Genomic DNA, 270400 nt, shown 5'->3' on the forward strand with positions numbered 1-270400 from the left:
TTTTGATAGACTCTCAGACTGTCAAAGCAGGATTTCTTCTAGCATCAATACACTTTGCTTTTGACACCTACATCACATACAGTTGCCTAGCTCTCGGCATGCAGAACCTGATGTGCTTGTTTAGTACTTAAGCAGCTTCATAATCTGCAATGAGTTTAGCTATGATTTGGTGACAAGTAATTACTAAACCCAGCAGTCAGAATAGATGGAGAGTAGAAGGAAAGAAAAGAGGCTGCACAGGCAAAATGGAGAAAAATCTGCATATGCTGCTGTAAGCCTTTGAAATCCAGAAGCCTATTTTGTAATCAAAATAAAACTCAGTATAGCACCCAATATTCAAGAGTCATCCTTCATGGCCAACAGACCTTTCCTATATAGACTGCCACATCTCATAATCTCCATTCTTCAAGGTTTTCATGGCTCAGCCAGACAAAACTAGAGCTGAGCTGATCTCTAGTGGTAGTGGTGACAGTTGTTCTCTGAATGAGAGTTTGGACAAATTATGTCCAATGTACTTCCCAACAAATATTTGTAATTTTCTTGATTTAGCAAGAAATTGAGATGAGTAGTTCTGAATTTAAAAAAAAAAAAAAAAAAAAAAAAAAAAAAAAAGGAGTCATAGGATTCTAGAAACTCAGGTTTATACTTTGAGTCTCTTTGGTGAAACAGTATGATAATGCTCAAAAAGATATGTCCCTAAAATAACAGTATATTCATTGCATTGGCAGTCCACAAACCCATCCTGAATCTCAGATTCTACAGCTATAAGTGCTTTGTTTCTCTAAAATATCACCTTAATAGGAAGGATCCTAGGAAGAGAAGAACGGAAGGACTTTTTTGCCTCCAGGTAATTTCAGCTGCTCTGTTTACTTCCAGAGGTCTAGAGGATAGAGAAGATATCCTGAGCTCCTCAAGACACATCTATCTGCCCAAGTCTGCATAACCTCACATAGATCAAATGACAGCTAATATAGTAACCTTTTCCAAACATGACCTATCCCAAATCTAGCAAACAACTAAAGACTAAAGCTATTATATCCTGCCAATAATCCCTTCACGTGTATAAGCCCCTGTTGAAATTCCCTTTCATTTTGAAAAGTTCATCCCTACTTACCACCAAGTCCTCAGTTAGTCCTACAGTACATCTTCTACCTTCATACCTTTCATACTTTATTGCATGACTCATTGGTTGAAATGCCTCACTGCTCTGTCCCAGCACACAATGACCAGCTCAGAGGTCTTAGCACGGTTTCACTCAGTGTTAGCCATCCACAGCTGCTGCTAGCCCAGACTCCACCTACAGCAGATCCCAAGGTTCCTATCGTTCTGCCAGCTGCCAAGAAGTGCAGCCAGTTCCCATAAAGAAGTTTTTGTTAACTCCATCACTAGGATTGAGCCTACAAACATCAAGCACATAGACTTGGCAGCCATGGTCACAGGCAAATCATTTCTCTATGCCACAGTTTCCCCATTTGTAAAACAGAAGCAATAGTATCCCCTGAAACAATTTGACAACTGTTGATTAACAATATAACAAAAGAAATAATTTTAATAATATACAAAATCAGTTACATCAAAACATATTTATCATTATAACAAATTTGAAAGGAACAATATAATTGTAAGACCTGAAACCAGATTGGAACAAGCCCTTGTAAACAGTAGGAATGTAGATGAAAGGAAGCCTTGTGACAACAAGATATTCAATAAACATTGTTTGAGCAAGAAAGGATTTAGATCTCTAACTTCTTTATCATTGTAATAATCTTAAATATCAAGGATAAATCACATCTGTTAAAAAGTCAACAGTGGAGGATATGACATAAGTCTCTTACTGCAATCAGGAACACAAATCCAAACCACAGCAAGTGTGGCCTATCAGGAGACAGTGAACAACAGCTCTGTTCTAGTGAAGGACCTCAGTTTTGCATGACTGATTAACACTATCCCTGACTGAGTTATAGCTCACTTTTAGCTATTCAGCAAACAGCACATCTAAAATATCTGAGACTACACAAATTGACTAATTGCATATACTTTTGATTGTTACCTTGAAAGTTTGTAGACATAGTGTTTTTAATCAACTTCAAATTATATTCTAATTGGAAATGAGTTACAAGGGCAAATACCAGTTTTTGTGAAGTGCTTCATGGAATCTTCACTTCTAGCATAATAGCGACTAATAGAAGAACTTCTAGCTAGAAAGAAAACTAGCTCTTATCTGATAACATAGCCCCTTATCAGCTCATCAGTAATGCTAAAAAATGAGAAAAAAATGAGAGCACTCATGTGGCCCAAGACATAGAGGTTAAGCAGATTTTTTGATCAAACTTAAAAGCTTATATCCTAGCCTATCAAAATACAACTCATCTTTCCAAGCTAAGTAAGAAGCATGCACATTTTCAGTGAACCAGTAAGCAAATAGAAATGAGAGCCTACATTGTGGTAATCCTCAAACAAAGTACTGAAAACAACTTCAAAGTTAATTGTAAATTAATTGATTTAAACTGGATCATCAGAATTGGAATGGTAAATTAAATTGGTCTCCATTCCCTGCCTTGCCTAAAAGGTCTCAAGCAATTACCTTGCTTTCATAGCTTTCAGGAGCAAGCCAGCCCTTACTCGGTTGCACTGATGCGTGTGCATATATTTACATGAGATGGTAAAATTTCTTTATACTCCTAAGCTCATTTGAACAGTATCAGCAATGTAAGTTATTTCTGCTTTGAAACTATAATCTTTCCAACTGTAGGAATTTCTCGAAAGTATTTTATTTTATTACATTATTATAAACCTATTCATCACTCAAAGCATATTTGTTGTTTCTTGTGTAATATTTCTATTTTATAAAACAAAACTTTCCTTTATACAATGCCTATCACGATTTAGAGGAGGGGCCTAGTTAGAAGGAAAAAAAGCCTTCCTAACTAGGGGTGTTTTATTGATTCTTCTAATGGCTTAATTAATATAAATAGGCAGCAGAATTTTAACTGTATTATTTCTAATCAGATTTTTTTGTCAGCTCATTTTAATCCTAATATTTCTGGCAGAAAATGAGTAGTTCCTCATTGGTTCTTTCATAGCGCCAAATGTCTCCCTTGTCCCACTAATGTAATAACAAACATCTGCACAAGTTCAGCAGAAAGATAGTGAGGCCTTAGGGGGGATATATTAAGTCATTTACATAAATTAAAAGTAATCCTGCTTTACCTTTGAGAAAGTGCTAGAGCTTATTTGTGCTAAAAAAAAAAAAAATTATGGATGGCAACTAAAATTAATTCAAGTAAACAACAAATACAGTTAATTCTCATTTTCTACTGTATCTCTTTGGCTTAGCTATTATATCTACCTTCCCTTTCACGTGTAAATCAATAGTTATTTTCCAGTTCATTTAATATTTAACATTTCTTAGTGTAAATCGTTTATCACCCAATTATGATTAAAATTTAAAACAAAAGATTTGTATCTTCCTTATGCATTGGATTCACTGGTTCACAGTTTTACTGAGGCTATCATTAGGGCTGGACACTATCATCAATACAAATTGCTAGGTTTTCAAGACAAACTATTTCAAATCACAGGAGATGCTTTAGAGGAGCATTCTAGAATAGAGAAGCCTCAATTGTAGGTTTTAACACAGTTCCCTTAAAAGAGTTTTGTCCGTAAAAGTCATTACTCAGAATTGCTGGGCCGGGAAGAAAATAGTCATTCATAATTGTTAATCTAGTCCTTTGGGAGTATAAACATGGTATTTTCCCAGCTGATCCTGTGCTGAGCATAGAAGTGGAAGCGTTTATCCAGCTGACTCCATCAGAACCACATACGCTGTTAAAATTTGTTTTGTTAAAGACTTGTGCAAAGACTGGGGTAACAGAGGACTTGGCTTCCTTCTACATATAGCCTCTGACTGTGCCACTTGTGGAACATTGATGGTTTGCTCGTCACTCCTTTATCAACACGGGGTGTTTCTACCAGCATTGATAGCCACTATGGAAATTAAGAGAGAAATCACAAGGCAACTACAGTTACTTAAGTGTCCCAGGAAGCTATTTAGGCATAAAAGATATAACTGTTTGCAAAAGAAGGAATAATTCAGTCAAGAAAATAAGACCACAAACCAGCAAGTATCTCTGATAACCTTAGCAGGTCCAGTTGCATGTGTAAAAGTAGGCATGCATATAAGTAGAGACTTCTATGTAATCTTTTACAAGAAGCTTTGAGAGAAATTCTACAATTTTAGGGCAAAAATAAAAGCAGTTAAAGGGTAAAATAAGACAATATTATTTACTTTCATGCTTACCAGTCATTTCCCTGGGGGGTCACAACTCTCTAAGCAGTTCAGCTGAGTTCTCCTCAGCTGCAGCTTGTTTAATTTATTAGGCCAATGTTTCTCTCAAAATCCCCACCCTTCTGCAGTCATTCTGAGTTGTGGTAATGTGGTCTCTTAGGAATAAGTGACTGTGTCCCTGCTGTCTGAGAAGTCCCCTGCGTACAGCACAGCACCTGTAGGAAGAATTCATTTCCTTCTTCAAAAGAGGAACCCCACTAGATGGCTGAGCAACAGGGTCAAAAAAGCAACCAGGTAGGGATTTATAGTGCTGATAGTACTTGCTCTTCTTATCTTTCTTTGTCAGAACAAGAAAGTAGAAGGATCAAAAGACCCAAATCAACCTTATACTTAGATGTACTGTCTTGCTACTGGCTCACAGAGCTGAAACAACTGTAAAATGCTACTTGTGATAAAAAAAAATAAATACTATCTATCTTGATTGGAAGTTGAATGCTAATTCTCTGTCTTTCTGTAGGTGTTGCAGCAACCAACAGCTGTGGGGAACCTTGTTAATTCATGCATTTCCTCCTTGTCTCGTAGGGCAGCAATATGGAACCAAGGGACAGCATAAAGAACCTGCTAACAAGCACACAGTGCCTGAATCACCGCAAATCACTACCCAGAAGATCTGTTGAGAAGGTGAACAAATGCATTCAGGTTGACATGGACTTGGAAGTGGAGAATCCTAGTATAGATTTGACTCTTTTTCCAAAAATCAGCCTTTCCAAGAAGCCTCAACAATGTCCAGGGAACGCGTCACCACCCCAGCAAGGTGTCTCATCACCCTCCCAAGGGCAGCCTGCTACACCAGCTCTGTTACCATTGCTTCCACCACCTCCATTCCTTCCCCCTAAGTGTAAGATTCCTCCCCCACCCCTTCTCATGCCTGGCATAAATGCACCATCACTCCCACCTCCCCAGCTGTGCAGTAATCCTGAATGCAGCCATTTCACTTGTGGATACAGCGAGCAGCCGTGCCCTAAGAAGACACCGAAGCTAAGGATGAAGGTGTTTCACTGGCAGAAGCTCCCCTCTGACGTGGTGAGACGTACGTGCCTATTTGTAACCACCAGGCTGATGCTAATGTTGGGAGCTAGGCCTTGGCTCAGCAAGTCAGGTCATACAAGTGGTCCTATTGCTCAACCTCAGTCCTACAAAAAAAAAAAAAAAAAAAAAGCCAGTAATTGCAGATAGGAAAAGCCAAATCCTTTACTGGATTTGGACAAAGTGGGTGAAATAATAGTTTGGGCAAAGCACTGAATTGAGGCTCTGTGGCCACTAAAATGTCTTTTTCTTAATTTCCACAACATCATTAAGTGATGCTGTGAAGTTTAATTAAGGTTTTCAAACTCACTGAATTGCACTAAGTGGAAAGATGCGTGGAAAAGCAATGCTCTAAGATTCTTCGAGCTTTTTTTTCTAACGAACTCCTGGCACACCATCCATGAGCGTTGTTTCACCTGAAGCTTTTACTACTTTTTTGTATTACTTTGTTTTTCCCTTGCACACCCAGAAGATGTATCCTCTAGGAAAACCCTTGTCGATAGGGCTGAGGAGCACCTATTCTCAGGGCAGGATACAGCCTCCAACTTCATTTTGTTCTGACCATAGCTATGCATTTTTTTTATTTTTTATTTTTTTTCCATGAAAAATAACACTAAGGTTTCTGGCTAATGTGATCTGATAAAGGGGTTTGCATGGCCTGTTCCACTTTCAGCATGGAGACTGCAAACTCAGTTTCCAGTAAGGCTGCAGCTTTTAGAACTCATAATATGTCTTATAAGAGTCCTCCATTGTGCCTGTCACAAAGAAAGGGGAAAATCAGAGAGGTAAGAACTTGCTTTTATGATAAAGCATATAAATGCATATGCTGAAAACAGTTTGGGTTCGAGTCTTCTTCCCTAGGTCATGATCCAAATTCAGACTCAACTCTAACATCTTCAGTTACGCTATTGCAATCTCTCCTGAAGAAAAAGGAGGTGAGATCCTTTGTTAAAGATTCCAGTGTTGTAGATAAGTTCATACTTTGAAGTGCTGTGTGTTATTCAGGTGGCTTCTAATGATCCTAGCAATAACACAGGGTTTCAGAGTTTTTATTTTCTGTCCAGAGATACTTAAGTTTATTTAACTGGATGAAACATCCCCCGTGTGGCTCTCACAATTCTGCGTTGTGTAGTCCATCAGTAGTAGTAAAAAGAACTTGAAGCAGCCCATTGATCTGCTGCCTTCATTTTGCTGAATCAGATATGGAGATAGTCTTCCAGATTTAATTATCCTTCAAACATTTGGGAGGCTGTCTTTGGTGTATGCAACTCTTCAATAATTAAAAGTAGACCAGGACTAAGGAGCGTCATAGAATCATCTAGGTTAGAAAAGACCCTCAAGATCACCAAATCCATCCATCAAAATGACCTCCAAAGTCCCATCACATAACTACGTTCCTTAGTGCCACGTCCACTCATCACTTAAATAATTCCATGGTCACATTTAGTTCACTTTCTCTTTTATTTCTACTTATCGCAGTGCCTTGAAAGCACTCCTTTCTTTCTTAATCCATCTTGAAGTGTTGATCTCTTCTAGAAAGCCGCTCCATGTGGGCTGTGGTACCAAATGGCAGCAAGGAGTTTATAGAACCTGATTACACAAGCTTGGAGCTACTTTTCTGCGCCTCACCAACAAAACCAAAGGAGACAAGACCAGCAAAGAAGTCAAAACAGGTACTTGGACTGTTCACTTTTTGTACAGCTTGGCAAATGTGAAAAGCTTATTCACTCTTTATTGTTGGCAATCTTCTATAACAAGGTAGAAAGGCTGAGATATTCTGGTATACTTTGCCTACAGCTGCCTTGAAACAGAAACAGGAGAGATCCAGAATTATATTTGTTACAGTAATTGAGTACACTGCTTACCTTTAGAATGGAAGAACTTGGGAATTAGGAGTGCTAATTCTTAAGAAATGCATTATTCTAGACAGATTTGTTCCCTTCTCTATGCCTCTGCCTCTCTCAAGTGTTATTACATGTACTTTTGTAAATTGTTAGTTTTGTAAATTGTTAGATTAATTAAGAGTGATGATAACATTGCTAGAGAAGAGTGAATCTGGCCCAACAAACAAGAGAAGCTCTAAAATTTCTGTTAAAATTAAGGCAGGTGACTGCATTTTTCTTTTTATGTTTTGGCAGGTCACATTCATTAGTCCAAAGAAAAGTCTCCTCCTGAGTATATTTCTGAAGCAGTTTAAGTGGTAAGGTTGGAGATAAGTGTATTTGTTTGATGAGCGTATGTATGTTTTAGACATTAAATGAAATAAATTTAGCAGGAACATTTTATAACCACTATCTTTTCTTAGCAAGGAGTCAAGATTCCTGACTGAACATTAAAAATTAAGTAACTTGGAAAGAGACATCTTGAGAAGTTCAGGTCCAAAAATCATTCACAATTTTTAGTTGGTTTTTCTATTAATAGAAAAGAGTTTCTATAATTAAGCAAATGGAAATCTTGTAAGTCACAGTCTTCACACTGGAATGAAAAGAAGCAGAAGAAAGGAATCTGTGTTAGTTTCTAGCAAAACAGAATTACTTTCAGATGCCCTGAAATACTGCAGGATGAAGTCCGTGGATGCCTGCCTTTTTGTGCAACAGCCCATGTTAGAAGGCTTTGAAAAGAAATTCATTTGAGAATAAACCACAGTTTGTCTGAAGGATTTTTTCAAATTCTTTTTCCATTACAAATTCTTCTTCCCAGTGGGAAAGAACTGTGAATAACCTAACCCAGTTGCTATTTCTTCTTTTTGCATGATTCCCTGGGTAGTTGTGAAGCTCTCCTGAGGGCACTTAGTGGCCGTGCGTTCAGCAAGCTGAGCCCCATTGTGACGGATGGGGCTGCCCTACAGCCAGAGCTGAGGTCTCCTGAGCCCAAAGCAGAGCAGTCTGGACACATTTCAAAGACATGTGGACTGCCAAAGTTACAGGCAAAGATTTGGAGTAAGGCTCTCTGAGATACTCATAAATATCTCTCAGCAGGAGGAGAGCTATCAGCTTTTAGCCTGGGCTTTGCTGGAAGCAGTGAAGGATTCAAGAGTAAATCTCTCCTCAGTGATGTTGGATGCAGTAAGAGGAGAGCCCTCTGGGTTTGCTGTGTGAAGAGGAACAAAGTTCAGAAAGCACATCTAAATGGTTAGAAAATTTCCTTCAGGCTTCAATGTCTCTTCCGTTCACAGCATCTCTCTTTCTCACAGCTCCAATGAAGAGATTGCTAACATGATTCAGAAAGGGGACAGATCCAGGTTTGATGCTGGGATACTGAAACAGCTACTTAAACTGCTGCCTGAAAGCCATGAGGTATTACAAAGTCTGCTACTGTGACAGAGCTGGGTGTGCTTGGTGCTTGGCTTGAAATATTTTTCACTGATATAGCAAGAAACTATGACTGGATCCTGCAATGGGCATCAGAAATAACTCTATGGGTATTTTGCTGTTTCATTTGTTGCTAGATAAACAAACTGAAATCTTGCAAAGAAGAAAGGTCAGAACTAGCAAATGCAGACCAGTTTTATCTCCATCTCTTGGAAGTTCCTAGGTAAGCAAAATTGCCTTTGTTTTCAATCCTTGAGTTTGACTTGTAAGAATCAACACCTTCATTTCCTGTACTAGAGGGATATTTCTAACAGTCAGTCCTCAAGATAAAGAACCTGACTGCAAATTGAACAGCTAGCTGTAGAAACCTTTCCTTCCCAAAGGCCAAACACATATATTTGGCAAGCCAGTGTTAATAAGCTACTGAGAAAACTTCTGACTGTTGTGCTGTATTGTCTGCAGCTTTGTGTCATGCAGACAGAACCCAGCCACCAGGATCTTACTCACTCCCATCTCAGAGACTCTGATACACAAAAGGGATCCCACAAACTAAGGGGTGAATCACAGCACTGCTGTGCTTTGACCACCTTCCAGGAATTTCCTTTTACGAAGTCAGATGAGATGCATACAGAGAGATCTTTGTGCTCCTCTTAAAAACAGTGTAATTTGTTGTAAATCATAGGAATAGCCTCCATAAATATGAGAAGCTGCCTGTCCCATAGCCTGAGATGCCTTTTTTGAAAATGTAGTGGTTAAAATGTGGCATTTATTTTTCTCAAAGCTACAGCTAGCTTTAAAATTACTTTAGAGAATGTTTTTATGGCTCTTCCACAACATTAATCCATGGCTAGGCATAAATATCATTAAAGGGCATCACTGAAATAGAATCAGAATTTCTATTTTGGAATTAAAAAGGAAGAACAAAAATCCTAGCTAGCACTGCCCAGGAATCATCAAAACTTATTGCCTTGTTATGCAGGGAAACGACTGCCAGATTTCAGCACAACACTGCTTTCTGCAAGAGGCATCTTTGGAAATGCCTCAGTGTTTGGTTTATTTATAATGCAGTTCTGTGAGAAGCATGTTGTGTCAGAACATTAAAGTGAACATAACAATGATGGTACTGCTCTTTGCCTAAAATGGGTTATTCTCTGCTGAATTCAATTAATTAGGTGCATAGTTTTTACTTTTTCTTTTTTTTCCCCTGCTGATCTCTTTTAGCTACCAGTTGCGAATTGAATGTATGCTGATTTGTGAGGAAACACAAATTCTTCTGCAGTGTTTGTGGCCAAAAGCACAAGCCATCAGGACAGCTTGTGAAAGTAAGTGTATCAGAGATGTGCCGATGGCCAGTGCTCAGTCACAGGAAGCTTCTATTTCTAATATTGATGCTATTAGAAATGGCATCAATGATTTTATAGGCTATGATCTAATCAAAATTAACCTTTTAATTGCAGAAAACGTAGTTAACAATCAAAACAATTCAACAGATTCTTCCCCTTAGAGTTCACTCAATAGATGGCAATTTGTGCTGCTCTGCTTTAAGTGGAGCTTCTGTCAACATGAATAAAACACATTGCCTCTTCTCCATCAGTGATCCCTGTACAGAAGAAGGAAATTTCCTATGTGTCAGCGCTAGATTTTGTTTGAATAGAGGTTGAATTTTTGTGCACAGCAATGATTTTTGTTCCTAACAATTAATCTGTCCCTGTTCTCCTTCCATCCATGCTGATTGCATGCTGGTTGACGCATCACAGTCTGTACTGGCTTCCAAAACAAATGTCCCTGATGTTCACCAGTGTTTCAGAAACTCCCTTCACACAAAATTAGCCTTGGTTTTCATTTTAACACAGTATGCCTTAAAGGATGGCACTGAGGCAAAGAAAAAAAATGCTATGATTTTCTTAGTCTAGAATAAATGTACTGAAAATGCAGGCTATCAACTTTTGTCACTTTAAGCAAAGTCGCGTTTAGTGTGTCTCCCTTATAAGCAGCTGCAGTGATGACACATCCATACTTGATGGAAAAACTGGTTTTCCATATACTTGTAGAAAAGAGACTAAAACAGAAACTTTATTCATTCTACTTCCATTAAGTTGAATTACTTCTGTACTGGTTGATTTCCAAATCCATAAAAGAGGATTTGCACAATCTTGGATGAGAATTTTGTTAACTTGCTGTCAAATGTAAGGAAAACCCTGCTTCAGACAGCTCCATTTAATTTACTGAGAATGCTTTCTTATTCCTCAGCACTTCTTACCAGTCACCGACTGCCGATTTTCTGTCAATTGATTCTTAAAATTGGAAACTTTCTAAACTATGTAAGTAGGCTGATTTTTTTTTTTCTTTAATTAATTTCTCTGTTTCCAAATATAGCCTCAAATACAAACACAAGGAACTTTTTTTCTGTATCTTCTAGGGGCACCACACTGGAGATGCTGGAGGTTTTAAAATCAGTGCCTTGCTCAAACTAACAGAAACAAAAGCAAACCAAAGCCACATTACTCTGCTTCACCACATTTTGGAGGTACAACAAAACTGTGAAATAATTTCTGTGTTTGTTACTCTCTACTATTAATTCCCCAGAAGCTAAGGGGCTGTAATTTCAGCAGTACCCACCATAGACATCTGAAGAATGAGCCTCTGTATCTGAAATACAATGAAAGCTTTGCCACCACTCCCTGGGCAAAAATAAAGATAAAACCCATTAGCAGCAGTGTGTAGAAAACGTAGCGTTAGCTTTCTTCCTCAGGTTTGCTTAACATGTCTGCTTTGTGTTTTCTTTCTCTTCTGCAACTGCTCTCTCATGGGGACATGCCTTCCAAATGCATCTGTCAGATGAGGTTAATTTTAGTGTTATGAAGACAAAATCTCAGGTCAGCTTGCGTGCTGTGGCAGCACATGGGATGTAAGCCTGAGCAGTTAAGAGCCTTTTTTTCCTTCTTCTTTCCTCCCTACGGCTGCCAACTGTGACAGAAAGAAATGAACAAGGCTAAAGTTACCCCAGCACTTATAAGGAGAAAAACTGAAGCATTCATTTTTCAATCCAGATATTGTCCAGCTTGAAAGACTTTCCTGCTCTTTGACAAACAGTGAAAGGTAATGATTTTTTACTTCAATTTTAGGAGGTTGAAAAAAACCACAAAGACCTGCTGCAGCTTCCCAGAGATCTTGACTTTGTTTCCAAGGCAGCAGGGTAGGACATTATTTGTTTTTGTCATGTATGAATTGCCTCTTTTAAGCTAACAACAAGCTGAGTCATTTTATGGTGGTGTAATAAGGTCACAGGACTTCTCTGGTGTGTAAGAGCATTTCTCTTCTAAAATCAAATAGTTCTGAGATTTGTAAATCAATGTGGTTACAACTTTTTATGTGGTGCTTGGTGGGATTCTTCTTTTAAATGCTCCACTACTACCTTAGAAATAAAACTAAGTAAATAGTGAACTTGATTTCAAGGATCATATTCTTCTATATATAGTAAAATAAATATTTCCTGAAATTGTTCCATCATACTCTTATGCCAGGCCATAAAGACTATACGTGCAAAGCTGGAATGAAAACAGAATGGGGCAGTTTACTAGCAAGCAGGGACCTCAGGAGCCCCTGAGTTAAATATCAGCACTTCCCTCTAGTACAAGTGGGTGAAAAGAAAAAAAAGACTAGTTTTGGTGAGCCTAATGCCAGCTCAATTTGTTTAGCTCAGAAGAACCACGTGAGGGACATACTGAATTGCACTAATCAAAATACAGACGTATAGCAGCAGGATTTAACAGTTCTAATCTTGTTATGAATTCATAGGAACCTCAAAGTGTTTTAATCTTCCTTGTAACTAGAAGCAAGTGTAACTTGTAAATCTGGGGTGAATTGACATTGTTAAGTAGCTGCTAAATAATAAGTTAAAAGTATTTTGATTTGATGATGCAGTAAGCACTAATACAGGGAATGTCAGGGCTTTTGCTTGTTATCTGCAGAATTTATGTTGGATGTTGTTTTGAAGCACAATTTTTTTTTTCTATGTGCAATAATAGAGGTACTTTTGTTATCTGAATCTAAATCTTGCTGATGCAATAAATGTGCTCTTTTTTGTAAAGTAATTGCTCTTAAATTTAGCCAAACCCACAAGCTTATAAAATTGTTTTATTAGTCAGCCCTGGGAGAGGTGTTTACAGTGCAAATCCTGCATAGGGCTCTTCTATTGCTGTTCATATCTGGATGCACCTTGTTACACAACATCAGGTTTTGGTGAATCAGTGATTTTCTTTTGGCAAATGTGGATATTTGAAGTATAAAACATGTTTGCACTGTAATATGTTTGGTCCTCCACGTGAGGTAAATGAACTTTGAGATAACACTTCAGGCTATAAATAGACGATGGAGAAAAACAGCAAGGAAGGAAAAGAACCATTTAATTATTGACAGTACTAGCACAAGAGTTGAGTGTGTGTTGCCTATGAATAAAAATAGACTGAAAATTTTGGAGGCTTTTGAACAGAGAGATTCTTCCCTGTGCTGTCCCAGGAAATGGTGGGGGTACAAGCACAGCTGCTTTCTCAGATGAGGGTTTGAGCAGCAGAGAAAAGGGCTTATGTGGAGGAAAATTACCTGCATAAGTAGGGTTTGGCTAGACGACTAATCCTACATTCTTTTGCAGAGATGTTTTTATAATCATTTTTAAATGAAAGCAAAAGACTCGCCCCTTTATTTTCATTGTCCCTTTTGTGAGCCTTTCAGGTTTCACTTTGACGCTATGCGGGCTGAAGCAGGTGACAATCTGAAGAAACTGCTGGAAATAGAGAAGCGTTTATTTTTGTCAACAGAGGATTTAAAAATACAGCACACAAAATTTGTTCAAGTAGGTAAAGGGGCACAATGTTCTTTGCATCCTGCTTCCCAATCACTTTCAATCTCTTCTCAAAGGCTCCAAAATTCAGTTTGTGATGGACACAGGGGTCTGTGGGCAGGGGTCCTAACAACCTCCCTCTGCACTGGGGTGGAGGAAGAGTCCTGTTTATTCTCCAATTCTGCAATGTGATACTGTGATAAGGAAACAGCTGAGGAGCAGTTAGCTATGTGTGTGGGCAAAAGAAAGGAAGATGCTAAAAATGAAATGTGTGATCTAACTATAAATATATATAGGACAGTAACATGTTTTGTCTCACTGCTCTTAGGGGAAAAAAAAGAAGTGAGTGAACAGATTTACAGTATGTTTTTATGTGTTTATTTCCAGACGTCCTAGCTTTAAAACTTCTCAAAACAGGCCTAAGTAACTAAAACTAAAAGGGGTAAATTCTGGTTCTGTGTATCCCCAGATAAGTCATCCCAGTTTGTGCCAAATTTTTGCCTGGTTACATAATAAAAGGGGCAGCATACAGTGAGCTTCCTTGGTCCAAATGAAACTGGGGGAAATGCATATGGTTCAGTTAAGAAAATGTGGCATGCTGTGACTGAGTCTTAATTGTCAGGTTTATCAAACCTGCTCTTAACTGGATTGGACTAGATGGTCTTTTCCAATGATTCTGCAATTCTAGGCAGCTCGGAATGTATTACTTTTTAATGTGCATAAACTGTTGCAAACTGTGTCTCAGAGCAGTGTCAGTGCTTCAAAGGACCTGCAGGAGGAGTTGGCCAACATCGAAAAGAAGAAAGAAGAACTAGCTGAGTATCTTTGTGAAGACCGAAAAAAAATGTCCTTGGAAGATGTATTTAACACAATGAAAACCTTCAGGGAACTCTTCCTCAAGGCGTTGCAGGTGGTTTGCATTTGTGACTGTTTAGAAATAGATGGATAACTTTTCTTTGGCAAAGTCTAACTGGATAATATGTTTACATGTTGGTATTTTACTGCATTAGTTCAAACCTACAAGCTTTATGTCCACTACAAAGCTGCAGATTCCCTAAGAGATTGGCACTTCATTGACTTATAAAATCTTGCTCCTTGCATTAAGGGGTAAGAAAACAGCAACTTCACCATAAAGGTTTGCATAACATACTGATTATGCAGTATCTGAATGAATGCACTTTATCTAAGGATTTCTTAATGCCAGATGACAGTGGCTTCATATACATGTTTTACTGACTCCCGCAGAGCCCAAGGATGGAATTGCCTTCAACAAGTATTGCCAAAATAGAGAAACATCTGTTCTGGGCAAAGGCAGGACAAGAGAGAGTGAGATGTGCTTCAGGGCAAATCAAAGCTTCTGGTGAAAGAGAGAGAGAGCTTCTAAGTAGTGTCTGAAGGCAAAGGATGGAGAAGATATCCTTCATGTTTCTACAACCTGCTCCTCCTATGAGTCGTTAGGCTTCAGTTTTGTAAGCAATGCCATCAGCAGGCTCAGAAGCAATGTGATAGTGCCCCAGACAGTCTGGAAATTTATTATTATTATTATTATTTCAAAATAGTGCTTCTTCGTTCCCTGAGGGCTCTTTGTTATCTGTCAGATAACATAAACAGAGCAACACAAAGGAAATTGATAATATGAAACTACTTAATCTCCATTTAGTTAAAGAGGGGGAAAAAAGGTGTTTCAAACATAACTGACACACTGGGAAGGAGCAGGTCTTCACACAGGGCTGAATGTTCCCTACTACTCAGAAGATAAAAGGAGCAGAAGGCAGGAAGAAGGAGACAGGGAGACTGTTTTCATTCTGCTCAAAGATAAAACCCAGAATTGAAGCTACACTGAGAACTGAGTTGTAAAATTGTGGGGAGAACGAAGCAGTTTGATCATGGAGGGCTGGGAGAAACATTTGATTTCTCTTAGCACTTGCAGCTGTTCAAAGAGGGGAGCTCCCTACAAAGAAGCCATTTAATTTCAGGAAAAGGAGAAGAAAAGTTAAACAAAATCTGCTCTAGGAAATACCCAGATCATTACAAAGATTATACCAACAGCTCTGCGTGGGGATAGATTCGGAGTGCTCCCAGATAACCAAGCTGAAACAGCTGCTGCTCAGTAGGGTGTTGGAACAGGATGTGCTTTAGATAGTGTGAGGATATAGAGTTGTCAATGGAGCATCTTCAAATTCAGAGATCAAATATGTATCTGGCATCTCATAAAGTGTAAATCCAAAGGGAAACCCTTTTTATTTAATCTCATCCATACAGCTGTCTTCAGGACAGGATGGAGGAAGGATTGTGAATGTTCATTCCTCTGCCTAAGTGGACTTTCTTGTGTTGAAGTAACACTGTTAACAGCATATTTGTGTCAGATTTCTATGGCTTTGTTTTTAATTTCTCTGCACAACTCAGTTTCGGCTTGCTCAATCCATATTTTTTTCCTAAAGTGTTTTGGTTTGTATTTGGTACAGTGTGTACTGGTCAAATAGCTAGACAATGTATCTACCCCAAACTGATCTCCTTTATTTCTTGTGGTATGTTACACGCAGGCATTCTCCCAGGGCCTGTAGATCTCCAAGTCTCTCAGTCACCATAATATCTCTAAGACATTATGCTAAGGCACAGCAGGAATTTATCAGGCAGGCATGTAGGAGGCATACAAAGATGAAAGGCTTTTACCCTCACCCTAAAACCTCACCAACTGCATCTTTCTTTTGGAAGCACTTTCTCCTCAGGACAAATGTATCTTTTTATTTCTTTGCTGAGAAAGCACTGGTTTTTTTTCTCCTTTTCTAGTCATCCAGAGAAGGTCCCCATAACCTTGAACCTGCGATGTTCCCAACTGGAACACTTCTAGACTAACTGGTCTAAAAGTTTTTTGTGGAAGAAATGATCCCAGCTTCTACCTTCTGTAAAAGATCTAAGGAAATTAAGCGCATTTTCTGGGACTTCTGTCTGGCTCATAGAAATAGTGGCAGGTGATCTGCAGCAATTAACTAAATCTATCAGTACTATGAGAAAAAGTCTTTTCTGCTGCTAAGCTCCCTGCAAAAGAGACCAGATGTGTCTCACTGAGAATCTTATTTGCACCCATCATCATCTTCCAGGACATTAGTAAATTTTGTAATATGATACAGCAGCACAAGTCTCTATGACAACAACCCAACAACTACTGAGATACCTACAACACGTAGGTTAGTTATGGAGCTGGTTGCAACTAAAGCAGGTGAGCAGCCAGGTGGTGAAGGCAGTGTTCTGATGATGATTGTAGTTCTGGCACAAGGATTCCACAAGCATTTAAGTAAATGGCTTTTTGTCATCTTGATGTCCCACTGTAGTTAGTGTAGCTGATCAGAACTATCCTCCCCTGTGATTGTGCTATCTGTCAAAACCCAGAAATACTTCTCCATTGAGTGAAGGTCTTTCTGTACTAGAGGTAAACATTTAACCTTTTTCTTTTCCTACGTTAATTTTATCATCCTGGATCCAAAAGTTCTAAGGAAACCAGAGTACAACCTGTTTGCAACAGGCCCAAAGATTTATACCATCCTGACAGTGGGATGCCTCTCAGTACCAGCCATATGGTTTGGACTCTGCTGCTGTTGCTGAACACCACTGCATAAATACAGTGGGCAAATTTAAAGGGTGCCTGAAGTAAAACTGAATTACTGTTTAGCACGGTTGGAATTTCTGGTAGAAGTCTCTGAGTACAAACAATATAAAACCAAGGTTGCTATGGGATAAATATCTAGAATGCTAATTAAATTAAACAAATGTTGAGTCTTGTGGGCAAAAAGATTCATTGGAAAGAATGTATTTCAGTCTGTATTTGAATTGTTGCAGTTAAAGCTATGAACTCATTTGCTGGCAACAAAAGATGGAGAAGGCATTGACCAAGAAGCTCAGTTGTGTTAATTACCCTCAACCCCAGCAACTGAGCAATGTTACTGTAAGTGTGTATAGGGCATATTTAGAATAGCTTTTAATTGCAAACAGAGTATACTTATTGGCTTTTCCTCTTGTAACCCTTCATATTTAATTTTCTTCTTGTCATTTTATCTCAATGCAGGAAAACCAAGAAAGGAAGGAGCAAGCTGCAAAGTCTGAGAAAAGGAAGAAAGAACTCAAAGTAGAAGACACGAAAAGGCTAAAGGCAGAGCATGGAAAGAACAGTATATTTAGAAAAAAATGATTCTGTTTTTATTAGCCAGATTTTTATTAATTAGAAGCAGATTAGAAGCTTAGCTGTGGGTGATCCAACAGAGTAAGAGTGATGTAGCCATTGTTGATGCTATTGTTAAACAGAAAGTTTAGTAAAACATCAATTTTCAAGGGCTCATGAACGATCAGAAGAAATCATGACAGAAATGCTAGAAAAAATATCATTCCTAATGAGTAAGTTACTCCGTTTTTCTTAAAGTTGAGTAATATACTGGTATTGCTCTGAACAGCTGTTTGAAAGCTTTTAGGGAACACAATGAGGTAGCACAAACTTGAACTTCAAACTGCCACACTGTCACTGAACTAGGCAAGCTGTGCTATGTATTATTGTTACCTCAACCTTCCCTTTTTTCTGACTAAAGTTCTGATTCCTTTAAGTGGTTATGTGTGCACTTTAATTATATGACTTGCTGCAAAACAGCAGTCTGATGTAAATTCAGAAAAGCTTTTGTTGAACTGGGTGTGAGGTATTTCTAGTGTTAATATTAATAGGCATGTATTTTAACATTATATTTTGGTCAATAGTTGACCTGCAGTTTTCTTAAAGATTTCTGCTTGGTATCATTTAGTTGTGATTCTTCATTCTTCAGTGAACTACTGCAAAACTGGCATTAGTAAACTTGAGAGGAGTTCACATAAATATTGCATTGGATGCTCACCCCTTGGAAGACTGTGTTCCTTTCTTCCTGTTGTCTAACTACATGGCCTTCTTTTAGTTCCTCCATCAAAACTACTCATCTTTAGAAATGCATTTGAAAAATACATATAAATACATTGAAAATTGTCGAAAACAATGTTTTCCATATTGTCTTGACAAGCTATACTGCAAATGTTTTATCTACTTTGCATACCTACTGTAAAGCTGCAGATTCAAACAATAAACCTTTTCTGATGTAAATACAGACAAGCAACTTAATATGTGGTAAAACAGAATTACAAAGCAACATTCAGATGTAAGAGTTAAAGGTATGTGCCAACCCTATGAAAAGCAAGAGAACCAGACCAGAATACATTTTCACTACACGGTTTGGATGGAAGTGTCAGTTTTCAGTCTCTTGTGAAAGGTAGATTTATTGAGATATAAATTTATTCAGTATTTGCTTTAAAAAATTGTGCTGAGTACAGGTGACAGCGAGAATCAGGCATTTTTGCAATCTTGTTTTATCTATCAGGATCAGATTGTTTAGCCTATGTATAATTTTATTTTTTTTAAATCACATACTTAGCAAATGAAATAACTGTTTTCTGAAGGAGAGTCTGAAAAGAGAGTAAATTTAGTGAAATAAAAGGCTTGGTACCACGTGAAATAACATGAACCTTTAACTTTGTAGTTATGTCCCTTGTAACCCTGTGCATAAATCTTTGAGGCCCCAATCCCACGCTCTCCTAATCTCTGACCTTAACTCCAGTCACATGCTCTGTTAGTGTCAATGTCTGGTTTATCCAGTTGTCTGAGGATCGTTTCCCTGCAGTTGACAGACATGCCAGGAGAAACACACAGCAGCAAGGTCTCAGTGCAGGCCGTAATCTCGCTCTCTCTATTTCAAAAAGAAGATATGAAAGCAGAAGCAAATGTCATTGATGTATTATTAATAGATTACAAGCAAAGGCTTGCAGCTGCTCAAAAGAGCCAGAAAGCAGTCTGAATAGTTACCAAAATTCCAATGTATGGCACGACTTAGGGAACAAATCTCAGAACTACTTGACTGCATGTATTAAAAATAGCTTTACTTTCTACAGCTTCTGTTGCAGAAGCCTCTGTTGTTGGACACTTACATCCTTCAGAATTGTAACAGATACATGCAAAGACCATTACTCTATATTATTTGCCCATAAAGCACTGGAATTTTTAATTAACCAAGGGGAAAAAAACAGCTGCTTCTCATGCAGGTTTGGGGACACAGCTATTGACCAGAACAAGAAACAGAGCAAAAGCCCTTGGGACCAAAACATGAAAACATGCAGAGAAGGTGAGAATTTATGTATGTAACTGTGACACTGTAACTGCAGCAGAGAGGAAAGTGTTATTAAAAGACAAAAAACAAGTAAGTTTTCATGAATGGTACTGGAGTTTTACAACATAATTATCACCTTTACATATAGAAAGCAATTGCAAATGCAGACCCCGAGCCCAGTGTCTTATGTTCTTATATGCAGGGTTAAATACAAGAGCTTTTCTCTGGCAAACTTCTTATTGTCTTTACTTACACAGGACTTAATTATTTGGCTCTAACAATCTGATATATGATCAAAAGCCATCATCATTAATTGTTCTTGCAATAGTAAAAACATCCACTCTCAGAAGTATTTTTTGAGTGTCTGGGCAAAAGGCTTCAGAAGAGACCTACAGCACTGAGATTCAGCATGTTACTAAAGTTAGTTTAGGGGGTCAGACTGAATCATTTTTGCCAAATCTGTTCTTAAAAGTGCCCAAGGACAAAGGAACTCCACAGTCAAGACAAAGCGCTGCTGTATAAGAGTGTGAATCAGCTCTAGTGTTAGCAGTATTGGAGCAAAGCTGGCCTTTTTCACAGCTTCAAGCTTAATATAGCCTTATATGCCTTAAAATCTGTACATGTTTCTCAGATCAAACAGAACAACAAAAGATACCAGCCCTTTCCATTTCATCCTGTCCATGCAACAACCCTTTACATATTTTGTAGCTGTTATCGCAGCACCTCTGGTCTTTTTTTTCCTAGACTAAACAACCCCAGCCCTTACGATTTTCATCCTACGGCTTGTTTTCCAAAGCTGTGTAATGTACTTGTGAATCTCTTCTTCATTTTCTTCAGCTGAGTCTCCAGCTGGTTGGTTCAGCAGGGCAAAGGACATCTTCCTCTATTTTACAGCTTGTTCTTTCATCTCAGCATGGTGTTTGCCTTCTTTTACAAACACACAATATTTTGACTCCTATGCAGAGAAGCATCCTGGTCTCCAGTGTGATCTTACTGAATCACAGAATTTTAGGGGTTGGAAGGGATCTCTAGAGATCATCGAGTTCAACCCCTGCTAAAGCAGGTTCCCTACAATAGTCGCACAGGTAGGTGTCCAGATGGGTCTTGGGCATCTCCAGAAAAGGAGATCCCACAATCTCTCTGGGCAGCCTGTTCCAGTGCTTCATCAAGCAGACAGCAAAGACGTTCTTTCTTGGGTTATTATGGAACTTCCTGTGTTCTGGTTTCTGCCTGTTGCCCCTTACGCTCTTGCTGCAATCTCACTGCCTCCAGCTTTGTACCATCTGCAGATTCAATAAGTGCACTCTCTATTGCACACTCCAAGTCTTTCATGAAAAGACAGAAGAAAATCTGAACCACATGTAGAGCCTTTGCAATTCGATCTGCACTTGGTCCAGATAAATTATTCACTGCTCTCAAAGTACGGTTCTTCACATGCTTTTGCACCATCATACTGTTTTTATCAGGGCGAGAAACAAGTGTTTGGTAAAAACAGGATGATTTTGATCAATTTACTCTGCAGTAAATATTAAGTGCACTGTTTTAATCATGTGGGCATAGTCAGCTAGCATTAGTTACTGTGAAGTTAAAAGCATTACGTTTTTTATCTGAGTAAGCAGAACTTTGAAAGTTTTTCTTATGAAATCCCTAAGTGAAGTGTTGTCAGGTGGGCTGGTCCTAATGGATGAGCTCCCAGGAAGAGACAGCTCTTCTGAAATCCTGATACCGATTTCTGAGCTGATGGTTCATGACCTTCTTCGTTAAGAGCCAGCACCAGTCACCGACTGCTTCGTACTGCTTCTATGCTGAGTAACACGTCTTAAACTATTACTAAAAGATTTGCTTCCCTGCAAATTAGTTTGTTCATAACATGTTCGGTACTATTTTCATATGAAACAGATCCTAGACATGGTATGTTTAATACTGCTGACACTAGGAAGAACATTCAACTTCTGAGTTTCTGAACATCTCAGAAATATAGTCGATATGATTACTGACATGCCAAAGAGAGCATAAAAATTTTTTCATCACTGCTTAAAACAACAAAGACCCAGTCATAACCAACCAACTAAACAAAAGAACAGCAATAAAATTACTCAGGAAAAAGATATGAGTTCCTACAGTATTGGTTAGATGGTAGGATAAAGAGAGAAAAAAAAGCCATGCAACAATGGCAAAGTTAAATGCCATACAAATAATAATAAGTATAGCTTTGGAATCCTCTCTGACTTCGTAGTATAGCTCTGCACAGGTTCTCAAGCAGAGGAACAGCACCAGCAATATGTATTTCTTGTAGCAGAGGGTATTTTTCTATTCTAGATGTGTGGAGCTGACTAACAAGCCATCAGTTTCAAAGAGAATTAGAGTATGTGACAAACGAGTGACAGCACTGCTGTGGTTTTGCTGTCCTCAGTGCTCATGTTTACAAATCATACAAACAAGAATAAGTGTAATGTCTGATAAATAATTATTCCTCGGTGAGATGACACAGAAAAAAAAAGAAGGAAAAAAAAAAAAAGAGTGGAAGGGAATGAAACTGGGATAAAGCACAGAAAGGATAAGCAAAAGTAGAAACAGGCCATGCTGGCAATTCTTCTTTTGCCATCTATTGAGACAGAACAAATGCAGGTAGTCATATAATTCACTAAGCTACTCAGTGTGGTACAATTATGAAGAGGGCTTTGGCATTAAGAAAAGAGAAATTTAAGTCAGTAAGAACTCCTTTTGCACCGCAGGAACAGCCCATATGTGAAATGTCAAGTAGCTGCATCTTGCATGTGAAATTCAAATGGCAGAAAGAGGTAGCAGTATTTCAGTGTGTGGAGAAGTGTGGGAGAGGAGCCAACTTTCATCACGTCTGTGAAACCTGACATGTCCAGGAATGACTTAGGTGAGATATTTCCAGCTGAAAGGAGAAAATATTAGTTCCTGTGTAGACTAGGGAACTTCATGTGGACCACAGTGTACAATTCAAGCCACGCATGCTTAACAAATACGAACTGAGTTCAAATAGGTGCTTGGCAGGCAGATGAAAACGACCAGGGAATCGAGAGCCAGATAAAATCTACCTTTTACAGCCTAGCAAAACAAAGCCAGAAACTGAGTGTGATTCCTTCTATAAATAAAAACATGAAAAATGAAGTATTTAAACTAAATGACAACGTTAGCACAGAACATTTGGACATAAATTGACCAGAAGGCTAGAAATCAGCTGACGTTTCTAACTAGAACAGCTCTTTAATAGGTATTCAGAAGAAACAGCAAAGTGGTGTATGATTCAGTTGATGGCAATCACGAGGGAAAGTAGACCCAAACATCAGGAGATCACTCCCAATCTCCTCTTCTGTGTTTATCACCTTCACTGATCAATGCCAGATGATCAGCTGGAGATACAGTGTCACATCTTCCCTCCTTCCTTTTCCTTGAGAAAAAATTGCAAAAGCCAGAAGTGAAGTAGAGCAAATGTCTGCTCTGTCATCACTAATGCTTACAAAGTGCTGGAGGCCACAATATATTCTTTCCATTTCTATACACGCGCATACATAAATTCACACATGCACATCTACACACAGAGCACGCACATGAATGTCTGAAATGGGTTACACATACTGTTACAATTTTATTTTTCAGCCCTTGAGTGTCCCGGTCTTTTCATCTTTAGACATATGGTCTATGCTGGTCTCCCAGTGACAGCCCGGTGTTCTTTCAGGTCAGTGTGCGAGCGTGTGCGGTTGCATGTCACCACAAGTCTCAGGTGTCACAGGCTGCCAGCGCAGGGCATGTGCCCGTCAGTGCCAACAGGCGTGGATATTTTAGGCGTGTGTGTCCGTCGAAGTGCAGCAGGCTGCGTTTCTCAGGTCAGCGTGCGTACCTGCGCACTGCAGCAGTCTGCGTGCCTGTCCTGCTGACAGCTCTGTGGTACAGGACACGGCTCCACGCGTGCTGATCCCCCACCGCACCAGGCTGCCCTCCTTCCTCCAGGAACGGGGCACCCACACGCCTCGCCACATGGCTCAGGCCTGCGCGTGCCTCACAGTAACGCAGCCCTGCGCGCCTCCGACCTCACGCAGCTCAGAGCGCCGCGTGTGCCTCACGGCCACAGCCACACGCTCTCGGGACCGCGGCGTCCGCGCACCCCGGTGAGATGTACCTCAGATGAGCGCGTGGCACCCCGGCGCCGCAGCCGCACGTCTGCCGACACGCAGCGATCACCGCACGCTTCCTGCGTGCGCCTCGCAGCCCCACGTGATCCCGGCCAAAGTCCGTCTGTCGGTGCCGCGGCCCCAGCTACGCGTGTGCGAGGGGCGCGCGGGCCCGCGTTCAGCAGAGCGGCGCGCCTCAGCGCTCGGTGCGTGCGCGGGGAGGGACTCGGGAGACCGAGGAAGCGCGGGAGCGGCGGGCTGGCGGGGCCGGGGCCGGCGGGGCGGCCGGACTCGCACGTCAGCGCGCCGCGCGGGGAGGGCGGGCGGCGGCGGCGCCGTTAAAGGCCGGAGGCGGCGGCGCGGCGCGGGTAGCGCGCAGGGGCCGGGCTCGGCGGGGGGCGTGCGAGGCAGAGCGAGGCGACGGCTGCGGCCACACTGCCGGCACCATGTCGGGCACCCGCGCGTCCAACGACCGCACCGGCCACACCGGCGCCGGAGGCGGGCTGAAGCGGGCGCGCAGCGAGCCGGGCGGTAACAAAGTGACGGTGGTGCTGGGGGCGCAGTGGGGGGACGAAGGCAAGGGGAAGGTGGTGGACCTGCTGGCCACCGAGTCGGACATCGTGTGCCGCTGCCAGGTGGGTGGCTCTGCCCGCCGCTCCTCCGTGCGCTCCTCGCCCTCCGCTCCCCGCTGCTTTCCCCGTTCTCTCCTCTGCACGTTCCCCCGCGCCGCCCCGCTTCCCGCTGTTTTGCTTCCTCGCCCGCTCCCGTTCCCCTGCCCGCTCTTTACCCCCTCCCGTCCCCTCTCCCTCAGCCTGCGCGCTGGGCAGCGCCGTGCCCCTCTCTTTCCCCCCCTCCCCGCCCCCACCTCCCTCCCGGGCGGCGCATGAAAATGCCACTCGGAAAGAAAAAGCCCGGCTCTATAAATAAAAACAGCTGACCCTTCGCGATAAGCGACACAAGATCCCCCGGCGCCGGGAGCTGCCCGCGGGAGTGTCGGGTGGCGGTCGCGCTGCCCCCTCACGGCGCTGCCCCCGGCCCGGCGCTGGGGACCCGGGTTCGCGGCGCCTGTCGGTCCGTTCCTCTCAGCGCTGGGAAGCGCCGTGTCATGGGGCCGGTATTCCCGCCCCGCTGTTATCCTGAAAATAGCGTTGTTTAACCGGTTCGGAGAGCGGCTGCGTAGCGCAAGTCCGTGAGGGCTTTAGTGAGTCTTGTTATGTGTATGCGTAATCATAGAATCGTTAAGGTTGGAAAGACCACTGAGGTCGTCTAGTCCAGCCATCAGCCCTCGTCTGTTACCGCTCTGCGCTGTGTCAGTCAGTGCCACATCTGCCCTTTTCTTGAAATCTCCAGGGACAGTGACTCCACCCCCTCCCCCCGGGCAGCCTGTGCCAATGCGTTACCAGTCTTCCTGAGAAGTTTTCCCTAATATCCAACCTGAACCTCCCCTGGCGGAATTTAAGCCCATTACCTCGTGTCCTGTTGCTGTTACCTTGCAGCTGAGGCTGCCTTGCTACAAACTCCTTTCAGGTTATTGTGGAGAATGATAGTATTTCCCCCTGAGCTTCCTCCAGACTGAATAACCCCAGGTCCCACAGTTGCTCCCCGTAAGACTTGAGTTCCAGACCTTTTACAGCTTCATTGCCCTTCTTTGCACGTGCTCCATAATGCAAGGAATCTTAAAAGCTAAATCTAGTCACTTAATACAAACTCAGTTAGACACTAAGGCAGTCGCTAATAATTGCAATAACTTTTTAAAGGAATGCTTTCAAGTATTAATCACGAACTGTGGGTGCTGCCCCATACTTGGAGGTTCTCAAGGCCAGGTTGGATGGGGCCCTGGGCAGCCTGATCTGGTATGGGGCAACCAGCCCGCAACAGGGATTTGGAAGTGCGTGGGCTCTGAGGTCCCTTCTAAGCCGTCTTGTGGTTCTGGCATATTGGATCAATAGAGCTGCTAATGCTCATAACTGTCACGCTAAAGATTTTAGTAAATTGTGTGACTACATTTATAAATCAGCATCTTAGTTCAGTTCAGTTGCTATGTAGCATGAAACTTATTGTTTCAGAATTACTGCTAGTGAGAAATTACAGATGTCCTTGAGATCATCATCTCAGATTTGAGGATGTTTCTCCAATTAAGCATATTGTATAAATAAATACTGCCATGGGAGTTAAGCGTTTTAAAGATGGAGGAAGTATTTTCAGTGGGAACGTCCTGAATCACCTTGAGATGTTTCCTTGTGAAATTTAGCTGATGAATATGTATTAGAAGGACTGTAGTAGTAGGATGTAGTCTTCTACATCTTTTTTTTTCTTTTTTTTTTCTGTTCTGTTTTCTTTTTAACTTGTTGCTGAGAATCTAAGCACAGGTCCCATAACTGCTTTGGGAAGGAAACAGTTTAGAAGCTAGAGTTGAGGAGAAGCATTTTCCGTAGGCCGGTCACGTATTTAGCGTTATTACTGCAAGAAGTCATACAGGTTCCCTCTGGACAGTCTTCACTGTGATGCCCTGAGGTTGCTTTCAAGACAGATTCTCTGTCCATCCGGAGAGCTGATGGATGCACAAGCATGGCCTCAGGTGCAGCTGCAGAACAGCTGGGAGGATGCAGGACTCAGTATGTGTGTGCCGGAAGGGTTAGTGTGCTAGCAGCAGGCTGAGTGGCTTAGTATGCTGCAGGGCACGTCTAGATCTGCTTTCTGTTGCATGCTGATGAGACCTGGGTGGGTGGATGGATGGAAGGCAAGTGGATCCAGGAGGCTTCTGGACTCTTCTTGGAACAGTGTTTGCTGACACAAGTGTACACACATGTATGAGATATAACAGAACTGGCTTCAGGATTAGAGCTTGAGGGCAAATATGAAACACTTGAAGAGAAAATATGAGTAATTATTTACTTTAGAGTAGCAAAAATTATACAACTCCTATGATATTTATTTGTGGTTTTTTATACATCTGACAACATAGAAGTTTTTTTTTAAATGTGCTGTTTTAGTAATATTTGATGCCTTCAAAGTTGGTCATGCAAGTAGATAACCGTCTACTCTGACCCTTAAGATGTATTAAGGATATGCGTGTATCTGAGCATTTGAACAGCACCAATTAGTATTCTCCCAGTGGGGTAATGGTAAGTGATTAACTTGTAGGAGTAACCAATTTGAGAGAGATTTATTAGTGGCTTATACTGACATGACAACACCTCAGCATTTGGACCAGAATCTTGCTATTTCCCATCCCTCCTGGAAACTGGAGGCTTTCAATAGATTGCTTAAATTAGACATGGTGAAGACTTCAGAAGTTTCTTCAGGAAATGTTTGTGTTTTAGAATTGGATGATTCACTGGGTTATTTCCTGATGTTCCCGTCTGCTCCATGTTTTGAGACACTGATTTAAACAGTGTGTTTTAGTCCTCAGTGAAATGAAAGTGGCAAGATTGAAAAGCTAATAACTGAAGGAGGGATCTTTGTCTTTTAAAACAAATGTCTCGACTGTGTAATTCTTCATTACATACTATCTGATCTAACACTTTAAAAAAGCTTTTTTTCCTTCCTGAATAGAATTTAGGTTCAGGGCCAAATGGGAGTTGAAAGATCTTACTCAGAATAGTATTTCCCTAACAGTTCTACTAAAGGAAGTATAATTTTCATTAAACTTTTCTCGAATATTTTTAGCTTGTTGCTTTAATGAAGAAAATATTTTGTAGCTGGATTGTCGTGCAGGAAATGACGTGTTTCCTGGGACACTGGAGAAAAGGCAGGTTAGGTGTATGGGAATAGGGAGTCAGTCCTTCACAGACACAAGTGAAACTTGAAATTGTGTTAAATAAAGAAAATTCCACATTAAAACCTCAGTGTCTTTAGTTGTTCTGAGTTTTCAGAACTGGATTTTACTTGAATGGAAGATTCTCAATTTGATCATGTTGATTCAGCTCAGTGCTTAGACTGCCTACAATCCAAATGAACAGATTTTGGTGCACAGCCTACTTCATTTTTAACGTGCCTTTATATAGTGATTTCCCAGAGTGATGGAAGTTGGAAAGGAACCCCTTGGGTTTGTACAGTCCAACCTCCCTTGCTCCAGCAGAGCCAGCTGGAGCACCTTGCCCAGGGTCACATCAAGGCAGGCTTTCTCTACCTCCAGAGAAGACGACTCCATCGCCTCTCTGGGCAGCCTGTTCTGGTGCTCTGTTACCCTCACAGTGAGGAAGTTTTTTTCTCACGCTGATGAAACTTCCTGTGCTCAGGTTTAGGCACGCTGCCAGATCACTACAGAAAACAGTGTGACCCCATCCTGTTGATACCTTCTGTTAAGGTTTTTGTACATACTGATAAGATCCCCTCTCAGTCTTCTCCAGGCTGGGCAGGCCCAGATTTCTTCAGTGACAGCTCTCAGCCCAGCCACGCTATGACGGAAGCTTTTCATGTGTGGCTGCCTCCAAGGCTAGAGCTTGTGGACAGATTTTCTATGTTTTTTTTTTTTTTTTGGTTGGGTAATTTCACAGAGCTGGTTTAGAACGTGACCAGCATACAGTTGACTGTCACAGCTGCAGAGCTACAGATCCAGAGGCATCACTCAAATTAGTTCCCCAAAAAATCCTGCATTGAACTACTCTGATAAGGTCACAGTTAACTGAAGGCAGCTGGTCAGCCATGCAGTTGTAGCTGTTTCCTTAAGGATGCTGAAATTGTGCAAGGAATATTTGTAATAATAACTTTTCACTGAACGTATTTACTGCATGGGACTGTGTGGGTATGAATGGAAAAGGAAATAGCATGCATTGTCATAAAAAGGCATGCAATGTATTATGTCTTTGCCAATAACAATAAAAGCTCATGAGACACTTTCATTTTTATAACAAAGGTGTGTGCCAAGAATGTCTGAGTTCCCTCTGTAGTGGAGAGTAAACAGTTTTGCCTTTTGTGGTGAAGTCTTTATGTGCAATAAATAGTCTTACAGCAGAACATCTAAAAGCATTGGGGCAAAGCACTCTGTAAACAATTCTGTAAAAAAAACTTGAAGGGGAAGAAAGAGAATGCAGTTTTCCAGAAGCTCAGTGTGGAAGATACAAAAAATACCACTCGTAAATAGAGACCCCATGATAATAATCATAATCTGTAGTGGGTTTGATCTCAGTTAATGAAGAGATAAGCAAAACAGTGGCAGCACAAATGCACTTTTCCTTCACTTCAACTGAAAGCAGTAACAGTGAATCAGCAGCACAGAGTAATCCAAGTGTTTTTAAGGTTTTTCAAACAGTCATTTGGCACCTGGTGTGTTCCAGTGCTGCCTATGCCCAGGCTGGCTGTGTCAGACCTGTGACTTCTGCAGCTTCTGGAAGCAATTTCCTTGGCGCTCTCTTTGGAACAGGCATTAAAGAAGATACACCTAATTGTAAAAATGTCATTGCCATAAGAAGAGCTGTTAGTATTGTGCTGAACTTCTCATATTATTATGTGCTTCTAAGCCACTTCTAAGCTTCTAAGTCACTTCTTAAAACATTTCATGTGTCCAACTGAGTATGCTTTTACAATAAATATCTTCAATATTAGAAGAGGATCATCGATCTTTTGAGACAGAGGTAACGAAAAGTATAATTGATACTTCTACTAAAGAAGAGCAGAGGCAATTGAAATGTGGATAGAAACCTCTTCTGTTAAGGTCACTTGTGGCCGAGCAGTTTGCAGCTAACCACATCTTTGTGTAGCAAGGAGAGCAAGTGACTGGTTTTCTCAGTGCGATACATGTGAAATAATGTTGAGAAGGGCTAAACCAGTAAGGAAAGCCTTAGAAACTTTTGAGGTTGAGATCATTACAAAATCAAAGAAGAATGTAAGAAGGGGTGAAAGGATGTATCCAAACAACATCTGTTGCCTATTTGTAAGTTTCCTTATTTCTTTGTTCTAGTGTTCTGGTGATGAATGTAAATACCAGGCGTGCTAGAAATGGCACTTTGAGGAACACAAAGGAATATACTGTGGGCAAATGGTCAAATAATGAAAACCAAACATTACAGAAATGCCAGGCAATGACTTTTTTTTCAGTGGTTTATGTTTGTGACAGGAATGCTTCCTCTCTTTCTCTGTTGAGCTGCTGACAGAGGGCAAAACAGCCACGTGCCCTGACTGTCCCCATTGATCCTGGGCTGCTGGAATGGTTTGCATCAGGGTTTAAATTAGGTCAGCTTTATGTGATGAATACGTGCTGTTGCAGTGCTTGTTGTCTGCTGTTTTTCTGTGTTTGTGTGCTTGTGTTGTGTTACTCTCTTTTTGGTGAGATGTAACCGTGATATTTAGCATAACTTCTTCATAGAGGATAAAGCAGCATACAGAGACTTTAATCTCTTGATCATTCAGTGCTTAATGATCATCAGCAAAGAAATTGACCTTGGAGTCTTGAGTGTGACTGCAGAACTATTGTTTTTTATTTTGCTAATGTTTGTGAAGGTTGACAGTCCCATTTACAAGCACGCATCCATTTATAGTAAAGAAGTTCACCCTTTAAAGCTTGAAATTCTTTTGTAGCAAACTGTCATCTGTAAGTCACTTAATCCAAATTCTGCATTTCATTTTACTTACAGTTGATTACCTGCTTCACCATATCATTTTAGGATTTAGAACAACGTGATGACACAGCTATTTTAAACTAGCCGCTCCTCTGGGTAGCAGCGAGATCATCTTAGGACCACCAGGATTATAAATACTGATGAGAAGGTCAGGTTTAATGTTTCCCAATCTCCATAAGAAAGCTAGCTTAATTTCCAATCCCTTCATAAAACCTGATAAATTTATTATCCTCTACAAGCATTGAAGAAAGCAGCTGAAAATTAAGATGAAATGACATCTGTTCTGTTTCATTCCTTTTGTAAGTCACTAGCTGTCGCTAACTTGTTTACAGATATAAGCAAAGTTATGTTCATATTCTTGGATCGTGTTGCTTCCCATGGGGACATGACTACATGTCTTCACAAGAGAGACTGAAGATTAGCAGACATGTCTAGATTGTTTGTGTTCCTTCATTTTAGGATTCTGCTAACAGGAGCTGGAATACTTTTTCCACTAATGTTTTCAATCAATGTACCTTGAGTTAATCGTTTTCCTTACAGGTTCTGCTGGAGTCCAGTTTGTTTTGCTGTAGTGGTGGTCTGTCATAGTAGTTTTGGTTTGTTTATATGGCTTTTGTGGTTTGACAACAATTTCATTTCAGTTAGAAAATACATTAAGGTTAAGCATATCTAGTTTCTCTACACTGACTGTTCTTCCAAGCAGAGTTGAGTTAGACTCTGGGTCTGGAAAACTGGGTTTTCCAGTTGAATTTTTCAGATACTTAGGAAGACCAAGTTCTCTTCAGAAGTTGGGGGGAATTTTCATTAGTAATAAAGGAAAAATACAACATGACTGCTGCAAAATAGGATATGAGCTTCAGCTTCAGATATTTATGTTAGAAATATTTCATATATTTCTTCAAAAGGTCAAAAGTTTTGTTCAGAGCTGCCAAGGGTGTTTCTGTCTGTTATCATACTAATGCTCTCATTCAGGCTTTAGAAGGTCTGCTTCCAAGGGAATTCAGGAGTTTCTCAAGATCACTGCTGTAATTGGGAGGGTGCAATTTTGTGCATTTCTTCAATTTTAGGAGTCATCAAGAAGGGTCACAGGGCTGCTCTGCACAGCCTAGTTGTTACTTGACACTTTTTTTTTGACGTCTTAGGGAAGAGGAGCAATGCAGCTGTGGTTTGGCTGATGATTCTCAGTGTTCTTGCAAGGGAATACTTGCAACTCCAGGTCCTTGACACCACCGTAGTTTTAAAAACAGAATCCTTGCTCTGTAGATCTAGTGTGAGCATACTTCCGATCATTCTCTAACCCAGCTCTTATTAATAATTGCATTTTGGTTTTTGTTTTTGGTTGTTTTTTTGTTTTTTTTTTCCCCAAGGAAAAAGTTAAAATCCGCTTCTTGGAACCGAGTTTCCAAGAGATTATCAAGGTTGTACAGGCAGGTCTTAGTTTAAAAACAAACAAACAAAAAAAAAAAAAAAAAAGAAAGCCTTTTATTGTCAGCTTCATTGTATGAAGAGAAGTGTTTGGCCTCCAGCTGCAGCTGTATGGCAGCAAATGTATCTCAATGGCAGATGGAATTAGTAGAGCTGGGACACTTACAGAGAGTGGTAGCCAGGAATCTCATCTACTTCCAGATGCAGACATCACAGACTCTTGGTTTAGAGTAGGCATTCCAATTCATGGATTAAAAATTCATAGATTAGAATGCCACAAGAGATCATTTTGTAATGCTGCCCAACTACCAAGAACACGGTATCCCAAAAGCAATTGCACCACTGCCAAAAGGAAAGGTAATGCAGTTTCTCTGCTTCTACCTGCTATTCCCATTTATATGCACAAGGATCACATTAGCCATAGTAGCCAGTGGACTGAAACTGTTTCCAGGCACTTCCACCTGGTTTCTAGCATAGATGTCTCCCATCCAAGACTTCTCTTGCACACTGGCCACCTGGCAAGAGCAGGCAGAAATGCATTTGAGCATCAGGACATGTTCCATCCCTATTCAACCGTATTGTGAATCTGGGTGCAAGCAAAGAGTTCCTGCTGCAGGTACTAAGCAGCCTCATAACTGCATGACTGTTCCGAATGGAAATTGTTTCCATCTTGGGATATTTCAGCATTCCAGAAGTGAGGAGCCTTGAAATGGCTGAGCACTTTGGAAGGTGAATTTAGTTCTTAATTTTTTTTGTAAGTTCTTCTAAAAATGACAAAGACTGTGTGTTCTCTTCTGCCAGTTTGTTCATAATAATTATTATTGTACCTTAAAGATATTATTTGACCTGGTGCAGGGAACCTGCCATGGCAGGGGGGTTGGACTCGATGATCTCTGGAGGTCCCTTCCAACCCCTACAGTTCTGTGATTCTGTGATTTGTATCAGCATGTGATTGTTAGCACTGGTAGGACATAACAGCTTCTTGATCTGTTGTATTGATGAAGTGATTTTGTTCACTATAGGGTAGTAATCAAAGTATGTCACTTCTATAGAAGCATACAATCACAAGTAGGTTGGCAATAAAAAGCTTGGAAAGGTATTGTTTGAATAAAACAATGTAGTGGGAAAAAATATATATATATTTATTTGTTAACTTAAGTTCCTTTGGCTCCTTCTACTATTGGGACATTATGTACCTTCCTACTTTGATTATTAGAAGTCTGCCTAGTATGGTTCCTGGTGCTCTTGAAAGAAGTGTTACGGTTCTTTCCTTATCTTACATCAAAGTTTGTTTCCAGCTGGGAATGACAGTTTAAACCTTCTGAATTTTAGAAGAAAAGAGGTAGAACTTGAAATAGCACGAGGTAACAAAGCATTCCTTAGTAAAATGCAGTAAAATGATGCATATTTTATGCTGTTTATTAACAGCATAAGCCTCAACTTAGAGAGTTTTCAAAGGTAATAAAAATGGATTTGTTAAGCATGAAAGCAGGTGCTTTCATAAGACTAAATACTAATTTTCCACTGCAGGCTACAAATGACTTCAGTGAAAGTTATTTTCTTTCGGTACTTGCCTTGTATGTGGAGGCCTTTAACACCTACCAAGTTCTGTTAAAAATGAGTGTTTACCAACTCTGAAATACAGTAGGCATGAGAACTTCAGCTATGGCCATGCAGACAGTGTTGTTGGTCCTAGGCAGTGCTTGCAAAGGAAGGGTTTTTGAGCAGTGTCTCGAAAAGAGCTTCTTAAATGGTATTTAAGCCTTTTTATGACTGCTGTCATTGTTTGGCATGCTGAACACTTTGTAGTTCTCAAATCCCACTTCATTGCTGGTGTTGTTTGCTGTAATTGAAGGAAGTTTGAAGTGGATGCTAATGTTGCAGATGTTGCTGCCATCCCAGCTGCAGTCATAACTTTTTGAAGCTTCAGCAGCTCTCTATGTGGCTCCCTCTTGGGAACAGAACTTTCCACACTAGGGTAGTTGAATGGGAACGCTCATGCTTCCCACATTTTGGAAATTAATGCAAAGTTATTTCTGGCCATACCATTACTCACAGTGCAGATGATGTTAAAGTAGCACTGGTGATTAACCTCTAAAAAGTTGTCGCCTTAATATTCCCATCTCTAGAGAAAGTTTTTCAGAATCATGGCAGAAAGCAGGTATGACCTGAAAAGGTGCTAACTGTGAAAGGCGTATAAAATTCCTATGGGATTTTTGGGCAGTACAGTGATTCAGAGCAGGGATTCTGTGAGCTGAATCTGGATATTAAATGGAAGCTCAGTGCACAGAGCTGTTTGTACCGTGCTCGGTAGTTCTCTGGACTTTCAAACATGTTCATGTTCCAATGAAGCCTGAGTAAGCATTCAAGCTCCCATTCATTAATAAAAAAGGGGGGAAAAAAGCTCATATAGGCCCTAGATAGACTCTCGGAACTTTAGTAACATTAGAAAGGGAGTAGGTGTTTTTAGTATCTGAGCTATTAGACTACCAGCTTGTCAGAATACCTGTGAAACTCAAGGTGAGAAATGTGTCTAATTTACTAAGACAAAATATAACAATTAGAAAGTGTTTCATCAGACTAGTTATGTTTTGCATGTTTAATCCTAGATATTGGGCAATTCAATGTTCTGCCTCCACTTCACTTGACTTTGTAGAAATGTATTAAGTTCAGCTGTAAAAAATATACTCAAGATACTCCTTTTAGGAAATGCAGACCAGCGTGAGCAGCATGCAAAAACAGTTCAAGAGCAGTCAATTCTAGCTTTAGATCAGGAACGTGCTGTTTTTGAAGGTATGCTGTAGAATTCTTCTTCTATATTATCTACTCAGGGTGTTAAAAGTGGCTTCAAAGATTTTGGCAATGATAGGATGCATCACATCTGCTGATATTTCTGTGCATCAGCAGGTTTTGTATATACATGCTCTCACAGCTGATTGGTAAAGGAGTTAAAATTAATGTCCCTTCTTAAGCATTTGCTAAAGAAAGACAGCATTTGTTTGGGCATCATTTGTTTAGGAAATTCTTGATAATTGTAGCAATACTAGACCTTTAATTAAGTCTTTGTTGTTTAATTCAGATTGATGGATGCTCTTGACTTACCTCTTCCCAAGTCTGAGTTGTCTCATTGCCCTCCTTTGCAGCCTTTTGGGAAAAATCTGTTTCTTGAGAAAATACAAACTCTGCTCTCAGGTCTGGCAGATGATCGTCTAACTCAGGAATTGCAGCAGACTCTGTTGAGAGGTGGTGGTGTGAAGTGGGATGATCATCCTTTGACCAGGACACTGTGTGAAGCTGCAAAGATGACGTGTTCCTAACTTAACAGCAGCATCTGCTTTGTGGGTGGGAAAGGAGTTCTTCCATTCAAGGCCAGGTTGGATGAGGCCCTGGGCAGCCTGGTCCAGTATTAAATGGGGAGGTTGATGGCCCTGCATGTGGCAGAGGGGTTGGAGATTGATGATCCTTGAGATCCCTTCCAACATTCTGTGATTCTGTGAAAAGGAAATATTGGAGTTGTAGCCTTAACCCCATAGAACTGGCTGAGCACAGGTTGTGCCCCAAAATTGTAGATTTGCATTGATTTGTCTGAGTCAGGACCCTGTGGGTATGTGTTAAATTCAGTTTTCTTCCCAGAAAGTTCCAGGGTTTTTATCCTGCTTTCAGTTACATTCACTCTTGCTGTGACCCACTTCTGCCTTGACTCCATCCATGGTGTAATTTTACTTTCCAAACCTACACAGTGCTGCTAAAATCTCATAGTAGTCCTGTTTGAGCCATTTTGCACAATACCACAGTAGTTCAAGTCACCGTAAGGTGGAGAAAATTATGACCATTCATGCAAATAAAAAAAAAAAAGATTATAATATCACATTATTTGCTGAGATTTTAGAGTGAAGATATAGGGCAGTTAACCCTTTGTTTCTTTCTGTTTCAGGGTGGGAACAACGCAGGTCATACTGTGGTTGTCGATGGGAAAGAATATGATTTCCACCTGTTCCCTAGTGGCATTATTAATCCAAAGGCAATTTCTTTTATCGGTAAGACCAAGTTGGATCTTGTTTTAACAAGCAGTGCTACTCGGCAGGTAGCTGCAACCATAGCTCATAGTAACAAGCAAAGAAAAACACGGGTGACTGTTCATAGAACTTGGTTTAGCTTCAGCGGTTTGACTTCTTGTTTACATTATAAACTCAAACTGCTTAAGCTGATGCTGTATTTCACCGTAATGATATGCGATGCAAATAACATCATAAAAAGCTTACTTACTGGGCATTAAACTCATATTTAAGTGATAGGCAAGTTGAAACCTTACACTTGTCCAAAATTATAGTTCTTTCTGAAAGAAAAACTGCATGCAATATGTGAAGAAATGAGTGCATTCTAGGGAGTCACAGATCTGTAGTTTCAGTTTTGCTGTATTTGATAATTTCTGAATGCATGTTTGAAATATATGAAACTTATTGGTTTTCACTAAATATGGTGTATTATCTTGCTTTCCAACTTATTCTCTTATCAAACAGTAAAGAGTATAACTGAGTTATCCTAAATTTAGGCAGAGAGAGACTGTTGCAGATATTTCCGATGTTCCCAAGAAGGAAGCAGCAGCTGTTTCCAGCCCACTAAATCATTAATCCACATCTCATCAGTAATGTTCTGTACTGCTTGTGGATTTTGAACTGTAGCTCAATAGCAGGGAGAAGGCATTGCTAATGCATTACAGTGCTAGTTTCAGCTGAGTTTAAGATAAATTTGTGAATGCTGAAGAAAATGTAAATGTCACACAGACTTGTCATATTGTAAGGCAATAGACTCCTTTGAGCTTTCATCCGAGAACAATTGAGACTAAATTCCTGGTGCAAAGTCCACCACAAACAAAGGAAAGAATCTGCTTAACTCAGCTGACTTTGCAGCAGGCCATATGCTCACATCTGCAATAAGCAAGTAGTTTTGTCTGATTGTAGCAGACTTACAGCTGCTTATCCAAAATGGAAATTTATCCCAAAAAATCTCAAGATCACATAGTGAGAAATGTGAGAAACCTTGTCTTCCTTTTTAAATAAAATTTCAGACAGCAAGTGTTTATGTGCTTCACATCCTGAGAATGAGTATTTTATTACTTGCTTTAAAACAAACTGTTTATCTTCCCGAAGGTAATGGAGTGGTTATACATTTACCAGGCCTGTTTGAAGAAGCTGAAAAGAATGAAAAGAAAGGTTTGTATCATTTCTTTATGCTAGCAGCCAGTATGAAGGGATTTGTAAGCCTTGTAAGCCTCAGTGCAGTAACCTTCTGAATTTTGAGTAATGGAAGGGACAGTATTAAAAATGCTGAATTGTGATGTAGTCTTAAGACAGATTTTTCAAAAGCAATTTTTCATGGGATCTCATGGATTTTTATGCCTTCTGAAACTGTATAGGCTAGAAAATGAAATCCATACGAAAGTGAGAAAGGTGGTGGTGAGAAGCATGTTGAGAAAACATATAAGAAAGAAGAGAAACTCAAATCTCAGTGTGACCAATCAGAGCAGCTGGAATCCTCCTTTTTTAAACTACATTTTTATTTTTTTGAACAGGTTTAAAAGACTGGGAGAAAAGACTGATCATATCAGATAGAGCACATATAGGTAAGTGATATTTGAAGGGTGGAGAAGACTCAAATCAATGCTTACCTTATGGTGCTGAACTACATTATCACTCCACAATGCAATCATGTATTTGATCTAATATTTCTTTTCTGTGTTGTGTACCTGCAACAGGATTTGTATCTGCTAAAGAATGATGCTTTACATGTTTTCATGGTGTTAAAGCAGTACTAGCTCTGTTTTCACACATGAGATTCTTATGCTAATAACAAACACGCTTAGTTTTAAAACTACACGTGTCCATGACATGAAGAATGCTTTTCTCCTTTGGTCTGTCATTATGTCTTTGGTTTTCCATTGCAGTGTTTGACTTTCACCAGGCAGTAGATGGGCTCCAAGAAGTGCAACGTCAAGCCCAAGAGGGAAAAAAGTAAGTCTTTAGCACTTTCATTTCAATAATAATTATGCAAATTTGAAAAACTAGCATAATGTTGGAAAACAGAAGTGCAGTGTATCTGTAAAGAGCCTTGCTGATTTGACTGTTCTATGACTTTGTTCTGCTTCTATTTATTTTAGTGTGTACAAATTATGCTAAATTGGGAGATTACTGAGGATGTGAATTCTTTGTAATTCTGTTTTCCAGTTCTCTGCAACACATAAGGGCACTCTGAAATTCCTCACAAATCCTTAAATCTTCTTTATGTTGAAGTGATGCTTCCATTCTTCCTACATATCAGACTAGTAATGATTTTTTGACTTGAGTTGGAAGTGTTGACAGGATTAGGTTACATGCTGATCATTGTTTATTGTATATTCAGTTAAACTTCGTGGGAATAATAGTCTCTATTTTAATTTTAATAGTACACAGTAACATGGTATATAGTTATTCATACTTCATGATTCTGTTCATGATTCTCCATTTTTATCCTTTTACCCAAGGTAAATGCTCCAGTAGGAGTTCTTTAGCTGTCGTTTTATTCAGACAGACTCAGCTACTGGTTTCAAAGCCATAGGAGACCAGTTTGATACCTCACCAAACTGGTTGTTTACAACCATGGGCAGTGCTTCAGCTATGAAAATGGGAAAAATACATTTGTTTTCTTTTGTTTTCAATAAGTATGACAAGATAGTAGAGTAACCATAATTTCCATATAAAGTATGTACATACACATGTACTCCTACTCAGCTTGTTTCAGTCAGATCCAAGGCTTAATATTTTACTGCATACTATGAATATTACCAATATTATGCAAGTCCACTGAAGCATGAAATTAGCTGTACACTTACTATATGGAACATTAAAGCTTATTTATATAAAGCTTATTGTCTCAGAGCAACTTCTCAGCATGCAGCATAGCAGAGAGCTGTAACAAACTACTTAGCATGAGAGATGTTTTTGCATGTGTTAATAGACATCTGGGGGGTTCTTTTCAATTAGTATTGGCACGACGAAGAAAGGGATTGGACCAACGTACTCTTCCAAAGCTGCACGAACAGGTCTTCGAATTTGTGACCTCCTTTCTGACTTTGATGAATTTTCTTCAAGGTACAACTAGTTTCATTTCTAAATATTATTTTAAAGAGTGATGTATTTTGGCTGGCAGGTTTATTTTTAAGGAGATGTTTTTCAAAACGTGTCTGGTCTGAATTTTGTATATAAATTATCCAGGAGAAGAAAACTGGAAAGAATGCATGTGTATTTCCTTTATTTTTGTGTCATTTGAAATCTAGATATATACAATAGGAGTGTGCCAGTTGAGATATTAAAGTTCTGTGTATTTTCTTTACATAGCTGTCAGTTTATGTAGTATCTAATATAATCTCACCTCTTGCCAAAGGTTCTGTTAGCAGTAACTCAGAGTGTTCTTTATAGATATGATTTAAATATTTTACAGATTTAAAAATCTGGCACAACAATACAAGTCAATGTTTCCAACATTGGAAATAGATATCGAGGGACAACTGAAAAAGCTAAAGGTAAGGAAGTACTCTGATTTGCAATTGAATATTCTTCTTATGAGCATTAAATGCATTCTGTAATTGATACAATTGTTTTTCTCATAAAAAAAAATTACTTTGCTGTGTTAAAGCAGTCAAGAGACTTCAGAGTGAGTCAGTTAATAGTCTCATTCCAGCCAGACCTAGGCTGCTTCAATTCTTAGTGAGGAAATGCTTGTGGAAGCTGTGTTTCAAGATCCAGGTTTCATTCATAAAAGACATTTTTCTAATAAATTCCAAAGATCCCCTGGTAAAATATTTTTGAATAGGGAAGAAAAGATGACCCAGAAAAAACTCAAACGTTTCCCAAGTTTTGCCTGGTACTTGTTCACCCTACTTTTAAAGATATCTTCTTAGTGTTCATGAGAAGTGTTTTAGTTTGTTTTCTTTCATTTGTTTTCCCTCTGGAGCTTGCATTGTTTCTAAGTCTTAGTCTCATCTATACGTTCCTCAGCGTGTCTACATGTAGGCCATCAACAAAATGAGGTAGGTGTGCACCATCTCTGTGAATAGAAATGCTGCAGAAATTACAGCATTCCAATGTCCTAACAAGTTGTGCACACTTATTTGCAGTTCAATATATTAATTTGTTTGTACTGGAATATGAGCTAATTGTGTCTTTTTCAGATAAAATGCAGCTAGGGAAGCTGGTGCACTAGGGTTTATCTGTATGTTTTGTTCTTCAAAAGTGATCAACATTCTTCTTCATGTATTCAGCTATTGTTTGGGAAGACTGATGTTTACACTCACGTTTGCAGGGTTATGCTGAAAAAATAAGACCCATGGTTCGAGATGGTGTGTATTTTATGTATGAAGCTCTTCATGGATCCCCAAAGAAGATTCTTGTTGAAGGAGCCAATGCAGCATTACTTGATATTGACTTCGGTATGTTGGACTGTAAACTTGAGTGAAGTCTCTAGAAACTCATTTTATTTTGATTTGTATTTATAATTGCTGTGCAAAGAATGGGGAAATAATAACTAATAATAAGCTAAAATTTATTCCTATGGGGCTGAAATTTCAGTCCTAGATATTCTTTTATTACTCTTGAATGTTTCTGCACCTTGCCACACAGACCAGGCAGCCATTGTGGTGCTGCTGAGAGTATTTCCTCTGCAGTGGAGAGAGGATTAAACCAATGCAGATAACTTATAAGCTTAACTTCTTCAGTTGATCTCTGCTCTGCTCTATTACCAAAAGTCTAATTAAACCACTTAACTCTCCATGAAGATGAAACAAAGAACGAAAGAGATGCTGCAATTCAGAGTCACAGTGTAGCCCTCATGAGTAATCTATGAAGGTTTCGAAAATGTTCAGCAGATACTCAGAGCTGCTTGTGTGAGGCACTGGAAATGTCACACTGTGACCTTTATGTGAGACTGTGGATGCTGCGGAAATACTTTATGTGATACATAGGACAATGAAAAAAGCTTTACACAACGACAGTATCCTTTAATAGATCAAGTGCCTGATGGAAGTAATACTGAGATGCTTTTAAATTTCTCCCCTGTGAGCAATCCTCAGTGAAAGTTACAAAGGATGAATGCAGGAAAACTTGCACATTGGAACAGGTCATGCATACTTGATAAAGCAGGGCATTTTCTTATTTGGCTATGTGAAATTGTTGATCAGTAACAGTATGCTTATACAAAATGCTGAAATAAATTGGGTGCTTGAGCAGAAAGAGCCGTTCATTTGATGGGAGTGGGAGTTATCTCTGGAGCTTTAGAAATCTGAATGTGTATCGTTAACTATAGGAGGAAGCAATTTGGGAAAGAACAACTGAATTTGTTCTTCTAAAGGCAAAAAGGGGGCAAGCAGTAAAGAGAACTTACCCTCTTCAGCTGCTGCTTCAGTTCAGCTTTAAAGCCAAACATACAGAGGAAAACTTCCTTTCAACTAATAAAGAAAGTCATTCTTTGTTTTTTGTCATTGCTGAAACAGAGCTGTGCTGTTTTGTTTTTCTGACAGGCACGTACCCTTTTGTGACTTCATCAAACTGCACTGTAGGTGGTGTATGCACTGGACTTGGTGTTCCTCCCCAGCACGTTGGTGATGTGTATGGTGTTGTGAAGGCATATACTACTCGGGTGGGAATCGGAGCCTTCCCCACTGAGCAGATTAACGTAGGTTTAATATTACAAAATGCAGTTTACATGGCTGCCAGGAAATAAGTTCAAGGGATAAGGGCATACTACAAATAAATAAGCACTGTAACAGAACTAGGGTGTTGCACTCATGAAGACAGAGGAGTTACGTGATAAATTTCAGTCATTTTTCTTCAGAGGAAAGAAACACAGGTGTGGTGCAGTTAGGTTACCATGACGGTTCTGCTGTAATGAATGATGTCAAAAACGGATTTCATCATTTTTTGTGATGTAGGGGAAAGAATGTGCTGTATAGAAGCTGTTGGCATATCTCAAGAAGTTTAAATTACAAGAAACAACTCACATGCTAATTGTAATAGCAGCTAATAGGCTGCTATTGGCAGCTTATGTTCCATATGATTCATTAAAAAATGTTGGTGCGTGCATCAGCTAGTCTGCACAAATTGATCAGAAAAAGAGGGGGGAGAGCTTTCAGTTCTTTTGAAACTGTTTTCTGGTTTCTTGATAATGAAAATATTGTACAATAAGTTTGGTGTATCGATTACAAGCTGTGCACACAGCATTCTCCAGGTCAGTGATTTGAATTTGATTTAAAGCTGTATTCCCTAATGGCTGCAAATGGATTGGTGATATCCTCTAGTTTTATGGATCACAAGTGTAAAGCTTTAGCTTCACTTTTTTCAACCAGAAAAACCCATAAACGTTGCCAGTATCAAAGTGAACAGTTGGAAACCTCATACTGTAGTAGGACCTAGGAGCCCTGAGAATGGACATTTGTTATCCTATGCATCACACAAGCATTGGTCTGCTCCAAATGTACAGTAGATGCCAAAAAACCAAATGAAGAAGTTAAAAGCAAACTCTTAGAAGAAAAAATAGACAAATTTAATTTAAAATTTAAGCATTTTGCCAGTGCTGGTGATTGAGAGAAGAGAATCTTATGCATGAGCGGCTTTACTCTCCAACTAAGTCACATTTGAAGTATTCTTTCTGTCTTATTTTAGGAAATTGGAGATCTTTTACAGTCCCGTGGCCACGAATGGGGAGTAACTACAGGCAGAAAGAGGCGCTGTGGCTGGTTAGATCTTGTCATTTTGAAATATGCTCATATGATCAACGGATTCACTGCGTAAGCATCACAGATTTTGCGCTACATTTGGAAGTGATTATTTTGTGCTTCGCAGAATAAATATGTAGGTAACATTAATATAAGTCAGTAAAGTGTTACAGTTAAAGCAATTAATTCACAATGGGCAACTGAAAATTGTATACAGTAATTGACAGTGGGCAACTAAAAGTGGTCTTCATGCTGATAATAAACTTACCTTCTTAGACTTCCAGTGATTTTACACCATCATAAAAGTGATTTTTTTCTTCATAAATGTTTTCCCTTTGGTTTACATCAGACGACCAGTGTAGTTTGGATCAATGTATCAGTTTTCACACCGATCAGTTGTTTTGATGTTCTTGATCCAGTGCTTTCCAGCTGTCTTAGCTAGAAGCCAGTGGTTTGGGGCTTTAACTGGCTTTAGTGGATCAGACCTGGATGAGCATTTCTGCACATACGACTTCTATAAGTGGAATAAGTAGGGTCACACAAAGTGTACAGCAACTTGCACAGCTCAGACAGGTTCATTTATCTAGAAAAATAGATCCCTATATTGTACTATAAATACTGCTTTTAACTGTTTGAGCTTTTATTTTAATTGGGAGTGAATGACATGTTTGATTAATAAGTTGTTTCATAATTGAGAACGTACTTCAAATCAACATTTTAAAGGAACTAGTCAAGACTGTAAAGCCATTAGGCTAGTTTTTCTAATGCTGTAACACTGGTAACTGTAAATAAGCCAGTAATTTAAAATTACAGTCCATATTTTCAGAAAACTGCAAAAGTTTCATAACAATTGTGTTCATGTGAGGCATAGATTTTGCATTCAGGTGTACTCTTTCAATTCAGGCACATTATACATGTGTATAGACACATCACTGTGGGCATTTTGATATCTTAGAAACCAAGACTTAACTGGTATTGTTTATGCCAGTAGTGCTAGAATGGAACAATAACCAGAATGATCTCTGTTCATTAATTTATCAGAAGGGTTTTTAAAATACTTTATTGGCTTGGTTTTATATTTTGCTTTCTCTTAAAACAGCTCTTGTTAATGTGGAAATATTTGTTAGGAAGGCATTACATTTCCTTCCATTTCAGTTGTGTACAGTTGCTACATTTCTGTCAACAAAACTATGTAATCTCTGGTAACTTTGACAGTTAAAACATGGGGGAGATATAAACTAAAAAAAAGCTGAAGAACTGGCTTCTTTCCCAAAAGGTGGTCTCATGAAATCGTTGCATTCATCATACACTTACTGAGCACATACAGCATGGACTATATGTGCACATACCTGACCAAATCATGAACTTACAAGTCAAGGTCTGGCATATTGCATCTAAAGAATTTGACTAGTTTTAAAATACAGTTTAATTCTGATTAGTGATTGCTTTTTTTTTCTTGAGGTTCCATTTTTGTTTTTCATTGTGTTAATTCAAAAGATGGAAAAGATTCAATAAACTGATGACACTGATAGCTCAGCAAGTGTGCTGAATGTCAGACTGAGATCTTCCCTGCTGTATTGTATAAATGAGATTATTTGTGTGAAAGCTGTTTTAAATGGTAAATAAAGTTGTCTTGTGGTTGTTGTAAATAAGGAGGAATAAGAGAATTGTTAGTGGTGATGTGAAGTGGCATGCCAACATACACACTCAAACTAAATGCAGTAAGTTTTGCTTTGTGTTGTCAGTTTGCATTTTAATGCACTGAACTGAACGCTGTGCACCTGTATGAGCAGCCAAGCATTTGGAAATGTGTCCTAGTAACTCAGTCACATATTCATCCCAGAGGCATGAATTCAATTAACAGTGTTCATAGTTGAATACATTTGTGTATTTCTGCTACTGAATTGCTTGAGTTGGATTTTTGAATAGAGAACTAGTGGAAAAAAACCTAGCATAAAAGGTGAAAGAGACTGAAGAGGAAAATGATAAAGATCAATCATGTATGACTCTGACCAGTGTTCTTCTGTGCAGCTTGGCGTTAACAAAGCTGGATATTCTTGATGTCCTTGATGAGATTAAAATTGGTGTTGCTTACAAATTGGGTGGAAAAAGAATTCCGTATTTTCCAGGTATGTTATTCAGTGTATATTTTCATTTTTTGCATGTGTTGGGGAAGACTCTCTTTTTGTTTTTTTTTTAAATTAGGCTTAATTTCTTTTTTACTGGACCTTGTGTAGGAGTTATATGCACACCTGAACCCAAAAATGGAACTACTGTAAATTTCAAATCATTTCATTTCTAAAAAATATTGATGTAGTTCTCTGGCAACATAAAGTACATTCAAAGGTTTTGACAAGGAAACTGAATTACTGGATCCTTGAAACAAAGTTATCTTCCTAAATAACGTAAATTAATCTAAATTAAGAATGAACTAATTATCCCATCAGTAGACATACTGTGGCTTTTGACTTTTTTTTTTCTTCTTTCATCAGATTTTTAACAAAAATTCTTGGTCAGGAACCATAGGTGTGCTCTTTTAAGGTGGACCAGCTAAATTCAACTGTGATTTAAAAATTGTTCTCCCACAGCTAATCAGGAGATACTACAGAAGGTGGAAGTAGAGTATGAAACGATGCCTGGGTGGAAGACTGACACAACTGGTGCGCGAAAATGGGAGGACCTTCCACCCAAGGCCCAGAATTACATTCGATGTGTGGAAAACCATGTTGGAGTGCCAGGTAAATATTAGGCAGATGCAGCTGTGACAATGCGACAGTACACAGAAGAAGTTATGTAGAAGTGCTCACTTCTTTGGGCAGGGTTTGGCCCTATTTGGGCAGGAGATGATGGAACATCTGTGGTTGGGTTGGTGACAGTAAGCAACATTTTGCCAAGAAGCTGCAAAAAGTGGTATGCTGCACCATGCCTCCCCTACCTAATCTCTTCTTTTCACTTCCTTCAGTGCATCTCTGGATACATGGCTATTGAAACCAATTCTTTCACTTAGGAAACTGAGAATCTTAGCATGATCAATCTCTGAAGGTTAATCAGTCTGCTTTTCTTCGAATGAATTGCTGGAGATCTCGAGATGCCAGGGGTTAGGCATGAGTTCTAGAAGGAAATTTCTGCCACAGCAAACTTGAGAAGCTATTGTTTTCCATAAAGCTCATCAAAGGTCACATCTAAGGGTGTAAGCTGTGTGCAGTTGTGGCAATACCAGTGTTTTTCATAGATTAGGAAGTATCTTATAGGAAAGCCTGAAGCTCAGTGCATGATCATGGACACAGATGTGAGTGATGGGGTATGTAAGCAAAGCTCCCCTTGTTTTATTTCTCTGGCTATCAGTGTGAAGGCATGCAGCCTTGATGGAACCAATGGCTCAAGGAGGCACACCTCATGATTTCTATAGTATCCATGCAGTAAAAAGTGAAACAGTTGTGATGTAATATTTAGGGTGGCTGCTCCTACTGGATAGTGTTCTTAATTGCAGCCTTGTATTTAACGGCATTATAGTGTGTGCGCATCGTTGTTGCCTGATCTGCTTCACAATCTGACAGAGCTCTTGCTTTTTGTAGGGGTTTATCTATTCATCCTATTACTGAAGTTAATGAGAATTAAACCTACAATAAAAGTGCTTGACCTTCTGTTAGGTATTCTATTGGCAGTGCTTTTTGTTTATGATATAGTTTTGTGCTTTCGAACTTCAGTATATTGTGCTATGGTGTGGTAATACAGCAGGAGTAAAGTGATTTTGGATAGCAAAACTTCCTAGCAGTGCATTTCAGCACATAGTTGGCTAATTTATACTGAAGCATAATTTAACTGCAATTTACTAATTTTTCTAATAATTTTTTTCTTCCCTAGTCAAATGGGTCGGAGTTGGAAAATCAAGAGAGTCAATGATCCAGCTGTTCTAAGAAAGGAAGAAGTTCAGTGATCTGAAGCACAATTCAGTGTTTGCTTGTTCCTTACTGTTTCCTCTTTAAATGGAGATACTATTTAAAACCAACATGTTCTTCTAGGAATTGAATAGAAACAAAATACTATCCTGTATTGTAACATTTTATTTATCTTATGTGTCTCGGTAATTACAGTGTAAAACCTGTTCGGTGGCCATCATCAGAAAGAAAAAATCAAAATCCATATATTTTTTTAAATTTGAAACATTACTATTTGAAAGTATTTTACGTCAGAATATAGTTATTTCTTGATGAAACTGGTATTAAGTTTTTTCCAGTAATTACTGGGTGACTTTAGAGTTAAGAAGATTGAATTTTTTTCTTCCACTTCAAGTGTTAAAGTGTCTATGTCTTTGGGTTGGCAGCAATAAGACAATATACAGTGTTCTTGGAGTGGTAGGATTATGCAGATTTTCAGTTTGTAAAACACGGTAAAGTTAGGTATTTTTGACTGTGCAAAGCAAACACAATTATCTATAATTTTGATATAACTATTTTTTATAGCCCACTGAAATGAATGGAGAGAAGCTAAAATATTTTTTTTAACACAGAGCTTATTCTAGTAACTGAAATAACATCTGCAGAGGGGCCAAACTGGAGAAAGTTGTCTAATAACTCTTTTAAATATCCCATGTACAAACAGGCAATCCTTGAAGAGACTGTCAGGTATGCAGTCTTTATTTTAGGCAGTAGGGAAGGAGTGAATGACGGTGGAAGGAAGAGAGTCCTTGGGGTACAGAACACATAAGGAGGGTGCAGCCAAAACAACATACAGTGGTTTAGTGAAACTGAGACGTTTCTTCCTGCTCATGCAGTGATTGTGATTTCCAGAGTTTTACTGTAACTGTCTTTTGAGGAACTTGGGACTTGCAGCTCTGTGTGGCACACTTGCTTCTACAGCTCCCATGTTTCCAAGAATAAATCAATGCATGACTTAACGATGACTGCTGTGGTATTTACACCCCTCGCACATTTTGACCTTCCTCAGCAAAATGTAATACCTAATTATAGAAAGGGATGACATGTGGCAGCCAGGGTTGTGACATGTAGAAGCTGTGGAGAGGTTCCCAGAACCTTCAAGAAAACACTTGGATTTCTTTGTGGGTCTTCTAATTTTTAGTAGTTAAGCAGCAGGATCTCTCAAAACAGGCCTAGAGGAAGAATATACCAGAAGCCAACTTATTCCATAACTGAAATCTTCAGAATAGATGTTTCTTTTCTACATATGTCTCAGAGAAATATAACAATATTTTTATATCATTCCCAGAGGCTGTGGAAAAATGGCATCACAACTTCAGTAGTGCCATTGTGCAAAGTGTGAAAATACCCCATTTCTGAGATAATAACTCAAAGGATACGAAAGGATAACATTCTTTGCATTGGAGAATTCATGGCCCAAAGCTGTGAATCCTGAATTCAGGCAGAACTCCTCTGTTGGTCTTTGGCAAGTCATTTAATTTCCCTGTTATTGTTTTGCAGTTCATAAAATGTCACATGGTAAAACTTCCTCACCTGTTTTACAGTGTTGTGGGGAGCTCTGTGGCTCAAATCTGCAGTCCTCGTTCTAACATAGATGAGGAGTTGAAATGAAAAAGATTTCTGACCTTATTTAATGTTCACAAAGCACTTCTGGAAGGTGCTTGGTAAGTGCTAATTAGTACAAGCACTGTGAAATGTACCTCGTTTATATGAGGTAATTTAAGTGTAAAGGTTTCTGGAGATATAGCAATAGTTCCATTTTCACGTAGCTTCACCATGTGACATTTGCCTACTAGATTAACCTGACGTATTCCTTTTCTTGGTCCCATCTTCATGGGTGTATTTGTGTTAGGGATGGCCACTGTATTTAAGCTTTAGTTAATTTATAGACCAAGTCCACAATGACTGCAAGCCACACTGTATACTGAATAACTGGATTAAATGATCAACTCTGAATGATGTATGTGGTGTATTAAAAATGAGGATTTATAGCTTAATTTTCACAGGATTACCGTCTCTTGTTCACCTAATCTTTTTCCACTAATTTTCCACTAAGTATTTTTTTTCCATTAAGTGTCTATTAGATCCACATTGCTTGTATTTGCTTTCAAGGATTCATTGAAAACCCAGTAATGTTGTCAATAGACTTGATACTGTAGACAATAAAGTAATACTGTGCATTTCATTTCACAGTATGGATTTTCTAAAATGAAATCTACTCCTATTAAATTTCACTTGTGTTGTCGTTGAGTTAAATGTGAATGGATTCAGGTTTTTATCAAAAAGCTATTTAATCTATTGAGTGATGTAATGGTTGGTAAGAACATTTAAATGTAAATTTGCATTCAGTTTGGCTGTTTCCATTATTTTATGGATTGTTTTGTTTGAAAATTGATTTTATTAACAGTCACTGTGATAAATTTGGTCTCTTCTTCCTTCCCAGCCAAGTTCAATAATAATAAGTGAAATTGGTTGATGCGTCATCCCCTATGATGTCCTGATGGAAGGATAAGGGTAAATGTCTGCCAAAGCAACATAATTTATTGTAAAAACTATAGTATAATTTTTAAAAGGTAGCAATTACTGATTCACTCATGCACATTAATGTGTTTGACATAGGTACTCACACTTCTCCTTCATAACATGGCCTTCATAGTCAGATGTGTGCGACTTAATACATGCAGTATAGGATTTTGAAGCTTTTGTAATTTTTAATTTGACTGTATATGGTCTTACAGTTCTGGCATGATGCACTTTATGAAAGGAAAGAAAACCAAGCATTTCCATAGTAATGTGCAATCTATGCTCACATCTTTCCCTCTATGCAGATATTTCAAGTGAATTTTGGATCCACACCTGTTATTTTGTCCTGAAAAACACATTAAAATGAATTTAAAGTAACAGTGCTTGCTTCTTGTTTCTTTCTCTTTTTCTTAGCAAAATGCACGTCATAGAAATACCTTTCTTAATGTTACATGGATTTGAAAAACTGACTGTCAGTATTACTGAAAGAATTGATATTTTCTTTCAGTCTCTGAGAAAAAGGTTCTTAGTGTTTGGACGTTTTAATGTACTCTGTAAACTTTATCAGACTCCTGTTTTTGCATAACAGATGATTTGGAATAACTAAAGTAATTTCCACATTGCTCTTCAACAGCACTGTACTAGAAAAGAATGATAAACCCTGACTCAGATAGCATTATTATCGCCTTCACAACATGGAAGAGCTTCAGACAAGTCCTCTTTCTCTCATCCATTTTAGAAAAGAACAGCAGGCAAGCGGCCTGACCAGTAAGCAAGAGCATGTTATTACACAGTTTACAGCAGTATCAAGGAGTTGTATGAGAACTGTACTGCCTATTGACTAAGTTTCTTCATTTCTTTTGCATCAGTTATATATAAACTCATGTAGAATGATCTTTCATTGGTAGCTGAAGTGTCTGAAGCAGTTTGATTGAGCACCGTGTGACACTAATGTTGCTCAAGGCAAAGGGGAAAAAAACAGCACCAACCAAGTAAGTATCTCTGCTGAAATTACCCACTGGGAAAACACTCTATTTTGTTGCTGGTCCATCTGTTCTATGTCAGCTTTAGGCCAAGAGGGAGGAAATAAGGTAGGCAGGATGGTAAAAATGGGAACAAAGGCAAGATTGACATCTTGCCTTTCTAGTGCTGCAATTAATAGACTACTTCCTTATTCCTACTCACTTCTAGTTGTTTATATGGGGTCAAGCCCTCTCCTTTATAGCTCATGGAAGTAGCTCACCTTCCTGTACAGTAACAAGTTTCATTTCCATCAGAGGGCCGATTCCAAGTTCTAGATGTTGGCAAAAATGATGAGCTGACATAACCCTCAGGCCTCAGGCAAGAAGGAAAATACAGCTTCAAACATGTTATCTATAGAAGAGATCCCTATTTGTGATACAGGCACTGAATTAAGTGAGTACCTTGTGGATTGTTGGCTGCTAAATTTGGATGAGTTTGTTAGTGAATGTCACCAGTCCAGAAGAGGATTCCTGAGACGTGGAGCCTGCATGGCCATCACTGTTCTACACCAGATGCATGGAGGTGAGAACTTTGTTCTCTCTTTTCCAAACAACAGGTGTGTGAAAAAGAAGCGTTGGTAAGGAACAACTGGCTGAAATTCCTTTCTGCTACTTTTACTCTTGTGTGGGTGTGAACTGTTTCTTATTTGTCCAAAGTGAAATATCGTCCATGTGGATATCAGTCATAGGTACTGAAGTAAAACCTGCAGAGCAGTTTCAAGACTTTGCCATTTAATCTATATACTCGGAAGAAATTAGTTGTTGAAGCACCTTTGTGCATTGTTAATATCTCTTCATTTTTGCAGTAGTGTTTGCATTAAATTTTGGCTCATCAGCACTGTGAGACTGTCCAGAAGATGGGGAAAGAAAAAAAAGCAGACATTCTGTAAACACGTACTGTTTATAACCTCCTTTAATGCATCAGGTTTTGGCCAGCAGCTGCACTTTGCAGTGGTTGGAAGTAGTATGCACTTTAACACTGTCTGCACAAATGTCTTTGGCAAAGAGATGTCTTTTTCAGGAAAAAGCACTCGTGTGTTTGAATGTTTTTGAAGTGTTGAGATACTGTACTCTTAATTTGGCAGGCACTGCCTTTTAGAAGTTGAATAAGTACGCTGAGTTTGCATTGCAGGCCTCCAAATAGTGCTTCTAACACAACAGTGTTAGGTTTTGGAGATACCTTTCCAGTGCTTGATAAGTGACAGAGTAGTCAGGTAGTTTTTGGTGGCTGCTGAAACCCTTAGAATACCCAGGGCAGAAGTACTAGTGATTGAAATTGTTTCTTTTGAAGTGCAGAACAGCCACCTGTATGTGCCTTCACAGCAAAGGTGCCACTATGCATCTTCATCTTCTCCTTTGTTGGATGAAACTTTCAAGCTAACTGAACCTAATTCTTCAAGTATGTGGAAATGACATTTGCCAGTGAGGTTTATGGAAGCCCAGATGGCCTCTAAATAAAGATTCTCACATGCAGGGGTGCTGAAGTGAGCCTTTGGGGTGCCTAACAAAGTCATAAACTTGATAAATACAGAGTATTACCATTTATGTCGTATAAAAATATATTTAATGCTGTTCTTTGCTTCCGAAGAGGAAAGTCCCAGTCACAGACCTGCTGTATTTAGAGTGATGTTTCCGCTGAGATTCATGAAGTGGTACAGTGCTCTGTCATGCATGGAAACCTGTCCTTTGACAAGTGAAAACATTTTGAATTGGGAGAAATGAGAGAACAGTCTAGGAAGCAGCTGGTTGAGAAGCAGCTTCACCAAATAGTACTTGCGGTTTACACAGATACCAGGCTGAATATGAACCAACAATACATTCACATTTTGAGTAAAGCAAACAGCATACTGGCATATACCAGAAGGACATTATTTCCAATTGCTCGTGCTGATGAATTGCTCATTCATGCTGAATATCCACTCTTTTCCACTGGTGTCTATTGGAATGGCATGTTTTGTGTCCTAGGTAAATGGGTGAAGAAGAAAAGAAGAATCAAGCAGGATGATGTGCCATGCTTATTTTAAGAATCAGCCTTGTTACAGATGAGAGTAGCAATGGTCCCAGTGCACAGTGACACGTACATCAGTACTATGGTTATAACTTTACTGCTTAATTAGTGTACTGCAGCATTAAAATTTGGCAGTGCTGGTCAAATTCTGAAATTTGCATTTTGTACTCCAGCTTTCTTCTGCTTGACTTATTCCAGCCAGGAAAGCCATATGCAGAATACAGAATCCAGACTATCAACCCTCAGATTGCCAGCACAATTTTTTCACTGCCTCCTTTAGTAGTATTTTATCTTGTGTTCTCACATAAGCTTGAAAGATTTATTAGAAACATTTATTCCTGCCTTGCAATTGCATGCACCCATTCTTTCAGAATTCTGGAATGCTGTTTATACATACACTGACAGAGCTGTAGTCAAGTCTGTGTCGGATGAAATATAGTTTGAAGACATGGATTGGAGAAGTTTACAAAAGGTATGCCTTGAAATTCTCAAACAGTGGTAAGATTCTCTTTATCACTTCTAAAGAAGGTTACTAGAAAAGCTAAAAAGGAGATCAAAACCGTGATTTAGGTTAGAATTTGGTCTACTGATTGTAAGCTTATGCAAACGAGAATTTACCTTCAGTGATCTCTACTGAGTAGCTGGATAAAAAAGCATCTCCAATTCGGCAGAAGAATTTAAGTGGGAGTAAAACAAAGCAAAGTCCTGCATAACAGTGCTGGGTGCTGAACTTGGCTGAAAGAGCTACCAGGATCTGGGACAAGCAGCTGGGGGGCAGTGAATTTTGCAGGCTACTCTTCCATTGTCTGTCAGTTTTTCAATGTCAACCTTTCAGTTTTGCCTTTGCATAAGTTTTGGTGGTCATGTATTTAATATGGTAGCTTGTTGAGTGTAGGCAGTGATAAAGAAACAGGATTTGAAACAGAGACAGTACTGAATATCTTTGCTGTCACTCTGGAGATTTTCCACATCTCGAAGATGGGAAAGATGCAGCAGAAGAATGCACTGTTGTCTGTCACGTCAACATCTCTGAAAATTCCATGCATATAAATGGCAGGAACATACTGAACAACAATATATAGAATATAATACTTTTTAATATAAATTTTACACAGTCACAGGGAAGAAATAGAAGATGCTAGCTAAGGTATTACAAATAGGAGAAGACTTTCTGTCTGTTAGAGATTGATTTACATTAGACTACCTGATTAAAAGACAGCGCTGGTACTGATGGTAGTCTGAGCCCTACATAAAACTTGCTGATGATTTCCATCCTGAGGAAACATGCCAACAGCTTGCAAAGGCTATTAATTGGCACCCTGGGTGGTAGGCCTAGTACTGAACATTACTTTTATAGCTTATATCGCACCACTCGTGCAGGCTGCTCAGCAGAGAGCGCAGAGATAGAATGAGTGCCCTGAAGGCTTCCCAAATGTAAACAGATTTCAACCTAAAAGGCTGCACTAAGAAAGTTTCCACGTTAGCCCTAGTGATGGCTGCTGTGGCTGTGGCATGTTTTCTGGCACTGCTTGAACATTCACTTTGCTCTGTACAGTTTCTGTTTTCCAGACAGAGATCTTCTCAATCCAGGACTGACAAGACACACATATTTAAAATAAATACATTCTGTGAGCTGCTGCTGTGGAAGCATCTGTAATACCCAGTGAGTGCAGAGAAGCAGCTTCTTTGCCAATGCGTGCTGGCACTGTCCTTTGGAGCTGAATAGATGAACCTTGAGTTATTCCAGATGACTGTTTTAGGGAGCTGTCCTGTAGCAAGAATTCATTCCACAGCAAAATAACAAGACTGGGTGCAGACTGGATGTAGTCGCAGTGTGGAGGCAGAAGGGTTTTCCTGGAGCTCCCCATGCTGTGTGAGGAAGATGATGCTTTGCACTGTGTGAAATTAGCAAAAGGGCAGAGATACCTATAGCCTCTCCCACACAAATCCACACTGAGTAGTGGAATAGCACTTTCTGGACACAGAATTCTTTGACAATCACTTGGAATTAAATGAACTATGTTGTCACCTATAGTGGAAGAAACCAGAACACCCTGTTTCTGGTAGGTGTGAACATGGGGCTTTTTTCACATCCAGACCTTCATTCAACCTAGCACAAGGAATGGTTGTATGCCACAATGTTAAATCTGCACAAAACACATAGACATACATTGCTAGTAGATACCTCATTTAGTATGTGAGTAGGTTCTGTTTCATATCCAGCTGTATTGTTCTTTGGGTTGTCTTTTTCCTTGACAGATTGAAATAAACTGGGCAAAAGAGAAATAAAAGTAAACAGCATACAGCAGGAAGGAAGACGCAACTGAAAAGGCCAGGAGCAGGGACACTGGAAAGCAACCCCCTCGTACATTGCTGTCAGTGGGAAATTCACATCTTTCCAACAGCATTAGCTGTTTACAGTCTTGAGAGTGCCCTCTAGTGTAAGTGGGACCTTTGAGAATTTTGATCTACAGAGCAGAACTGTTGTGCCTCTTACGAGCATGCCATAGAAGAGCCACACCATGCTAACTTAAGTGAAGGCACTGGCTGCTGTGCCAGGGTGGCAAAACCTTGGCTTAGCAGCAGCATGCTTCAGCCTTAATCCTGGCTTATCAAACAGGAGTGAAACAACTCATCAAGATTCGGCCACAAGCTGTGTCACTAACTAGTTATAGTAAAATGGCATGCAGCTGTGTGCTGGCACTCGCTAGCAGGTAATATGTAGCTCTTTGATAGGAGTTGTAAACACGTTGTCTGCTAAGGCTGGCGTGCTGCAATATAATAAGAGAATCAAAGGGCACAGAAGAAAGGAAGCAACCCTGAGCCATTCTGATAAAAGCAGGTTTGTCCAAGAAGGCTTTTTATCTTTGAACCCATACTGCAGATCATGGAAGGAAGAGCACCGTGGGACTGAGGGCATGGGGTGCAGTGCTGTACTTCAGCCCCGAGCAGAGGATGTGTGTACAGCCGGATACTTCACCCACTGAAACAGGCTGCCTGCTGCCATAAAGTCACCTACCGCTGCTGTAGTGTTTTACCTACCTAAAAGACTCTCCAAAATATTCCTGTCACTATTTTATCATGAAACATCAGAGCAGAATGAGAGAATTGGCCATAATCTACTCCATAGATCAGTACAAATTAAGAGAAAACTCCTGATATAGAATAGTGTGGAAGGCAGATTCCCACCTCTAGGTATAAAGTTCTAATTTCTCTTTAAATGTAATCTTTTAATTACAGTTACATGGGGAAGAGCCCTTTGGTATGAATGGAGTGGACAAGAAGCATAAGATATTCTCAAGGCCTTCTGGTGTAATGCATATAGGTACCTACTAGCAGGCATGTAGAACGACTCAAAAGCTAGTGTCATTTTCTGGATTGCTATTTTTCTGCCACCTATTCCTAAAATGGAATGTTTAACTTGTTACTGTAAGGTTGCTTGCAAAACCAAGCATAGACAGGAAGACTGAAGGTTGATGAATATTTAAGTTCAGAAATTCAGATCAGCTATTATAAATATTTTGACCTAAAACAAAAGGTGAATTTTTCCTCAATTTATTATTCTCCAAGCACCGAAGTTCTTTTCTGTTTAAGAAAACATATAATCCTTATTTACAATGTCTGTAATTCACACTGATTTGTATTCCAGTCAACCTGATTGTTCCTAACTACCAAAAATTGTATTTTGGAATAGTTGAAAGCACTGGCAGACAGTCAAACATTTACCTTCATTGTATTACTGATGGATCAGAAACAAAAATCTCTCAAAGCTTACTGGAGTATTGAAAATCTCAATCATTTTGTAGGCAAAGTCTGTTGTAGTTCAGGTGCAGATGTGAGGTACTGACTTAAATGGATCTGAAAGGAAAGGAACGCAGTGCTACCTCTTTACAAAGAGGTGATGGTGGCTTTGAGGCCTGACCTCAGGCAAGATGTCTGTGCACTTTCATGTATTTGTAGATAACCTGAGAAAGGGGGATGAGCAGTGAGGCATCGGTGTTTGCTGCATTATTGTTTAAAGTCAAATCTAAAAGCCAAACTTGGAAGAGCTCCAGCTGCGTATTTTTGAGGCATTCTCTGTACCTAGCAAACAATAAATTGGCAGTGTCAGTAAGGATGCAGTAACACACATGGGGGAAAAATAACTGGGCCCACTGATAACCATTAAGATCCAAATGGGAATTTTGGTTCAGAAAATTTCTAGATTCTAAACTGCAAGAAGCCGTGAAGGTGAGCTATGGCCAGAAGCCTTCTGTGCATGTCCTGACTTTCTCAAAGTACTGGTAGAAATGGAATATTAGAAGAGACAGACTTGGTGAGCATAGCCTAGTCTATTTTGTTCTTTAAATTTGCTTACTGGAAATGGAAAGCATTGAAGAAATTGAGATGCAATTTTCTTTGTTGTGTAAGAGAGAAAGCGATCAGCCAGGCAATTTGTCTGTAATATTCGCACAAATACAACAGAAGCAAAGTAAGAGAAATACTGTCATTTATATCCTCTGCTTTCTCTTGCAAACATGTTTTCAAGGTGAAACCAAAATTATCATATTTCTCATTTACCATTAATGGTTTAGGATTCTTTTGGGCTGATTTTTCATATTCCAAAGCTGTGTAGCAACATGCGAAGTGTTTAACTAACCTGGGAGATTGTCAGCATTAATTTTCATTAACGCTCAGTGCCAACAATCTTTGCCAGATCAGATCTCAGCTTTTTTTTCTGCTTCCAAATCACCAGTGGGTCTTCCTCAAGGCTAACTGCTATGAAATTAATGAAGTACTGGGAACCATACTGTTGGGTAGCGTGTCAGTGGATCAGCAGGTGAAACACTTTTCTCCCTATAAGATGCTATGAGACGTTGATACTGAAAATAACAAATTGTTTTGCCTTGATAGCTTACAAATAGGAAATATCTGATCAGTAACAGATGTTATTACGGTTGAGGCTCACAGAGCAATTAAAGATCTGTCAACACCCACAGCCGACTCAGCAGCAACAGCTTTCTGTGTTTGCCCTGAGATGGGGTGGTGATGGCAGGTTGCAAATGTAACAGCCCTCAGAGAAAGTGTAAATGTACCATTAGGTGACAGCTGCAGCAGCACCATCACTGCACATGCTGCTCACTTTCAGATCTCTTTCCCATTAGTGTTTCCCATTAGAGTTTCAGAGCATTCCAAGCAGAGCAGTGTTTTTTTCCTTTCTTTCTCATCCAGCTCTCAGACGGTTGAGCTCCATCTGTTGACATGAACACATGTGATCCAGTGCTCTCTGTGCTGATGGGGCACCGCACGACCCTTTTTACATTTCCACTGACTCATGTTCCTCAGCTTACAGATGAGATGTTCCTCAGACAGCTTCAGGGACATCGCATGTATACTTAAGGAATATTCACAAAGAAAATTCCTGAGGAATAAAGAAAAGACCACAGGTTTGCTATGTGCAGTTGGACATCTTGACGCTTACAAGCACATGCAGAAAAAAAAAAAAACAACAAAGTAGCAATCTTTGCATCTGCGTGTGGCAGCAGCCAGACCTTGCAGCACAGAGGGCATTTCGTTGAATTGCTGTGTGTTACAACTACAGCTTGCAGCTTTCCACAAGATTGGGCTGATCAGCTCTGTGGAAAACAACCCATGTTAGTCTGTATGAAATCGGTGTGAGCAGACGTGCAGTCTAGCAGCAGTTCAGTTGCAATGGAGCATGGCTTTGGTGTTCATTGAGGGAGGAATCCCTCCGGTTGTGCTTTGGTCCAGAAACCTTGTGTGTGTACAGGTGGAGGGTTGAATACGTGGAACTGAATGCGACGTATAGCGCGATAAGTAGACGGCTATAGCGGGCTTATGCATAAATAGGAAATTAACTGTGGTACTTCAACATCGCACACCGAAAGCAGAAAGCCTGAGGAAACCTGGTGATTTCAGTGAAACTAAGCTCCGCTTCAACGCTCAGCGCGGAGCGACGCCGCCCCTCAGCGCTTCCCGCCCCGCTCCTCCATTGGCGCGCGCGGCGGTGACGCGGCCGCTGCGCCGTCGCAGCCGGGGCCCGGCGCCGCTGGCGGAGGCGATGCCGAAGCGCTCGTGTCCCTTCGGGGAAGCGGCCCCGCTGCAGCTGAAGACCCGCGTGGGGCTGAGGGAGCTGAGCCGCGGGGTGCGGGGCGAGGAGTACCGCCGGGAGATCTTCGGTGAGACGGGGAGGGGAGGAAAGGACAGGGAAGGGCGGGCGAGGGGTCGCGGCCGCCCGTAACCCGCCTCTCCTGTCCGCCGGCAGAGCGCACCCGGCGGCTGCTGTTCAGGGGCGCCCAGGCGTGCATGGAGGGCGCCTGGCCCGCCGCGCCCCGCGCCGCCAGCCGCTCCCCGGAGCCGGGCGGGGAGAGCGCGGGGCGCCGCCGGAGCGCGCAGCTGCAGATCGGGCCCGACGGGAAACTGCTGAGGTGTGCGGCCGCCGCGGAGACGGGTGAGTGGAGCGAGGGTGGGAGCTGGGAGCGGGGCGGGAGCCGGGCCTGGAGCCGGGAGGGGAGGAGCGGTACCCAGAGCGAGTGAGATGGAGGGAGACCGGCTGCTTCCGCCGTCTGGTAGCGATAGCGCGAGGGGGACGGGCTCTGAAGTGCGAGAGGGAAGATTTAGGTTTGGTGTTTGGTAGAAATCCTTTACTCAGAGGGCTTTACTCTGCTGCCCTGAGAGCTGCGGGTGCCCCATCCGTGGAGGTTGGGCCGAATGGGGCTCTGGGCAGCCCGCGCTGGTGGGGGCAGCCGGCCTGCAACACGGGGTGGAGCTCAGCGATCTGTAAGGTCCGCTGCAGCCTAAGCCGTTCTGTGAGTCTATGACTGCTGCGAGCAGTGAGCCCTGTGCTGCTGCCCTCAGCTGTAGTACCAAGCAGAGATGACGAGTTCCTGCCGTTCTTAGAGCTCTCTGGTTCTCTCTGTTTTCCTAGTTTCTTAGTTGCATCTTTTCTAAGCAGTTCCACCGGTGGGAGTTTCCAAAGCCTGCTCCTCCTGTGTAAGAGCTGCCGATGTGAAGGAAGCGTGTGCGCAATGCGACCGGTTCGTGTGCCAGAGCTGCAGCAGGGTCTGCAGCTGCTGTAATGCTGTTACCTGCTCCTTGTGCTCCATCACTGAGTAAGTGCCTTCGGAGTTTTTGGGCTTCTTGTAACCCTGTGCACCCCGACGATCTGTTGTAGTTTATGAAGCCTCAGCAGTCATCTTAGCTCATACATCCAATTGACTTAAATTCTTTGGATATTGAATTAGGAGCAGCAAAACTGTGTGAAACGTGGAAAATGAAATGGCTGTGTGAAGTAGTTTAATCAATTTTCATGAAAGCCTACTTGAGCTTTTCATTTAAATGCTCTGGGGCAAATATTCCTCCTGCCGTTTCAACAGCAGTGTAGTGTTCTGGCCAGTGATGAGCAAATACAGTCCCAAGGAGTGATGTTAAAATTTCCATATCGTCATTAAGGGTTCTGTGATGTAAATAAAGTGTTGTGCTAGGAGTCATGTGGTTACTGTTTCCAATGGAGTAGAATGCCATTCTTTTTTGTGTTCCAGGTACAGTGGATGCACTCTGACTTTCTGTTTTTCTTTCTTTTTTTCTTCTTCTTTCCCCTCCTAGTTACAGTGATGTTGGTGAGCAAGTTCTCTGCAATGGCTGCTCGATATTTCAAGTCTGAAACCTGATGAAATAGCCTTTATAGCTAAGCTGTCTGTAAATTTCATGAAGTCTCCTTCCTACAGCTGATCAGTTAATCCTTTTAGCCTGTGAATTAATGATGGGATTTCTATGTTTTATATCTTTATATTGTACTTTTTAATATTGTAGTTAAATAAACTTTTATATTTTGAGGATTTCTACATTGTTTTGAGTCAACTCTTGCTTTGTTCACGATTATGACGTGTTTGTCTGGAATGGGCTGCTTTGTGCTCTTACCTGGTATTCCTTGTGTCACACAGAATTCAGTGTCTCTCCTGTTGTTGCTCATATCAGGACACTCTTTTTGTGGATCAGAATAGAAATCATGTGTTCCTCTTGTGCTTTCAGGTGAGTGAGTATAAGTCTATTCTGAACACAAAACACTTAGTGAACTAGTTAGGGTAGTCAGCCATGCCTGAAGGGTCTTCCAGATAGAGAACTTGCTAATTTTTAGTTAGATTTTCATAAACTGTTGCACGTCTTCTCATTACTGCCAGCTTGAGTGGTTTTAATTGTTATTTCAATAATCTCTTTGATAGTGAAGTGGTACTACGGACTTCTTGAGGGGGGAAAAACAGACTAAAGAAAACACAATACTTGAATGTCAAAGACTGCTTTTGCTGCACCTTCCTTATAAGGTTATTTCTTAGAAAGCAGCTTATTTGCATGAGCTGATCATCTATCCTGTGAATTTAATATTGTCCTGAATAACTGCCAGAAATAGCTCAAAGTGGTCTGAAAGATGCTCAGCGCTCAAGGTCACATCTCCACTAACTGCCATTCCTCATCTTCCTTTGCTGTCATAGCAGAGACCAGTTTGCTTAGCTCTGTTTGTGCTATAGGGGTGTGTCTGTCATTAAGCACTACTGGAAGTCCCCTCAAAATAGTTTTTGTTTACTATTTTTGCAACAGCTGTAGAAGAGAAAAGAGTTATAACTAGAGCTCCATATCCCATATTTGCCCTGAATTCCCAAAGCAGAGTCGCAGAGTCTACCACTTATGCTTCCCAGTCTTCTCAACTATAATCAGTACGTTCTGCATAGAATAACTTTTTCTTACCTGTTTCCCTCCACTCTTGCTACTTCTGTCTGGGGAAATGAAAAGCCTGTGCAATACTAGCTCAGCTGAAAAACTTACTGGTCTTATGGGGAGCATCTTTATTTCAAATGCTATTGAAAACAGTCATAAAATCACAACCAGGCTTGGGAAGGGACCTTAAAGCCCACCCAGCCCCAACCCCTGCCATGGGCTGGTTGCCCCCCACCAGCTCAGGCTGCCCAGAGCCCCATCCAGCCTGGCCTTGGGCACCTCCGGGGATGGGGCACCCACAGCTCTCTGGGCAGCAGTGCCAGGGCCTCACTGCCCTCTGAGTAAAGAATTTCTTCCCTTTATTTAATCTAAACCCACGCTTCTTCAGTTTAAAGCCACTACCCCTTGTCTTATGCCCTTATAAAAAGTTAATATCTGCTTTCAGAAGTCCCCTTTAAGTATTGAAAGGCTTCAGTAGGGTCTCCCTGGAGTATTCTACTGCTGATATTCACAGTTTCCAAGCACTGCAACTAACCAAGTGCTCTAAAGCAGGGTAGGCAGTTAGCTGTTGCTGAATAGCAATGCTTCCTAGCTGCACATGGCCTGGCTTTGGACGTGACATCCGTAGTGAGACCTGGAATGACGATCTAGGCACCTTGCAAATACCTCATGTAACTCAGTGGTGATGCTTAGAAATCATTTGTGTCCTCTGGAGGGGGATCCCTTTGATCTTCCTGATGGTGTAACTTGTTGCCTTGTTTGGATAATTTGTAGCTATTTGAATGAGAGAGTTTACTAGTTCGTACTGCAGTTTTGATTCTGAGGAGTGTTTGCCCCTCAAAACGAAATGTAACCAAGTTTGAGTCTGTTGAGTGAGCTGGTATTGACAGTGTGTGAGGATGTGCAGTAACTCCACAGTACTATCTTCTCCCTCAAAACAGCAATAGATGAAGGATGATGGCAGAACTGGTGCAGTGCCCAGTTGTCGGGGCTCATAGAGCAAGTAAAAATGTGTTTTTTCCTACGGTAGTCATCTTAAAATACAGAGTTCAGCTTTGTGAGTGCTAAGAATCTGTAGTTACTGTGTTGAAATGTTAGTTTGGGGGAAGAATTTTATGTCTTGACTTTGCTTCACTTGAAACTCTAAGTGGTGACAAAAATGTTTTTCAGTCAGGCATATTTCTCAGGCTGAAACCTTTCTGTGTGTCTGCTTTTTTCCATACTTTCCCGAGGCTGAGACTGAAGGCAGGGTTTTGCTTCCAGGCTCCTGGGGAGATGAGACTTATTTGGAAATTATTTGTGTTTCAGCATAGTTGATAGCTGTGATTTTTGGACTCATTCAGTCACGAGTGTGTTTCATAAAAAGCTGTCTTCTCTAAACCATTGGCATGAATTTCCTGGTAGAAACTTGTTACCTTGTAGCCCTCTGGAAGATGTCTGTTCATTAGCACAGGCACCTGATGCCCAGTGAGGAGCTGGAAGAAGACAAAAGCAGGAGGGGTAGAATCAGAAAGAGAATGGAAGGAGTAGGGATGCTTTTGCATTGGAGTGGTGCATCGTGCAGGCAAGAAATATATATTTTTTAGTCATTACCAATTCACTTACCTGGATTTAGAATGTGTGGGAAAAACTGCTTTTCCTGTGCTTATGTGTCTCAAAAGACTCAAATTCTCATTGCTGAGGAAAGCTCCAGCTCTTCTGAGGTGACCAGGTGGAGGTAGGACTGGTGACTTTTCTTTTTCTTAATCTTTGTGTTGCCTTCAATAACAAATTATGAAGGAGAAGAATCTTTAATTGGAAGGTCTGAGCTCCTTTGTCTTTCTAGCCCTATTTGGAAACCTTTCATGTTGTCAGTGGCCATTGAGCTGGATGTTGTGCAATGAGTGCTAGAGAAAGAGAAATAATCTGTTATATTTGGACAGGAAAACATTTTTTTTTATACTGTGCTTTACTGTTATTAATGTATGTTCTTCACCTCTTATTCAGTGCAAAGTATTAACAAGCAGTTTGTGTGGCATTCAGAGCAGAGGTGGTTCTTTGAGGAGCTACTGTATTGATGGGTGAATACAGGCTGCAGTAATGATCTGGATGGATACAGAACTTCTTTTGAAGCCTGTATGTTATTACTGGTGAAATAAGTGTCACAGAGCCCAGTTTTGTGTCTTAAAATGAACTAATCTGCTCAGGACTGACCTATGCATACAGCTTCTGTGCTATGTTTGCTAGTCAGGAGATGCCAAGAAACAGCAGCGGTTTAGGAATGTTTTAAGCCTGCTGAATTTGTGATGTACAAGTGATGTAACTCACCTTGGCACCTGGTTTGAGAGGTGAGAATCCTGAAAACGCACGAGAAGCCCCTGGGTGAAATGGCTGGACGGCGCTTTGCTCTTAGCTTTTCAGAAGAAGTTTTGTGTTACGTCCACACGGTGGCATTACTTTGTTAGTTTTGCATAGATTCTCACCGAATCTTGCACCGGGGGCAGAGCAACTCCTGAACTGCAGGCTGGGGGCAGCACGGCAGCAAAGAGCTTTGCAGAAAAGAACCTGGCTGTCCTGATGGGCCATCATATACGGCACAAAACTGTGTTGGGCAGCGTTAGCAAGAGCAGAGCCAGCACGATTCCCATAGTACATGAGATGCAGAGATGCTGCTACACGCAGAGGCTTGGTTGTCCTGAGGATCACACAGTGCAGGGAGGTGCTGCTAACAGGAAGCCTGGCCCTCCCCATTTTACAGATAGGGCACGTCTGTGGCCTTCTGTCACAAGCACAAATATTTTAGGATTGTACATCTGAGTCTTCACATACACTGCTTTTGAAGGCTGAAGAATTTATAGTAGCACTGAAACTCTTTGACCTGTTCAATTCTTCTGCTGTTCTTCTACGCACTGACTACTGATAACCCTTAGAAATGAGGAACTGGTAAAAGGATGTGTGGTCTGAATATGTCCACTCTTGCATCCTGTTTACTTTGCTACAACTACTCGTATGATGAAACTTACTCATATCCTTAGTGTTTTGATGGGCTGTGCTACAGAGCACAGAGTATATGCTTATGAACCTATAGAAATAGTTAAATTTTCAAACAATTATCTTACATACATAAAAGAAGTGCATTCATTTTTTTATCTCAGTCCCAATGAGTTTCATTTCAGAAGCTTGATTCTCCCACGCTTTCTTGCACTGAGTAATATCTTGCTAAATGAGTAATCTAATTGTTCTGATATCTCTTTCCATAATACCAACATTATTTACTGTCACAAACTAGACTGGAAAATAGCTTTAAACCTAGTAAAAAATAAAGTTAGAAACCTGAGCTGGTCTTTTGGAGGAGCACTGTTGGAGGCACATTATTGCGGTACAGTAAAAAAAAAAAAATAATACAGCTGAAAGTGTCAGTGTGCAAATGTTCATGGACTCCTCACAGGTGTTAAAAGAGTGAGCTCCAGCACTTTCTTCATAACATTTCATATTCAGCTGAGTTAATTAAATTCAGGGTTGCCCTGCAAGTCTTCACTTCTCTGACAATGAGAGAACTTTGGTTGATTGTAGTTTCATGCATTACTACTTACAGAGGAAGTTTTAGATAGCTGTGTGTTTAGGTAAGATTTTGACAAGAAAGCAAGGCCTTTGCAATTCAGTAATTGTCTGGAGTAGTGAAGTTCCATAGGAAAATACTTCGTTAATGTGAGTTCACATCAGTACTACTCAACACAAGCGTCTGTAAGCCCAGAAAATGTCTTTGAAATCTTCCTGCATTATTTTGGTCCTCACTCATCCAATGAGTGCACTGTGTTAATGAGACCAAGAACAGGAATCTATTGTAAAGTGAATGAGAGGGAGTCTAATTATTTACAGTCACAAGTCTCCCACAGTGTTTATTCCATGCATGTTCACAGTGTTGAGTCTGCAGTTTTTCAGATCTCTTCTACTGACTTTGTCTCTTCTGTGCTGGTACTACTGATATGGATACAGCAATGACTTGTGCACTTCTGTCCACCTTCATGCTAACAGATTTTCCATTTGCTGCTGCAGTTCTGTCTGTCTCTCCTGAAGAGGTCAGCTGAGCTCATGATGCTATTTTGTCTTCGCTGATGTGTTTGTAATCTACTGTAAAATGATGTAATTTTTGTTTCTTTCATCTTTTTCTTAGTTCCAGATATTGTCTCCGGTTGTGCTTTACAGTGCAAACGCAGCTTATATGCAGAAGGTGTGACTTTGGACTTTATCTGAAGCTTCCATAGTGTTAATTTCACAGGTAGTATCTTCTGTCCAAGTTAAATGATAACTTTCATCATGAGTGCTTCAGAAATGAGACTGCCTCTTAATGTTTTTAGTGGCATACATTGCTTGCACATGAAAACTAGTTCAAACTTCAACATTTGTTCTCTGTATTTTCTTGAGAATTTCAGTTCTTGCAAGGCTTTTAACTTTATTCCTCCACTCCGAATATTTTCATAGTTTGCTTAACTCATTCTACCATCTGTTGTTCAGTAACTGCTCGGAGCCAAGAGGGCTGATGGAGATCTGAGTTCTCTTAGATCAGCACTTGGCACTGTGGGTTTTTTCACAACCCAACAAGCAGTTCCAACAGCTGCATGTATGAATCACTGAAGTTACAGTGCCCTGCAGCACTCTGCAAGAATGGGTTTTGGCAATCTGGTCAGATGCCACACAAGTGAAAGTGCTATGAACTGAGCTTCTTGTAAGGTGTGACATAAATTTTAGGTACTTATTTCAATCCTTCTTTTAATATAATGTGGTTTGTTGTTGTTCAGAATGGTTTTGAAATACCTTGATTACATATAATTTACCATTAATTACAAAAAATATTCAGTGGGTTGGGAGGGCTGTTGTTTGTTACAGAAAACCCTTCTGACACACTGCCTGTGCTATTTCGTATTACTGAGAGATAGTTTGCCCCAGCAAAACTGCTCTTCACATGCTCTCGTGTCAGTCTATATTTAAACCTGTCTCCAACAGTATTTTATTTCAGTTGTTTCAGTCAGGTTTGCTTAGCTGTGGATACACTGTTGATTAGATGTTTATTGAGAAACTCGCTATCCTTTACCGCTTTTCTGCAAATGCTACAAAACCTCACTTCACTGGGAGTTGAACAAGTGTTCCAACACTTCTTAAAGTTCTCGCTCAAGCGGAGAGCGTGGGCTCCTTTCTGGTTTCAGAGCAGCTCGCTGAGTGCGTGAGCACAAAGCCCAAAGCACTGTGTTTTCTGCTGGTGTAAATCAGCCCGGTGTCACTGAGCAAACAGAGCTACGCTGCTGAGGATCTGGTCCTGCATAGAAGTTGTTATGCGTTGGTGTTGTCAGTGTTTAATGATAACCATTGCTTTGGCTCAGTGTTTCACATAAAGCCATTTACAGAAGAATTTATGGAGTCCATATGTTTGTATTTCACTTAGCTGCCTAAATAAGGTGTGTGTGATGGGACAAAATATACAATATTTTGTCTCGATTTTATTTTGAAGCTTTGCAGACTGGCTGGAGCCAAGCAGGGTAACTGTAGGATAGGACTGTTATCATCCAGGAATAGGGTGCTGAGTCCTCCCTTCCCTCTGTGGGCAATTTCCACAGAAATGCCTGGCAGGACTTCCCCACAGTTCCTCTTAGAAACTGAGTGGGTATCCAGGGAATGATGAGGGAGGGGTGCCAAAGACAGCCTCACTCACACAGCAGAAGTAGGATGGGAAAGGACTCGTGCTCTGGGAGTTTAATTTTTTATAAATTTATTGACTGAGTCTGACTGCAGGCCTTTCATAGTGCTGGAAGAGCAGATTAAAGCAGGATGTGCAGGCTGCAGCCTGACACAGTGAACTTGAGCATGCTGTAGAAGATTGGTGTTAGTTTCCCAGATTGACAAGTGTTCTTAGGAGTTTATGAGACTTTTAAAAAATTAAAGGAATGAATTTCAGTCAATGTCTTAGCAGGGATTCAACTGCAGGTAGGACAGGTGAAATTCTGTAGTTCGTACCACAGATAACTTAGATAAAGGATGCAGAAGTGTTCTTCTTGGCTTTTCCTGAATGTTTTTTGTTTAACATCGCTCAATTTAAGGAACTCTTACTCTGGAATACAATTGGATGCCAAGCAGTGAGGAATGACCAGATTTCTTGTAAAGCAACAAACACTTCTAAGTCTGTTAAGGGAAAGAAATGAATGACAAAAGGTGCAGTTACCTCCTCTTCTTGCCCTAGTGATTTCTAGTTGTGCTTACGCAGCAGAATTGATATTGAAAATATCAAAAGAAATAGCAAATGACTTTAAAACTCAAGGGGAGATGTAATCTTTGCTTTGGTTGAGCCAGCAGGGCACACCAAAATGCATTATAGACAGGATTCTACAGTAAACTTCTATCCTCAAGGTTTCTGGAGTAGTCCTATAGGTTTGGACAGGTGACAGAATTCAGCTCATTCTTCTTCCACATTAAGGAACTGCACTATCCAAATAAGATTCAATCCATGCCTGAAGCTAAATACTCTATAGTTTTCGATATTGTACATCTTGTAGCAAAGTCACCAGACAAGCAGCAGGAACTGCAGCCTATGGTCAGAGCTTTCTTCCAGTCCATGCACCGTGCCAGAGAGCGTTAGTGGAAGAAGGAAGGAATACCTGACAGGCTTTACCATAACTCCTTTCACTCATTAAATCTACACTTGTCTGAGATGAAGGCGAGAGGTCTAGCAGCTTCTTTTTACCATTTACAATGGAGCTTAGCTGTATATGGGGTTCCTGAAGTCTCTGCTGTGACCTGAAGGTCAGAGCACTGCCCAAGAGAAATTAATTACTTAAATCGATATAGTATCTCTTACTTTACACACCTTCTAGAAGGGACTGCAGAAGGTCTGAAACAGGCTAAGAAGGCACGAGAAAGACTGAGTGAAGACAGGGAAAAAGAGAAGGAAGGAAATTATTGCTTCTTGTATGCTGCAAAGAGAGAGAAAAGAGGAAGGTATCATAAGGAAAGCATCAAAAGACAAAATAAAGAGTACTGGTACTCAGATAAAACTAACTTAAAAGTAAGTAAATGGGGAGAAGGGACAGGATAGAGAAAACTGGTCTCGGTGTGGTGGAGAAGTGAGAGCCCACCTCCATGTGCCAGCTTTTTTCTGTTCCCAAGAGAGATGTGCTCTGCAGAAGACAGACAGATGGCACTGCCATTGCCTGTGCTCCTGTGGGGGATTTTTCCAGATGGGGAGTTGGAAGCTTCTTTGTGCTGTTACAGCCTTCCTCTCTAGCAGCTCTCGACCGCTCAGGGCCTCCACCAGTCTGTGTACTCAGATCATATGCTCCTTGTACACGCACGCACATCTTGCTACTGCATGAATTTTAGCTGAACCTGTTAAAAAATGGGTCCGTTTGTATCCAGGGTGTTCTTCACACTTAAGAAGAAAAGGCAACAAGGATACTTCTCGTAACGTGCACCTGTGTTTTGTCACAATGAAGAGATTGCTAACAAAAACTGGATTACCAGCATTGATCTTAAGGAAAAGCTGAAAGGACCGTTTTACACAGAGGAACCACAGATACCATCACCCAGAAACTTCGTGAGTCAGTGCTGGTGCTTCTCTACCTCTGACAAATAGAACAGAAATGACAAGTTTCTCAAAATTACCTGAAAAAAAATAACAACCGTAGGGTGACCGAGGGAGCAGGAGAAATCCAAGGAAGGCCATTCTAAATAACAAGCTGTCACCTTTGATCTGCTCTTCCTCAACAGCTGAGCAAATGAGCACAGAAAATAAAACTTTCGAAAGGCAATGTGACTTCAAGTTTTACAATCAACTACAGGGAGAGACTAAGTTTGAGCCCTTCATCTACAATAAATTTATGAAAACCTCACCTGCGTTCATAGGTACATTTTTTTGGTTTGTTTTTATACTTTCCTTCCTCTGCAACTTTCCATTTGCAGCAAGGGACCCTGTTTTTTTCACTCCATTTTCATTCAGTTTCATTTCGTACTTGTTACTGGATTGTCACCAGATATTACGGTCTTCCTGGTTAGTTTCCTTTCCCCAGGAACAGCAGAAGAAGGAAAAATTGTAGCAGATTATAATGTATGGAAAGTCAACTACATGCAGCAACCATCTTTCTTAAAAATAGCATCACTCTGATTTCATTATTAAAATTCATAAAGGGGTTTGTGTTCTGATCTCTCTGCACATCCATAACATCCATACATTCTTTAAAATCATCAACTTAGCAAATACCTAAGAAAAGTTTGCTGTTGTTTAAAGGAAAAAAAAAAACATTCAAACGCATTCAGGCCTGGAGTTAGGAAAACATGCAGGGCACAGTCAGCAAAAGCAGGTTGCTCTGAGCGCTGGTGTCCAGGTGGGTCACAGCTCAAAGGATGGTGACTCTACAGCCACTCTGGGCAACCCGTCACCACCTTCACAGAGATAAAGATTTTTATGACATCCAAACAGATTTTCTCCTGTTTCAAGGACACAGTAATGCAATGAGATGTGATAGTGGGGAGTCCATAGAAAAGATCACAACGTCGGTGGTAGGATTGCATCTCATCTGGTTCTGTGATTAATTTTCACTCTTGTACTCAAAATGATTTTTGTCTCTTCTGTGGGATGAATAGTTAACTTAAAAAACGTGTAGAATCATAACGACCATCAGAATCCAGGAAACACAAGAGCAGTCTGGGCAGCAGTCTTCCTGAAACAAACTTAAGAGACCTGAGGAAGATGCAAAATACAACAAGTGTGGCAATGGGATAGGGGACATGAATGAAAAACTGTGAAAAATCATATAAATGGAATGATTGGGCTTACATTTAATACAGGAAGGTGTTGATAAAGTCCATTTCTAGGGGGGCCAATACTGAGCCATAGTACAGACAGCCACATGAAACAACCCTTCTGTGAGGGAAAAACCAAGAACTGAGCGGAGAGTGCGCTGGAAAGCTGCAGAGGTATCACATACAAAGTCCTTCATCTGGTCCCCAAGGGAGGACCCACCATGTGCACAACACCATGATGGGGACCAGCAGTAAATAACTACCCAAATAAAGAAAAAGGAGAGGGAAAAGGCATGCAGGGACTACTGTAATGAAATGGCTTTGTTTAAAATGATTTCAAACACAGAGCAACCAGTCATCACCTGATTAGAATGCGACATATGTTCCATTAGACAGAACTACGAAACGTCTGTACACTCAGCTGCATTTGGGATAATAAGCTCTCATTTGCTATAGGCACTGTATGTTCTTTTCGTTTTACTTCTAGTGGCAATTAACCTCCCTGTTATTAAGAAAATTGAGCTCAAAGTGGAAGACAAACACACTCATTTGCAACACTGAAGAAACAAGATCCTTTCACATATGCTCATTTCTTCAAATGTGTTTTTACCTCCAAAGCTCTTTAAGATACAGCGAAGCAAATCAAACCTTCCTCCTAACTTACCAATTCCCAAACTTCTCAGGCAGAAACCCCCACAACTCTCGCAGACACTTCATGTTAGCAAGCTCTGCATCTCCAGCTGCTTGGGGCTTACATTCCCACTGCAGACCTCCATCCTAAGCAAGTCCTGCTGCTGGAGGTAGAATCTGGAAACTTCAAACAATCATGGAAAGTTTTCACCTCCCATCTAAAAAGAAAAAAAAAAAAGTTGGAAAACTGGGAGCAAATCCAAACAGTATAACTTTGGGCCTGCATGAGAGCAGTGCAGCAGCTGGAGTGCACGTGGAGCTCCTGGAAAGATGATGATGTAGAAAGAAAACTGCAGAAGCAGCAGTTTGCTTTGTTGTGAGATGCGAGAGGTCAGTTTAGCATTCAAAGCTCTGCACAGAAAGCACAGCGGTCTTCTCCCAGTGTAAAGAAAAAACAGTTTGCCAAGCCTGATGGGACTGTAACAGTTACTTCTCAGAACATGTAATGGGATTTGCACCTGGCTTTGGCCAAAGTCTCTTAGCCCCAACTAGCAGCAGCGCATGTTCTGAGCAGCATTCAGCTGACCATGTCTCTGGACTGCAGTTAGCAGCACAGAGAAATGCTGCTTGCTTATATGCTATTGCAAATATAAGTATTTCTCCTGTTTTCTCCCAGCCTGAGTTTACAGCCAGGTTCTTGGGTTGCAGCACACACCTGTGAGCAATGTTCTGCATTCAGGAGGTCTATCAATCAACATGCACCATTTTCACCTTGAAAGGGACCCCATCATACCGAGCTCTGCCAGCATTTTGGGGGAAAGGACCTGGAATCAGACAAAAAATAAGCAGCAGGGAGAAAGAAGATGGCACAGCTCAGCCAGGATACCTGACTGGACATCACAGCAAGGACAGCTTTAAGCATGAGATCAGGAAAGCAGTAATTTAGAAGATGTCCGGAGGCATTCCTCCCATGTACAAAAATGAAGGCAAAAAAAGCTGCACAAAAAATAGGAACTAGAAGACACTGCTATCAGTATTTCAAGCAGTAGCAGAGAAAAGGCATCAGGGAACACAGGAACAACCTGTGACATGGAGGACCAGTGGCCTGGCCAACAGCAGACTATACACACTGTAAGAACACACAATGAAAAAGAAATTACAGTGTCAGATCAATGGGATCACAAGATCTTTGCTGCAATGCGTAACAGAAGAACATGACGACATTTGTCGTGCCAAAGAGAAGAACGAGGAGTTCTGACAGTTTTACAAGTTCTGTTTGTATGTTTTAAACACACCAGCTAAATGAATGCACGAGATTTAAGCAGTTTCTGCATATATGATATGAAAGCAGTGACATGAACAAGGCAGCTCACAGACTCGTGCCAGGGAAAGACAACAGTACAGTATCAGCTTCTTCTCATTTTCTCTGTTAAACCAAAATTTAAAGAACATATTTTATATCTGCAGTAGGCTGCGGGTGAGTATTCAGTCAAGGCAACAGGCTTTGAAAAACAACAGGTGAAATGAGGACTCACATCCAGAAGACCCTGTGCTGAGGTGTAGCCCTCAGTTCACTATTGCCAGCAGTGCTAAGATTACCACACTTCCTGACAGACATTTTGCCCTCTTAATTCCATCTTAGATATGGAAGTTAAAACAAAAATCCAATAGGAACAACCAGCAGAAAAATACTGTTCTCAGACAGCGCCTCAACAGACCAACCTGATCTTCATCTGTTCCTGCATTTGGAAAAACAATTTTCCTTGGGGCAGATTGTGGTAACCTTTGCTCATTAGCGTTGTCTATATTTGGATGCACGAAGTTTGTTAGTTCTGATCTTGTCAGGGCTTGTAGACCTGCAGAAGAGTTCTCTGGACTTCGTCCCTGAGCTGGCTGCAAATTCGGATGAAGGTTTAGAAGCAAAGGAAGAAGAAGTTAAGAGATGGGCAGTTCACCATCAATTTAAGGTATACTCTACAAACAGATCCTCCTTTCACTTTCCATCTTTGCATAAAACATGCAATAAATTCTACTGAGAATTACAGCCTATTCCTCGAACCAAAAGAATGTTTTGGACATTTAAAGGCTCACAACGGTTGCAACTTCTGTGCTTAGTTTGAAGCAAATTATAGTTGTTCTTGGATGTTCTTGCACTTTTCTCTGTATTGTCATTTGAAAAAGGACATTCCAGCCCTGTGTAACTGGCTCCCAGAAGTGATTAATACCAGTCCCTAGAAAGGAAACACAGTGTTTCATGTTGTGCACTGGCCAGAGTGACTGAAACAGAAATACCTTTAGGTTTGGGGCCTCAGTAACTCACGGTCGCTAGCACTGGGAGGACAGCAGAGTGAGGCCTGTCCTCCTTTACCTCAAGAGTAATTCCACAGTAGGGCGTATTTCACTTCAGGAAACTTTACCAAAACTGTCATTACATCACAATCAGCACAGAGATGTAACAACTAAGGAGGGACAGAAAAGCTAAAATCCCTTCACCGACTCTCAAAACAGGAGCAACTGTTGTATCTGTACAGATTCAGAAGGCTCCTACTAAAATAAATAAGAACCTAACGTGTTAAAGCAATTTTTATTTAAGTATTTGGAGGGAAACTTCCATATCATAAGTAAAAATACTAGAGTTGAACGGTGTTAAAAAAAAATAAAGGGTCAAGATGATGGTTCTCTGTGCAAACGCAGCAGGCTCTGATGGAAAGGGGAAGCAAAGGGGTTCATAATATACTCCTTTTCAAATAAAAATCAAATGCTAGTTAACGGTGGTACATGGCATCGTTTTTTATACAGTCAAGAGAACAAAAAAAAAAACAACAAAAAAGCAATTTAAGAGAACACAACCTACAATGGAATAAATTCATTCGCAGGAGAGACAGAATAAGACTGCTTTTATGAAAATTACAAAGAAACTGATACAACAAAAATAGGGTGAGGGGAATTTTTCCACTAAGGTTAAAAAAAAATGAAGAAACAAAAAAAAATTCACTTTTTGAACACCATTATTATTCAAACACATATGAAGTTCCAACCTAGTTTTTTTCTTATACATGGGAAACACTGGTAAAGTGAATCTTCAAGAGTGAGAAGGCACCATGAACTGTCAGCTGATACCTTTAATGCACACTCAAGAAAGAGGAAATGATCTGGCATGATGCAAAAAATCATTAAGTGTTTATATATATTCATATATCTTTTCATAAAAAAAAAAAGCGGCAACAAGTCATTACTTCAGTGCCAAAATGGACATCTGTCTGGATAACTCGCTCCTTCAGGTGGTTTCTCATGTAGACCTTGTATGGTATTTTTATACAGTGGTGAAAGTGGATGATTCTGTGTTGTTGCAGTTCATATTAATTGGTAAATTAAGCATTTTCTATGTTCTGAGAAGCCAATCCTATGAAGTATTCCTAAACTACACAAATGGAATAATTAAATGCACTGTCCTGAACGGAATACTCAGCTGTACTATGTAGCAATGGACCAGATTCCACTGGATTCAGTTTGATATGTAATGTCTTGTAGCAGATGTTATAACAAAAATAACTTTTGCTTTTTGATTTACCTCACTGAGGCCATTAATGCTGTTCCTATAGTTGGTTTTCTGGAGCTGGATGACACTTCAACTGCTGTCCAAAATGAGTTTGAACCTTAATCCTCCAGAGTTTGTTCACTTTGTTGCTTCTATTATTGCACTAACTACTAAAGTCTTATATCTTCCTATATAAATCTAATTGTTCAGAGTGCAGATTCTATATTTAGACAATGAACTGTATGAAATAAATAAAACAAGGGCATTTTCTGGTCAGAGTTGCTGATATGTTGAATACCTTAATTAATTCTAAAGTAAACAGTTTTGGTGCATATTCTTAAAAACCTATGGTCGTTCAGCATAAGAGCCTTGACGTAATACTTTAAGAATGGATTTGTTTTCCTTCTCAAAAATGCATCAAAGAATTGTTTTAAATACAGAATCTGTGAGGCTTCCTACAAATTCATCTAAATCGTAATACAAACACAGTTTGTAATTCAGATAATATAGAAAGTTCTCTAGTGTCCATTGAAGTAAGGTCCCCAAAATGCAGTCTGTTTTGTTTCTGAATGGAAAACACTGCAAAACATTAAGCGGTTCCACTGGCTGAATAGGAGAACTGAGGAAAATGAGGTCTTCTCTCATTGTCTACACAATCCATGCTGTCATCTGGAGGAAGAAAAACAAACAAAACAAACCCATTAGACAACATTTGGCTCTTTTTTTATTTTACATAAACAAACAACGAGATAACACATAGTAAATTTCTCTCAGAAAATTCAGCATTGATTTCTTCTTCCACAGCTAGAAAAGACAAAGAGACATCAAGTCTGAAATCTCACCCCATTCACTGGGCATTGTAGAAGATCCTGAGTTTATGTTCACTGTGAAAATGGTTGTTTGGATGTCTATTTAAAACTGCTAGGGGGTTTCATCACTTTACTTCATATTCAGAGTTCGGAATCTTTGGCAGTTGCTATTTCAAAGTACTGAACATGCTCCATCAGAATGAAAGACTGACTGAGAACGGACATGAACCCAAACTCAACTGACTGTCTGCATATACCCAGTGTGTGAACAGATGTATCCAGTAAAACTCATGGACAGAACTTTTTTTTTTTTTTTTTTACCAACAGAGGACTATGTAGATTTTGAAAAGACAACAGTGTAAATAACTTCAGCATCTTCTAAAATGGGTTTCCCATTTCTGAAAGATGCATGGAAACTTTCACATTGATTCTGAAATTCACACAAATTCTTGGTCAAATACATGAAGATGCTCACACATTTTTTCACATGTTCTAACAAATAACCTTACAGCAAATTGTTTTTTCTGATCTGGAAAAGACAGTGGAAAATGTTTGGGAGAACTTTACCTTGGTCAGGAGGAGTGATTGTAATCATCTGTGCTGTAAATTCTTCATCAAAGTATCTTGTATCTGTTTCAGATGTAACTTGTGGCTTAAACGGAGGTACAAGCTATGAAAAACAGAAAAACACTTTTTGTTTACAGGTTCACGAAGTACTGTTTCAAGCAGGCAGGCTCTGAAGTATGGTTATAAGCTACAGTGGCTTCAAAAAACCAACAACCCATAAAAAAGGAACAGTGTGCATTAAGGCTAGGTGTGCACTTATGAGGCCTTTAAGACATTGTGTTTCTAGAATTTAATTGTACAAAGAAAATCCTACAGTCCTAATGTCACTTCAAGTAATAAATAACATACATGTAAGAGCTTAAAATGAACAGTACTGCTTCTCTTCCTAATTATATGCAAATCTAGTCTGATTTACACTTGAGGAGGTTGAAAAGGAATAAGAACTGCAAACGACTTTTTGCTTACAGAAAAAGTCACAGAACCATCTGAGTTGGAAGGGACCTTTAAAAACCATCTAATCCAACTCCCCTGCATTGAACAGGGACACCCACAGCTCCATCAGGCTCAGAGCCCCGTCCAGCCTGACCTTGGCTGTCTCTAGGGATGAAACATCCACCACCTCTCTGGGCAACCTGTGCATCACCACCCTCACTGTAAAAAACTCCCCTCTGTTAGTTTGAAATCTTTTCCTCTTGTCCTGTCACAAGACCCTGCTAAAGAATCCATCCCCTTTTCCTTTACAACCCCCGTTCAGATACTGAAAGGTCTCCCCCAAGCCTGCTCTTCTCCAGGCTTCAGAGCCCCAGCTCTCTCAGCCTGTCCCTCCTTGGGTCATTTTTGTGGCCTTCCTTTGAACACGCTCCAATAGGTTCACCTCCCTCCCATACTGAGGAATAAAGGTGATAACATTCACAAAGAAATTCCAACTGTAGTTACTGTGCCCCAGCAGCTCGAAACACGACTGCGCAGCAGCCTGGAGCAGCCTGGGAGAACATGGGTCACAGCAGCAGCTACATTAAGCATTATGCTCCAAATCCCCAAAAAGTATTTTGATGTAAACTCTGACCTTAGATAAATACATAAATAAATAAATTGAAGTGTTAAAAAAAAAAAAAAAGAGCAGTAACCATCATCCTCTTGTTACAGCACTGTTTGGGTCCTATTCTTGAAACGCAGAAGGGCCAGAAATCATTCATTTGTACATAGGCAAGCACTGGCACCAGGAACTCCAGATGGAGCTGAGCTGCTTGAATGAGGCTGGAGGAGAAGAAAGCCTGGGAAGCGGGGTGTCAGAGCCAGCGGCATGCAGATGCACGGAGCTGGAACACATACAATTTTGGAGGGCAAAGTATCTGGGATTCAGACCTTGCTCACCTCCCTGCCGCATGATACACGAGGAACACGATGTAACACTGCCCTCAGCCTGCCCACAGAGGGCACGCACAGCTCTCAGAGCTGGGCTTCGGGTCGCCCACCGCTGGGGTTAAACGTGGCCATCTTTTAATAGCACTGAGCCACACTAGGCAACAATTTTGGAGCGTGATTGAGGAAGTATATGGCTTCCAAGCTGAAACCGCAGGGAAAGGTTCATCTGGGCAAGTGGTAAATGGCTCAGACTGGAATTAAGCAGTGACCCTGAGATGCACTTTTGCTCTTGCACAAATAAAGCGACAGAAATCACTACCTGGAAAATATCATCATATCTTGAATGCACCAAGGATCTCTTTTCCACCTTCAGATCTAAGCTGGAGGAAAGCTGAAGAATCATCTGCTTGGCAAGTCAGCTAATAGGAAAATCACTGCCTTCAAGCTCCTCATTAGCCTTCTTTTTGAGAGCACCTAACAGCGCTGCTGTGATTTTCCCACACGACAATACAGCCCCTTCTTTTTCAATGTAAAGCCTCTAAGCAATGTAATCAACACATATGGCTTTATTTCCAAATACAAAGAAGCATTCTGCAGTTTAAAACCAATCTTTAAATACTAAGGGACATACAAATTCTATCTTTATTATAGAAGAGAGCAAAATTACAGTAGGTATTCATCATCCTTTTTTAATTGCTAATTATTCTCTGTTCCCCAGTATGGCTTCAAGGAGCCTGGCAAATGTTCCTGTAAAAAAATTAGGTCGGGCTTTATGTCCCGAATTTAAAACGGAAAAGGAAACCGGATATCCCAAAGCCAGTAGTCCCTCTGCGCCCTGCAGTCCTCCCAGAGCTATTGAAGAGGGAATGGCGCACATTGTAATGCTAATAACAGTATTCTCGATCAAGTCAAACCAGCACATCACGCATAAAGCCCCGCTGAGGATGAGTATTATTTATCATATCATCTCTATTCTTTCTCCTCATAGCAGTTTTCTGCCTGTTACCTTAAAGTGAACCTGGGTATGCTGTTTCACAAGCTGTGTGTGCATGTGCACATGAAGCTCGATCTGTCCTTTTTAAGCTGAGGCAGAGCTCCCAGCCGCTCTGGCTTGCTTTGCTCAGAGCACAGTGATTTAGGACTTGGGCACTGCAGCAGACACCTGAACTGTGCACATCAGAGTGACTTGGAGCAGCAGCCCTAAGTCAGAACGCATGTGTAATGGGCGACTGCTGCCTGGATCATTTCTTCCTTTTATTTTAGGATCTGTTAAAAGCAATTTGAGACAGATTACGCTGCACCCACAAGACAAAATTCTTTTCCTAGCTGTCAAATTCAGAACATTAAGCTGGAAACAGAGGGGAAGCCACAGAAAGCTACACTGCTGCTTTAGCAAGCAAATATGTTGCTTTGCTGAAAAGCTGTCACTGCAATAGCTCTGCAGCTCAACCGGCAGAGGTGCCACCTGTAGCCTCCCACTGCTGCAGACCAGCTTGATACCCGCAGGCCTGTGTTGGCTTAAGAGGCAAAAGAGCCCAGTAAAACCTGCATGTGATTAACATCTCATTGCGTACGTCTCACTTGTGGATGGGCAAAGCACTGCCAATTGAACTGAACCTTTTGTTACACCAGAGACAAAAAGCAGCACTTCTTCAGGATACTCTAATGAATATTTTACATTCTTGGGACAACCTCAGTTATTCAAAACCACCTATAACTCAAAGCACAGCTCTGTTTCCAAAAAGCTTAATTACAAAGCAAGTGTTCTTGAGTACCCTAAATCTGTACTCATAAACATATTTGCCATTTTCTGGAGATGGGGGGTAACCAAGCTGAGTGCACAACCACCCCCAGGCAGCTGACAGAATTCAGATTTATCCATTATGCTGCATGTCAGGTATATGCTGCAAGAACCTCATTGGACCACCCTCAGAACTCAAACTCCAATTGCTCATGGGCTGTATGAAATCTCTTCATTTACACAGCATGGCTATTTCTACAACAGATAACAGCTTACATCCAATTTCAGGTGCAATATTGATGGGATAGGAACAAAACCAGAATCCAGCCTCTTTGCATAAGCCACACTGTCTTCTCCTGCCCAAACCTACCTCACAGATTGCATGGGACTCTGCAAGAGACATTCTGAAATGATCTAAAAGTTCTAAAAGATCTAAAAGCTACTTATGCTTTCAAGGCACAAAGAGCTACTTTCTAATTTTTCAGTTCCTTTTAGTCATACAAATCTAGGAGGAAGTGAACAAGGAGGAAACAGAGCTCTCCTTGTATAGAAGCACTGGACAATTCTCTTACTGCAGTATGGAAAGCAGTGGTGTTATTCTCTGCTTTCTAAGAAAACAAAAATTGCACTGCATTAGTTTTACCAAAAGAATCCAAGGAATTAGAACTCCTTTCTTGCCTGCTTCCCTCAACTGGAGGGAGAACTGAACTCTACTGATAGATTCAACTAGACCTTATCTCATGGGGCTGCAGGGGGAAGGAGGGAAATGAGGGAAGGCTGAGGTTGGGTGAGATCACATGGCATCAGTAGATGGGAGCCTTGAATCACCAGACCCAAGCTTTAGTTAGCTGCACTTCACGTGACTGTTAGGAAATGATAGCTGATGAGAATTAAATGGGAGAGAACAAGAGCAGATCAAAAGCATCAATAGGGACATCCCAGAAGAGTGCACTGAGTGACTTGGGAGCAAAGGGGCAATGAGACTGACACAGCTGATGAAACTCACTGTTTGTAGGAATGCCTACAAACTCAGTGGTCTCAAGGAAAGCTGAGGAGAAAAGCCATGAAGTGGACATTCCACAACATTCCTATATCACCAAAGATACAAACGTGTTAGGCTTGAACTGATGCAAAAGACTGTACTTCACTGTGCCTGCTGAATTCAGCCTGATTTCATCATTCAAGACAAGAAAAACAAAGGGAATGGCACAGCCAGTCTTCCACTCTGCTTCTACAAAGTTTTGCTTCCAGACGCTCAGGAATCAGAAGTTCCCAACTTTCAGGCTCCATAAATCACAAGGAGTACATCAGTTGATAGCAAGAAACGGCAACAGGAATTCACAGGAAATGCCATTTCAAAAGCTTATACAGCATCTGCATTTGGAAGCAATTTTGGCTATAGCCTATTTATTCAGTCACAGGAAATCATCTCTTATTGAGAGAGACTTCTCTCTCAACGCAGGAAAAAAACAAACCAAACCTTTCTGAAACCTGAAGCAATTCAGCCACAGGACTTTAAGAAGCAAGGAGCAGTTCAGCCTTGATAAAAACAATTGCAAACCTCTTCCGTGGAGAACTTGTGTGTACTGTACCAAAAGCAACAAAATCTGAGGTGCACTACCATTCACCTTGGGAGAAGAGTTGTTTAAGTACCTTTTTCTCGTACACATCTTGCCAAACAATGCCAGCAAAGAATTTGTGTTGCATAATCTCCTTGGCATCATCAGGACCGCCTCCTAACCTGTTTGGGACAAAATAAAGAAGTGTTTGAATACAGTTATTTTTTCTTCAAACAATTTTTATTAAATGGTACTGAAGAAATTCGGAGTTTACATAACACATTCCAGAGCAATTCTGGCATTTGTTTCACATTTGTTTTTTCTGCAAGGCCTGCAGGACAGTCTATTTTACATGTCAACACAGTTCGTCTAAAAGGTTTGAAAACACATTAAGAAATCTTAGTATGTAATTAAGGCTTCTGTTAAACAAACAAACCTCAGAAAGGATGCTGTCCTACAGCCTAGAGCAGATACTGCAAGTAACGGTCTGAGCAACCTGGCCTTCCCTCCTCCTAAATTCACAAGTGACTACTCCTTAAGAGATTTCAAGAGCAGAGCAATGGCAGCAATAAAGCTGAATTTGATTTTGATGCTTAAGAGAGGCAAGGATTTTTAAGACAAACAGATCTATGCAATCTGATTTAAATTCCCATTAAAGAAAACACTTGACAACTGCAGTGATAATATCATCTTGTATGCAAATCCTTCCTCCTCTTCAGTTTCAAGAAAGCACAAAGGGTGTTTTATTGACTTAAAGGTATATCAAGATAAAGCATTTTTATTCCAGAATAAAACTGTCCACACAGCTTACAGACGTAATCAGTTTAGTTGCAGTCTGGAGCTAACAGATGCTTAAATTTTGCTGTGGACGTTACAGTGTTCTCTGAAATACTGAACCACATCTGCACACAAAGACGATGCATTGTGAAAACTAAACACATACTGAGCAATCACAGGAGACTTACACCAGATAACAAGGTGAAGAGACACACTGGCTTTTGAGCACAAGAAGTGCTAACCCTGTTCACCCAGTCTGACCTTTGGTATCTGCAACTCCTCTGTTCCTGCTGCCATCCCAATGCCACTGGCAAACTGAAAAGTTAACTTGATTCTATGGGCTTGGAACATTGGCTCCAGGCAATCAAGGCTTACTAGTTCAGCATCCATACTTGCTCCCTGGCCCTGTTTCATTTAGTGGCACAGTATTCTAAAGGGTTTGCTTGTCTGTTTCTTCAGGAAACCTGCAGTGCAACATACATCAGACTGCCAGGCTTCAAGTCACAAAGAATGAGGGACACTCTGTCTCCCCTGGTAAACTCTAACTGCAAGTCTAAGTCCACCCCAGAGCCCCACAGGCCACAACAGGCTGGACAATGGCTCTCCCCTCTGTGTGCCAGCATGGCATACAGCTGCAAAGCCACCTGGAACAGAGACAAACGCCAGGGTAGCCTGGGAACAGAGACAAAATCTGTGAGTAATCATCTCTCAGTTGGTTCCCTGCAGGTCTAGAGGGTTTGCCAAGTCTATATCAGGCTCCTCCACTGCTTCCCTGGTGCAGATGAAGATGGCCAGTGAAGAAGAGGGTGGAATCGATCAGTTCTTTCCTCTTTACTCCCAGATGGCACCAGGCTGCACTCCAGCAACTAAGTTTGGGAGTTATGAAGTGACTAAAAGCTACAAAGAACCAAAGTACTGTTTTGCACAAGTATGCAGAAAGGCTGGCTGATTGCAGCCATACACAAGTGCTTTGGAGAATACATTATCTATTATGAGCCTTTGTTCCATGAAGGGCAAATACACACTCAGGGAAATGCCAAGAGAAACCCCAGATGTTTTACTTACCTTTTAAAAACTGTAACTATTAAACAAACCCATTCAAATCTAATGGAAAAACGATAAAAAACGCATGTTTTGGATATGAACTTATTCCAAAATATGCTTATGTTTTTCAGAATTATTATGAAAAGACCCTCTCAAGGTGAACAAAATTGTGTCAGCACCCAATGCAAAAAGCATGCTCAGAACTGAAAGCCCAACAAGTTTGTCTCTCGTAAGAATATGCAACAACTGAAGAAAAATACAGCATGAACAGCAGACTTTTTCAAGACTCCTGTACAGTGATGTTAAATTCTATACATCTAAGTCTTCAAACAGAACCAAGATCTGTATAAAGAGAACTCAAAAATAAAAGGCTGCTGAGGCTTACCGTATACAAGGAAATATCTCAGAACACATGGAGACTGAGAAACTTTTTTTTTTTTTTTTTAATCCAAATTGGTCTCCTTAAAATGTACCTGCTGAACATTTCTGGTTATTAATTTAACTTCCTTCAAAACTTGAGACCCTCTGGTTTGGTGCTTCAGTTAAATTTCAAGAAGAAAATTATTTACAAATACAACATTATTGTTAAATTCAAATCGTTTCCACACTTTCAATTGTTATGATATTGTGTGTTACTTGCAAGTTACTTTAATAATTTAATCAAAAGTGCCTGTGTTCCACAAGCCAAGGGCAAAGAACTATCATACCATAGGGAAGCTATTTACAGAACGTTTTAATATGTATATGGCCATTATAGATATGTATATTATAAACATTGTATATGCAAAGACACTCAACAATGAACGCATTGTTATCACAGACCAGCTGATTATAATTATTAAGTAACAGGACTTTTTTTTTTTTTACCTACTCATTCATGTAAAGGTAAGCAGCCAGATCTATTCTCAATTCTTTAAAATGTCCCATGAACTTCTTGTTCCACAGAATTTTTTTTTTACCATAAGGGCAGCAGGGCTCCAATGCAGGGAAGCAAGCAGCAACCACGTTCACTCTGGCCTGCCCAACCATCCCATTCCTCATCTCCTGCTTCACCATGCTGGGAGCCACAAAAAAAGATTGTGACTGTGGGCAAAAGCTGCCACACTTCCAGGTTACAGACTTCTGCTGTTTACACATTTGCACATGCACCATTCTCAGATGAAAAGACAGTCACAGCTTTAGTGATTCCAAAGTTTAGCTGCTGGGTTTTTTTTCTTTCACGTGAGTTCTTTGACTCCCCTCCACCTCTTAAAATGGTTTTTGAATAGTGTAAATACACCCACTTGGCTCAGGAACATCAGCTCAGCAAAAGCTCCTTGTGTTCACCAGGTTGGAGCACACAGATGCTTATTTCAGCTTCTCTGATACAGTCAGGAAGGAGAGCAGTACTGTACTTTGGTAAGGTCCCTACCCTCACAGGCCTCTAGCAGCCACAGGCACATATTTATGAATTGCATCTACCCACCCTTCCTGGGGCCAGTGCTAGCAGCACAGAGAAGCTCTGGCCTGAGTTTGCTCAAACTCACATCCAGACTGATCCTGAACAACTTTGGGTAAAGTAGCAATGTTATTAATGTGACTAATGTTACCGTGTACAACAGCTAAAGCTCAGCCTCCCTTCACAGCACTTGGTGAAATGTGCACAGACCCGATGAGCAGTTCAGGGGATAACCAGGATGCTGAGACTCTCTGGAGATGACAGCTTTTTTGTACTTACAGCACACAGGTTTCAGACACCAGATGCCTGTCACGTGTGATGCCAAAGCTCTGCAAGCCAACAAGACATGAAGCGTGCTGCAGAACAGGAGCAGCTATTCAAGAGCTTATTGCAGAGGAAGCAGGGGGGGTCTGCAGTCCCTACAGTTGTCACCCCCACCTCTTCCAAAGCCAACAGCAGCTGCAAGGGCTGCAGACTTTGCTGTATCTGAGAGCACGTTTACTCACGCTGCTTCCCCTTCGCACAGCAAAGAACCACAGAGAGAACAGACACATCTGCAGCACTGTGCAGTTGTCCGACCTTTTAACAAGTCTTCCTCTTACTTCCCACATGGCAAGGCCCCACAGCACCACCAAAGGCAACACTGATGAAACGAAGCAGCTTGTGATAAACACATGGAAAGAGGCTGAACGCTGGAGGCCACCCCCCTCTATGGTGGGGAGCACAGAGGGATGCAGTGAAAACAGCATCAAAATTCAGAGGAAACAGCCCTGGAGGTCCATCAGGTTTAAAACCTGCCAAGGTTCAGTGCCTCTGAGACTCTGCTGGTTACAATGCACCCACACACCTAAGCTCAGCCCATCTACATGGAGCCCTCTGCTGTGTGCCCACCTTCAAAAGCTGCAGACCCTACAGTCAGATAAAGAACAATGAGAATGCCACCAACTTTGCTGTTTTATGTGTACAAATATGCTATGATTACCTCCTTCCATTTGATCTGTCACAAAGCAGCAAAGGAGAATTTCAGGTCACACTAAAAGGAAGTATTTGTAGAATAGATTTTTTCCTTCTTAGGAAAATTAAGGCTCACATTACAAGATTAATAAACTTATATCAATCCCAAAAGAAACTTCAAAATTCCTTTTCTCTTACAAAATGGATTTTATATGACCAAATTTAGAAAACAGCCATTATTAAAAGCAGAATACAATTTATTGTTCTTCATATTTTCCCCATATGCCTGGGAGTTGCTATTACTGAAAGCAGTACGCTAAGACTGCTCCTCTATTTCCAGCTCATGTACAAAAGGTAATTTGTAAGATTTAATTCACCAACTCTGGTCATAATTCATTTATGATTTACACTGAGTTTTGTTATTTCAACTTTTTTTGGGGGGAGGGGAGGAGGGATTTTTACCGGAAAGAAAAATACGTCCCTGTTTCATTTTCCTTTTGCTCATCTCCTCTGTCCCACTCTCGAGCCCACTAGCAGTAACTAAATGCCAGTGGTGATGTTTTCTACCACAGACACTACAATGAAGCCAATTTCTGCCAACCACTGGGCTTTGCTGAGGAGGGGATTTCTGTTGAATTACACAAATTCCCCAAAACATCATCAATAGGCTAATGTGAAATGGACTGCTGCACATTATTTAATTTCAACTGACTTATTTTGTGGCTATCTGGGTGTTTTCCTTTAGCATGGCTGAATGACCTCATTATGAGTCAATCACCACATCTCCCACCCCAACACAGACCACACCGTGTGAACAGCTGATAGTAAAACCCGTAACACTACAAGGGCAGGGCAGGACTCAGGACTGCCATCCCCCAGTACCCCCAGCTCAGCTCTCCCTGCTGCCCGAAATACCACCGAGTGCACTGCATTGCAGAATCCCAACTGCAGTTAAAAAGCTGGGTGAACAGTGATCAGTGAGAAACCAGTATTTAAGAATGGTCCACGATCCAAAAAGCTTGGGAGGCATGAGTGTAATTAGCAAGGTGCAGGCATGTGTGCAGGCTTCTCTAGTCTATAGTTATTTCTATCAGCAGCATGAAAATCATCTGTCCAACAGATCAGAGCATCATTGGTTCCAAGCCTGCTGAAGATACATGTGAAGAAGTGGCTATTTGTATAAAATGAGCATACTGTGGAGTAATTACTGGCATTGGAAAAACCTTGCAATTAGAAACAAGTGGGCGTTCTTTGTTTGTAAACAAACTGCATTTTGGTTCATCAGAAATGCTTCTTTAAGAACAAATTACAACAGATGATGCTTGTGTTTCCAGAGATTGAAAGGCCCCACCTGAATAAGCTACAAGAGGGTCACAATTGTATTTAACCCAGGACTTTCCTAGACAGGAATCCTGCTGGCAGGGGCTGCAGCCACATTTGCTGGGTGGAGTACCCAGAGGGTTGCTAATCCATCACACAGTCAAAAGTAGTGATGGAAGGAGTCCACTCTTGTGACAAAAATCCCTGCTTTAAGAAATCCCAAACTGGCAAAAAGCATTTTCACATTAAGTGCGTGTCTATGCACAAACTAAACAAACATCAGAAAGCAAACTGGAACACTTTACCTACACCTCATGTGAAAGGTTTCCTAGCTTGGGTTCTTTTATGGTGGGAAGGTTCAGAGTCACTATTTTCATTTGTTTAAAATGTGTCTGGACTGACAAGATAGCAGGTTTTCAGACTGATGTTTACACTTGGTGCAAAGGTCAACATTCTTTTTGGATCCTGTTCTATTTTTTGCTATGTTTTGTTTGTTAGCCACTAAGGGTTTGAGTTTTCTTTTTTGTTGATGTTGTTTTTGTTTGGTATTAAGACATAGGCTACTTTTTTTTTTTTTTTTTTTTTTTAAACAAAAGGAGGAAATAGGAAAAGTAGATTAAAGCACAGTATGAACTCCACCACAAACATGGTATAAACACCACCACCTGCTGTCCAAAGCAGGATGATAGATCACTGGCACAGATTGAACAGAAAATTCAGAAAGCTTACTGTAAGCAGCCTGAACTTGGATAGATGGTAAAACAATTACTGTAGAGCAGCTGATAACTCACAGCAACGATCAGATTAATTATGACCAAAAGCAAGATTAACTTGCTTTGTCCAAAGCTATAGCTGGCAGCCATCAAGTTCTGAAATTCGGCCTTGTGATCAACAAAACTGCTTCATGTTGCAATCTGCAATCCAGCTTGAGTCAAAAGTTAAGATGAAACTGAGTAGATCTGTGTGCTACATCTCTCAGCTCTACTTGGTGGATGATAATTTTGAACCAGTTAAAAACAAATCCAGAATTTCATCCGAAATACCTTCCTCATCTTTAAATACAGAAAGACTGGCATGTGTGCATTCAGTATCCTTTGTGCAGAATCCTCTTCAATTGCTTCTCAATGGTGGAGATATGGATCATTTAAATGGCAGCACAGGAACAGCCACTTTTAAGTCATTTGTCTAAAAAGACAGCTCCCTTTCACGGGCACACCTCTACATAGCACAGTTACTAACTTTTTTGTGAAGGCTTTAAAAGATACATTTCCTTGATTTATTTAGCTATTTCTGAGGGAATGAGTGTTTAAAAACACAAACATTAAGAAACAGCCTCACCTTTGCTTAGGATCTTTCTTCAGCAAACCCGACAAGAGAGATTTTGCTTCAGGTGACAAAGTGCGTGGAAATCTAATCTCTTCCATAAGGATGAGTTCAAAGAGCTTTTCATGGTCCTGATTGTAGAAAGGGAGCCGGCCACACATCATTTCATACATCACAACTCCTAATCCCCACCAGTCCACTGCACGACCATAGTCATTATCTTCCAGCACCTGCAGAAAGGTAAAGAAAAGGCTTTAGAAGACACTTCTACATTGGGAATGAACACAGAACTCAAGAGGCAAAATTTACACCAAATTCATGTTCTCATGTTACACAGCAGAATCTATTAGCACAGTGTTTTCAGAAGATCCTCCTTGAAAACAAAGGTCAAAAGAGACAAGAGAGAGCACTGTAGATGAGCAAGATGGGGAAGAGAAGAAAGTGTGCATGTTATGGCAATATTCTTCTCCTCTTCCTTCTTCTACCCTCCCCCCTCTCATTACATCGATGGTAAGCAGAACCTTTGAAAGCCCAAAGGCTGAGGACTGTTCTCACATTACAGAGCCAGCTGCTGAATTTTCACTTATTCATCACAAACTGTTCCAAATGGGATCTCATTAAAATATATATATATATATATATATATATATATATATATATATATATATAATTTTTTTTTTTAAGTGAGATCCTATTTGGAACAGTACATATATATGTATGTAAAATCGAGGAGCCGTTTTGGGAAGAGGTAAAAAGCCTACTGGTCTGTTACTTCAGAAGCAACAAACTGAAAATCAAACTGATCATCACAATCATCTCTGCATTAACCTGCTCCTACTCAAAGGGCTACTCTGCACATCACAAAAGACCACCCACAGACACCAAATGACTAATCCACATCCAGTCCTAAGAGCCAGAACTCCCCTCCTAACACTTGACCGACTGCAAGGCTGTAAAATGGCAGCCTAAGTGATATATTTCCCTTCCTCCCTCCAATGGGACTTGCAGACTGGCTCCAACACTGAAGGCCCTCATTTCAGCTTCTTCCAGTTCTCACAGCAGAAGGGGTTCAGCACATTCATTTTTCCCCTCCCCTGGGTATTTCTACCCAACAAATCCCTGATTAATGCAGGGCCTCGGGGCTCAGCAGTGCTCTTGCTCCACAGAAGTACTTTCACACTGCATTCCTCATCCTTTGCACCAACAGTTGCTGAGGAGATCAGGAACGTTTTGTGGCTCATGGAGTGGATGTTAGGAGCACTTCCCCAGACTTCATGTCTCCAATATAGTTGTCTGTAGTTGACACCAACAGTCTCATATTCCAGACCCTGTCCTCAGGTTTTACTTGTCATCTTCAGTCTTTTCACAGGTCTGCACTGAACTGTGTACTGTCACCAAGAGTCAAAACCACCACCAGGTCACCTCCATTCCCTCTCAGTGCACAGCGGCTGAAAGAGCTTTACATTGCTGAAGTACAGAATTCTCTGCATTCAAAACTAAAAGGGTGAAAGAGTCAATTGAAGTTGGCAGCTTTCCCTTTAACAGAAGCAGGATCCGAACCTCCTGAAAACCTTCAGAAATTTTTTTGTGTGTGCAAAACTTAAATATTGAGACTCTCTGGAACAACTGCTTGCGCTTTGCCTCTATTTATTCACTAATTATTCCCCTTAATTATCTGAACGAGGGAAAGGGCCTGCAGTAAAAATCAAAAGGCTGCCAGGTATTAGATTACCCCACGCTGGTCTATTTACAGCATCCCCTGCCGTATGATTCACACCAAACGACAGCTGGCTCTGCAGCTGCCCCATATCTGTATATGGCCGACACAGCTGCCGGCCGGACAGGATTCCAGGAGCCAGCCTTCCCGAGGCACTGTGGCCCCTGTGTGACTGTGCAGCTTCTGCACAGAGTGCCCCACTTCCAATCAATTCTTCTTGCTCCTGCTGCCCTGCTTGAGTTTACCTAGAATAAATTTGTCCGGGGTCTCTGTATATTTATACGTTGCTGCAGGAGCTATGAGAGGAGAGGATTGAAAGCAAAACACCATGAAAGCTGTGGTTGTAGTATGGGCAGTGCTACAGGTGCTTTCAAAAGGCACAGAGTAATTCAAACATTATTTTAGTGAGGATACTACAAATGCATTATAGCACAGGTTGCTAACTACGACCCTTTCCTCTTCTCCATTAATTCTAAACAGAATATAAAATGCTAATTTCTTCAAAGTGCTTTATCATGAATGTGAACACATAAATGCTCATACTTGTAATTGCATAAAACAGAGTAATGGTACAAGTATTAAAAATATACCTTAATGAAAAAGGTATTACACATACCCACGATTTACTGCAACGTGCAGGACAGCAGTGAAATAACAAGGTCATTTCACTTAAAGGATGATCAATCCCTAACAAGCAGCTCTAGACTGCTGTGAGATGGAATGTGAAAGAGAAGGCACAACAGCTGTAAACATCACAGTCGTTGATATATCTGACACATCAAAGTTGACATGGTTCAGTCACTGTCATCCATGCACAAGATTCCAATATGAACCTAAAAACAACTATGCAGCAACTGTACAAACAGGCTGCTCACCAGATTCAAGTTACAGACACAGATAACGAGAATGAGACCTCTGCTTTTAAGGATGTTTGACCTTAAATGCACAGAACATCACTCAAGCACAATTTCCAGATTTTTTGCATGCTATCAACCAGATGACAAAAGCCTCTAGAGTTTAACACTCCAGCACACAGGTGGATTTGAAAGTAAAGGAGAGAGCTGGGTTAATCAGAAGGATTTGTCCTTCAGGGTCTTGGATGAGCCAACTCATCATAAATATGAAAAATAACAGCAAACAGTATTACTGAAAAAATAACATAATCTACACAGGGAATTAACACGTGCCAAGTTAAGAAAAAACAAATACTTTTTAATCACCTCACAAAATCCTTGATGAGAAACTGAAGTTCAGCCATTGATTTTAGGAGGAGAGCCACCAAATAAAAGCCATGTTTATGAATAAAATATACTCTTTGTTGTGCTGCTAATTACTCCCTGCATCAGTGCATCTCAAATTGAGCTGCACAGACCCCAATTTAGAAATATTGAAGACTTCTAGTGATCCATGGAGAGCTGGCTCCACCTCTTTGCTGCAAGCTACTTCGACAGGTGCCCATGTTCCTCATTATTACCAAGACTGCAGGCCCTTGAGAGCAGCTGGTAGTTAAAACAAAAATAAGAGAGCATACAACTGCCTCCACTGCCACCACCACGCAAGCTGCAAAAGCACTGATCAGCAGTGACATCAGCTCTCCACAGCAATATTCCTCCTCCCCTTTGGTCTTCTGTGCTTTGTACCTCTGCGTACTTTGACTCAAGGAAGGTTTGCAATGCACACCTCGGAGAGAAAGAATACATCCTGGGCATGCCTGCAATACCTAATCTGCTGGCAGCCCAAGACTCGCTCCCACCTGTGCTCCGAGCTGGACGGCAGCCGTAATGCCATGGGTAGCAAAGTGCAGGCAATGAGCCCTTCTGTGAGGCATGGGGCATGAGCTCAGGCACTGTGCCCAGCTAATACAGCAACTGCTTCCAGACAGGTTAGAGCGTAGGCAGAGAAAACCAGCATCTGTCTGCAGAATACCACGTTTACATCTTCTCTATCACACAATTTCGCTTTTGATCTGCCCTTAACTAACTCACTGCTCTAACAGCACCTATGTTGCACAACTTCCCAAAGAAGTATTTCCAGGATGAATGTTACAACCCTGGATTTGGATTTTATGCTTTGCAAAAACACTTTTTGTAGAAAAAATGGCCCCAAAATATATGCTTGGGGATTCAAGTTTCCTGCTTGGGCTTCCCTGCTTGGGAACAGCTGTTTACAAGGGTGGATAGTGATAGGACAAGGGGGAATGGTCTTAAACTGAGACAGGGGAGGTTTAGGCTAGATATTAGGAGGAAGTTTCTCACACGTAGGATGGTGACACACTGCAACAGGCTGCCCAAGGAGGTTGTGGATGCCCCATCCCTGGAGGCATTCAAGGCCAGGCTGGATGTGGCTCTGGGCAGCCTGGTCTGGTGGCTGGTCATCCTGCACATAGCAGGGGGGTTGAAACTAGATGATCACTGTGGTCCTTTTCAACCCAGGCCATTCTATGATTCTATGATTATTTCCTTAATAAATTAACCCTGAGGAAGACCTTGCGCATTTTCAGCCATGAAGCAGTTGGCACTTTTAACATACACAGTGCTGAACACTGAAAAAAGAGCATGCTCCTCTGTACAAGTTTTTTTTGTTTAAATTAGACTTCTGACACAAGAAGCAAGCAGTCCTCTGTCAAAATGTAAATATTCCCTAGAGCAACAGGAAAATGCTACCACATCTGGAAATTATCACACATCTTCATAGTGAAGGTACGTCCCAGAATGATGAATAAAAGATTTTGAGTATGTGTTATGTAACAGTAGTGCTGTATGAACACTATATGGCACAGGAGTTATTACGGATTGCTAAAGCCGTTATGGATGGCATTTAAGAATACAATTTTGACTAAAAGCCAATGTAAACAGACCTCTGGTGCAAGATACTCTGGAGTGCCACAGAAAGTCTTCATTGTTGCTCCATCTTTTATGCCTTCTTTACATAGTCCAAAGTCTGTAATTTTTATGTGTCCATCTTTATCCAGCATAAGATTTTCCAGCTGAGAATAAAACCCAAAGGAAACACATTAGATATAACATACACTGCTCCTGAGCAAGTCGATAAAAACCATGAATTTCTACAGATTGATCACAGTTTTGAAACATGTTTTCACTGGAGTCTAAACTACAGTAGCTGCCAAAGCACGTGTGATGTAAATATGCATTTATATCACATTCCCTAGTTCTTTAAGGGAGCATTAGGTGACTCATTTGCAGTCTTTGGGTAAGTGGTCATACATACAAAAAGATACAGAACGTAAACATTATATTTATGCATCCAAAATATTATCAACAACAGAACACCAGATTCTTTTAAAAATAACATTGTTACTCCTCACATGACTTCATCCCTGCTTTCATTCTTATGTGAATGTATAAAAACTTCTGTACTACTAAAGAATAGTAAATGAATGAAAGTAAATAAATAAGTGTAAGTTTAAGGAACCGTTTGTCAGAGGTCCTTTAGATGGCAATCATTTTGTACATCCATTCAACACCTGATATTCATTCTAGTCTGCACTACCAATTTCTAACAAGACCATCCAGATTTCAAGAGAGCTTCAACTATGTATGAAACAAAGTGCAATTTCAAAGGAATCAGAGTGATATGGGATACAAAATCCCAGTAGGAATCCCTAAAAGCACTTTGAAGTAGCCTGCAAATATTACCTTGCTTGCTCCCACTAGCATCACCTCATTCTCTCCTGAAAACACTTCTCAGAAAACCAGTTTTGCTGTTGCAATACCCCTGAGAACTTCCCTCCTTTGTTTTCCCTGAGATTTCTTACTTGGTGCTTTTCCCTCTCTGCTTAACAAACATAAGCCATTTGAACTTTATGCAATTTTCTCTCTGCAAGAAGGTACTATGAAGATAGTGATGCACAGCAGACTGAAAGGAAGAACAACATCCACACAGTGTGAATTTGCACGTATCTGATAAGACCTGGCATGAACAGTCCAGAATTGTATTTCACCACACATGAAGCAGAAAGGTTTCTTTTGGAACAAGCAGTCAGGTAAGAACACAACCCACGATGCTCAGACCCTCTTTGTATTCTCCAAAACACTGCCACAGCCCTGATAAACGCATTAGACAAGCTCTTAGGCTACAAAGGTGTTTAGACACCCTGTAAAGTCAATCCCGACAGCTGCAACAACTGTTATGTTAAACTTCAGTGAGAAAAGGCTTTCTTACAGTGAAGGCTCATTCATTTCTGTGACTAAGAAACCAAAAGCCCAAATTCAAAAAGCCTCTGAAATTGTTTTTCTCCATACCTTCAAATCTCTGTAGACCACATTCTTCTCTGAATGCAGGTAATCCAGCGCTGAAACAATCTCAGCTCCGTAGAAACGCGCCCGGTCTTCAGAAAATACACGCTCTCTCGACAGATGGAAAAACAACTACAAGACCAACAGTGTATCACATTTAGATTGTGAATGTTTTTGTGTTACGTCTAACACTTTGCAGGCCATCCTGCACCTGATGTTACCTAAAAGAAAACCCCTTCCCATCCACACCCAGTTGTGTTCCCAAGTGTTTTGAAAACCATCATAAACAATGCATTATAACTCATACTCACAGATGTATGCTAATAACTAGTTCGTGTGCTACACTTTCTTGTGCGTATAGAAAATAAAACCTTTTAATCAAATTACAATTACATATTAAAACTATCGTATGGCACAGTTTAGAGAAAATGTTGATATTTCATCTTTTCCTTCTTAACTAACGGCATTTTGCTGCACTTCAAATTCTCTCCATAGTAACATGCTCATAATATTCATCTAGAAGTGTTAAAACCTACCTGAAAAGCAAACAGAAAGCAAGTCGCTTTTCTGAATAACTAAATGTCAGATTAAAGTATGTTGCTGTCATGTGTAAAATACATACCTACACCCAAACCTGCACTTACTAAAAGTGGAGTGAAGAAATACTTGAGTCTTAATTCTTAACATTAGTTAAAACTGTAGACAGCTCTGTTTAGGTGGGACAACTTGGATTAACTAGAAATGCAAACACAGACATTAGCTAAACAATGCCAAGCACGATTCATACTACTACAGGAATATCCTACATTATTAAACATTGTTACATTTCCCTTACCTCCCCTCCATTAGCATACTCCATAACAAAACACAAGCGATCGTGTGTCTGAAAGGAATACTTTAAAGCCTGAAACAGATTTAAATCAAAACTCAGATGATCACATGGACAGTTATAAAAAGCATTTTGAATAAGTTTTCAGAATCACAGACAGACAAAAAAAAAAAAAATTAGTGGACTTTTTGTCCTTGACTCTTGCAGTTTCTCATTTGAGCTGAGTGCTGATCCACTGCCAACTTATCTTATTAAATATATTTAATGCAACGTTACAAAAAAAATCCCTTGCAGAAGCTATTGGTAATGCCTATAATGGTGTGAGAAGCCCTAACCCATTACAATGGCACAAAATGCACCGGCAGTGGCACTGAAATATCCTCCACAGGCCACAAGCTCCCAGTTTGATCTCTCAGACAGTGGGCCACAGCCAAATTCAAGAGAACAAGGTTTTGCCACGCTGGCAGCAAGCCCATTAGTGTGAAACAAGTGCATTTACGGACACCAGCCCCCTGGTCTCTGCCCTGCTCACTGCAACTGCTCTCTGTTGACAGCCTGCCAGGGGATTGAGCAATGCTATCAATATCCACTTGTGAGCAATTTGCAAAAACAGATCAGACAGAGGGTGTGATGGAGTGCCACAAGGTGCCTTTGTACCGTTGTGTCATGGGTACTCCTGCAGCAAGAGTAACACCAACTTGTTTGCCACGGTCTTATGTTTCTTGGTCACAACCTGCTCTCCTAGCTGACTTCAAGACAGCCCTTGTTTTGGATTTTAGGGTTTATGAAAGCAATGAGAAAATACCATGTGTGGTATCATAATCATCTTCATTATTAAGGAAATCATTTTTATACCAGCCATGGTTTTGCAAAGAAAGGGAGAATCAGGTTTTAGACGTGTCAACAAACATGAACTGATTATACTCAATTCAGCTAATATTTACTTCCAGAGGTCGTGCTTAAAAAGTTTAAATTCCAGTTAAACTCATGTGTACCTGGATGAAGGAAACCACCAGGATACTACACAGGTCTCTTAGAGGCCTGAAGTGGTTGGAAATGATTCAAAGCAAACTTGTAATGAATACTACAAGGTCTTGTACTAGAACTCAATCCAGAGAGACTGCTAGAGTTGTAAAGTGAGGCTACAGCTTCATTTAACAGTTAGCCAATGTAAGTGGAAAGCAACAGATAAAGCACGGTTCTGCCCTCCCCGGTCTCACCCCCACACTTCTGCTGGCACTACAACAACTCTGATTACACGGTGAGCTGCTTGTGGGAATTTGAAAAGGAAAAAAAAATTAAAGGACTTTTCCCACTATGTAACCCTGAACTCATCTGTCACAAGGTCAGAGTCATCCTGGTCTCTGCCACAGAGGACAGCAAGCATTTGGAGAACAGGGAAAGCAAATACTTCTCTCAAGAGACAGGAGCCATTATGCAGGTGAGCCATAACATCAAATCACATCCTGAAACTACAAAGCCTCAGATTTCAAGAGGCACTGAAGGTCTGATCCACAAGACTCTAGAAAGGACTATAATTTATGCTTCCCAAAAATGGAAACATACAAGAATATATACCTGCTCTAAAAACACAGATCATTATATAAACAACCAAAAATAAAGAAAGTCTCAGTTGTCACGATGTTAAGTTACAATCAATAGAAGGACAAATACTTACTGTTAAGAACGGATGCCGTGAGTTCTGTAAAACACGGTTTTCCGTCAGCGTGTGTGCTACTTCATCCTGAAACACAGGCAGAAGGAAATCACTACAGTGATTCTGCAGATCAGGGGGTTTATTTCAAACACTACTGGAGCAATTATTTACAAGTGCTCACAGTACCCTTGTTATGACTTTCCAGAAGGCTACAGCAAGAATGAACCATGTTCCCGACTTTCCCACCTACTCACCTTTGCTACAATAACTTCCTTCTTCAGAATTTTCATAGCATAATATCGTCCAGTTGCTTTTTCTTTAACTAAAATGACCTTTCCAAAAGTGCCTTTTCCCAGTAGCTTAAGGTATTCAAATTCATTCATGGTCTGTTAATGACACAGATAAGTAAGAACTGAGTTATATGAACTACCAATAAGTACATCATTCTCAGACTAAGATTTCTCATTCCTGTAAGAATACTATGCACATGCATTAACACTTTTGCTTAGCTAAAAACAGAAGTAGAAATAATTCTTCCATAGAAATCATAATCATAGAATCATAATCACAGAATGGTTTGGGTTGGAAGGGACCTTTAAGATCATCTAGTTCTACCTCCCTGCTTTAGGCAGGAACACCTCCCTCTAGAGCGGGTTGGTCAAAGCCACTCATCCAGCCTGGCCTTGAATGCTTCCAGGGAGGGGTCATCCACAACCTCTCTGAGCAACCTGTTCCAGTGCCTCGCCACCTCACAGTAAAGAATTTCTTCCTAATATCTAGTCTAAATCTGCCCTCTTCCAGTTTAAAGCCATTTCCCTTCCTCCTGTTGCTACATGCCCTTATAAAAAGTCCCTCCCCAGCTTTCCTGTAGGCCTGGTACATGAGTACCAGTACACTTAGGAAACATAATCAAACCAAGAAAAACCATAAACTGCCTGCTAACAGAAAACTCATTCACTACTTAGCATATTATCACTCTATAGACACTTTGATTGCTTTGTCAGCGCTCAGAAAGATTTGTATCTGCTCAGTCAAGGATGCAGAAGGCTAATGGCAGCTACAATTCAGAGTGACACATAAATAGTCACCCACATCAGTCCAAAACCAACAACATGACACAAGGCTGGCCGACATACACAGCAGCCTCTGGTGGATAGTTTATATTTTATCTTTAAAAATTTCATCAGTTTTGCCAAAACTGAAGCAAAATTATGAATGTAATGGGGGATGACAATAGTGAGACAAGGACACAAAAAATGCTTTGCTATAATCCAGACATGGCATTTGCACAGGAGAAGGTTAAATCAATTTTCAATTACAAGTGCCAATGGGAATCCTTTGGAAAATGGAAACCCAAGTAAGAGGCACAGATAGGGCACAAAAAAGGCTGAAGGAAGATGTCCAAAAGGACTCCAAAGGGCAGAGATCTACACTGGCACATACTGTTTCCATGCAAGCCAATTCAGTCATTACTCTACTCAATGCAAAAACCCAAGCTCTATGAACACTATGGATGGACATATCAGTGGTTGTCAGTAAACCCAGGCCCTTAATCCGGAGAAAACAAATCCACTGGATCCACCCTAAATCTGCATACTGCAGATACTGGTGTATACTGCAGTAGCCTGCAACAACACAGCACACAGAGTTTACACAGAGTCAAGGTACAGTGAAAGCTACAATTTCAGTTTCTGTTACTACAGGAAAATGGGCAAACTTCTTCTAGTTTTAAGCTGGCCTTAGAAGTCAAGCATTATATCCAAGTTTAGAATGCTGGCAAACCCAGTCAGGCTTTGATTGGTATCTGCTCATCTCTGACAATTGTTTCATCCAGAAGCCACGTCTACAAAAACTGCATAATTTTACAGGAACAGATGTGCCTTGATGATTGCTTCTTGTCTACATTCAAGAAGACCTAAAATTTATTGTTATTCCTGTTATGCTTGCTTACCACTTTGTGTTTTGGCTTTGTCATAGAAACTTCCATTTCTTCAGCACCTGAATTATCACTAGGAGAACCAGATCTAAAATCCATCATCTCTTCCTCCTGTTTCTTGAGGCTGTCTGCTACAGTTTGGATGGCTTTTGTCCATTCTTCCCTAGAAAAATACAAGCAATTATATCTGTTACTTGCAACTCCAGATTACTGTCAGCCATAGCAAGGGTCTCCAAGGAACACAGAAGAATTAATGCTCTCAAACACACCAATGCAATGTACACTGAATTATGCATTTTCAAGCACTATAAAAACACATTTTCAAGAGCATTTTCAGGCTATGTCTTTACCACTAGAAAATAAAAGGCAGCAGAAGTCCCAACACTCCATATCAACTTAAGACTCTTTAGCACATAAGACTTCTAATGCACTGTCAGTCATCAGGTCAAGATATGACCTAGTGATACAGAGATTTACATAACAAAAGCAGACTTGCCAAAACCAAGAAGTAGAAGGATCCCACGCCACACAGCACAAGCAATTAAACACAGCTCCTCCATTCCTACACTGCACTGAAACACGTATATCCAACTGCTGGGGGCACTATGCCACCTCTTCACACACATATCCCAAGTTTCAATGGCAAGGAATGTTCTAGGAGAAGTTTTAAGTTATTCTTCTCTTGGATAGATGGATGACAGCAGCTCTTTTGTAAAAAGTTTAGCAGAATGTCAGCAAAAACAGTGACAGAGGCACAGTTACAAGAAAGTTCCCACAGCCATTTCAGCAACTGCTGCTCTGCTATTGACCCCTTTAACTCCTATGCAGACCATCTTCCCTGCACTGAACTTTAGGAAATTTCATACCTTTGAAAACTATTCAAGTAAAAGTTTTTGGCATTCACCTCATTTCACTGCAAATGCACTGAGCACAAAATATATAACCCAGTGTCTCACAGGGTTTTGGGAAAACCCATAACGAGTGCAGCGGCTGAAGAGATGTTTTGTGGACTACGTGAATTTACCATTTTTTATTGTGTCTTTTGCAACTTTAAGGAACAGGATGTTGTGGTCTAGTTGAAATTTTGGGGGCACTGGCTAAACTCTTCGTCCTAGGACATCACAGGTAAACTACTCTCATGACAACAGGAATATAAATAAGTAGCCAATGCTGAGCAACGCCACACATGATCAGCAACGTACAGGAGAAGCCACACCATCCTAAGCAATGTCACAATGTTTTGTCACTGGCTGTATGAAATAATATAATGAAATATCAGATTAAAAAAAAAAATCATGCCTGACCATCTGAATTGGAATTTCTATTGGATGAAAACAGCGAAGTATTCGACACAGGGACCAAAGTCCATGGAAAAATTATCTGACATAAGATTCTAATACAACCTGTACTGATTACGTGTAAGATCTTTTATGGCCCATGCAGGTTTTTTGGGGGATTTTGCCTGACTAATACAGCATCCATTTCTATTTTGCAGATATAGGAGAAATCCAGGAAATCTTCCCTCATCTCCAAGAGGTAAGACAGGTGTACAGAATCACCAATTTGGGGTTAAAGAAAAAAAAAAAAAAAAAATCACCTCTTCTATGTGACGTGTCTCCAAAAGGCTGTTCAACATATGCTATCCAGCCCTCTCTGGGGCAGTAAGGTAATGCTAAACATAGGAATTTCTGGATGTTCTCCTATGCTCTCAGCAGAGACTCCTTAACTAAAAATCACAAACATAGTCCTTTATTTAAAAGTCATGTTTGTTATTCAGAACTGGCACAGAGAAGCTAAAGGCTACCTCTGCATCTCTTTCAGGATTTATTACTGACTTAGTTGAGATCATGACCTTCCTGAAGTCAATCTCTGATTTCTGGGATACCAGAATTTCACCTTCAGCTTTTACATCTCAAGTGTACACAACAGAGGTGACTAATGCCCAAGATCTGAAGCGTCACCGAGCTGACTCCATTGGTTAGGAGGGAACAAAACAAGACAGAAATTTCCCCAAGTGGAAACTGTTATTCACTCACTTTAGGGTCAGTGACTGCAAAGCTACTAAACGAAACAAGGACCAGTTTATTTTTCTTTGCTTTAATTTGATTTCTCTTTCTTCTGAATACTGTAATAGAATCAAAAGCGATAAATAAGTGTCTTTAAATCACTACACATAAAGGCTACGGTACAAAAAAGCAAAGAAAGTTAAAATCAAACACGTACCAGTATTATACCTACAGAGGACCATGGTTTTAAAATACTCCTTCCCCTAGGGCAATGATACTGGAATAATTTAAGTTCAGTTCCTGAAGAGCAAGTAAATATTTAAATACTCTGTAGTTGTAGAGTAGCTATGCTGGAAAACTCTTCTGTTAGGAGCTAAGAGATCAATTCTCTAATGATGAGAGCACAGGATGCATGCTCTTAGCTTTGTTTCCTAACAACTGAAATAGAAATCTGCACCTGCAGCAGATAACTATCACCTTTATTATCTAATTTGCATAAAACATTAGCAATCAGCAGTGATACTACTAACATTTTTTCCTTTAAAAACAAGGAGTCTGAAAAGAAATTAAAAGGTCAGCATTGTGACACAACTCAACTTTGCTTGCATCTCTTTCATTCGTGTTCATCCTTCCAGAAACTCCCAGGTCAGAAACACTTCACATACCACATAGTTCCCAGTAAGAAATGAAGCCTAACCTTCCAGAAATAACTACCTGTGTGCTGGTACAGACATACACCTGGCTTTTTTGGATATCCAAACCAACATCATTTCAGTGATAGACAATATCCTTCCTAAAAGCCAACCCCTCTTCAAGGAACCTTCTATGCTACAATTTTTGAGTGTCTCAGGTTTAGTTTGTTACTTTTCAGTCTAGATGTACATCACCTGGTAAATAAGAGCTTCAGGAAAGGTCTTACTATTAATGCTGAACGCTCGCATCTGCTTGTGCAAGTAGTTTTATGTATTAAATATGAATGAAACATACCGCTCCTCTGGAGTCTCCACATGAAATGTTCTTTCAATTACTGTGGTCCACTGGAGGCATCTAATGATAAATGTGTTTGGTTTAGGTCGTTCTGTCTTCATCAGCTGGCACTCTACCACAATCAAGGAAGAAAGAGTCATGGTACATAAGCAGGTTTAAATAATCATTTGTCTTTATTCTTATCTAGCAAACTGTTGCAATTAATCAGCCATTGAAATCTCTGTAAGTACTTCTTTAGGCAACTTGAAACAATTTACTGTGTTGATGAAACCAATAAATAGCTTGTGAGATAGTAATCTAAGCAGCACTGAGAACAAATTCTGCTTAGAAAGGCTCCATGTTTGGTCTGCCCGGAGAGGTAAGTAGAAATGTGTTGTGATGACACAGAAACCATTCAGACACAGATCCTACACTCCAAAGGTCATCCACCAACACATGGATAAAGTCAGCTGATAGCACAGCAATTACCTCCACTGAAATTAAAGCCAAGCCTCTACGTTCCCACCCTCTGATGTTCCAGACACAAAATCCAGTCTTTGGCTTTCAAGGAGTTGCTGGAAAGCGTATTTGGTCATTTTTCATTGCTCTGATGGAGATTAGACTCTGGCAGAAAGCATTTCGGCCCTCAAACATTAGAGGGAGCAACAAACTGCAGGCACCCCTCAGAAGAGACCCCATTCCAAACAGCACCCAGAGAGCTGCCACCGCTGTGCTCAGCTGGAAGGACTGTCATCCCTGTCAGCATTCAAGCAGCACCTCGAACCTTTGAGGAAATGTAGCCACATTCAAAAATACCACATTCTTCATAAATACGCCCCTTGAAGAGCTGAACGTGATTTATTTATTTTTAAGCAAAATAAACACATCTTCTGTTTCAATCTTCTGTAGGATATGATGAGTGCTTACCCTTCAAATTTGGGCACCTGATCAAGGGTACACAAACTATAAAGCAACCAAAACCAAACCAAATCAGAAGAAGGTTGATTAAATGACAGCAGAAGCCAAGGCACTACAGTTTCCAGATTTATATTAAAATAAAATCCAACGCTAATTAAAAAGTTCCTCTTCAAGCAAACTCAAAATAAAGTGAGTAGAGGGATAATGGGAGAAGTGTTCTTCCAATAACGATTCTTCCTAGCAGTTAATGAAACGACAAACTCACTGTGATTTGGTCTTCAGGGTCTGAATCAACTTCCAAGTGAAAGGAAGGCACTGAAAAGACAAGGAAAAATTTCTGCTTCCTGCCAGAGCTACAAACACATTCAGCTATACACAAGCTGAGGACAGGATATGGCCAGATTATTAATGTGGATTAACAGTCCACGTTAGTAGGGATCCACCGCTATCGTTAGGCTAACTTCATTATTGTGAAAATTTAGAGTGCTCAGTTTTAAATTCAAGCTCTTAATTAGCACCCAGATAAAATATTTACCACCAGTGTTTTTGGGTGCTGTATTTTGGCAATATATTTTGTGCCTCATTTGCTACTGGAATTATAAGGTTTTCAATGAGTATCTTTGCATTTTTCATGACAAGAAAATCTAATTTTTCTTTAGTAGCATGCTGAGGTTATACTGCATCCTACTAAAGTACAGCAATTAGATAAGAGAAAGTTTATTAATGAGTCATGAAAAGGTTTTAGTGTGATAAACAGCACTCCTTTATTCACTGAGATTAAAGGATTTCCACAAAACAATGTGGCTGTGCTTCCAGAACACTGTATTCTGCCTTCCAGCACCTCCAGCACCCTCTGCAGAACGGCCACTAATGCTGAACACAACTGCAGAACCTGGCACAGTCCAGTAAGCCCTGTTCTGATCAATTTAACTCAAGAAATCTCATTCCTGCTCCAAGATCTGCCACCTTAGCTAAGCTGCTCTTCATTTTTTTTGTTTGCTGTATCTCCCGTTTTTGCCTGACTGCTTAACACAACTAGATTAAGGCTGGGACTGTCCTCTATGAAACTGCACACTGCAGACACGACAGATACTGAATTTGGCTGAAGACTTATAGAAGAAAACAAGGCTATTTCCAATCTTCTGCAAATCCAGAACTCTTACTGCACTTATCCACAAGTACAATGTGATAAGGAAACAAACTGAAGGTGTTGCTTATATTTTTTTAACAGCCTTTAGATGCATATTCAGTGCCTCAGAATAAATACACTGAATAAGTGACATAGATACTTCAGTTAACCATGAGCTCTAAACTTTAACCATTTAATTTCAGCATAATAACCCACAGAAGATGTTGTCTGTCTCAGAAGGGGACCAAATAAATACCACTGCTCTTCCCCCAGGTCAGCACTGTTATCGATATCTGTTAAGCCTGCTGATCCAGCAATCTTTAATGCATGCAGCAAGACGAATAATAGAGATTTGTCAGTTAATAACCACTATAATTCAAGTATGTCACATAGAAATGTTTTGTTTAGTGAACAATATGCTGTCTAATTACCCTGCTCAATCATAACAGCACATAAGAAAAAATACAGAAAGCTTTATTTTTAACTTGCCTTACCAGTGCAAGGGCTGTACATGACAGGTTTCAAAAAGTTTGTAGCTCCCACTTTGCTGCATATGGGAAGAACCAGCACACGGATTTTATCACTCAAGTTAGGAAGCAGTGGGTTTTTTCCTACTTTTAGAACCAACTCTGTACTCTTTATTGTAGTTGGTAAGCAGAAGAAGCACCAAAGTTGTCTCCTATTATCATGTACAGCAACAGGCACTGCTATAGCAGAGCACAAATACAGACTCTGCATAATATCAGGTCTGATTCATGGCACATCTGGGGGTTCTGCTGTAAAAACATTCACATTTCATCTACGGGCTGATGGTCATTTACTCAATCTGACAGCAGTTTTTCCTGTCAAACAGGACAGCATATGTATCCTTCATTTGCAACGAATAAACAGCAGCCTGTTAAAAATGATTTAAATTGCTCTGAAGAACCTCTTGATTCTTTCCTGGTGTTTGGTCTTTTAAAGTAAGTAGGACAGAGAAATTGTTTCTAACAGGAATAGACACCAAGGCATTCAAATGTAAATTACCATTTTGTGTTTGAAAGACACTTAGTATTATCCCAGTGACTTTCTAAAATGTCACAATATTTGCTTCACCAGCACTTAAGCTAAAAGGCAGATTACTTGCAATGAAAGTGTCAGACTCTGCTCCCTATATAATGACATCACACTTTAAACCAATAATGTCAGGCATCCTTCCCATTCCTGCTTTGGTTTCTTTAAGGAAGGAGATAGGAAAAAAATTTAAAAAAAGGCAAGTTGGAAAAAAACAAAGGTGAATAAATAAGACTTCGGAAAGTCAAAAAGGAATACTGCATTGAGGTATTTTCTATTCTAGCATCACTGAGCAGATCCCCCCTGCCAAATAGCCCAGCATGGCTAAAGTGAGGAGGTGGGAGCCCTGAGACCTACATTTAAGTGGCCAGAATAGCAGCAGACTCAGAAAATGTGCCTACAGATCTGGCCATACTATGCCCTGTGATAAATGCCTGACTGCAGATATCCAGTCCTGCCCCAAAAGGACCACTCACTGTTGAGCAATTATGTTTTCAGCTGTGCAACAAAACCACTGCAGTCCACCCTCCTTTTGGACAGCCAGAGAAATAATCCCTTCTTCCTAAAAGGAATAGCCCTTTTCTCTCCATGCTGTTTATCACAATATACAACTCTTCTCAGCTACACAGTTTTAAGAGCTTATAACCTAATGGGCAAACATACACAGTAATCTAAGATTACAGTCGGTATGAAGGCTACTTACCTAACAGATTTACAACACAGGCTCTATTGGTTATTTATCTGCAGGGTCTCTGGAGCATAACTAACTATTTAGGTACCAGCACTTCTATTCCAACTATCTCAACACAGACACAGGTAAGACTTAGAAATCACAGTTAGTGCTCAAGTACCATCTTTCACAAGTTTGAAAAAAAATCACCAGTAGGTAACATCTAGGTAAAATAAACTACATAAGCATATCATTCAACTTCAAACATAGATACTCAGCTGTTTTAAAGGAGAAGCAGAGATTTTTTATTTTTTTTTTTAATAAAGCGATTCTTTCTTTATCACGTGGGCTTTTTAAACAAGTTTTCAAAGATATTGTCAAAACCCTTGTAGGTTGAAGGGAGAGGGCTTGAGATAAAGAAGACACTGATTGTAAAGCACATAAAAAATCCTATAAAATGAATGCACATTTTGCATTTATTGTTATTACTTTTCCATAACTGTTACTGGAAAAGATAGAGCATTATTAGACAATGTTAACTTTCACTGTTTTCTCCCAATTTCAATATCTCTACTTCTCATGGATTGGCAAAGTATGAATTAATATGAATTTTACGTTTTAAGTGAGAAGAGTCCCTTAGTTGTGGACAGAAAAACAGAAAAAATAACTTTTAGTTGCAAAGCTAAAGAAAGCCAACATTATTTTAGAGCAGAAGAGGGTAAAATTTTTAATCAGAAACATGGGACCCCTTCCAAAGAATAGACTGACAGGGACAGCCTGCCATCTCATTAAAAAAAATAAAAAAAAAAACCAACCTCTCTCTCACTAATTAACAAAAAAGTCAAGGCTATCATGATCAGGAGAAAAAAAAAAGGGACAATAAAAGGATCAATTCTAACAAAACGTTTAAGCTAAAGCCACCCCAGCTCCACTGACACGAGCCCTCTGCAGGCATCCTCTGCAGTGCAGAAGTGCAGAGCCACTCTCTGGCCTGAGAATTCCTGCAGAGCTTGCTCCAATTGACTCACGTGAACTCAACAAGTTAACTCAAGTGAAAGCACAAGGCAAGCAGTTCAAAGGGAAGAGTTGTGGTGCAAAACAAACCCGAGTAATGTAAGCGTGGAGGGTACCTAAAGGGAACCACACATCAGATGCTAACAACACTGCATGCCAGTGCCTATATGAAAAATTAAATCCCGGTGAGGCAACAACTGCTTCAGTGAGATCCACAGCACCGTAGTGACTCGTAGTGAGGAGCCCATCCCCACGAGCATCGAGGTCTTCCCGACCTGCCACTGGCTCTCCAGATAGGAGCCACTGCTAAGAACATCCTTCCACCCACCACCTCCCTGCAGTCCCTCTTCTGAGGGTACACCTCACTGTACAGGCATGTGTCTCGTCTTTTTGACAATGCTCTGATACCATGGCAACAAACTTGTTTATATATAAATGCCAAGACTGACAAGCTCAATTTGCCAAAAAAAGCAACATATTTCTGCTGTGAAAATCAATTTAAGTTAACTCTTTCTGAAAGCAACTTGGACAAAGGGAAGGCAACAGACATCCTTTTTTATTCCTTAGCCAGTGATCTGCGGTAAATAATTACTGTAAGTAACACAGTTAGCAGCAACAGAAGGGAAGCATCCTGCAGAAAGTGCATTTGGTAAAAGCCTCTGGCTACAGATCAAGTGCTGAATTAATTTATGAATTCACAGCTTTCCGCCACTGTTTTTTACCTTCTTGACCCATAAGGAGATACCCATCCAAAGGGGAAAGCACCATGTCATTAGTGAAGTAAAAATTCTAAGACAATTCTCTCTAAAATGAAGCAAAATTCCCCTAAACTCGCCTGGCATCCTGCACTGGAGCACACCAGGCAACAGCAGCACGCCCATTGCTTTTGCTTTCCCTATCATCATTCCCAACAGGTATATATCATTATCAGAGAAAACGAACATTTGCATTGGTGCTGCACAGCCAAAGGCACTCCAAAACAAACCTGCTCAAACCTCTCAGCCTGGAAATTGTCAAGAAAAGGGTAAATGTGGCACTGAGGGACACGTTTTAGTGAGCATGGTGGGGATGTGTTGACGTTGGACTGGATGATCTTGGAGGTCATTTCCAACCTTAACAACTCTACGGTTCTATGAAAAGATGAATCCCGTGCATCCCTGCAACAAGAAGTAAAGTGCCCTACTCTTCCCTCTGCAGAGCTTCCAGTAGTCATCAGAAACAGATTACTGCTAATAACAGGTGCCACAATGATCTATTTTTAAGTAGTGAAATGAGACACAGGCAGATCATGAGAGAGGAAAGATCAAGAACTGGAAAAAATAAAAGCTGGAAGTATGAAGAGAAAGGTTAAAAACACGAGCAAGAGAAGGAAATATTCCTCAGGTTCTTTTATCACATCCTGTGCTGTGGCACCTGAGCAAAGACGGAAATGTTTGCAAAGGACAGAGTGCAGAGGTTAGGAGATATTATTATTTGCAAACCTTTCTGTTGGCTCTAAAAAAAGAAATGTGGTTTTGTTTTCAAAAGGAAGAAAAAACAAGCATGTTTTATTAAAACCAGAGCTTGTTCCATGCTATGCTACCAGTCAAATAATTTCAATTGATACTAGTGCCCCTTGCATCCAGATCTGGTGGCTGAAAGGCTTTGGCTGTGCCTACTTGCCAAGTACCACAAACTTGGGTTAATACTTGCTCAATAACAGACAAACAAAATTGTAACAAGTAAACCTGTTTTATTCTACAACCAGAGACCGTAAATTAGTAGCAAACTTCAAAACCCCTACAGCATCAAACCTACACAGTCATTACTGAGAAACATGGTGTTGTTTTGTTGTGTTTGTTTTTTTTTAAATCTAAATTAGATATATTAGCCTGGGCAGACTTGAACGTTACTGATGCAGATTCCCAGGGCTATGACTGGGATGTCAGCCCCCAACTGGATGAAAGAGCACATAAAACCACTTACGAGCTACAGAGAAGTTATTTAAAGGCGATTCTCGTTGGTCAACATCTTGCGGTCGTTCCTTGTAGCCAATGAACGTGCCATCATTCTTTAAAAGAAAATACCGAGGCCTCCATGTTTTGATATATTCTCCTGCAAAAAACAAATGGGAAAAGAAAGATATCATCAGAAAACACCCCACAATACTGATTCATCAATCTATATTTTTTTTAAGTATTGAAACTCCAACTCCTGACATATCAGCAGCATTAAGAACATTCAGTTCATTCTGATACAAGCAGTGGAAAAATACAGGCACTGAGTCAGATATTTTTAGTGATGCTACCCATAAGAATGGGATTTCACAAAAGGTAAACAGCTCTGTTTTGTTCTTCTATCTATTCCTATTTCCATTCAAATTCTACAACATCTGCCTTAAACGCATTTTAAATTTTTAAAAAATCAGAGCAGATGTCCTATGTATTATTTTTGCTATTGTCATTTTTCATACTGACAAGTGGAGAAATTTTTTTCATTTACATTTTGCAGTGCAAGTATTTTAAACAACAATGGGTAATTTACTAATTAGTCAACTGCTTTATCAAACCAACAGTCATTTTTAGAACATAAAAAGATAATTCTCTGCTTACGTTACATAACATCACTCACTCCTCTCACAACATCTGAAGCATGAAACATGAGATGATATATCACAGTACAAAAGGAGAAAACACTGGATGATGTATAGCCACCACAAACAAGAAAATAAGTATCTCTTCTGAAATACACCCCGTTTTTGTTTTAGAGAGGACATCCCTTGACCACATCGTGCTACTAATCATTTGAGTAACACTGAGCAGATACCAGTCAATGACTATCACAGCTATGTTCTAAACCTTCAGCAGTTGAAGAAAAGCGGTGATTAAAACCTCAAGTGAGTTATCAGAGTGATTCAACTGGGCTTCAAGGATGGCAGACTGGAGTTCCATCTACATCTATTCTAGGAGTCAGTGTGCATCAGTTCCCCCTTGTGCTCTCTACTCATGCTATTCCCAGATCTCTAGGTAACATTTCTATACAGCTGAATCACAAAAGCCTCACTCCAGGTGCTACTCAACCCACAGTACAAGCCACGTTTCACCTTTGCCCATCCCTACCAACAACTGATGTAGAAGAGAGAAAACAAACCAAAGCTGTCACTGCGAACCACCCACAGCTGGGCAGCAGCTGCAGCCTCCTCCCTGCAGTAGGGTTTTGTGTTCGTCTGTTTGATCAACAGCAGGGAGAGGATGAGGGAGCAGACCAGACACCAAGCATCGCTCAGGTGAGCAGCAGCAGGTCTGAGCATCTCCCTAGCACCCACTGCCTGCTGTTTCACCTGCCGGTGAGCAATTTGAGCAGCAGCCAAGAGCAGGGAGAAGAAAGGGCTCCCTAAATTTACTGGCTATAGCAACCTGCTTTTCTCCCAGGTGCCACTCGCATCCTGACTGTTGCTTTCAAGTGTTTAGCCTTAGTGGTTAGGCCTTTAACTTCCTATTCTAAAGTAAGAAACAAAAATTTACTGAGTTACCCTTCAAAAAATATCTATTTGCACTGATTCAACAACACAGTCAAAACAGATGAGAGTAAAAGAAACGGAAACAAACCTATGCAGTATTTCTTTTAAAGACATCAGTTGCAGCTGCAAGTATCATACTGACCTAGAAGAGTTTTACAAAAATGTCTGTGTCACTATAGGAATTTCAGCAGGACTCACCTAGAGCACTGTCATGGCGTTTATAGGCAAGGTTGTAAATGTAGAAGGTTTTGTTGTCACCTTCTTAATTTTGACCTTAATTAAAAGCTGAGAACTTTCTGGGGTCAGTAGGAGATTATGAAGCCTTTCACATTTAAATTATCAATCCAACTCAGCCCAGATCAGTGAGATTACTCCAATCTCATTACTATTACACCACAGATGGGACTACAGGAATAAGAAAACAGAATGCACTTGGCCCAGTGCCTATTGGAGAGCTCTGCCAGGTAAGCAGCTGTCGGGACTCTGCGACATACCTGCCACACTGGTGTTTTCTTCTCTTGATCTAAGCAAACCCAGAAGAGCTAGGACTTCCATCACATGCCTACACTGATGACTAAATCCCCACTGGACGGTATATTAAAAAAAAACAAAGAAAAAAAACTAATAACCAACTAGATGAGGGGCAAGTTAGAGAGTGTTAGAGTCTTGCCTAATGTATGTTACGCATCTTCTCAGTCAATATTAACAGGAGACATGAACTATTTATTTTTTTTTAAAGATATTCTGAAAATAATACCTGGTTATTTTCAGTGAAACATGCATAATTTTACACCAAATCACACTCAACTGTCACAAGAGTCTCCTCCTCTCCCTTATCCTATTTTATGTTTTATTAGAGGCTTATGTTTGGCTCTAATACTTTCTTACAGCTTTATTCCACTGATCTGTTTCTGTTAGAAATACATCATCTAACAGGATTAATCACACAGTCCTTAAAATGGTGTATTCCATATGTTCCACACACACCATCATCTTCCACACTCGCTCTTTCTGCCCCATCCCTGGAGGTGCCCAAGGCCAGGCTGGATGGGGCCCTGGGCAGCGTCATCTGGTGGGAGGCAACCAGCCCACTGCAGGGGGATAGAATGGGGTGGGCTTTTAAGGTCCCCCCCCAGCCCAAACCATTCTGTAATTCTACTGTTCTACAAGTCTATCATTTACCTTTCACTGGAAATGAAAGAACAAGCAGTTCATTAGCATTTCACAAGGACCACTCCACTCGGACCTAAGTTCACTTATTGCTTTAGCTGGTTCAGGTTCCTCATCTAACTTTTTAATTTGTAAATAAGTAAATAAACTTCTTTTTCCACGTCTGGAGCTTAATGAATGCTGCAACATGGCAAGCTTACACATTATTGATTATTGCTCTTGCCAAGGACAGTATGAGGCACACTGCAGCATCTGCAGTGTACATTTTATTATGTAACAAGCTCTGAGGCTATACTTCTGCACCTTGCAGCAGCATGACAGTGCCTTGTTCGTGACACCCCCATCAAGTTAGCTGTTAATCTGATCTTATAAAGAAGTTGGAACTAGCTCTCATTCTTCTCTTCTGAAATTCAGATCACCAAGACAGTCATCAACAAAACATACAAAGTGAATATTCTTAGGAAGCAACTTTACATCCTTTTTAGTAACTAAATCAGCAGAAACACTACAAACTTTCTACAACCTGACCAAAAAACACCTTTTCCTTCCTCATTAAGCCGCCGTGCCTGAAGAGCGAACTGAACTGTTTCAATTTTTGTCCTGTGATTTTTGTTCCTGTTGCGGTTTTGTTTTTAAGAATAATAAAAGCAAGAAGTTGCTTGAAGTCACTCATGGTATTAGCTATGTCGTTTCTCTAGAAGAAACAGACAGAGTAAGCACAAGCATGTGTGGCAGATTCTATTAGACAACATTTAATAACAATAATAATGATCCACCATGGAAAAGTGAACAATTTACAAAGCAAAACATTTTTTCCTCTGTGATTCATTGCTTGTGTAATGCCCTGGCAGAGCCTTCTTTGTTTTCAGTAACAGAATGCTAACACTGCAGAGAGAGAAAAGCAAAAGCATGAGTTGTAAATCCTACATATAAAATCCTGGAATCAAACAGACTCCTCTATAACTCGCTGGCTTTATTATTTAAAACCTTTATGTGTCGTTCTGTTTACTCAAAGCAATTTTCAAGTTGCAAAGATTCCCAAACTGTACATATCTGCAAATACACACCAAGACTGTTATAGACTGATTTCACTTTATTGCTTTGTGTCTGCCCCCACACACTGCATATTAAAATACTTAATACACGCTCAGAATGTAAATCCACCTCATGCCAAAGAAGCTTTTCCCAGTAACACGTACTGCAGAGCACACTTACGCCTGAATATTTTGGAAAGTCAAACACAAAACTCTTCTGGTTCATGAAAAGTTAATTCTGCTGAGGATTTACAATAATGCAGGGTTAGGTTATTTTCCTCTGCTCTCCCCAACAGTATCTCACCGAATCTGGAGCTGTCTACCACTGATAGAGTGTCTAACATCAGAAACAGCTGCCACTCCCTGGGAAGCTTACGGGGTAAGTGGAGAATAATGAGCAGCAAGCACCAGCAGAACAAAAGAAAATCCATCTTTATTTACCAACTGCTGCATGCTTGTTGCTGCATCAAGCTCATTCAAAGCCAACGCCACACCCTTTAATTCGGAACAGACTATACTTAAGAAATCGTTGCTTATTTTTCTAATCAACTCATACATACCAATGGTTTAAAAAAATCATTAGGTTAACCAAGTCAGCATCCAACGATACCCTTGATATTTAGAGAAGTCCTGGACCTGCTATTAACTTTCCTATGCCCCAAAGTAACCAGAACAAGCCCAGCAACACCGAGCAAGAATGAGGTCTCAGTTACATTAAGCACGCTCTATCGGCTACTACGAATCTATGGATAAATAATGCATTTTACATTCTGCTTTGAGTATCAAAAGCGGCATCATTAATTACAATTAAAGGTAACACTCAAAATACAAGGGCTTTAAGTTATGCAAGCCTCTGGTCCGTTCCCACACACTCTGAAGACACGCTGCATTCCTTGATCGTGCAGCACACAGCCAGCCGAGCGAGACACGAAGGCTGTGCCAAGTGCGGCGCTCATGTGCCACTGGTCAGAGACAGACTGAGTCAGTTCTAAAACTTCAATGGCAGCAGAGAGTGCTCTGCACCCTGTCTGCCTAATAAGGCTTCTCTGAGGCAGATGCCAGCTTCCCTCAAGACGTGAAGCTTTCAGGAGCTGCCATCTCATGCACGCTGGCATGTCTGGAAAGAGGAAGGTGGATTTACAGTTAGTTTCTGCTGGTTGAGTAAATCAGTATCCACTCACTGGCAAACCAGCTCAAATCAAAACAGATTTCCAAAAAGAAAGCAGGGCTCGAATTTCTCCTTTGCATTTCTATAGCGCTCAGAAGCACACCATTCCTAAGCACAGGGAGCCAATTCTGGATCGTAAATACTTGATACTAGACAATTAAGCAAGGCAAGAGCAACCCAAATGAAAAATCTGAATTCACTTTTTATTTTTCAAATAGCTGCTCAGACATCCATTGGGCTGCTGCAGCACTCTTCCTTCCCCCCGCCTCCACAAACTGTCAAAACAAGAGGTTTCAAAACAGCGCCAGGTTTGAGGTAGCTTTTTTAGGAAAGAAGAAAAAAAAACAACAGGGCACACTAATGTCTTTCCCAACACGCTCACGGAGAGAGGAGGACCTCTGCTCTGTCTGCCTATTCAGAGGAGTACAGAAGGGGGCCAGTTCTTTGATTATTTTTTTTTTCTTGGTCACTCTGGATGAGTTCTCAGTCCTCGCCTCCAGCGTACAGCTGCGGCCGTGTCGCCCGTGCCCTGCATCTCAATGAGGCGGCTCAGACTGCAGCCCCGGGTGCTCCCCAATGGGGAGGTCAAGCCTGAGTCAGCAGCCCGTCTGCAGCCGCCCCGGCGGGGACCCCGCCGGCACAAGGAGCTAATTCAGGGCACCGCAAATCCGCTCCCCGCTTTATGCCGAGCCGCTCCGCGTGCAGCTGGATGGCAGCGCAGTGCGGGCGACGGGACAATGATTGACGTTGTTGCCAACAGGTTAAGAAGAAATGCCTCCTCCTCCTGCACGGCTCCGGCTATTCTGAAGCGGCGGCTGTTTCTCACGCTCGCACAAAGCTACGATATATGGCACCTGCTTCATTATCATCTCTTCGGGGAATTTGGGGAGGGAGGGGAGGAAGAGGGAGGCTGGAGGTGGGGCAAAGGGGAGCGATTCAATGTTCAGCCCGACAAAGGGAGATCTTCGCACCGCACTCAGAGCCAGTGCCTTTAAAGCCAGCACGCTGCAGCTCCTCTTCACCTGGCATCCCACATCTGTAAATTAACTTTGGAAAACAACAAATAACGCCGACTTCTCGCTTCCCGCAACGCTATACGTGAGCTGGGTAGGAAAATACATGTACCCGATGGTGCCTCAGTCTTTAGTTACGCAACAGCTCAGAAGTAAAACCCTTAACGAAAGCAAGGAACGGATGCTCTGATTGACAAAGCCAGGCCATGGGAGAGATCAAAACTCAGATTATGGAGAAACAAAATCAGGTTGTCACCCAATGCTTTACTCATGGACAACTGCCACATTCCGATTTCATCTCTTTCAAAGGATCTGAGATCACCACCACACACAGAAGACAACTTTTTTTTTTTTTTTTTTTTTTAACAAAACCACTGTATTCCAACTGCAGGGTTATGTAAAACTCAAACACTGAGGTTTATCTTTTTTTTTTTTTTTTTTGTGCTGAATTTCAGTTTAGAAGGTCAAAAATGTTGGCATATTGCTTACAGCAATCAATTTAAGCAATACCAGATATTCCCAAAGGAATGAAAGAGAATTAATCAGCATGTAAAAAAACTCCTTACTCCTACCTTTGGCACAGCTTAGTCAGGCTAGTCCTAACCTACAGCTGTCTCCAGTGGGAGAAGATGTAAATGAAGTTTCATTAAAAACAGCAGTTTTAAGAATTTGCTACATAAATTACAGGAAGTTAGGAAGTGATTTCTTCAGCCATGCTGAAAACCTAAGAGTGAATTTCATCTCTGTTACCTTGTGGTGGGAGCAAAAGGAGTTAAAGCTACCACGAGGTGTCCAAGGCAATTAGAGAGGTCTGTCCTGTAATAGGCTCGCACTGAACTGAACACAACAAAGCACTCCTGTAACAAAGAGAAAATGCCATCATGTGTGCCTCTGCTTTTGACAGGTGCCCAACTCTCATTTTTATAAATAAATAAACATGACAGAGGATGTGTCAGATTCACTGAACTGAATTAAATCTGCTCGGAACAATTATTTCTCCCCAAGTAATTTTTACCTTGACACTATGATGGAAAATAGCACAAGCAGCTAATGAAGCACTTAGGCTAATAAACCTCTGTAACTTTTTAAATATCTTCCTTTAGATAAAGGAGGTTCCTCCAACTTTCCTCGAGCTCAACATGAAGTTAATACAATCAGCACTTCTGTAAATCAGGCTCTTAAACACAGTGAATGTATTTATAAAAGGGCGTGACATAATCCTCCCAAGATGTTATGATCTCTACTAAGAACACAAAGCACAAAAAGCCAACACCAAAACACACCACGCCCTGGTGTATTTGAACAAGGAAGAGCTTTTCTATACATCATCTAAAAGCTGATTTAATTACTTCATCTCTTAGCAGAAGCATCCATAACAGTGATTCCTGTACTTATCTGAAGGCATGCCTTAAGTGAATGGGACATACTCAGTTATGTTCTTCAGCAACGTCCTCTCCAGAAACCTTTTGGACAGTGCAACCAGGGACAAAGCAATGGAACACACACAAGCCAAAGCTCTTCCACATTTTAAACAAAATAGGTCCAAAAGTATCACCTCTAGCTTGTATTCCCAAGCTGCCTACACACAGCACACAGAGGGTCCTTGAGGAAGGCACCTCTAATTGAGTAAAAAACAATTTGAGGTCTCCTCCCCCTCTCTGCCCCACTAAAATCCTCAGGTTTGTGCAGGGCAAGCCATTAAGTTGGAGGGAGCTGGTGGGATGCAGCCATACACAAAGGGCTGCACCAAGAACTTGAGAGTTCCAGGCTGCCTCTTCCAGGCTCACATTCCTGCATCATTGTGCCATTCGTAAAGCAGATCAAAACCTTGGGGAACTGTAAAGAAATGGCAGGAAAAAAAAAAGCTAAAGGCCATCAGAAGAGATTTATGGCAGCAGCTTTGCTAAAACAGATGATATGGACAAACTTCAGAGGCAGTTTGAAACCAAATCAAACCAAACCAAGCTCTATTTGTAAAAACTGAGCTGCTGACCTTGGACTTTCACAAATAAGCATTTTATGTAGGGTAAGATATGAACACATCACATTGTTATCCTTTAGCTTCTGGATTTGAGTCCTAATTTTCAACATAAATAAATACACAGAGTCATTTTAGGCCGCTTACAATACAAACTCAACCAGTAATGGCATGACCATGTTGTGCTTTAGGAAATTTCTTAAAAGCGCCAAGAAAAGAAAAAAAATCAATGCAGAATTTAAAACATTTACACAAACAGCTACTGGATAAATACTTCATAGAAAGATGCTGCAGAGCTAAGCCAGGCAAATATTTCAGTGACAAAAATAAGAAACAGCATAAAAAAGTGGAGCTGCTTACATGATTGGGACTAATTTGGATTTCCTTTCTCATTTCTTCATTAGCAAGTCTCCAAAATCCAGGAAGAACACACTGAGAGCAGGCTAGTTCTAATAAAAAGCTTAATTTATCTTGAGTCGTTTAACGGCCATCAATGAAAGAATTACAAGCACTTTCCAGAAAGTAAGTCCTAATATTTGTTATCATGGCAACCTCCTGGTTTCACCTCCAAATTTAGTATTCTGAGATAACTTCCACTGAGTCACTACCCTAAACTCAGCAATGGAAGTATCCTTCAGATAAGCAACAAGACTGCCTGGCTCAATTTAGAGGAATTCTGCAAAGTAACTTAACTGCATATTGTGAATTTGTGAAAGCAACTTCAACACTGGGAAATGTGAGAAGGAATGCTCCTCCAAGCTTTGGTGCTGAGCTCAGCCAAGCAACACAGGCACAGGAAACCTCGCCAAGGATTCCCCTCTCTTAGCAAGGGCTGGCAGGGGGACAGCCTGCCCAGTACCAGGGAACAGGAGGGTACCTACAAGGCACCCCAAAACACAGCACAGCTGCAAGAAGTGCCAGCAGCTAGAACGTACAGCCACAGAAATGTGTCATCTCACCCAGCCTTCAAGTTCCACTTGAATTTTTATGTTCTTGTCACTGCTAAACAGTTTTGTCACCACATGGGTGAGAGAAACCAAGGAATGTAAGGCAGAAAGATCTGCTAGGGCCAGCTTGGGGCCTGGATTCAGATGTGCTGTCACTGTGAAGCAGCGTGCATTCCACCCTGCTGCTGCACCAGGGTCACAAGCTCAGTAAGACACATTTCTGTCACCTACAGAATTATCAGAATTATTTTAATTTACAATATGTAGCAAAAACATTGAGCTTAAGTATAAAGAAAAAGCAAAATTCCTGGCGAAGCTCAGTGGTACCACAATTTACTACTCTAATACTGAAGTGTATGAATATAAACATGACAATTCATTTTTGAACCCCAAAATCATCCATTCTAATAAGCTCATCACAGAATTCCCTAACAGCTCTAAGCAAGATGTGTTACATTCAGTCATGTGAAAATCTGCTTCTTATAGAAGGAGGAATGAAAAATAACTGATGCAGCTGAATAAAGACCCACCTACCTTGATAGCACTACCATGAATTAATTTTCATATTGCAACAGCATCTTGAAACAGCTTCTTGGTATGTTAAAGCCACTGTTCATTAAATAAAGCAGCAAAAATAGAAGGCATACACCACACAAAAGCAAAAAAAGTAGATGGGCACAGGAAGATGAGAGCATGAGTGGTGCTTCCCAGCCTGTAGTGCCCTACCCTGTTATATTGGGAACACGTGGCTAAAATTCCAGATGTCTGTTTTCTTACTAAAGAACAGAAGCAAAGCAAAAACCAAGACAGTCCCTTGCCTGGCTGAGTTCAGCTACCCTTGAAGTTTGTTGATGAACTTGCAAAAACTACAGCAGCTGTCCAGGAGAGTTAGAAAACCATATATTAAGGATGAGAAGGAGAACACTAGAGAGCAATACGTAAAACTTCAAACTCACATAAAAACGAAAAACCTAAAGGTCACCTGGGGTAGCATTCCTAAAGAAGGTCATGTGGGGCAATGTTCATGCCTCAGGGACTTCTGCAGTGGACGGAGCAGGTACATGTGCAGCAAAGCCCACGTGCAAACCCCACTTTGTAGCTTGCTGCTTAGCACATGCTTAGGATGCAGCATTTCCTTCGTCTTGGTCCTGATCTGATGCCACACCTTGTGCAGCAGCTGCTAGGGGCTCCTCCATTCTGCAGGGGTCAAGCCAAGCAAAGCCACCCTAGAAAAGCTGCTGCCAGCAAGGTGGGAGGGAAGCTGGAGAAAGAGAGAGGACAGAGGCCAGCTGCAGTGAGGGGAATGGATGAGCTGAGCCTCAGCTGCTCTGACTGAAGCCTACTGCATCTGAGAGGAGGGTTCTGAAAAAGGGATGTACTGCATGCTTCCAGCACTAGGTCTCTGCAGGCAGGATGATGGCACTGGGCTGCAGACAGGTTCAGCCCAGCCCATGGGCATAGCATTGCTACTCGTTCAGAACCTCATTCTTGGAGCATGACCAAATCCAATGCAAAACATTTTAAGCAGCTGCACTACATCCTTTAAACACACTCACACACACACAGGTATGTTAAACAGAGCTGGCACAGAGCCTATTAGGGAGCACATAACGTCACTGCAATGACCCTGCTCTTTTACAGGCAAGCAGAGCCAATTCCTGCAGCAGAAACTCCAAGGTCAGGCTGACCATGAAGCCTCAGCTCACTCTCTGTTTTGGGGATGCTGTAAAGTTTAGATTATTCCTAAATTTGCTTTACTGCATTTTTTCCCCACCACCATCACTTCTGCAATGAAAATAAAAAATTAAGACTGGGATTATAATTTCAGTATCAATACAATACAAAAAAAAAAAGTTTCCAAAAAGCAGCCACAGAACACTTGCAGCAGTTAATCTGCCATTTTCATTCATCCACAGCAAACTAAATTGTTTTTTATAGTGGGCAGAGCTTCTTGTAAATTCTGGTTTTCTAAATAAAGCCACCTTTGGGCACAGAAACTGGAAACTACTGGTAACATCATCAAATAAAACAAAACAAAAGGATCCATGTGAAAAGTGATGTGTTAATATCATACTTGGTAATAAAAATGCTGTTCATCTATAAAATTACCAAAGCATACAGTTCACCACTTGGTCAGTATTCTTAGTTTGCTTACTTTTCCTCCTTCACCAGAGAATCCCAATCTCCTACTGCCTTTTCCAAAAGAATAACATCTATTTCAAACAACAAAGGCATTTAATTATTTAATCACAGGAGCAATAAAAGATTGGAATGGATTAGAAAAATTAATCCAAACTAAATGCCTCTGTTATGACAGAGTTTCCCAATGAATCTTTAATCAAAAGGTTCCCAATTTAAGGTATAAAATCTGATTAAAACTGCTGCTGCTTTGCAAAACTGCTGCTCTCTTCTGCCCTGTTCATTAAAAATGCAGTCCAAATTGCTGTTTTCATAAAGAAATATGCCTGATATTGATGGGATTGTACAAAAAATTCTTGGTGGCCTTCAGGGATTCTCCTATTTAACTAAAAGGTAAAATCTACAGTAATTTATCACACAAAAAATCAGCTGCTCTGCAGATCAGGGCTCACGTTCTGTGATTCAAGTGGAATTTCTACAGAAAGGCAGGAGGAGAGGGTAATTAAGCAGCTCCATTTCCAGTCCTCAATTCTTTGCACCTAATCCACAACAAAACACAGAATGGAGAGAAACGTAATGACTGCACACTGCATATTTTGTATTTCATCTGCTATGCTTCCTTGTTTTAATCTTTAAAAAGGAAATTATAAACAGCAAGCTGCAAAAAGGTTTGAAAGGATAAAAGGGCAGCTGAAGGCAGACAGGGTTGGGAGGGTGGGGGAGTGGGGGGAAGGAATTAAAAAATTCTCAGCATTACAAACGTTGATTTCTTTTATTAAGAAAAGATCCAGCTATAACTCCCCCTTCCCCTTCCTTTGTACTGAAGTTTAATAAACATTTTCTCCAAGTTACCGATTTCGAGAAAATCGCTGGATAAACACTTGTGTTAAACCCAGCTCGATGGCTCTGTGCCAAATGTAATGCCAAACTTCCCAGTTGCAAAACGAGCTGTTTTTACACACCAAAGTAACCACACAGCAGGCCTGTGGAGTCTGAAGACAGCTGACAGAGATGACTGTTGCTGTCCCCCCATTGCACCGACATCCATCCAAATACCAACATCTGCTGTGCTACAATTTACTTTTTACACAACATTTAGCAAAACAGTGCCTCTGACTGCAACATCATTAAGGAAGTAACAACAAATAAATCGCAAAGTCCCATCAGACAATTGTAAAATTAAAGCGTAGTTTGTCTTGCATACGCTGAGCTTTAGTTCAGATGTATTTGACTTCAGAAAAAATAAGCACAAGAATCTGTTCTCTTTTTATTAAGCACACACGACAAAACTCTATACGCTCTGACAAGTGTAATCCATCATTACAGTGAAAATTACAGTTTTGAGGATATTGACTTGACTCAATAGACAGAAAAACAGATGTCTGCGAGGCATCCCGGCCTGCCCACTACAATCTCAGTAATCCAAACTACTAAAAGGATTATGCTATGCCTTGAAGCAGAAGTGCACTTTCAATTCAGGGCCCACTCCCTTTTAAACGCTCCAAATGCATATTTGTGCTTCTGAAGCAAGGAATTAACATTCCTAGAAATTAAAGTGAACTTCACTTGAAAAGCAGAACAGGGCATGGGGGCCAATGTGATCCCATTGCACAGAAGCAGGCAACGGCAGCACACCCTTTTAACAAACGTGTGGTCTGGAGGATCAAATCTGGATTTAGGTTCCAAAGTGCAAACTGGATTTGGTCAGTGGTTTCACTTTACTGCCCAACACACTTCCCACCACAGAAATCATGCCGAGAAGTGACAACTGGTGCCGCCACGACTGCCATCTTCTGTGTCCACATCATACAATGGATTGAGTTGGAAGGGACCTCAAAGATCATCCAGTTCCAACCCCCCACCCTGCTGTGGGCTGGCTGCCACTCACTAAATCACACACTAGAACGCCACGCAACCTGGCCTTGAACACCTCCAGCAATGCCTGCTAGGTCGGAGCTTCACCACTGCTGGGCTTGTAGAGCACAGGAGGCAGAAGAAAGGAGAATGTGAATCTTTGAAGTTATGACTGGTTTCCAAACACAACCCTTCTGACATCCTGTCCTGCAGCAATTCTACGAACACAAAAATAAGCAAAAGTTTTTCATGATCTTGACTGAAGGCTTTTCCCCAAATCTTTCCGTTCCTCATAATCACCTCTAACACAAACTAAGAATTGCTTAAATTAGAAGTGTGTGTGGTGTGTGTGTGTGTGTGTGTGTGTGTGTGTGTGTGTGTGTGTGTGTGTGTGTGAGAGAGAGAGAGAGAGAGAGAGAGAGAGAGAGAGAGAGAGAGAGAGAGAGAGAGAGAGAGAGAGAGAAGAAATGCAGCCCCACCATCTCCAGATAATGTGTCTGTTCGTAATAGCAACACACTGAACGCTCAGCTCCAGATACACAAAAACTTGGCAGGCTGCATCCCAAAGCAGTTTCACCAAAACAATACAGTCTCCCTCAAATCACAATCAGCTCCACTGTGGAAGACAAGAATATTTCAGATAAAACAGGCAGCAAACATTCTGGTCAGTTCAGTGGATACTCTTTCTCCAATTTGTAGACAAATATAGTCAACACCCCAAGTTAGGTGAATAAACTTGCTTCTGTCATTTGGTGTTTAAAGCATACTGAAGTCAAGGGGCTGGGCACCTGCCTGTTCCTGGTGGTTGGGCCAGCACTGCTTTGTGACAGGCACTACTTAAAACAGAGCATTTCAGTGGTAGGATGCAGCAGAGGCCTGAGCAGGGACACCCACGGCCATCTCTGCACTAAATACTATGCAGCACTTGCACAACAGGAGTCAAGGTCCATCGGAAACTTATCTGCAGATTTGCTCCCGTGCAAACTTTAGGTTCAGCCTCAGAGTTCAGCACTGAAACACAATTTGTTTGTCCATTTCTCCCCTGGCACGGTTGGCTTTTTGTCAGACAGATGTATGCCACATCCAAGTCATTTCCCAATCTCTCTGCTCCACCTCCCTCCATGCACTCTGCACAGACTCTGACCCCTAAGCAAGCACTGTGACAGAGGAAGAAGTGTTTCTGATAGCCTGCATACTCTTCACAGTTTTATTGCAGAGTATAAATGTTTTCTCCTGCTCGCAAGCCCTTCTTGTAAGGAAAGAAAACAAAACCAAACAAAAAAAATCTGCCACCAGCCAAACAACTGAATGTCTTAAATCCAGCAGCAGGAAAGGAGAGGGGAGGGAAGGGGTGGAGAGGAAAGGACTGAGAGGATGGATTACACTAAAGTTATTTTTGTCCAGTTCAAGTGGATGGGCAGAGACAACTAAATATAGAATTCATCAAAGCAGGTGAACAAGGAAGATGGCATGAGCCACACGTTTCAAGGAGCAAGCAGTATGTGAAGCACACTTCTAATTCCCAGCCCAAAAAACACACTTCAACTTGCATGTGCAAGATTCAACTGAACATATATTCAGCTCTTTGCAGCCTTCCCTTTGGACATATGATAATGTAAACGTTGAGCAGATACGGTTCTTGTGTCTTACCTGCTTCTACTCTATACATATCTATATGTAAGTACTATGAAGACAACGTAAAAATAGAAAAAGCATAGCACTTTCCTGTAGTGTCTTTGGACAGAAATTCTTCAGAAATACATTTACACGTACATCTGGGTAATAAAGCACCACTTGAAATCAAACGTTAGGGAATGTTATGTTGTCAGTGGCAACAAAAAGGATGTGGTTTCTGTGAAATTTAACCAGTTATGTCAAGTACAATTGCATTATTCTTGCCAGACTGCAGTCCACGTCTTGCTCCCAGTAACCACTAGATTAGTTGGAATTTCACAAGTGAAGATCCATTGATTTTTAACTCCTTCCAGCACCTGAGTCAGCCTGCAAGATACACAGGCTAGCTGCTGCCAGAAGCACGTACTCCATTCACTCACTGTGAGCAGCCCACACAGGCAAACACAAATAGTAAGTCTCGCTCAGAGCCCGCAGCCAATGATGCAAACAATAGCTTCCCATAAGGACACTAAGTGCTTTGCTGGTATGCACACACTATTTCAGCAAGGAAACATTCAGGGAAAAGACATGGCACCAGTCATGACATGAGTGGAAACCACACTCGCATCAGGGCTGTAACCTACTGCTGGGCTTAAAGAACAGAAAGCTTTTATGCGGAACATTTCCCTTCTTCCATCTGTGCCCCAAGTTACCACAGCATCCAAGAGCCCCACAGTCTGAGCTGCGGTTCTCCTCACAACATCCCTGTAAAGTAGGGAAGTGCTGCTATCGCCATTTTACAGATAGGGAACTGGGGTGCAGAGAAATAAAAATAACCTTATCCGAGATGATCATACAGAAGGAAGTTTATGGTGGAACAGGGGAGGACTGGCTTCAATTCTCAGTTCCAGGACAGCACTCTAATACAAAATCACAGAATGGCCAGGGTTGGAAGGGACCTCAAGAATCATGAAGCTCCAACCCCCCTGCCACATGCTGCGCCACCAACCTGCACATTTAATGCTAGACCAGGCTGCCCAGGCCAAGTCCAACCTGGCCTTGAACACCACATGCTCCCACCACATGTGGATGGGGCATCCACAACCTTTCTGGGCAGCCTGTTCCAGCACCTCACCACTTTCTGTGAAGAACTTCCCCCTGACATCCAACCTAAATCTTCCCTCCCTCAACTTAAAACCATTTCCCCTCGTCCTGCAGTTATCAACCCTTTCAAAGAGTTGATTCCCCTTTATTGTAGGCTCCCTTTAGGTACTGAAAGGCTGCAATGAGGTCACCCCGCAGCCTTCTTTTCTCCAGGCTGAACAAGCCCAGCTCCCTCAGCCTGTCTTCATAGGGGAGGTGCTCCAGCCCCCTGATCATCTTTGTGGCCCTCCTCTGGACCCTCTCCAACAGCTCTCTGTCTTTCTTGTACTGGGGGCTCCAGACCTGGACACAGTACTCCAGATGGGGCCTCACAAGCAGAGTAGAAGGGGATAATCACCTCCCTGTCCCTGCACAGTACAGAAGCCACCACCTCAGCTTCTGGATGCTCAGCCTTCAGTCTGACCCACCTATCATCCCTCTTCAACGGGGAACGCTTACCCCTTCTATTAGCAGTGTTTTTGGCTCATCAGAAATGGAACAGGGTAGCAGACATGCGTGTTGTTTGCGTTCAGAAATCCAAATCTGAACAAAGAAAATTTCCAAAATAGTCAGCACTATCCTGTTATTGTGGGAAAAGGAAGGAAGACATACAAAGTTTCCAAAGTAGAAAAATAAAATAATCCCTGGCAAGTCATAGGTACAATTTTAAAATAATTAGTGAAAGTTTTAATAGGAAACTGGTATTAGACACGCATCCTTCATGAACCTCCCTACTCTGGAGATCTGGGGTTATAAAACAATAAGAAATTAAAAAATCCCTTTGAAACTGCAGCTATCTCTTTTCAGACAGGGATCTAGATGGAGATCTGATGTAGATGCATAGACAGACTCTGGCTCCAGGCTTCACACAACAGCCTTGTTTCAGACAAAAAAAAGTCAGAGGCTGCAAAGAGCTCAAGTTTTCTTGTTCAGGATGCAGCCAGACTTTAAGCCTGCCCTCAAAGGCTCTTTCTTCTGAGTGAAATGTCACCTCAGATCCCAAAATTTGGGACTCCAACTGCAGCCATCTAGAGCACCAGCTGTGAAACAAGCTTCTGTAGCTTTACGGAGCTTGCAACCTCCTGACAATGTCAGCTGCTTGTGGTCACTATTTTACTGACGCAAACAGAAAAGATTCATCACCGGATGGGTTACCTGGTATACTAAGTCTGACTCCAAAACGTGGCTGCTCATCACACTGGACATGGGCTAACAGACTGCTACACCATCACTAGCAAGCCTCAAGAAAGGATGTTACCATTACCCTGACCAGTGCAAAGGAAGAAACGTGTGGGTTGGTACTAGCTGAGGGCACCTGATAGCCGTGCAAAGCTTCTAGCCACCTCTGCTACCACAGACTATTCTGTTCATCTCTGCTGATAAGCTGTCCCAAGCCTAATCTTCCCAACAGGCTTTTTCTATAAACTTCAGCCACCACGAACACAACATGAACTCAGAACTCATCTCATCTACTACACTTAGCCACAGAGTCCCAAGCAGCTGCAGCATCAGCTATAAATGAAGATGACCATCCAGGCACTTAATCTCCACGGGCAACATAAAATATCTCCAGCCTTAATTAGAGAGGACTGGAAAGAACAGAGCTGGCCCCACAATACATCCTGCAACCCGTATTTCAACTTGGGAACGTTCCTCTCCCAGAACAGTGAAAAGAGTGAAGTTAGAAACATTCCTACTTACTCATAGAAACAATAAACATAACAACAACAAATCCCAGCAGCTTTAAAGCTACACAGCATTCTTAGTAAGCCTGACATCCCAGTAATTAAAGGAAAAAGCAACTTTTGGTTCCAAAGCACAGATTCAGATTACTAACAAGAAGTAGTGAACTAGCGAGGTTTGTTTATTACTACACAATTTGAACCTTTGCCCTGAGAAATCCTGACTTCTGTATTTGAACACATCAGACAGTGCTGAAAAATGACAAAGCCTGCTGACAACAGAGAAACTACTGTTTATTTTCTGTTTGTTGGTCATCACAAGGAATCTCAAAACAAAAACCAAACCGCTCTCATCTAGAAAGAAGTCTGCTATTCTCCTTCAAATCTGACTTAGCTTTACACGTGATTACCTATATCAAACTGGTGAAAAAATAAAATAAAAATAAAAATCACATAATACTTTATGTTGAAAGGAACTAGTAGAGGTGCAATTTTATCAAAGTTCCACTTTCAAATCAAATTCAAGAAACAAAACCTCAAGTCTGCTTGGCCATTTGCCCTCATTTTAATCTCCTTGCCTCCAGTAACTGGTTTGAGGATTGTAAGAGTCAGCGGAAAGATGAGTATCAATAAATATTCTCTGTGTGTAGTGAGCATAAAGAAGAGAAATGAATTCTGTGTTCCTCCATGTTTTATTCTACCACATGAATCGTGAGAGAAATAGCACAGGATAGTGCATGGTCAAAAAGGTATGCACTGCCTCTGAAGTTTGAATACGTGTCTACAACCACACATCCTGTTGAGTGTCATTCCACTTCTAAAATGGTACCCAAAAAGGGAAGAGTCTCCATAAACAGGAGGTTTTGCTATAATCACACCCAGTCTCGTCAAGGGAGTAAACAAATCTCTTCAAGAAACTAAGAAGTGTTGAAGAAGCCCTCTCCAAGTAGCCTGGAGCTGCTGCTGAGAAGAAAGCTTTCCTCTGGCCTTAGGGAGAAGCGTTGCCTTAAAGTGGGAAGAAAACTTCATATATATTAATTTTTGTGCATTCCAACTAGTCACCTGTTAATGTTAAAAGAAAAAAAAAAAAGCTACCATAAAAGCCTCACAAAAATAACCACAAAAATGTGACCTTTTTCTCTCTGTATTTTAGATACAGCTTTCTAAAGCCTAATTTGTATTGCTGCAGTACATTGCAATTTCAGATAAACATCTGGACCTGAACCACCTGCTGTACAAATAGAACAATGAGACAGTTCCTGTTCTGCACAGTTCTGTGTTATAAGGCAGGAACAATGAAAAAAAAAGAAAAAAAAGAGGGGAAAAGAAGACAAACAGTGGGCATGACAGTGAAGAGCAGTCTCAGTGTCTCAGAACACATGCAATGCAAGTTCATCAAGGCCTTTCATAAGCAACACAAGAAGGGTGAGCTTTTGAAGAGGATAATAAAGCAGCACTGCAGATGTTTACAGGGAACATTTCCAAGTGTGAAAGGGTGGCACAAGAGAAAGCACAGAAGTTGCCCCCATGTTGTAGTCACTGCATTGAGACGTGCTATGCTAACTGGAAGCAGAAGTTAACATCTTAATAGCAAATTAGGGACGGTAAAAATAGGTATGAAAAGGAAAAGCAGCTGCTTTTGCAATTCAATGCAACAGAGGAACTAGCAGATAGCAACAGCGCAGCAGTCCAAAGGAACTAGCTCTGCAGCAGCACTCTGAATGGGACAGGGTTACATGCCAAGCATATAAAGTTGCAAGATGATGCAAATCTAAGAAAAGTATATTCCACACCACCACCACCTCAGTGTTTCACTTTTGTTTCCCGTTTTCTTGAAGAACGTTATGGTCCAACAACTTCAGTTTCTTTGAAGATCAAAAAAAATACAGTCTCTGCAAACAATCTGGTTGTAGTTGCTGTAGAGCTGGGAAAAGTTTCAGAAAGAAACTTGCCCACCTGCTGCTCTGAGCAGAGAAGGCAATATAGGTAGTACTTCAGTAAAACCATTCCTTCCTTCAAAATCACAACTGGCATTTCCACCGAAGACAGACTATGCTGGAAAAAAAATGCATGATCTTTAAATGGTGCAGTTATGATGAACTGGCTAGCTAACAATCTTCACCTCATTTTCACAGATTTCTCCCATCTTAAAATCATTTTACGTTATTCCCAATAAACCATCTACTACAGCCACTGCAAATGCCTACAGTCACTTCAGATCACCGCCTTCCTCTCAAGTCGGAGGGCAGGTATCAGTAAGGCTGAGAGGTCACAAGATCTCAGACATTAAAAAGTAATAGCAATTACTGTGAAAGTATGAAACACCTACAGTACAAAAGACTCTTACTGCACCATGTTCTAACCCAACAGAAGCACTTACCTGATCCTACAGGTTACTCAGGATCAGAGCAACCGCTGCCAGTGGCAAGGCTGAAATTTTGCACATCCACTCACAATGCAGCAGGGCCACCACGGATACAGAGAATAAGCAGCTCTGCTGAATCTGTCTTGAATAGGACTGTCCACTTTGTTCAAAACATGAGGCCAGATTTGGCTGCTACAACTTCGTAAGGCCATTGCGTAAAGGGGGAGAATTAACCCAGCTTGGAAAGCTGAGAGTTCAGAGGGGAAAAGCATTGTTTTACCTGAACACACTGAATGTGGTAAGAGCTGACGGTCATTGAACACACAGAACCCTTTAAAGCACACACACAGAGTCATTTAATAGACTGGGACAGTACTTTGTGTTGCACAATCCAAGCTTTTGTTTCAGGCAAGAAAATGTTTTCTAAATATTTTGTCACCATGACAGTCCAGCCTTGGACTCAAATTCTGTCCTTGGTAACTCCAGAAAACCCTGTGAGTACAGCAAGGTGCTGTTGGCTTGCTCATCACTGAGTCCTCAGGCCACAGGTACTGATCCCAAGTGATCTTGCTTACCCAAAACCTAAAATATTCAACACAAGATCAAGATGAAGAAAGGACATCATACATAAAAAGGAAATATATTTTGTGATGAAGAAAAACTAAACATCTTCCTGATAGGTTCAGCTTTGTCCAAGCAATATGGGCAAAACAAAACAATCCCCAAGATAACAGAAATGAAGTATGTGAAACAGACAGAGAAAAAGAGACATAGAAAAACAGCCAGGCTTTGAGGGCTTCGCTCCAATTAAAAGCATTTCTTTCAGGGACATGAATCTGGCACACTCAATCTGAGCAGCTACAGGCTGGGTCTGCACCACGGCCCTGAAAAGAGTGGCCAACCGTTTCTGTGCAACCCAGGAAGCCCACAGCAGACTTCTGCAGAACAAGCTCAACAGGGTGTTTGTATACAGCCAGCAGCGTCATGTGGATGGTGGTTTAGTTTGTGAAATGAATGTTTGCATTGTCAGTTAAAAAAAATACCAACAACAACAAAAAGCAACTCTCTATTCCACTCTTATAAGTTTCCAACGTTAAAAACATAGCAGGGGAAGGAAGCACTCCAGCAGCCAAAATTTACAAATTCTTACCATAACTTTGGCACAGTAAACTTCTCCAGTGTCACAAAGGCCTATTCTTCAGGGGTGTTTGTTGTCTCTTTTTCAGGAGGACTACTCCACGTGTGAAATATATTAAAGAACGCACACACAAAATGCCAACAGAAGCTTAAACATGTACACTGTTGGGGTTTTTTTTGGTACGTGTATGTTTTCAAAGCAAAAGTGTCTTTTCTTACACCAAAAGATACCCAGTAACAGCTTGGAGGCCGATATTTCTGCTTTCTCTTTCTTTTTACTAGTAAAGCTCTGTAAGCTTTTTCCTTTCCCCAAAAGACTGCAATCCTATTTTATTTTAATTAAAAAAAATCAAAGTAGTGACAGAGACTCGTCTTCACGAGCTGCAATCTGGGGCCTGGTTTCAAGAATTTAACAAAGGAAGATTTCAACATGTTGGTTTGTTTTTGTTTTAAACTGGAGCAGAAATTCCTAAGTATAACCCTTGACTTGTTTGAGAGACTCCTCACTATGTGAACCTGGAAGAGAATGCTAATACTCCATGTGAACCTGGAAGAGAATGCGAATACTCTGTGTAACACTGAATTCACTGTAAAAACAAATCTGAGCCTTGAAAGTCAGCAATTTTTCCTTATTACCTGAAGCTATTAAAAAGCCCTAATGCAGATGTGAAAGAAATACACAGAAAAGCCTGCCCGATCCAAATCCACATAGCTAAATTTATCTTTTGGTTTTCAACATGTGGCTTAGAGATTGGGCATTTAGGATTTCTATTCACTGGCTAGAAAAAAAGCCAAATGGTATATTTCTTTAAAAAAATTGACGTTGAAATATTGTTATGAGAACAGGGACAAGCTATGTAAACCCTAAAATTCTTTGGGCCTTTGTATTCATGATTATTGTCACAAACCAAAAGGCTCATATTCCCTACTAAGTAAACATTTACAATTAAATCCATTCTGCACAACGCATTTGCATTTTGAGATAGAACAGTCAGTTGTTCAGCTGCTGTGATTTAGATGGATTGGTTCATTATTGCTGCAGTTCGTTTTCAGCTACACTGTATAACAAAGGGGTGCCAATGTAGTCTTGAATGGCTTTAAAGCTAACTATTCTGGTATTCTTCCATGATGATGTAATCTCCGCATCTCTCCTCTTCTCTTGGAGCAAGATAGCTTGACTTTACTGGATAAACCCTTGCAGAAACAATAGAAATGAGCTGTCACAATAGTGTTTGGTAGGCAGTGCCTCCACAAGTCAACTGAAGGCTGTTGCTGGCAAGTTTCCAAGGGATTTTCCGAGTATAAAAAAGTAATTTTTCCTAATTCTCATTTAGGATAAATACTTCTCCTATCATGCAAGTAACGAGACAACTTCAGCTTCCACACCTGGAGATAAATCAGTTGCGTATCTTCAAACATTCATGCAGTGTTAAAGCTTTATCTGTACCAGGAAAGACAGTCTAAAACTACAGAGATCTCTGATGCAAGGAAAACTTCAGGTTGAAAAAGTTCACTATTATCCTACTCATTCAACTGCCTGAAAGGCATCAGAGGCAGCATTAAACCAGTGACACCATTGTTCTAATGAAGACCACTTTAAAGGCTAGATTTAATAATACACATACACAGAGAGAAAAAGAAAATGGCACAGTGATTAGTGGCATTTCACCTACCAATTTCAAGCAGCGTTTTCAAGATATTGCCAAAGCAACACAAAAAAATATTGATCACGGAATGGCTTGATTACTGAATTTACAGCAGCACGGAATTTACACCCTATGCTCAGAAACCAATTTCCACCTATAAAATTAGTTCCGAGCCCCACAACTTCTGTTGCCATCATAAATTATCACAGATTTAAGTCCGGTCCATGCATAAACATACAGTACAACTAAAATGCTACAGCCACACTTTGAGTGATGCCTTGAATTAAGAAGTGAAAGCCTTCAGCTGAAAAGCTGTTATTTCTTGTGGTGCACCCAAAGTTTAATTTCTACTTAATGACGATAAGAGAGGAAGGAGACTGCACAATCAGAACTTTTTAAAAAGAATGTAAATAGTCTATACAATGAAAATATTTCCATTTCAGTAACTACTTACAGAAGGTCTACAGCCCACAGATAGGAGTGGGTATTTCTATGACACACATGCAAAAAACAATCCAGACAGAACAATCTGTGCCTGCAAGTCCATGAAAAGCAACAAGCAAGTACAAGGCAGTATTCCCTCTGTGCAGCTGTGAAGAGACCTAACAGTGGATTTTGAACTGCTCAACAGTTTTATTCAAGGGTGTAACATTTTACTGATGCTCCACTTGGTAAAGTCCAACAAAGGAACGATGACAAAAATAGATAAAGCAGTGAGCATCCTTGTATTTCAGGGCATAAACCCTATCTAGTGTAAGCATCTTCCTGACCAGTGTAACTAAATTATTCCAAACATGGTAGAAGTATGTTTGCAGATGTAGTACAGCACACACACAGAGACTTACTTAAAATTCTGGCAATGTGTTTTCTATACAAGTATTTTTTCTTATTAAGTCTTGAGACCTTACTGGAGTTTAATGCATTAAAAAAATAAGTTCAATTATGGTTTTATTTATATGTGTCTGTTATCCATTAGAGGCATCAAGCCTCTTCCAGCAAACACAAAAGTTGTTTTTTTCTTAACAGAGACTTTCTGAAGTGTAATCAGGATATTTTTCTTGATCCCCACATCCTCTGGCAGAGTTACAGATATAGCAGGAAAGAACTCAGAAAAATACAAGCATACCTTCAAAATTATTTTGAATCACATAACGGTCTAAGACTTATCATTAACAACAATTAAACAGCACTTTTTCTTCTCCTTGGTCTAAACTGTTACTAAGCCCCTCAGGTTACATTTTCCAGTTTTCCTTTAGATAGTGAGGATTAGCACACCTCTCCACCTAAGAAAAAGGGGCAAAAATGTCAAAAATCTCACAACATCTATTGGTGGGAACTGATTTTTGCAAACACATAAAGCCTGCACCTAAAATCTGAGAAGTAACTGCGACTGCTGCAAGCAGCCACGAACCCCATTCAGCACCTGAAATCCACAGTGTCAACTCAGTGAGTCAGACTTTCCTATCAGCACACCGCCACACATTTTGGTAGCAAGCTCCAGTCCTCAACACAACCATCTCCTGTGAAGGTCATGGTTCACAGCCAACACAGAGACCAACTCCCTGGCATGCATGTTCTGTGGTCCCCATTAAGAGTACGTTATTAAAGCTGAACATCGCGGTGATTTGATAGCCCTGTGACTGACCAGGTGCTCTGCTCAGCCCCAGTAGCCACACAACAACTCTACAGCCATACGCAGAACCACAGGCTCAGAGCATACCTCTACTTCAGAATCACTCTCCTGATTTACCCAAGAGACTGAGAAAGCATCAACTGACAGCTCTCTTCTTCTGCCTGCAGGCTGCGATGACTGTTTACCTCAGCTGTCTGCAAACACGACCGTGCACTTTTGCATAAATTGACAAATTTCACAACACTGTTTGACCAGCTATCTTTTCACATTTTTGGCTCAACTTGAAGAGTTGGGAGAATAATCCGAGAGTTCATAACATGTTCTCACTTAAATTTGGTCTTCATTATTTCCCACTTTCAGTTGCAATAAACACTTCTCACAGCAGCACACTACTTCACACCTAATATGGTGTCATTCTTCCTCCATTCTTTTTCTTCCTCTTTCCTCATATAGTTTCCTGCTTTTTGTTCCCCCTTCAAGATGCATTATGTTTCAGGTACAATGTGCATCTGAAAATAATAATCCCTCCTCTTATCTTCTCCCCTTGAGAAATTATTTTTCAGTAAAGTTCAACTCATTTCTTCTCTTAGTAAATCAGTTACTTCAATACATAAAAGGGAAAAGAAAAAAAAAAAACAACACAAGGCTGGCAGTTATTTTCTTACAGCAGTACTCCATCTTTTAAAATGAATTCAAATGAAAAGTTCAGATGTTAAGTTCACTCTTTTCAACGCATATAAGGTTTGTTTCTTTATTCCTTGGACGATCCTGAGGCCAACAACCACCATAACAGCTTTTAGGAGAACTTGACAGTAACGCAAACTGTGGGTAAATGGAGACCCAACTACAGGTCACCACTTAGTCTAACAGTGTAAGTCTGGCCAGTTCTTTCAGATGGTGAAGTCTAAGGTTACTGGTGCTAACCCGGAGCCTTCTGGCACAGGCAAGGAGCACAGCTGGAGATGTGGACACAGTGGGAGCACGAGCATGAAACAGAGGAAGGGAAGGGAAGCATCTGGCACTCACACGGGTTTGCAGGGAAGAAATTCCAAAGGAAGGACTGGGCGCCAAATTCAAAAGACACCGCACAGTTCCCTGCTCAAAATCACCCCTGCAAGAACAATGTGCAGAGCTTTATTCTCTGCTCTCTCCTCACCTCAAAATAGCATACTCCCTTAGTACTTACTTCTTCCTCAGTGCAGACCTGATGACTTCTCAATATGTCTACGAAGAGAAAGGGAAAAAAAAGAAAACCACATGTGGACAAATATTTATTTTTTCCCCACAGGCCTAGCTTTTACTTTGTTTCTCCTCTAAAATAAAGGAACCAGGAAGGAGAGGAGAGGATCAAAGACAATGCAGATGGTTTCTGTGTAAACCACCATATAAAGCACTGCTGGGCTCATTTAAATAAGGCTTGCAATGTCCTAGATCCCTCATTCTCAGATCTCTTTCAAGAAGAAGTAGCAGCAATTTATGATGCTGCCTCACTTTTAGAGATAAAACTAAGACCTAGTTTGTTTGGCTGCTGACGTACAATAATGCAGAATATGAAAGTAAACTTCCAGAACTGCCACAAACAATCTTGAGCATCTACATCTGAGCTGTTCCTCTTTGTCATTCAAACCGAGAGTGGGCTTGGTATCACTTACAAGTTCCAAACAGTTTACAAACACAGAAAAAAAACACCTAACCTAATATGACTTCTCCAAAAAACTGATTAAGAACCTTATTCTTACTGAAGAACTGTATACTGGCAGGGAAAATACTGGAATACAAATTTTGGTGGAGTAAGTTTTTTTCTGGGGAAACAAACAAATATTCAGACTTTGCCCTTCAGAAATGTGTAGCTGTGACACCAAGAAGTCCTGGCCAGAAGGACATTTCAAAAAAGACACTGGAAAGTAACCGAGATGGTCAGAAGCTGAAGCAGTCTGCTGTTCAGTGATAGGAAGACGAGCAATCCCTAGGCAGCACTAGCTCTTTCTCCCCTCAAAGGCACAGTACAGTACAGTTATGCAGTGCTCAGTAATCCTCAGCATCTGGCCTCCCTGCTGTCCAAAGCAGACTTTTTACAGTACACTGTACCCAGTTTGTTTCCTATGATCTCTCCACAAATAATTCCGTCATATGAGGTTTACCCTCCAAGAGTCAAGCTGACTAGCCATTATCAGCTCATATTTCTCCAGATGTTTTGTGATCTCATCCTTTCTTAATGTCTCTAGCATCTTGCCTACCATCGAGGTCAGATTTATTGGTCGATAATTTCCTGGTTCCTCCCCAGTTCCCTTTTCCCAGAACAGTGCTAGCAAAAATGAAAGCAACCCAGAGCTAGCATTGCAAAACTATTGCCCCTTGTGTTGAAAAAGAGACACACAACAAAAACCACTAACTGACACAGCTTATCTTTTGTTTTCAAGAGGAACAGCAAGAGATTTCCCTTTACACCCAAGCCTTCAGCTCTGGAAGTGACATCAGATTGTATCCCTCTGTTACAAACTTCCCCCTTCTACTCTTTGTTCAGCTCCTATCTTGTTTCTTACCTTTCCTTTTACCCTCAGTTTTCCCTCTGAAGCAGCTGCACGTCTCTATAGCTGGCATCTTCAGAGTTCAGATGTGCCTTAGGATCCTTTGTATCAAATGCCCCAGCCACTCCTTTGAAATACCATGAAAGCCAGACGTTCCTTGAACTAATGTGAACCTTGATGGCTCTGGTTACACAGGTCATCAAGAAAGCACCCGGCTACAACCCAGAGACAGACAGAAGCCAAGGTAAAGAGAAAAAAAAAGAAAAAAAAAAAAGACCCCAAAATAAAGCAAACACACAACATACAAAAAGAAGTAGAGAACATGATGAAAACGGGAAAGAGAAAAGAAAGAAGAGGTGAAGGACAATGGCAACACAAGACTTGAAACTCACTGGCTTGAAAGAGAGTTAACTTCTGGTCAAACATCTTATGATCCCATTTTGATTGATACTAACAGAACACTAGAAGTGTGAAGTTGTGCTCAAAATAACAGAAGTAAAATTTACAGTCTGCATTACTCTGCTAAATAAGGTGAAAAGAGCAACAATCAGTGTTTAACTCTTAGCTTTTATTTTGTATCAGGATCCTGCATTTATTTTACGCAATATAGCTGTAAGAAGGCAAACCACCAAGGACTTGTAGTTATTTATTAGAACATCTGTGTCACTCCATTTCATTACAGAAACAATTCTTTAACAAATTCAGTAGTATTTCCAGCAGCGGAATAAGTATCTTTTGTGTAATCTCTCATCTAAGCATTTTTAGCAATTTTCATCAGAATGGCAGCTAGACTTCAACTACTCAAATAGTCTGTTCGGCCAGAAGCCCACACAAATTGACATTTGGAGGACATGTTCTGGTTTTCATGGTTAAAATCACTGCACTGTGTTCTTATGCTATTTAAAAACAAACAAGAAAGTAGCTCCCCATTTGCTGCCAAATATTAATGGATGAATACACATCCATGATGTTTCTCCTATTGCTCAAAATTGCTTCAAAGTTCTCAGAGTGAGAAATCTAGATTTCTATTTCCTTTCATAAATGTCAGCATACATTTTTCCCTCCCCCTCCTTCCGTCCTACCCTCTCTCTCTCCAAAGACTCCTCTCTCCATTGAGTTTATGCCCTAATAGGAAAACCGGATGTAGTAGGGAAGACAGAGATGACAGAGCATCAGCATGCACAATCCCACTCTTTGTTAGCCTTGCAGAAAGACTTAAAAAAAACAGGATGAAGACTGAAGACAATAGAAGGACTTTCATAAGCAGGGACCAGAGCAGGAATATATGAGAAATCCAGTGAGATTTTTAAAAATGAAGCAGCAAATTTCATGAAATACACTCAGGTATTTCTCTTTTACCTAAAAGTTCCACAGTGCACAACCAGAAGTAAAGATACAACTTATAAACATCTAGAAAACCAGTAATCTCAATATTTCAGCAAGCAGCAGTTTAGACAGATAATTTTTCTCCTTGTTCTTTCATATACAACCACGAGCATAGCATCTCTGTAGCTACACGTTTCCCCCCATGTGTCCCAATGAACAATCCCCCTGCTTAACTCTCAGAGACTACATGTGCTGAATACACACACAATGCACCGCCCCAAATCAGAGTTTCTTCACTCCGTGCTTTTCACGTGTATGTGTAAAGGCTTCAGCTATGCAGTTCTGCACAAACTGGTTAGTAATTTAACTACCGTTTTTGTCTTGCAAGAGTCTGTCGCCTCACTGTGACTGGAGTAATAGCAACAAGTGCTGCCAAGTGGGAAAAAAGTTCATTCATGAATTCTTACATTTCTGCCTGGTTGAGGTTAGGCATGTCATGGAGATGACTCTGGCCTCTGCACAAACAAACATCTGTGCTACTGGAAGTAGAACTTCCTTTAAGCGACTGACTTACAGAACTGCCAAGAGCTCACAACCAGGCAGAGATGTTTAATTTCATTTCTCCATTTGTATTTTTAATCTTGGAAACAAAAACCAAAATGTAAAGCAAGCTGACAGAAGAAAACAACCCTAGAATTCTAGAAAGCCCTGCTATTTCTCTGCCAGGCCAAAACACCTGCTCCTGATAATGATGGCTTTATGCTTACATACACCTGCCATCCAGAAGGACTCCAGAGCACTTTACCAACTGATTTATACATACACAAATCATTAAAACTACCAAAATTAAGCCTCTGCTTAATTGAGATGTAGCAACTGCACACAGTCACGCTGTTCAACTGCTCAGGACATGAACTAAGAGATACCATATCCAACCAAAGCTACGGGGGAAATTTTAGGTAGAGAGAATGTTAATTGCCCAACCTGGATTTTGGCCAGTTGCTACAAAATATTTGCATGTGAAAAGCCCTAGGACCTTCAAAGACCACAAGCAGTCCAACCTTCAGTTTTATAAGACAAACAATATACATTTCCTAAATCTAAAATCCTTTAGCAGTCCCTCCCTGCAGTAATTACTGTTTATGCCTTGACTTCAGAAGTTCACAGTATCAGACATCAGTTTTGGAAACATCCTGTGGTTGTTGCACTTCATCTTGCAGAGCAAGCAAACTGATAGGGTCTGACAATAAGTGATTAAAAAGAAAAGTCATTTACAAAACATATACACAAATGGATCAGATTCCCCTCCCCCAAGCCAAAAGAATTGAGTTTCTCAACAGATCTCACAGCAGCTACAACAATTAAGAGAGTAACGGAACTGGCACACAGAATACACCAGGGTAAGCTGTGAAGATACAGCACTGCTTTCTAAAACCAGTTGGACAATGCCAAGTTAACAGTGGCAAAATGTATTAAGCAGGGTGAGGTAGGATTCACTGTACCTACCATGAAGGCAAAAAAGCAATGGGGAACTGGTTAAAAAAGGCTGGGACAACTGGCATCCAAGAACCACCAAGACACATTTGACAGTTTAGGCACAAATTTGCAATCTCAATTATGCAGAACTTGCAGAGTAACATTTTGGAAATGGAAATACATTCTACAGACAATTTCAAAGTACTATCAGCAAGCCATCTGAGACAACAATCTGATTCTGTAAGGTGATTTGAAAAAGAAAAGTATCAGATCAAGAGATCAGAGCATCCTGCAAAGGTCTCCTTACATGAAAGCAGATTCATTGTAATTCCAGAAACAATGTGAATTCAGTACTCAAGGCTAAATAAAAACAAGACTGAAATATGACTGCTTTAAAGTTTTAGAAACACCTGGATCATCCTGATAATCTGTGTGGTTTGCAAATTCCATTTTCAGATTTTTAAAACTAAATACGTCTCCCTCAGATTTTTTGTGCAGTGCTCCTCAAAAAAAAAATTAAAAAAAGTACAGAAAAAACCTGTAACAAGAAGATTAAAAAAAACACTGCAGTCTAAGTATGCCATTTAAAACTAAAAATGTATCACTTATTTAGTGAGTTTCTAGATACATAAATGGGAACAGGAAACATGATTTTGTGTTTCTTCCTCCTCCTGTTCTAACCAAACAGTGTAATTCACAACTTCATCACCAGAATAAGGCAGCCTGAGTACACCAGAATTATCTGGTGCATTACTGAAGGTAATGAGTGAATAGGAGCATTCATATCCTTGCTTTTAAGTAAAACAGACCAGAACAAAAACATGAAAAAAAAACTTATCAAAGTACTTTTACATCAAGCATCAGATAATTTGCTAAACTGTATCCAGCTTCCACCCTATTAAACCATGGATTATAAGCTTCATTGTTGCAGATGAATGATCAGCCTTTATCAAGGTTATGATAATGAATTTCCATTTTCTTCCAAAAATAATTACACTATACCTTTGCACCTTCAGGCATGTTGTTGCAAACCCTCTGGAAAAATCCTGAGTTTGCAAAACCATACAAGTTTCCCTACTGCTGGAGCACACAGGTTCTGGTTTTGGTCCAAAAAATGACGATATTAAGGAAAGTACCTAGCACTGCTCTCTCTCTTACAAAAAACAATAGCAGAATACAAAGAAGCAGGTAAGCCAAGAGCGGTGCTGAAAACACCCGTCTATCCTCTCAAAAATTAAGTACAAATCCGGCGTTTTGGAAATACAACATTTAAGAATGCAAAAAGCACAATGGTACATGTGACTACGTTACTGCAGTTTTGCCATCCAGTCAAGAAAATTTTGGATAAAAATCATTCTTTGTTAGCGGTAAAGCAGAAACACAGAGTGCACAAACTCAAGGTTGCTCTTTGTGTCCGGGGCACCAATACCAAGAGAGGTTCAGGCAAACAGAAAAACGTGTTCTCTGGCAAGTCTCTGCAAGAGAACGGCACTGCTCGCAAAGACTGATCACCATTCAAATCAAGCTTCACTTCAAGACAATTCTACCTTCTAATAGCATACAAATGGAAAAAGAAAAGCTACAGATCTACATATAAAACAAATGATTTGCCTCAGCTGAACCTTTAACACTCTAAGTATCATCTCTGGTTGCTATCTTCATAATCATTTTCAAACCAAAGAGCTGTTGCAGTTTTATGTGAACACACGCATATGCACGAACCCGAAGAAATCCCCTTGTAATGCATTTGCTCAGCTTGACAGAAAGTCACACACACTCCTTACAGGCAGTTTCCCGCTGAGGCGAGCAGGAAAATAAGAACTGACTATGTAAATATACCTTGCTAAAGGGCAGATCCCATGTTGCAGGACCCAACACCAGTCGTCCTGAAGAGGAGAGCCACTTACCTCGTTTGTGGAGCCATCCTTCCTTCACTATCGCTACTTCATTCATAATGGCGGGAATGTCTCTTGGTAGATCAGTTTATGTCAAAAGATCACTGTTGAAATTTCTGAACTCCAGCAGAAGGGTCCACAAAAGGGTGTTTTTTTCTTGTCTTTCTTCTTCTCAGCTACTTCTAAAAGGATCAAACAAACAAAAAAAAGCCCACCATTATTTGAAGTACATCACATACGTTAAATCGGGTATAACAGGGAGATAACAGGGAGTAGTTTTCACTGCTGGCATTTTTTTTTTTTTTTAAACTATTATTACAAATGTTAAATGAGGGCTTTGTTCTTCACAGGGACTGCTGTATCTCAGCAGGTGAAGTTGCTGGAAGAAGTGCCTACTGAAGCCTTGCTTCCTCACTAAGCTGGTTGACCGCTGGTAGACTCACAGTATCACCACTCTGTCTAGATTAGAGGTGGCTGCAAGTCCCTGCCCTTCCAGCTCTCCAACAGCATCAAACTGCCCTCAACAAGAAAAAATCCAAGACTCAGCAAAGTCGAGTTCTAAATATTTCCTGGTAAGACTTCCAGAATCCCCTCAGGAAGGTTTATTTACAGCCTGCTGTGTATCAGTCTATCAACACATACACGGTGCATCTTAGGGATATGCGCCCAAGAGTAAAAATTCCCAAGACCATGCTGCACATTATCCTGTTATCTCACTCAAATCTCCTTGTCTTCCCCCAAAATCACCTTTTCTATCTTTGATATAATTCCTGCCTCTCTACAAAGATTCTCAGATAAGCCCATGTTATCCTAAATCAGCCCTTAGAAGCACCCTGATCAATTTTATCATGTTTCTGTAACTCACTGCAGATTGCTGCTCTTTCTTGCAATGAAATAACCTAAGGACACCTTAGGATTTCTACCGTCTTGCTTTATGATATGAAGTCTATATCTAAGTAGCTCAAAATAGATACATTTTCAATAAGATTTGGCTGTCTCATGGCTGACTATCACACGAATGTTTTTCATCTTTCTCTCCTTCACTGAAAGTAGCTCTTCCTAGACACATCAGCTTTTATTCTTTTTCTAAATTGAATATTATTATCTTTTCTGCTTGTGGTACAGTTCTATACCATATATCTATGTAGCTTTTCTTTAATGACTTCTGAGCTCTCAGAAGCATGCATTTGTTCATCCAGTTTGATACTGCTTAAGCAATCAAAAAAATCTAACTAGTGACACGTTCTAAGCAATAATTAAGTAACAACTAACAGCAGCACTTGTAACATGCCAGCAAAGACCTGGCTTTTACTGGTCTCTCTCCAAACATCGAGGCATCACATTCCCACCAACAAATATATATCATCTCTGCATGCATTTGGCGTGTACGCATCAATTATTTGTGAGCACGCAGGTGATACTCATCAGAAACCAGATTAAAAAGCAACTAATTTCACATAGCTCACTAAGACACAACCCTTGATGGAAGAAGCAGGTGGTCAAAATGAATCCAACCCAGAACTGAGACACTGGCAAGGACAGAGGGGCCTGTACCATTTGTTGCCAGTGCTCTAGAACTATTTTCAAAGCAAAGAAGTCAAATTTGAATGGTCACTAGAAGCAGAAATTGACAGGGAGGAGATGCGAGAGAAAAAAAGCCAATCCTAGTATTTTTACCTATGAACTTTAACTATTTATCACTATTTCCAATAACATTTTATTTTTTGGTTCTTTTTTTCTCCCCTGGAAACAGCAGATATTTTTCCAAATTATGAATCTGCCATTTCTGACTGCTTATAATTATCGTCTCAAAGAAACAGATACGACGTTTGCCTGAGGGAGGGAAAACACACAAAAAAATGACATTAGAACGAGAGACTTGTAAGAATTCTTAATTTCATAAATAAATATGTGAGAACCATATGCTGCAGAATAGAGACCAGCAACCCACAGCCACCAGTTGTCTTCGAACAAACTCCTTCAGATCCAGAGCAATTAAGACATAACTTGATGAACACAGCAGGCTTTCACTCTCCTTTCAAAAAATGCATGCACAACAGTCACTCCAGCTAGATCTACTTGTTGACATCAACAAGAGACCAAACCTTGCTAAAGGCTTCACTTCAGCATCGAGAGATCTGCAAAGCGTTGAGCAAAACCCCTAAGATTATCACAGCCTAGGTAAGGAAACACAACACCAAGGTGTGAAAATAAATGCATCTACCATGGTGCTGTAACAGAAAGTGGGGTCTGCGTAGCCTATCTCTGTGTCTTCAATTCTACAATTTCAACATGTTAAGCAATCAACATCCTTTTCAAGATTCATACTTTAAAAAAAAAAAAAGCTATGAACCAAACTAGTCTGTAGAAAGGACCATCCTTTTACTAATACCAGAAAAAAGTGCGATGGCACAAAATCATAGAACCTCCAACTAACATACTGCAGGTTTTTCTGTGTTGACACTTGCTAGAATTACCACCTGGCAGCCTCCTGCTCCTCACAGCCTAAATTGTCATCTCAATCTGAATCAGTGACTATGCAGACCAGAAAACAGCAAGTCAGCAACAAAACCCAATGATCAGAGGAACTACTTTTTCCAGTTTCCAGTGTTGTCCGAAAAGCCTGGACTGCCCTCCACCTCCAATTCCTATACAAGAAGCATCCTCCACTTGTTAGCGCAGCACTGCCTTCAGGGATGTGTCTACCTGCCCAGCTCTTTCCACCACACTGCAGCATTGGCTCCACCTTGTTCCTTCAGCAATGCCAAAGCATTTATTTTGTAAGGGGGAACTTTACTTAGAGTTGGGAATGCCTTCTCGCTGTGCAATAGAATGTCCAAAGCTCCAACAGCAGCAAACTCACTCTAGCTGGTACTTCAAAATACACATCCAAGTTGTACTTAATAAATGTATTTAAACAAAAGGTAATCAAATAGAGCGCTAGCAAATAAAGGTAATTTCCTGGAATAGAGGAGAAAGTTAACTACTGGCCAATGTATTTCTGAAGATGTGTAAACCAGAGAAAGTTCCATTTGCATAAAATCTTTAGAGAGAAGAAAAAAAAAAAAAAGAATTATTACAGCCCTCCTTTATGGCCATCTAGGAATGGTTCCCAGTGAGCAGAGGGCATCTGAGGTAAGTATGACCTGGCTGCTTCAGTCTGTGTCTGCACATGACTGAGTACTGTCAAAAGCTAAACAACTCTGTCTTTCTCTCAGCATTCAGTTTGCTGGACTTTCAATACGCTTTCTGTAATACTTTTTTCAATACCAAAATATTCCTCACACAGCGGAAGCGCAGCAAATCACAAATAGCACAACATCAGCATTGTGCCCCAGTGAATACTGATCTTATGCATACATTAATTCCCTAAAGGTTATTAGCTTTCATCAGTAATGAGATAACTCATTTTCCTGTGCACTGAAACAACGAAGCCTGCTTTAAGGAATCAGCTTAAACAGAAGGTGGAGCAGAATCATCTTTCCTGTATTTGGGAAAGCTCCTTTTTTTGTATGTTCTTGTACTTACATTCACGTTCTCTTGTTCCAAAATACCCCTGAAATCAAGAGATCAATTTGTCCTTCTCAATTCACCTTCTTTCCAAGGTCAAATTTTATATTCCTTTCTATTCACACCTGAAAGCAGAGCAGGAAGAAAATTAATTCTTCCATTAACAGTGAATCTGAAACAAGCGTATGGGATGCAGGAGCATCACGGTAATGACTTCATCTTTGTGAAGGAGTAAGCCTCTCTCCGAGGAAGATCAAACCCACCAGCCTCAGTCCCACCCCTGTCTCACTCAGCACGCTGGCTGTGCCAGTCAGCACAGATCAGAAAGCAGGTTACAGCAAAGCACGCTCCTGGACTAGCACTTTGCCCATCCCAACACCTATTACGGGATGCAGGCTGGCAGCCCTGATGCCCTCACGTGACACACATCCGTGCATGTTCCCTTAACACACAACAGCAGAACCATTCAAAAAAGGACCCAGCTGCCCACCTTGGTTGCAAGGCACTGTCACACGGTAGCAAGCTGCACAAGAACTGCAGGGGAGCAGAAGTGTGTGTTTTGGGGCCCATGCATCGCACAAGCAACCCGTGCTCTCTTTCTGCAGCATATCCCTGGTCTCATTTTAAGCTCACAGCCAACTGCATCCAAATGGCACAAGCACAACAAAGTTGGGCTCCAGCCAACATTTTAAGTAGAGCGTACGGAGAAGTATCTCCACCAGGCTCTGACCGGTGAAGTACATCTCCTGCATTATGCAAATCCTACCCAGGAGAAGCAGTGCTTCCAAAGCACTCAAGGCCCCACGAACTCACAGAGGCTTCACACCATGACCCAGTTACTCAATCTGGGCAGACAGCTTTCAAGAGAGCACAGAAGGACCAGGTTGTTCCAGCATCTTAGCTTGCTTTACAAAAATTCATTGTGGACCATGAGTTAGGCATGGTCACAAATATTTGCTACTAGCTCATGTGATGTTCCATTTAGAACACCATGTCTAAATGAGTATTTCATGATTGTATGTGCAGCTTATCACAAGGTTTAGAAATGCTTCTCTGACACTAAGAACTGCGGGAAAAACAGTAAGCGGAGAAGAAAAAAAGATCTCTAAAGCCACATCCACTCTTCTTCCAATCCATCAGCACAATCTAGGTTTACAAAGCTGCAATTTGGAATGCCTGTGCTCTCAGGTCTTCACTAATCAATAGACAGGAGGTTGATTTTGTTCAGGTGAGGGGCCAGAATTACGACATGCAGCTGTCCAAGCTGCAACCACAACTGCAGTTTGATAGGACAAACTGAACTGCGTATTTCAAAACTAAGCAATGGCAGAAAAAGAGATCTCTTCATACTCTCTGTCAAAGACATAGGCTAGACAAAATCTTCTTTATGTTCCTAAACAAGAAGAAGGCCTTTTACAGTTTACCCTCATATAATTTAATGACTGTGCTGCTCAGAACTTCTGTACCAACTTAAGATGCATTTAATCAAATTCCATTTCAAAGTATTTATAACAGAAGTTTTGTTCTGTCTCCCAAACAAACCAAGTCACTCATGAACCTATTTCATCCTATTCGTAATTACTTACAGGTTGTTTCTATAAGCCAGCAATGCCCCAGCTACAGGTTACTTGCGGACACTGGATCAATTCTTAGATTTGATTTACTGCTGTAGCTCAGAACCAAAAGCAGTTCTATACACAATGTACACAAGGAAAACCCTCCTATTTAAAAAAATCAAAGGTAGTTCCACAGTGCCTTTAAATCTATTAACTCAGACAAATGCTGTGGCTGTCATCAGGAAATTAGCTGCTACAAAAAGGTAATTACTAGTCATAGACCGTGTTACATTTATTTACCTGTAAACAAATATTCTTCTGAATTAAGTGTTAGTAACGCCCCTTTGTAACTGTATTTCGAAATGTACATCCCTCCTGGTGGCATAAATACAACAAACAAGAGTAAAGCAGGGATTAGCTTCTTGTATGGGTGGGATGGAAGAACAATAAACCAGAGAAAAAAATGGTTAAATCCTTTCCCAGGGGCAGGGGGAATCCCAATAAGGCGCAACCTGCATCAGTACCTTTCTGTCAGTAAAACACACAGCAAATACAGCGTGCTCACATGCTCTGATAGAATTCTGCCTTCCACAAAGGATCCAAGGGAAAAGTCCTAGAAGTCTGCAGGAACGTTTCAGTGATTGCAGAACTCCACCTGGGGGGTTTGTGACGGGATGGAGGGGGTATCGGCTGCAGGCAGCTTCCCGCAGCTCTGCACAACACCACCGCAAGAAGAAGTCAAAGCGATGGGGCCCAGCAGCACTGCCCGGCACCGGCACACACACACTCAGACTCACACCCCCGGTCCGCAACGCAGCGCGGGGCCGCACAAAAGATAAAGGGAGAAAATGGGGGCGGGGGGAGGAGATGGAAGAGCGCTCGGCCACTTTCCGTGCCACACTTTGGGAAATGCCCCGTGCCTCCCTCTGCCCCGAGCCCCTTTTCCTTCGGAGATGCTCGGGGACGACGCGGCCGCAGCAGGCCCCGAGGGCGGCCGGGGGAGCCCCCCCACCCCGCAGCGCTTCCATCCCCCGCATCCCAGGGAAGCCAACGGCTTCCTGTTCGCCCCGAGCCCTCCGGCCCGGCTCCGGCGGGGCCGCAGCCCTCTCCCCCCCCCCACAGCACACCACGCGCGGCCCCGCGGTGCCCCAGCCCGGGCCGGCAGCAGCCCCCGCCGCGGCCTACGCGGGTCAGCGGGCGCCCGGCGGCCGCCGCCCGGGGAAGGCGGAGAGCGGCCGCCTCGCCTCGCCTGGCCGCCCCTCCCGGCCCCGCACAACGCGCGGCGGAGCAGGCCCCGGCGCTTCCTTCCCCCGGCCCTTCCCACCCCCGGGAGCGGGTCACTTACATGGCTGCGGGAGCCCGGGGAGGAGGTGATGGGAGGGCGGCGGCGGCGGCAGGGGAAGGAGGCAGGGGAAGGGGAGGGAAGGGGGGAGCGAGCGAGCGGAGGAAGGGAGAGCCCGGCGGGCGGGCGCCGAGCGAAGGCCTAACTGGGCTCACGGCAGCCGCCGCCTCCTCACCATCCCCGGGCGGCGGGCGGCGGGCCGGCTCCTCCTCCCCTTCTCGCAGTCGCTCGGCCCATGGGGCTCGCGCGGGCTGCCGGCCTGCCTTCCCCGCCGCTCCGCCTCGCTCCTGCCTCCGGCCGAGAGGAGGAGGCTGCGCCTCTCGCCTCGCGCAGCAGCACCCCCGGAGCCGCAGGGCCGAGCTCCCCGCAGTCGGAGCCGGGCTCGTCCCACACGCGCTCGCTCACATCCTCCGGGGAGCGGCCGCCGGGTCCTACCGCCGCCGCGCCGCTTCCCGCCCGCCCCGCCGCGCTGTGGGGCCGCCCTGCTCCGCCTCGCTGCTCCCCTCAGCCCGCCGCCTGCCCGGCCCCGGGCCCCGCTTCGGGCTGCCCTCCTTGAGCGGCACCGCCGTCCCGCTGCCAGAGCCCCGGGTGCGGGTCGCTTTGTGGCTTCTCCCGGCTTAGGGCTGCGGGAAGCTGTCGGCGTTCACAGCCCGCTGTCTGGTCTCGTGAAAGCGTTCTCAAAGTGTCGGCAGTGAACTCCAAAAAGCAGGCATAAAGCACGGGTCCCGGTGGTTTCGTGGCACCTCTGCTGCTCAGAAAGTGTGTGGCTCCTATACAGCGCCAGAGCAACTTTGTGAAGCTTTTCTGAAGCCATACAAATCTACTTAGCGCGCTGCAGGTTTTCCCTGCGCTTCCTAAATCCTGATTGATTCAATAATGCGGTATCACTTAGAGGATATTTCAATATCCCTTCCCACAGCAAGTGGGGCTGCCTGGGGACTGGGTAGCAACCCAGGCCACGAGGCTAGGCGCTGCCTCCCAGCCTCCCTGCTGCTTGCTAGGCTGTTCTGCTCTCAGTACACACATCTCATACAATCACGGAATGGCTCTGGTTGAATGGGACCTCAAAGCCCACCCAGCTTCAACCCCCTGCTGTGGGTTGATTGCCCCCTACCAGCTCAGGCTGCCCAGGGCCCCATCCAGCCTGGCCTTGGGCACCCCCAGCGATGGGACACCCACTGCTCTCTGAGTGGTGCTGCCAGGGCCTCGTTGCCCTCTGAGTGAAGAATTTCTTCCTACCATCTAACTTAAACATCCCCTCCTTTAGTTTAAAGCCATTCCCAAAACGTTACAGATTGCTGCAGCAACAAGAACTATCGCTTGCTGCTAGCAGGGCAGTATTTTGTCAGATTTTAAGAGCTGCTCCGCTCTGAAAAATGATGTTGTGGAAATGGCTTTGACAGATTTATGATTTCTCTGTGCTTCCAGTATCAAAATTTTCCCTGTTTACTCATTAAGGGATTTTGTTTATTTTCTAATTGACAGTACCATAAAATCTAACTGGGCCGTAAGAGTGATTTGATTTGTTCAGAAGCATACGATCACTGATGATCGTGTTTCTGTAATTGGAAGCTCGTTAGAATTTAGAAAATGGCACATCTTCCCACAGCTTTGCACTGTTAACAAAATAAAGGTGCATAAAATGCATTTACAGCAGTAAAGCTGGAGAACACAGCTCTGCATTTACACAGGCAGCAAATCTATTTGATATACTAAGAGATTTTCCCACTGTGTCATTGGGAATGATTGTACGTTCTTACTGAAATTTGCCTTTTATATCCTTCTTCCATTGTAATCAACTAGGAAGTCTGTCCAAATAATCTTATCTGTCACTAATTTTCTGAGTGTCCAGTGGATCATCAGATTGTGTGTACATCAGTGCACTAAAGGAACTTGAAAGAAGAGAAAAGAGTAAGCCCTTCTTCAGGATGGAGGGAAAAAAGCTTCCTTTCCCACCAGCAAACAGGTGAGTTCCTCTTGGCAGAATGCTACACCATAGCTCTCCTTTAAGTTCACTGGGACTTGTTTCAGCATAATTTTAAAAATATAACATTCAGGCAACTTGGCAGAATGCACAGATCCCCCCGATGCAGGCCCAATTGCCTGGCATCGGGTCAGATCTGCATCTGCTGTCAGTGGAAAGATTTATACTGATATCAGAACAGAATGAAATGGCGGAGAACTGTTCACGCCCTAACGTAATGGAAAAGAAAAATCACATTTCTACATACTATGCATTATGTTCAGAATATTAAGCATAGAATAAAATGTAGGTAGGTATCAGAGAGAAATTTAAAAGGAAATTAATTGTCAGCATGCAAAGCTCAGAGCTAACGGGGCACATATAGAACTTACAAGTAGAAGAAGAATATCCACTTACAAACTAATTTTGAGTCTTCAGCCTGCAATTATGCTTAGCAATAAAGAGCATGTGTAAGTACTGGACTTTACTATCTGTGAGATGCTTCTGTATAGGTGGGGGGATTTCTGGTAATAGATCTGATTGCAGGAGAGCTTCTTGCCTTCCTGCCAAACCCAGTCCTGATTAATAAGCTCCCAGGCTGCATGGTGATCAAGGTCATTAGGACTTCCCCCTGCAAATGAAGCAGCAGTTTTAAAAATAAGGTCATATGGTAAACACTGTTTTGAGTCCTGAAGAGAAGAAAATAAACCTCCGTTGTTTGCTAAAAAGGAAGTGCAATTAAAAAAAAAATCAACATGAAGACATTGTTTAGATTCACGGACTGTTGATTCACCATGATGAAAGACAGATCCATACTAAGCAGTTTGGATCCTGATGTGGAGCTGATATTCCCCAAATTTGAGAGGGAAGTTACATTCAGAGACAGGAATAAGGCTTGTCTCAGACACAGCGAAGTACTGCCGATAAAAATACCCAGGTAAAGTAGGAAGTGCCTAGTCTGCAACAAGAGTGACTTTGTATCAACAACGAACAAAAGCAGGCCTTTTTTTCAGTGGGAACAATGAAATCACTCGATAATTGTTATAAATGCAAACAACGTGTGTTTTATCACTCAGTTATCATCAAGGGGATTATAGTCTATAAACCCTAATTTTGAGGGAAGTCCCTAGATTTCCCTGGGTGCGTCCTCAGATTTCATCTGTTTGCTCTCATTTCTTACGTGCTTCAGGATAAGGTGCGTCAGGTCTTCCTTGGTATCATATCACCCTAAAATTATGAACGCAGGAGCTAATGGCAGAGATCCATTTTTAATAATCTGTGGCCTTCCAATACTTGAAGGGAGCATATAAGCGGGGGGGGGAGGAAGGGGGAGAAACGGCTGTTTATGAGGGTGGATAATGATAGGACAAGTGGGAATGGTTTTAAGCTAAGGGGGGAGGTTTAGGTTAGATGTTAGGAGGAAGTTTTTCACGCAGGGGGCAGTGACACACTGGAACAGGTTGCCCAAGGAGGTTGTGGATGCCCATCCCTGGAGGCATTCAAGGCCAGGGTGGATGTGGCTCTGGGCAGCCTGGTCTGCTGGTTGGTGACCTGCACATAGCAGGGGGGTTGAAACTAGATGATCATTGTGGTCCTTTTCAACCCAGGCCATTCTATGATTCTATGATAGAATTTGAAGTAACTGTTAAAGTCATTTTAAAATGTTGAAATTATTCAGCTTTGGATTAAAAAAAAAAAAAAAAATTATACCCAGTATAAGGAGAAGGAATAGCATATTAAGATGAAATGGAATTTCATGAAATTCATGAAATGGAATTACTGAGCTAACCACCAGTAGAACAAGTTCTGTTCTATGATGCAAGTAGCGGCAGCACATTTATGGGCCATCAGGAAATGTGTTCCTCCCTTTTTAAAAAGTGGGGTGTACTCAAATGGAAAGACTATGTGACAGCCCACTGAGGTTTTTGAACTAGGTATTAAAGGTTTTTAAATGACCAACTCAGGTTTGGTCTAGGACAAAAATATAGCTTACTGAATATGAAAATTAAGAGTGGGTTTAGTAGTGCCAGCTATAAGAAACAGAGTTGTACTTCTAAAATTGAACAAATCCAATTCTTGAAGGTGTATTTCTCTGCAGCAAAACAATAGCAGGCTATCTAGAAAAAAATAATAATTATAGTCATATTGAAACATCGTGACTTTGCTTTTTAGAAATTTGTCTTGTCCATATAAGGCTGAGTGTCAGCTAAACCGGCACCTTGCACAGCAGCGGTCTGAATTATGCTGTTTGCTAGAGTGTTCTGGGGAGCTCTTCCTAATAGCTTGTTAAAACCCCTTCAAGAGGAAGGGCAGGAGACCTCTGTTCAGTTGCCAGCTTCTGTTTCCTGGTCGCCAGCATGCTGAAGCTGGGGAGCCTTGGGGAGGCAGTGCGCTTCCTCCAGCTGGAGCAGGAGGAAGAAGGTGCACTTCCCAGTCCTGCAATGAGCTTGTCTGGCTGAGTCAGGAATGGTGTTGACAAACTCCAAAGTGAGAGCTGTGCTGTCCTCTTCATTTGGAATAATGATAGCCATAACATAGGACAGCAAACACACTGTGGGAAACATAAACAGGAATCGGTTTGTATAGAAAATGCACTAATTAGATATAGAGCATATAAAAATAGTGTATGTATCACTTCTGTCCCAAACACCACCACAACTGTTTTTGTTGTTACAGTGATAACCACAAGTCCCACTCTAGATCAGACACCAATCAGGTCTGCAGAGGCACATCAAAGACAGAGTTTCTAATGCTGATGAACTGAATTCTACCTCAAATTGTTGATTTACCCCCTTGTTCGTGAAGTAACATTTCATTAGTACTTAGTTCTGGGAAAGTGCTTGAGAATGCTGAAATTCCAGTAACCTGTGTGAGGAAACATCACAATTCTATCTGTACTCAGAAGGGAAAATCCTATGACACTGAAATAGTGAACATATATACATATATTGAAAACAAACAAACAAACAAGCAAAACAAAAACAGAGTAAAAGCAGTCATGTTCCTGTTGCATTCCTGTCCCTAACATATCCATCACTGATTATGCTCTTCACTGAAAATTATGCAGTTAAGCACAATATGGGCAAATTAACTTGAGTGCAGTATTAGTGATTGATTGCCCCTGCAGATCTCCACGTGGAAATGCAGAAGGAGCAGAAGCACAGCTGGGCACGGGCACAGCACTGTTGGAACACTGGTGTTGGCTGTGCTGTGCTCCAGGTGGAACCAATGCAGAGCCAGTCAATCTTTCTCATGATCTTTACAGTTTCCTTGAGTTCAAGAGCTTTAACAGAGCCATTAAGGTTTTAGGCATTAGGGTGACAGAGGCTTCATAGATCCTTTAACATGTTGAAACTTGGTTGAAAGGCCGCAGACAGAGGGTGGTGGTCAATGGCTCTATGTCCAGGTGGAGGCCGGTAACGAGCGGTGTCCCTCAAGGGTCTGTCTTGGGACCGGTGCTCTTTAACATCTTTATTAATGACATCGATGAGGGAATGGAGTGCACCCTCAGCAAGTTTGCTGATGACACCAAGCTGAGTGGTGCAGTCGATACGGTGGAGGGAATGGAGGCCATTCAGAGGGACCTTGACAGGCTGGAAAGCTGGGCTCGGGTGAACCTAATGAGGTTCAATAAGGCAAAGTGCAAGGTTTTGCACTTGGGCCGGAAGAACCCCAGGCACCTGTACAGGCTGGGGGGAGTTGTCCTTGAGAGCAGCTCGGCAGAGAAAGACCTAGGGGTCCTGATAGATGAGAAACTTAACATGAGCCAGCAGTGCGCTCTGGCAGCCCGGAAAGCAAATGGGATCCTGGGCTCCATCAGGAGAGGGGTGGTCAGCAGGGATAGGGAGGTGATTGTCCCTCTCTACTCTGCTCTTGTGAGGCCCCATCTGGAGTACTGTGTTCAGGTGTGGAGCCCTCAGTACAAAAAAGACATGGAGATTTTGGAAAGGGTCCAGAGGAGGGCCACGAAGATGATCAGGGGGCTGGAGCACCTCCCCTATGAGGACAGGCTGAGGGAGTTGGGTTTGTTCAGCCTGGAGAGGAGAGGGTTGCGGGGCGACCTCATTGCAGCCTTTCAATATCTGAAGGGAACTTACTCCCAGGAGGGGAGTAAACTCTTCATAAGGGCTGATAATAGCAGGACACGGGGAAATGGTTTTAAGTTAAAAGAGGGAAGATTTAGGTTGGATGTTAGGGGGAAGTTTTTTACTAGGAGGGTGGTTAGGTCCTGGAACAGGCTGCCCAGGGATGTTGTGGATGCCCCGTCCTTGGAGGTGTTCAAGACCAGGTTGGACGAGGCTCTGGGCAACCTGATCTAGTAAAGGTGTATGTTTGGTGGCCCTGCTAGGCAGGGGGGTTGGAACTACATGATCCTTGAGGTCCCCTCCAACCCAGGTCATTCTGTGATTCTGTGATTCTGTGATGTATCTGAGACATTTATCCAGTGAACAGGCAGGGTTTTCTATTGTTATTATTTGTATATTAATGCTAGAAGAGAAGGGATTTTAATTTCCTCAGTACAATTTAATGGCATCTGCATGCACATGAGAATCAATCTGAATCACTTCATCAAAATTTTATAGTTTGAAAACTTTGAAGGGCAGCATCATTCTGGGCTGACCACCCAGCTCCTGCAGCCATAAAACTGCACTTAGTGATGTCTTCATCTGTATTCACACTTCATGGATAGAAAAGATTGCACTACCATGAACCAAGGATAAGCCAGGAAAGAGGAGAAGGATAAGTTCATATCAGTCAGACACCAGCCAAAAAACAATGGGTTTGTGAACCAACAAGAGAGGTGTTTTGGCTGTGTTTAGAATACAAGAAGCTGTTCTGTGAAAGGGAAGATCTCTTAATACAATACTATATGGTGCAGTAAGTGCAAACTCCATTCAGAGCATTTTTTTTCTTTTTTCTTTTTTTTCCAGTTTAAGCATTTCTCTCCTGTATTTCCTCAGTATCTGACTGAGTTTGACCTTATGAGTCATAGAATCACAGAATCATAGAATGGTCTGGGTCGAAAAGGACCACAATGATCATCTAGTTTCAACCGCCTGCTATGTGCAGGGTTGCCAACCACCAGACCAGGCTGCCCAGAGTCACATCCAGCCTGGATGATAGCCCTTGTCTTCAGTGAGATCCCTCAGATCTTCTCTTCTGACTGATTTCTTGCAGTCAGAAAATTCTTGAAAGCTTTGACTAGCCCTTGGCTACATCTTTGCTGTTTTTGTTAGCTGTGCCTACATTTAGGTTTGTGGCTGTAGCACTTTGTGGCCAGAGCAAGTTACTCCATCCTGCTTATATGGACAGGGCTCCGCTCCAGGCCTGAACCTCTTCCTCTCCCCCCGGCCTGAAGTTTCCTGTGGGTAAGAAAGCAAGATGAGATGGATCTGCTTGAGCAGTCATGGTCTTTGAGGAGCTGTCTTCTAGAGCAATGCAATGATGTGGAGGTCCTGACTCCACACTGTGTGTTGGTGAAGGGTCATGCTTCAGATTAGGTGTAAATGGGTCTCATGGGCTCAATGCCTGGTGGTCAGAGCTTACAGAAACCATTCTGGAGGACATCTCTGCTCTGGATTTACTGGAAGGGAGCCCAGCACACATGTTCCAAGGCTGCTCTGTGATATGAACCAAAGTGCAGTGAATTGGCTTTTAACTAAAAGAGGGGAGATTTAACTTAGATGTTAGGAAGAAATTCTTTACTTAGAGGGAGATGAGGCCCTGGCATTTCTTCCCAGAGATCTGTGGGTGCCCCATCCCTGAAGGTGCTCAAGGCCAGGTTGGATGGTACCTCCCCACTGCAGGGGACTTGATCTGGGTGTGCTTTAAGGTCCCTTCCAACACAAACCATTCTATGATTTTATAATTCTGTGAATTGGCATGATCAGGGGAGTTGCTTCCAAAGCACACTCCCTAATCCAAGATGTTAATGCAGACACAGCCCCTGAAAAGGATGCTGCCACATGAACTGAAACTCTTCACAAATTTAAGAAGATATTAGGAATGAGAATCAGGCATGTGCAGAAACTCTGCAAAATTCAGGCTGAAAACAGCTTACATTTCTGCTGCTCCAAAAATTACCTGTTTGGATGTTAACCCCCTTCTTAGCTCTTGCTATACTCAGCACATAATGCTGGTATTACTCTCACTTTGTCCCTATTTAGGAAAACAGGTCTATCCCAGGACATCCTTCTGGATGTGTAGAGTTCCCCTGAAATCATTGGGGATTTCTTGTGGACATGCCTGCAGAGAACCTCTGCTGTTCTATATTTACATGATAGCCTGCATAATAGGACATGAAACCCGATTAAAACCTCCAAAAGCTCCTGTCGTGGAAATCAGTCTTGTTATTGACTGATGACTCAACACATCTGAATTTAGATGGAAGAGGGCTACTTTCAATTCCCAGCTGTTTTAAAGGCTCTCTGCATAACCTCGCCAAGTCATTTAATCTCTGTACCTCAGACACTCCTGTATTTAATACAGAGAAAGTCAATAATTGATTGATTCCCTTCCCCTAGCTCACTCTCTAGTTTTTGTGATGATAGGCTCTTTGGGGGCAGATGCTGCCTCCTGTGAGGTGCCAGGGCACTGCATAGCACAAGGCAGCTCTGGCAATACCATAAATGATAAAATAATAATCATGTTCTGTAGCACAGAAGCAGCTGTGATTGCCCTAATATTTGTCTTCACAGAATCAGTTTTAAATTGAAAGCACACCTGGGATGATTCAGTTCCAGAAGAGGCTCAACATGATCCTGGGATTATGACAGTCACTGAGTAACTGAGCAACAGCATTTCCTTCAGCAAAGTAAGAAAAGGTAAAATGAAAAGAGGCATTGATTTTTTTAAAAAACAGAATCCATATGGATCCAAATCTTAAATAAAATACCATCAGCCACACAGCTTTCCCTCTTCATGAGAACAGCTGTGGAAAGCTATTATTGTAATTTGCAAATAATGTTACCCCTTTATGTGTGCCATTGGAGATTTTTTTTTTTATGGCATGTCTTCAGCTAGACAGTTTCTTACATAACAGCGTTATTTTTTATTTATTTATTTATTTTAATTTCAGGCATTTGTTAGGTGATGGTTTTCCATGTATAGGTTCTATTAATGAATAACCATTAGTTACACAGCTAGTTATCTCCAAAAAAATAGCCAGTATTTTGAAATTGGGAAGATGTTATCCAGGTTAGAATATGTGCCAAGAGGAAAACATGAGAACAAGCACATATCCCTGCAGGTATGCCATACAAGTTGGGCAGACTGCTATTATTAATACAAATCGCTTCAATTAAAATTGACACGTGAGATAATTAATAGCATGTTGATTGATAAACAAGCCCTCGCTCATTCTATCCAGGCATTTGTTAATTACCTGCCCGGTGCTGCAGCTGACTGCTGAGGACACACTCCCACAGGAGAATGCTGTGGGGCTTTTTTTTGCTGTGCTTTCCAGCTTGCTGGTACCTTGAAAATAAGAGAATTTTTTTTAGCTATGGGATATAAAGTTTTGTTCCTACGTGCATCACGGCCAGCATGCAGTATGCTTTGTCTCACACCCAATAGGGTAAATATTATTTGCTATGCGATGCTACAGAAAATTCTCGCTTCATTTCCTTGCCATCTTTTTTTCTTCCCTCCCCAATTTCCCCCCACACGTAAGACAGCACTGGTAGCCTCCACTGCACTCTGTAGCAGCGAGCATACTGCGACACTGTTGCAGGGGTTCCCTACAGCAGTGCTTCCCAGTGCCATTGATCAAGCCACGAATGCTTGTTAAGTGGTGCAAGGTTGTTCTAATTCCCTGACTCATCTCCTGTTCCCCCTGGAAATCATAAACGTGGTTCTGGGAACCAAACTGCAGTCCTCTGACTGCAGCAGGATGGAGGTGCTTGGATTGCTGAGTCACCACGTTGACCCACACGGCTCAGATTTCTGTTTATAGTTAGCAGGAGTCGAAAATGCTCATTGTAATCTTATCACGGTGGAGGTACTAACTGCACATTCTCTGCAAATGTATTCAGCTTGGCTTTCTGCTCAGGGCTCAGATTCCCCAAGTCACAATATGCGTCATGTTTACAAAACCACATTTCACTTTAAGTAGCCTTGAATTATGATATTCTTGGGGTCCTTTATTTTATGCATATGTCATCTTAGAGCTCATCAACATTCTGGTCTTGTATTTGCAACTGCTGAGAAAGTCAGATCTTAAAAAGCCGTAACTCCCCAACAATTTCTGCTGTCAATAGCTCATATAAGCTGTTCAGACATAGTGAGTAGTGTGGAGAAAAACTGAAGATTAAATTATTTTCAGGTATGAACTAAATCTATTTCTTTGAAGCAGCCAACACGTCTCCTTGCTCTGCAGGATGAGATTCTCCTTGTTGTGTATGGCATGCTTTACAAACACTGCTATTTTATGAGCACGATACCAGTTTCTCAGTCTGTACTGCACTAAGGTTGCATCTCTATGCAGTACTTCTGATAATGTTAGCTAACGAGCCCTACTGTTTAAGATAGATACTTTTTGTTCCAGTCTGGAACGTGACAAGGAATGTGTTTGTCATGTGCTTGACTGCAGAGACAAATGGAAATGCAGCACTTGAGTGCTGGTTTGTTTATAAAATTGATCTTGAACCAGTCAGCATAAAATGCATCGTGTCAATGCAATTGCTGTAATGCTCCTTCATTAGCAGAAATGATTCCTCTTGTATGCAGTGCCAGCAGCGGGGATGCTTCAGCCACCCTCTCATACTGCTAACAGATAAAAGTCTGCTTACAATGCACAGCAAAATATCAAAATAGATCAATGTAAATAAAGATGAAGGAAGAGGAGAGTCATGTCAGAGAGGACACAGATGAAAAGGCATGTGACCAGTTTAAAATACGAATGAGCTTCTGTTAAAACAGTTCCCTTCAATGACCTTCTTTCCTGCCATGTGACCAAATTCTTCAATCAGGCATTGTAAAATAAAGGAATGCCAAAGTTGCCTCTATTTTCATTTCAGATCTGGCCATGTTAGCATACACTTGCCGTATTCATCTACTGCCCAAATCATTTCACTTTCTGCTGAAGTCAAAGTTCTTCCAGCCACCCTCCTGGCTCTGCTCCGCACCGCAGTGCTGTGGCTGCCCTTTAAAACCCCAGGGCCTGGGGCCAGCCAGCTCCATGGCGTTATCGGACCCATCTGGGAAGGCAGCAAGTATTCTGCAAGCCAGCAAGTGGCTGCGGAAGAAAGCAGGGCTCTGAAAGGTCCTGCTCTGAAGGGCAAACCTTTCTGAAAACAGCCAGCCCAAGCTGTGCAGAGGGACCGTATCCTGTTTTTTTAACCAAATGCCTTGCATCGGGCACAGAGGGGTACCCAGGGAGCTGCCCACATCTATGCAGCCCCTCTTGTTTCTCAAAACCCTCACTGAATCGCAGCACCAGTGCCAAAGGCAGCAATCTGGCAACTCCTTCCTCACTGCCCCCCCTGCACTCACACTTCCAAGGATTGCAGAAGAATTTCTGACGTGCTCCAACATTGAACAAAGAAATCTCTGATCTTAAGAAAGAAAGGAAAAAAAAATGGGTTCAGTTTAATACAGGCAACTGGCAAGGATTCAAACTGCATCTTGCTGTAGCCAAAGCAGTTCACCAATCCTGAGGAGAGAAGCAAATCTTCAGCTCAAGTCAGATGCCTCGTTATTCATTTCTCCTTATCTCACTTTTCAAATCTTGCCAAGACTGCACCCATCCCTCTATCTCTAGGCTCTTGAACACCACCCCAGCAGCACTGAGCCCTTCGGCAGCAGCGCTGCTCTCAGGTCACCGGGTAACCCGGTGAGAATGGCTGCATGCTGGCAGCTCACTCAGGAGCAGCACCTGAAAGCACCCCTTGGATTGATCTTACCAGGCAAGCTTGTCCCGTTGCAGGGAATCTGTAAGAAGAGCTATGGCGTGTGACAAATAATGTCATCCTTTTTGCTTTAGGCAAAGCTTGAGATTGAATACTCGATCTGTTGCTGACTGCACAGCAGGGGCTTCTTCAAATTGCTGAGGCCAAAATGAGAGTACACTGGAGGAAGAGTAAAGCATGTAGAGTGTGCAGCATGAAGGTAGGCATTTCAAACACCATTTTGCTTCCAGCTTTGCTTTCTCTCATATTTTTTCCCCACACATCTTCTTCATCCTCCCTTGACTCCCACCCATGTTTCCTTCAAAGATGCCTTTTGGGGTGCACCTTGTATTTGTTTCCTTCAGAGATGGCTTCAGTCCTGCTGAAGTCCATTGCAGGCCTGAAGGACTCAGACCGTGTTAGAGAAGCTCACATTTGAGCCCTGGAGAACACCTTTGTTTCTAGCAGGGCACCAATTCTAAAACCAAACGGGTTTTGTTGTTTTTTTTTTTTTTGTATCACTTAGCTTGTATCACTGCCTGGGAGGTGTGACCTAAATGATGGTTATTATTTTATATGTTTTCCACAGGGACAGCTTCACCCCAGCTGAGAGTTAGTCCCACTTGCAGAAGACACTGACAGCTAGTATGGCCTCAGAGAAGGGCTGTACAAGGGGCAGGGTTAGCTTCTTGGTATATCATTCTGGATCCCGCATCATCTCCTACTTTTAGATTTACTTATAGAACCATAGAATCATTTGAATTGAAAGAACCATTAAAGGCCATCTAGTCCAACTCCCCTGCAGTGAACAGGGACACCTACAGCTCCATCAGGTGCTCAGAGCCCCATCCAGCCTGGCCTTGGGTTTTTAGAGGGATGGGGCATCCACAACCTCTGGGCAACCTGTACCAGTGCTTCACTACCCTTATTGTAAAAAGCTTCTTCCTTAAATCCAATGTAAACTTCCCCTCTTTTAGTTTGTAACCATTCCTCCTTGTGCTATCACAAGTCCTGCTAAAGAGTCTGTCCCCTTCTTTTTTACAGCCCCTCTTTAGATACTGAAAGGATGCTCTCAGGTTTTTCCAATTTGGAGAGAAGGATGTTGTAGGGACTATGTCAAAGGCTTTACTCAAGTCCAGATAGATGACAGTGGCTCTGCCCTTGGTGAAGCCATGCTGGTTATCCCTTATCACCTCCCACTCATCCATGTGCCTTAACACATCTTCCAGAAGGATCTGCTCCATGATGTTCCCCAGCACAGAGGTGAGGCTGACAGGAGTCATCCTTTCTACCCTTCTTAAAAATGGGTGTGACAGTGTCTTTTTTGCCAATCATCAGAGACTTTGCCTGACCACCATGACTTTTCAAATACCATCAAGAGCGGCTTGGTGACTACATCAGCCAGTTCCCTCAAGACTCTGGGATGCATCTCATAGGGACTTCTGGATGTTCAGGTTCCTCAGGTGGTCATGAACCTGATCTTCTCTTACACCGGGATGGGCATTACCCTCCCAGTTCCTGCCTTCCAACCCACATACTTGAGAGGTGTATCACTTATCAAAGTGTTTATTTGTTCATTACCATTGGCTTCAAATTTGGCTGCCTGCAGCTTTGGGGTACAGGACAGGTTGAGGATGAATTTTGTTTCAGTGCTCTGTTTTAGCAGTGGCTTTGTGCATAGGCTTCAGGTTTGGGTGAGGAGTGCTTAAATGAAAACTCAGTCTGCTAATGCAGAACCAAGTGAATTTTTTTTTAAACCTTGCAGACCTTTCTAAACTGCAGCATTTTGTGTGACCCCTGGAGAATGTGTAGCACCAAAGCCTCTCACTGAACAGCCTGGCTTCTCTCACACTATAGAGAGAACAGGCATCACTGACATTGATACATAATTTAGTCACCACCTTCAGGGTATGTTAATTTAGCAAATTTGCTAGGAATTCACATAGATGAATTGATGATTAAATAGGCGATTGAACCAAAGAGCCCAAACGAAGCAGTTTGTTGCTAATTTAAATGCTCTCTGTGTCTAGACCACTCTCCTTGTTACATTTTAATTGACCTAATTATTTCCAAAAACACTCTTTTTGTCGCTGCTTTAACATTTAGATCATTCTGTATGGGGGCTGGATGTGGGAGGAGAGCTGTTCTGGTGTATTCCAACAGCAGAGAGTATTTTAAGCAACAACTTTGGATGGCAGCAGCAGTCACTGGTTATGAAGCTGCAGAGCTTCCTGTAGGGGAGAAGGCTGTGGGCTACCTGCTAGAGCTTCTTCACTGTACAACCACATCCACTGTTAGCACGTCTTAAGAATGAACGTGTCCTCAAGGAGGTCTTTTCAGTGAGGTTTCACTATTAGTGCTCAGACATTTTATTGAGCGATTTGACAAGCTAGCATTTGTCAGCTGAATCAAGCTGTTACAACCATGTGCACGCTGTAAGAGCAGGGGAATGGCACTTCTCGTGGTGGGGAGAGCAGAGCTGAAATTGTGCACACTTGATGTAAGGAGCTATTGTTACTGCTTGTAGGAGCAAGTACCCATCTCAGCTGATGTGAGGTAGCTTGTTCACTACCTGGATCTTGCACCTGAGCTCTATAGAGACCTGGTTTCCCCCCACATCATACTATTAGCTTTAGTTTGTGGGAGCAAGGTGGTCAGGTGTTGGATGAAGGAAAACCAAATGTTAAAGCATGGTTCTAGTCTTCTAGAACCTGTATTTTTTAATGCTGGACTTCCTGTAGATATTCTGCATGGAGAATCCACTATGGCGAATGATAAGTTCAAGCAAGTGGCCCATCATCTGCCCTGAACACATGCCCATGCATTTAGGTTGAACTGTGATAAGTTTCTCCTTCCAGCTCCTAGTCCTGTTTTCCCTTTGGCTGTGGAACTGTCACCAAAGCTACACACAGTCATAAATGGAGGTAGAATGACTTCATAACAGTGATTAACTTGTCTATACGCATTGACAGATATCAATGTGACCAGAACTGTAGCTTTCCTCATTTTATGAGAGAAACTGGGGGAAAGAAAAACGAATTGAACCAGAGCCATGCACCATGTAGTGATGGTACAAACAGGAGAACCTGGATGGTCCAGCTGAGTGCTTTGAGCATAAGGCAGTGATGCTCTTACCAATGCTCATGCTGTCTTTTAGCCTGTCTCTTCCTGACTTTGCCTAAATTACCCTTGGCTTATCTCTGGTGGCTGTGAGAAGAAAACAAGGCTTAAGATGCCTAAAATGGCATTTTGTTATCCCTGGTGGCTGCTTTGATATTTCTCAGTTTTCTGTAGCTGTCAGTCAGATGCCGTGCCAGATGTTTCCCACAAACTGTCACAAAATGCAATAGCTGTAGTAACGTAGGGACGAGCTTAGCTGCCAGCCTGGCCAACACACCCATGGAGCCACAACTTCTGAGACAAAACAGCTCAAGCTTTGGGCCGTACTACCTCTTCCCTCACTGTCCAAAGATTGGGATGCATTGACAGGAGTGACTGCACAGCTTTCAGCAAGAAATAGCCCAAAGCCTGTTGGTGTGAATGGTTCTGCACCAAAAAAACCTTTCCCACATCTTTCTTAATTGAGTTTCCCTTCCGCATCAGGAGTGCAGGACATTTGTTTCCTCCAGACAGGGCTATACCTGAATCTGGGCATTTATGGGACTCCTTAAACACACAGAGCCCTGGACACTTTCAGTTGCATCAGGCCATCAGAAATTTCTGTCGTGCGCTCACTTCTCAAATTAAGTACATAAAAACATCACACAGGCAGCCAAGTCTCACACAGATCCAGCTACGTACTGCCAAACTGTTGCAGACTGCCACTGACCAACGCAACAGGAGCCAACAGCAGCGTGCTAAATTCAGCAGCCTCCTCCAGAGCTGGAGCACGATCCACAGATGCAGAGTCTTCTCACCTCTCCCAAGCACCACGCGGCCAGAGGGCTCTGCAGCCTGACACCCACGTTTCCTTAATTCACTGTGTTATGCCAAAGGCTGAGCAATGGGCTTCTTCCTTTCCTTGCTGTCTTCTCTCCCTTCCTGCCCTTGGATGCCCCAATCCTTGTGGATTTCATCCAAGACCTAAACCGTGGCTTAGAGAATTTAAAGAGGAAATTTGGTGTCAAAGCAGCTGTCCTCCCAGTGCTCTGCACATTATTATTCTATACCTTCAAACACACTGTAGAAAGTTTGTGATTTAGCAAATCAGCTGTCACTTGAAATGATATCCCGCATAAACCTTCTGGCTGCATCTGTGACCTCTGCACTGCTGATCACAAAACCCTCTCCATCTTTCAGCCCTTTGCTTTCCCCCAGATTTTCTGCATTCACCCTGTGCTCATCTGCTATGATCAAATTGCCAAAACAATTGGTGGAGCCATTTGCAGATAACAATCGTTGGTTTCTTACTTACAAGATGATTTTTCATTTTTGGTTTTCCTTAACCCTAAAGAACTAACATCCTTTTTTGTGCACACAGTGCTTTTCTTGGAGCAATCCCATTGACAAATGGTGCTCCTTAGGGGTTGGTATTGGGACTGGTGCTGTTTTAACATCTTTGTCGTGGCAGTGGGATCGAGCGTACCCTCTGCAAGTTTGCCAATGGCACCAATCTAATTTTGTTCGGACAGTAAAGATCTGCTACCAGCTATTTCATCAGTAGTGTGTGCAAAGATAAATCAGGAAGATTTCTTACTCGAAAGTTAGATTTTTAACAAGGAAAAGCATTCCTGGGAAATGTCAGTTTTATTCATTCTGTCACTGTTTTAATTAGAGAACGGCACACTTAAAATCTCTCACAAAAAGACCTATTCAAGCAACACTTAGGGTTTGGGCACGTTGAAAAAACATATTTTTTGGTTTCAGTCAAAACCTGCCAACAGCAGAAGACATCTTTTAATTAAAAATCAAACATTTCTCTTGCTATTCTTTTGTTTTCCAGCAAAAACTGCTGAAGGATATTTTCTTGGCAGTTCCTGTGAAAATAACCTCTCTCCAGGTTCTGACAACTTCCTTGGGATTATGCTGCTCCATTTCAAGTTCTTGTTTTCTTTCCTTTACCTTAATGCCAGCATTGGCACTGAAGCTTCTCTTAATGATGACATATGTTCCTCACTCATTCAGAATATGATCTAACTCTTTATATAGAGCATCTGTTTATTTATCTGTGGGACATGTGGCTAGAACATAAACTTGAATGAGCTGTGGGAAAGGACAATTTTAAATATGAAAATAGACTATCATTGGTATAGTTAAAGACACTTTCAACTCCCTAATTTGGTTACTCATCACAGAAGCCGCTCGGACATTCTCATGACAGTGAGTATAAACATTATCCTTTCCATCACAAAAAAATATTGTCATAGCTGGAGAAGTAAACTGACCCACAACGTGAAAATGAATGTCATTTCAAAATTGCCTGTGAAAGCATAATTCAGGAGTGGTACTTAATATTCTCAGCTGTCATTGACCGTGCGCTAATTAGTTTCAGTTCTAATGAATACGTATTAATATGCACAAAGTATAAGCATTGCAAATATCCTATGTATTTGACCACAGTTTATGATGATGATATTGTATGAATGCATATATGTATTCATTACTATTGCATGAATATTTTATGGATCAGTGTAAAATGTAATTATACCCTAGTTTGTTTGCTTAATGTCAGTGTCAACAGTTGGATCAAGATCAGCATAAGACATTTTGTGAAAGCAAGCTTACATTTCTCATCTCTGGTATCAGGACCAAGATTTGGGGACCATAAATCACATTCATGTTTTTGAGGCAGTTGACATTTTCTCCAGCTTAAGTCACTCCAATGAAAACTTTTCAGGTCAAACACCAGAGAGGGGGCCAAAAGGACATTTAGTTTTCTTGAATGCTTAATCCTAGAAGAATCAGTTTCAAAGAGACAGAGCTATTGAGTGTGATGCAAAGACCTGCAGTTCTTTTAAATAGAGAATTCTTGCTGGTTTAGAGTAGAGTTCTACATACAAGAAATCTTTGTATCCTGCTGTCAGTAAAAAGAAGATACGATTTCATTGTACGATAACATCTGAACTCTCTATTATTTCACTTCCTTAAAAATCTCCCTTTTGTCTGAAATGTTGGAAGTTCTCCTTAATCACAAATATCACCAAAATGAAAGATCAGAGAGAAAATAAACCTTGCTTTCTATTTTTATCAGTGTTTACTTTGTTCAGTCGCTCGCATGTAAACCCATTTCTGTTTCCTCTGTCAAGACAGTTTCTCTTACAGTTTCGCTGTCTTTCTCATAAAGCAAGAAGCAGAGAAAACATATTTTAAAAATAGGAAAATGTGATTGTGAAACCACAAACTTGTGTTTTGTGCAGAGGGGAGGTGAAGATGCTCAGAGAAGGGTCCTTCACAGAAATCCCTGTCATCTGAGTTTTGAATTGACACAGTCTTACTGAATGTGAAACTCTTCACTTTTATGCTCACACCAACTTTGGTATCAGAACCTGTGTACATTTTCGTGTGGGAGATGGCTTCACAATATTATTCAGCTGCATAATTTCCCTTTTTTCTCTTGTGATTCCCCATTTTCAGCACTTTTCATTTGATGCTTTCGCTGCCCCAAATTGTCAACAATCATTTCTGAAATATTATCTTGAGATTCTAAATTGTGAAGATTTCACTTTGTTAATCCTTCTGCGCCACTTTTGTGTGTTTCTTTGTTCTTTAAATGATGGTGGGACAGAAGGGAAAGCAAGACAGGATGATGTCACAGACGACGAGCCTTTCTGAGCCCCTTAATTGCCAAGCATGTGCTGACATCTTCTGCTAGTTGCTCTCATAGAAATTTGACAGTCTCTGATTTATGTATATGGTTTTGCTTAGGGTTTTACACTTGGTAGCCTTCCATGTGTATAATGCAGAATGCTGTGTTCTGCAAGGGGCATAATCCCAACAGCAAAACCTGCCTGTGTTACTCCACGTAACATTGGTCCTTCTGAGCCATGAGCTGATGATGATTCCTAGGCATTTGGACTGAAGTTACCAGCCAAGGCAACAACACAGAGCCTGGCACACTGCAACACACCATAGAGTCATGGAAATTTGGAATCATTAAGGTTGCCAAGACCTCTAAAATCATCTGGTTCAACCCATCCCCATTCTTGAACACCTCCAGGAGCAGTGACTCCACCACCTCCCTGGACAGCTGTCCAATACCACACTGTGCTTTCTGAGAAGAAATCTTTCCTAATGTGCAACCTGAACCTTCCCTGGTGCAACTTAAAGCTGTTACCTCTTGTCCTATCACTAGTTACCTGGGAAAAGATCCAATCCCCACCACTGATCTGTGCTAGGAGTGCACCCAAACCCAGTGTCCCCGACACGTCCCTCCACCAGGCCAGCAGCTAGCAGAGACTTGAAAAGTGTTTGGCAGAGGGGTGGTGAGAGCCACCACTGGCCTTGGAGCTGTGCTACCATGCCATGCTTCATGTCATGTGGGCTGCTTGTCTTGGTGCAACAGGTTGATCTCAGCACTTTGTTACCTTGCTGCTTTCAGCTGCAAAACCACTGCGCAGCTAACACCACTGTAAACTCAGGTGCTCAGCACTTGGCTCCTCTTGATTTTAATTTGCACATTCTTTTCCTCATTTCAATCACTAAGTTTTGTCCTTGGAAAGAATGGCGTTTTTCTTATTGTGAGGCTGTTCAGCAGCTGAATCTTTCCATGATGTTTCCCTGCTGCTTTACTTCTCAGGCACAATAGAAAGAAATGAAATGCAATGTGCTCACTCCTTATTATTATAGATTGATGTTGAAAGGAGTGCTGCATGTAAGATTTTAATCAAGAAACTGCAGCAAGTTTATGAGCAATATATATCTCTTTTAATTTGGCCAGCAACGAAAATATGGTTGGCAAGGGGAAAAAAGAAAACTCCCTCTCTCTCACCAGTGTACTTTCCAACACGAAAAAAAAGGATTTTGAATAAAGTGGCAATATGGATGCATTTGAAACTGCGAAATGTGATTCTTAATTGTTCTTGATTGTCTCTCAAACAACTGGTAGGTTAACCATGGCAGGCTGACAGCCTGTAAGAACCGACAATCAATATTGTTGAAATGCAGAACCTTTGCCTGCAAGACACAAAAACATTTCATTTTCAAACGCTACAGGACATCTGCTTCTGGAGAGAAAAAGTTGCTTCTTCTCAGCAATATGCACTAACTTGTAACTTATTTTTTCTCCTTGCTTGAAGGAAACAAAAGTCTTCTTTATACCATATCCTTTCCACTAATCTGGCAGCTATCCAGTGTGGGTTTAAACAGATGTTCTGGAAAAAAAATATGGCATATACAAATGAGATGGAATCCAGCAACTCAGTCATGGATTATTACAGATATAAAATACTAAGGGCTAAATTCTTCCCAGATACACGATCTCTATAATATTTGGCACTAGATGTAAGAGCAGCGCACAAACAAATCATTAATACACTCACTATAATAATTATTGTATATTTAGCACAAAGACCCCAGGCTGGATCAAACCTTTTGCATTAAATACTATACAGATGCATGTTCAGGCTGAGGACTTTACATTCAAATGGCTGCATTCAGCAAAGACTTAGATATGTAAGTAACTTTACTTCATGTGTTTACAGGATTAAGTCTCACATGATTATATTACTGGCAACAACGGGCATTTCTTACTTTCCATGCTACAGTCTTTGAATAAAGCACGCAGTAATGAGTGAATGGTTTGATGTTAGAAGGAAAGAATTTGAGTCTTGCTGCATGCAAGTCTACTAAGCCTATGGGCTGCCACAAGGTTATAGACTCATTGGTAGGAAATATATGGACATGTATAATCTCTAAATACATGTAATGCAGTGAAATTGATAAAATTTAGACCTAAGAAGAAACATTTCCTACCAGCTGAAAAACACCTCCTTGCCTTCTGCTCCTCAGCTGTGCCATATGTGTGCTGCAGCACAGCTTAACCCAAAAGTCAAAGCTGAGATGCATCCCACGGACTCCTGAATCAACTTCTGGAACCAAGAGCTCTGCTAATGCTGCTGGGACAACCTGTAAAAGCAGCTGGGGAGGAGAGCTTGGGCTACACAGTGGGTCAAGCAGAAGATGGGAACGAAGCATATGGCCTGCCTTGGGAAACACACAAAAATTGCTTTCAGCTTCTACTGATATCGTAGAACACGATCTCTTGGGTAGAATAACACCTACAAGCAAGCAGATCCACATGGCCAGTGGAATCTTCCCACAAACTGGGTGAGCTCTTTGTCTTTCACACCAGCTCCTGGGGGCTGCAACTGCCCTTGCCAGGACGTCTGTCTGAACACGCTTGTCTCCAGAGCTTTTATTTTTAACTTTTTCAATTTTTCTCCCATTACTGTTACCCTTCCTTCACCTTATTTCTTCTGAATTTGAAATTTAATTTGCTTCAAGCACTCTGGTGTCTTTTCTGCTGCCAGAAAACAAAACCTATTTTTAATAGTCCTGAGACTAGACAGCAATGAAGGCCAACACACGAATAATCTAAACATTCACTTTTCAGAGCATTGCAAAGGACATCTGGTTACTTGATAAAAACTTCTGTTTCCTATTGTTGCTACTGCTAAACAAAATAAAGTGAAAGATACTGGGGAAATGCCAGGTGAGGATTGGAAGGGATCCATTTGTCCCCATTCTCCCCACTGCTTTTGATTTCAGTCTCCAACTTGCCATCATTTCATCAGCTTGGGAAGAGTTACAGGGAAATGAAAGAATGACAAACTCCAGCTTTTCTACTCCCGTACTTTGCAATAAGGTTCACATGATGGCTTACAATTGAAAAATAATGAGAAAGTGTAAATGAAGAATGCAAAGAATTGGGCAGGTTTCTTCTTTCCCTTGGAGTCAATGTGCACTCAGAAGTTTGGTAAATCCAAAGATAATGGAAAAATAGAAAATGACAGAAAATTCTGTCTAAAAACCATCACAAAAACTCATAGAAAAACTGCTGCAGCTGGAACACTGTGAAGGAAAACCAGCCTACACTTCTCCCTCCAGGAACATGAAAAGTGTGCTCTTCCCTTTGCTGCTGTCACCACAATGTGAATTTTTGCATGACTGCTGCAAGGGACCAGCTCCTCTCCAAATGAGTGCTTGGGTTATTTGATGACACATGACTCTCCTTATATATGAAGAACATCTGCAAATACGCAGAGAGGCTTTGGAATTGTTTCTGGTTTAAAATAATTTGTTATTTAGAGCATTTCAACCAGTCACTCCCCTCCTTGCTGTTATGGCTCGTCACGATGTCACGTCCGAGCCTTTCCACTCCTTGCCTCAAAACATATTATTCTTATAACAATCAGGTGCTTGCATCCATGTGGCAGCTCTCAGCATCCCGAAGCCATCCCAAAGGAATGATGATGCTTGGTCTTCTATGCATAGCTGCTGACCTTTTTCAGACCAGTTAAGTCACAGGAAGGAGTTATAAGGATGATACAAGAAATATCAGTGACTGCCTCACTCAACTCCTTGGACCTGATGATCTTTGTGGCTCTCTTCCAATTTGGATTATTCCATGAGTACCTCCACCATACATCTAGAGGGCTTCTCTCACTCCCACCTGGAGCTGAGCGACATCAAGCTTTCTTCCTTATCTTTATCCAGAGATAATAATACAAAAAAGGCCACCTTGGGTCAGACCAAAGGCAAACATTACCTAGTATTTTCTTTCTATCAAAGAACAGCAGTGATATGGAGAGCTGAGTACAAAAATAGGGTGATCAAACCATGATACTTCCCCAGAACACTCTTTGTGCTGCCAGCACTTTGTGGCTCTCCCAGTCAAAACCAATGCCTTGTGGCATTGCCTTTCAATGAGTTTATTGACCATATCCTTTCTAGCACCTTTATGCCCTTATGCCAGTTTTGGCACCCAGAAGGTATTGTGCCAAGGGAATCTGCAGTCCCATAAGGGATGCTTTCCTTAAGCCATCCTTCTAAGTTTATCTGATTTGTTTTGTTCTTGTATTGGAGAAAAGAGGGAGGTGTGCGACCACTCTCTCTGTGCTTAGACAGCAAGCAATGCTTTGTAATAACAATTCTCCCCCAATTTGCCCAGCTGTACTGCCCTATTCCCTCACAGGCTGTAAGGAGAGCAGCCCCAAAGGTGTGCAAGGACCAGAGGAGATGTTCCAGAGCAGACATCTGCGTAGCACGAGGCAGGAGGGAGGCACACGGCTGTGGGCGCCGTCACCAGGCTGCCTGAGCAGAGAACTAATATCATTTGTGTGGGATTTTCCTCCCCCTCCCGCAGATCAAAAGGACAGCAGCAATGCAATCTGCTGTTTGTGTAGGAAATGTGTCAGAAGAGGGAAGGAGGGGATACACATGGGAACATCTGCTCTAAGAAGCCACTTGGAAATTAACCCTTTAGGTCCTGGGCTAGCCAGCACCTGCCTGGCACTAAGCACAGGAGGGGCTCCCAGCACATCAGGGCCACATGCACCCACAGCTTCTTCTGCAAAGTGCTGGAAGAACATCAGGTGCCGGCTGCTGCTGAGGAGCAATTCCTCCCCTGGCTTCCTTGGAGAAGGACTGGGCTACCCCAGTGCTGATGCTCCAGGGCCGTCAGCAGCAGGGTGACTCCGCCAGCTGCAGGGTTAAGAATTGCTGTGTACAGCGAGACCCACATCCACACAACCCCCAGATGAGTGCAGGATTTGCAATTTGGCTCCCTCAGTCACTAGCACTAAAAGTGAGTAGGACTTTTTATCACATTTATCAATCAAGTACCTGAAAGCTTCATTCTGCTGCTCCGCTGGTTGCTCTCTCAGAAAGGCTGCTGTAGCCTTTCAACAGCCTGTTGCAGAAAAATGAAAGTTTGGGACACGCTCCGGGGGTTTGTTCTGTGTCCATGGCTGTTACAGGTGCCCTGCTCAACCACAGCTGCCTCTTGTGCCCTTTGCGAGTACACTTGTCGCCGGGACAAAATATGTGCTGACCTGGCTTTGTACCAGACCACGCACAGAAATGAGTACAGCAGAGAAAAAAATAACTTAAAAAAAAAAAAAAAAAAAAGTTGTATTCCTTCTTCCTTCTGTGTACAAAACTAAAAACTCTCACATTGTTCCAGCTCAAGAGAGTCAGGCACAAAAGGGAAAAAACAGCCCCGTGTTGTTCTAGGCCAGCCGCCAACCCGACTTGTGTAAGTTTGTGCTGGCAGCAGTGTCCCTGGGCAGAGGGGCTGTGCTGGCGATGCTGGCCCTGCTCCCAGTGTCACCAACCTGCCACCCTACGTCCCCACACCTTGAGCTGAGGGGCTTTTGATTTATTTGGCAAAATGCACCCTGCGACTGCCGAGGTGGCAGACGGAAGTCCCTGCGAACACATCGGCCTCAGCCTGCTCCTGGAGGTGGTCCAGCAAATCCTTACCCACAGAAATACTTCCACACAAGTATTTCAGTCAACAGGATTCCTTGCATGAGTAAGGGATTGTGGGGTTTAGCCTTTACTCATCTTATTTTTCCAGTATGTAAAATATACTTTTTATCAGCTTCTCTTGAGAACTTCACCATTTTTGTCCTTCTGCTATTCTGCCAGGTTTTCCCTGTTTATCCAGATTTTCCCACCACTTCAAATACCATTTAACTTGTGATTTCTTTGCCACCTCTCCTCTGTATAAATCTCTCCACATTTGTCTGCCTTACCTGTAGAGATGAGTGAAATCAGCAATCTGACCTCCTGGTCAGGAGGCAGACAGAGATTGTTTGGATTTCAGTTTTACTTTTAGTACAGTCTGTTTTTCATTTTCTGCAATTGACCACAGCATCATAAAATCATAGAATATCTTGAGTTGGAAGAGACCCATGAGGATCATTGAGTCCAACTCCTAATCATAGAATCACAGAATGGGTTGGGTTGGAAGGGACCTTAAAGCCCACCCAGCTCCAACCCCCAGCTGTGGGCTGGCTGCCTCCACCAGCTCAGGCTGCCCAGGGCCCCAGATTGGACCTCCAGGGATGGGGCACCCACAGCTTCTCTAATTCTCTGCTAACATCTCCACCATCCAAATTTTGCTCATGTCCCACAGACCCAGACCTGCAACCAGCTTTGAGTGGCCAACATCCACTGAACTCAGCAACCACCTTCTTAATGCTATTCACATATCTCAGCAATTCATTAGAACAGGACCTACACTGAGAGTCTAATTAAGACCAAAGTTCCACATTCATTTCCAGAGCAGTAAAAAGCAAGTTATGTAAACTCCCAGCAAGTATTTCTTCTTTTACCAGAACAGAAAGATAAAAGCATAAAACATCCATAGGCAAAACAGTAAAGGAAGGGAGTGAAGGATTTGGCAGACGGCACATAAGAGAAGGAAGTCTAGAAAGATATTTTTATTTGCATTTCTTACATTACATTCTCTGGACTTTCCCTCCACCTGGAATACATTAGAAGGAACTAGAGCGACCAGTGGGATGGCTACTATAAGACAACAGCAGCTCTTTTTGACTAGGAAAATGGTCAGCCTTGCTCTCCCCATTTGCAGCCCCCAGTTCTCCATTCTCAGCCCAGTCTGGACCCAGGCTCACAAAGGAGTTGAGTGGAGGCTGGGAGCACAATGAGCCCAGCTTCCTTCTGCACACAGCTTCCACTCCCCCGCAAAATCCTTCTTGTCTGGTGCTGTTTCTTCCCAAATCCTCATTCTATCTCCTCTGACCAGATCAGGGAGAATGAGAGCAAAGAGAGGCTGACATGCTGGGAGGAGATGCCCATGCAGAAGAAGCCTATTATATTTTAAAACTTGTAGTTTATGTATTTAGAGACAAAATAGTGAAGAAGCATGGATCCTTGAGTAAGGGACACCACTGGATAGCATAAAAATGATACAAAGGTATGAGAGAATGTCCGGGGTAAGTGGGAAAGGGGCTAGGAGATGATGCCACTGTAAGCACTCCATGTGCAGAAGGTCTTGAAGGTGGGAGCAAGGAGCTTGGTTGTGATTCAGAACTTGAATAAAGAAAGGATGAAGAAATAGTAGAGGTGATTTCTGCAGCCATCTGCGTGGCTTAGAGAAGGCAGAAATGGGCATCACTAAGGCCAGCTAAGAGGTTGTAGTAATCATGGTGTGAGCTGTGTAGGGCATGAGTGAAGGATTTCGGATGTGAAATGGAGACAAGTGAGATGTATGTATATATGTTTGTTTGCTTTAACTTGTGTCTGGGATTATTATACTTGTTTATATTTGCTCAGCCTGGTTTGATACAAAACCGCCACGGAACAGCAAAAATCAAGAGAAGACTAAAATTAGATGCCACATATTTGGGAGAAGATGGAGTCCTGTCACACCTGAGATGGCAGATGTATCAAACCAGGATGACAGTGCTCATTCTAGTATAGTTGGCCAACCCAACAACCTACAACTCATCCCACTTAAGGGACCTTTTGCAGGCAGTGAGGTGGGTACATCAATCCTCTGCCTCGCAAAGTTCAGGGTAACAGTTGGAGGTGAGGTTGATTTACCCTGGGACAAAGCACTTTCCAAAGAACCTCTGCTCAACTGGCACCCAAACACCACTTGTACTGGGCCTTTTATTTTAGGTTATATTTTTGCTTAGCAAGTGTTTCCATTGTGAGATTTCCCAGTTCCAACATAGCAAAACACGTCTGCAATATTTAGCTCTGCTTTCTTCTGGGAGTTACTAAAATAAAGTGCATTGTTAACAAAGAGTACTATTTGCCTACAAACAGAGCAGCACCAGTTAAGAACTTCTCCTTTATCACGATATTTGTAACTCCACATTGGACCCTACAGTGCTGCTTAGCTTATCTGAGAACGTATCAGCTGCTGATTTAAAGAGTTTTGCCTGGGCCTGGTGAATTTTATGCCTGGTCCCAAAGCAGACACCAATTTTGTCTCTTACAATCTGCCGTTATTTACAGCCTCTCATTGTCACCCTCTATATATCCTCCATCCACCTGTTAATTTATAACATGGGCTCCTGGTTCTGCTTCCTGGGGATTGATGGATGGATAAATAAATAAAGCAAATATCAAAAAGGAAGCAAGTTGCTTAATTGTATTAGATAATTCCAAAGTAAATGTATATTAGATTCTGAATGTAAGCAAGCAAATTAGAGCAACATTGAAATACGGCTGCTAGGGTGATTAGCAAGGACAAAAGGGAAAAAACCTCCCAAAGAGGAGATCGTGCCTTATCAATACCACACATATTTCCTCAACCTGTACAAGCCCTGTACATGAAAAAAACACCAACAGATTTTTACAGGCTGAAAATGTACCTTCGTTTACACTTTCTAGAAATCCAAAACACAGCAGATTGTAACAAGACCAAGCAGAAGTTGAGGGTTCGGCAGGCAGAGTGAAACTGTGAAGGATGAATAATGAGGAGGAAGAAGCTTTCTCCCAGCTGCTGCTGCTGGAGATGCAGTGCAGGTGCGATGGGAAGTGTCTGGTGGCTCAGAGCCTGCAGAGCCCATTGCACCTCTAATGCTTGTTCCTAGATCAGCCTGTCCTTATTGATGCAACAGAAAATATGAGTTAGTATGCAATTTATATACGCAGATTAAGGCTAACAGGAGTCTATGTATTCTGTAGGATGGCTTGACAGTGGAAACGTAAGGCACTGCAATACATGCTCACCAACAGTCCAGTGCACAAAGGTTTTGTTATCAGGGATGAATCAGCAGGACAGCCATAGAGCTAATAGGATGTACATAAGCACATGGCTCAGGAGCATGTCTGCAATATATACTCAGATTAATGTCTGGAATGGCAGTAGTGCATGTTAATGCTTCCTTGAGTCCCACAGGATGTGCTAGGACAGGATCAGTGGAAAGTTCACCCTGCTTGTCTATGGCTTGGATGTAAACTGGGCAACCCCTGAAAGCTGACCTTGCTTCTGACTGCAGGTAAGTGCTGGAACAGATTGCAAAGTGGGGAAGATCCACGGATGCCAGTGGCAGCTCCTTCTCTTAATAGCACGGGGCTATTTCAGAGGACAAGATGAAGCACTTGGTCCTTCTAATGCATGCAGATGTCTGCATGGGATAAGTCAACATCTGGAAAAGTTGGGAAGAACTTCTGCAAACCAACCTTGCTATGACCAATAGATCTGAAACATCTCCATTGCCTGCAGTGTTACACACTTCCTGCCCCTCCCTCTGAAATGTGACTAGACTCCCAGAAAGGAGATGCCATGCTAAAGGAAAAAAACAAAACAAAACAAAACATAAAAGCACGGAAATCATGTAGAAACAAACAAAAGAGGCTGCTACCCAATGAGGTGAGAAAGAAAACGATTAAACTGCGTGAAAAACCTGTTGCTACCACTTCTGCATTTGGCCAACGAAGAGGGACGGAGAGGCCCCACTGGGTAAACACGCTCTCTCCTGGGATCAAAGGGGAAGGAATGGAAGCGAGTCCTCAGGCTCCATGGACCCAATCCAGTTGGTTTTCTACTAATTTCTGTGGGCTTTGGCAGCATACAGAACAGGGACTGGGGCTGGCAAAGGTAAGCCCTGCCATTACGGCCAAGTTTCCACTCTGCCCTAAAACTGCAGAAGGGTTTTATAGCGGAGCCCAGGAATGCACGTGGCACAACGGGTGCCCAATATGTCAGCTCTCAGCCTTCTCCATCACGTCCCTGTTCCATGCAGCCATCCCCACATCTGGCAATGGGATGATGGTGATGTCCCCCTGCTTGGGCCCTGGTCCCAGTGTTTCTTACAGGATGTGAGGGCCAGACAGCTCCTTTCCCTCGGGGTAAGGCTAAAAACAGAGCCTGTTCTGAATGGTATGGGGTCCCCAGCCTGGGGCTGGGGCCGGAAGCAGATCGCTTGCTTTGTGACTTTGTGCTTTCACAAGAGCTTTCAGAATGGAGCAGTTCATAGAATAAAGCTTCTGGGGCAGTTCTTCCTGTTGCCTTGCCTCGAGTAATCGCTCTGGGCCTGTTTACACTAGCAAGTTGTACTACCAGTATTTTATAAGGCGCAGGTAAATCAGCACAACACCTGCATTGTGTGTCTGCTGCTGCCCGGCGTGAAGGCAAGCACAGGGCTTGGGAGCTTCTGGAAAGCCAGCCAGCATCGTGCGGAGCAGGAGCTAAGAAGGAACAGGCACGGGTGTACGGCATGGCATTTCAACCCGGGTACTGATCACAGGTTTACTGTGAAACTGTAATGAGTTTACTAAAAATAGAGTACCGTTAAATTGCAGACAATTACTTGGTTTGCTCAGCCCAGAGCAGAGGGGATGAGGGGAGGCCTGATGGCATCTGCAGCTCCTCACAGGGAACAGAAGGGCAGTGCTGGCTGCGGCAGGGCCTGAGGGAACGGCATGGAGCTGTGACAGGGGAGGGCCAAGTGGGGGTTAGGGAAAGGCTGTGTCCCAGAGGGCGGTGGGCACAGAAAAGGCTGCCTACGGCAGTGGGCACAGCCCCAGTGCCGGAGCTCAGGGAGCGCTGGGACATCGCTCTCAGACGCAGGGTTTGGATTTGGGTGATGCTGTGCACAGCCAGCGGTTGGACTCAATGATCCTTGTGGGTGTCTAACAGCTCGTGATGTTCTATGAATCTATGATTCCTAGCTTAAGAATCCAAGCAGGAATTAAATCCTCCGTTCTTTTTTAAAGCCCTTGGTTGTGCCGAACAGCGATGGATGTAACCCCAGCACCTTTCATTTGTCCACTGGAGCGGGCACCTCCCCATTCTGGGCTGGGGTTTCCCAGTTTGAGCACTGTGCATAACGGCATTACATTATGCAGAGCTTTGGGATCACGCGGTCACTGAAGGTGCTCCAAATAGGCTGGCACTCACTGCCAACCCAATTCAGTGGTTGAGATCTGTAAGGGAATAGTGGCAAAATAATCACAGGAAAGAGCTGGATTAAATTAGTAACAAATACGCCAGTTGATAAACCTGATGCATGAAGCTAGCACCGCGCGTTGGGAAAGACACACCGGGGAGCGCTCCCAGGGCGCTCCGCTCCGCGCTCCTTCCGCGGGGCTGCGCCGGAGTTGGGAGCGGGACGGCCAACGCTGCGGCCGGGCGGGGAGGAAGGGAGGAGGAGGAGGAGGAGGAGGAGGAGGAGGAGAAAGAGCAGGAGGAGGGAGCAGCCGGCAGCACGCACCGGCCGCCGGGGCTGGCCGGGCCGGCGGGGACTATTGTGTGCACCAGCCGGGGACGCGCGCGCACACACACACACACACACACACACACAGACACAGACACTCGCACACACGCACTCACTCACACCCGCGGCTCGGAAGGAAAGTATCGCGAGAGCGGCCGGCGAACAACCTGCTCCGCAGCCCCGCCGGCCCCGCGCCGCGCCCGCGGAGCGCCGCGCACCGCGCACATGCGGCCGCACAGCCCCGCCGCCCACCGCCGGTGAGTACGGGCCGGCCGAGCCTCGGCAGAGCGAGCCCCGCAAAGTTGCGGAGAGCGGAGCCGGGAAAGGGGGGGAGCGGGGGGCGGCCGAAAAGCGGCTCCGCGGTGCCCCCCCGCTCGCTCCGGCGAAGGTCACCGCGGTGGTGCGGGGAACGAGCTTTGCGGTGGGAGGGGGGGGGGTCCTTGGGGGCGGGCTCGGGGCAAGTTTGTGGGATTTAATCGCGGGCTATAAATGGGGTTGCTGGAACTTTAAAAGGCAGCAAGCTGTGGTTGGCTGGTAGCGAGATTTGGAGTAACATATGGCATTAAAAGGCGCACAGCTGGAGGTAGCATTTCCATCGCAGTGAAGTCAGAGCAGCTGACTCTCCAGCTTGCGGTGTAATTAGCAAACCGAGCACTCCTCCTTCCCTCCGCCCGCCTGCCTCCCTCCCGCCGCGCCGCGCTCGCACCCGCACCGCTCCGCGCTCCTCCCGCACGGCTCCGGCTCCGCGCCCCGGGAAGGTAAGCGCCCGGCGGGCACCGCACCCGGCCCTGCCCTCCTCCCGCCGCTTTTCCCCCCTCGGCTTTTAATAACTTCGAGGGAAACTTTTTTTCCTTTTTTTTTTTTTTTTTAAATTATTTTTTTTCCTATTTTTTTTTTTTCTCTTATTTCCTGCATGCGGAGCTCGGGGGGTGCCGTTGCTCTGCCCAGCCCGCGCTCCCCAACCCCCCCATACCGGGGATTCCGCCCCGTCCCCAGCGCCGCCCGCGGGTTGTGTTGTGGTTCGGTGCATAACGACGGGGGAGAAAGTTTAAATAAGGGCTGCGTACGGGATGGGGACGAGCTGTGTTGGGGGATGCCCCGAGATGGGTGGCCAGGAAGAGCTGTGGAGTTTGGTGGTGGTGGGTTTTTTTTGTTTTTTTTTTTTTCCCCCCTCCTCCCTGTGTTTTCCTCTTAATTTTATTAAGTGAAAGAAACAAAGGTGGAGGGGCTGCTGCTTTTGGTGCTTTTGTTTACTTCCAATCAAGTTTTTCCTGTTTGGAGCAGGTGCGAGGGGATGAGGAGCTGTTGTGCTGTTTTTTCCTTTTTTTTTCCTCCTATTTTTTTTTCCCTCCTTCTCTTCCCCCCCCCCCCCTCCCCCTCGCTCCCCCCTTTAATAAAACCATTACACCCAATTAGCAGCAAACGCTATCTCCGCAGCTCTCCTTTCGCCTTGCGTTACCCCAAAGCCGATCTGTTTGCTCCAGCTGCTAGGAGGCTTTAGTTTACAGTAGCATTCAAGTTTTTCCTGTTTTGAACAGGTTATGAAGGAAGAATGGAGTTTCCAGACCATAGCCGCCAGTTGCTGCAGTGTCTGAGTCAGCAGCGTCACCAGGGCTTCCTGTGTGACTGTACTGTGTTGGTTGGAGAAGCTCAGTTCCGAGCGCACAGAGCCGTCCTCGCCTCTTGCAGCATGTACTTCCATCTTTTCTACAGGGACCAGTTAGACAAAAGGGATATTGTGCATCTGAACAGTGACATTGTCACGGCCCCTGCCTTCAGCCTGCTGCTCGAATTCATGTACGAGGGGAAGCTGGAGTTCCACAGCCTCCCAGTGGAAGATGTGCTGGCCGCCGCCAGCTACCTCCACATGTATGACATTGTGAAAGTCTGCAAGGGCAAGTTGAAAGATAAAGAATCGGGCTCGGAGGAGAAGCCGGGCGATGAGGCGGCCGTGCTGGACAAAGCGGAGCGTTTCCTCGATGAGTTTGAGCCGGGGGGCAAAGCGAGGTCGGAATACGAGCGGGCTGTGGGCAAGGAGAAGGTGGGATCCCACCCCGCCTGGCCCTGCGGCCCCCCCAGCCTCAGCCCGGCCGAGGCAGAGCCCTGCGCGGCGGCAGCTGGAAAAACAAAGGCGAACGTCAATAGTTGTGCGGGACCTTTGTCCCAAAGGTCCGCCAGCCGTCCCCCGGTGTCGAGCGAGGCCGACTGTGCGCTGGATTTGTCTTTCAAGCCCGTGCTGGGGAGAGATTCCTTGCAGCCCTCCTATGCCTTCGGACAGCTGGCTTCCGACAACCAGCAGCAGGGCACCGAGCCGCTGGTGAAGGATGAACAAGAGTCGCTGTCAGAGCGGGAGGACGGCGAAGCCGGCAGTCCGGAGAGTCAGCATTTTGGGAACTCGGCCAAGAGCCTGGTGACAGGGTTAGGACACATGTTCGCGGGGAATGGCAGCTCTCACGGCCGGGAGGAGGACCTAGACCAAGAGCGAGAGGAGAGCGAGGACGACATGGACCCCGCGGACATCTCTGCGGGCGTGCTGGTGCCCCCGGGGCACATCTGCATCTGCCCGCTGTGCAGCAAGGTGTTCCCCAGCCCGCACGTCCTGCAGCTGCACCTCAGCTCCCACTTCCGCGATAAGGACGGCGCCAGGAGCCGCCTCTCCCCCGACGGCGCGGTGCCCACCTGCACCCTCTGCGGGAAGACTTTTTCCTGCATGTACACCCTGAAGCGGCACGAGCGGACGCACTCGGGCGAGAAGCCCTACACCTGCGGGCAGTGCGGGAAGAGCTTCCAGTACTCTCACAACCTGAGCCGCCACGCGGTCGTGCACACCCGTGAGAAGCCCCACGGCTGCAAGTGGTGCGAGAGACGCTTCACACAGTCGGGGGATCTGTACAGACACATCCGCAAGTTCCATTGTGGCCTTGTCAAGTCTTTGGTTGTTTGAGACGTGGGATTCTTATTATTTTTCCTCCCTCCCACCCCCCCCTTCGCCCTCTTAAAGCAGGGAAAATAGGCAGCATTTGAATCTTTTTTCCTTTTTTTTTCCCCCCCTCCCCCCTTTTATTTTGGTGATATTCACTTTTCAGGTATTTGATCTTTAAAAAAATGCAGAGGTACACACTCCAGAGGCCTTTCAATGCAATTCCGCCTCCCATTTCCCCAGCCCTGCCCCTCTCACCTCTCTGCCCCTCAGATCTTCCCATGTTCCATTATTAATGTGAAACAATCTCAGTAATTCTGCAGTGATTTAGCGCCTGCTCTCGTGCTGGAAGTACTCGCTCTGTGGTTGGGGAGGTTCTATTTATTTATTAAGTTTTATTTTAAGTTGGAAGAAGGATTGATTGTCAATTCTGGAGAAGTGCTTGGATCCTGTTAAGCTCCCTGATTCATCTGCACGTTGCCCAGAGATGTTTGGGGAGATGAGCGATGCTTTCAGTACATTTCAGTGCAGAGGAAGTTCTCTGTAGTGCTCTCTCTTGAGTAGCTGGCAGCAGCCTTGTGGAGCTGGAGGAAACTCTAACTGGCCCAGAAAGTAAAAACGGGGGGTGTGTGTGAGAATACCTGGGTACTCCTTTGGTACTGCTCACTTCGTAAAATTCTCTTCATTATTTTGGAATAGCTCCACTATTGAATGTGAAGGTTTGCTTTCAGGCCTGATTTGTTTCCCTCCTGCCTACCTTCCTCACCTACGGAGCTGCCTGGTGGCCCCAATGGGCATGGATCCATGCTGTCCCCAGCTGCTTTTATCCCCATGTTGCCCCACAGGGACTGATGTGGTGGGAACAGCTTTGGGCTGGTGCTGCTCCAGAAGGCAGGAGATGCCCTGCTGCCTGCTCTGAGAGGTGCCCTGCTGCCTTGCTTGGATCAGCAGCTCAGGATTTAATTTATTTTTATTTTTCATGAAATTAGTGATTCCTCTGGGCCCCGTTCTGTGCAATCCCTGAGGGCCAAATGAAGGGAAACCACTGGAGGGAGGCACAGCCCAGCTCTCCCATCCCACCCAGCCATTCACCACCTTACCAGGGGAGGTTTTAGGATTTGGGTTTTTATTTTTATTATTTTTAATTCCTCTAAGCTGAGGCTGCCTGTAACCACAGCCAGCGTTACTCCAAACACAACTCAATGCCTTGCCTGGTAGAGCATCCTTTATGTCAGATGATTCCCACCCTGTTGAGTTCTCCATTTGAGGTATGTGTGCGTGGGGCTGAGGTACATCAGAGGGTTCTGACTGCTGTTCTCCATTACTGATCTTCACCAGTTTTCCTGACACTCCTGGAACTGTTCTGTGAAGCACATAAGTTTATTTTTAAATGAACGTGAAGCACTGAGTTTGATTTTTTTTTTTTTTAATTTTTCTTAAAGTTGTGCTTTAAATACTGTACTTCACCTTATAAAGAAAAAAAATTGCCTAAAGCCTTCCCCCTCTGGTCCAAAACCTGAGCACTACCTACATGAGTAATATGGGATTTGGGTTTTTATTTTTATTTTTTATAACTAAGTACTTCCTCTTAAAGAAAAAATATTGAGATATACTTGTTGCAGCCTCCTCCCATTCATCTCTTAAACTATGAATGTACATGTAATGTGAAATTTTGCTTCTATTTATAGTTTGGGGTTTTGTTTTCAGTCTGATTTCTCAACTGTAAAATATTTTTGCTGAACCTGTTACATATGGAAGTCATGGGAGAGTTCTTTATCTTAAGTGTCTTTGGTACTGTGGTCTTATTCTACTTAATCAATTTCTGTTCTATTTCTCCTTTTGTTGCTGTGATTGGAAATAGCACTGAACAAAATCTACTAAAATTAAGTTATTTTTTTTCTTTCTACTAAAATTAAGTTATTTTTTTCTCCTGAAGATACTTGATATAGTATTTATTAGCTTTTTTTTTTTTTTTTGAAGTGGAATTGTTACTGTTAATCTATTTCAAAACTAGTTACTTTACACTTTAAATTTTATAACGGTGGTTTTGCATGTTGAACAACATGTAAGGAGTTAATGTAGAGTCAGCATTACTGGAGCTGGAGATCTTAATTTTGCATCCTTGTTACGCTTTTTGCCTTTCAGTCTTCAGTTTGTTGGGTTTTTTTGTTGGTTATTTTTTCCTAGGAGCATAAAAGAGGCTGTGCCGTAAGACATCCCTGATGTATGGAGCAGGGAAAGGTTGAACCAAGTTTGTGTCTGACGTTAGTGTAGGAATAACTCATTAAACTGATGCTATGAGCATACTCTGTACTGCAGTGAATACAGGACAAAAGTTTTTTTTTTTTAAAGAAGAAAAGACTTTTCTCATTCTTTCCTCCATCACAAACACGTTGTTCTCATAGTCTGGTATTTGTGTTCCCACTCGTCATAGCTTGAATTTCTAAAGTAAAGATGTTTGCACTTATTTTTGTTCTTAAGGTGAATTTTTTTGGCTCTCTCTCTCTGTGTCTCCAACTTCAAGCTGCAGTAGCTCTGAGCATGTTTTCCCAGGGGTTCGTGGCTCTACAGAGAAGTACTCAAACCATTGCACACTGGGCTCATCTTTGCAGGAACTCTGTCAGTGTGGGGCAGTCGCTGTCTCAGTAGGGGACGGTGCTGCGCTGCATTCTAAACACTGGATTTGTCTTCTACTGCAAACAAATACTGTGAAGTTGATGTAAAAACAAACAAAAATAACTCACACACAAAACAAAAAAACATTGATATTTTTAATTGTTTTTAATCTTTGGTGCAGTTCAGATTAAATATGTATATTTAAAGACACTAATTTTTTTGTGGGAGAGTTTTATAGTATACAGTATGTAGAAAAAGCTATCGGAATGGAGTATATTTTATAAGAACATTCTATCACTGTTTTATAGTGAACTATTTTTCCTTCAGTGTTAGCGTTGTGCTGTTAGCTTAGGTCCGACAATCGCAGGGAGAGTGACTTCAGCTGTTGTTAGCGCTTAGTTTTGCGTGGAGTTCTGTTTGCAACTGTATTGGTATGTGCTTGTACAATGTGACAATCGTGACTAGGATTGTTGTCTTTACAAATTTCCGCAAAATAAAATGTGCTAGAGTTGTAAACTTGAGCCTCCTCTTCCCCCTGTAGCGGAAGGGGAGGGTGGTTGGGGTGGTTGTGACGTACAGCTGGTTTCTCTGTGAAAGCTGCTGCTTTCATTGCGTTTGTTGTAGACTCATTAAAGTTGGAAAAGACCTCTAAGGTTATCTAGTCCGCCTGCCACCAATATTGCCCACTGAAGTTGATGCTCCACTATTTCTTTTTTTTCAGGGTCGGTGGGAATTGTAGATAAGCAAAGTGCTGTGCACGGTTGGATCCTGAGCCCACGTGGATGGAGGGAGCTGTGCAGGCACCAAAACCTCGGTGGGTTTGGAAGAGCTGAGCTCTGCCCCAGCTCCTGCTGTCCTGCAGCTGTTTGCCTTCAGCAGGAGCTGGGGTTGGGAGGAGGAAGACTTGAGCTGCGTGCACCAGCTGCTGCCTGTGGGGAGGAGAGGAGCCCACGGATGGTTTTGCACCTGTATTACATCTTTTATTGCTTAATTCTTGTGAGGCAAAGGGCCCTGCTGGAATCAGGCTGCTTTGGGATGGTGCTCCTTAAGGGAAGGGCAAATGAGAGGTGGTTCTGGTGTGCAGGCACAGCTATCTGCCCTCCTGCTGTCAGGTTGCTGCTTCTCTGCAATGCTATCAAAACAGGAATATTTCCTGTATTTAATCATGCTTGGTGCAGCCTGTGTGTCCATTGCCATCCATAGGGAGCACTGAGATGTGTCGTTCCTGCAACATCTGGTTCTGAGGCAAAATCTTAGAAATACTTTAAAGTTTGTATTTCCTCCTTTGAAGAGGGAGAAGGGTGGAAATCTCCCTTCATTTGCTTTGTCTGTGGCATGCTCTTTAAGTGAGTGGAAGGAGGTATAACTCACCCTGCTCAAATCTGGATGCTGTGCTGTGCTAGGGAGGCAGCAAGCTTTTCTTGGTGGGGAAGGGGGGAATCTGGGGGTGGGAGGGAGAAGAAGCAAAAAGAGCTCCTCCTGGGAGATGGGCAGCTATAAATAACTGCACATAGACTGAGGGGAGCAGCCCACGTCTGTGCTGGTGTGGGCATGCTGTGCCTTTTTTTGTTGTAGTTGCTGTTGTTATCAATTGCTAATGCGAATTCTGGCACTCCAGATCCTGATGACTGTTGTTCTGATAACGTAATTAAATCTGCGGAATGTGAAAGAAGAAACCCAGCTGCTGAGTTGATGCTGGAGGGGCTGCGTGCACATGGAGGGACCAAAGGAACCTTCAGATGCTTTGGGCACAGGTTCCTGACTTGCAGGTACACAGGGAGTGCTGCTAACCTTAATTACGAGTGAGGGGTAATAGCATAAAATCATAAAGGAATGTCTGCCCTCCTAGCCATGTCCCATTGCTGGGCTGTGAGGGTCAGTCCTGGAAGGTGCTGGCAAAGTGGGCCCCTGCTGCTCTTGAAAAGCTTGGCTCTTGTTGGGGTGAGTCTTACAAGACGTTTTCATTTTTAACTTCTCAGGAAGTCAGTTGAAAACAGGTGATCTAGCTTTGGGCATACATAGCAGTGGCCATGTGCCATTAAGTGCCACTGTACATCTGAATGCCACTGAGTACCAGCTCTTTCCTAGTTTAGTTAATAGGGCATAGATTTGATCCCAGCCACCACGGAAAGCTCGTGCTGGCCCATGGGGATGTCATCAGGTGAGGTTCCCTAGTGCTGTTGCATCCTACCTTGTGGAATTGCACAGTGTGGATGGGCCATGTTTATTCCTTACATTCTTGCAGGTGAGCCAAGTCTCCAGGCCAGTGATAAGGGAAACCTCCATGAGAAACGGTTGGGGTTGGGAAGTGTGGGGAGGATCTCTTGCCCAGCTTGGTGGTGGCACCTCTGCCATCCAGCTTCTAGCTGTCACTGTGTCATCCTGAGCTTCACTTGCCTTTGAGTATTTTTCTGTGCCTTTTGCTGAGGTATGTGCAGAGCAGAACATGAAGCAGCAGCTGTTATCTGAGGAAATCAATGGCAGGTGTGACCCAGCAAAAACAGCCTATGTAGGACAAAGCTGGGCTGGAGTGAAATGGAGTATGGTGTGGTTGGTGTGTGAAAACGCCTTGCCCTGGGAGGAGGAGAGGAGAGGAGAAGGAGGAACTGTGCACACAGTGACCTGCTTGAGGAACATTTTGTCTCAAATTACTTGCTGTTTGGTATTGAGGAGGACTGAACTGGAAGTGCTGTGGATTGAGCAACTTTGCACAGAGAGGTGTCTTTCACCGTGGTGCATTCAAGGGCTGCTGCTCTGTTGCCCATGCATGTGACTGAGGTGGGGACAGTGGCTGAAGAACGCAGGGCACTTTCCAAACTTGTACCTCTGTCTTCCTGACAGGTTCTTTTCATCCCAATTAAAAAAAATAAAAAAATAAAAAATATCACTAGCACTGTTGAATAGGAGGAGAAAGAGCAAGCAGTTTAGTTATTGTTACCTGTTTCCTGTTTGTTATGCTCTGTCATACAGCTGCTCACTTCTGTACACAGCTGGCTCCCGTGTCCTCTTAGAAGGAGCTGTTGCAGAAAATTAAAGTGCTTGTCAACCTGGCTTTAAAAATAAAGACCTATTACTGCAGATGAATACAGGGCCTTGTACGTGCATTGAGACAGCGGTGCTGCCTTCCCTGGTGGGTGGTCAGTTCTGTCCCCTTCAGCCCCATAATGCTAACAACCCTGGCCCCAGTTCCCCTTCCTGAGCTCCTAGTCCATCTCCTCAAACCCTCTCAAGAAGCCCTGGGGGCAGAGGCTTTTCCCAAGTGGGTTTGGAGAAATGCGCTTTTGGGACAAAATCGCTAGGAAAGGGATGATATTAGACTTACTAACACAGGAATTTGGGGAAAACAGCAGTTCAAATGACACCTTTACTCACGGGTTGTTCCTCCTGGGGATGGCTCAGCCCACATACTAGGTACTCTCCGTTCCCCAACCTTCCTTATCTCTCCCTTCTTTCCTGAGCTATCCAGGTGGTGTTAGGAACCATCTGCTGCAGTGATTCAGCAGAATCCATTTAGTGCTTTCCCAGTGAGGCCAGCATCTGCCAGGCAAGGGGGAGGCTGTGGGGAAGCCCAGCACATCTGCTGCTGTGGCTGCAAGCAAGGCTGGGGTCAGCCCTCAGCCTCATCCCAGACGCCCCCTGGATGGTGTGCAGGTTGCAGCCACCCCATTTAGCGCGGGCCGTGTCCTCAGTTGTGCCTTGCCTGGCTCAGGCTGAGTGGTTAATTATCAAATGGCCATTTTGGCTCGGGCTGTGCTCAGGAAGAAGCTGTGCCACAATTTGCTGTGGTGTCTGTCTGGTGCTTGGCAGGCACTGGGCGTCCTGGCTGGCATGAGGTAGGAGCCAGACAGGGCTGTCATCCCTCCCCAAGGTCACAGTGAGGGAGCTCAGGCTGGAAACATGAGCATCACAATGCTTGGTGCACAAGTTGGAGGAAATAAGGCACTAAGTTTCCCTTCTGGGGCAATAAAGCAGCTCCAGTGCAGCATAAGTGCAGGACAAATGCAATGTGAGTATGGAGTCTGTGTGAGAGCATGCTTGCAGGAGGGAGAAAGGATAATCCCAATTTCCTGTTGGACAGCACAGATCCAGAATTTACTTGGGCTTGGTTCTGGGCAATTGCTTGACTCCTGCTCTGGGGTGGGAGGAGGATGATTGTGCAGATAACAAAATGAATGTTATTAGTGATGCTGACTTCCCAGCCCATTGGTGAGACCTAAGCCAGTGCCTGGCAGCAGCTGCCAGCAAATCCTGAGTCAGTACAAAAGGTAACTGCCTGGCAAGGTGTTTTGAAACCTGTATGGATTTGAGCCTCTGGCAGAAAACATAATAGATCTTGTGTTCAAAAACCCATTGCATCTGTGCTATAGGTTATAGCAACAAATGCTGAGCAAGGAATGGGAATGGGCATCTACATTTTTCACATAGCAGAAAGAATCTTTATTTTACAGCAGGCCATTGACATTTGGAGGAGCAGAAACTTTTCTCTCCCTTTATTTATAAATTAGTTTAAAAATCTTATTTTTGGTAGACCAGGATAGCTACAAGGACTGGGATTTCAACCCTTCTGATGTCTAATCAGCTGTCAGAAGAAGCTGATTTCCTTTTAATCATTTCTTCAGAGATCCTTCCACATGGCAAACGGCTTTTTTTTTTTTTCTTCAACTGTTTTGTAAGCAAAGCTATTCACTCTGCTGCTTTCCCCATGCAAAGTTTTTGGGAGAGGGCTGGAAGAGCTGTTTCTGGGCATCTGCTCTGTCCTCCCACTCCTGTGCAAGGCTGGCTCAGCTCCCCATGCTACCTGCAGCAGTGTCTGCCTTTCCTTTAGCCTGGAGAGCTTGTTTCTCCCCACAATGTCTAACAGAGTTCATGCTCTTATGCTTTTGTTTATCTGAGAAGCTCTGCTGGCAGCGTGAAGGCTGAACTGTGAGGGTGGGCTCGTGGTGAGATTGCTAAACTCACAAACCAAACACAGATGCAGAGTCTCGAACAAATCCACCAAACTACAGGACAAACTTATTCTAAAGCCTCCAAAAGCCTTATTTCATGGACAGTAAAGATACAGGAGGCCCCAGGATGTGAGAGATGGGCCATTGAGGCAAAGTGTGTAGGAAAGGGAAGGGGCTGGAGGGACTCTGGTCTTTGAAAACTGTCCCCAGGCCAAGGGAAGGCCAGGCAGTATTCACTGCTCCCCCCTGGTTCCTCTGGGCTGTGTTTTGTTTCCTGGTGCCTATCCTACACCTAGGAGACAAACTGTCAGTTCCATGGCTCTGCGGGAGCGTGGGGAGTTTGCTCAAGCTCGGGTTCACCTGGGGGTTGAATCTTGCTCTGGCCACGATGCAGATTGTGAGGTAGCAGAGCTTCAGGCCCCTCACAGCCTTTTGGGATTTGGGATCCCAGCTTAGGTTGTATTGCCCAGACACAGCCTGCAGGGAGCCAGGATACTTTTGGGAAGGCAGCAATGTGGGATTGCAGACTTGAATGCAGAAAGGGCAGGGTTTTTTTTGGAGTAAGGTACAAGGCTGTGGGCATAGTCCTACTCTAAAATGTCAGTAACAGCGCTGCTTCCTATTGCTCCTGGTGTTTGTAGGGATGGAGTATCCCCACAGCAATGAACAGGGCAGAGGCACTGCGGTGCTGCTCGCAATCAGAATCCAAATCTCTTTTTATCTCTAAAATTAATCACAGAAACAGAATTATTAAGGTTGGATAAGACCTCGAAGATCATCCAGTCCAACCCCAACCCATCCCATCATGCTCTCTGACCACGTCCCTCAGTGCCACATCTCCACGGTCCATGAGCACCTCCAGGGACGGTGACTCCACCACCCCTCTGGGCAGATAAAAAGCCTGAGAGACTCTCAACAACAAAACATTTTTTGGGGGGAGGGGGGGACTCAATTTTTTTAAAGCCCTCTTGTAAAACTAGAATTTATGAGATCAGACAGCACTTTGTTCTGCAGTATTTGCAAACATCAAAAGGTGCCAGCACTTACTGAACGCTGCTCTGAAGTGCAGTGTGAGTGCAGCAGCTTCCTTGAGGTGTTTTGCTGTGCCTCCAGTTGTGTGCTGGCAAGTTTTTGCAATGCCTTACTGCTCACCTTCAAATAAAAACTTCTGGCTCTTTGTTTCATTTATTTCAAACCCAACAAAAATGTCAACTGCCTTCAGAATAAGGAAACCTAGGAGATTTATCTTGGAAAATTGTTCTTCTAAATGTGCCTTTTTGTGTGTGTTTTTTTGTTTGTTCATTTGGTCTTCAGGGTGCGTAGCGTGGCTCCGTGTGGTTGATGGAGCACAGGGGAATGCAGGAGGGTATCAAGAATGTAACTACAAAACCTGAATTCATCCCCCAGGATGATCTCATGCACAGCCATGATATCTGGATCTCTTAATTCTCGCCTCAAGTTGACATATCCAAAAGCCTTGTTGCTCAAATGTCAGTGCCGGGAGTTTCCCTTGGAGAGCCCTCTTCCACATCCTGACCTGGCACAAGCTCCCTTTGCTTTTACAACTGCATTGTGCTAAAGGAGAAAAATAGATGAACAAGTGTTCTTACTGCATTGCTGGCTTTCAGAACTGCAGCCAAAGCTGTCTAATTTGTGGAGAGGTTTACAAGTCTTTTTTTCTTCTTCTTTTTTTTTTTTTAAGCCTTTTAGATGGAAGTCTTTAAGGTTGCCATCCCCCAAGATTTTTCACATGTGAATGTACCAAATTGCTGAAGATATATCTCTTTACAAGGCGCCTGTTTTACTGCCAGTATCCTACAAAGCTCTGCCCTGGTAGGTGCTGCTGGGGCAAACTCCAGTTCTGCAAAGCCTTTCTCTGTGTGTTGCACAACTTTCAGGCAGGCACAGCGGGCTACCTGTAAGTCGCTCCCACTTCCTTGTGTACTTTGAAACCCTGAGGGAGGGAGAGATGAAAATGACTGAGTTATTGAGAACAGATGTTGCACAGTAGCAGAGAAACAAATATTTTGTATTTATGCTGCTTTCATCCAAGGGTAATGTTAACACCGTTAACTTGCCCTTTCCTCAGCATAATCCAGCTGCCGAGCAGAGCTGCCTGCTAATAAAGTTTTTCTTTAGAGAAGGAGGAGGAGCAAGCTCCTGAATATACCCAGTGTGAGTCCTCATTCTGCAAGGCTGACTGCTGCACCCCTTCACCTCTGTGTCATCCCTCCCCTTGTCTGACCCATCGGTTGTCCCCTTGTGAGTGGCAGGTTACTTTGCACAAACAGGAAAGACACTAACCAAAGCTTTTTTGCAGCTTGTTCCTTCTCTAGTTTCTGGGTAAGAAGCAGACTTTTTTTTTTTTTCTTTTTTCTTTCTGTAAAAAACCTACCCGTGCCTCTCTCCAGTCTTTTCATACTCTTGCTTGCCACCCCCAGGATATAATGGGCTTGGGGACAACAGCTATCCCTCCATGCCCCCTTTTGTTAGACTAGAATCCTGGAGTCATAGAATTGTTTGAATTGGAAGGGACCTTCAAAGGCCACCAGGTCCAACTCCCCTGCAATGAACAGGGACACCTACAGCTCCATCAGCTTCTTATGTTGCCAAGTGCCATCCTGGCTCCCTAGTCCCACAAGACCACTTCCAGCAGTAGCACCTGGCTCCTGATACATATTGCAGGCAGTTGCATTGGCAGCATTGGAGTTTCCTTTGGGCTTTGTCATGCCATCATCTGCCAGTTGGCTCCTTGGGCCCCTTGGTTTTCTCCTTGATGGACCTCTTCATTTGGAGCCACTGCATGATGTCTTTGCAAATTGAGCCTTGGGGCTGCTGTCTGCGAGGTGTTGCTCTTGGTTCGCTGCAAAGCTCTCGGCAAACCTTTGTTTTGTTACAATAATAGTAAGAGGAAAAAAAGCTGATGAAGTTCCCAGTAGCTCGATGGAGTCTGTTAGTGTCAGCAGACAGGATAATTTACTCAGCCAATTGTACTGGCTCTGATTATTTACAGTAACCCTAAAAGCATTGCCTCCCTCCCAGGAAGGAAGCGCTGGTTGCTTTAAACAGCAAGAAAACACTTTAAACAAACAGAGAGGAAAATGCAAAATGCAAGCTCTGCTGCTTCTCTTGAAAACAAGCGTGGATTTGGGACAGAGCCTCTGCTGAAGGAAAGCCTGCCTGTGCTGGGATCGCATCACTGCGCACCATTTCTAAACGTTCCCCCAAGGATATTACCAGTCTCTGTGTATGAATAAGCCACTTAGAGTGCATAGCTGCTATATTGCAATTTCCTAAGAGGTGCTGGCATCTGGAGAGATTACATTCCACTGGACCCTGCGACGGAAAGAATGAATCCAAGAACAAAGAATGAAATCCTCCATTCTGCACTCAGAAATCTGATCTTCACCAAAGGGTACGGGCAAGCTGGTAGCACGCCCTCGGTTGGACCTTGAAATTGCCAGCTGAAGGGAGTGCTTCATGCAAGCTTTCCCTTTTCTGCACTGAGCCATCCGTAGAATTAAACTCAGCACCGCTCAGTGGGTGGAAAAAATCTCACCGGCGAACTTGGTGACACCGAAACGCATGGGATGAACAGCCCCGCCATGCTGCTGCCTCTATTTGCAGGATGGGCACGGTTGGCACCACGCTCTTGGCACCTCGCTCTGTCGAGACACCTCTCCGGGTGGGAGGGTGATGCCGAGCGCCTGGCTGCCCGCCAGCCCGCCCAGAGCCGCACGCACATTGCAGCGGAGCTGCAAAATGGAGATCGCCCACTCCCAGCAGCCTGTGCCGGCGGCTGTCTGGCAGGATTGATGGTTGTCACTACTGAGCGCCGCTGAGCCGGAGCCAAAAGCAAATGAGTGGATGTCCTCGTGAGCCTGCTTGGGGGAGGGAAAAAAATGGAAAAAAGACAAAAAGCACCAAAAACCTGAGAACTTTTTTTTTTTTTTTCAGTTTAGAAACTAAAGTAGAGAGCCTCGTTCCACTTTGTGATTGCTTAGCTGGGAAGAGGTGATGAGGCTGAGAGGAGTGCCTGCTGCACGCAGAGCTGGGAGGTCTGAGCTCCTTGATACCATTTTGGGTGGAGCAGATTTAGGGGGAAGGAGGGGACGTTCCTCCTCTGTTGAACTGCTCATGGGATGAGAGATGGACGTAGTTTAGTGGGAAATAGTGGTGATAGGCAAACGGTTGGACTAGATGATCTTGGAGGTCTTTTCCAACTTTGGTGATTCTGTGATTTATGAAAGGGATGCTTAACTGTGGGCAGCCCTGATCCTAATGGCTGTGATGTAACTGATGTGGCAACAGAGGACAGGCTGATGTTCCTTAATGGTTTTTCCTTTTTCCGTGTAGAAATCGAGGCCTGGGCCCATTCCAAGTTGTGATCATAGCAGCAGCTAATGCATGACTGCAGTGAGGTAGCTGGTTGTAACATGTTTGGTCAAAACAGGATTTGTGGAACCTGAGTGAGAGAGGCTGTGTGGTGTGATGGTTGGACTAGATGATCTTAGTGGTCTTTCCACCTTTAATGATTTTATGGTGCAGCCAAAGTGGGAACGTGGTGCTAGAGCCTGGGTTGGATGTAATGTCTGAACTGTGCTTGAGCTGCACCAGCCAAGCTGAGATCAGGCTCTTGCCTCATTTAGTCCTGGTGTGGAGCCTATTCACATGCTAGTCTCCAAATTCTTCACAAAAACAGACAAGAAGTACCTAGACCAACATGCAAGATAGTAATGGTAAGAACAACCTGGAGTATGGTGTGCCTCAATCTGTCATCCCTCACCTTTTGAAAAGGGAGCAAAAAGTGGGCATGGTGGAGATGGTTGAGCTAGATGATCATAGTGGTCTTTTCCAACCTTAATGGTTCTATGATTCTATAAAAGGAAGGAAAGAAAGACAGAAGGGAAAGATATATGTTTCCTTTTCTGTGTTGAAAAAAATAGCTTATTCTTCTTCCTGCTTCCTCTTTCCTCCCCTCATGTCATTCTGGTAGGATGCTGAGAGAAAAAATACTTTCCTTGACCGTGTGTCCCCGGGCTGGGGAGCAGCTTGGTCTGTATCACCTTACTTCTGCTATCTACACCGTGATGTTTTTCTCTGGGCAGACCTGAACTGGTCAAATGAGATCCTTTCAGACAGACCCTGATAGAAACACCGTGAGTGAGTCCTTGAGTTATGTCGAAGAGTTTGATGCTGAAGGTAGCTTTGTGCCTGCATCTGCTGAGAGAAAGACTCCTGCTTGGTGATGTGGCCCCTGCAGGATGCATCCTTATGTTTTCCTCCCGTGTGATTTGAGGGGTGGGATTGCCACAGCTGCTGTCTGTGCTGGGGGAGCTGTGATGGGAAAGGGGCATTCATCTTGTGGCACTCACAGCACCTACATTACTTATTCCTGGGGGTACCGACTTGTAGAGGAAAAATGCATGGTATTTGTTGTCTTGGAAGATAGCAAGAGCACAGCTATGCATGCTGCAGGAATTGGTGTGCTTACCCTCTCTCTAGGACACTGAGCACCAGCTGCGTGCTCTCACCTGGTACAGAGCTAGCGCAGCAACCAGCTGGAAGGATGCGATCGCAGCAGCAAGGCTGGGACAGACGGTCCCTGTCCTGCAGCCCAGCACTTCTTATGCAACAGCTCCTTCCCTGTTTGTCCCACTAGTTCTGCTCTTCAGATGGGCTGTAGATACACGCAGGAGGAAGCACAGGGAAAACATCAATGTGACCTATAGACTTGAATTACTCAAATAACTTGAGGTCTCAGCTTTGAGGCCACCTAATCAGCTGGTTTCAAACAAATGCTTCTTACCTTGCTGAGCAGGAGCTTCCTCTCCCTGTTGGCTTCAGGAAGGTGGAAGGTGACGTGTCCTGCCCTCGTGCAGCCGGGGTCCTGCCCCAGTTTGCAACCTGATGGCCACCATTAGCCACAGGGAGCTTTGCATCACTCCTTTGCTGTAGTGAGAACCAGATCTGAGTGCTGCGTTCATGGAGCATTCACTACTGCTATGGCTATTTGTTTGTATCCTGTCAAAGATTATACTTGCTTCAGCTCCTTCTTCCTCCTTTTTCCTCATTAGGTCAGATGGTATCTTTTTATTAAGCAGCATAAGAAAAGAAGGAAGATTTAAACTCATTTAACCTTGACTATAGCCATTAGTTAAGCAATTAAAATTAAAGGGTGAGTTAATGGGCAGTGTCAAACATTCAGAGAAACATCTGCTGTAATAGAAGTGTGCCTTTTAGCTGATGAATAATTGATCCATCCCTCCTTGGTACCTAAGTCTGGGTGAGGAGGCAGTGCTGGCCCTGCTGGAGCATCACTGGTGTCCCCTCCCCTGTGGCAGGCTCCAGGACAGCAGGAAGACTTGCCACCACCACTTGAGGATGCATTAAGAAAATCTGCATTGTATCTCCTCAGTCAAGGTCATTCCTCTCAGTTCTTTTGCTTTCCTGGGTTCAGATGTGTTATTTCAGGTCTAGAGGAACTGGTGGTCTATTTTTACACCTTTATTAATGTGTGCGTGGATGGATGTGGTGTCTGTCTGGACATCAATAGCCGGTGATGTAGATGACTCAAACTGCTTTGGATTGTAACACTGATCTAAATTAACTCGCTTTTTTGGCAGACAGCAAATGTGAGAGAATGTCTTTGCTAATGCATTGAGGACAACACTGTAAATATTGACCAAAGTTTGAGGGGTAAATAGCAGAAAGCATTTGTCTCTTGACAGTGATAAGGCTAATAATGCTGAAGTTACTTATGTAATGCTATGTGCTTCCATAGAAAGCCGTGTTTGTGTTGCACTGGTCTCTGCGTGGGGTGGATTGATGGATCAAGGTCTCATCAATCACACAGACCCACCGTGCTACCAGGATGGGAGCACTCTGGTGACCCAGACACCGAATTGAGGGCACTGGAGCATTTGTTGCGTGGGATGTGGGTGAGGGAAACCTGGGTCATGGAAGGATCTTGATGTGCTGTTTTCTGCATTGTCTCTTAATCCCTGAAAAATCACACAAGATTCCTTGTGCAATGCTTCAGACCTTGTGTGTACAACCAGCTGAAGCGAGACAAGCCTGACTCTGTGCTCCTGCTAGTTGTTAGTGTGGCAAGGGGAGCTCCTCACCTTTGTATCTGGGTGTCTGAGTGCAGGCCTCTTTGTAGAAGGGATTTGGGGAAAAGCACTGGGAAGGACACAGAAAAAGCAGAATGAAAGTTAATGGGAAGATATCTTTGAGTGTTAACTGAATGTAGGTTCTTCTCTCTTTCTCAGGCTGTGTCTGGTCAACGTTTAACCCACGGAGGTACAAAGCAGTAATATTCATTGAGAGAAAAGTAGTAAAATCAATTCCACGCTCCCAAAGAAAACACTTGTATAAATATTTGGTTTTCATATCCTCATCCCTCTTTTCTCAGGACAATTTGAGGAACTTGAATTTATGCAGTTCAGGTTTTGTTTAAAATCAAGTCAATATGTGCTTGCATCATAAGCATAAAGAAAGGGAAATAAACTGGGATGGGAAAATTATCTGTGTGCCTTCAGCTGGTGTTAGCTGACAGCAAGCAGAACCTGTAGTTCACTTTCTTCCCGTATCTCACCCCCTGCCTTTGCTCTAGCATCTGCTCAAACTTCTGCTGCTGTTTTCAACTTCTTTTTCTGCTTCTTTAGAGTAGAGCAGCTCTTTTCTCAATATAAAATTGTCCCTGGATTATTTTCAAGTGTTTGATGCCTTGCTCCGCTTCTACCTTTCACTAGCTCGTCAATATTGTCTTTAATGACACACAAATGCAAACAGACCTTGCTTTTAAGGCTGTGTACAGCAGGCAACACATTTGGCTTGCTCTGGAACTCCTTGAACCAGGGTATATTTAAACAAAATTTTAACTGCTGAGGTTATGAACACGCATAACTGCCCATCTGAATGTGTGTGGGACGTGTACAAAGAAGTTCATGTTGAACTTGAAGTAGGAGCTTTTTTAAAGCAAAGATAACTGCAAAGATGGATGAAGTAGCATTTTGTTTTTAACCCTGAAGAATTTTATTTCAGGAAATTAAAGCAGTTGGACAAGGAGATCATATTCAAAGCTAGAATTCAGCCAATCCGTCTCTCACTAAGAAAAAAGAGAATATTTTCAAACCAGTAGCAAAAGGACCTCTCAGAAACAGCAAAAAGTCTCAGAAGACTGACTTTTTCAATGTGCTTAATTTCACGTATGGTGATACTACATAGCTAAAAGAGTATATATTTCTTTTACTTTGCCCCAAAATCCATATTGACGTTTCCATGCCAAACACAACTTCAACAGTGTCCCTATGGTGATGTAGGTGACACATTATAGTAACCTGGTTATGTTTTCTTGACCATAAACTTACAAAAATTACCACTATGCTTTTCTCTCACTAAAGGATTTTGAATAAGGGAGCCATGAAGAAATTTCTGCTGAGCATTTTAGCTGCGGTTATTGACTTAAATGAAAGCAAACATTTTCTTGTGTGGTAGCCAGATATTATCCGTACTGACTTTTCAGCCCTTCTGTTTACATCCACAGACAATAAATGGGGAGTTGTCTCAGCCCAGAGCATTTTTCCCCCTCATGCCACATCTTCCCAGAGAAGGGCACACAGCGGCAGTGGGTTATCTGAGGATATGGGCTATAGGAACCACGATGTTAGAACAGTGGAGTTTATGCATGGGATTATAGGATAGCGGGAAGCTGCTGACTAATCTGCTCCAGGATTACCTTGTGCATTGACACAGCAAAAGATTTGGGTGGTAATGCCTAATTTTTCCTTATGTTCTTATTATGATTGCCAGCCAGTCATCGCATCCCTGTGTGGGGAGGAAGGCGAGCAGAGATTTGCATGCAGAGACAATCCTCTGCCCTGACTGCTTGCCCAATTTGGGCTGCATGCATGCATCCCAGCGTGTGATGCTGGCCTTTCTGCCTGGCACACACAGTCCCAGGCTGACACAGAAGGGAGGTGGAACTGGGAGAGATGGGTTCATTGCCAGGTGCCGCACGTGGAAATGAGCAGAAGAAAGCACACTGATGTGACTTATTGGCCTGTCTGTGAGTTTGGCTTTTTAAAGTTGTCTTATTTCAGGAATGGAAGCAAATGGAGGTCTGATATGGTAGGATGCTTGGTGTTGCTAGTCTGCCTTTCCCCAAGGTGCCCTCAGAGCCAGCAGGCTGCAGACTCTTGGGAAGAGAAGGACAAGTTAGGGAGGGGGAAGGAAAGAAATCTCATTGCAAATACAGCCTAAAGTTGATGCTGGGGGAATTCTGAGTAACTGTTGCTTCATTCCAAAGTAAAACAGGATAGATTTGGCGTTTTCTTCAGAAAAGCTGTTTGTGATGTTAGCAGCTACTCAGGCAAAATAAAGGAAAACTGCACAACTTCTGGGGGCTTGCATGTTTTCCTTCTGCCAGCAACTGACAGCTCTGCTCTGCCTGTCATCTGCAAACAAGCTGAATTACTCACCGTAACAACAGTTGGAGGAATCTGTTTTTATAGCCCAGAAATGGGTTTTGGCCTTGCCCTTTTTTGGTAATCTGTTTGGAATTTGTTGGTGTTGGTGATCAACAGTTGTTTAAGGCTGCTGGCAGCCCGCTGGTCTTCACAGAATGAATCGGTGGTCTTGGGCCCTTTCCAGCTCTGTGCATTGAGCATTGCTTTCTCATGATGCAAGGGAAAGGGTGCAGTCAACACTAAAAGGCAGAAAATTTAAAACTGATGAAAGGAAATGCTTTTCCACACAATTAGCCTTTGGGATTTGTTACCACATGGAGCTGCTTACACCAAACATTTAGCATGTCTTTGGAGGAGGAAAGGGTATCAGGGTATTTATATGGAAAACAGATTTTCCTAGGAAAAAGGTTCAAACACATAACAGGATTCTGAGGTTCAGAGCAGAAGTTTCAACTTCGGTTTGAGCAATGTATGTTCTCTCTGGACCACAGCAAGGTCTTGAATTGCCACCTGCAGTCCCAGGTGAGCATCATGACCACAAGTTACACTTGTTCATCTGCTGTTATAATTGTTTTCCCTGCCAGTGGCTAACTCAGCAGCACAAACTTTCCAGGTGAAGGCATTTCAGCAGTGGCACAGCTAATATTGCTTTTCCTATTCCTGTGCCAGAAAGGACTGGTTTCATCTTTGCATTTCTTATGGGCAGCAAATGAGTTCGTAGAATCATAGCATCATGGAATTGGTTGTGTTGGAAAAGACCTTAGAGCCCACCCAGCTCCAACCCCTGCCATGGGCTGGTTGCCCCCACCAGCTCAGGCTGCCCAGGGCCCCATCCAGCCTGGCCTTGGGCACCTCCAGGGATGGGGCACCCACAGCTCTCTGGGCAGCAGTGCCAGGGCATCACTGCCCTCAGAGTGAAGAATTTCTTCCTAATATCCAATCTAAATCTAAATCTAGACTACTCTCTTTTAGTTAAACCCCTTGTCCTAAGATGTCTGGTGGAGGTGAGAAGGCAGCTCTTATCTTGGGCTCTTTGTGCAATTGTCCCAGCCTGAGCAGGCCATGTTGGTTAGATCACCAGTTTGCCCTTGTGTTACTTGAGGAAGGAGAGCTGTTTGAGCTCTGTCTCCATGGAGCTTTGTGAGACAGGTGTGTGTTGCCCTGGGATGCTTTCCCTGTGCATCTCCAGGGATGTGGTATAACCCAGTGTGTGCTCCTGCGCTTCACACGGGGCCTTCCTCATGATCTGTCTGTCTCTCATGCAGGTTCCAAGCCCAGGAGGTTTGTGTTTGAAAGGAGTTTTGCTGAACGGAGTGTTGAGAGTGAAGGAGGAAGCAAGCCTTGCTCCTGAGAGATTTTTCTTATGGCCACACAAGGTCTGTTCCCTCAGGAGCCACCCAGGCTGGAGTTTCAGAGTGGTTATTACAGTCACAGCCTCCTCGTGTCACCTCATGATGAAATCAGCGTGGCATTTTGTGGTGGGTTTTCCTTTGTCTTTTGTTTTGAAAATACCTGACCTGTTTTTTAAAAACAAAAATCCCCCCTGGGTTTCCCAGCTCCCCCAGAAATGACAAGCCCTTCATTTGGAGTCCTTTTTCTACTCTCAGTTCAGTGCTCACCTGACAGCCTGTATTTGCATGCAGGTGTTCCATTACACCAAATTTGTTCCAATGCACTGCAACTGTTTCCATAGTGTAAAATTAGGCAGTTTGATGAAAAAGGTACTTTTAGATAAAACAGTCAGATCACTCAGGTGCTCAGTTTGTGCGCTCTGACCTCCTGCTGGCCTCCACAAGAACCATTCCTGGCATTGTGCAGAGCCACCCAGATCCCCTCCCGTCCTTTCTTCCTTGCTGTCAGCAATATCAGTGACAGCCAGTCAAGGTTAGAAATGGCCTTTAGCTAGTGTTTGCCCTCCATGCTCTGGCCAAAACACAACTTGTCCCATGTAATGTATAATCAGTACGTAATTAGAAAAAATAAAAACAAACTATTGGGCTTGTCCAGGTCCCTGTCTGAATGTAGGCAGATTTTAAACATATACTACTTATATTGAGCAGTAATACAGCTGCACAAGCAAGGAGGAGAAGGTTTTGTCACCACTATATCATTTACATTACATTACGTGAACATTTTTTCTTATCTTTTCTAAGTCTCACAACGCTGTCTAAGCCGTGAAACACTTTCTGAGCCCTGAAAACATCTTGAGCCACTGCAGGTTGAGAGCAGGAGGAAGCAGCTTGTCTCTCACTGATGACCCAAGAGCATCCTCTAGTGCATATTTAAGGTAATACTTCCACATTCCCTGCCTGTTTGCCTTGCAAAAATAATAATTAAAAAATAGAGTAAAGGACCAAAATCCTTTGTGCAGTTTGTGCTAAGTGGCAACACAAGGTGCTAGTTAAGGAAGCAATGCAAACACAGTAAGTGCTTGCTAACAATGGAGGTTGGTTTCAGTAGGAGTTAACAGCACCAAAAACCTTGTAGGGCCAAGCCTTTCAATGGTACAGTTGTGTAGCTCTCACCAATGAAACTCCGAGCATCATCCATTTTATAATGGTAAATGTATATAAGTGTCCAGATGCATTAAAATGGAAGGCTTACTGCAGAGAAACATCTTAAAATGAGTTAAAATGTGTATTACGTATTTACAGATTAATGCCTGTAAGGGGTGCGTTTTGACTACAAATGCATTTTGCTAATTAGCCAAGGTAAAAGTTATACCGCCATTGAGGCTGTGAGACTCCTTCTTTTGCCACAAAAACCTGCTCCACATGTTTGGTAACTGTAAGCCATTTTCCCACACTGGGCCACTTTTATTTTTGTTGCACTGCAAAAAACAGAGTGCAGCTAAAGATTCTAAAATAGTCGTTACAAGCTATTATGTATATGTATGTTATTATGGTATTATATTACATAAATCTAGTCCACCCCATGCCTTACTTTTTATCCGGTAAAGTGAAAAATGTTAATTTCCCTGCCTCAAAAGGGAATGAGCCTATTATGGGCTGCTGAGTGCTCAGTTAAAAAATGATGGGGAGCTGTGTAAATATTTTAGGTGGGCAGAGACGTGGCCAATGACAACATCCTGCTCTCCAAGTTCTGGACAGAAATGATGCCATACTTTCCTTCCTCACCCCAGTGCTATAGGCTTCTGCTTTTCTCAGCGTGCAAACTACTCCTCTCTCCAGTGAGGTCATGGATATGGTTTCCTCTGGCCAGCTCCTTTTGCAGAAAGTCTTCAGAAAACATGACTCTGTGTGCTCTTGAGCACTGTATGTTTGCTTCATAGTTATTACTTTCTGCTAAAAGTATGCAGCAAAACACAGCTGAACACTTCTACAGAGAAGGTTTAAAGCCCATACGATCTAATCTGGAGCAAATATTATGGCAAATAACACACAGCATTTATGCACAAAATTAAAACAAGTAGAGAGGAAAGGTGAGCTCAGGACAGCCACAGGTTAGATTAATCTTACCTCAATGCGATGAAAGGCTTTAAAAGAAACTTTGAAGTAATGAACAATTATCGCTATGGAAGCAATAGAAGATGAGATAACATTACCCCAAGTCAACCATGCCAGCATAACCTGCTAGCTTTCTTTGATAGGAGAACTGATCTTCCAGATAAGATGTACAGCATGTACCCACCTTGTTTCCCAGAGCAGTTGATAAAGTGCCAAACAGGAAATTATGCATTAAGGCGGGAATTAGTAGGAGTGTTTTGATGGGGTAAGGAACTGGCCAGGGTGTTGTGAGCAGTGAGGAAGGCACTTGCATTGGGAGAAAGCTGCTGGAGCTCTTCCTACAGGAGGAAGGTGGAAAATGGCTGTGGAGAGGGAAAGCTTGTATGTCCTAGTAGAGCAGAAGAAGAATGGCAGAAGAAGAAGAGGATCAAATTCAGTTGCTCTGAGCATGAGCTCACGGAGTAACAGTGGAGCTTTGGCCATGAAACAGGTCACTGACACTTGGGAATGGCTGGGAAGACCTCAGTGCTTCATCCAAGTGACGTCCAAGACTCACCAACATAGCATGGCGCTGGTGGTGGTGTGTTTACTCTAAGGATGTAAGGGGTGGGGATGTGTTTCCAGTAGGTGTGAGGAAGGATGAAGGCCATGAAGGTACATAAGCTGGTGAGACTTCATCTGGGACGCTCTGCTCAATCTGGTTCTGTATGTGAAAGGAAGATGAATGTAGGAGGAGGCAATGAGAGAGGATTTCTCTCACACGGTGCAGCCACCAAAGGGAGCAGTCCTGACATTGAAGGTGTGTGGCTTTTTGTTTGTTTTGTGCTGTTGTTGTTGTTGCTGTTGTTGTTGTTTGTATTTCCTTATAAAATGAATTTAGCACCAGCACAAGCAAAGAGCATCCACAGTGTGGAGCAGAGCAGTGGCCCCAGTGAGAAGAGAAAAGACAACGATTTCCAGTACTTCATAGCAGATAACCTTCCACCATTGCTTCTTGAGCAAAAGAGATCAGAGACAGTCAGCAGTCAGGCAAACTGGATCTGACAGAGATGGGGCTGTGTGTCTGACCATGCTGTGCTGTGGGGCTATGCACCGCAGAGAGTGCAGGCACTGGTTTTGTGCTTCAGTGGTGGCACCAGGATCAGCAGAGCCAGGTTGTCCTATGAGGAATTTTGCTTTGGAAGGAGACAGCTTCTAACTCTTGGGGCTGGAAGGATGTCCTTCTTGTAGGGATGAATACTGGAAAGAGAAGCCCAGAGTGGTTCTCAAGGTAGAGCCTGAGATGTTTATATTTGGGGTTTTGAGATGTGGTTGCCTGAGGACAGCAGAGCACTAGCCAGAACTTGGGAGGCAGCTAAGCTTTGTAATGCACATAAAGAAGTCTGTAATAAAGGGAAATGGGGAAGGGAAAAGGACCTGAAATTTGAGAGCATTTGGCTTTGAAGAGATGAATGTGAAATACTGAACAGTAAAAAAACCAAATAAGGCGGTTTTGAGTGATTGATCTGAAAAGAGCTGACCATCTACATATATACCACAGCAGGTGTGATGGTCACAGGAGGGCCAATCTTAAGGCATTCCCTGCTTTTTTCACCTCTGTATTGAATCCCAGATGCAATCATTCATGTGAAGAAGCAATTTCCACTTCTGCTTCTGCCTCCTTAATTATACTGGCATCACTACAAGAGAGAATTGCTCATCCATCTCCATTCTTCACAAAAGCACTGTTTTAGTACAAAAGAGATTGTAACAATTCTAGTATTCATTTTTGGAAGAAAAGAAAGCCAGACAGGCATAAAACTCCGTATACACCACTGGTGAACTGCATTACAATAAACTTATTTAGTTTTCAAAATTTAGAGTTCATATTCTTAAAGATTCTCCAAGTGTTTTTATGTTTGTTTGTTTGTTTTGTTTTTTGGCAGGTTGGTTCTTTTTTAAATTTTATTCTTTTATTTCACACGCATTGATGTATACAATTATTTGTATATTTTCATTTAAAACTAATGATTGTGGTATTCATGTGCTGCTCTGTGCAGAACCAGCGTTACAACAGCTGAAGGAATCATAGCAAAAGCGGGAACTTGGAAACCACATTACCTATGAGAGAGTCTTAAAATCCCTTATTTCACCTAGGCACCATCCAAATCATTCTCTAATTAAGGATATCTCTTGATGTGATCAAGAATATGAAGGAAAAAGTTCACAGGCTATTACAAATCTTGCAGAGGACTGAAACCACAAAATGTTGAGCTTGGTTGACACAATGCCTTGTCTTGGTGAGGTTGGCATTGCTACTTCTAACTTCCTCTCAGAAATCCATTTTCCCTTAGTTACGTTTTGTCTAGGCTTAGTCATTTGGGTTCGAGCCCTCCATCCTATCTCTGCCTCGGGCCCATTAACTGAGGCCAGCTTTCTTTAGCTATTTCTAAGAAAAGACAGGAAGGGAAAAAGTTTCTTACAGTAAACACTGATAACCCTCTATTTTCAGAAACCCTAGCAATGCCATCTGTGTCAACAAGATGGCGGGATCTAGCAGGTGATCTGCCTGCTTCTCCTACACAACCTGAACCACCTTCCTCCCCTGGACACTAACAAATGGCCAAGTGAAGATGACCAAGATGTTGTCTATGCCCCAAAGGCCAATATACTGGGATTTACTGGGCATATCATACAAAGCAAGGAAGGTGGCTCAGGGAAAAACATGTACAGATTTTTATAGGCAAGCTATTTTGATACCTTAAAGAGAACTGCTGGGCAAACATCATAATTTTGAGCTCAATTCTTTTGCTGACTTGTGACTTAACCATGAAACTAGATGCAGGATAAACTGGTTCAAGCAACACAGATCTTGAAAACCAAAGCAGAAATGTTCATGTCATCCGCTGCTCTGAGTTTTGCCTGTTGCAGCTGTTAGCTCAATTACAGACTGCTCAATGTGATGAGCTAATGCACTTCTGTATGCAAAGGGACACTTGAATGCATTGGGCATGTATGTGAATATTCACTCATGGACTCGTCAGGCTGATTGCTCACCTCCTGCCCTGCCCCATGCACATGTTCTGGGTGACCCATTGCAATCCCACCTTGAGAGAGCACACAGACAGCTTTCAGCCTACACCAGCAGTGGTATCGCTGAGGCACTGAGGATAGCAGGGACACTGCAACAACCATACCTCACAAATGCCCACGGGTGGGGCCCAGTGATGTGTCATTTGCCCAGTAAAACGCCTCTTAATAAATACTTGATCTAGATTGTAGTGCTGCTGCATAACAGTGGGCAGGGGAGGGGCTGCTGGAGTTATCCATCCACACTGATGGAAAATCTTGTAACCCTGTGCCTCTTCCCATCGCACCCTGCTGAGAACAACAGAGCCTCGGCTGCCCGGTAAAACCAGCATCGCATCAAGAATGTTTCATTTTCTTTCACTCTGTTCTTCATGGCACTGCCACCTGCAGCACCTCTGCTTCCCAAATGCCAAGTGATGCCTCCCCTGCCTTCTTTGCATCTCTGCCTGCCTTCCTTCCAAATGGGCTGTTGCCTGTCCCCAGGCCTGTGGCATTTGCCCCATGGCTGATGCAGCAGGGCGAGTTCTGGAGTCTCTGTTGCTCTTTGCTCTTTGGCTTCTCTCAGTTTTGTGGAACTCCATGATACCTTCCCAACACCCACACTGTTCCCAAACCCAGCCTTCTACCTATGGCATCTCCCTTCAAGTCTTAGATACCCCAAAGTTACTTTTCTCCAGCAGAGGAGATTTCATTTATAAAATCCATTGCTGTGATCAGTGCAGGTGACTGCTGAACTCCTTTTAAGCCTCTCCTTTTCCCTAGAAGGCTTAGCAGTTACAAGATCCTTTGTACTCACCTCCCAGATTTGCTGAGCACAGTGGTTGTAGCGGGAAGCATTCCAGAGCCACACTGCCTCGTGTGTGACTCAATCCAGGTGAATCATTAGCATCCAGTGCCAAGGAATCACACTGATTGCATAAAGGCCCGCAGGAAAACTCAGTTCTGGACATCACTTACCATTAGATTGCAAAGAAGCAGAGAGGGAAGAGCCCCGTGCAACAGTCTGCAGCCAGCAAACCCTCATTTGCAGCAGTGAATTGATGAATTTTCCTAATATCTATTAGTAGTAATCTGCATTTGCCTTGAGACAGACTTTTCATTAATTAAGCTTCTAAATATGCTCTTTTGTTCCTAACCAGTGAATGAATCTGATGTTCAAAGTCTTTCCCACATGCCCCTACTTCTTCTTTTTCTCTTCCTTCCAGGTTAATGGCTATGTAATCCTTCATGGAGAGTAAAATAATTACCAGGAGGCAATAGTGCTAATTACACAGAGCAGAATAAATGTGCACAGTCAGACCCTCTGCTAACATAAATAGATTTCCACGGATTTACTCTTACTCCATGAGAGTGTTCAAAGCTTTCCTTGCCTTTCTCCCTACCCAAGAAGAGAAACTTGGAGTCTAAGTTCTCAGGGATGTGAAATCTTGCTCTGTAAGGACATTGACATGTCCATGTTTACTTCCCAGCTTTCTATTTTTAAGCTACCCGGCCAAAACTGCGAGAGCTCAGACAAAGCACACAGCTGTGCTAAATATTCCCAGCATGACTGTTTTGATGACTGAAACTCTGACTCCCAAAATCTGTGCTTTTTGAGCTCTCCCATGGGTCCCTGCAGCTGGATCACAGCACTCCTTTCTGCCTCAGCTGGGACAGATCTCATGTATGTGAGCTGCCATCCAGTTATACAGTCATATTTTTCCATTTGGGGCCCAGGCCAAGCCAGTTGCAGAGGAGGCAGTGGTAGAAACTGGCTTTAGCAGTGACTCCTACAAACTGTAACATCGTCATTTTTTAACTGAAGCCCATTTTACACGAAGGGCACAACGCGCTCACCTTAGGAAAGAAAGCTGAGTGGTGTTGGGTGTAGTATCAGAACCTGGCTGCACTTCTGATTCCTGCCAACTCCTTACTGAGAGTCGCATTTCACTTTAGATTTGCCAGTTACTCAGTTCTTAATTCACTTACTTCCTAAGTTATTAGCTACTGCCTTAACTTACAATGAGAGCACTGCACAATCTACAAAAGGCAAATGTCTTGTATCTATTTAGTTGCTGTTGTCAGCCAAACTGATAGTTTCATGAAAATAGAAAGTCAACCTTCTTTCACAAGACCTTTTTTCCCCATAAATCATGTTGATCTCTGTTATTTACACCCTTCATTTGTTGACTTCTGTATCAGTATTTCATTACCTTGCCCAGAATTGCTATGCTAACTGGCTTAGAATGACTTAGCTGCTCTAGTTATTTTTTTATCAGTTTGTCCAAATGCAGCATTTCTCCAATCCTGTAAAATGTCTGAAGTCCTCCAAGATGAACTGGGAGAGGAGCAGAGATCCCTTGAGCCAATTCACTCTGGTTGTGAGGGTGACAGTTGCACAGACCTGTTAAGGTAATAATGTTTATCCCCAGTAATGCTGTTTAATAACCTCCTTGGTTACTAATGGGATGGAAAGTGCATTGTCTCCTCATGACATCAGTGCGTGATTCTTCTTGTTTCCAAAGTCTGAACAAAAATATTTATTGAACACCTCAGTCACCTTCACATCAACATCAACAATTTGACCACTTCCATCTTGTGATGCTCGTGCTTCTGAAACAAGTACCAGCTTACATGTAAACTAGAGCCAAAAGGCAGCTTATTGCCCTGCTCTATCTGAAATCCCCGTGACTGACTTAGCACTTGATTGTTCAAGACTGCAGCAATGAAATCCTGAAGGCTGCTCAGGGATGAATGCAGCCTCCCAGGATGCTGCTATCTTTTTTTCTGGATGCCAACATGACTTCAGATTGAAATGGGCAATGGCTGACACAGCGTATGCTCTTACTGATTTTGTTAAAGGTAAAGATGGCTGCAGTTCAAGATTTAAATTAGTGTGACAGGCAGCACTGTACTCTCCTTAAGCCTTAAATTTGTTTTACAACTGCGGGCATTTTTCATCTGATGTTTTTAAAAGCTGGTTTCTAGGCACCATCCATTCTAAGTGCTTCCAATGTAAAAAATTAACCAGCTGCAGCACAGAGATGGAAGAAAATGGATTAACTTTGATAACACGGCTCAGAAATGGCACAGACCTACAAACCTGCAGAGTGAGGCAGCGCCTGATGGCCGCTGACATCAGTGCTCTCTCAGTTAATGACTATGTGACCGGATCTTGTGATTAGGGCTCTGAAGGTGCCGACTTCCATTCATGTGGGTTGGGTTACATCACACAGACTGCTCTCTTCCTGGATACTCCTGGCACTCAGAGGTTCATGTGCTGGGAGTGCCCGGCTGTGCAAGTGCTGCGCTCTCCTCCTATCCACTGTGTGCATGGCTCTGCAGTGTGCAAGGAATCACACTGTTGTTCTTGATCTCCAATTCTGTCCCCCTTAAGGACAAACAAAAAGCATATTTTAAAACATAGGCTTTCTGGATGTTGTTCTGCATTTTGGTTTGGTTTTGCCTTAAAGCAGGAAATGTCATCTCCTGGAAAGCTGTTGTGGCCATTATGGGGGAGAGAAAACATGAACCATGCTTCTGCAAGACATTTGTCCTTCAGGGACAAAGAAACCTGGCAAACGTGGTCAGTGCACTCTTCAAAACACTTTCAAGTATTAACTGGAAATTTCAAATGTCCTTTTGTCCCACCAGTCCAGTACTGTACTGCTCTTTACCCTCCCTTCAAGTATGTGCAGAATATATTTGCATAAACTTTGCTGAATTCACTGTGAAAGGCACAGTGAGCTCTGCGCGGTTAACCTCGGCTCCTCTCCCTGTCCAGACGTGTCCCAGGCAATCAGCTTAGTGCTGAACAACAGATCACAGGACCAGTCAGGCCACACGCTGGAGAATTTCCTGTTCATCTTCTCCTCATGTTAATAAGACGGCTTCTTATAAATGTGATTATTGGAGTCAAAGATGTTGCTTAATTGCTTTTTTTGGTGTGTTCAGCTATTACAAGCTATAACAAAAAAAGAAATTACAGACAACACAATCAGCCTTAACTATACCATCTCTTGCCCCTCCTCACTTTATTGCCTTTGTTTTTAAAATTCTAATAAGTTATTCCAGTTTACCTAGGATCTTGGAGGGATTTGATTTCCATCTTTTCCAGGTATACATTAGGTTCTGCTGAATGATGATTTATGTTTTAGCAGTGCTGAGCAGCTCAGTGTATAGTACAATGTATGCAGGCCAGTCTCAAAGCACACCACTTGGAGGACCTAGGTCCTGTGCTGTGTTTGCTCCTCTAATCTCCACCAAGTGTTGGAGGTAATGGATATGCAAACCCAGGCACTGAGAAACCCCTAATGTTAAAATGTAGAGTGAAGAAGATAACTCTTGAGAATGAATGAGAAATTAAGACAATGCAGAGCTAATGAATGTCTCTGTATTTAAATTCAACTCACAGTGTGTGGGTAGAAAGCTCAAGGACGTTTCTTTAAGATCCCAAGAGGAGAAATCTGGCCTACAGCAGCGAGGGGGAAGACACAATGCAGCTAGACAAGATGGAGAGAGGAGGTGATGTGCCATGGAAAAGCCTCTGCACTGTGATGTGTTGCATAAGTATTGGCAACAGCCTCCTTAGTGATATTTAGCAGCATAATCCATTCCCATCTTTAAGCAATTGGCTGTTAGGCATGTGACCAGCAGGGATTGCTGTTTTTCCTCAGAGGCACTATTTGCTGGTGATACACCTGCCTCCTTGCTGCTCTGGAACTCTCGAACTGGTGCTACAGAAAAGCACAAATCAGTGAAAAAAATGTGCACAAATCTGCTCCACTCCAGGGAAAGGAGAAGCAGTTTGGTGACAGCTGCACCCTTCTCTGAGAGCTTCTAAACCCTCCAACATGTGACCTGGCCAGTGAAATACAACATGGCCCTGCCTGCCTGCAGTAACCAGACTCAATCAATTGAGAGCTGCTTCTCCTGAAGATTTTCCTGCAGAAAATGCAACTTACCCCCAAACAAACTGATGTAACAATGGCAGTCAGACAGTGCTGTTATCTCCTAATGGGCACCCATGCCATATGATAGATATTGAAAGGCTCCAGACAGCCAGCAATGTGGTACCTCTGGTTCTTGTTCAGGTGTCACTTTGCCTTCCTCTGCCCGTCATCTCACGTACCCACAAGTTGTTTTCAGGACTTAGCTTTCTCATGATGAAAATACCCTGGAAAATATGAACATACCTTGCACTCTTGTGTCATCTAGACCAGGTTGGATGCATTGAAACAATACCACAATTTATGCCTGGCTTGCCTTAGCTTGTGTCAGTAGGAATTGCTCTGTTTACCTGAAGCAGATGAAGCTTCTGCTTATGAAACCTTTGGTGAAAAGCACAGTGCTGAGCATGTGCATGTATTTAGCAGGCACACGTACTTTGCAAGGTTTTAAGATGATTCAATGAATTTGGAGAACACGGGAGTTCATGCACCTGGTGACTAAAGAAGATTATCCCAAAGTATCCTGAATCTTTTAAGAACCTGCAAGTAATCAATCCGCCGCTCCTACATCATGAAAATTCTGCTCTGCTGGTCTCCTTCTGGTGGCTTTTTCACTCCTATGGTGCTGCTAATCCAACTGTTTCCCCCAAAGAAAGAAATATTACTCTGATGACTTCTTTTAAAATGCCTGGCAAGCATATAAATCTCCAGCCGATGGCTTGCATGCTATAAATAATTAAAGCTGCTCCCCCAGTTGACCCCATCGAAGAGGCTGGCTCGTCCTGACACTGATGATCTTTTCATCCATATTCATATCATTCCCCACCGATGTCAATTGATGGAAGCACAGTGCTGAAGATCAATACAGAAGGATATGGTTTAACTTCCACCAGACAGAAAATGGGTGAATCTCCAAGTAAATTATTCTCTGCAGGACAACAAATTAAGAAACTTCTCTCCCTGTAAGGCCTTCATCTCTGCAGTGGATATTACAGTAGAGATGTTCTTCAGTTTAAAGGAATTGTGATATTTTCTTTTATCTATGTTAGATATTCCATCAAAGCTTTCCATCTTACATGCAAAAAGTATAGTGCAATAGAATGCAACAAACCAATAAGATAGTTTCAAGCAGAACTGACCTTTTCATTAAACATGAACGGTGTGATCTAGTATCAGTTAGCAGAGCAAATGCTACTTGCTACAGAGTCCTCTAGAGAAGCAGCAATCTACTGTAACCTAAAAATCTCCCTTCTTTATTTGCATTGTTTATAAGGCCAGCAAAGAAATTTCAACAATCCTGGATTTCCTGTGTAATACATTACTTTGATAACAATGTACAGGAGCGTCTTCTCTTTTTTCATGAGGTCTCATTCACCTGTTGTGTACTTTCTAAGTCTGGTCTCTGAGACAAGGGAGAAATCTGTGCAGTTCATAAATCAGTTAGCTGCAGTTGAATGACAGTCTCAGTTTTCCTTAAACTGATGCTTAAATTCGAATAGGGATTTTCATCCTTGATAGGACAAGGAGGAATGGTTTTAAACTGAGACAAGGGAGATTTAGGTTAGATATTAGGAGGAAGTTTTTCACCCAGAGGATGGTGAGGCACTGCAACAGGTTGCCCAAGGAGGTTGTGGATGCCCCATCCCTGCAGGCATTCAAGGCCAGGCTGGATGTGGCTCTGGGCAGCCTGGTCGGGTGGTTGGTGACCTGCACATAGCAGGGGGGTTGAAACTAGATGATCATTGTGGTCCTTTTCAACCCAGGCCATTCCATGATTCTATGATTCTATGATCTCTTTCAGAAATATCAATCAAATGGATTCCATGAGGTAAATATCAAGATTTTCCTGGAAAGGATGTTCCTGATATTTATCCAAGTGATGAAGTGCCATCAAGTATCTTCTGAACAGGCAGACTCTGGGGACACAGCAGTAGAGGATCATCTTCCTGAAACAGTCTCTACCATGGATGTGCTGTCAAAGTAAAACTCAGCCTGAGTCTGAAAGTGTGCAAATGCATGAGTGGAGTAAAAGGAGAAAAGGAAGAAAAAGGAAAGCAGAGGTACTGGAGCAAAACTGATAAAAGAAATGTTGCCTCTCTGGTATTCAACCAAAAGTTCATGCCTTACCATTATAATCAAAAACACAGAGGAACAGGAGAAGGAATTTGCTCATGTTTTGGAGGGCAAAATACAGCTTCCTGGCCATGTGTGCTGCACTGGATTCTTCACGCCACATAAAGTCATTTTTCTGTTTAAAGATGCATGCAAACTTCCTCATAACAAGTATGCACATACACACATATAAAGTGAATGAATAAGAGAAAAGAAACTGAAATAGAGATGATCTGAGGCTGCCCATTGTCCCCATTCTCCCACACAGGGATCCTCAAAACCCTGCTGCTTCTCTTATGAAACCAATCAACTTTCCCTGAGAAGCAATTTCTTTAAATGTGACATCAAAATAGCTCTGACTTGCCATAAGGTGGTTCCTATTTAAGATGCCACACCACACAGCCATGTATCATCTGACCTAATCTCATCAGGCAGCACGACATCTTCATTGCTGAGCTTTCACTAATTAAAAATGCCAAATATAAGATCACTTAAGCATATGCTTTAAGTCTTTCGATAAAGTTTTATACCGCACGAATCCTAGATGAGACATTCTGACAATGCTCATGCTCTACCAGCTCCACTCTTTTATTGCACTGATATTTCTTCTTGGCCCCCCGACTCATGTAACGAGGGTCATAAATTGAATATCGCTCTATGATTTAATCTACGTAATAAAAATGAAATAATTTCTGTGGCATAGTGGGGGAATAAAGCAGGATGACTAGAGAAGGCCATACTGCACATAATGAAAAGAAGTGTTAATGCATAGAAGGTTTTATTTTAATAAATTTCACTGTACTAAAAGTAAATGTCATGTTGGTACTTGAGATTATGCTGTGGATGAAGAAATACAGGAAAAGCTCTCAAGCTGGTAAAAAGCAAGGAAGCCAAAGTGAAGCCATTTTGAGCGATACTACTATGATCATGCTAAGAATCTGCCTCTACACTTTAATAAATGAATTGAAAACATTAGTGTTGTAAAATTCCATCCTTTAGAAGTGTTCAAACAAGACGTCTGTCCCAGTCAGACTGTATCTCTGCAAACATTTGTCCAAGTGAATAACTGCACACATGAATGGTGCCATTGTCTTCCAGTTGACTGGGCAGCTCTGCAGCCTGTTGCTGGCTGCACAGAAGAAGGGAATGTTGGCAAACAGCACAACCAATACATTTGGCAGAGCGAAAGATTGATACTTAGAGAGGAGGAGCAGAATTGCTTTGCTCTTGCTGATATGAATCAGGATTCAGTAACGTTGTTACGCCAGCGTTACTAAACGGAAGATAAACATCCATGCGCAGATAAATACCTTGCAATTAAAAGACAAATCAATCAATCAGAAATAAACAAGAAAAATCAAGGCAAAGACATTCAAAATGATACTTAAAAGAACATATTCAGAAGGCAGACGATTTGCAAAGTGCATATTCAGAAGGGAGATGATTTGCATTCTGTGGTGAACGAGCTTGGGCTGAAATTCAGAATTAGTGATGAAAGGCATTGGTCCTAAGCCCTACAGGAAGGGCCCAATCCTGTACTCTCTGTTAGCAGGCAATGGCACCATTTGCTGCATGAAGGACATGGGTTCAGACCTGCTTTGTCCTCTTCCAAAAGTCCACAGATCTTTGCAGCTGGCATTAAAAATGAAACCAGGAATTCTGGTCCAGAGGGAGAACACTGAAGTGTAGAGCAGGAGCACTTCCAGCTCCCTGCAGCAGGGCCTGAAGAACCAGCCCTGATGCAGTTTTTTGCTTTCTGGGATAGAAAGTCATCACATGGGAGCAGAAATCATCAGAGTGAAGAAGAGCATTAGGGAAGCCTGTGTGACCTACTTATGAACCCTTCCTGATGCATCTCAAGTAAGTTAGTGAAGAGCAAATGAAATAATCCTGCGGAACAGTGCCTGATGACTCCTTCTGCAATACCTTTGATGCAAAGCAGCTGGGAATTCATAAGCTGTACACGTGCCTGTGAACATATGTGCATGCTACTGCATGTACCTGATTTCAGGCAGCATGTGATGGGTTCCTCAGGCAGAGTCCCCCCAGCAATTCTTACATCTTTGCTTACAAGCTAACCACCATGTGAGTACCTAAGCAATAATATTTTTTCTTTCACTTATCCCATTCACATTAAAAATTATCATTCTGGGGGGGAATCTGCATGGTGTATCTGGATTAGGCTATGATCAGCCTGGAACAGAAGCCTTTTCTGCAGCAAGATGTGGCAAGATGCTTCACGTTTGGGAACTCTGTCAAGACTCCCCTGACATCAGAACCTGGCAAAAAGAGCCTGATCTAATTCAGCTCCTTTGGGAGTGGCAGGATCTTTGTTTTGAAGTAGGGAACTAAAGTCATTCTGGTCCAGGTCATGATAACCATGGGCTCAGAGTGTCAGACAAAAGATATTTCAGTAATAAAGATGATCTTTGTATCTAGATTCAACAGCTCTGGTTACAAAAAAAATGGCTTTTCAACAGGCCTATGAACCACTGTTATTCTTTCGGTGAGATTTCATCTCACTTTCCCTCTCTTTGTTTCCTGGGAATACGAGCCAAAGCTTTGGGACAGGAACTGCTCCTTACCCTGCACCTGCACGATGTACAGTGCAGTGAACCTCCTGCAGCTTGGGTTGTGCAGGTTCATACAGCCACAGGCATGCCCCTTGGAGTTGAAGGTGACTGTTCTAGAGTAATGTAGAGATTTGCATGATAAGCACCACCTGTTGCAAACACAGGCTGCACTATGCTGCTGTTGCATCCAACTTCTCCAGGTCTTTCCTGAGCCTTCCCTTCTCCTTACATGCCTGGGTGGCTGCCTCACTGCCCTGCAGCAGTACACGTTTCCCCAGTGCAATTGGAGGCAGACTGGGCCCATGGACTGATGAGGTCAGAGCAGGGGCATTTTAATTGTTGAATGTAAGTAATGTTCCCCACTGTTTAAGGAATAGGGCTGAAAGCACTGTAATAATGATGGCAGGAGAATGTTTACAACAGACAATATACCTGAGTGGGAACTGCTGGATTTCACATTTGATGTGCAACTTAGCCCAGTCCTGCCCCTGTGCAGTATACTCAGCGTATCCTGTACTCAAGCACCCTCAACACTTGCCATCACTTAACTTCATTTTCAATGTATCCTCTGTATTTTCACAGTCTTTCTTCCATGCCAACATTTTCTCCTTGAAACTCCCCTCCCAGTCAGCCATACTCTTCCTCAGCTCTTCTTCAAATATATCATTCTTGTGTCTGCACTGAACTGCCACACTGAGAAAACCAGGGGTGGTTTTAAGGAAACTATGTACTAGCATCACGCTTCCAAAGGCAGTTGTGTGTTTGGTGAACCCTTGGTGTCAACCAGGTCAGCGCACATGTTGCAAAGGCTGCCAACAGAACTTGTTCCAGTGGGAAAAAAAGTGAAAAAGCAAAGCAACAGCTTCTCCTTCCCACAGATGCATTTTTTTGGATGGGATTTAAAGATAATGGTGTAGCACGATGCTGTTCTGCAGCCCCCAGCACCCATATGCTATTTTAGGAGTGATGAAGAAAGAAGGGAAGACAACCCTTATTATATTTTAATTCCCTCCAGATCACTGAAATAAAACTAGGAGGCTGTAACAAAGCATTCAGCCAAGCCTAGCACATTGGCCTAAACTGTGTTTTCAATCAGGTCAGAAGACACGTGGGACTATTTTTCTTCTCTATAAATAGTGAAGCACTGGCTGCTCAGATAAATACACGTGTATTGGTTAAACCAAGCTCAGAGAGGAACTAAAGCAATCACGAACCTTTTTATAGTAACTTATAGAAAAAAATTGCCTAGATGGCAGGCTTGTATAAAGAAGTAAATTATCCTACCTCCTTATAGCTGCATAGAGCTGTTCTATGGATTGGCTGATAAAGCAGCATCTCTGGATGTAGTTCAGAGAGAAGCGAAAAATATTTATAAAATCCTAAACTATGGGTCAATTAAATCAATAATAAGATATGACTCAACAACAGAACAAGATAGAAAACAAGAAGTATTCTGCTTTTATTTATAAAGGATTTACATCAGTTTATACCAGAGCTCAATGCAAAAAGCCTTTAAAATGGCCCAGAAGTGACCACTGCTCACCCTGTCCTCCTGCCTGGCACCCCAGGGATGCAGAGAACAGCAAGGCATGCTGCGTTGCTCCTCTGCAAGGAGATAGCAGGAGCGCTCCAATAAAGTACAAATGCTGCAGTCTCAGCCAGCTTTTAGGCCTTTGAAGATAATCACACCTTAAAGTCACCCCCTGGGCAAGATGTATTTGCCAGAGAAGAGCTCAAATGTTGATTAAAGAAGGCAATAATACTAGTCATTAAGCAATAATGAAGTTCTACTGCTCTTTAGAAAGAGGAGGGAGGTGTTCCTAACTCCCTCCTGCTCCCGCTGTTGCTCGCTTCACCCTTCCTGCTGCTGTTTCCAGAGGATCTGTCCTACTGCTGTCCATGAGGAGGAGCAAGTCCATGGAGGGATGCTGCGTGTCATGGAATCATAGGGTCACAGAGCATCCCGAGTTGGAAGGGACCCACAAGGACTGTCCAGCCCAACTTCTGGCTCCACCCAGGACCATGGACCGGACCTACAGTTTCCATATAATCAGATGCTGTTGAGACAAGATTTTTGGAAGACAGCATTGAAGCCATCTAGGGAAGCTCCTACAGGTGACTGAGAAGTGATATTCAGAATTAAACATGCAATACAGAAATGCAAAGATGTCCCTTTTGTCTGGAAGGTAAGCCTGGACAAGTACTGCTATGATCTTGACACCTTCATATGTTCTTCAGCAGCCTGTGGAGACAGAGCCAGTGTGTGGCTGTTGCTGTTTCCAGTCCCACTGACTGCTGCTGGAGCTAAGGGCACAAAAAGATTTGCTTTAGGAAGCAGCCACGTGCATTATCGCAATACTCAGCTTTCCTTTGAGACGGGGAAAAAAAAGAAGAAAAAAAAAGTGGTTATCGCTCTTCACACGTGGAGCTCTTTGCTGATTTCCTGGTCACCTGGCCCAGAAGGAGGGAGGAAGGGCTGGCGCACACCGGAGCGCTCCGGGACGGAGCTGCTAAGGTTCCGACGCCCGCTGAGGAGGAGGACGCGTGGCCCAGAGCTGCGGAGCCGCAGCGGGGGGAAGGCGGGCGCGGCCCGGCCGCTGGGGCCGCCTCCTGACGTCGGGAACCTGCCGTGCGCGGGGCGGGGCGGGGCGGGGCGGGCGCCGGGAGCGGGCAGAGCCGGCTGCGGGGCGCGGCGCCCGGCCTGTCCCCGCGCCCAGGGCCGGAGCAGGTAGGGCGGCGGGCGGCTCCCCCGGAGGGAGGGCGCGGGGCAGGGGGGAGGCCGCGCCGCGCAGCGCAGACAAAGGGCCGGGCTCGGCCCGCGGGGGCTCCGCGCTGCACCTGGGGCCGAGCTCCGCGCTCCGCCGCTGCTGACGGCCCGCACGGTTCCTCCCCGAGCGCTCGGGCCCGGCCGGGGCCGCGGGGAGAGAGCGGGGCCGTTCGCGCCGGGTGCGTGGCCGGGCCGCGGGGCGAAGCGCCCGGATCCGCACCGCCGGGAGCCGCGTGCGGATGCGGCGTCGCGGAGCCGCCCGGCGGCATCTGTCCGTCTCCGTCTGCTCTGCGCCGAGGGGCAGCCCTGCCCCACGCTGCGGGGTTGGGGAGACCCAGCCCTGCTCCTAGATGCACCGGGAAACGCAGCTTCGGTCTCGGAAAAGAAGATGCACTGACGTGTGCTGCTTTTCCTTCTTCCTTCAGGCGGAGAGAAGAGAGGAAAATGCGATATTGCGGGAGAGCGAGGAGGAGAGGCAGCAGGGCTGTGCTCTGTGCTGCCGGCCTGTAGCAGCGACAACAAACAGGTGTGGCTTTGCGCTCCGGAGAAGTGCCGAACGCCGCTTTAACCCCCCGGGTGAGAGCTGCCTCTTTGCCATCCCTTCTGGAAAGGGGATGCTGCATTTCTCCGGTGGGAATTGCAGCTACCCACTGGTAGCGCTTTTATCAGCTCCTGTGAGAAGGGAGGAAGCGATTGTGGGTTCCCAGCTTATCTGTCTGGAAGTGGGATGAGCTATAAAGAGGCTGTTCTGCTCTCAGCACTGCCGTCGCTGCTCCTCAGAGTCTGCTGTGGAGCCTGGTTATGTCATCGTCCTGATGTTTTGGCCCAGGTCTTGGAGGATGGAGAATCATGAGCTGTGTTTTGTGAGTTGCTAACTACCAGAAAATGTTTTGGAAAAGTTGTTGGTTTTTTTTTTTTAAATCCACATTCTGGTATTTCAGTGGTTGGATTCAGCTGCATATTTCATCTTTAAAATCCCTTGCTCAGCCTTACTTTGCTGTGGGAATATGTCCAGGGCTGCAGAGCAGTGGCTCCTACCAGCGGCACATGGGATGCGTGCTTCACCACTGCTTGTGGCCACAAAAAAATCAATGCAAACGCAGGTTGCAGGCAGCCACGTTGGCTCCCACGGCTCAGGAAAGTTTGGGATCTGCAGCTGTGCACTGATGTTCTTCCATACTTTAATAGCAGCTCACTACGTGTTCCTCTTTTTTGTGTGTTTAGGATGTGTGAAGATTAAGTGCCAAGCGCCAAAATGAGTGTGACTTCGTGGTTCTTGGTGAGCAGTGCTGGCATTCGCCATCGGCTCCCAAGAGAGATGATATTTGTTGGCAGAGATGACTGTGAATTGATGCTCCAGGTAATGTGGCTTTCCTGCTGTCTTTAGAAGATGCAGAAGGTGTAATGCTGGGGGTCTATAGAGGTATTGTGTGCTTTCCTCAAATGACATCTTTTAAATGACATGCTTTTATGTTGAGTATGTAGTTCCCACAAAGAGCTCATATATTAATGAAAGTGCAAGTGAGGCTTCTTTCAAATAGCTTTGTCATCAGATGGATGGCAGGAGCATCCAGGATCATACAGATAGGAGCTGTACTGGTAGGAGATTAATCACGTCGAACAGATTAACTATCTTGATGCAACAGAAGTAGTAAGCAAAGACATGCCACTCTATCCTGATCTGCAAGTGATTAAATTACTGGGTTTTGTGGAATGTGATTTGGAGGGAGGCAGGGTGTTTTTGCCTGTTTTCCCCATTACTGGAAGTTTGATGAAATTTCAGAGCTTGTATCTCTTGGTTGGTTTACTTATTTATGAATTTTTATCATGGTAGGAAATGCTGATCTCTAGCAGAGAAATGCTGGCTATTTTGGTGGGGTGACTAAGGCACTGTCCTCTTGCTCCCAAAGTAATTGTGTTATTCGGGCAAGCTTGCAGCTTGCATTAGTGCTTTCCATGCAAGCATATCTTTTTGCTGGACCGAGTCCAACATGCCTGAAGTGTCGACTATGGTCTGATGTTTGACAGCACAATGTAATGGACGTCACTCCAAATAAATGGAGCTGGAATCTTGCGAAGAGCTTTTGACAGGAGCAGCTTAGCTCAGGACTTTGTAGAAGCTCACAGTTAAACTGGTATTTCTGTTAGACTCGTGTGTGAATACTTGAAGTGCAAAAGAAGTTTGGTTGCGCGTGTCTGTCCCCCTTTTGCTCCTTTACAGAAGTGGCAGAAGATTTTGTGGATCATCTGTAAAGCCTGTGTGGCTGCTGGTGTCACCATAAGGGACCTTCCTGAACAATGGAGCCTCCCTCCCCTGTGGGTAGCTTCCACTGATAACCCAGTAACGGCTATTTCCTAAATGCTTTGCTGACGTCCTCCCAGGCAGTCTGTCTTTGTAGCTACTGTGCAGACTTGTATGATATGTTAGCAGGAGGTCTGCTGAGGGGACAGAAGTTCTTATGAGCTGTACTTGGAAGGCAGTTGTTTGTTAAGGTGTTGTCTGGCTCTAATAAAATGATAGTGTCCACAAAAGGAGAGCTTGCAGTATTTGTGCTGCTCTGCTAGTTGGCAGTGAAGGAAATGGCTTTGCCATTCGGTGTGTCAGAGTTTGAAGCATACTCTGGTTTGACAGCAGATCATTTGTTTGGGTTTTCTTATGAATCACACTATCTTTTATTTTATTTTTCCATGTCTGACAGGTGAGATGTGTAATGGTGAGACATTTAAAATATCTTAATGTTTTCTGTAAGTCTGCATTTGCTCAAAAACCTGATAGTTGTATTCTCTTGTGACTTAAAGGGAAACAATGTATACAATGGCCTTACTATGGCTTTACTATTCAAAAACAGCCTGAGCTTCTAGGTGCCCCTTAATTAAGTACCCTATGAAGGTATGTGAGTTTTCTTTACAACCAGGGCTTCACACATGGAGAATCACAGTTCTCGAGCTGTGCAGTCCAACATAAAAGTACCCAAATATCACTAATTGTGAAAATGTGCTGCTTATTTCACTGGTTATTTACGGGGTTAACTGGACAGCATGGACTGTGAAGTTCCCCATACTTCATGGAGTATTTAATGCTGCTTTAAAAGTCTAAACTGGCTTGTTAATGTTGCATGTGGACTGGCAACCTTGTGATACTATAAATTTGTCATGCTCTTCTCTACAAGGTAAATGAATTGGGATTCTTGGAAGAGCCAGCTGTGTCAGTGAGAAGAAGGATGCAGTTGCATTTGGGGGCTGGCAGGTGGTGGGAGGTGGTAGAGGAGATTTTCATAAAAGATGTTTCTATTATTTTGCTGGAGTGAAGGCTCGGGGTTGTCAGTAAAAGCCAGCTGTTTATGTTCATTGGCTGAATTATATCTGACCCTTTATAAACATATTAGTTTACTGTCTTGAGTAATACAGCTTTTTCTCAGGTCACATGAATAGTCTTATTTTGAACAGCACATAATTTTCCTAGCCATTTGCTTATAAAGATGCTTTCCCAGGAGCTTTCTTGGGCTCCAGCTGACATGACTGTTGTAAGACACAGGGCAGCAGGGAGACTCAAGTGCACTCTTGATATCCAAGCAAAGTTGTGTGTGAGCAGATGGAGGATGAGGTCTAAAAATAGGCTTTTTCCCTACTATGGCTGTCCATGTCACAGAATTGTGCAGGTTGGCACAATTAGTTGTCCTGGGGAAAGCTTAAGGAGTTGGGAGGTTATTGGAGCAGATGGACAGAGCTCTTGAGGCAGTATAACTGTCATGTTCCTCTGGTGATGACACTGAAATTATGTGTTCATTGAATGGTTATTTTGGATATAGACTTCAAGATAGGGGCACACACTACTCCCAAGTGCACAGTTGAGAACAGACTGGCATTGTCTAGGAGGGGGGCTGGATGATCTGGGCACTGTTTTTCATTTCTTAAGATTATTTCTGCTTAGTGATTTCATTCTGATATGGTCTCTGTGGTCCCCTGCTGAGACCTTGTGCTTTCAACAGGGCTCCAACATGCAACACAAGAGATAAGCTCTCCTAGAGAGATCTAGCAGACTTGCCTTTCTCATCTTACTGTTTCAGAAACATCTTGTTTTTTGAAGTTTCTTGGCAAAGTTACTTTAAGGTATCAGATCCCTAAACAAAAATGATGTCTTTGTCACTAAACAATCAAGCCTTAGTTTCACCTGAGTTTACAGGTACTACATTTGCTTTCTATTAAACAAAGAGATAAAGAAAGCCATGGTCTTCAAGCTTAAAATTAAGTAGATTTGATAGTGGGGAAACAATCTGCCTTGAAATCCTCTATACCTACTAAGAGGATTAGAAATATTGTAAAGGTTTTCTCAGCACTGTAAGGATCCTTGTACAAGTAAATACGAGATTTACATTAGGTTTGAATGTTAATGCATGGAGACAATGCCACGTAGTGTGCTTTGGCATGCACAGTGTTGTTATGCATAGTCAAGGGCTCTGTTCTGCTCTCTTTCTGATGATGATCGTTTGATTCCTTTTAGAATCCCATTTGCTCCCCTTGGATAAGTCAACCAACAGCGAGAGGGTGGAAATTTAAACCTTTGCTAATTTGCTCTAGCAGGTTTTTCATAAAGCTTGGTGAAAATGGGAAGTAATTTTCTGAAAATGTTTAATGTTTTCTTTTTTTTTACTCCTAAAAGAAAGAGTTGTATTGGTGGCTTGTTATGGTGTTGTTTTTTTTGACAATGTAGAGTGAAGTAACTCCCTCCCCCACTGCATTTTTCATGTGAAATATAATTGCCAGCTTTATCAGCTGTGATCATTTGCTTAATTTGATGGATATTTACTTGCATTAGCAAAATGTTTATGTAGTGCAAAGTTTTTGTTTAACCACTGAAACCTTCCCTTCCACCCCTAAACAAAGCATATTTGTCATTTTTGCTAAATGTAAATATTTAACGAAAAGGATAGCAGCATCATGATTTCCCTGTTGTTGTTTAAAAGAGAGATGTTTATTGGAAAAAATGAGAAAACATTTAAGCAGTGTTCTGTTGTGATTTTCTCTCCCTATAGAGCAGCAGTGGGGCACACTCTTGTCTTCCTCAGTTTGTACTCCAGCAGGAGTAGGTACAGGTGGTGTGATGCTTCTGTTTCAGGTGTGGCCTTTGTCCTGCCTGTCAATTAGGACAGCTTGGCACTTCCTATTATGAGCGTCTGCTTTCAGTTGCTTATAACTTTGCTAAACTTTCTAGCTGTTTAAGGTGCAAGTTTATGTTCCAGGCATCTGCTTTGGAATAGATCAGCTCCCTTCTTCGGTCTTCTTAGAGAATGGGTCTGAGGAAAACACTGCTTTCTTCGTGTAAGCTATTTAGAAGTATATTTAACCTGTTCTTTGAAGTTCTTGTGCTGCAGAGTTGGAGGTGATGTTTATTAAGAGGGAATCCCCAGGTGGTGGGTTTTCTCATTGATAACCTGAATGTGTTTGGCTGAGGTGCAGACGTTTGAACAAAGTTGAAATTCACGTGCAGTCAGTGGGGGCAGCTTAGAGACTGTTGTTTTTAGTGATGTTTCATCTGGGAGTGAGGTTATTGAGGTTATGGGTTGGAGGACAGGTTGGGCTAGGTGCAGGGATGCACAAGGCTGATATTTATGTGGTCAGCAGCTCTGTGTCCAGGCAGAGGCCAGTCATAAGCAGTGTCCCCCAGGGGTCTGTGTTGAAGATCACTGGTCCCAACATCTTTGTAAATGACACAGGCAGTGGTATGTATCGAGTGTACTCTCAGCAGCTTCACTGGTGACTCCAAGCTGAGTGGTGCATTTGACACAACAGAAGAAAGGGATGCTATCCAGAGAGCCCTGGACAGGCTTGAAAAGTGGCCCCACATGAACCAAATGAGGTAAATAAGGACATGTGCAAGATATGTTACACTTGGGTCGGAGCAATCTCAGATAGGTGTATAGGGGGAAGAACTCACTGTGAGCAGCCCTGCAAGGAAGAACTTGGGGGTCCTGATGGACAAAATGCTGAATCTGAGGCAGTGTTTGCTCTTGCCACCTGGGAGGTCAACCACATCCTGGGCTGTATTAAAAGAGGGGTGGCAGCAGAGTGAGGGAGGGCTTGTTGCCCTCTGCTCTGCCCTTGTTTGGCCCCATCTTGAGTACTGCATCCAGACCTGGGATCTGGAGAAGAAGGGTGCGGAACTGTTAGAGCCAGTCTGGAGGGCCACTAAAATAACCAGAGGTCTGGAACAGTTTTCCTATGAAGAAAGGTTGAGAGAGCTGGGCTTATTAATCCTGGAAAATAGAAAGCTCTGGGGACACCTAATTTCAGTCTTCCAGTTTTTGAAGGGAGCTTCTGAGGAGCAGGACTAACTTTTTAAGTGGTCTAATAGTGATAGGACAAGGGGGAATTGCTTTAAACTTAGAGAAGGGAGATTTAGATTAGGTATCATGAAGAAATTCTTTACTCAGAAGGCAGTGAGGCTCTGGCACTGCTGCCCAGAGAGTTGTGGGTGCCCCATTTCTGGAGGTTCCCAAGGCTGGGCTGGATGGGGCTCTGGACAGCCTGAGCTGGTGGAGGGCAGATAGCCCACGGCAGGGGGTTGGAGCTGGGTGGGTTTTAAGGTCTCTTCCAGCCTAAGTCATTCTTCTACGTGCGAGCATCTGCCTTAGATTAGATGAGATCAAGGTGCATCTAGTCCAGTGTCCTGATTTGGGCTGTGGTCAAAGCAGCTCTCGAGAAAGCTGGTACAGTACTTGCTCAACTTCCTACAGTTTATGTTTCAGAAAGCTAATTGCTGCCTCTTTGCTCATTTTGGTCAGTGGGTTTCTATTTCACAGTAGCTAGCCAACAGATTAAGGCTGGGCTGAGCAGGTACAACAAGAAGCTTTGTGTGCATGCATAGAGAAGGAGCACAGAGTGGGGAAGCTGCAGGGCTTAGAACATGGTGAACATAGGGTACAAGCAGCTCAGTGTGAGGAAGGTGGGCACTGCTGTATGCAGTGGGGAGCAGCATCTCCCTCAGGTCTGAGCTGGGCTTAAGGCTTGCTGTTGCTCTGGTGTCAGCAAATAGCTGTGGAAGCTACCAGCCAAGTATCTGTCACTGGTCCATATGGGGGATCACGTGATGCTTATGCTATCAGCCAGTTCAGCTCATGAGCCCCTACCACAGGGTTGTTCTTCTGGCAAATGGCATAAATGCTAACTTGATACTGCTTGAATAGACATTTTCCTTTTTTTAGCTCGTTTTGGTAAAAGGCAATGCAATTACAAGCATCCTAGGCATTGAAAGAGCATTCCTATGGCTGCTACGTCAAGTGTTTATAACTGCAGAGAGGTTAGAATGTCCAGTGTGAAGACTGTCTGCGTGATCCTGCTTCTGTCCCGTGTGCATAGGCATGAAGGTACAATCTGTTCCTGTGCCATTATCCAGTAGTTTTACCTGTACAAGACCTGTCCCGTGCTCAATACACAAAGTGCATGGTGCACTCTGCAAATAACACAGTGTAGTTACGAGCTGTGTGTGTGTGTGACTAGTAGTTGAATTAAGGCTTCATTGACCTGACGTGTCCTGCCTTCCCCGGGCTGTATTTGATAACACAATGTCTCTCTGATGTAGCTTGATAATCATTTACATAAACAAGTGTGAATAGATGCAGCATAGCTTGTCTGTGCTGGGAGGAAGCAGGTGGTGTGAACTCATTAGGTGTTTTTCTGATGCTTCTGGGTGAATGCACTGCTGTACAGGAGCCAGATTCTTCCATCACAGGGGTATTTTCTGCACTGGAAGCTCTCTCTGGGAGTTACAGGGGACATCATGCCTGGTGTCCCAACCTCCCTCCTGGAAGCCCAAGGATTGGAGGAGGAAGCTGCAGACAGGTCAGGGCTGTGCAGTTAACTGGAGGGTGTCAACCAGCACCTGTCTGTCCCTGGGTGTTAGGAATTGCAGTGGTTCTGAGACGTGCATCCCTGAGGTGCCACAAAGGAAGGTGTCTGGAAGGCAGAAGGGAAAGGATGTGGCCTTGGGAAGCCTCAGATTTCTGCTCAGTAGTTCTTCCAGGTGCTGGGGATAAGCTGTGGCAATTCCAGACCTGTTGCTGTTTGGTTCTTGCCTCTCCCGTTGTTTCCTCTTAATGTGGAATTGATGGGAGGGCTGTGCCCTGTGAGGGGATGCAGTGTAGGGCAGTCAGAACGTCAGGACCAGCAAACCGTGAGAGGAGGTCATTGCTTCCTTGTGACATAAAATACAGGAGGGCTACAAGGGACTGGAGGGAGGATTTGTCCCTCCAGGGGACCCTGTCCACGTCTGTAGCTGATCACAGTCTTGATCCAGACTGTGTTATGCACCTGTACTGAAAATGTAAAGGCTTCTCTCTCACACCAAAGGTGTTGCTTGCCTATGCCTCCTGTGTGGCCCTGCAAAATGGAGGGAAGGCAACCTATCTGTGGGCTGCGTGCTCCCTGCCTCAGGTGAGGACCAGCCCTTGGATCTCTTGAACCTGCTTCTAGAAAGGAACTAGCAAGCAAAACCTGATTCTAGCCCAGAATAACGGGTTAAATTGTTATGGAAACTGTGCCAACCTCCAAATCCCTTTGCCAAGCTGTAGGGATTACGGTTTCATTTTCCTGAGGGATTTCTTTCTTTTGTTCAGTGCCTTATTTTTGCATGAATACTCAGGCCCTGGCCCTGCAGTGGATCCACTAGACAGATCCACAGCCTTAGCTGCAGCAAAACTAGCGGCAGGAACCTGCAGTTCAGAAACTGTAATGTGTTCAGCTCCAGAATGAGGGTGGCTGCTCATGCTGAACAGAGGTCTGTCTACTTGTGGAGTCATGCAGAAGCCAGCCCATGTCTCTGGAAGCAATCAGTCTGCCTGCTGAAGAGACATCTTGTCTGCAGCCAGCATGAGGCTGGATGGAGCATTCACAGATAACTGATATATATCCTGGGAAAGTACTGAAGTGGCCATGAAATACATAGCGATGAAAGAGGGAGACCCAGTGTTTACAGCTATCATTAAAAGTTACCGAGATTTTACTTTTAAGGCAAAAGCCACGTTTCAGGCCAGTGTGCCAGGTTATTTTGTTGTTGTTTGTTTGATGTTGGCTCTGCCTCTCTTCTTTCTAAAGTGGGGCACTGGGAGAGGTTTGTATTTCCTTACTGGGACACTTGTGCAGAGCACAAGCTGACAGAACTGTAACCTGTTCACTGTGGAAAGTATTCAAGCAAGTGTTTATTGCATGCTGCCACCAGAATGCTGCAGTTATCCTTGCCAGACGTGCACAGCAGACTGTAGTTAGGAACAGGGAAACTGCTTTTGTTTGTTTATTTTATCTCCAACACCACGATGCCTCACAGCACTGGCAGGGCTGAGGTCCAAATCTCATCCCTGAGCAGTAGGCTTTTGCCCATGGTAATTCTGCTGGGGAAAAAAACAGCATCTGTATCTGCATAGACAGCTGAGCTGCGTCTGCTCCCCGACCCTGTGGGGAAATCCAGGCTGTCTCACTCTATCTTTTCCTCCTGCCTGCCTTAGCAGGTCTTGTTTCCGTGTGCGTTTTGCTTGGTGTCTCTGCAGGTTCTTGCTTTGCCCTGCATGTCATGCTCCATACATCAGACCCTTCCTCAAACACAGTGCTGTTGATCATCTGCTGTTTGCAGCACACATAAATGTTGCAATGTTTGCTTCTGCAGAGACTCCTGCGTATTTGGAAAGCTGCTTTTGCTGCTTCTGTGCTAAGCAAGGGCCTTTGCTGACCTGATGCGTGCAATTATGAGAATCACAAGTAGGCTGCTGGCTGCATGCCTGATGGGGGCAAGGTTTTGGTCCAGATTTGAGACTGGCATACCAGGAGATGCTGTTCCTATCTGATAATGGAGATAACTTCTCTTTAATGTCATCTTGGAAGAAAGGGCAACTGTAAAATACCTCTGTCTTTGGATACGTGCAGCATGTGCATTTCATCTATGAGATATTTAAAACACGATGCATTGTAGGCATTACATGGGAGAAGCAAGAGAGCCTTACATTAGGAAGTGATTTGAATGCCTGGAAGTGCAAACGCTGCATGAGTTCAGCATGGTAAGAAATCAGTGTCTGTTTTCCCTTCAGAGAAGTTACATGTTGTTAACCAGAAAAGCATGCTCTGTGTTTTCCCAAGAGTTGTTCTTATTTGCTAATAGGACTGGTGCTAGGACATGGTGAGAAGGCCGTGGCCCTCCTTCATGCCCTCTCTCTGAGAGTAGCCTTACTTCTTGCCTCCAGATCACTTGTGCCTAGCAGCAGACCTTCCTTCCCTGCCTTCTTTCCCCCCTTCAGTCTCAACTGAGATTTTGATAGCTTTACAGTCTTGTAAATATGTGCTTTTAAACTAAGGCTTCCTGTGCTTGGTATTCAGTCAATTGCAGTTTTTTTCTGTTTATAGACTCTGGTTTCCTAACTCGCCTTCTGTGATTCAAAGGTTAATTCCTTGGAAACCGCTGGCTTGCTGAGCTGAAGTGACTTCAGCAGGTCCGTTCTGGTGCTCTCATCTGTTGCCAGTGTGGAATGTGGCTAGGCTTTGCTTGGAAGTGGGATTGAGGCCTTAATCATCATCAGAGCTCTTCTCCTAGAACAAAAGCACTATCAGCCTCCGGGCAGCTGCTGTCACTGCAAGAAAGAACAGCTCATGTTGAGTGTGACTGATGTTGAAATAAACCACACCTTGGTTCTCAAGAGTGACCTTTGGCAAATTGCATCAAAATAAACAAGGTGTGCAATTTTAGTTATTTTAGGTTGAGTTTCCTTGGAGACAGGCTCTTAGGAACTTCTGCTGCCAGTTCTTGTGATGCTCGCTGCTCTAACATAAACAAAACTGAGAAAATTCTCAAAAAACAAACAAAAAACCTCATGAAATTTCACAGGATTGTGAACTGTAGAACACTTTGCCATGCTCCTAATATGCTCTTTAAAGGGATGCTGAGAAGTGTCAAGACTGTGGGTCAGATAAAGTATATCACTGTGACTGCTTTTGCAAAGGGCTGTCTTGAACACAGCTAAAATTTCTGTGGAGGATGGGAAATTCTGGCATAAATAGGTCCCATCGGTGACTTTTGCTTTTATGTAGAGGAATATCATGGTACTGGAATACATCTCTGCCCTCTGGGTTGATCTTTGTCTGTTTTGGGACCGGGAGTGGCTGTAGTCAGCTGTTGTAAAATACAGCAGTCCAAAGGCTGAGCTAACTTAACAGCAGGGTCAGGTCCAGGGCAGACCAAATTTTTAGGAGACAGCTGCTTCCCTGAAGTAAACCCTGTATATTTATTAAATGGCTTGCGACTTGGTGCGAGATAAAATCTGCCTTCATTTTTTTGTCTGGACTGAATTCTTGAAGCAGAAGACATTCAGCCCTTGGAGGGAGGCTAAAGGGTTTGTTCCGCCTTTAAATTCTGTTAATCTTTAAATGAATGCCGTAAAAAGCTAAAGCAAACACTGCTACACCAGTTACTCAGCTCTCCTTCCCGTCCCACTGGGGACAGAGATAGCCACCCACAGTACTAAGTTGCTGAGGGACACGGGGACACCTCGTGCATGCATCTGTGCTGTGCAGGTGGGATACTTGTGTGTGGTAGTCCTTGGGAAGAACAAAGTCCTGCACATGGTTTTGTCTGTGAGGATAAAGCCTCTGTGTTTTCATCAAGGAATTCCCCTGAAATAGTCTTTGCCTCTGCTTGCCCACAAGGAAATGGGAATGGCTTAGTGAGAGCGGTGCTGTGGAAACCAGCCTGTTCGTGCTTGGGAAAAGGGAAGGACTTATTTTTCAACAAGAGCTTGTTGGTTGGTGCCTAGGAGGAAGGCGTGCTCAGTCTGGCTGGGCTCCCTGCTGGGGCAGCATGTCTTTCCCTGCTCTGAGATTCAGGGAGGTTTCAGCAGTGGGTGCACATCCTGATGGATTGAGTGGCTCCAGTGACTGGCTCATAACTACAACACCTATGCCATGTTTCAAAACTCTTCAGAGGCTTTTCTTTAATGATTCTGCCTTGAAATGGTCTGACAGTATTTCTCCTGAAGAGTCATGCTCTGTTTTGAAGATAAGATGTTTGGTAACCTGCATTCGGATAGAGCCGCTGGGACAAAATTGCTGTTCTGATCAGTGTCCTCAAAGCAGGCTTAACATTTACATTTTCTAGAGCTGCTTTTTCATCCTCAGTTACCTAACCTTCCTCTAAGCATGAAAAAATCCTAGAGTTTAAATCAACTCCAGCACGTGACTCTGGGAACAGTATGCATTGTGAATGAGTTTGGCTTGAACTCAAGAAAATACTTTTTCCCTTTGAAAATTAGGAAGAAATCCTTCCAAATAGAAAGCCCCTGAGTGGTGAGGCCACCAACTCCTGATAATGGAAATGAGCTTTTCCAGTTTGCAGTGGATCAGATCCTGCCCCCCAGGCCTTTATTTTGACTGGTTTTGTTTTCAGCGTGTATTGATACAGCTTACTGAAATGCTGACATAGCTTTCCATAATATTTTTTTTCACGTAAATATTGTATTGTCTTCAGTGGACTGTTTAGAACAACCATGGAAGCTTTAACTGCGTTCTTTGGTTATTCATAGTAACGGTAATATTTAATCTTTCCTATTGTCTCTTCCCTCATCCCATATCAATTTAGTTAATTTAGTTCAATGTATAAATGTTGTTGTGAATAACAGTGTCTCTTATGGCTGACTGCTCTCACATTCATTGTGCTTTCATTGCCAGTCCCGCAGTGTCGATAAGCAGCACGCTGTAATCAACTATGACAAGGAGAAAGATGAGCACTGGGTGAAGGATCTTGGGAGCTTAAATGGGGTAAGTAGCAAAACTCTGGGATAAGGGAGGCCAGCACACGATGCTGAGTCTGTAAGCATTTTATGTCCCTCTACTGCTAGACCCCTCTTGGGTTACTCTAGCCGTTGGCATAAATTAATCTAAATGTATATAATTATTTGCAAGGCCTGAGACAGAGGTCATGTAGCATCTCATCTTAGAAGAGGAAAGCTTTGATAAATTAATCTTTTTTTTTTTGGTGCCCTTGGAGAACTCTCCAGTATTCACAAAACCATAGAGTCTCTTTGAATTTATTTCCTGCTCTTTTCTGTCTCACTTTGGGCATGTTAACACTGAACTGGTGAAGCTGGAGCAGCTGTTCAGCATGAGCAGGGTGACCTTTATCAGTTCTGTTGTCAGTGTGCGGAGTGATTTATGGGATGGTGAGCCATTTAATTTCTTTGGGGAGAAACTATTTAAAACCAGCTCTTTTTGGTAATGAAGATTGGTATTTCACCTGTTTTGTTTTGTCTTAAGACTGAGGAAAAATGTGAACCCAGAACAAGAGCAGAGCCTGCCTCAGTTTTAATCCTTGTTGTGACCCTGACTCAGTCTAGTTAGGCAGCTTCCTGAGGCTTTGCCTCTGAATTATGTGATTATTTAATACATTGGGAGAGTTAAAACTGTCCTCATATCATGCATGCCTGTCTTTGACTGTTGCTACACACCAGTGGAGCTATTCCTCTTGTGTAGCAAGCCTCAGCTAGATTCACAGGCCTGTGTTTGCAGTAGTTTTACTGCAGTCATTGTTTTTAGCTTAGAAACAGGAGCTCTCCACCATCACTGCCACAAAAACATGAGACAAACACAGAAACTCGTACAGAAACTGTGGGTGAAGCAGACATCAACCTTTCTGCCTCCTCTGGCATCTGGCTGCAGCTAGAGTGAGTGATAATCCTTCTCAGCCTAATAGCTGAAGGCAGAGAGCCCTGCTGAATTGTCAGTATTTCTGCTAAGTGCTGTGGGCTCTGCCTGGATTCTTGCTTCACAACCTCTGATTAAATAGCTCAAAAATCCTGCTTGCAGGAAGGGGAGGTTCCTGTTGCTGCTTCTCTTCTTTCTTCATAGGCTCATGAATAAGAATTTACAACATTTTGGTATAGACTTAACACTTACAGAGGTGGATTGAAAGCAGTGAGAGCAATGCCTGTCTTCTGCAGCTGGTCCAACAGACTTCACTGGAGAAGGCTGTTGTGGCCAACTCTGTTTGATGAAATAAATAGGTCCTTAGTTGGTAATTTTCATGTGGATGTTATTTTCAGGGGGAAAGTCAAATTTCTTCAGGGGGACTTCGATTTTAATTCGATTTTCAGCATTTGCTTTTATTTTGTATTTATTTTCCGCTTTTTCAGCGATGCATTATATGACTTCAGGCACTATAGTTAATAATATTATCAGGTCTTTTAAAATGTTGTTTTATTATAATGTTCAGGCAGCTGATCCTGCAGTCTTTGTGCCTTTTGATTTTTGAAGATAGCATTTCTGTCTGCAGCAAGCAGTTTATTGGGGTTATTTAAATGTTCAGGTAACAATCAAAATGGATTTTCTGGCAGACTCTTTTGCAGAAAATCCAGCAAATAGTTATTTTTGTTCTAGATCTGTCGACTGTGGAATTTTCTTCCACACAAATAGGAATTGCCTGTCTTTTAACCAGCTTCACTGCTTTTATTCTGAAATTACAGACCTCTTCCCCAGCTTTTCTGGCAATTGCCAGGAAGCAAATTGCCATTACCTCCTGTGTTCCAGCGTCCTGCTCTAGAATTTATTTTTCCCTCTGGTTACCACTTGGTTTTACAGTGTGTGTTTGAGTTGGTCAAGGTGAGAAAGTAAAAGGAGAAAACTGTGCCTTGGTGATGAAAGTTTGTCAGTTCATTTTCTAGCATAATTTTGACTCTTCACAGCTTAGCTGACGTTTGTAGTGAGGCTGCAGAGACCTGGCAGTAGACACCAGGTCTGTGAGGCTGAGTTACTGCCCTGCTGCAAGATCAGGTAACTTCTGGGGTCTGCAGCTGCTGAGTGCTTGAGCCCCACCAGCATGCTGGTGCTGCTTCACTTGAGTTCCTGAGTTATTTTTATTTGGCCTGGGTTATTACAAAAGCACGTGGGCTCATCTGTGGAAGATATCTGAGTGCTTCATCTACTGTTCCGTAAGAATTATTCCTTATGGGTTCACCTCAGAGTGCAGGCAGCTGAGACATCTGAGGTGCTTGTTCTCAGCTGTGAAGCACATTTTTTGCACCATACAAGGATAATTCAGTTTCTTCAGGCCTAAGCTAACTGTCTGCAGTGTAGAAAAAAGTGAGCAAGTGTATCTCTTGGGTGAGAGGCTTTTTGTACTGATAAATGACGTCTTGGACAGCATGGCCTTAGATACCACAGTGATTCCACTGAAATACCTGCTTCCCTGTGTGTTTCCATTTCCCTTTCCTATGTGATAGGCTTTGATAAATGACCAGGCCTTGGAGCTGGCATAAGTTCTTGTTTGGTATTTGACGGAGAGCTCATTCTCAGCTCAGTAGTTAGCAGGAAAAGCTATAGCAGCTTCTCTCCTATATTTACTGCCCTTGCTGGTTTCAAAGGGAGAAGACCCAAGAGCACCCAAGGTTCCTGACTTCAGGTACCTCATTTACATCTTTAGGTCAGGAACTAAAGCTTCATTTGCAGTTGGTGAGAAGAGTACCTATCTTTGAAGCACATTTGGGGTGCTCAGACCTGCCCATGGGAGCTCTATGCTGGTGGTCTGCAGGGAGCTGAGCTCCTCACAGGGCTGAGGTGCAGCCTGAGCATGTGCAATGCCCTCAGCAGATGGGCATGTACCCTGGGTCAAAAACCACACCTGTGCTTCCTCTCTGCAGACATTCGTCAATGACGTGAGGATTCCTGACCAGAAGTACATCACCCTGAAGCTGAATGATGTCATTCGCTTTGGCTATGATATCCTTCCTCTCTGAAGATGCGTTTTGTGCTGTTCATTGCATGGAGAGTTAAATGTGCTAATTGTGGCTAATGACTAAGGATGTTTGTTTTGCCTCCTGCAGCCTTTGGATGGCTCATCAGCTTTTGTTTCTCCACCATGGACCTGATTCAGAACATATTAATCAGAATGCCTGCTGCCTCCATTGGACTTTGAAGCAGGCACTGTGCTGACAGCAGTGTCTGAGAAGGTCTCTGTCAAAGGAAGGATTGCTTGTTTTTTTTTCTTTTTCATTTGAGATCTGTGAGTGGCATCTGTAGCTGATAAAAGCCTGGGAGCAGGCATTCTTCATATGCTTTTGTAAAAAAACTAACATTTTAAAGTCATCATTCTTTGCTCCCAACTGCTTGCTTGCAGACAGTTTGCAGGTCTTTGGTGCATTTAGATCTGGGAGCCTGCAGGCAGACTCTTGGCTCTATCAGTTGAAGATTGCCTCTGCAAATTGCTGTGCCACAAAATGCAAGAATGAAACTCTCTTTAGCAATAGCAAATGTCACCTCTATTGGGGAAGGCCAGCCTGCTGTTACTGTTTTGTTTACAGAGGCACAAGTTCTGATGGTGTCTGCTAAAATGCCCTTACCTTCATCCCTTTCCTTTTTATCCTGATGTGGTTGTTTGACTGCTGTAGATCAACAGAAGTAGAGACCCCTACTGCTGCCTTTTCTTAGTGTTATCAAATCATTTTTTTTAGAATACACTCTTTTTCAGTTCCTTCTAACTGCCAAACTTAATCCACTCAAGATGTATTATGAAGCAGCATCTTCTCCAGGTTTCTTGCTTGCTTTTGTGAGAAAACTTTGTTTAAAACAGCCCAGACATTTCTGAGAATAGAGGTGGGTGGGGGAAAAAAAAAAAAGGCTTGATTGGAAAACTCTTGTGCATCCTTGACCCCAAGGCCACATTCTTGTGTCTTTTGTTGTATCCATGATAAAGTATGTGCCTGGCTGTGCTTTAGCCTTTGAAATACTGCAGACCTTGCTAGAGCCCAGCAGAACCTGCAAGGGAAGGCTGAGCCTCTTTTGTGCTCTTGCCAGGCTACAGGTACCTCAGTTCTCAGCTGCAACACTTGCAACAGGGATGCTTAAACAGATTTATGTGCAATCCTGGATCTGGTGGAAACAAAGATTTTTTTTTTTTTCTTAGACCTCGAGGTCATATTTTAGTGGCTGTGATACAGGTTTAAACTTTTTATAGAAAGTAATTCTGAGCATTAAGCAGCTGAGTTAAGTGCTTAGTCCTGCAGCCCTTACATGGCTATTCACGTGAAATGAATGATTGCATTTATGAATTGTAGAATTTATTACCCTCAACTGGAAAGCTTTTGAGGATGTAGGTTTTAGACTTGGCTGTTTTTCAGCATGATTGCTATAGCTGTTAGAGTCTCTTCCTCTCCTTTGCTGCTGTGGTGCTGTGCTTCTTAGCAGTGCTTTCTGTGTTGACCATGTTCAGCTCAGTGGCAATGGCAGCATCTCCCATGGCCTCCAAGTCAGCTGCACTCTATTGCATAAGAGCTGTCTCTTTTTCCATTTACAGTTTCACTCACAGACTGCATGGAGTCTCTATGCTCTGCCAGTATCTCTTGGTTTATTTTTAGTTTAACATTTTCCATCTTTCTGCTTTCGTCCTTTTTGTGCTGTGCTGTTCTGATTGAGTTGTTTGTGATGCCACGGTCAGATGCTTCCTTTTTCCTTTTCTTTTTTCTTTTCACAGTGTAGCTGGGAATTTTTGCCTGGGTTCAGACATGTTGAATGCTTTCCTTCCATGGAGGTCACAGCAGCTCATGACCTGATTTACTTTTCAGTCACTGCTGTTTCCTGGATAAAAGGCCTTGCCTTGTTCTGACTGTGCAAGTCTGCTCTGTCTTGGCCAGGATGCTGTGGGGAGCTGGGAGCAGGCTGCAAGCTGAGCCAGGGCTCTGTTTGCTCCCTCATCCTGTATCAAGCTGCTTGTGCTCCCCTGAGCTCCTTCTCTGCTCCTATTGCATGCCACTCTCCAATTGGGTCCTGACAGAAAATATAGTTGCACCCTCTATTCCAAAATACACACATCAAAGACTGTCTTGCTATGCAACTGAGGCAGCTTTCAGCACCTCTTGTTGTTATTTTATGCGGTTTTTTTTATGACTAAACATTAGATTTCTTTCTGCATCCGATTCCTTTGGTGTTTCCTTAACAAGTTCTGTACATTCAAACATGTACGTTCTGGAGCAAATTCAACACAAGGTCCCAGAAGAAGCATTAAAGGTAAGGGTGTGTGGGTACAAAGGGTGTGTGGGTGCAGGTGTCATTTCTTTCGATGCTCTACTAATGATCATGCTGCCTGAAGTTTTAAAATACAGCAGCAAAATGATCCACATTGTTATGCTGTCCTTGGATTGAGGCTTGCCAAAACCCTACTTTGATGGCAGATGCATTTCCCAGTTATCTCGTCTCTGATCTCTCCTACTCTGCTGCTAACATTTAATCAAGTTATTTATGATCTTGTGGCAGCCAACAAAAAGGCTACTAAAGCCATAATGTGTTAAAGAACAGTCAGTCCATTAACTTCGGGGTGAAGCAGAGCAGAATTAGTTCTGCCCCAGGAGTTGAGAGTAGTTGCCTTTCCTCGAGCATGGTGACATTGACCAGCTCCGTAACACTTCCTCCAGCAGATTGAACTTTGCTTAATTTATTCCCATTATCTCATTTGTGCCTTCAAGCTCCACAGTCTTTCTTACTGAGCAGTCCTCAGAGTAAAGTGTTCTTTCAACAAAAATTTCAGTATCTGGAATAAAATATACAAGCATCTCCTAATGTAAGGCAGAAAAGCAACCCCAGAGGCAGGAAGGCTGTCTTTGTTGACCTGAGTTCAGTCCGCAGCATCAGGCATCACCTGTTGGCTAGCAGATGCTGTTGTCGTAGCCCTGGTTTCAGATTTAGGACTTGGAGAGGATCAGAAGTGTAACATCCAGGACTGGGTAAATGAATCTAACTAACTTTACTCAGGGGGTAATCTGGATGGGTACGCCCTTTTATTAATTTGCTTGTAATAAACCCACTTTTAATTAACCCATTTACTAAGCCGCAAGTTAATATGGAGTCTGCTCTAAGGCAGGCTCATTGCTTTCCTCACTGGTGAGAGAGTTTGGAGAGAAATAATTAAAATATATCTTAATTGCCTTTGCTGAAAAATTGATATAATGCAGTTGGGGCATGGGAAGAATTAATAATATTGCTTTAAGAACAAAGGGGATTTCAGAACTTGAATTCTGAATGGAAAATGTCATAAGTTCTGATTGTTCTTAGTTTACTCTTTAAAGGGTTTTCTAATTATCTGTTTTGCAGGGCTATGTGTCCTCATGGACTGTAACTGTCATTTATTGTCTTCCAGATGAGATATCTGAAAGCCTGACACTTGTGTTCTCTAGCCTCTACTTAGGTGTGTTTCCCATTTGTCACAGAGCTTAGCCACAGGATTTGCCTTTGCATTGCTACATTTGTGGGCCAGGGAGGTTATCGTTGCCACAAGCTGCAATGCAGATTGCATGGGCACTCTGCAGCTGTCCTTATGTCTCTGCAGCACGAGAAGTACACCAGCCAGCTTCAGATGAATTTCAAAAGCACGACCATGAAGAGGGTGGAGCAGCCCATGGAGCACAGTGTCTACGCTGAGTCCCCTCAAGCAAAGCTGGAGAAAGGAGAGAGGAAGCCAATTACAGGTAATTGCTCAGGAACCAGTTAGTCAAGATTCACAACAGTCAAAGTGTTGCTTGATCACTGCACTGGGTCAGAATCAAGTGTGGTGTGGGTTACACGGTGTAGAAACTGGTACTAAAGGATCATCTTTCTAAACCTCTAAGTATTTCACATTCTCAGTTTTAGGAGAAAAAAAAAAATAATTGGCATGGTGGTTCACACATGTCTTGTTGCTGTGAATGCTGGAGAGCCTGTAGGCTGAGCAGGTTTGGTGAGTTCCTTGGCACCTGTCTGGTCTATTTTTATTTTCTTAATCATGAGCTGGTGTTTGAATGGAGGTGGTGACTCAGAATGGAAGATGTATGGCTGCTGCAGCGTGGTACTGGCAGGCAAGCGAAGTGGCAGCAAGGGATTTGTTGCAGAGTCTTGTATGGTCTTAAACTACTGTATTTCCTAACACCTCGTTATGTGAGATCGAAACTGACTGCTGAACCTGGGAGATGTTTGCTTTAGATTCATTGTTACCCGGCAGCATCATGTCCACTGGAAAAATTTATTGTATTGCACATTTCTCTACTTGTTGCTACCTTCCTTTGAAGACCTTTTTTTCATACCTGCATCTCCCTGTTCCCTCCCATGGTGGGCCAAGACATCCCCAGCAGTTTTTTCCCTGCTTCTGAGCTTCCTACCTCCTTTATGTACTGCCCTGGTATGTCTTCTCCCTGTTTGGCTCAGTTGTTGGTGGTTTTCTAGATCTTGATAATGCATGAAAAGAAGAAGAAATGTGGCTCTAAAGCATCCTGATGACTAATGACTGGCACCAGAATAGCAGAGTGACTGGGAGCTGTCCATGTGCAAAATGGATCTGTTTGAGGAAGGGATAGGGAGAGGAAGGTGATGGGCAAAGATGAGTGAGACAGGATCTTGGAAGAGGTGATCTATTCATAGATACATCAGCTTTCTAGAAATGTGTACAACTTTGGGTAAATCCGTTAAGGTCTTTTTTGATACCTAATTGGAGTGGGTTGGCTGACCTTAATCTCCTTTATATTGTCTTTGTGAAAGTCCCTCTAAGCTGACATAATATACTAAAACAGAGTAATATTTCTCTCTCGTGTATTTGCCTGTGTTTTTTGTTCCCTGCAGCTGTGCAGGGAAATGCACACACCTATGTGTTTGATTGCTATTCTCACACTGTAAAACCTTTGTGTGTTGATTTAGATGTGTTTGTGGGTTGCCCTCCCCCCTGAGAGGGGAGCATTTGTGACTTTGCCTCAGGAGCATGGGGCTGAAAGGGATGAAGTCGGTGATTAGCTGTGACACTGTGGAGGTTGAAAGGAGGTGAACCTCGCTAGTGGAGAGCTCTCCAGCTGTGCTGTGAAGGATGCTGTGTTCTGGAAGGTGTTGCTTGTCACTGGTCTGTGAGGTCCAGGTAGAACCAATTTGTGTTTGCTGCTGCTCTGTTGCATGAATATTCTCATTTTTATTCTTTCCACCTTCCAAAATACACACTGGCTGGTTTTAACCTACATAGCATAAGTGGTTGATATTTTGGAAAATCTTCAAAGTCAGACATGGAGTGACACTTCATCAGGGTGACCCATTTCTCATCGTGTGGGGGTGGGGGAATAGGGTATGGGGTATAGGATATGGGGTATGGGGTATAGGATATGGGGTATGGGGTATAGGATATGGGGTATGGGGTATAGGATATGGGGTATGGGGTATAGGATATGGGGTATGGGGTGTGGGATATGGGGGGACCAAAGGGTGTAGGGTGTGGGATGTGGGATATAGGATATGGGTGTGTATTGTGTATTTGTCATTGGTAGTGAGTGTAGACCGTAGCTTCAAGGCAAAAAAAAAAAAAAAAAAAAAAAGGCTGTGTGAGCACTTTCTGAGAGCTAGTGATGAAGAATGCCACATGCAGTGGGGCTGATGGACAGATGTGAGAAATCTGAGGTGCTGCTAACCTGCTGAAAAGTGGGGGAATTCAGGATGTTTTGTTGGAATTATTTTGCTGGTTGGACTGAAGCCTGTGAAGCAGGAGAAGGAGCCTGAGCATTAAATCAGCGCCTTGCTCTCCCATGAGCATCTCTGTCACGTGAACAGAATGATCAGTGAGTTCCTTTTTCATCTGCAGTGTGACTAATTCACCTTGTCTACTGCTGTACACATGCACAGCTTTTCTGTGGTGCTTGGAGGAGTGGCTGCAAGTTAAATGATTAGTGGAAAGAGGAACGTTGTGTTCTTACGGGGAGAGGGCTTGCTTATGGCAGCAGAAAGAGGCTTTGTGGAGAGAGCTGTTTTGCTAAGCCCGTAGGTATTTAGGAATTTGCATTGACTAATTAAAGTAAGGTCTGGGGTGACAAAAGCCTTTAGAAGGATCTCAGGGCCTGGCTGGAAAAGAGGTAGAGGCAATGCAGGCTTTCATGGAAGAGGTTTAACAAAACAATGCGAACAATTAGAGCTGCTTAGAAAGGGGAGGAGGTGAGGGGGTGAGGATAAAGAGATCCAGCAGAGGGAATTGGAAACAGCTCAGCCATTTATTCTTTATGCTGTTGAGCATGCAGCTTCTTGGTGTGTGTTGCCTGTAAGCAGGAAACCATCAGTCTTTGTGAGATGTTTTTAAGGCAAGAAGCTTGATACAGGGCCTGTGGTTGGATATTGCTATGTGTTAGAAAAGAACCCACTGTTTAGCTAATTAATACTAGAAATGGCCATCAGCTCTGGTGCTTAAAGCCTGAGGTGATGAGGAGGCCAGGTACAGCCTTCAGTTGTACCTAGCACTTGCATTCCCCATCTGTTGCTACCTGAGCTGAGGTGGGGGATGAGATAAGCTACTTTGTGGTCTGCTGTCAGCACAGGCTGATCTAAACTTACTGTAATTTTTTAAGCCCTCACAGGCTGATGGCACTAGATAATGCTGAGGCTGATGACTAACCTCTGAATAACTGCTGCAGGCCTGAGTTTCCAGGCATGGAGGCTGCCCACAGCTTCCGGTGAGATGGGCATTGCCAGCTGCAGGAGCAGGACTTGAGCTTCTCCTGGGATCCACAGAACAGTATTCCTTGCTGGGTTAGTGGCCCTTTTGCCAATCCTGTCTGTGTCCGTGCTGAAGTCTGCAGGGAGCAGTGGGAGTTGTGCCGCATTGTGGAGTGTTTCCATGGTCCTTGGCTGCTTTCCCCATGAGATCACAGTAATAGCTATTAAGCACACAGCTGCACCCTGGCCTCTAATGTAGGAGAGCAGTGGTGTATCTGCTTTTCATCTGTGCTAGTTTGGTGCTACCTGCAGCATGCTGAAGGCTTCATTGTGTAATTGGTACAAATAATTTTATGATTATCAGCCTGATTTGAAAGCCTCCAGGATTTTTGTGCACTCACAGTAGGTACAAAAGTCTCGGATTTAGGTTTGCCACATGCATGAAATAAGCACTGCAGTACAGAGCCAAAGAGCTGTTTTGTGTTTGTTCCTGTTATGTTTCAATTCTGTATTTTGAAGAGGAGGAAAAACGCAGAGATGTCAGAAATTAGTTTTAAAAATAGTTTAAAGCTAGATCATCATTTTTTTTCTCCTTTTTTCTCCCCAAGGCTCTTGCCTTAAGAAGCCCACTCTGCATCTTCCGAAGATGGACGTTTACCTTATTAATAATGAATCAAAAACAGCTTGACTTAGAGCAAGCTGGATTTCTCATGCTGGTGTTTTGACTTGCTGCAGACAGATTCAAAGCTGCGTGTGCTTCTGTCAGCACAGAAATCTGCTGTTGCTGTCTGTGTCCCTCTAGAGACTGTTTGAAGCTTTGCGTGGACTCAGGAAGAACACAGCCCTCATTCCTGTCCCAGCCTGGCAGCCACTTTCAAAGGCCATCAGACTGGTGCTGTAGGAGCTGTGCTCATCATGAAAGCTCTTTTGCCCATTTGCTGATGGAGAGCAGCATTAATGCAGACTTTCTGTTTTCCCTTTCATCACCTGGACTATGTTTTTGGTCCTGCCCTTATGTTGTTCTCTGTGATTCGCTTCTAAGTACGTCCTTTGCATTGAAGCAAATCATTCTCTGTTATTGTGGTGCCTCTTCAGATGATCAATAGTTCTGTATTAGTTTAGACTTGTAAAAACATGTGAGCATCCCTTGTTTTGTACTAGCACAGCCTTCACTTTTCCTTCTGAGTGGCTGCTCCTAAGACTGAAATCCAGGAGCAGAACGTGTGCATGTCAGTACTTTCCCTATATTACACTGTCACCCATAGCTTTGAGTGTGTCTGGCTGAATGCTCATGCTGACCTCAATTCAGTTATCTAAAAGGATGGTTTTCAGGCTGTCTGCCTGAATTGATGAGCCAAGGAATATGTCTAAATGAATTGGCACCATCTGGCCAGCCTGGCACAGAATGGGGAGGAGGTGGTAACGAGCTGCCATCAATTGGAGGAAGTCTCATATCATTAACGTGACTGTTAGTTCTCATTGGCCTTCCTTGCTTCACTGCTAACTCGAACAGGTCCTGAGCCTCTGTGCATCTAAGAGCTCCCAGCTCACACCAAGATCCATCGGGCAGGCTGAGGCCATGTAGCAGTATGTGTGGCTCAGGACACAGGCAGATGTGCTGCTCTGGGTGCTGCTGGTCCAGGTTGAGGCTGCTACCCAAAACGCATCCCAGCTGGCAGTGGGTAGCCTGCAGCACCACTGCATATGTGGCTGCTACCTGGCCTGCACCTGTCACTGCCATCTGTTTAGCTGCCTTCCTGTGCCTCCTACCCCTTCTGTACAGCTCCATGGTGTTGGAGCAGGAGGAAGGCATCAGGGCACTTCTGCTGGAGGATAAGAAGGGCTGTGGTTTCTGACATGAGCAGGGTAGCAAATTCATGGAGCTCTTCTAGAGTCATGGATATTTTCTTCTGGCTCAGAATCATACCACGTATAGCAGAAGTTGAGAAAGAGGGCGTCTGCATCGCTTAATAATGTTAATCAAAAAGCACATTAACATGAAGGCTCTGTGGAAACATTAATTGCTCTTAAAGTATTGAAACTGTCCTCCAGTAGCAAGATACTGACTCCCTGATTTCCCATCTGTGCTTTTTGCAGTCTTCAAAATGAAGTTTGTTTGTTTGTGGTGGCTGGGAGAGGGGAGGAAGGGAAAATAACTGATCTGATGGGTTGCACAGAACACACACTGCTACAGACTGTTGCTGGTGGGGCTTGGGAGCCTCATGTCACGGCCCTCAGTGTGTGCAGGGCGTGTTCTCAGTGGCTCCTGCGCTGCTGGAACCCTGTGTGCTCTGCCCAACCACAAGCATGCTGGGTTTGGCCTTGTGCTGGCTTTTGTCAGAGAGAGAATTTGGGGAATTTCCAAGCACCTATTAGGGCTTTTTTAGGCTGGTGGAGGAAATTTGAGAAGGTAGAAGTAGCTCATTACTCTGTAAATTCTTTTTCTTTCTTTAATCCTTCTTTTTTTTGCTTTACATGCAATCCCAAAATTCCCCCTCAGAAGGAGGGTCTGATCAGGGTTGACCTAATTTCCTAGCTGCCTCCTCCCCTGCAGCAAAAGGCAGTAGTGACTCCTGCGTCCTGCAGATGTAAGGCGCAGCAACTGGGAAATTTTTTCCTGGAGTATATAGTGGGCTGTCTTAGCTTCTGCCCCTGTGAAAGCTAAGCATTTCCACCAGCAACTGGAAAGAAATCAGTATGGAGCTGGTCAGATTTGATCATACAAATCTGAGACAAGTGTCCTTTATTTCTTGGGGGTTAAGCCCCTGATGGAGATGGTGATCATCCATTGAAAAGTGTGCCTGAAAGCAGTGGGCACAACAGATCCCACGTGGGTGTGGGATGTGGATCTGCTCCGCAAGTCTGAAGAGTGGCTGAGAGCTCTCTGTCAGCTTGCAGGACAGATCTCAGCCTAGCAGAGCCCAATCCAGTCTTTGGGTTCCTCTGCTCTTTGACAGGTTTCTGAATAGGTTGGTTGTTTTTTTCTCCCTCTTTTTGGAGTGGTTTACCCATTTTCAGCTATGACACACATTGCTTGGCAGTTGCAGTTTATTCATGGTGAGAAATGATTCCTCCTTTGAACTTTCAAGGGTTGCCTACATAATGGGAACACAGTTTATCTTCTGCACATTCTAGGCAGAACAGAGAGTAATACTTCAACTCTTTTGATCCTTGGTGTGAAGGGAAGCAGTGCCTTTAGTTTTGAAATATGAAGATCTCTTGAAAAGGTCCTGTGGGCTGGAACTGTACAGCAAAACTTTTGCCTATGGTCTGTTAAAATATAAGCGTATGCATTTCTGGAACTGTTCTAGAAAAAGAAAGGCAGTGGCCATTCGGTCTGGGTAGCTTTATAAACAGCAACATAAAGTCAGGCTTCTTTTTTTCTTTGCCTCTTAATTCCCCCTCCCCTCCTCATTTCCTTCATGCCACCAACTGCTGTCTGTGCTGGCCCTATTAAAGCAGGGAATGCAGAGTGGCAGGGCTGTGTGTGAGGGCTGCTTGGCACAGGCAGAGTGTGATTATAAAGCCATGAGCTGAGCAGCAGCTGGTGGTAGGAGCCCAGCTGTGGCTTGGGCTGGTGGCTGGGCTTTGGCGTGTTCAGTAAAGTGTGTGCTGATGGAGAGAGTGAGCGAAACTGGGGTGTTAACCTCAGTCCCCAGCCTGTACTTGCATCTCTATCACCTCTAGCTGAAAGAAGAAAAGCTACTTCATTTGCCTCTCTGAAACTATTATAAATAACAATGACTATTACCACAGGTAAATTGAGCTGTATTCTTTTTTTACTTGAAACATGAACAGGAGCAGCCTAAGGCAGTGCCAAAATACAGTGTTTCATAGTAGACAAAGGAAGAAGAGGTGAATCAGTTCTTTCCGGTACCTGTTGGTGCAAAGAACTGCTGGTCTTCAGTGAGTGCTCTTTGAGTAGAGACAGTGATTGAAGTCTGGCTCTTCTGGAAGAAATATCTCCGTGAGAAAAAATCTCTGTCCTGCAGTGACTGTGTAATCCGCTTGACTTTATGCTTTTGAGAGCAAGAGTTTGCTTCTGCTTTATGTGTGTGTAAGGAGATGGTTTTACTGTTTTCCCTAAATTTGTAACTCTTCAAGAATTTCCTGTTGTGGGATGTGTGTCATTTAGAGTGGGAGGAGTGAGTAGCTGGAGAAAATCCCTGGCCTGACAGCATCCTACTCTGTGGTGGAGCAAAAAAGGGCATAGCTGAAGTCTTCCTAATTAAGATCAGGATAAAAGTCCAGTTTTCACCTGAACTGCAAATAAGTTTGTGGTTGGCATTTTGTAGTCTGTCCTGCTGAAAATTGTCCACTTCCTATGAATAATACGTCTGAAGAGGGAGAAAAGCCAGTTTTTGGGAATCACAGCTTTGAAAGAGTGGAGGGAGGTGGAGTCAGCCTCTTCTGGCTGAAAGTGAAAAAGGAAAGGAAAAAAGCTGAATACTCTCATTATTATGTATAATTTGCTGTTGTAATAACTGCAGTGTAACAGGTACATGATCTTATCTGATCCTGTTATTTTTCCCCTTTTGGCTTGTGCTTGACTTCTGTGAATATCTTTATCTTCTTCCTAGAGACCAATAGTTATCGCACCCCTCTTTATGGGCAGCCCTCCTGGTGGGGGGAGGATGATGCAAACAATGAGGACAGAAGACAAGAAGAGCATTACTCAGGTAATGAAGGTGATTTTGTGGGGAAAAGAATGGGGGTGGAGGGTGACAAAATTTCTGCTTATTTCTTATCTTTCTTGTGTGAAGTCATCCTGCTTTAGGGCTTTAATTGCCACTTTTTTTTGTACTTGTTTTATTTGCACGTTGCTACGTGTAGATTGCTGCTGATGAAACCAGGATAAGGAAAAATTAAAACGGTTCCATTACAGTAAGTGAAGGTTAAAAACAATTGTGGAGTAACTTAGTATGTATGAGAAAGGCATGCAAAAATCTTAAAATGCCACCAGGCACATAGATTCTGCCAAAATGTACATGTGTGTATGCACACGCTTGTATTTAACTCTTTAGAGAACAGTGGGAGTAAGGGTAAAGTGAATATGAGAAATATTGGTCATTGGAAATCACCCATTTCAGTGAAGAGGACAGAGTACAAAACAGAACTGATATTTTTTCTTTATCTGAAGTACCTAAATGAACTAATGTTTGTTAATTTAATTTTTTTTTTTCCTTTTGTAGAAAGATCAAAAGAGATGACCCAGCATGAAGAGGAACTGAACGGTAATATTTCTACCTATAGAGATTCCCAGGAACAGTCTGTGTTTGCCTTCCGGAGGGAACCAAGTTATTTTGAGATCCCGACTAAAGAATTTCAGCAGCCATCAAAATCTCCAGAAACACAGGTCCACGAGATCCCAACAAAGGATATTGATGCCATAGTAGCCCCAGTTGTGCAAAGCCATGCCTCTTTCACCATTGAATTTGATGATGGAACCCCTGGTAAAATAAAGATCAAAGATCATGTAACTAAATTTTCGCTCAGGCAGAGAAGGCCTTATAGTAAGGAACCAGCTCACACAGAAGTGATGTCAGCAGAGAGCAAGGTGGCTGACTGGCTTGTCCAGAATGACCCAAGCTTGATCAGACGGCAGTCTCCAGGGGAAGATGTGTACAGCACCAAGAGTGACCTGCCGGTTCATGTGAAGACACTTAAAGGTGAGTGAATGCCTTGTTATGTGGACAGTGTTCTCTGTTGACTGCAAATGCAACATACTAAAGGGGGTAAATCCTCTGCCAGCTGAGCACTGTGCTTGTTTATCTCTGCACCATCTGTAAATAATGAAGAATATTTCTCGAATGATTGTTAATGGTTTTGAACCCATCTAGTGGGCTCTTCACCCGGTCCTGAAGTAATGTGTGACGCTGGCCTGGGGACTCTCTAATCTGGTTCCTCCACTTGTATATCCCCATCTTGGCAGGAGCAGTGATTGAGAAAATGATTTTAAGTGTTCGTAGTCATTTTCATGTGATCTGGCAAGCTAGTGAACACAGGTATACAGTCAGTTTTCTTTTTTTGGCTTCTCCTATCTGAAAGACTGACTTTTCTTTTTAGCTGAAGATTGAGTGTGATGTATCCTGGAATTATCATGCAGTTACCAGAACCACTTGGTCCGATGACCAGAGGTCTTGACATAGAGATTGGTAATAGACCTAAGATATGTGCGATCACCAGTGGAGGAAATTGCGTTTGTGAAAGAAGGTTTCTTAAAACAGAACTTCTCTGAACCCTACTCTTTTCAAAAATGCCAAGTTTTGTGGAGCTAGGTCCTGTTAACTGTAGTACTATGAGGAATTCTTTGGAGATTTTCAAATGTAGTTTTGAACCCAGTTCTTAGTGCAGATGATGGGAGTTGCACGATTCTCCAGGTGACTGTGAATGTATTTGTCAAGATCTGAGTTTGCTTGGATGCCTCTCTTGAGTTGTGCACAGAAACACTGAAGAAAAGACCATGATTTGTTGCATTCACGCTGTCTTTGTATTCAGCTTTTCCAGCCTTGCCATTACTACATTATGCAGACTTGGACTGTTGAAGCCATGTTGAAAGTTAGCAGACCTACCTGTGCTTAAGGTTGTTTTATAGAGAATGTCATGTTTTACCTCAAAGGAATATTTGTTCAGTGTTGGAGAATTGCTCTCTTTCAATATGAAGAGTTTTATCTATTGTGCTTCCAACTTACTGCTCTGGTGTATAGTTTTTTAGAAGCTCATATAGTTGAGAAGGTCTCAACTATCCAGATATGATTTGGCATGACATAGGAATTGCACTGTTTTGCTATCATTATTCTCTAATATAGGACAGTATTGAGGTGGCCTGTCTGAGCTTTCAGCGTTGTCTTGACTGTTTGATAGAAAGTATGGGTTTTGTTTGTTTGTTGACTTGCTGAAGAACATAGTCTGTTAGGGATTCAGATGTGCTTCTGTCACTCTACTTTCTCTCTTGGGAGAAACTAGGGAGTTAGGCAGCTCTTCTTAGGATTGTCTTGGGCAATGCATGAGAGGGTACCAGGCTGGCCATGCTTTACAGTCCATAAGGCATGGAAAGAAGCTGAGGTAACTTAATGCATAATTTGCATTTTAAAAAATCAACTATTTGGACATTTGATTAAAAAATACAGTGTTGGTGGTGGCCTCAGGAGTTTATGTACCTCTGCTTTGGCAGAGGACAGCCTGTCATTTATCTGCGATAGTTGTGTAGCGTGTTCTTCTTGTGGGGCTAATTTTGAAGATGTCTTGGAGGCTACAGCTGGCTGCTTACCAGGTTTGCGCCTTTTGGATCAGAGACAGCCCTTGTTTGGTGTTCTTTAATAACATTTGTTCCATTTATTATCAATGTAAGTATGTAAAGCCTAGTATTGAGAGTAGGGAGTTCAGGTTTGAGGGGATGTGCGTGGTGTTCTGCTGGGGGGTCTGTAGACACTGGGTGCTTTTACTTGCATCCTCGCAGTTTTGCATTCAGCAGGGTGTTAGTCAAGACCATTTAATTTAGGAGCTTTCCCTTGCAAACACAAGGCTTATCAACCTCAAGGCACAATGCAAAGTCTACAGGCTTTCTTCAGGAAGGTGTTAGGAAACTCCTCAGAGGACTGACTCCTGAGTTGCATGGTTCTTGTATTAAATTCTAATCTTTCACAGTTAACTTGAGATAATAAATGGTCTTCATCTTGTGCCTGGAGAACTTGCAAAGTAGGTTTGAGCAGTTTTCCTCTCAAACACGTGGTATTTTAGCCAGTATATCTTGCTGCATGTTACAGTCGAGAGTGCAGAGACCTCTTTCCCCATTCTCCCGATGACAGGTTCCCGGTCGTTGACTGAATCAAGTTGTGTGTCTTCACACCCTTTTCATTCTCCAAAAAAAGGTTTGTGTTTGGTCTTTTTTGTTTTGTTCTAACATACTCTGAGGGTCCTGAACTAAGGTGCTGAGGTGCAGAGCATCCCTGATTCAAAGGGAAGGTTGTAAAGATGCTAGTCAGTAACATATGTAAAAAAAAGGATAAGCTTACTTTAAGTTTAGAATGATTTAATGTTTGCGTGGCTGGTGACTGGATGGTGTGATTTCTGGGGTGTCATGGTGTGATCCCTTTTCTATTAGCTGTTTGTTTATTCCTCCTTGTAGCGAGGGGTAACTTGGGTGCTCAGAGGTGCATGCGCTCATAACATGCTGACCTGGTGGCTTTGTCGTCATTGGGATTTGGTTCTGTGGGATGCAGTGCACAGGGTTTGTTTACTGATTCTGTAGAGATTTCTGCTCTGTAACATAAGAGTTCAAGATCACCTCATTTTGTTCTGCAGGAATGGGCAGAGTCATAAAATAAAGTCGTTGCTTTTATTTAAATGGCAAAAAAAAGAAAACACATTATGTTTCTAAAATAATCTGCTTTAGAAAATCTAAATCCCTTGCTGTTAGAATGATTTCTTGCAATATTTTGCAACAGTTTGATAGCCAACCAGGGAAAAGTTGACTGGGAGACGACATCCTTCTCTCTTCTCTCTCTTCCCCCCCCCCCAAAGAATGCAAAGCCTGTAGCATAGTAGGTGTCTTTTGGAGCGGTTTATTCCTCTAGGATTTCTTCTTTTGACTGAAATCGAGGTAATGACAGGGTCGCAGAGTCTGAGAGCATGAATGTCAAATATGCACCACTTGTTCCCAGGCAATCGGCACGAGGACGGGACGCAGAGCGACTCAGAAGACCCCGTGGCACCCAAGGCAGAGAAGGAGCCGACGACGGGTGGTGAGCGGGTGACGGAGCAAGCCAAGCTGCAGCGCCAGATGAGGCGTGATCCCCACGAGATGCTGCACAACAAGCAGGCGTTTGTTATTGAGTTCTTTGAGGACACGCCAAGGAAGAAGCGCTCGCAGTCCTTCACACACAGTGCTCACTCCTCTCAGAGCGACACCGATCCTGGGCTCAAGGCCAAGGTTGAGAAACGCAAGAACACAGTGCCAATGGAGAAGCAGGGCAGCGCGGTGCCACCATCCCATGTTGGGACACAAGGGGGCAAAGCCACCAACAGCTCCTCTGGGACCCAAAGAGCTAGTTCCTTCAAGAGGGAGAAGACAGAGGAGCGAATCAACTCTTCATCCTCCTCTGCCTCCAGAGCATCAGGCAGAGCCTATGGGAGCGTTGGGAGGAAGTCTAAAATGGCTCAGGATTTTATGGCTGAGTACCTAAGGGAGACAGCTCAATCTGGGAAGGCAGGCTCTGAGAAACCAGCACCTCAGCCTGTGCCGGCGGCCCCACGTGTGGTCATATCTTCAGAGCCAGAGCCTGCCTCTGCTCCATCTCCAGAGCTTAAGGCTGCCCAGGGCAGGAGGAATGATGAGGAAGACAGTGTGAGCGAGACTGGCACATACACCATTGAGACAGAGTCACAGGATAAAGAGGTGGAGGAAGCACGAAAAATGATTGATCAGGTAAATGTTGCTTTTCTGTGCTTAGTTTGTGAGCTGAGAGCTGAGGGTTTGGGCTTATGCAGCTATTGCAGATGGGTCCAGCTTTACTGGATGCAGCAGTTGCCATGAAGGGTTGCTCCCTTTATTGCTTGGGTGCAGAGGGGCTTTATAAAAGGCTGGGAAATCATCTTGGCTGACCTGTGTTAAGGATTGATGCCAGCAAACTGTGAGGATAGTCTTCAAAAAAAAAAAAAAGTTACAGACAAAAACTCACCAGATACAAGAAAGCAAAGTAGGCCATCAGCGAAGAGCTGTCTTGCTTCCAAAATGAGATTCGAATGCTAAACTGCAAGTGGGCTTGCCATATGTTTAGAGGGAAAGACCAGCAGTATTGAGATCAGACTGATCCTGCTGAGTGCTTGGCTGGGAGTAGCTCTGCTCTCGAGGACTCTCACAAGCCTCTTTCTTGGCCTTATATCACCACTGCTATGATTACGGGAGCTGCAGCTCATTGCTGCCGCTGCCATCTGTAGGCCAGAGGAAAGGCAGGCCAGGGGCTGATTGTCTTCATCATTTGCAAGCCTTGGCGGTAGGTGATTCTGCATTTAGCTTGGCTCCATTAGGAAAATGGTGCTTGCTGGCAGGGCAAGTGGCAGCTAGTTGAGGTAGCAAAGGGTGTGGTCTAGGGCAGAGGCAATCCTACATGGATCTATACTTGTTTAGATTGTGCAAGGTGAATGATAGCCTTACAAAAAATAAATGAGGGTGAGGCTTAATGAAACCCACCCAACTAAGCAACCCCAGGGCAAGCCAAAGTTTGGCTTCAGATTTAACTTTCATCTGCGGTCTATTATGAAAACAAAACTGGCAAGTTGCTGTGAAGAGTTAGTGAAGCGTGGGCAGAAGGATGGACTGAGGTTTAAAGGGAGCCTTGAACCTGGGTTTAGAGCTTTGTATAGTGTTTGTGAGCCTAGATCTGGTCTCCCTCATTTGCTTGTTATGCTTCTTCCTTATGTCTTGTTTGAAATGTGATTGAAAGTTTTTGGGGCAGGTTATTTCAGCCATAGGAAGGCTCTAGTCCTGACATAATGGTTAATTGCTCTGAAAAGGAAATACAAGAAAATACCACAAAAATAGAATTATTTCTGGGTAGTAGCATGGCAGGCTTGTTCCTTGGATTGGTGAGCTGGCCAAACTCTGCTCATCACTGCCATAGGCTTAATGTGGTGTAGATCTGCTGTTTGGGAAATATCTCATGCCAGACCTCTGTATTTCTGTCCAGGAAGAAGCATGATCAGGATTTTGGATTTGCTGAGATTCCGGGGTGACCCATGACCCACACACATACTTTTTTATTTTTTAAATGGAAGTGAGAGTGGAGAATTTTAGTCTGTCCAAACCTGGATACCCTCAATGGTGGCTTCTTCCTCTGAATCTATAGTCAGGAGAGAGAGACGAGCCTTTCTGAGGCATAGATCTTGTTTGCCCACGTAGGAAAGCTGTTTATCTCCAGAGAGTCTGGCACCTACCTTAACTACCTGTCTTGGCAATACATTCATTCCCAGGTCCCTTCATGGCTGTGTAAGGCTACTTTTTCTCACCCCAGTCTCTGCTACAGTCTACAGCTCACCTCAGAAATAGAGCTTTCCAGGTTTTTTCCCTGATTCTCCATGAATTAGATGGTAAATAGCTTTCCTAACCCTCATCCTAAATTTCTTATGGCTGAAAAAGGGCTCCGTCAGTGAAAGCTACTACTGCTAAATGCAGTGCACCAAAATAATGAGGATGAGAGAAGATGTGGGTGTGAGTGGGATTCTATGAATAAATGTACTTAAGGATGCAGAGTAGAGAAGAGAGTAGTTTTCTCAATTTGTATGGAAGGATTTGCAAGTGTTTCTGGCCTTTTGGGATCATGGTTTGTGTGTGAATAGCGCTTTGTGGATTGCAATTTGGGCTAAGATTTCTTTATCTGTTTTTAATCTTTCCTATGTAAACATCTTTTCAGGTTTTTGGTGTTCTTGAGTCACCTGAATTTTCTAGAATATCATCAGCTTTTAGACCAGTAATAAAAGGTGAAAAAGACGACTCTGGTTCTCATCAGCATTTAGTCAGTGAAAACGGCACTTGTCAGAAGTCACCCTTGCTCCAGGCATTTGCCTCAAAAGCTGTGAGTGGGTCTCAGGCTGACATGCAGGTACGGGCAGTCCAGGTGGATCTGGTGGCTTGGTGAATACTGATTTTTCTGGATGAATGGAAAGGTGATGCATGAATCGGTTTCCATTTTGAACAGACTGGGTGATGTGTGTATGAGAGGAGAGATTGTGTGGCTGTGTTTTGCAGACAGTCTTTCTGATGCCACATCCCCACCTTGTTGTAGATGTCTGCAGCATCTCAAGGAAGTCAGAAGTGGGTGTCAAGGTGGGCAAGTCTTGCTGACAGCTACTCTGACTCTGGATCTGTCTCAGGACAAGCTGATGGAGCTCCAGGTAAGTGTCATGCTGATGTTACATTTTGGAGGTGACTGAATCTAAATCAGGGTGATAAGAAAAACAGGAATTATAGCCTTCCGTGCGTCTGGCTGCGGTTTATTTTCTGTTTTATGTTATGTTTTTTGAGGGTGGGAAGGACAGAGTGAATTGTTCCCTGTGGACTGAAGATAGAAAGTGCTTTTCGTTTGCATTTCAGAGTCATCCAAGAAGTTCTTAGGTGTTATATTTGGCATGGCTAAAAGGCACACGGGAAACAGAAAGGTTGTAAGGGCCTTGGGTGTTAACTAGCCCTGGGTAATTCTTTAGACTGCCTTCTGATGCTAGAAAAAAAAAAAAAACCTTTGCAAGTTGTCCTGGAGCATAATTGCTGACTGGTTCTTTTTTGGGTGTGTTTCTCCCATGTCTGGCTATGCTGAGAATTTTAGGTTGTTCTGGGGTTTGTCAAGAGGCAGGTTTGAAATGTGGAGATAAGCATAGAAAACTCAGAATGGAGAGAGAAAGGTAAATGAGAGGAGGTCAGGTTCTCATTGCAGCTAGGAAGACAGCCTACAAACCCCCAGGTCCTGTTGATGTGTGAGAAAATGAGAACAGAGCTTTGTTGGCTTCTGTAAATGCTTTCACCTTTTTCTTCTTTGTTGTTATTGGAAATATTTGTTGTTACCTTTATGTCATCAACAGCTACAGACAGACGAGTAAAGCTTAGAATGGACCTTTGTTTTGGAGGTTACTGTCACTGTTTTCACCCCATGTGAGAACCAGAGCGTTTACAATATTACCATAGCCATCTAACCAGTCTTCCAGGTATTTAAAAGCAGGATAAGATAGAAAGTCCTGACCAGCATAGGAAAAATAAGAGTCTTCTTTCTATGAAATTCTTTTGTGCTGACAAGAGCACCTTTGCTGGAGCAGTGAGCTCTTATTCAGGGTTTCTTCATTATTAGCATCTTTCTCCTGAGACTTTGCTGTGAGATACAATCATACGAGAAACACCACCTATTTAGTCTTATGGGCTACATTATGTGAAATGGCACTTAAAGCACTACTGCAGTGTTTTGGCTGATAATATTTCGTGTCCTTCATGTGGCCTGATCTTATGGTAGATCAGTGCCAGCATCCTCATGGGATGACCTTTAAGCATTTGTGGTTGTACTGAGAGGTAGATGATAGGAAAATATCCAGACAGGATTTCAGACTGAGAGGGAAGGTATTGAGTAGTCTGATCCAGCAAAGAAGTATACCTTTACCTTGAGTATTTTTTATTGATAAACTTGCAGAGACTGAGAGAAGCCTGGCCCAACTGGTGTTCATTTTGTACAGCCTTAGTTCTGAGCACAACTTGTGAGTGCTTTTGTGGCCTTGCACTTTGCAGGATCAAACTCTTAATTAAAGAAAAAACAAACAAACATGTTGTACAGCAAGTGACTTGTGTCCATTTAACTCCCTTCAGAAAGTGGTGTAGCCCCAAAATCTGGGGAACCTGAAAATGCTGTGCCCTTGAGAACAAGGCGTCTTCTTCCCCAGCTTCCACCAAGCGATAAATCAGAGAGCCCCACACCCACAGTTTTGGTCTGCCAGGAGTCCTATTCCGAGGTTACGAAGAGAACCATTGTGAAGGATCACTGTGTGGAAGCCTACAGCGATCACGGCAGCCGCCTCTTCATTCAGGAAGACTTAGATCCAGATAGCCTCAGCGATGCCAGCAGATCTGATGATGGCTTCAGCTCAGAAAAAGGCAGAAAGTATAAAGAGAACAATAAAATGCTAGAGCAGATGGGGGAAGACACAAAATCAGAAAGCCGGCAGCCAGGAGCCCCTCGGGTTGCAAATGTGAGAGCTGTGAGTGAGACAATTTCTACTTCGTTCTACATTGGTGATGACAGCAGCGATGTGGGGGTTCCCTCCAAGCTGTCTCTGAGCGTGGCCCATGCTCGAGCTGACAAAGAGGGAAAGGATCAGGAATTTTCCTTCAAGTCTACTGGCATGCCTGTTCCTGGAAAGCCCTTGGGCAAAGATGTCAGTGCTTACATTAACGCAGCAGGAAAAATGGTTATTTCTGTTCATCAGAGTCCTCAAGATCAGGAAAACATGTCAGGAAAGGAAATATCTTTTGTTAGACAGGAAAGTTTTACCAAAGATAAATCAAGCAGTGCTGTTCCTCAAAACAAGCTTCCTCATATTTCAAGTCACCCTCTGCTTAAAGATTTAGAGGCTGTTCGCTCAAACCGTATGGACTTTGGACAGGACACTCATCTTCTTCTTAAGGACACTGAAACTGCCTTGGCGGCGCTGGAAGCCAAATTACTTGGTCAAAGCCAAAAGCTGGAGCCCTCAGAAACTGCTGGTCAGCTGGAGGACTCCCTGTCCGGTGACTCAGATGTGGACACAGCCAGCACGGTCAGTCTGGTGAGTGGCAAAAATGTCCCCACAAGCGCCCCAAAACGCAAAGCAGTGGCGAGCTTGCAGAAGGAGAAATCTTCCTCCTCGCCATCCATCCAGGACCAGTGCGGGCAGCCCAGTGCACGGGACAGGCTGACGGAGAAGCGGAAGGCCAATGTACCAGAGGCTCCGAGGTCTGTGGAAGCCACCAAGCGCTTCCAGATGAAGCGGAGTGCTGGGACTCGGGGGTCACTTGATTTTACAGATGATGAGAGAAGCTCAAGTCTGCCCTACTTGCCAGCCCCTGATGCAGTGGTGTCTGACCACGAGCACTCGGTGCCCCGACCTGCTCCCAGAAGGAAGCCTTTTACTCAGGCTGCCAAGGAAGATCACAGCAAAGCAACGGCAAATGTGCAGAAGATCCAGCAAGTTCTCACCCGCTCTAACAGCTTATCCACCCCGCGGCCCACGAGGGCCTCAAAGCTGCGTCGTGCCCGGCTGGGAGATGCTTCAGACAACGAGTGTGTTGATACCGAGAAAACAGCCTCCAACCCTGAAGCCGCTGCTGCGGGCTCCAAACAGTCCACAGAGACAAAAAAGCTGTCCCGGCTTGACATCCTCGCCATGCCGAGGAAACGGGCAGGATCATTTACGGTGCCCAGTGACTCTGAGACAGCACAGTCAAGGACGGGGTTTTCTGGCCGGAGCGTGGAGTCCTATCGGAAGGCGACTGTGTCGGAGATCCGAGCCGCAGCGAGGAAAACAGCAGCCGCTGCCTCTGCCAAGCAGCCGTTCAGTAGGAGCCGCTCAAGCAGTGTCAAGTATTCCTCCACCTCCAGTAAGTGCCTTTTTGTATTGTCTTTTAGATTTATAGGCTGGACAGTGCACTGTTTGCAATGCTTCCTGGGCAAAGGGCTTTGGAGGCAACAGAGCAGCTCTTATGTTCTGGGAGATGTTAATGGGGTGTCGTCCATGAGGATGCTGCAAACAGCAGTTTGGCTTTTTTTCCCCTTTCCCCCCCTTTCCCCATTTCTTGAGCAACCAGCTACCATCTAGCAGGAGAATGTTAGCCTGTTGCTGTTGTTGAAAAAGATAGAGTTTAATGCCTTTCCAAATCAGTTCTTTGACTTCTAAGATTGGAAGTTTGCTGCAAGAATGCTAGTAGTGTTGTTGATGACAGTTAATGTCCAAGGTAGCAGGTTTGAAGGCATCTGAAACAGCAAAACAGATAAACGTCCATGGGTTTTGAAGGTTGTTACCATGTTGTTCCTATAAAGGCAAATGTGGAATGGGACGCTTCACTTAGGTTGCTCCAAGAGATTCCCTCTGCTGAGTTCTTTCATGCAGCTTTGCCGTAGGTAAGAAAGATGCACAGTTGATAGCCACAAGAATGAGGTTTGGGGGGCTCTCTTGCCCTCTAGCTGTGTACTCAGCAGCATTGTGAACAAACTCTCACAGTATCAACATTTGTCATATTTAAATCAGCCTTTAATTAAGAGGTGGGAGGGGACAGTGCGAAAGACAGCTCTGGCATGGTAATTGGCAATTGGTAACTGTCCCAGATGTTGCTTACACCTTTGGTCTAAGACCTGCTCTGTGCCCAGATTCCTTAATCTACCATGAATATGATGAAACAGATGTGCTCAGGTTTTTAGGAATGACTGGGGTGGCTAAAGGGACAGGAAGAACCCCACTGGTTGAGTTTCTTAGGCCTGCTGAAAGGGATGCTATTTTGAGCAGATCTGTGTTTTTATGAAGTTTCTTCAGAGCACAGGATGTGTTTTGTTCATTTTCTTTCATACACTTGAAATAAGCATCTTTCTTGCACTGCTCATTTTTATTGCATGCTAAAAATGTTATTTGCTGCTTGTTTTAATTTTGAATTGTTTCAGCACATCCAGCTTTCCTTTATTTTAATGATTTTTTTTCTTATACATTTGCATATGCATGTAAATCAGAACGTGAATAAGCTAAGAGTATGTACAGTCTCTCTCCTGCCTTTTCTGAAATGTTTCTACTGTTGACTTTGTGTTAATAACAAACTCAAATCAAGATGACGTGGTCCAAGTTTTCCAAACAGGAGGTACTCTTCACATCTCCCCGCCTTTGGACCACAAACTTCATATGATTTGGAGAAAAATGATAAGAGCTGGCCAGTTCTTGTTTTTTAAATGAATTGGTTTTTGATTTCTGGAGCTTTGTAGCAGCATCCTAACACCTTGTGCATAGTTGCAGCAGATGACGCTAATCTTTTCTTTCAATTAGTTGCTCTTAAAATACTAACCTCCTAATTCCTTGATAGGATTGTGGACCTTGCACAAGCTCTAACTAGGCATCCTTGTGCTTTGTAGTGCTGTAGCAGGTGTGTGGTGCATGTTCCTGTACTGTTACAGACACTGTGAATGAACGCCCAGGGCCTAATTTCTGGGACAAAAACAAAAGGTTGCACTGTTCTGTCAAGGGGTTTTTGAGCATGACACAATAACCCTTGAAAATACCAAATTTCAGGCCTTGGAAGTGAAGAGGCTGATGTGGTTGATTGATTCAAGGGTTTCTTAAAGCGTTCAGCTACCCACTATGGTTTCCCGCTGTCCCAGTGGGAGAAACGTAATCTCACCAACAGAGGAGCAGAATGAAGTATCTGCTGTGGGGACAAGAGATGTCAGTAGGTTGTCAGGCAGTCCAAGGTAACTGTGTGAAAAGCACAATGACAGAATAATCCAAGTTACCAGTTCGGAAAGAGAAGAAGAATTGATTCCCCCCCCCCCCTTGCTCCTCTGTGTACCTGTTTTTTTTGCTCAGAGTAACTTGAATGGTACTGAAGGGCTTGATTCTAATTTCCCTTGGTGTATAGAGTTGGTAAATCAGGCCCTTAGTTTTTAAATCCCTGTTCAGTGACAGGTGACCTCTTGATTCTTGTTTTTTAATATATATAAAAACAGAATACTTTTCTGCTGGTGGAATATGAACTGATTTTTTTTATATACGTATATTTTTAATCCCAAACCAAGATCTTTAAATAGCTGAGATAACAATGTCTAGGAACATGTTTTTTTTTCTCTGTGTTAACAGTCTGTAGTTTCTATCTCCATCTTTTATGCCAAATTCATTATTTTTGTTTGCATGATTAATGATGCTGGCTTCATTCACTTTCAGAGGTTTAGCATTACGATAATCTTCGTAACACAGTGAAGCTTTCAGGTGTTGTAATTTTAAATAACCTGGCTTTGTGTCTGGTGGGTCTTCATTCTCCAGAGAAAGCAAAAGGGAATGAAGCACAATCTGAGTGCATAGAGATGGGGGAAATCTGGGAGTCACATTTTTAAGCAAGGAGTTTACTGCTGAGCTCCTCAATGTTTGCCATGCAGTGAGGACCTGGATCATCTCAGAACTGGCTGGGACAAGTGGGTGCTCTGCTTGGCTGCAGGGCTTGGAGCCAGTCCTGCCTGCCTGCCCATGTGGGCGCTTTTTGTGGGGTGTCATTAACAGAGGTGGCGAGGCAGGAGACCAATGTGGGGTGCAGACAAATAGAACCACACGTTGCATCTCTCCCTCACTCAAAAAAAAAAAAAAAAAGCAAAGAAAAAAAAAAAAGCAAACCTTCTTTTGCTTGTTGGTAAAGTGTCCACAGGCTTGAAAATGGGGCTCCCTCCAGATAATGATTTCTGTGGGATTGTGAGGAGTCTGAACTGTGTGCTGCTTACATACGGGGCTTCTGTGCATGGAGAACCAAGGCTGTGGTGCTAATTAAATGCATTGGAGCTGTTAGCAGTCATTCTGCTTTTGCTTTCGAATTTCCCCCTCCAAATTTGTATAGTGGATGGGAGCCATTCAAAGTGCTCAACTCTGAATTAAGCTCTGAGAATGTGCTGTTTGACTTAAAATCTGCACAGAAGCTCTCCTCCCTTTGTGCTCCTGGGCTAGTGTTGTGTTACCTTTGTGCCCTTTTGTAGTGATTCTTCACTTTCCTTGGTCTGAAACCAATTCATTTTTTATAAGCATCAAGGAGGAGACCGCAGGGTTCAGATTACACTTCTACTTCGGAGGAAGAGTATGGCTCAAATCACAGCTCCCCTAAACACAAACGCTCCCATACTTCAACAGCCACACAGACGCCGAGGATACGTGGCTCTGGGCTGGGCAAGCAGAAACACAACGGCAGAGAGACAGATGACGACGAAGACTTTGACCATCCCGACCCCTACAACTTCATGGCACAGACAGCAGAGATAGCAGAAATAGCCAGGTGAGGAGATGGGACATCAGGCCACGTGCTTTCTGTTGTCTGGGTTTGCATTAGTGTTCAAAACTAGGAGTGGAGGAAAAGATGCTCAGTCTGTTTGCTTTTTATATCCGGGCACTGATATGTTATCACAGAATAAAATCATAGAATCACTGGAGTAGAAAGGATCCTCTAAGGGCCATTTAGTCCAGCATCCCCTGCAGTGAACAGGGGACACCTACAGCTCAATCAGGTGCTCAGGGCCCTGTCCAGCCAAACCTTGGGTGTCTCATTCACCATCTCTCTGGGCAACCTGTGCCAGTGCCTCACCACCCTTATTGTAAAACAACTTCCTTATATCAGGTCTAAATCTCCCCTCTTCTAGTTTAAAACCATTTCCTTTTGTTCTGTCACAACAGACCCCACTACAGAGCCGTTCTCTTCTTTCTTGCAGTCCCCCTTTAGATAATGAAAGGCTGCTCTCAGCTCTCCCCAAAGCCTGCTCTTCTCCAGGCTGCACAACCCTGGTTCTCACCCTGCCCTCGTAGGGGAGGTGTTCTACCCCTTGGGACATTTTCATGGGGCTTTACAGCCTGTGCTAGGCAGTGCTCTTTGTGTCTTCTGCTTGGAAAATGCTGAGGTGCAGGGAAGCTGGGTTGTGTTTGAGTTTATTGCTTGTTTGAGCTGTGGACAGGTATCCTCTTTTAGCTTTGAGTCTGTCAAAATATGTATCTGTTATCTGCTTATCACTGCTATCTGCTGGAAGGCTTCCGTGTGCACGGACCAGCTCATGTGAACTGCCCTAATTCTCTGCAGATGGATTAGCAGAGGCTGAGGATGTAAAGTGTTGAAGCTGCTTTGCCTGAGGCCTGTGAGGGAGCAGTAAGCAGTCACTACAAGGCAGAGACCTTTTTGGTTGGCACAATTGAATCCAGACAAGAAAATCTGTCTGTATCTAAATGAGTTGTTGCTTAGCCTGATGTCTGTGGATACGGAGCCATTGTGTGTCCTGGTGGTCCTGTGGTTGCCTGGAGGACATGGCCAGCAAAGCAAATAGATGCTTTTTTTAAACAGTGGCATTTGAGGTTTGACATCTCTAATATGCAACTGCGTTGTGCCAACTTTCCAGAAATACTGGTCTTCCATTGTGCTGCCATTGCTGAAATACTTTGCACGATGAGAGCTGTCTTCTGTCTGCTTTGGGTCAGCATTTCCACGTTAGATGTAGCGCAAGCTTGCATGGATCTCCAAAGGCTTTTCCTTTGCTGAACACTGCAGGCAGCCTGTTACAAGCTGCCCTACCTGTGTTGTAGGAGTGTGCATGTGCAAAACGTGTTCTTCCCTCGTAGCAGCGTTCCTGACGCGGGCGGGCGCTCTGGGTTGCAGGAGCTATAAATAAGCAGTTGCATCAGACTTGTCTGGCTCAGCACACTGCACAACTCGGTCACAGTCTGCCTCCTAATTGCCGTTCTGATTTCCGCTGCGGCTCCCAAATTAACTGGGAGGGGTTTAAAGAAGGCAGGGAGAGTTAAAAGGGAAAATGTCACTTGTTTACAGAAAGCGAAGCACAGAATGGATGCAATCAGTGACAGCTCTGTCCGAAATCAGCACAGACAGGGCACCTTAGGCAGAGATCAGAGTCCTTTTTCTTACTTCAATTACACATTTTCATTCCAAGGAAATGTTTCCATGGGCTGACAGCTTTATTACGTTGCTTGTTCTTTTTCCAATTAAAGGAGAAATCATCTCTCAGCTGAAGCTAGCTAGCTGGAAGACTATTTTTATAACTACAGACTGCTTTGCTTCTGAGTGTGCTTGTAACAATCCAGAGTCTTAAAAACTGGTTCTGAGATCTAAAGCAGAGTGCTGCAGTCACTGAGTGCTCTCTGCACACCTGGCAAGGGGCTTGAGGCTTTTGACAGTCACATCACTCTGTCACACAGGAGGTGTGTCCTGCATAGCCCTAGTAGTGCCTCATCCCTTGTGGAGATCCTGAGGCATGTTTTGATTTTTAAACCACAGGGGAAAAGGAAATACATTGTGAGGATTTTACTATTTGTGATAAAGAACAAAGGTTTTCTCTTTCCAGAAGGGCTCTAGCCATGTTGTAGAATGCTGTACTGGGATAATTTACATAAGGCTGAAGAACTGACTGTTCTTTTGAATGATGGAGAAATGCTTTCTTTTTTTTTTTTTCTGCTTTAACAGTTTAAACATGGAAATAAGCCATTAGTATAATGGTCACGAATGGCTTTGTTGCTCCTGCTTTCCTTCTGTGATTTCTTCTGTAAGGGAGAACAAAACTCCCAAGTAGAAGTGACCCTGTTCTATTAAAAAAAAAAAAAAAAAGAAAAGAAAAAAAAGGAATGAGTGGGAAACAATAATGTAGAACTTCTTTATAGATCATCTCCAACACTTTTTGCAAATGTGGAGTCACTAAAGTTTGTTTTTCAAGTCTGTGTTGAAACTTGGATACAGGAGAGGATTTATTTTATTACTCATGTAAGCAGACAGTGTTCCTCAGTACTGTGCCAAGGCACCCAAAGCTCTGCAGAGGTTATAAGTCATGCAAACTTTCTGTGGTTGCCAGTAAAAAAAAGTCTTTTGTGGCTGTTCTACTGATGTTTTATGAATATGAGGCTTGTTGTATCATGGGTCCTAACTGCTGGGCTGCATGCTGTACTTCAGGTTGAGCCAGACCTTGGTGAAGGATGTGGCCATCCTTGCTCGAGAGATTCATGATGTTGCTGGAGATGGGGACTCGCAGAGTTCGTCAGGAACAGGACCAAGCACCTCCCTCAGCTCTGTGCCCAACACTCCTGCTTCCACCATATCAGCAAGAGAAGAGGTAAGATCTCCTAGGGCAGAAATCTTGGCCTCTGAATGCATAGCAAGTGTGCAGGACCTGTGAACAGCCAGTGGGGTGAGCAAGGATGAAGGGGGTTAACGTTGGGGGGGAGGATGGAGGCCACCTTGTAATTTGACTTAATCGGTGCAGCTGCTCAGGGATTCAGCTCAAATTCATCTGTAAAGTCACCTAGAAGCTCCAGCTGCTAAAGTAAGATTGCCTTTGCTGCTGTATAAACCCCAATTCCTTCCTGCCTATCACCAGTGTGGGTTTAAAAATCTTTCTATCTTTCTATCTTTTTTTAATTGCTATTCAGGTGGGCTTCTTGGTCTTCAGTTGTCTTTGTTGTGAGAACAGAGGCCTGACTAAACAGGATTCAAAGCAGAGGCCAAACTTGTTACCCTGCTAGGAGAGGAGTTGGAGGCTCTGTGACACTGCTGAAGGTGCAAAGCAGAAGTCTGGGGAGATTCCTGTGGGATCACGTGTGGAGGCTGTACTCCTGTTAAACCCCAGCCAGCTGCAGCCTTCCCAAGGAGGGTTTTGTCCCCAGGTGTTGTTTAGCTTTGAGCCAGAGTACACAAACGTTTCGCAGTAAGTTCAGGCTCTGAGACAGTGTTTTATTGCTTTGTTTACATGCAAATGCCACACCTGCAAAACTGCCTTTTGTGTTGCTCTTTTTGAGCAGCCAAGGTGACAAGTCTACCTTACTTCTGATTTGCAAATGAAACCTTTTACTGTGGGTTGGCAATGACCAGCACCCACTTCCTTCCACAAAAGCAGCTCGCCTACATCTTTGCAGGGTGCCAATGAAGGGTGCGGCCCTCAGTCAACATACACAGAGGGTGGTTCCTTGCAGCTTGGTAGCAGTGATACCTGCAGAACTCAGGCTGAGAGTGCTTCTACCCTGTGCAAAATGCTGGGCCTGGCAGTAATGCCTTGCTAGGTTTGGACAGATGCAAGCTACATGCAGTGCAAGCTACATGCTATGCCATTTTTCTATGATGTGACTTTGTAGAGCTGTGCTGTAGATAATGCTCAGCAACTGCTGCTGTGCACTGGCGGAGCTGCCCAGTGCTAGTGATAGCCAGGAACTGGTTAAATCATCACAACTTTCTGCTGCTGATGCTGAGACAAAGAGCTGAATAATCGTGAATAGCTTTGGGTCCTGAACTGTGCTTTTCAGGGTCATGTTATGAATGGGAGTGATATAAACTGATGTGGGATTTAATAAATACACATCACATCTTTGGAACTGGACTACAGTCAGTGGGCATCCATCCAGATCTGCTTCTGAAGGGTTCTGATGCATTGGTGCTCAAATCATTACTTCAGCTTAATGTAGGGAAGGTAATAGAAAATCTCTGAAGGTTGAGGTGTGTGAGGCTAAGCACTGTGAACAACTTCATATTGAATATTCTAGGGAGGGACACAGTGATGAGAAACGACTATACTATTTAGTAGTAATAGTAATGTCGTACAAAACATGTGGTAACAGAAAATATGTGAATATGCATGTTTACTGTGTGCTCACCTCTTGTAGCTCTAGCTTTTGCAGTGTTGTATGCCATTCTTCCAGCCCTTGATTTTCTACTACTAAATACTTGCACCAGCTCTAAGAAACTGGGAGGAAAACTCAGAAACAAGTGCTGATACTGGAATAACTTCTGAGGGTTTGGTACTTTACCAGAAGCTTCACTTTAGACCTGTGTGTGCTGTGACATTTCTCAGCCTCACACAAATTGCTTTTAGAATTGCTTTTATTACAGTGCTTGGTTAAAAGTTAAATTGTGTGTGTTCTCTTAAAAGTTTAAGATGGAGCTTTAGATTTAAACCTTATTCTTCATGTTCTGTCCCTTCAGGTCCAGTGTTTGCTTGGATGTTAGACAGGGAGGTTTTCAGTTCCCCCTTGCATGTTTACGGTGGCTTTGTTTTCACAGCTGTCAGCTGTATAGCACACAGTAATCCAGATTCCAGTAATATTGAACTGAATCCTGCTACAAATTAAGCAAAGCCAAACCAAAATGTGTTCTGCAAGAGTGAAACCTTTGTTATTCCTGCCTTCTAAAGCCTTAGGATGTGTATGAGTAGGTATCACAGGACCCAGCTTTCTGCAGAGCTGAGCAGCCAAGCTGCAAGGGTAGTCAAGAGGGTCAGCCGAAAGCACCACCACTTCTTCACAATAGAGTCCTGCACAGTTGTGTTTTTTAAAGTTGATATTGGTTTAGCAGAAAACTGAAGATCCCATTTATGTTTATTATAAGCTGTTGCTTAACTTGCTCGGTGTGACTGTTGCTATGATGGGAGGAAGTGCTTACAGATGTGCAGTTGAAGTTGTGGATGCCCCCATCCCTGAAAGTGTTCAGAGGCAGGTTGGATGGGGTCCTGGGCAGCCTGAGCTGATGCCTGATTAAGTGGTTGGCAGCACTGCCCATGATGAAGAGGTTAGAAGGAGGCAAACTCTGAGGTCCCTGTCAGCCCAAACAGTTATAAGATTCTGTGCAACAGAACAGAAAGCATGAGATCAGGCCAGCTCCCATATGAAAACCCCCTAGTGGTGGTGAAGCTGGTGCTGCTCCTACAGTGTTTTCACCTGCTTGTGCTGAGACCTGCCAGACTGGAGTATCTCATTCCCTTCTGATGCTGTTCACTGCTGTAACCAACCTAACTCACTGCACTTCACAAAAAGATGCTTAATAAAAAAAGGAAGCTTGTTTAGCTCAACATTTTGGCTGTTGTACACCTATAGCATAATGTCTTATGCTTTCTGCCTGAGTATAACTCAAGTGCTACTGCATAGAGTTTGGGGAACCTGGGCCTTGGATGGTTTCCTCATAAGTAGAGTGCTGTTGCCAACCGAAGAGCCTCCTGGGCTATGTGTGTAGCCCATTCTTGGTGCTCAGAGAGGTGTTGAATTTTTCTCAATACTGTCCACAAGTGGGAGCTGCAAAACTGGCTGGTGGCCCAGGATCTCTGTGGGCTTCAGTGCATGCTGGTGGGTTGGGCATTGAGTGCTGGTCCTTTGGAATGCGCTTTTGGGAATGTCACCCCAAGATAACAAGACGCGTTCTATGATACCTGCTGTCATAATCATTCAGTAGCATTGATCTCTTTGTTTCTGTTTTAACACAGATTGCTCGTAGATCTTTTCGGCTGGCATATCCATCTCAGGTGCACTTTCCATCCCATTATTTTTGTGTTTCTGTCTTGTCGCTCTTGTTTTTCTCATCTTCTTTCCGAGTTTTTGTCTGTCAGTCAACCAAACATGGGTAGCTGTCTTGCTGTTTCTGTTCTTCATGTTGTCTGTATTATCAGTGGTCTTGTATTTTTCATCTCTACCATGTGTTACTGAATAGTTTCTGATTAAGTTTAATGTCACTTTAATGTTGCATCGATATATTAAAACATAAGATGAGGAAAAACAGGGCCTTCTTCAATTTTAGCCTATATTCCTAAAAGGCAAAGGTGTTCTTTTCAACTGCTTGTTCAAGTCTTAAAAGCATAAAGTGGAACAGCCTCACTAAGTTCCATAGAAGGACTCCTGTGGGTAGAAGTTTGCAGGACTGGGGTCTAGAATTGTGCTCAGGATCCCACACCTGTCTGAACAAGACTTGAATGAATCAGTGTTCCCCTGGGGCTTGCCTGAAAATCTGCGTTACCTGCAGTGAGTGGCTGTGTGCCTCCTTCCCTACTAATTTTAATGACTCATTACTCATTATTTCCAAGTTGGTGCAGCACATTCCAGAAGCAAGTCTGAACTACCAGAAAGTGCCTCCGGGATCAGTGGAACTGAAGAATTTTGACCAAAATATGAATGATAATAGAGAAGATGATCTATCCAAAAAAACAAGGACACGAAACCGTGAGGAGGCAAGCCAACTTTTTCTTTACTTTCTAACTTATGACATTACTTGCAATATGCATATATGCTCTTCTAAGCTGCCAAAGGCAACTACTGAAAAAAATGTACATCTCTATCAACAAAAGAGAGCTCTTGAGAAGTAATATTAAAAAGAGAATAAAAGGAACAAAAAAATCACTCTTTAAGGCTGATACTAACTGGAATTATCCTCCAGTAAGATGTGAGGCTGGATCACTGATAAGAAGACTTTTAGTGGCAGTGCCCACTTTGGGTCTTTCACTTTTTCGTAGAAAGGAAAACCACAAATGTCTAAAGTTTGAAATGTGCAACGTCAGTGTTTTTGTGTCATGAATACTCTTCCATAAGCAGTAATGGCACCTTATTTTTCTGCAGAGGGCATGCTGGCCAGAGCTGCCCTTGGAGCAGCCGTGCCAGAGTCAGGATATCTCTGGCCAAATGCCAGGATATGTGACCATGGGAGTGGCTTGATATCTGATAAAATCACTTTAGAAGGTTTCATTGAGACTGCTTGTGGGAGTTCTTGGCTTGTGAGTGTTTGTTTTTTGTTTTGTGTGTGTTTGTGTGTGTGTATGCACACTTGGTTCCCTGCTTCTTTTTGGGGGAGAATCTTTCTGTGAGAGTTCTAAAATCTCATAGAAAGCAGTTGTCTTCAAATAGTCCTGTCTTCCTCTATTCTTCTAGATAAGTCTGAACTGTTAATCTTTCTGCCAAATGCTGCAACAAAGCTGTACATCATTTAATCTCTCTTGAGTCTTGAATATCATCCTTGTAGATAAAGATGCTTCAGTGAAGATCACTTACTCTGAAAATTTCCAGGTTTTTTAATGTGTGAGTTCTGCTAAAATTGCTTTATCTGATTTTCTCTTTTATTTTAGGTCATCTTTGACAACCTGATGCTGAACCCAGTGTCCCAGTTATCACACACAATCCGTGAAAATACAGAAAACCTAGCTGAGAAAATGAAGTAAGCAACTTTTTGTCCTTGGCCTGAAATACTGTCAGTCTGCTTGTGGAAGATAACAAATTGTCATTTTTGAAACTTATTATCAAGGTGCAGGGAGTCAATGTGTGGTGAAGGAAAGGTAACAGGATTATTTGCCATCTCTTTTTTCAGATGTGTGGTGTTTGGAATTCTAGTGCTGAATTTGTAATGCCTGTTGTTGCATTAACTTTGAAATGTTGCCTGAGGAAAGAGAGGGGAAAAAAATGTATTCCTGTTGGTGGATTGTCTCCTCTTTTCTCCCAAGGCTCTCAGAAAGCCTGCAGATCACCAGTGCTTGTGCAACGACAGAGCTTCTTGTTGCTCCAGAAGCCATCAGTTAGAAACAATCCAAAGTCCTTCCCTAAATCAGCTGAAAGGAGCTTTGTCCTATCACTAATCCACTAATCTCCTTTGTTTCCACATCTTGTGATAATTAAGTCTTTTAAACAATCAGCTTTTGGATGGAAATTTTAAGACCCGTTTCACATTTTTGTGCTGCAGGATTTTGTTTCAAAACTCAGAGAGGACCTGGGAGGAGATGGAGGCCAAAATTAACTCTGAAAACGAAGTGCCAATTCTGAAGACATCAAACAAGGTACGTGTGAACAAGTACACTGCTGAGGGCTTGTGTCCATGAAAGCTTTGTGAAAAATGAAAAGGACAAGTTCTGACCCTTCTGAAACCCATTTCTGAAATTGGTAGTAAATTTGCATGTGTTCAATTGCTCTTTCTTGTTGTTTTCAGTATGACAAGGTGAGTTCCTCCAGCTGTTCTGCTAGTCACTTTCACCAAAATCTTCCCTTCTGCCTTAATTCTCAGTCCCTTAGCAGATGTTCAGGGTCATTAGATCCCATTTAAACATCTTCTAAGGCATCACCTGCCATGTGGTTGCCACAGCTTTAATTGCACATTGGTGCTTCTGTATTTTTTTTTTTTACCTGTTACAGTTCTATAGTAGGGCAATAAAAATGTGCATTATCCATAGGGTGTTTGTGCTCTCATAACTTCTTATTATTTATGGGGACTGCCAGCATGGATTTCAGTGTAGTAGTGGTCTCAGCAAGCCTCACTAATGCCAAGTGTACATATAACTGCATGCAGGACCTGTGTCTGAAGGTTCAGTGCTACACTAGTATATACATGGCCAATTGCTTTGATTGCAAACATCTTTGTATATGTGGTGGTAAGGAGTGTGAACGAGCCTTAGCACAGTTAGTGTCCAGCTATGTGGACAGTTCATCTGGCTAACATTTCAAATCTACTAAACCACTGAGGCTATGAACTGGGTGATGTAGTAGCACTTGGGGAAAATAAGGCAGAGCAGAAGTCCCACACACTGAGCAAGTACACCTAAATACAGATCACAGAATCATCGAGACTAGAAAAAACCTTCAAGATCACAGAGTCCAACCATAATCCTATATTTGTCTTTTCTGTTATAGAAGCAGTGTTGGAACTGACTTTGAATATTCTTGATAGGAGAGGGCAGAACTAATTATTCAATTAGTTGAATAATTTTTTTTCCTTAACTCTCTTCTCATGCTTTTGTTTCTAGGAAATCAGTTCTATCCTGAAGGAGCTCAGGAGAGTTCAAAAACAGCTTGAAGGTTGGTCATTTGAAATGTGCTTTTTCTTTCCCATGTTAGTAAGTTTTAAGAATAAAACAATATGCCTTAATTTGCCAGTGAAAGCTGGGAAGGGCTGCGATTATAGTTTGCTCTGTGCTCTTTGAGTGGATATAGAACAAACAGTACATTTATTTTATGCTGCCAGTTCTTAGTTTTCAAAAATTGTTGACTTCTGAAATGTGGAAACTGTTGCTGTGGAAATGCTTTGTTTGTGGTAATTATTCACATGAGATGAACTGGCAAAGGTCTGTTCTGTTGGAAAGAGCTGCTAAATATTTCTTCCACCAGTAAGTTGTGTTCAGCTTTTGGACTGTGTAAGTGTTCACACTTACTTGAATCTTGTACGTAGAGCTCTGTACATAGAGGTGGCAAGGTGATCTCAGTGGCTGCCTCTTACATCATCTGGAAGCTTAATAAAGGCATATGAAAACACAAAGGAGTCATTTCAGCCTCCTGCTACATGCAGTTTACTGCTGTAGTTTATCTTTTCTAATTCAACCAGAAAGTTGAGTGTCCTTGTAACTTCAGTTTGGGGGAGGTTTTGCTTATTAAAGCTGCTTAGGCTGAGGAAGAAAACAACATAATTAAAATGAACACAGGTACTGCCAGCAGTTCTATGGCTTCAAAATGAAGGGAAGCAAATTTCTGTTTGGAAACTGCCGAGTGCTGCTAATATGTCTGTCTCTTTTTTCCCCAGTGATAAATGCTATCATTGACCCTACTGGAAACTTGGATGTAGTTGCCAGTAACAAAGCATCTTCTGCTGCTAAACAATCAACAGCCACTAAAGTCAGGACTGCTAACACTTCTGGATCCACACTGGAGACTTTGTCCCCAGCACAGATGAGAAACTACACACAGAAATCAAACTGTGGGTCTTCTAGCTTGCAAGATTCAAATTTCATTCCAGATGGAGAGAAATACGTGATCTGATATTTTGTATTGCTATCATATTGTAATCTACTGTAGTATTGTGTGTGAGTGGTTTGTGGACAGTTTGTGTGGAGCAGTTGTTTAGATTGCTAATACATTGCACAAAAGAAAGGAGTCTATGCTGTGAGGGTGAATGGCAAGTCTGCGTATGCCTTTGAATCAAGACTAGCACTGTGGAGCAGCACATGTTCAGCATAGAGGCAAACTGATTTTTAACAATTTACTCACTCTTCCAGTGTGCCATAAGCAAACAGGCTTTGCATACCCTCTGTTCAGTACTGCCTAGTGCTCTTGCATCAGCCTGTTCATAATGATTCAGTTGTAACGAGGCGCAATTTAAGAAACGCTTTTTTGGGTACTAGATTTGTTTTGGTTTTGTTTGCTTTGCTGTTTTGTTTTCATTGTGTAAGTGAGCATTGCAGCTCTGTTGGAATCCAAGTGCAAATCCAACAGAATGATGGTGCAATATAGTGGGTTTCTAGGAGAAACTCTCACTACAGTTCTCTAAGAAGTCATTTTCAGCAGTCTTAAAAAGGCAACTGCACTGAAGTTGTACGTTTTTATGTTCTTTTTTCAGCCCCAAAACTAAAACAAGACATAACAATTACTTTTTTTTCTTCCCTCTTGGTCAAGTGTAAGAGTTGTTAATTGAATGTAATGACTACTAATGCAGTTGCTATTTTTCATGTTTCAGTCCCAAAATTATTTGTAAGTACAAAAAGTTGAATTATGGTTTAGCTTGCCAAATTTTTGGTACAGTTGCTGTCTTTACAGGTTCAAAAGATTTGCTGTACAATCTTTCACAATAGGCTACAAATGCTCCAGTCTGGGCCAAAGACTGAGATGGCTGTGATTTAGCTAATTGTCAAGAGAAACATCTGTTCCAGTGGCTTACATAATAAACTTAATTGCATAGCTGCTGTGAACTAGTGTTCACTTGATGGCACTCAAAAAAGAATGGCAGAAATGTAGCTCCTCATTTATGGTTAGTTCTGCTACGAATTTCTTATTCAATGCAAAAGTGCTTGAAAACCACCATTCTGTGCTATTCCTTAGGAACTACCTGCCAGCATCAAGCACTTGGTATATTTGGGATTTTTGTCTGGATTTTGTCTTTTTTTTGCCTGTCTCCTAGACATTAATGAGTATTACATGCAGTTGCACTAAGCAGTTTCTTGTTGAAAAAACATTGCATTTTGTATTCACCCTTTCAGTTACATACAAAACCCGAAGCAATTTTTCTTACTTCAAAAAACCAAACCTTTTGTTCTTAAGGGGACCTTTTCCAGACGTGTTTGCTTCCAGTTTTCTCCATCCTGTAGTAATTCCTTTGTCATTAATTCCTGGTCCACAAGCAGTAATCAGGTAGAGAAATCCTTCCATAGTCATGGAGGAAAATTTGCTGGGAAAGGTGAGCAGATGAGTTCCACTTTGCCCTCATACAGTGTGTGGTTTAGCCAGTGAAAATGGAACCCCAAGCTTGACTGCTGCTTCTTGTGTGACTTTATATTTTGGGGTGGTAGTGGATCCCTTAGTTAGCTTCAGTAGTTACCTGAGCTTTTCTGCTAGAATGTCGTGAAAGTGGGAGCCAGCTAAAATAATTTCAATAAGTAGGGATGCTCACAAGAGTTTAATCTTACTAGCAAAGAGCATGAGGGCTTTCCTGGTGAAGCCACTGGGAAATTTCAATAAATTTCAGCAGAAACAGGATCAGTCCTGTGATGGGAGGATGCCAGCAGACCATTAGCTTCTCTTGACTCTGCACGCTGCTGGCTGGCAAAGAGTAAGTTCAGATACCCTTCCAAGATCTCCAGCAGGTTATAAGACTCATCTGCTTGTGTGGAAATGCTCTTCCATGAAGAAATCTGCTGAATTTCACATAAATGAAAGCAGAATAAAAGAAAAGAGAGGAAAAAAAAAAATTGCCCTTTATGTTCTTCTGGCTGTAATATACGCACTGTACCTTCTTCTGCCTGTAATATACTGAATGTGTTCACTTGGTTGTTTATTCTGATCTGTCTTTTCTTGAGATGCCTGACTGTGTCTGTGATGAATATCCTACGTGGTGGTATTGTTCCTGACATATGACACGTGTGTTCAGGCCCTTCTTTGTTAGGGCTTAGTATGTCCAGGTGCTACCCCAACTCATTAGGAGTTGAAGGACCTTCACAGATAAGGTGTTGCTGTTAGTTTCAGTTTTGCTATAGAAACACATGGATTACTCAGACATCTGACTTTTATTATTCGCTATGTTTCTGCATCTTCCTGGCTATGCTCTGGTGGTTTTTGTTTCTCTGCAGCACATCTTTTGATGTGACTTCTGTTTACTTTCACTTGAAAATTACTTGATTCTTCCTTCTTTGGTGAACACATCAGGAATGGATTTTCATCCTTGATTGCTTTGCTCTGAATTTGAGAGAGAGCCTGCAGCCACCTGACATCAACCCACCAAACATGGGACCTCTTCAAGTACAGGACGCAGCAGTCCATGTCTGCTCACAATTTGGACGTGTTTGTGTAGGGCTGGGGGGGAGATGCACAGCTTGACTTATTTGTGACTCAGCCAAAATGCACAATGCTTGTGTGCTGACACAGCGTTCATGCGTGGATCTTTGCATTCAAAACACTCTTGTTAGTGATGAAATGCAACCTATCTTCTCTTGTGTTCGCTGCTTCTGAAATATATACACTCCATTTGCACTTGTCTGCTCCGATAAGCCAAAGAGCGAGCCACACAACTACAGCTCCTTTATCCTTTGGTCATTCTTACAGTGTGCACGGCCATGAAAACACGCCTGTGTGTGACTGCAGCGTAACTCTCCAGGTGTATCCTGCTGCCCAGGCTCAGTGTGTAGGAAACCTGATGGCTTTGGCAGGCTGTGTGTGGAGTTTGATGGAGCGACCCTGACCCCATGGGCAGTTCTCATACCATTTTGCTTTCGTGTGTTTTGTATTTGACTAAAGAAATGTAACAAAGGGTGGGATTTTCAAAGCTGCAGGGAAGCAAGTGCTCAGGCCCTTTTGGGCTCCCAAGGGATTTCGGGTGCCTGATGTCATGAGCACCTTTCAAAATCCCAATCCTCCATTCTTCTGCTATACTTGAAAACCATGTTCTCAGTTCAACGCTTTCAAATGTAAAAACCTGTTCTTTCGTTCTGATGGAATGAATGTAAATTCCTGCAAGAATGTGTGGGAGCTTTGCTAGGGAGGACCTTAACTTAACTACAGCCGTGTCCTGTTGTGGTTGTGCTCCAGGAGAAAAGAAGTCTGCATCATCTTCGATTTCTTTAGTAAGGGTAAAACTAGTGGAATGTTTACATCCAGACTACTGGGAAGGAAAAAAAAAAAAAAAGGAAAAAACAAAAAGGGCGAAAAAAATGTAAATAAGTGCAAGATTCTACTAGTTTTTCTTGTGTTGCGGATCACAGTAGCTATTTTTGAAGTTGGGTAAATGTGTATAGCTTTTGCAAAGACCAGACAGAGCTACCTGTCCACGTCGATGTGCCCCGTGCTAAATCGTGCCTATTTCACTATCTGCTGTCGTTATGCTGCTGATTCTGCTCTTCTGAACTGTTCACTGGATCATTCCATTTGCATGCAGCACAAATGCAAGCTGAGCTGTCTGAGAGTAAAGCTGAAACACGTCGGTATAACTTGAACTGATTAATGACTTTCTCTTTCCCACACCCTCTTGAAATGCTGTGTACAATTTTGATTTGTTTATCCTCCCCTGATTTTTTTTTTGCCTTTTTTTTTTTGAATGGTAATTTATTTTTGTTTGGATTATAGGCAGTATCTGTACATTTTGTTCCAAGGTGATATTGTGGACGTCTTTAAGAAAAAAAAAATAATAAATTGTTATTTTATATAATTTTATCATAAAGTTGCTCTAATAAATCATTCTTTTATCATGTGACACTACAACTCTGGATTTTTGTGTGGTTAATTTGCGGGAGGGGAGTGTATGTTCATACAAAATTTTCCAACTGCCTGTTTATATTGGTGTCAGTAAATACAGGTTAGGGAAAGGATTGTGTGCAGCTGGGGGCTGACACTGCACCTGGACCCCTTCTGCTGCCACCTGGCTGGCACAGATACATAAAGGCCAATGGTACATGGGGGTCCCCTCACCTCTGCCCCCAGAGGTACAGGAGCAAAGTCTGCATGTCCCATTGCTTGAGGGTGGTCTTACTGCTGCATGTGGTACAGTGATCATTAATTTCATTAATTTGGGTTTTAGTACTATTTGATTGTGTTGTCATAATTAGCAGTGGTATTTTTAAAGGTTAAGCCCAGCCTGTGTGTGTTCATGCCCCAGTACGAATGATATAAATTGAGGGCACAAGAGTGGGCAAAGCCACCATTTTCTATGTATTGAAGTTTACATCTGTGAAATTCTTCTCTTTGCTACGTCCCTGTCCTCCTTTCTTCCTGGAGTTCTCTCTGACCTTCCCATCCTTCCTGGCACTTCATGAACAATGCACAGCTCTGCACAGCTTCAGCTGGCTGCAGCTTCACCCACCCCACTTTGCAAACTAGAGCACAGGGCTGAGTTGCCCGCATTGTTGCCTCCCCACGGACTTTTGCAGCAGTGCTGAGAGGTATTTGAGTTCGGATGCCATGCAAAGGAGCCTTTTGAAATCAACAGTGGCAGTTGGGGGTGGGGTCTCAAAGGGAATGGTTTCTTCTGCCTGCTGGTGGGTTGTAAGAGCTGTAGCATGTCTTCACCCGCGGAAAGCAACTGCTGTGTATTAGTGAGGCCACTGGGAGCTTTGCAGAACAAAGAGGAGGAATGTAATATTTGGAAAACAAAGGTAGATCATATTAAAGTTTTTTCTCATGTTTGTAGGTCATATTTCTTAGGTGCAACTGGAGTGGCAATGAAAGAGGAGTGATGAGACTGAGACTGAAAAGCCCCCTCTGAAAGAGCAATCATAGAGCTACACCAGTTGCTGATCTTTTACTTTGAAGTCAGCACTTTCTCCTATCAAAATACAGCTAACGAGCCCTGAACATTGTATTGAAAAGAATTATTTCAGATATGGAAACTGGAGCAGCTTGCCCAGATTGGTGGTGGATGCCCCATCCCTGGGGACAACCAAGGTCAGGTTGGACAGGGCGGTGAGCACCTGATGGAGCTGTGGGTGTCCCTGTTCAGTGCAGGGGACAGATGGTCTTTAAGGGTCACTTCCAACTCCAATGATTCTATGGTTCTATGATATGAAGTGCTAAATGTTTCACGTCTGAGGTTAATACTTCATAGTATTTTCTGAATTATTCAAACAGTTGAAATTGAGTAAATCTTTAAAAACATTTTCAAACAAAAAGCTATATTTTTATGTAGACTTTGGAATTTTCTGTAGGCTTGTCAGCTGAACCATTTCAGCGCTCTTGACCTGAAATGACATTTTCTTTCAGTTAATTTTACAGTCCTTTGGCACAAAGCATAAGCAGAGCATTTCTCCTCTCAGGCATGAGGACCCGGGCTGTTCTGCTTCCATCCTTCTGTTGGCTGCTGGTGCCCAGACCCAGCAGCTTTGTCCTCGTGCAAACCAGAGTGTGATTTTGTAGTGATCTCTGCAGTGGTAGCAACATTCCTGTCTATTAGCTCTCTGAGATGAGAGCATGTTAAGCTGGCAGTTTCTTCATAGCAAACCTTCCACATACGTGTTTAAAGATCCTCTACCATGTACTTTAATACATGTTTCTAACGAACTGGAGACCATGCATGGTTTTTAGAGGGAGTCTGCTAAGCAGATTGCATACGGCTGTAAGGTGAGAGATGTGTTTACTTTGTGTGTGGGAAGTTGGCAACTGATAGAAGGAGCCTTGTCTGCGAACAGAAGTGCAGATATGAAGCCAATCACTTGTTTGCCCAGAACCTTGCCAGTCCTTTTTTTTCTTTTCCCTTCAGATAAACCATTTTACA

The 270400-nt window shown here is 42.7% G+C and overlaps 6 protein-coding genes and 1 long non-coding RNA gene across 22 annotated transcripts; 6 read left to right on the top strand and 1 right to left on the bottom strand.

The window, feature by feature from the left end:
* Positions 1-4428: 4428 nt before the first annotated feature.
* Positions 4429-19166, top strand: LOC116228802 (inverted formin-2-like). Of its 2 annotated transcripts, none has more exons than XM_090141729.1 (13): positions 4429-4582; positions 4871-5378; positions 6911-7047; positions 7513-7574; positions 8568-8670; positions 8823-8908; positions 9907-10007; positions 10936-11006; positions 11105-11212; positions 11811-11881; positions 13417-13537; positions 14271-14438; positions 17589-19166. In XM_090141729.1, exons 1-13 carry the CDS (start codon positions 4550-4552, stop codon positions 17709-17711), a joined length of 1692 nt encoding a protein of 563 aa, XP_089997855.1. In that variant the 5' UTR covers positions 4429-4549; the 3' UTR covers positions 17712-19166. The 2 variants fall into 2 exon arrangements, with proteins under 2 accessions (XP_089997855.1, XP_031448765.2); XM_031592905.2 differs by having other exon boundaries at positions 4430-4582; positions 14271-14435; positions 17589-19164.
* A 5014-nt stretch (positions 19167-24180) lies between these two features.
* On the top strand, positions 24181-49405 carry ADSS1 (adenylosuccinate synthase 1). Its single transcript, XM_031592904.2, has 13 exons — positions 24181-24472; positions 35757-35859; positions 36973-37035; positions 37395-37445; positions 37767-37833; positions 38842-38949; positions 39299-39380; positions 40160-40286; positions 41373-41527; positions 42514-42638; positions 44598-44695; positions 45155-45304; positions 46431-49405. The coding sequence occupies exons 1-13, from the start codon at positions 24284-24286 to the stop codon at positions 46481-46483; spliced, it is 1371 nt and encodes a 456-aa protein (XP_031448764.1). The 5' UTR covers positions 24181-24283; the 3' UTR covers positions 46484-49405.
* An 8656-nt stretch (positions 49406-58061) lies between these two features.
* Positions 58062-59901, top strand: SIVA1 (SIVA1 apoptosis inducing factor). The gene is made up of 4 exons (XM_031592903.2): positions 58062-58236; positions 58323-58508; positions 59013-59169; positions 59663-59901. Exons 1-4 carry the CDS (start codon positions 58119-58121, stop codon positions 59718-59720), a joined length of 519 nt encoding a protein of 172 aa, XP_031448763.2. The 5' UTR covers positions 58062-58118; the 3' UTR covers positions 59721-59901.
* A 13464-nt stretch (positions 59902-73365) lies between these two features.
* On the bottom strand, positions 73366-144871 carry AKT1 (AKT serine/threonine kinase 1). Of its 4 annotated transcripts, XM_090141731.1 has the most exons (16): positions 144410-144871; positions 143365-143439; positions 141527-141633; positions 138011-138180; positions 106717-106845; positions 99989-100100; positions 97011-97158; positions 95314-95445; positions 95081-95146; positions 93409-93477; positions 92580-92705; positions 91175-91303; positions 86616-86830; positions 79839-79926; positions 75080-75182; positions 73366-74372 (listed from the first exon to the last, which is right to left on the bottom strand). In XM_090141731.1, exons 4-16 carry the CDS (start codon positions 138054-138056, stop codon positions 74293-74295), a joined length of 1443 nt encoding a protein of 480 aa, XP_089997857.1. In that variant the 5' UTR covers positions 138057-138180; positions 141527-141633; positions 143365-143439; positions 144410-144871; the 3' UTR covers positions 73366-74292. The 4 variants fall into 4 exon arrangements, with proteins under 4 accessions (XP_089997857.1, XP_031448759.1, XP_031448762.1 ...); XM_031592899.2 differs by lacking the exon at positions 143365-143439; XM_031592902.2 differs by lacking the exons at positions 141527-141633; positions 143365-143439.
* Positions 144872-145102: 231 nt separating this feature from the next.
* Positions 145103-161257, top strand: LOC149917927 (uncharacterized). Of its 2 annotated transcripts, XR_016467085.1 has the most exons (4): positions 145103-146372; positions 153068-153193; positions 156352-156476; positions 156846-161257. It is a non-coding gene; the product is annotated as an uncharacterized LOC149917927 (long non-coding RNA). The 2 variants fall into 2 exon arrangements; XR_016467084.1 differs by lacking the exon at positions 156846-161257 and having other exon boundaries at positions 156352-156617.
* Positions 161258-174522: 13265 nt separating this feature from the next.
* On the top strand, positions 174523-208876 carry ZBTB42 (zinc finger and BTB domain containing 42). 4 transcript variants are annotated; one of them, XM_090141735.1, is made up of 6 exons: positions 174850-175154; positions 175935-180746; positions 181551-181701; positions 195617-195829; positions 196505-196638; positions 207617-208876. In XM_090141735.1, exon 2 carries the CDS (start codon positions 175949-175951, stop codon positions 177338-177340), a length of 1392 nt encoding a protein of 463 aa, XP_089997861.1. In that variant the 5' UTR covers positions 174850-175154; positions 175935-175948; the 3' UTR covers positions 177341-180746; positions 181551-181701; positions 195617-195829; positions 196505-196638; positions 207617-208876. The 4 variants fall into 4 exon arrangements, with proteins under 4 accessions (XP_089997860.1, XP_089997861.1, XP_089997859.1 ...); XM_090141734.1 differs by lacking the exon at positions 174850-175154 and adding an exon at positions 174523-174653 and having other exon boundaries at positions 175935-181701; XM_090141733.1 differs by having other exon boundaries at positions 175935-181701.
* A 4267-nt stretch (positions 208877-213143) lies between these two features.
* Positions 213144-268381, top strand: CEP170B (centrosomal protein 170B). 8 transcript variants are annotated; one of them, XM_090141737.1, is made up of 21 exons: positions 213144-213228; positions 213693-213793; positions 214492-214627; positions 225967-226056; positions 228930-229008; positions 231233-231291; positions 232607-232745; positions 240288-240386; positions 240900-241376; positions 244371-245134; positions 247119-247307; positions 247491-247599; positions 249050-250816; positions 254083-254224; positions 256889-257048; positions 260178-260216; positions 260772-260915; positions 261804-261892; positions 262412-262505; positions 263466-263517; positions 264236-268381. In XM_090141737.1, the coding sequence occupies exons 3-21, from the start codon at positions 214523-214525 to the stop codon at positions 264469-264471; spliced, it is 4833 nt and encodes a 1610-aa protein (XP_089997863.1). In that variant the 5' UTR covers positions 213144-213228; positions 213693-213793; positions 214492-214522; the 3' UTR covers positions 264472-268381. The 8 variants fall into 8 exon arrangements, with proteins under 8 accessions (XP_089997863.1, XP_031448753.2, XP_031448754.2 ...); XM_031592893.2 differs by having other exon boundaries at positions 213693-213843; positions 253978-254224; positions 264236-268380; XM_031592894.2 differs by having other exon boundaries at positions 253978-254224; positions 264236-268380.
* The last annotated feature ends 2019 nt before the right edge of the window (positions 268382-270400 follow it).

This window comes from Phasianus colchicus, chromosome 5, assembly GCF_987193195.1.
Source record: "Phasianus colchicus chromosome 5, bPhaCol1.hap1.1, whole genome shotgun sequence".
NCBI lineage: Eukaryota > Metazoa > Chordata > Aves > Galliformes > Phasianidae > Phasianus > Phasianus colchicus.

Excerpts from the sequence above, each read along its gene's own strand:
- ZBTB42 (XM_090141734.1), top strand. The coding sequence starts at position 175,949 with ATGGAGTTTCCAGACCATAGCCGCCAGTTGCTGCAGTGTCTGAGTCAG.
- ADSS1 (XM_031592904.2), top strand. The coding sequence starts at position 24,284 with ATGTCGGGCACCCGCGCGTCCAACGACCGCACCGGCCACACCGGCGCC. Across the intron at positions 37,036-37,394 it reads TGAAAAGAATGAAAAGAAAG|GTTTAAAAGACTGGGAGAAA; the intron begins GTTTGTATCATT and ends TTTTTTGAACAG. Across the intron at positions 37,446-37,766 it reads ATCAGATAGAGCACATATAG|TGTTTGACTTTCACCAGGCA; the intron begins GTAAGTGATATT and ends TTTCCATTGCAG.
- LOC116228802 (XM_090141729.1), top strand. The coding sequence starts at position 4,550 with ATGGCTGAGCAACAGGGTCAAAAAAGCAACCAG. Across the intron at positions 4,583-4,870 it reads AGGGTCAAAAAAGCAACCAG|GGCAGCAATATGGAACCAAG; the intron begins GTAGGGATTTAT and ends CTTGTCTCGTAG. Across the intron at positions 8,909-9,906 it reads CATCTCTTGGAAGTTCCTAG|CTACCAGTTGCGAATTGAAT; the intron begins GTAAGCAAAATT and ends GATCTCTTTTAG.
- CEP170B (XM_031592893.2), top strand. The coding sequence starts at position 214,523 with ATGAGTGTGACTTCGTGGTTCTTGGTGAGCAGTGCTGGCATTCGCCAT. Across the intron at positions 247,308-247,490 it reads GGTCTCAGGCTGACATGCAG|ATGTCTGCAGCATCTCAAGG; the intron begins GTACGGGCAGTC and ends ACCTTGTTGTAG. Across the intron at positions 260,217-260,771 it reads GGCTGGCATATCCATCTCAG|TTGGTGCAGCACATTCCAGA; the intron begins GTGCACTTTCCA and ends ATTATTTCCAAG.
- SIVA1 (XM_031592903.2), top strand. The coding sequence starts at position 58,119 with ATGCCGAAGCGCTCGTGTCCCTTCGGGGAAGCGGCCCCGCTGCAGCTG. Across the intron at positions 58,237-58,322 it reads GTACCGCCGGGAGATCTTCG|AGCGCACCCGGCGGCTGCTG; the intron begins GTGAGACGGGGA and ends GTCCGCCGGCAG. Across the intron at positions 58,509-59,012 it reads TGCGGCCGCCGCGGAGACGG|TTCCACCGGTGGGAGTTTCC; the intron begins GTGAGTGGAGCG and ends TTTTCTAAGCAG.
- AKT1 (XM_031592902.2), bottom strand. The coding sequence starts at position 138,056 with ATGAATGAAGTAGCGATAGTGAAGGAAGGATGGCTCCACAAACGAG. Across the intron at positions 95,446-97,010 it reads CAAAGCCAAAACACAAAGTG|ACCATGAATGAATTTGAATA; the intron begins GTAAGCAAGCAT and ends TGTCATTAACAG. Across the intron at positions 86,831-91,174 it reads CAGAGTATCTTGCACCAGAG|GTGCTGGAAGATAATGACTA; the intron begins GTCTGTTTACAT and ends ACCTTTCTGCAG.